Raw genomic sequence first — 288,358 nt, 5'->3', positions numbered from 1 at the left:
ACAACTGAAGGTATTGTCAGATGGATTTTCGTGCATTGTTATTTGTTTGTTCTTAAAAAGAGATACATAGTTTCCCCTCTCCTATGCAAACACACACACACACACACACACACACACACAGAGAGAGAGAGAGAGAGTACATTTCAGATCATAACACAGAGCAAGTGAAACCAGTCTCTACAGCCCATGACTGTAGGCCACGCATCCAGGTATAAAGAGGTCCCCAAGTTATGTTTTTATGTATATATGCATTTATTTAATTTTTATTGATTTATTTAATTTATTTGCTGCCCATTTCATTTCATAACAACTCTGGGCAGCTTACAGCATTAAAAGCATTAAAATCATAACCAGTAAATATTTATAAAACAATAAAAATAGAAATTACAATCAAAAATAGAATTACAGTAAAAGATGGGGAGGAAAGAAGGAAGATGCACGGGGTGAGAGAGGTGGGGTTGCTTGTGTAAGTTGATTTTCCTGTGTGTCAGTTCTCACACCACAAGCATCTACAAAATGTGGCTATCAGTTTTGCAGCCAATGCATAAATTGTGTGTATATAAGTCAGGACTTGCATATCTTGAAAATGTGTAGTAATCATCAGCCTTACCACCGCCTCATCTCATTATGCAGGCATTAAACCACTGGTTGATTGCTATAAGTAAAATCTGTTCTAATGGCAGTCAACTGGTGCCTGGAATTTAAATTTTGTGGAAAGTTTATGAGGCTGAATTTCCATTTGTATGCTGTTCTTCCCATTGAAATTCTTCCCTAAGCAGACAGGGAAAATATGATAATGGTGGCCACTTAGGCAGGTTGCATGGAGAGCTTTCGTAAGCTGCATGAAGGTGCAAATTGCATAAAAATTTGTAAAAGTTTGTGAATGAAGTTAGGTTCCATGAAGATCTATATAGGCCCCTGTTAAATCATAAATGCCGTAATAAATGTCTGAGTCCAAAGACTGGACTCAGGGTGGAACTACTGCCAAGGTGTAGTACACCAATGGGAAGACTGCTTCTTTGGGTAGTTATATACTGTGTAGGACAGTGATAATAGTACAATTTCCTAGGGCTGTTTTTCGTTTCTTCTGGTTAGTTTTCAGTTGACACTAAAAAAAATGGCAAGACCAGAGAAAGTGGCAGAATTTAAAAAATAATATGTCTGAAGTGGTTTTGTCATACAAGTAGTCCTTGACTTCGCAACCACATATATGAACTGAAAAACGTGTCATTAAGTGAGGTACTTAACCACACCCGATTTTACTTTTTTTTGCCATGGTCATTAAGCAAACCACTGTAGTTACTCATTGAGACATCATGTGATCTTGACTTAACGATTTTCCCTGCTGGCTTACCCATTGACTTTGCTTGTTGGAAAATGGCTGAGAAGATCACAAATGTCAACCACATGATGCTGTAACCATAGCAACAAATGCCAAGCAATAGCAATAGCACTTAGACTTATATACTGCTCCATAGGGCTTTAAAGCCCTCTCTAAGCAGTTTACAGAGTCAACATACTGCCCCAACAATCTAGCTCCTCATTTTACCGACCTCAGAAGGATGGAAGGCTGAGTCAAACTTGAACCCTGTCAGGATCAAGTTCCAGGCTGTGGGCAGAGTTAGCCTGCAATACTGCATTTTAATCACTGCACCACCAGGGCACTGAATCACAATCATATAACTGCAGGAGTCCTGCAGTGGTAGTAAGTGTGAGGATTGATCGTAAATTACTTTTTTCAGTGCTATCATAACTTTGAATAATCACTAAATATAAATGGTTGTTAAGCAAGAACTACCTGTAGTATCTTCAGAAAACATAAATGGATGGACAAAAAAAACTATATTCAGGTTTCCTTAAATGGTAACAATGTAAAAAAAAAATCCATGCGCTAGCTTCATCTCCAAGCTTCCTGTTACTCTGAAAGTTCTCAAGACCAATTGTACTCATGTCAGATTTCATCTCATCTTGTTCACTGTGGTAATTGAAAATATTGTAAGCATACTCAGCAAATCTCTGAAAGTGGTTACTATATCGCTCAGGTCTTAACAAAGTTTACGTTGATTGCCCTAAATACTACCTTAAATCAATAGGATTTTAGATAGGAATGGGACTTTTCACATTGATTTCAGTGGAATATGTGTCACTAAGTCAGGAACAATCATACTGTTTACATATTATCATCTCTGTGATTATGATTTATGAAGAAGCACTTAATGATTAACAGCTACTGCAAAGACACTGTTTTGCATTACAATGAAATCACATTCAGACAAAACCAGAATATATATGGCAGCCTGACAAGGAAAGAAAAACCAGCTGTTTGGCTTCTTCTAAGAAATTTGTCTAGCTTTTTTGAAGCAGGATTAGATTAAATCAAAATGGAGGGAGAATGAGCAGTAAGTAAAGACAAGGAACCTTTGAGCTCTCTGGCCTACACCCCAGAACTATGTATCCTATCTGTTTTTGAAGAATGTGCAATAATGAAGAAGTCATATATGCCTTGAGGGTAGATTGTTTTTAAATTCAGGATGACTCTGGTTTTCTTACAGATTCAAGAAGATGCTGGCTTGTGTGGGGATGACTTTGCAACCTCTGCATTAACAGTGGAGCTGAACAAACAAACATTGGACACTATGCTGGATGGTCTAGGGAGGATTCGGGATCAGCTTTCTACGATTGCAAATAAATAATACTCTTAAGTAAAAAAAAAAACCTCCTGCATCATCCATGTGTATGCATAAAAGTATTTTCTTTCTAACTCGAATATGATATTTCATAAGGATTCATTTAGCTGTTCTATTTTGTTTCACCCCCACAAGGGCTAAACACAGTTTTAATAATCTAGATATTCTCAAAGAAGATTGTGTTCTGGGTGCGCTGCCTAAGATAAGCTTATAAGGCCTTCTGTTTGCATCTGTGGCTACAGAAGTTCATAACTGTGGTTAATAGGAAAGTTTTAACAAGAAAAAGGAGCAGCCAGTGAAGCAGATTATTTCCCTGGACTAAAATTATATCACTAGAAACACAAATGCAGCTAATAGATCAGCTTCCAATTCACACATACTTTTGAAAAGGATGTGCTGAAGAGCATGTCACCAGAGACAGTTCATCTTCACTGATGCATCATTTTTGACATAAGACAATTGTGGCGCAGTGTCTTTTGTCATTCCAGAATGTCATTTTTCAATAAGCCGATTCCTGTTTTATGTCAAATAACTCCAAACTTTGTAATAGCCAAAAAAAATGAAAAGCGTCACTTCATACTGACTTTTAACAGGAAATAAGAGTCGTTGCAATTTGGTTATACTAAATAAGATTCCTAATAGCAATTCTAGGTTCTTGAAGCAACAGTGTCATTGTCAACTCTGAAGTGAACCTGGCTGGGGCCATTTTGGAGGGTTCAGGGTTGCCACAATGCGAAGAGAGGATAAGGAGTGGGAATATAGTTAGATGGGGGGCTTGGAGCCAAAACAAAATAGCTTCCTGTAGGAACCAAGGTCATTCCAAAAGGTGGCTGGAAGAAGGAGGGGTGAAGTAACCAGGCAACCAGCCAGCACCTTGATTGGACAATGTGACTGATTGGGGAAAGGGGGAAATTTTCATTTTTAATCAGGTGAAAGCCGCAGGAATTTTCAGACAATTTTTCGGTTTTCAACAGCTTGTGCCAATATATCTCCAATAAAGCTGTTCTTTGAGAAACCCATCTGCCTCGGAGTTCTGCTTTCTGTAGGGTTATACTTAGAACATTGACAGTCATTGCAGCATATATGAAATACTACGATTTCATTAAAATACATACCTTCTAACAACTGAATGTTATATATTTTCATTTATTTTAAGCAAATTATTTTTCTCTCCAAAGCACCATGAGAATAGATCTATTTTGCATTTTTTGTTTTATTAAGCCTTAAAGTTAACGTTATGTTCCCTCAATATTTTCAATTATCCAATTGCATGCTGTGATATTTTTCTTCATGTTACTTTATTCTTTTCTCCATCTTTTTCCTTGTATGCATGAAGCGTATGTACATACGGTTATCTTTTCTCTTCTTCCTAGGATGATTTCACTGAACATCATACGGCGATATCAGTAGAGAATACCTGGCTAGTTTCCATTCTGGTATCTTTCAGATGTGATCTGAATGTGTTGGGAAAAGTTACATGAACTTTTCCCAACTTGGTACCTTAAGAAAAATCTGGAAAAACACCTGGAGGCATTTGGATGGTAGGATTGAAGCTAGCAAGGCAGGAACCAGCACAGTTCAGTCCAGTCAGAGCTATCGGAGCAGAGGAATTCCAATCTCAAGACTGAATAGTCTGTTGATTCAAGAGGATGGGAAGAAAAGGCTTAAGATTTAAATCTAAAATCTGATACAAAAAGGGTTTTAATTTCTGATTTTCAGTAGGTAGATGTTCTGCATATGGCTTTTTTCTTATCAATAATAAAGCAACTTACCTAGAACTATCAAGTTTGTGAGCCTTTTACCACTACTCAATAAGTTTCCAGAAAAGTAGAGACGTATAATCATGCTTCACCTGAGGTTTGAATTGGTAGCAGAATTGATAAATTCGGGATGATCAGGAATTGGAACTACAGCATTAAATTCATTGTCCATTGGACATAGTTCCCACTGATTTCAATGATAAATCAGTAGGAGCTGTGGTGGCGCAGTAGAATGCAGTACTTCAGGCTAACTCACTGCTCACTCCAGGAGTTCGATTCTGAGTGGCTGAAGGTTGACTCAGCCTTCTATCCTTCCGAGGTTGGTAAAATGAGGACCCAGATTGTTGCGGGCAATATGCTGACTAAACCACTTAGAGAGGGCTGTAAAGCACTGAAGCGGTATATAAGTCTAAGTGCTATTGCTATAAATCCTCCCAATTAGAAGCAATTAAGGTTGTCTCCCAGGAGTATATAGTTTGAAACATCAACAGAAACATAAATGTCTATCTGGTGGTGCCGGCAGTCCCAGCAAAAAGTTTATCTCGCGGCCGGCCGGAAGATGAATAGTTGTCTGCTACATCTATTCATCTCTGCCTCCTGCCTTTTATCCCCAGAGCTAGGGTGGGGCTTCGCTAGCAGCAGTGGCTCTTCCTTCCCAAGGATTGGCCCACAGCTTTCCACTGCTCTTCTCTGCCTTCTGCAGAGCTGCGCGTCAGGCACTGGACCTCCTCTTCTTCATCAACCACCTCCAGACCTGGGAGCTGTTGACTCTTCATCTGAGGGCTGACAGATAGCCCAGGCTCCGCCTCTCTCTCTCTCTCTCTCTCTCTGCCAGCTCCATTCTCTCTTCCCCCTCGGAGTTTTCAGATTGCCTTGATGCTGACCCTGACTCCCACACTTCCTCCTCCTCCTCCTCCTCTAATTTGGCTGCTGGAGGAGTCAGCGGCCGACAGGCCACAACACAGAGAGTGTATCCTAACAGTATTTTCTTTCCACTTCTTTGTAGGATGTTAATCCCTGGCAGAAGTTATTGTTCGTACTTTCTTCTACAAAAATCATTCTTAGCCCAATTGGTATTAACCATTGTCCAATATTATCCTTCCCTTGCAGTGAATTAGGTAAGGTAGGAGTTATCTTCCTTTACTCTTGATTGCCATAGCTGGCCAGCTGTTTTGGAGTGGGTGACCTTGACTGAGATAGTCTTCCATGTGTTTCCTCCTTTGTTTTTAACCATCAGAATGCTCGTAACATTGTCTATTGTCTTGCCTTCCACTGAGCCCTAAAAATATCTGTTTCGTGCATTTTGATCACATAATGTGAATCCCCTGATTTCTAGCACTTAAGCTGGCATTGTTGAAATGCTAAAATATTTCTTTCAGACCTGGAAAGGCAATTGCTCCCTGTCCAGTTACCATAGTGATCATCATACCTCTCATCCCAAAACAAAAATGATGTCTCGCCTATCAGTTCATATCAGAAGTTACCAAAAAAAAAAAAAGCAGGAAGGTATATTGTTTGCATTTCCTTCTTTTTCTCCCAGGTTCTTTACTAGTTCCTCATTTTTAATGACTAATCGGTCCTGGCTTTTAAAAGGCATTTATATTTTTGTTAAAATATAGAAAAGCAAACAAAATGTATAAACATAACCAGAGATAATGAACTGACATCCTGAAGTTAAACATGTGAACGAGATGTCTCCTTGCATTACACCATGATATCCTAATATTTTATTATTTAATAATAGTTTCCTCTAGTCTCCTAATACATCACGTATATACGTCTCAATATTTATAACTGTTGTTTAAGTGACAGTATTGAGAAATAATGCGGACAATTATGAGGACAATTATGTGGCAGATCTGAAGCCTGAACCTTTTTTTTTTTTTTTTTTGGTCCCCAGCTCTTGGCTATGATTTATCTTATTGGGTCTAGCAGAAAATCATTTTATATACCATAGTGAACTGTTTTATATAACAGTTATTAAATTGTGGGTCCTTCTAATTCAGTCATCTCTGCAATAGTTTTCAAGATGTTGAGGCTAAATGCAAGTGTTTGCTTGCAGGGCATAGCCTTGACTGGTGTGATATTTGTTCTGCTAGAAATGAGCCAATGGAATAATCTGAGCCTCTTCTTTGATGTTTACTCAGCCGTATACCTCTTAATAGGAAGCCACAGTTGCTAAGTCTTAAGTGTTGAAAAGCAGGTAGATGTTTGCCTGAGATGCTTTTTTTTAATTATTCATACATTTTGCTGCCTTCAGCTGAAATCCTTCCCATTGGCATTCAGGACATTAATCCTGTGCTATTAATTACCCTAATTTTCCTGCATCCTTCTCTCGTTGAGGGCAGTTTTGTATATAAAATGGTTGGCTGATTTATTTTCTGCAAGGCCTTCTGAGGCTGGAATTGCTCGAGCTTTATTGAATAACCGTCTCCCACTCCATGTAACTTGATTAAGGTTTAATAATTCAGCTGCCAATCGGCTTGAAGCTTTCCAGCACCACGTCGCAGATTCTGACCACCAGACTGGCAAATTCCACTTCTCCCCAAGCCATGTGGCTGCTTTATATGCTATCTGTATCTTGAGGCAAATTTAGTGCTGGTTAATGATGCTAATATGTGGTGTTTATATGGCATCTATTCAACTACTATTAAACCAACTATACAAATGGGGAAGCTAACTTGATTTGTCTGAAATGAATCAGGTGGAGAATTGAGAAACCTCTCACAGTGAACCCTTGGAGCAGTGTTTCTCAAACTTGAGAACTTTAAGATGTGAGGACTTCATCTCCCAGAATTCCACTGGCTGGGGAATTCTGGGAGTTTGTCCACACAATTTATTGTTGCCAAGGTTGAGAAACATTGCCTTGGAGGACGTCTGCATTGGCCTGACTCCAGAAATGCTCATTCAGAAGTGAAGAATGTTTTTTTCTTTCAACAACTTCCCCTGCAGGATGTGGGAATATGCCTTCTAATACAGAAGTGGGCCTCCTGAGATTCCTGGATTACAGCTGCCATCATCCCTCACTTTAGGTTTGCTGGGGACAGCAGAGGAATTGGAGTGCAGTCATATCTGGAGCAGCGATGGGTTTCAGCAGGTTTTGACCAGTTCTGGAGAACTGGTAGCGGAAATTTTGAATAGTTCGGAGAACCGGTAGTAAAAATGCTGACTGGCCCCACCCCCATCTATTCTCTGCCTCCCAAGTCCCAGCTGATCAGGAAGAAATGGGGATTTTGCAGTAACCTTCCCCTGGAGTGGGGTGGGAATGGAGATTTTACAATATCCTTCCCCTGCCATGCCCACCAAGCCACGCCCACCAAGCAATGCCACGCCCACTAAGCCACGCCCACAGAACTGATAGTAAAAAATTTTGAAACCCACCACTCATCTGGAGGGCCATACTTTGTCCATCCCTGTTTTAATAGGACACTGGTATTTTAATAGGACACTCAACTGGTATTTTTAAGGCCAAAAAAAGTGAAAGGATACATTCTCTAGTTCTGCAGAATTTATCCTCCTCACACGCCCACATTATCCTTTGATCTATACAAACCTGTATATTATGATATAAATTATAAGAGGCTATTGTCTTGGGAATGCTATCAGGAGAGCAAACATGTTTAATCATTAGTCCTTTGGCATTTATTTATTTTTTTGCTCAAAACTTGAGAACTTTCTTTAAAAAAATATGTTAAGGAAAAACATAGTACCAAAGCATTTTGTGTGGCAGCAAAATTCCACTTATTCCTAAATTCAAGATAATCATAGTTTGAGGCTGCTCTTATGGAAAGGATGTCCTCCCTTCTGACCACTGACCTAGAACAAGTAGTGGTTATGCTGGGGCTGAGCAACTGAATGACACAATGCTCCCTCTTTCGTCAGGAAATATGTGGGCTGATTTCATTGTGCCACAGCATGTTAATATTATGCAGACTCTGTCAGATCAAGTATTTTGATCTTTTAGGTTTAGATCAACAAATCATTAAAGTTTAGGGCTGAATGATTTAACGAACTTGATCTTCAAGGAACTGCCATATAAAAGCTAGGCAAGTATCAGAAGAGGAAAATATTAAAAAATCCCAGTAGAAAAGTATTGGTGCTCTCTCAGCTTGCTTGCAGACGTTTCATTATTTGACTAGGTAACATTATCAGTGCTCGTGAGTGTGGTTTGCTCTCTATTTATATATAGTAGGTTTCCCTGTCAGCGTTGGTGGGATGAGAACATGGTTTTTTCCTCGATAGTTCCTTTATTACAATATTGTTTCTGCTGGACTGGCTGTTTGATGGTTTTTCTCCTTAGGAGTTCCTTGATTAGGGTACTGTTTTCTGTTTGATTGTTTGTCTGGAAAAATGTGAAAATCCAAAAACCCTAGGAGTTTCCTGTAAGCTTGACATTCAGACAAATCAGCCATCAATAGACACATAGAGAAAAACCACATTTACATACCATTCAAAAAAGAATAAAAAAGCTAAGGAAACAAAAAGATCAGAACATAACTTCTCCAGCAGCCTATACTCAGATAAGTAGGGATTTACACCAGACAAATAAGCAGAAATACTCTAATCAAGGAACCATCAAGGAGAAACCACCCACCAACACTGGCAGGGCAAGCTACTGTATGTAAACAAGGAGCAAACCACATTCATTAGTACTGTTGATGTTACCTAATCAGGTAATAAAATGTCTGCAAGCAAACAAGCTCAGAGAGCACCAAGAATTCCACAATCTCAAAAACATCCCTGTAATGATAGAAACATGCAACTATGAAAAAGTAGCTTGGCGTATGTTTTCATGATTCTGATCCATTCAGGGCTAACAGAAATACTTAAGTTTGACATTAAACAGTTCAGAAGGGCCCTGGGTAGATGGAGACAGGCATGCTTTCATGAGAAACACTTCAGGTCTAATTCTTGACATCTCCAGGTTGACAAATTCCTGTCTAAAAGCCAAGAATTGCAGATCTGGAAAACACTGATGTCACAGTCCACACTATCTGTGGAAAAAAAACAGCCATGAGTTGAGCACTGAGAATAAGTGAAGCCCAAATTGGGCAGGATGAAAAGTAGAGACACCCATTTTTTCCCTCTATGTCTTCAGATAACACATTCTCCATCAATTCATTTTTTTCTTCACTTATCCATATGTTCAATCTGTCCATATGCAAACATTTAGTCTGCCTTTCACGCGGCCTCACACATACACTTTCCTTCGAGTATTTCCTGAATATCAGGTTCCATTTACGGAGGTCTGGCTGCAGAACAATGACAAGATGATCTTTCTATAAAATACTCCCAACTGTTGTGATTTGCACTCGAGTCCTTCATCAGAATGCTAGCAAGAGATAGGCAGGTATACTGTTTTTAGAAAAGATGGAAAGAGTTGCCTTGCAGCGAGATGGACAGTAAACAAATGTAATAAATAAAAATAAAATAATTTATCCTGAAAAGTAGTTTTAGCATAGGGCCTGTGTCAGCATACTGCCGTTTCCCATTTTCCAAAATGAAAAGTTTAATCACTATCATTAAAAGGTGATGAGTTTTGCCATTGGTCAAGCAGAGAAGAGGGCTCAGAAAGGAAGAAAAAATACCAAGACTGAAACTAGAAGTGATGTAGAGAATCCATGAGGAAAGGCAATCCTCTTTTCTTTGAAAAAAATCAATAGCCGCCACTGTTATATGGTTATATGGGAGTTGGGAGAAGTGTTTTTCTATGTGAAAGTATTCCCACAAGCTACAGCTATTGATGTTAGGGAGGGAGAGAATATGACAGAAAGCTTAATTTTTTTTCATGTTCTGCTTTGTCAGCCCTTTCAAGAAAAAAGATTCCTCCAGAATCTTCAGCTTCAATCTCAATAATACACGGGCAAACAATCGGTACAAACTCAAGGTAAACCGCTCCAAACTTGATTGCAGAAAATACGACTTCAGCATAGTGGTGAAATTCAATTTTTTTTACTACCGGTTCTGTGGGCATGGCTTGGTGGGCATCATGTGGCTTGGTGGGTGTGGCAGGGGAAGGATACTGCAAAATCTCCATTTCCACCCCACTCCAGGGGAAGGATACTGCAAAATCTCCATTTCCACCCCACTCCAGGGGAAGGATACTGCAAAATCTTCATTTCCACCCCACTCCAGGGGAAGGATACTGCAAAATCTCCATTCCCTCCCCACTATGGGACCAGCCAGAAGTGGTATTTGCCAGTTCTCTGAACTACTCAAAATTTCCGCTACTGGTTCTTCAGAACCTGTCAGAACCTGCTGGATTTCACCCCTGCTTCAGCAACAGAGTGGTCAACGTCTGGAATGCTCTCCCGGAGTCCGTTGTTACATCTTCTAACCCTCACAACTTCAACTTTAAACTGTCTACTGTGGACCTTACCCCATTCCTAAGAGGTCCATAAAGGGGGCGTGCATAAGCGCACCAGCATGCCTACTGTCCCTGTCCTATTATTCCCATTTATTTGTATTCATATCTTTCATTCATATCCATGTTTATATTTATACCTGCTATCTTGTACATGTTTGACAAACTAATAAATACAAATACAAATTTTATTAATAAGGGAATCTTGAAAATCTGATTAGTGTTTTATCTCCTCCCTCCTTATACCCAAGAGAGTTAAACCAGTCAGTTTAAGATGGTTTCCAATGTGTTCTTCTTGCCTTGGACTTAAGCAGTTACATTTTTTGTAACTGCTGTTGCATAGTTTCTCTGGAGTCATCTTCATGGTTCCTTGCCTGCTTGTGCTCTTCCCAGAACCAGCTGGTTAGTAGCTGGGAGAAGGACACAAGTTCAATCTTTCTTGGATCTATCATGTTATATATCTTATCTAGTTTGGTCTAAAATTAGAATAAGTTCATACTTGACATTTTCATAATTGGTAGAAATCACTTTTGTGTTAATTGACACCCCCACACACTATGTTTATTTTGAAGGGAGGCTTTACTTAAGTCCTATCTGACTGTGAATCTGTCTATGATTAAATGTTGAGAAGGAAAGTTCATGTCATAGTCTCATAGCTACAAATCTGATCTCTTTTTAGAATCTTGAATTAAATTACGTCTCACTTGTAAATATTCTCAGAGAAATGGATAAGCCTGATTGTGGAAGCTGAAGAGGGGAGATCAAAGTATTTTTGCAAGTCGCCATCCATGTTTTTACCAGAAGATGGCCTCATTGCATTCTTAATTTTATTGTATTGTCTCAGAAAGTCTAGACTTCCCTCAGAGAAGGCAATAAAGCTGTCACATATCTTTCCTTCATTCAAACCACTTTGGAATTCAGAAACAAGAACAAAACATAATTGACTTTTCCACTTATTTAAAAGACCTTTTCTTCTTTCCATCTGGCTGGAGGAAGAGATAAGTAAGGTGTTCCCATGAATGTAACAAACAGTTTCAAAAGAGCACCTGGTTCTCAATTGATAATTTTGTTTAAAGGGAAAAAGAGACAGGCCAAATTCACATCTTCCTAGTAATGTCCTAACCCACAGGAGTTCATCTTGTCAACCACAACTCAGCAATGGGGTAAGATAGTTAAAAGTGAACCAGGTCTTTAGAAAAAAAAACCTTTAATAAAAAGTGCCAATGTATATATTATTTGTGGAGATGGGAAAGTAATACCCAGATTTAGTTTTCACAAATTGTGATTCTCAAGCTACAGAGATATGTCTCTGATGTCCAGGGAGCATCTCACACAGACAAAGTTATTTCCTTTCTTCTTGCAGAAAAGGGAAGTGGCTATTGTATCAAAAACCAAGGAGTTTTCTTACAGACAAGCAAACAGCCCTGAGGGCAACTGTGTTTGTTAGTGCAAAATAATGATTTTGCATGAACACATATTTGTTACATTCACAAACGTGTTTTTCTAGGTTTACATGCACAAATACAGTGGAGAGAATAGGCTACAAACAGTCCAGAGAGATGCAAAAAATATATCACAATAATAATGTATGATCAATAATCATACATTATCAATAATATCTTATCAATAATAAACACTTGCAAATATTGTATTGTGTTTTCTTTTCCTGATAAGGGGTTTTTGCTCTGACCATTGAATGATGGACATGGAATGCTTAATTAGCCAAAAAGAAGACTGATATTGGTATAGCCAGCTACAAAATCTTGAGAGAGACCTGTCTGTGGGTTTCTTCACCCTCTTTCTCCCCCTCTCCTGAAAGAAAGAAGGAAAACATGCAGAGTTGGAACAGAGAGTGGTACAACATTGCCAAAATATAATTATGCTGGGTGTGAGGTGGGCTTGGGGGAGGAATCCCATCAGCTACCCTTGGAGGGCAAGCTTAGCATTACGTATCCACAAGTGGCCTTTTCTAGCAGGAGCTGGAATTGAAGAGTTAGCAAACTCTATTATTTTGGCTGAATCCTAAAGAGATATCACTGCTCCCCCCTCCCCCCACCCCGCCAAAAGCAGAAAAACATGTCCTCTTCTTCCATTTTTTCTGTGAAAAGATTTGCCTCCCAACAGATTTCTGGCAATGAAAAGTCTCATTTCTCCTTGGTCTCATCATTTTTGGGGCTGCGTGGCAATGAGACTAGCCGCAGATTCATCTTCTGGATCATTTGTTTCTCAGGTAGACAGTGCCCCTTTATGCTGAGGAGACAGTGAAAATTTAGGACCAGCTACCAGCCACAGAATTATAATAGCATCCATTAAGGTGGTTCAGTGAAATCTGTCAGAGGTTCTGCTCGTAATTTAAAAGTAATAACTCAGCCCTGCAAATAAGTTTCAGGAAGCAGGATGTATGCTTTAACAACAATGAGTGGCAAAAGCATTATCTAACAGGAATTAGGTTTGACAGGCCCCCATAGAAATGTATAAAAGCTGCAAGCTGGAGTAAAATGGTTCTTTGACAGAAGAGTGACAAGCTAACTGGAAGCCAAGAATACCCCAATTTTTCTTTTTCTGTGAAATTTAAGCTTTGCTGGATGATATCAAATACATGTATTCGCTAACAACTGATTTTCAGAGACATGCTGCTTCCAAGATGCAGCTGATATGCAATTATCATAACCATTATCATTTCTATGCCATTTTATCCTCAACAATTGATGTAGTTTAAAATAAGGGAAACTGACAGGTTCAAGGTCACTATAATAAAAATGGGGATTTGAATCTAGTCTGTTGCTTTAATCCAATGTTTTTCAGACTTGGCAGCTTTCAGGTGAGTGGACTTCAACTCCCAGAATTCCCTAGCTAGCATACAAAGAGCCAAGGCTATTTACACAATACTGTTGAAATTATGCCTTTAAACTGGATCACCCTTTTGTAAAGCAGAGAAAGAGAGATGACATCATCACATGGTATATTTATGGAAATGTCTAGAGTGGAATGGTAGAGCTCTAACAGGAGATACTCATATCTGAAATTCCTGCTAGAATAGGAGAAAGAATGTGAAATGTTTTGAATTATAGCATATAATGCTATTGTTATGACAACTAGAAATGAAATCAGCTGCTTTGTTCAGGGTAGCAGTAAGAGAAAAATAATGTATAAAATTACCTTCATTCCAAGGAGATTCTTTTGTTTGGCTGAGACCGAGAAAAATAAAACAAGATTTTCCAAAGTTCCTGCTTCTTCAAACCAGATATACAGAACAAACACATCCGGGGCTGGGAATAGTTCATTTCTCTCCCATTTTTGTATTCAGGGTTTTTGAAATGTTTTGTCTACTTTTTCCTTTTCTGTGCCACAGAGAGCTGATGGAGAAGAGAAAAATATGAATTCAGAAAATGTTTCTATGGTGCTGTATACAGTCAGTCAGCCTCTGCTTTTTATTCATGATTTTAAAGTTAGTTACCTTTGATTTTATTTTTCAAAAATTATTTTCTTGACCCTTCCAACCCTCCTATTTTCCTCCCTTTGTATGCTTCTCTGCTACCCCATCATATCCAGTGGGTACCAGCTACCTCTGATTTTTGCTGTTATTTTAATTTACTTATTTGCCTGACATGGACCAGCAAATATAACAATGGCTTTGCCAGCCTCTAGGAAGAAAGTGTGCTTCAAATACAGATGCCATGCCAGAGCAACAATCAGGGGGCTGGTTCTGGAATCTGAAGAGTTAAGGATGTTAACATTGATAAATGAACTTTAAATCAAAATAAATCTCATTTGTTGCAGCTGGAGGAAGGAGTCGAGATGCATGCAGCCATCTGTTTCTTAAGCGAGGAATTTTTTTTCCCCTACCTAAGCACAGATGGCCATATTCCCATGTAAAACAACAGCAGTATGAAAATCTCTAGGCACAGGTTTCCACCCATTGATTTCCTACGATCTTATTTACCAGTCCATTTTGGCCTTGGCATGAATTTAATAAAAGAGCATGCAGGCCAAAGGAGGAAAATGTTGCTTCTAACCAAACAAATAGGAATCTGGAAGAATATTGCAGACTGGATACAGATTTTAGAAATCCAGGGCATTAATTGGAAATAAGGATATTGAAGAAATAAAACTTTCTCTTGGAGGAAATTGTAAATTGCAAACTGCCTTCTACCATTCGATTTACAGTTGTATTGAGTATGCTGACTAGCTTTTATCAGCAATTTTCCTTTAAGTGGACATGCTAGGGAGTTTCTGCATACAAAGCATTGTTCTACTACTGAATGTCAGCCTTCATCCGTAACAGGAGTGGTGGAAAGAATTATAATCAAGAGGCTCCATTGTATTTAATATGTGGACCTGGAGAGAGGAAAAAAATTAAACTTATCCATTTGTGACGTTTCGCTAAACCAGATAATGAATAGTTTCAGGCCACATTAATGCAAAGTACTGTGGAGAATGCTATCTTGTCTTAGTGATATGGGTTGATGCTTATCCTTTAAGTGAAAGCACAACCCTCTGAATTTTCTTCTGATTGAATGGAATTTATTCTCTAGGACTATAATTGCAGTCTAAGGATTCTATTAGCATAGAATCCATGTGTTCATAATGCTCAAATATGATAGAGCACATGGAGCTGCAATCTTTTTCAGTCCAAAGCAGGGGTGAAATCTAATTTTTTTTGCTACCGGTTCTGTGGGCGTGGCTTAATTAGTGGGCGTGGGTTGGTGGTAAGGTGACGGGTGGACGTGGCCAAGTCAATGTCACTTCTTTGCCCTTTTTTAACCTACAAAACACAACACAACACAACTGGCTCACCCATAATGTAAAAGCAGCTGTGCTAGACCCAAAATGGCCCCGCAACAAGCAGGAACCTCACACAGGCACAAAAAGCCAAAAAAACCAACTTTCACACTTTACACACACAAAATTCCACATACAGCTTTGTGGGATTTTGTGTGTTTGTGTAGTTAGAGTGAAACACTATAGAAACACACTAAATCTCAGAAAGCTGCACAAATATTATTTTATTTTATTTTATTTTTATTTTTATATAAAAGCAGCTAAATTTAAAACTTCCTAAACTTTAAATGGCTAGGTCTAAAAAAAGAACAACTAAAAAAACTCCCAATTTTTTTTAAAGCTCCAAAAGGAGAAAAAAACTTACCCAATAGAACAGGGGTCTCCAACCTTGGCAACTTTAAGACTTGTGGACTTCAACTCCCAGAATTCCTCAGCCAGCTTTGCTGGGGGTTGAAGTCCACAAGTCTAGGCAGGAAGGCAGGCAGGCAGAAAGAGCTGCTCACCGATGAGCTTGATTGCAGGCAGGGAGATTGTTGATGCAATGGATTGTGATTGTCATGCGACCAGCAGCTAAGGTAAGCAAGCTGGAGGCTTGGGGGGTGGGGGGTGAAAAAAAGAAACCTTTTTTCTTTTACATGGCTCTGGCGATCCAAGCTGAGTTGCCTGATTAGCAGGCAAGTCAGCTGGGATCGTCAGAGCCATTTAAAAGGAAAAAAAGGCTCTGATGATCGCGCAGCTCAGCTCTGCATGGGGGGCGGGGGCAGGGATTTTTGCTACCGGTTCTCCGAACTGCCCACCGCCATCACTACCTACTTGCCCGAGCTGGTCCGAACCGGGAGCATTTCACCCCTGGTCCAAAGGTGGAATTGGCTTTAGGGCAGCACAGGTCCAAAAAATACATATATTCATTGGCAACCTTCAGTCTCAAAAGACTATGGTATCATGCTCTGGTACGAGGTCCTAAAACAGCATCTGGTGTGACTAAAAAAGCCAATTCGAGAGCGGCAATCCCTTCCACACTGAGGGCAGATATATTCTGTCCCCTGCCCAGCCCCCAGATTTCGCTGGTTCCAGGACTGCCTCTTTGCCTCAGCCTGCCGAACAAGTGTCTCTTTGAATTGGAGAAGGCTATGCTGTGTCTTTAGCTTCCAAGCTGAACGATCAGAGGTCAAGATTTCCCAGTCATTAATGTCCATTCCCCAAGGCCTTTAGATCCCTCTTGCAGATATCCTTATAGCACAGCTGTGGTCTCCCTCTAAGGCGCTTTCCCTGCACTAATTCTCCATACAGGAGACCTTTCGGAATCCGACCATCAGCCATTCTCACGACATGCTCAAGCCATCATAGACGTCGCTGTTTCAATAGTATATACATGCTAGAAATTCCAGCACGTTCCAAGACTGTGCTATTTGGAACTTTGTCATGCCAGGTAATGTCAAGAATATGTCGGACACAGCACATAAGAAAGGTGTTCAACTTTCTTTCCTGCCGTGCATAAAGGGTCCAAGACTCACTGCAGTACAAGAGTGTGCTGCAGGGGTGGGTTCTACTTACCTTTACTACCAGTTTGCATCGTGCCCTCACGCCGGCCACTTTGATTCAACGCCTGTCTGACCGTCCAATCAACCAACCCAGCCTGGGCTCGGGCACTTTCTGCTGTGCTGCAAGACTGTAGGCTCGGCTGGTGCACCGAGGTCCCCAAAAAAATATAGGCAGAGCAAATACATAATCAATGTAAGCTATCACAAATCAGGAAAAATTTGATTTAATTTGATTTTCTCAATAGTGAAATCAGTCACATATGAACAATATGATTGCTTGCCCTGTATGTAATAATTTGCATTCTATCTCTATCTATCTATCTATCTATCTATCTATCTATCTATCTATCTATCTATCTATCTATCTTCTATCTCTATCTACAATTTGGAGCCCATTTTTGGCATCCTTGCAGCACGTACCTAAAGATTTTTGAAAAAGGTGATTTCTGGCATGGGGACTTAAAACTATGTCCCTTGGGTATATAAAAGTGGATCTGAACATTATTTGTCTTTGGTTTCAAAGCTCACACTTTTATTTCTTGATCATAGAAAAGATTAGGAAAATGTTTGAAAGATCACATTTCTACTACCAGTACTGTCATTCTGTTCAGAGACTGGAAATCAGAATTCCCATCTTAAACCTTGAGGTTTGAGGAGACAATGGGAAATGCAGATCAACTTAGCAATCATACAACATGCTTAGCTCTCATATTTGGCTGAGAGGAGGCTCACATTTTGTTTGCGATTAGTTCCTGCTTTATTATTTCATTACTATCAAAGGACATCTTAATTAATTTATTTTTCTATGGAGTCTAAAGATCTAGCCATTCTGAATGGCAAATGTATGAGCAATTTGATAAGCTCATTACTCCTCTCTCTGTTGATTCGGTCCTGGGAGACCCAAAGTTTATCAGTGCCTGAAAAACTATTTGACTTTCAGATAAACAAAAAATGATCAGTCACGGTTCTTGAGTAAAACAGACAAGGCAGTGTGGAAGAAAACCTAAATTTCAAGCTGTGTCTGTTGAAAGGATGGCCATGCTGTTGGATTGAGGGGTTTAAGTGGCTGCAGTCACAGGTGCTCCACTATCCAGCTGCACAACAACCTGGATGGGTTCTCCAATTTCATTCCCTGCTATGGGATCAATCAAAGCAGCCATCAGTCTCCCATTTCGTCTGATTAATGCAACAGTGAGCCTTCTGCACTTCCCAGAGGAACTCGGGCACGTTGTGTTTTGTACTTCTATAAACATTTTTGTAAAGCAGCTCAGAGCTCTACAAAATCATTTGCCTGTAGCTGAGGAAAAAGACAATGGTGCCAGATGTAAAAAGGGTCTGGGAGTGGATAATAGAGGATCTTATTACATGTGCCTATTGCTATTTAACAAGAGAGTTGCCACACTGGTGTATTTCTCACCCTCATGCTTCACATCTAGTCTTACCAGAACTACTTTGGATGTATTTTGTGAATTCTTTGGGTAGAGCAAGCTAATGTGTTCCAGCATTTCCAGTATAGGAGGATTGGTTCCCTATACAGTACATGACATGAAATTCGACAGTTTCACAGACAAATTATTTATACTTTCCTGGTAGCAATCATCTCATAATTCTTAAGCACTGGTAGCACATATGTTGCTACTATTTAAAATAGCATAATATTAAGAATAAATATGTTTTAAAATTTTCAAACCTAGAGACTCTTTCACACCTCTTAATATAGCATATAGCTTAGAGAATTACATAAAACGTCTATATTAGGTAACACGCATACTGTTTCAAGAATAAGGAAGAGGAAAACCTTTGTAGACTGCTATCCTGTGGTCCTTCAGAAAGCTTCTGAGGTCCATGGGCTATTTCAAAGCTCTCTTTGGGGGAGCGAGATCCATTCTCAGAAACTCTCAACTGCTGGAAACTTCACAGCCTTTGCTTTGTCGACAGCAGAACTCAACAGAGAGAAAGCTTTGAGTGGGAGAATCAGAAGTAGCTTGGAAGCACAATTTCTGAAGACTTCTCATTCTCCCTGCATGCTTCAATTTAACAGCAAATCTGCATCAGCCTAAGAGCTTAATTTCTTTTCATGTCAATTAGTGAGGGGGATTTTGAAGGAGAAAAGAAAGACGGCCAGGAAAAAGGAAGGAGGAACTGCCTTAGTAAAATACCACTCCTTTATTCCCCCCTAGTATGAGGCTGGCAGAGTTTTGGACTTGGCGTATCAGGTGTATTCAAGTCTGTCAAAGCATCCCTGGTGGGATTGCATATTGCAAATTGCAAAGATTTTCCTCAATTGCTGCAGAATGTTTCCATATATCCATTTGCAGTGATATAGAAGGAAAGCTGAGAAACCCAATCTAAAGTCCAACAATGCAGTGATGCATTAAAAAGAAATGAAGCCATCAAGAATCTGAATAATTTGCAAACCAATCTGTCCCTTATGCAGTTCCTCTGAAAGTCTGGGTTGAAACTGCTGAATATTTCCAATGTATAGCACCAGGGGTGGTGGTTATTTGCCAGGGAAGCTTATAGTGTCAATTTTAGGAATGGATTTTAGTTCTAGGCAAAATTCCAGCTTTTTTTTTTTTTTGCTTGACCCTTAACCCGTAATGGCTTGAGTCCAACTTGCCTAAAGGACTTCTCATCTCATGTTAAGAGAAAGTCATAGCTTTCTATTCTATGTGTTTAAAGTTTCTCTAGGGTATTTAAGGGCTCATTGTAGTCCCAAGAGAGTTTTACATTTGTAAAATAATCAAAATATTAGTAAAACCAACATAAAAACCCAAGCCCTATAAAAGGTAAAACAAGCTTCCAATGCCAATATCCTAATTCCAAATGTATCCTGAGGCATCCGGGTACATAACTCATTTAAGGCAGAGGGTTGCATTTGGTTTCTGAATGGCCTACCCGAAGCTCTATTCCAATAAGAAGGAAGAATCAGAAAACAGAATGAGCTAAACCAGGAGTGTTAAATGGCGGGCTGCAGGCCAGATGCATCATGCAAGGCCAGTGGTGAAATCCGGCTGGATCTATCCTGCTCACGCGAACCAGTAGGGCCGGCGGCAGGAGGCTCCACCCACCCACTGGGACATCATTATGTCCCGTTTTTGACCCTCTGCACATGCGCAGAAGAGGTGTCTGCGAGCATAGCGAGCACGTGTGCGCATGCTCTCACATTTCCAAACCAGTAGTGAAGGTAAGTGCATTTCACCGCTGGTGTAGGCCATGCCCACCCCAGCTCCGCGAAGGAAAAAAAATTACGAAAAATCATGTGATGGCAACTTGAGTTTGCCTCACAGATGGCTGTGAGTTTGACACTCGTGAGCTAAACCAAAAAACCCCAAATTTATTTGGTTTATGTTAAACTTGAATAAACACAGTTAATATAATGGTGAAACCTCAGTTGAACAAGCTAGAGTGGGGAGAGAAGGATATCTATTCTTTCCAACTGTCTGTTAAACTAAAAAGCATGTCTTACTTATCTGAGGCTGACTTGACACAAATCATGCCATTTCTGTAATTTGTATAGTGATATCATCATGAAATAGCACAGAAAATTGGTCCATTGCATGCAAAGTCTGTTGTACGTAAGTCCAGTCATAAAGATCTTACTGTACTGCTTGCATTACTGGAGGAAAAAGTTACTTTCTGTTATACTAACAATTGCAATTCAGCAGTAACTTTTGGAATGATGGGGAGGGACCTTGAAAGTTAATTAATTTTTAACTTTCTCTTAAATACCTTAAATACCGAAGCAAACCATACAAAACAATAGCAACTGAGAACAAGAGGATTTCCCTTTAAGCTAGCCCCGCCATAGCCCTCTGGCTCAAAATGGACAGGGAAAAAGCGACTAGCTTAAAATCACTCACTGAATGCTCAGTTCTGAGTGTCAATTTGAACCTGGGTCTACCTAGTCTTTTCTGAAGACCCACAAAGCCATACTGGTTCTCAGTGAGCCTGAGGAATGTCTAAAGTTCTATAATAGCATTCATAGATGAGGCCATTTTTCTTGTTTTGTTCAGCTTGGCAGCCCTCAAAAGGAGTGGAGAGAAAAATCAATGTTTGAGAACCTGTGGAGCAAGCAAGTTAGTCATGGTGGAAGCAGTTTCTTCAAAAATAACAAGTTCTTCTTGGAATTGAACTGGGAGATGCACTGGTAATCATCTTGAGTGCAGCTGTGCTTGCAGTCTTGATAGGCAATTTCATCAAAGGAAAGAACTTATCTGATATTGTGTTCTGAAAATTGATTCTAACTGAACCAGGGCATGTGGCTGCATAGTGTTAAATTATTTGTCATGGTATAGCAGAAAACCTGATCCAGTAATAGGAGTGCCTTGATAAACGTTGTTCAAATGAATGGCAGCAGATTCTTCATCTGATAAAAAAAAAAAACAAAGGAAAGCAAGGAAACTGATTAGACTGCTACTCCTAAAGGAAATTTTGCAGAATATTTTATTTTTAAAAAAGGTCAGTTTACTTCCATATATGAACTTACACTGAGACTGCCCTTTTTTGCCTTCGGATCAGTGGTGGGTTCCTCCCAGTTTGGCCCGGTTTCGCCTAGCCGGTAGCGGTGACGATATGTGTCACCGAACCAGTTCTGCCCCCCCGCTCCCCCTCCCCCGCATTATTCTTACCTTTTATTTGGCCCCACCCCCAATCTATTGCTGCCTCCTGAGTCCCAGCTGATGGCTAAAGCAAAAAAAACTGTTTAAACTCTTGCCAAGGGGCTTCAAAGGGCCGCCCTACAGCTGATCAGTGTTAAAAAAAAACAAATGAGTAGACCGGTGCCTGCAAAAATACATGAGTAGATCAGTGCCTGCAAAAATAAATGGGTAGACCAGTGCCTGCAAAAATACATGAGTAGACCAGGGCCTGCAAAAATACATGAGTAGACCAGGGCCTGCAAAAATACATGAGTAGATCAGTGCCTGCAAAAATAAATGGATAGATCAGTGCCTGCAAAAATAAATGGGTAGATCAGTACAGGTCTGCAAGCAGTTAAAAGCCTGGTAGACCAGTACCTCTGCTAAATCCTAAATAATTGTCACATGACCATTAAGCCACGCTCACAAAATAAGCCACGCCCACAGAACTGGTAGTAAAAAATTTTAGAACCCACCCCTGCTTCGGATGCCTTCTAAAGGACCTAACCCTAACCCCAATATTTTTTTTTTTAAAGGATGTTTAGAAGGTGTGTGGAAAGTCAGGCTGCAGTTTCAATAGCATTATTGATAACACTTGGAAAAGTTTGCTTTTCAAAATTCATACTACGTAGGATGTTTCAAAAAATGCAGAACCAACAGCCAGAGTTTGAAGCCTTTTTTTGCTGTGTGCATCATAGATGCAATAAGTGTGTGAAGGAAACTGGGCCCTATTAAAATATGCTTTTGTGATGCTGACTCATTCACACGTGTGGAAAGGGTTCCCAGGCAAATACAACCGAACATGTATTGGCACTCTAGATATTTTCAGAAGGACACAAAATGAATGTTTTTGCATCATTGTCAATGGTGCTCTATAAATATTCTGCTGTAGTTCTAGACACCTTTTTGAATTACCTACATGGGGATGTTTACTGACCCCATCAATTCACAGAACCTCATTTCTCATTCTGAGAATACCTGAATACTGATTTGTAAAAGAAAAAAAATGGTATATCTATGTATCTACATACCCATCTCTCTGCCTGATAGAAAGGAATGTTAAGATTAATTAAATGGATCAAACCTGGAGCTGAATTAACTACCACCGAGTTTTGTGTTCACAACTCATCTACCCTACATTCCAGATTGCCTATTTTGTCCATAGGTTTTTTTTTTGTTGCTGTTGGCAGAAACCTATCACTACCCATAGGAGTAATGCTATGTCTCTGTGCCTTTAAAAATACAATATATAGTTTAAGGAGTTTCTCCAGACCCAAGGGCTTCAGGCTTCAGTGGAATTGTAGCTATAGCTTTAGCATCGTGTGAGGAGAAATTTCTCAGGCTTGAATCATGATCTTGTTGGGAATAAACAGGATGCCTGCAGCCGGATCTCTGTGAAAAAGCAATTTGTCAGGGCTCATCAAAGTAAGGGTGCTGAGCTGAAAGGCCTCATAAATCGGAAGCTGAGATATTGAGCCAATGACCAGACAGAAGGCATCAGACCAGACCTTAAAGTCAAAGTCAAGAAGTCAACTAAAAAATGCCAAGCAATTGGTGTGAGGTTGAACACTTGGAGGTTAGAGGGTGTGGAATAGAAAGATAAATGAAACTTCTCCTTGAATATAAGTTGAGGGTCAGAGAGGAATTTCAAAATGAAAAAGCATTGGACTGTATTTCACCCACACATGATAGTTTACTACCCCGTAGACTGCAATGAATAAAACTTGACATTGTGCAACATACCTTTTCTCTCTATGAAATGGCAAAACAAAATGTGTGTTCAAATGTGTGTGAACATTTAGGTATATTTGCATGCATTAACAAGAAAGAAGCAAGAGCAAGAACACTTAGACTTATATACCACTTCACAGTGCTTCCCAGCCCTCTCTAAGCAGCTTACAGAGTCAGCATATTGCCCCCAACAATCTGGGTCCTCATTTTACCCACCTCGGAAGGATGGAACACTGAGTCAACCTTGAGCCTGGTGAAATTTGATCTGCCAAACTGCTGGCAGCTGGTGATCAGCAGAAGTAGCCTGCAGTACTTCACTCTAACCACTGAGCCACCCTGGCAATCATCATCATCATCATCATCATCATCATCATCATCATCATCATCATCATCATCATCATCATCATTAGCCATTGTGTATCCACTGCAGGATGAAGGCCTCTTTCACACATTTCCAACCAATACGATCCTGAGCTTTCTTTTGACAAATGGGCCCATAATGCTTGCTGATGTCGTCGATCATTCCTGTTTTGGGTCTCTTTTGTGGATGCTTTTAATCAAATGGGATCCATTCTATGACTGCCTTGGTCCACCTGCCATCAGTTCTTCTTGCAATGTGACCCGCCCATTTCCATTTCAATTCTTTTACTCTCTTGATGATATTGTATACTTTCGTTTGTTCTCTAATCCATGTGCGGATCTTTCTATCTTGTCTTGTAATGCTGAGCACGTATCTTTCCATGGCTCTTTGTGTCACTCATAGCTTTTGAATTGATTGTGAGGTTAGTGTCCATGTTTTACTGTATGTTAAAGCAGGTAGCACACACTGATCGAAAACTTTTCTCTTCAGGCATAGGGGGAGATTCAGTAGTGGGTTTTAATATTGTTCACTATCAGTTTGCTTGTGGGCGCCCATGCATGTCACTTCTGCGCATGCACAGAGACGTTCGCTACCACTGCTACCAGTTCGCCCAATCCTGGGCGAATCAGTAGCAACCGACCACTGGAGAGATTGTTCTTGAAAATTACTCTTAGCTTGCCAAATGCCTGCCAATCACATTTATCATGCTGTTCAATTTCCTTTATTGTATCACCTTCCATTGAGATCCATTGGCCAAGGTATATGTAGTGGTCTACTACATTTATTTCTTCTCCAGATATATATATATATATATATTTTATTTGATGAATTTATTAAACACAACCTGGCTTTTTTCAGGTTTATTTTTAAACCAAATGATCCTGCTGCTTTGTGCAGCTCTTGTATGTCTTTGTAGCTTTTCTAGATCTTGTGAGAAGAGAATTGTTGTGGCCCGCCAGCAGCCTGCGGAGCTGGCAACGGAGTCGGACAGCGATGAGGCTGAGGAAGAACATGGGCCAGTCCTGGAGGCTGGGGAAGGCCCGGAGGAGGGCTCCGGGCCTTCCCGGAGGCATTGGAGGCAGAGATGGGGTCAGGGCCATCGGGGAGTGATGTGCGGACTCCGGAGCCTCCAGAGGCTGACAGTAGAGAGGCAGAGGAACAGGAGGAGCCTGTTCCTAGTGCACGTATGAGAAGAGCTGCCAGAAGGCAAGAGCAGCTAAAGCAAAGAGGACGACTCAGGAGTAGGGCTAAGAGATGATTGGCCCCTCCCATAAGGCTTAAAAGACCAGCAACGGGACTTGGTTTTTTATCGGAAAACAACATTGATAAACTTGGTTCTTATTTTGCTCAGCGAGCCTCTGCTTCTGAACTTTTGCCAAGAGAAGCCTTTGGCAGTTTGCCTAATTATACCAAGGTTGGTGGTAAGACTTTATGAAGACTTTGTTTGATTTAGTTTGGACTACGCTGAGAATGAGTTAATTCTCAGCTGTTCTAATAAAGTCTGTTTTCGAACTGTTTGCATCGATTACTACCTACTTGGGCCTGGGTCACAACAAGAACAACATCATTTGCGAATCTTAAGTGATTTAAATAAGTGATTTAAATAATAATTGATTTTTATTCCATCTTTTGCCCAGTCTAGTTTGCAAAATACTTCTTCAAGGCAGGCTGAGAAAAGGATGGGTCATATGGTATCGCCTTGTCATATACCTCATTCTATGTTGATTACCACTTTAAATCATTAAGGCAAATTGTTGCCATTGTTTTTTCATATATTGATTGTAGTATGGTTATGTAAACAGTGTCTATGCCTTGGTTGAGCAATGCATTAATTATTGCTTCCTGGAATATTGAGTCAAATGTCTTTTTCTAGTCAATGAAAGCCATGCACAGAGGCATGGTGTACTCATTGTGCCTTTCAATGACTTGCTGAACAACCTAGATGTGATCCATTGTGCTGTAGCCACTTCTGAACCCTGCCTGCTCCTTTGGCTATACATCATTTAATGTTCTCAATATTTTTGCTATTATCTTGGTGAAAACCTTGTACATGTCTGAAAGAAGGATTATTGGGAGATAGTTCTTTAAATCATCTTGGGCCATTATCAATAATATAAAAAAATAAATAATTGGATGAATTAAGCATACAGTTTTTGTTCATACTATTCTTGTTAATGACAAACTACACAGTCTGGATCCTCAAAAACACCCAAAACAAATTCTGTTTTCCCCAGACAGCTTTAATTTCTCTGAAGGAAATATCGTACATCCCCCCCAATCCCAACCAGCCTTGAAAATCCATCCCTGGCATATGTACCATCTTTTATATTCTGAATGATGTGATCAAAGTATCATGTCAACATTCCAGAAAACCCCCCAACTCCAAGTAAAGACTCTGAAGCAAGCATTTTTCAAAGTTCTATTTACTAGAATAGGTAAACTGGCACATCTGGGAAAACCCAGATCTGAGAGGTCCGGGTTTTCTCTCAGTAAATCAAAACCCCCAAAACCATCCCCTCATTCCTCAGTCGATCACATGCTCTAATCAACCGCAGTCCCATCTCGAGACCTTACTCTGACCACTCCTTCTCCAGATGTAAGATCGGCCTGACCTTGACCAACAGGAAGAATGCTATTATGTCTACAGACAACACCTCTACTAAATTCCCTCTCCTACTTTCCCAACATGAGAAGGTGGCAGCATGGAAGTTTCCGGCCTAATATGGCTTCCAAAGCTGACATTGTAAGTGGCTTACTAGACTTTGATTTCCCAATTTCAAGTCTTTCAAAGAAATTCCACTTTCAATTCATCTAAATCAGTGTGGGCAATGCCTTTTATACTTTCAAGTTTCTGCATTTACTTTAGATTAGTATTAAAATTATCCATCCATCCATCCAACCAACCAACCAACCAACCAACCAACCAATCAACAAATTTACATGGCCACTCATCTATCAATGGAACTCTTACTGTAATTATGTAGTTCTTATTTCTCTGATCTTACGCAACTGGCTGGAGCATATAAATTCTACTGGAAGAAGCTGCTGATATATATATATATATATATTGGTCAATTAAAGCTGGCAAACATGCCAAATATTCCTGCCTCCTATTTTCTCCACACCTACAACCTGCTGGGGAGGATTGGGCCAAAAGTCACCCAGCTGACTTTTATGACTAAAGGAGCTCTAGAATTCACTGTCTAGGTTTCCAAATCAGCGTCTTAATCACTACACCAAACAGCTGGAAGATTACCTGTTACCTGATCCCTAAAGCAATCCTTTACCCATGTGGGGAAGCTTGTTGGAGTTTAGTTGGTGCAACGGATGCTATCCTTTGGTATTTATTTAGTTACATTAATGAGTCTTATTTATAGCAATAAAGGAAATCCCAGAGCTTTATTGAAAAAGGAACTAGCTCTCTTTTGAGCTTATAATGCTGCTGATCTATAATTTGTAGAATCAAAGTCTGTATTAATATTTTGTTTTAAAGCCGCTGACCTTTTAAAATTTATGCTTTCAATAAATAGGGGGTTTTGATCTAAGTGTTGTTGTTTTTCTGAATATGGCTTCACATGCTGCAATCTGGAACAACAAATCGGAGAATAATAGCATTCTCCCATTTTCCCTGCTTCATATTATGGCTCAGAAAATCAGCTCTTCTTATTCCTAGGAAGGAAGTGAGATGCAAGTCTTTTCCCACTTTTGCAATCTGGGTCTCTTTCTCCCAGAGTGGTGAGCTGTGTAGGCTTCCCTTTCCGAGTAATCGTATAAGAAAATAATGCAAAGCAGCTTTTTCCCAATTGCATGCGCTTCCTTAAATCCTTTCACAGATGTGAGCCTGTGTGGAGTGAAGAGTAAGAAAAGCTCATTACTTATGCTTCAAAGCATTTCCTCCACATGTGTGACATGAGCCTTGAATGACAACCTTTGATCGTGCAAATATGCATATATTTATTGTCAACATTTTATACTGTGTAAATAATATAAATGGATATCCATAATATTCTGTTTCCTCCATACATTCCTTTGGTCAAAAAGTCTATAGCAGGTATTTAGTCTCGAGTTTTAGGAATGTACTTTGCCATGGTGACACTCAGAAAATTATACTATCTTCCAAACAGATAGGATGAGAGAGAGAGAGAAAGAGAGAGACATGTACACCAACTCATACTGGATAGGTGTAGTAGATTATGGTCCATAAAATTCAATGGCAACACCTTTATCTTGCAGTAGATTGATTTGGACTAATAATTGTTATTCTATCCCTCTACCTTTCCAGAGAAATTTATCCAGTTCTTCCACTACCTATTTTTCCCCCTTTTTTCTATCAAAAAGTCTGATTGTAATAGTCAAGCCAATTAACTGTCAGGGTGTTTTTATTGTGTTTTTAATTGATGATCAGGTGAATGTGTCATTCATACTCTTATGTTCATTTATATTGGATCATCCATAAGTCGCTATCACTTGTCCAAAATTTTGAGCTTCAATGTTATGTTTCAATGTAACATCCTCCTGGGTTTTTTTTAAATGCAACTGCTTAATTCAAATCGTATTGCAATATCATGGAGTCATACGTATAGTAGACTAACCTGGGAAGATAGTTTGTAACATAAGATTTTTTTTATTAGCTCATATTATTCAAAAGTAATCTAATTTATCTACGAATATTCTTCCTTCATTTTCAATTTGTTTCAAGAGAGATTAATCCTATAACCAGATATAGCATCAGGACATGAAGCAGCAATCTAATTCACCTCTAATCTGGAAACTATGTCCACTGTACACAGAAAGATTTTCCTTATACTAAACAAGAAACTTACATATGATGATATTAATAACATTATTCTTTATTTAAGGTTTTTAATCTTGTTCATCTGAAGTCTCTCAAAAGCAGACCTTCCTTTTAATCAAAATAAAGCAACTATCTGAATGAAATCATTTTGAAGCTATGTAAAGGGCAGCGATTTGATGGCCATTTAACAGATTATTATTTTATCTTTCATGCCATAGAACAACAGATTTTTTTTTCTATACAAAGAACATAAACAACTTGGCTACTTTTGGAATCAGTACATTTTCACTTGATGTTATGGGCAGAAAATAAGATGGAAACTACATTCTTTTCTGCACCATGAAACAGAATATCTTCCGATGGCCTTAGGCTCTACTCAGAGATCTGTATTAGACTGATCAGGTTTGGAGAAAGGGACTTCTTAGAAATGATGCTTGAAACAAGAAACATTATCCCTATAGAAATTTGCCTGGCAGCAATTTTCACAATTACTTCTGCACCTCTTAGTTGTATTGGGTAGTGATGGCTGCTTCACCCATGAGATGTTTGTTGCTTTTTTACTGAGGTGACTGTGAATATCATTGTTTTCTTTTGCTGATTTTCTTCCAAAGCTGTGTACTGTGTTCTGATTCAGAGCCCTGTTAAGCAGATTTAGCACACATAACTCATTTGTATTTATTAGAGGTATACAACTAATTAACTTTAAATGTTCTAAGTATGGAGATTCAGATGTGCAAAAGGAAAAACAGCTGCTTTTGCACTTTGAGTTACACTTGAAACAAGAAAAGCAATAACAGAATAACAGTATTGTAAGGGACCTTCGAGATCTTCTAGTCCAACCCCCTGCTCAAGTAAGAGACCCTATACCATTTCAAGCAAATGGTTGTTCAATCTCTTCTTAAAAACTTCAAGTGTTGGAGCATCCACAACTTCTGGAGGCAAGCCATTCCGCTAATTAATTATTCTACCTGGTTTCCAAATGGCTTGGGGGTGGGGAATAGAATGGATTGAGAAAAAATGCAAGGAAGACCAATAGTAACCAATGAAGTAAAGCCGAAAGCCAAGCAAAGTTTAGCCTAGTAAGTTTTACAAAAGCACCAAGTGGAATTAGTTTATGCTTCAGTCAACTCAAAACAATAGGATTCAGTTCCTACATGAATATCGTGGCTAAGTTAACACTAAATAAGACCATATTTATTTTGTGTGTGTGTGGGGGGGGGGAAGCCATGTCTCTGTGTGTTTAGAATTGATAAATGTGTTATATTTCTGTAAATGGATGCAAGAAACAAAGAGTTTAGAAGGGTTTCAAAGAAAGAAAGACAATGCATTTTTTAAAAAAAATCCAAAATGTAAAAGGGGCGGATTTTTTATGTATATTATACTTTTGTGGGATGTGATGTTTGTTTTGTGTGAACTTAAAAGAGAAATCATTTTGAGTGATCTTGCTCTTTGAAGGAATAACATTGATTTAATATTTAAATTTATATACCGCCCTTCTCCCGAAGGACTCAGGGCGGTGAACAGCCAGAAGTAAAAAACATCAAATACAAAATATAAAAACAATTTAAAAATAAATTAAACAATTTGGCCCAACAGTTAAAATTCCCCATTAAAAATCCAAATTAAAATACACAATTGGAGAGATTAGGCCAACCCGACTTGATGAAATAAAAAGGTTTTGAGGGCCGACGGAAAGTATGTAAGTCTGGAATTGTCTGTATCTCCAGGGGGAGCTCGTTCCAGAGGGCAGGTGCTCCCACAGAGAAAGCTCTCCCCCTGGGGGCCGCCAGTCAGCATTGTTTGGCCGACGACACCCAGAGAAGCCTCTCTCTGTGGGAGTGTACTGGCCGGTGGGAGGCTCTCGGTGGCAGAAGGCGGTCCCGTAAATATCTCGGCCCTAAGCCATGGAGCGCTCTAAAGGTGGTCACCAACACCTTGAATCACACCCGGAGGACCACCGGGAGCCAGTGCAGCTCACGCAGGAGAGGTGTTACATGGGAGCGCCATGACACTCCCATGTAACTGATGAACTTAAAAAAAATCTGCTTTAGAATTCAGAAGTGATTTTGAGGAAATTATTGCATTTCTATAAAAAAAGGTTTTGTTGGATTTGGATATGCAAGATGTATGCTCATCTTCTACCCATCCCAAATTGTTTTTTTTTTCTTCTTCTTCAGAACAAGTATTCATATCTCACACCTGCACTCAGTTGTTCTCTCCCCACACACATCATACATCCCAAGTTCATAGTAGATAATTCTCAGAGCCTCATACGTGGTCATTGGCGACAAGAAGTTAATGTACCCTACCAAATGTGATGCTGATGTTAACTAATCTGGCTAAAATGCCCTAGGTTTTTCAACAATGCACTAGAATTTCTACTCTCACAGAATGCTATAGAACACTGAACCCATCTCAGTGAATAAAGGAATTGCACCATACAGAACAAAAAACTCAGCATTTGCCAATAGCAGCGGTCTGCCGGGTCACTGCAGGGGAAAATTACTTCTATTTCTGTGTATCCTGGGACAATGTGTTGCTTCCCGAGTCAACCATGTCCACACCTTGAGTTCATTGGCCTCTAATCTATTCAGTGCTGGGTTGGTTTAGAAATGAAAACCTGACAACTTCACAGCCTGAGGTGGAATTGCTGTTTTATCACTCAGTCCTCAGTATCAGAGCATCGGCCTTTGAAAATAATCCAGTTCATCTTCCCAGCTTGCTCTCTTCTTTTTGTCTCAACAGGTCCTTTTTCATGCCTTGTTAGCACAATTTCAGCTGGTTCGAAGAATGCTTTGAAGGGCAGGACTGCCACCGGAACCTACATGGCTCTCCTTTGATGTTAATCCCAGCTTTATGTTTCTACATGACATTATTGTGGACAGGCTGGTGATCTCTCATCACCTGGCAGCATCATTACTGAGCAAGTAACTTCATCAATAATGCTGAGATTCCTGCAGTTTTCCTTTCAGTTTATGGCTGCAAAGTTTAAGAGGATAGATGGGGTAAGAGCTTACTCATTTGCTACTTTTCCAGTGCTATGCTGTACGGGAGATTATGGGAGCTGGGGTCTTAATATATTTAGCATTCACTGGAGGAGGCAAATTCACACATCCTGACTTCCAGTTCTTATGTTTGATATTTTAAATTCTATATCATGTAGTATGCCTTATTTTAATCATGAAGCTGAGCTGGAGGGAAAAAAAAACTATTTTTGTGTAAACTTATTTATACAAGATAAATGAACATGAACATTTACAATTCTCTCTCTCTCTCTTTCTCTCCCTCCCTCCCCCCCCCTCCCAATCAAGTTCTCAGAAATTGGCTGGGAGAACAGAATTGGTCTTACTATTGTTGGGTTCAATTCCAAGTGGGGAAAAAGACACTGGAAACATGGAGACTGCTTGGAAAGATGGTTTAATGGTGGACAGGAATCACATGGCTTGAATTCTTGAACAGAATCACATGGCTTGAGTTCCTGAGTAGAAAACAAAGAAGCCCAAGATGCTGGAAGTGCCTTGGTTTTATGCCCTCTGTTGGGCCCCACCTCTGAATTTCTTGTTCCTGTAGAAGAAATGTATCCTGATTGGTTGTCAAACTCCCAGGTGGTCTAGGGTCTTAGCTAACTTTGTAGGTTGTCTCTCAAGTTTGCTTGAGTCTTGCCATGTGGTGAGTTTTTCTTGCTAGATGGGTCCTATTGTATTGCAGATGATGGCCCATTGACAAAGGTGGGGGGAAATGAGTGAGCTTGGCTGAGACCTTATCTTAATGGTCATTGACAAAGGGGGGGGGAGGCAGCAAGTGCTTTGTCTTTAAAACATGTTTCTCCATTTCTTATCCAGGGAAATATAATATTCTGCCTTTTTTAAAATATTTCCTAAAATATTTCATTCTTCTAGGAGAGGGGTGAGTGCTAACTTCCTACACTAGCAATAATAATAATTGGTCAAGTAAATAACTTTTAATCATTTAGATCTTGTTAAAATTCTTGGACTTGGGCCCAACTTTATTTAAGCATTTCAGATCTATTCAAGTCTCAATTATATCAAGCCACAAGATTTTGCTTTTTCTTTCTGGCCTTAGGGCAACACAACAGTATGTCACACCTACCCTTACCCCTATTTTCTTTATCATTGGGTCTAATTATCCATTAGCCATAGTTCCGGTTGTTACCTCTCAAGGCCTCATTGATATATCGTCCATGAAATCTCAATTTTAAAGTAAATCATGCAATAGGCAAATAGAAATTAAATTCAAGCCGGAGAGCAACACATCTATCAATCTGTACCAGGATGTGGTTTAAAAAAAGCTAAAATGATAGTTACAATGGTGCAATCAAAGTTCTGTTTTTATATCCTTTGGGCAAACACTTTTATGACCACACACCCCTGATACCCCAACTGATTTTTCATTTTTCCAATTTTAAATTCAAATACCTTTCATTTACCATTTTAAAAAATGCGTCCCAATTTTTATGTATTAATTTTATTTTTCCTAAGATTACTCATTTTTCTATAAACTATTTCCTATGTGATTATTTTTCATTTCCTGTGAGTACTCACTTTTTAATTTAAACTTTCTTAACACATGCCTTTTAAAAGAGGTATCTATATAAATAAAACTAATTTAAAAACTGCTACTTTGTATTTCCCACATTGATCTAGAAGTGTAAACCTGACCGGACCATAGAGCAATCATATATAGAATTTTCTTGATATAATAACAACCTTGCTAACAAATTTTTAAAATTTGAAAATATCAATAGAAACAAATGTTCCTATCAGAAGTCATAATTCAAGGAAATGGGACATCAAAACTAATCCAGATTTTGATGGATTTTTATAATTTGATTCTTTAAAAGTCTGTATACAAACTGGAATACCCAAAGAAGCTGAATTAAAAATTTAAAATATATCTGGAATAAATATTGGATATAAAAACTAAATATTTACTATTTCGTTTAGTGAGATAAGTAAGATAGACTTTCTTTGACCTACAGAAAAAAGCTGCTTTTATGTTCAAATGGTATTTTCTTTGTTTACAAAATTGCTGTAGTGATGGCCTCCATTTTGGCTACACAAAGGAAACAGCACCATAATAGAATCAAAAATAAAATCACATCACTGTGGTAATCCTGTTCTATTAAACATCCATTTACAGTTATTCCTATCTTTCATGTCTTGTCATTTAGCCAGTTTCCTATCCATGGAAAAATTTCTTCTCTTACCCACAACTAAGTCTTAATTAGCGACTTCATCAGCCGCTTTTTGAAATCCCAAAGACAATTTCATCTGGATAATTGCTATCTTTTGGCCTGCTCACACTGAAGTAATGTTTGCTGCTCCCTGTATCACTCTCTCCAGGCTTGCAGATGGCAAATGGGATAGAAAGGATTAGAGAAATATCTACAGCAGTGTTTCCCAACCTGGGAATTCAACTTCCAGAATGCTGTAGGCAGCATGCTGGGGGAGGAATTCTGGGAGTTGAACTGCACACATCTTAAGGTTGTTAAGGATGAGAAACATTGGTTGCTAGAAAAAATAATGCCTTCTTGATCCTGGGCAATGTCATTGAGGTCAGGATGGCAGGGTAATATATTTCACAGGCCTAACTCAACTCAGAAAGTGGGCTGTGGTGGTAAGGCCAAGAATGGATTGAGCATCTCTATGTAGTAATTGTTTTTTCTGCAGTTCTAATTATCCTCTGAAGTCTGTGTCTGTCTTGTTGGGTTGCAGAACCAAACCAGACAGTTATAGAGATGCAGATGACAGATTCAATAATTCCTCTGTAGAACTGTATCAGCAACTCCTTGGGCAGTTTGAGCTTTCTGAGTTGGCGCAGAAAGAACATTCTTTGCTGTGCTTTTTTGATGACGTTTTTGATGTTAGGTGTCCATTTTAGGTCTTGAGATATGGTAGAATATGATAGCTGCTGGAACAGAACCTCTTTCTGTTTCAATCCTGAATCTGTACAGCTTTTGCCATCTTAGCTTGCAATTCCCCTCTTCCCCACTGTCAAGCGTTAGCGAAGGATTTGCTGTGTACACCATTAAGAGCTGTGGTGGCACAGTGGTTAGAATGCAATACTGCAGGCAACTTCCGCTGACTGCTGGCTGTCTACAATTTGGCAGTTCAAATCTCACCAGGCTCATGGTTGACTCAGCCTTCCTTCCTTCCGAGGTCAGTAAAATGAGGACTCAGATTGTTGGGGGCAATATGCTGACTCTGTAAGTTGTTTAGAGGGGGCTGTAAAGCACTATGAAGTGGTATATAAGTATAAGTGCTATTTCAATTAAGTGTACAATCTATCTCTTCTTTGGTTAAAATAAATTTTCAACTAATCTTTGCCTTTTAACCTTTCCTGCACTGGAAGTTTTGTGATTCTTCTGTGGTTTTGGAAGATTCCTTTTCAGTGCATGTTTTGTTTCTTCTAATTCTTAAGAATGAATGAATTCTAGTTCATTTGTTTCTGTAGTTACCTGCTGTGGGCTGTCTTTGTTGGGAGTTATGTGGTATACACATTTGTGAAATCAATCAATCAATGTCATTTCCTATCCTTTCACCAGTTCTCTGTGGCCTTCTGCATTCAGGCTGCGCATGGAATGACACAAGAGCTTTTGCTGTTGGCACAATCAGGAATGATGCAGGTAGGCAGAGTTGGCAGTAGCAGCAGATATCAGATAATTGTGGTCATCTGAGATTAGAGGAGAGATGTTTGTGAAGACCCCTGAATGGGGGGAGGCTCATTTTTCTGCAACCAATGTGTAGCCCCTTACATTGACTCAGCTTCTTAGGAACTACCTTGTATTGTAAACATGAGAGTCCTTGGAATCTTGAAAGATGCCTATAGATAAAACATTCTGCAGTTCTTCAGATCCTATTTCTCAACTCTACCCCCTCCACCCCACACACATATACCCTTATAACCAGGGGTGAAATCCAGCAGGTTCTGACAGGTTCTGGAGAACTGGTCCCGGAAATTTTGAGCATTTCGGAGAATCAGCAAATACCTCTGGCTGGCCCCAGAGTGGGGTGGGAATGGAGAATTTACAATATCCTTCCCCCAGGAGCGGGGAGGGAATGGGGATTTTACAGTATCCTTCCCCTGGAGTGGGGTGGAAATGGCGATTTTGCAGTATCTTCCCCTGCTACACCCACCAAGCCACAGAACAGGTAGTAAAAAAATTTGGATTTCACCACTGCTTATAACCAAACATTGGTTTTCAAATAACTATCTAAAGGCCATAGCTATGGAATTAGGCTCCAAGGGTGTGAGTGAGATTATTGTTTCAAGTCCTAATTTGGCAATGAAAACTGGTTCTTCCATCTTTCTCTTGTGCAATTCTCTGCCCTCCCCGTTTTTTTAAACAGTCAGTGTATGCAGCCCCTTTAGATCCCTTTGTTTTGACTTCTGGGCAAGGTTAGTATGTCTAATAAGCAATTCCAGTGATTATAGTTTTAAATTGCAGCACATTATAACAAAAGAGAAGAAAAACAAAATTTGGACAGCTGCTCCAAGAAGCCATGTGATCTGTTCTTAATAACCACATGTGTGCTGCTGATTTGGTACCAAATTATCTTCTTTCTTTTTAATTTGCTCATTAACTCAAAAACTGGTGCAACAATAGCATAAGCCTCACTGACTGGACCGTTCTTTATACTTGTTTCCAAGTCTGGATCTATGCAGGTTTTGTTGCTTAGGAAACATAGTAGACAGACCAGAGGATGTCGATTCTGTCAAGAGAAAAGCACAATAACATCTCATGTAACTTCTACTGACAGCGACAGCCTCGAACCTGAAGGGGATTGAGGGCAAAGAACTAATTTTGCAATAGGACAATATCCAGTTTTTCTATTATTATGCTGGGTCAGAAGAGCTCTCTTTGTCAAAGGACTAGCTTTGGTCCTGGGGAAAAGAGCTGAATAAAAACGGGCAGAAAGAAACAGTGATGATTTTTACAAACAGAGAAAGAATGAGAGAAAGGCAAGTAGGGGTGATGGAAAAATGAAAAGGCATGTCATTATTTCTACACTCCACAAGGCAGCTTGCCAACTCAGGCAAGGTTGCTTTGTTGTCATTTTTAAGAGGTTGTTAAATAAAAATCCAACTCAGCTATGTTATTACTATATTCACGTGTGTGTGTGTGTGTGTCTATATTTACATATATCATCTATATCTACTGTATATCATCTCTATCATCTATCTATCTATCTATCTATCTATCTATCTATCTATCTATCTATCATCTATCCATCCATCCATCCATCCATCCAACCACGGGTGGGTTCTAAAATTTTTTACTACCGGTTCTGTGGGCATGGCTTATTTTGTGGGCATGGCTTGATGGTCATGTGACAATTATTTAGGATTTAGCAGAGGTACTGGTCTACCAGGCTTTTAACTGCTTGAAGACCTGTACCGATCTACCCATTTATTTTTGCAGGCACTGATCTACTCATGTATTTTTGCAGGCACTGATCTACTCATGTATTTTTGCAGGCACTGGTCTACTCATTTGTTTTCTTTTAACACTGATCAGCTGTAGGGCGGCCCTTTGAAGCCCCGCGGCAAGAGTTTAAACAATTTTTTTTTCTCTAGCCATCAGGTGGGACTCAGGAGGCACAATAGATTGGGGGTGGGGCCAAATAAAAGGTAAGAATAACGCGGGGGGGGGGCATGGGGGGGCGTGAGGGCAGAACCAGTTCGGTGATGTCATATCGTCACCGCTACCAGCTCAGTAGAACCGGGCCGAACCGGGAGGAACCCACCACTGCATTCAACCAACCAACCAACCAACCAACCAACCAACCAACCATTATATAACTCACTTCTTTAAAGTGGTGTATTTCCTGCTCTGGCCATTTTATGTTTTTTTATGTTGAATTCCCAAGACAACTTCCATGCTGATCAGATACTGATGACCAAAATATTACCATTCTTCTTAAATGGCATTCTTGCTGAGACCAGTCTTGAGCTAAGACCAAATTTTTCCAACATGATGCCCTCCAGATTGATTGGGCTACAGTATGTTCCTCTAAATTCTTAGCCAACAAGAGAGTTGAAATTTTAGACAGCATTGATTTGGAGAAGGCTTATCTGAACAGTTAGCTTTGGTGTGTCCCAATTCTCTCTAAAACAAAACATTGAGTTATACTTACCTAGTTTGTATTAGGCTGATTAGAAATTCTAGCAGACATCTGAAGGGTTCCAGGTAAGAAATACTGTTTAAAATACCTCTTCCTTTCCCCCCACACTATCCTTTATATGAAATAGCATTTGGATACTGAAGTGGTTCGGGAATAACGAGAGGCACAACCAAGCAAGTGACAACAGCTCTTTACTATACAGTGAGACTTCAGCAAAAACTCAGAGGCTGCAGCCCTCCTTATATACAATCCTGGAGGGACTGTCAGCCAATCAGAAACATAGGCAGGTTTGAAACTCCCGCTCAAAAGTATCAATACATAACACCCCTCCCTTCCCAGAAGGCACTAACATTTAAATATTTACATAAGTACACACAAAATCCCGCAGGTGCCCAGGCCGAGTTCTCGTCCTAGTTGACCTGCGCAGTTCAGTGTTTGGTGGGGCGTCGAGCTGGTCGGAGGGACTTTTTGTCTCTCCCGGCTCCGCCAATGGAACCTCCTGGATTTTGTCCGGGGCGTGGTTATCCCCGGTTGGGAGTGGCGACTTGCTGGGGCAGCGCTGGAACCAGGGCTTGTCAGCTAAGTATTCTCGCGAACCCGGGCTTGAGTTAGCTGTTTGGGGAAAGTTGTTATAGTTAGGCTCGGAGATATCTAAATTGATATTTGCTTCGCCGACTACCCTTCTTCTCAGTTGGTCTATGTGGCGCTTCCAGAGTCTGTCTACTCCTACGTCTACCGTATACGATTTCAGGCCTGTTATGCCCACTATGGTTCCTGCAACCCATAGAGATCCTCTGGCATAGTTGCGAGCGAACACCGGGGACCCAACCTGGAACTGTCTTAATCCAGATGTCTCTCCCCTGAAATTCTCGTGCGAGTAGTTGGGGTGAAGCCTATCTAACACGCACCGGAGCTTCCTGCCCATGAGGAGCTCGGCTGGGCTTCTCCCTGTGGCTGTGCATGGTGTGGCATGCTGAACAGCTAAGAATTGGTCTATCCTGGCCTGCCAGTCCCCGTTATCAAGTCTGGATAGGGCCTCTTTGGCCGTTCTTACAAAACGTTCGGCCAATCCGTTAGAAGCCGGGTGGAACGGGGCCGATAGGGCATGGCGAATGCCCAGTCCGGCCAAGTAACCCTCGAACAGGGTTGCCGTGAACTGAGGCCCGTTGTCAGATACTAGAGTATCCGGTAGGCCATGTGTGGCGAATAGTTTGCGAAGGGCCTTAATAACTGCCCATGGAAGGGGCCAGCGAAATCGATATGGATTCTCCCCCATGGCCCTTTTGGTTTCTCCCACTCTCGGATGGGCGCTACCGGGGGATCGAGGCGAGACTCCTGGCAGGGTCTGCACTTCCCCACCCACTCGGAGATAACTTGGTCCATGTTGGGCCACCACACATAGCTGCGGGCTAAACTCTTCATTCTGACAATGCCCGGATGCCCTTCGTGCAGCAATTCTAAAACCCTGGTTCGTAGCTTTGTTGGCACCACCACCCTGTCGCCCCACAACAAACAACCACCTTGCGTAAACAGTTCGTTTCATTTGTTTACAAAACCTTGGTATTCCCCCCCGTCCACCTTGACCGGCCACCCTTTCAGCACCCACCCCATCACAGTGCGAATGATCGGGTCCCTGGCTGAGGCTTTTGCCACTTCGGCAGAGGAAATAGGTCCCAAAGTTACTGAGTCCAGTAGAAGGACGGAGGCCTCTGGTGTTGGATTGGTCAGTAAGTCAGGCAGGGGGCAGCGACTGAGGGCATCCGCGTGACCCAGGGTCCGTCCAGGTCGATGCACAAGTTGATATGAATAGGCCGAAAGAAAAATGGCCCATCTAGTCAAACGTGGGGAAAGGGCAGCGGGGGTGGCCCTGTCGCCTGCCAAAAGTCCAAGCAAAGGCCGGTGATCAGTCACAAGTTCGAATTGCCGGCCATAGAGGTATTCGTGGAACTTTTTAACCCCCGCAATTGCAGCCAGAGCCTCTCTGTCCAACTGACTATAGTTCCACTCTGCGCTTGACAGGGTGCGAGAGTAAAACGCAATGGGCGCCTCTAGGCCGTTCGGCAGTCTATGGCCTAGGACGGCACCAACTCCTACGGGGGAGGCGTCACAAACTAATACAAGCGGTAGCGCAGCATTGTATTGTATTAGGAAACTGTCTTCTGATAGAAGTTTCTTTACTGCCTCAAAAGCGGCAGCTTGTGGTTTTCCCCAGACCCATGGTACATTCTTCCCCAATAGTTTGTGTAGGGGATCTGCGACGGTAGCTTTGTCTTTCAGGAACATTGAATAAAAATTTAGCAGTCCAAGGAAGGCTTGGAGCTCTGCTTTGGTCTTGGGGGCAGGTGCGCTCCTAATAGCTCTCACCTTGCTTTCGGTAGGGTGGATGCCTGTGCCGTCCACCCTGTACCCCAAAAATTCAACGGAGGGGACAGCGATCATACATTTGTTCTTTTTAAGTCTAAGTCCCGCTTCCCTAAATCTAGACAGGACGTTCCTTACTCTGTCCCCTAGCTGAAGTTCGTCCTGGGCGCTGACTAGAATGTCATCGAAATAGGGCACCACTCCGGGGAGCCCTTGCAGAAGGCGCTCCATGGTGCTTTGAAATAGGCCGGGTGCGACGCTCACCCCAAACTGGAGCCTGGTGCATTTGAATGCACCCCTATGAGTCACAATCGTTTGCGCTTCTGCCGTGGCATCATCAACTGGTAATTGTTGATAGGCCTGAGCCAAGTCTAATTTAGCAAAAAATTTTCCGGGCCCCAGGGAGTGTAGTAGATGATGCACGATCGGCACCGGATAGGCGCTCGGCTGCAAAGCCTTGTTGATCGTGCACTTGTAGTCAGCGCAGATCCTAATTGAACCATCAGACTTTACTGGGGTCACTATAGGGGTTTCCCACTTTGCATGGTCAACGGGAACCAACACCCCTTGTTTAATTAATTTGTCCAGTTCCGCATCGATCTTCGGTTTCAATGCGAAAGGCACCCGTCTGGCCTTGAGTCTTATTTGGGCTACGTTGGGGTCTAAATTAAGGGAGATAGGGGTCCCCACATACTTGCCCAACGTGTCCCCGAAAACGTCCTGGAACTCGGTCAGGAGACTGTCTTTTAACGATGACTTGAGCATCTGGTGGACGCCGGTGAAGCCCATGCCGAGGGCTCGGAACCACCCCATGCCGAGAAGACTGGGAAGCTGCTTCGTGACGATGGTCAGTGGCAGGTCTCTTTCGTAGTCTCCGTAGGTGACTCGGAACGTGCCCACGCCTTCGAGGGGGACTCGGTTCCCCTGGTAGTCTAGGATGCGCAGTCTCTGTTTGGAGAGCTGGTCCTTCCGGAACGACGGCAGGAGGGTCTTTAGGGTCGCCCAGGACATTATGGAGAGAGCCGATCCGGTGTCGATCTCCATCGAGCATGGCTTGCCGTTGATTTCGACCACCGTGCTGACTTTGTCCTCGATTTCCGCGCTGGCCTGGTCGATGTGAATGCTGCGGCCGTCTCGAGGTTCAAATTCGCGCCGTTTTTTCACGCCGCTTTCTCTCGTTGGCTGTTTCTGGCGCGTTGATTCTGGTTGGCTGCGGCGCTCACTTGGTTGGTGTTTTCTGGGCAGAATGGCTCTACAGACTCGCGCCAAGTGCCCTTTTTTCTCGCAACGCCTGCAAATCGCCTCCCTGTACTTGCAGGACAGTCTGTCATGGTGCCCTCCACAGCTGGGGCAGCTTCGCCGCGGGCTGCCCATGTCTTTCCTCTGGTGCTCTGTTCGGAAGACGTCCTCATCCGACTCGGACTCCGAGCTGGATCCGGCGTCTTCTCTGTGCACCGGGGCAGACTTGGGGTTATCTTTGCTGGTCAGCGGACGCTGCAGCGTTTCTGCGGCTTTTGTGGAGGCTTCATGAGCCCTGGCCTCGTCAAGGGCTCCAGCAAGCGTCAAATCAGGCTTGGCGAGCAGGCGCCGTTGTAGCCTAATGTCCCGAACACCACAGATAAGTTGCTCAAGCAATGCATCGTCCAAGTCTCTATAGTCGCAATGAGTTGCGGCTTTTCTCAGGCTGGCCATGTAAGCGCTGACCGGTTCTCCCTCTCGCTGAACGTGCTGTCTGAGTTGGTATCGTTGCACGAACTTAGAGGGCACGGGAGCATAGTGAGCCCGGAGCGTGGCCATCAGGGTGTCCCAGGAGACGGTCTGGACCGGAGTTGGCTCACACAGTGACTCTGCCATCTCGAACACGTCGGGTCCGCAGTGGCTTAGGAAGAGGGCTCTCTTCCGATTAGCGGAGAGCCCTTGCATGTCGCTGGCTTCGAGCGAGCATTTGAACCTCGTGAGGTACGAGACCCATTTTTCGCGGGTCAGATCAAAAGGCTTGGGCGGAACGTAGGCAGACATGTTCGGTATGCCTCCTGTAGTTCGCCTCGTCGCCTAGCTGAAGCTCGTGTCTCACTGGTTCGCTTCTTGTGCTCTCTATCCCACCTTCGTCGCCAATGAAGTGGTTCGGGAATAACGAGAGGCACAACCAAGCAAGTGACAACAGCTCTTTAATATACAGTGAGACTTCAGCAAAAACTCAGAGGCTGCAGCCCTCCTTATATACAATCCTGGAGGGACTGTCAGCCAATCAGAAACATAGGCAGGTTTGAAACTCCCGCTCAAAAGTATCAATACATAACAGATACAAGTCAGAAATTGGTATTAGATCCTTTTAAAATGAAAAAAGCAACAATCCTGTATTCCAAAATAACATAGCTATGGAACTATAAGCAGGAAGAAATATATTGTCTGTATGATGCATTACATGGGGAAACTGTCTTGTTTGGTTTGTTTGGACGCATTACTTCTGCTGAATCTGTTCAGCCTTTGAAATCTTGCGGAAGACAAGCAACTGCTTTCTAGCCATTCTTGGGCTCTTGGCCTAAGATAAAGGAAAAAAGCTCACAGGGTAATTTTGGGCTAGTCATTCGTTCTCAGACCAACCTGCTCCAGAGGACCTTTGAAAGGGGGCAAGGAGTGCTATGGACACAGCCTTGAGCTGCTTGAGGAAAGATGGTGAGGAAAATAATCTAACAAGTAAATACATTTCAAAACTATGGAGGCCACAAAAAAAAATGTAATTTAGGTTATGTTGGTTTTGACAGCCAATTTACCAAATTCTTCAGGCAAGTCATCTATTTGCCATCAGAATGAATCAAGGAAAGACTGGCCTATCAATCATTTTCACAATGTATTTCACAGAAAGAGACCAATGTATTGGAGAAGGAATGGACAGCAGGAATAGAAGTCTGCTGACACCCCCCCCCCCCCACCAAAGAAGCACGCAAGAAAAAGACCTGGGAAATTTCCATCTAAATTTTAAAAGCATACAGAGCAGATGTTCTCCACAGCTAACAAACATAAATATCAGAAACATTTTCTTTTTCACCCACCCCTTTTCTTTTTTAAAACAGCAGTCTTATCTCTAAAAGCTAATATTTGGTGATGGAGTTTGGCTGTTCAATAATAAAGGTCAAGCATTTTTCTTTGCTGGAAAAACCATCAACCTTTTTTCCCTGAGAGAAAAGTGTTAAAAAAGGAAGAATTAAAATGATGTTCCATTGGAAATGATAGAACAATTATTTTGAATGTGTTCAAGCAGTGGGCTTATTTTCTAATTTTGGGAAACAATGATTTACCTTCTAGTCTCATTTCCAGGTACTATTCTCTGCCCCTCAGCTTTCTTTGCAGCTAAAACCCCAGCAATATACCGGAAGGTAATCCTCATTTAGTGACTACAACTAGGATCTGAAACTTGGTTATTAAGAAAAGCTTAATGATTGCTTAGTAAGGGTAACTCTTATGCTTAGAATTTTATTTTGACTTTCCTTAATTGAGAGGACTGGTTACAAAATTACTTTTTCATCACCTTGTAACTGGATGGACAGAGAGGGAGAGACAGACAGACAGACAGACAGACAGACAGACAGACAGACAGACAGACAGACAAGGAGCCATGCCATAGAATTGTATATAGTTATAATATGTACAATTGTATAGCTATGTACAATTCCATGGCATGGCTCCTAATCTCTGTAACACGCTTGTTAATATTCATGTTAACAGGAGAGATGATCTGTAGACTAGATTGTTCTTATAGATCATTGTAAAATGGGTTTTATTTTTATTATATCAAGAAAACTTTTTCTGGAGAGTGGCTGGTGTGCATGCAAGTTCCATTGTATGCAACATCTTTCAGCCTCCACCATCCCTACCTGAAGCTGATGAAGTTTCTTATTAGTACATAATGATCCTAGATAAAACCAACCTCATATTGACTGCAATGATCTGTCTCTCCAAGAGAATATGCAAATGTAATATTGTGAAATCTAGATCCTACAAATCCTGAAATTTGCAAATGAGAGTTTGGAACATTAACATTGCTTTATTTCCAGTCCTGTGCAATAGGACAAAACATGACACAAAAGAGATGTGAGAACATAGATCTCACAATATCCAATTGTCAAGAAATTTGTTTGTCCTTTCCTTTCTAACAGAAATAAAAGCCCTTTCTCCATCAGATGAACTATATAAGATTTTGTTTTGTTTTCTGTTTCTAATAGATCATCTCTGCCAAGGAACTTTCAATGGAACAGAAGCACCTTTAAAAAAAATTAAGGACAAACAAAAAATTGGTTCTCCTTAGATATATAGTGTAGTGCTTCTTCCTACAGAACAAAACTTTCACAATTATTTTCCCTGCTCCAAATTGCTCTATCTAGCCATGACCATGAACTAAGTCAATTATAACTAGGGATGAGTTACACAAGCACTATATATTATCTTAAGTGGCAGAGTCAAACATCTCTGAAGTAAAGATGGTTGACTTTGCCACTTATAGTAAAATAAACTGAGAATAGAATTAAGGCTCTGAAATAACAAACCCCAATTCTTTCCTAAATGTTTGCTTAACATGGATTCTCTAGTAGCAGGTCCAGTAAGCTGCTGTGGGGGGCAGAATAAGGAGAGAGAAGCTGTCTTCTATTACTAATTTATTGAGCTATAGAGAAGCCATGATTCTATGCTAAGTAAACAGTAATGATCTTGTGCTCTCTTTGATCACTTCCTTAATCCAAAATCAGCACATTCCCTATTCTGGAACTCAATTCAGAATTTTAAAAACAACAAAACTGTTAGATATTGACCGGATAGTTTTCTCTCTGGTCCGCTGTTTGAGTGGGAAGAATGCTTGAATACGATTGGCTGGTTTCACTGACAGCCCCCTATAAAAGGACAGGCTGTCAAAGAGGCTAGCTGCTGGATTGTAAATAGATGCTAAATAAAGAGCTGTTGCCTGAAGCCTGTCTCTTGAATCCACCTAACAAAAACTTCTTAATTGACTGAATTGCTAACTGCAATTCCATTCTCCTTTTCTGATTTGACTGATGGCCTGAATGAGTCCATATTCAAAACAACATCCAAAATACACATAAATATGCTTTGGAATTAATATATACAATTGGGTAGTGTGATGATGATGAAGCCTTTGTTTCCTGTCTGAAATGATGTGCTTTGAGTCCTTTCTTGCAATTTTCTCAATCTCCTACACTTTCCTCCTGTTTTAATTGCAAAACACGGGCTTGCTTGTAGTCCTATGGAAAAACAAAGCAGCTGGCACTTCCTGCATTTCAAAGAGCTGTTGTCAAAGTAATTGTGCTAAAATCTAGGTGGGTTTCTTTATCTGCATTCTCCACTTGAAAAACTACATTGAAAAGGATTTTCAGGCTGTCTCAAACGTTATTCCTCTTCTTGCTGCTACTATATCAACTGCACTACCTCCAACCTCTTGGTGAGGCCTGGATGTTCAGAAGCCTGTGGCAGGCCTGCTTTGGGCCTTTTCAACAGCCCACGGTGTGTATGATTAATGAGCAGCTTCTGGCAGACGCCGCTTATCTTGAGAAGACACAAAGGCAGTTGGTAAGCAGGCATGAAGTGTACGTTTTTCACTCACAGCCCCTCTGCTGAGCAGAGAAGTGGAAGGCAGGCATTTTTCATGCCTCTACCATGGGACACAACATCACATCTGCAATTTGGAAAAAGGCCTTTTTTTCACTGAGGAAAAGAGAGATGCTTTCAAATGCAGGGGGAAATTCAGCAGTCACGCAAATAGAAGGAACTGGAGAGCAAACTTGCCCTGTGCATTTTCAGATCCAGAGTCTGTAAAGAAAAAAACAAGGCATGGAAGAATCAAAATCATTTTATTGGTTTCTAAATAAAATTGCATGTGGCAGCAGGAGATGAGTGGTTGAAACAGAATAGTTAGGAATTGGGTGAAGCCTAAATTAATTCTGTATGAAAATGAAAGTCACGTTTACTTTCATTTTCATTGAGAGCCACTTTTACACAAAGGCACAGTTAAGACGAGAACGGTTGCTTCTACACACAATATAACCTCACAAATTCTCAAGGGCTACTGGTACAATGAAAAGCTACTACCAAAAAGAGACCATTGTCATACCGACCACAACATTCTTCCTTTGAAATATAAAATCCTTATTCTGTTCAATCAGAAACCAAAAGAATCTGAAATTGTCAAACTCAATTAATATATCGGGATAGGATTCCAAAACAGGCTTTGATCTTGACATGGACTTTCCCCTGAATATTCATGGGTATTACAGCTATCAAATTTTTTAGAAAACCTGTGGCTACTTATTAGAAATATTCATGGACACAGCTTATCTGAGAAGACACAGGTTTTAATGTGGGACAACATGTGTGATTCACCTGGTATCATTGTGCCCTACAATAGCCGTAGAGACTGGAACAGGGCTACAAATATTCAACATTTTTGTTTGTTTATTTGTTTCCTTTGGTAGGTGAACTTTGTGCATTAGGTCTGATGTAAGCTTGAAAGAACCATTTGAGTGTTTTAATTTTAAAAATACATAAAACCATGCAACCGAAAATAAATATTTTTTTCCATTGAATATCAACAATGCTGTCTGAAGATACATGAGGGTGATGGGGAGGTCAAGTATAATGAACATCTTGAGGCAAACTATTCTGCTGTAGTCTGAACTGACCACAATCTGTTTCTATGCAAAACAACCAGAGATTAAAGTGATGTTTTTGCAAATCTCTGAAACAAAACTTCATTAGTTCGTTAATTTTTCAGCACTGGAATTATATTTTCTTCACAGGAAAACTAGAAGCACCCAAAAGAAGAGCAGGGCAAGCAATGTTGATCAAGGAAGTAAAAATATCATTGCACCCTGCATACATATGAATGCACATATAAAAATATAACAGACATGTCAGTATAACACTACACAACCTAGGGCTATCAAAATACATCCTATCCCCAAAGTTTACAAATCATAACAAAACCTCCAATTCTTCTTTGCTGAGACTTTACTTATATTTTAATGTCTATCAGATTATCAGCAAGCTGCTTGTCTTTTGATTGATGAACACTATGGTTAATGTAGCTTCTTGACCAACTGAAATTGTCAAACAAGATTAAGGGATGCACCCATCACATCCTATGTCGTTGTCAGACTCAACTTTTTAAGCAAAACATATTTGGGATGCTAATAAAAAAATAATTGAGCTCATTAATATTTTATTTTTTTATTGAGGCTGTATCCTATTTTTTCTCCTGGTCATCTACAGAATGGGTCATTAATTCCTCAACTGTCATTAATTTTTTGCTTGAAGTCACAAAGGTCTTCAATTTTCACACGCACAAAAGGCTTTAATTAGTGCAGAGAAGTGGAAGATTGAAGTGAAACGTTACCCCTCATCTTCTTCTATTCCCATTTCTTTTTCTTCATGTAAAAATGAAAAAACATTTATTTTAATGGCTAGACAGAAGCAAGCCTGCTGCTAAATGGAAACTTATTCTACTATTCTGCTTAATACATTTCATTTGAATTTTTAAAGGAATAGAAAAATCCAAAAATTATTTCACTCTGTTTTCTTCCCTTCCCCTTCTAGCCATCTTGCTTTTTCAATGTTCTGTTCAAGAGAAAGAAGACATGTTGATGTTCTGCACCACAAAATATATTACTAAGGACCATTAATGAACTAATTTTCAGTAACGTGTATTCAATAGATTATTGAATTTCCCTACAAGTGTTGTATTAATATGTGGTCAATCGTATGTACCTATACATAAGACCTCCAGGGAATCCCAAGCCTGTGGTTCAGATGGCAGAAATATGAAAACACTACTACATTTTTTAAGCTCAGAAAAATGGGATAATATTCTGTTTCAAGTTTTAGCAAAATGAAACATATGAAAAGAGAAAAATAAACAAATAGAAAAAAAAAGAGTTAGAAAAAAACAAGGTTAGGAGTGCAAAAAAGAAAAAGACTAGAAAAGGAATAACTTCCAACTTTAGTACAGCTATAAATAGAAAACATTTTTATTCTAAGATTTTTACTCTAAGATTTTTTATCTAATTAATTTAATCTAATTAATCTAAAATAATCTAAGATTACTTGCACATGCTTTTTCTATAATCATAAAATGTTCTAGTCATCAAATCCCAGAATTAAAGTTTCATTGGTTTAATTTCAAGCAAAACATCCAAAAGTGGTTTCCAGATAGAAAGAAAGTTAGATAAAGTCTTTTCTTTAATCAAAACATCAATTTTGCCATCTCTACCAACTCCATTAAGGTCACTATACATCAGTGATGGCTAACCTTTTCCGGACCAAGTGTCCAAAGCGTGCGTGCTCACCCCCAAAATGCAATGCGCACATGCCCCCCGCATGTCCTCTGCCCCCATGCATGCGCACATGCCCCCACATGTGCCCCCCCATGCATGTGCAGCAGAGATCCAAAGACCAGCTGGCTGGGGGGAAGCGCATGTGCATGCGTGGCTGAGCTGAGTTGGGGGCAACGGCTTGCGAGCCCACAGAGAGGGCTTTGCATGCCACCTCTGTTGTGCGTGCCATAGATTCGCCATCATGGCTATACATTCTCCCATTGTAGGAATCTGTTAGTTCTTCCATCTTTGTGCATACAGAAATCCTGCTGCGGTTGTTATATATAAAAAGAAAGTCCCATTTTTAAAAAAACTTCTTTATCTATCAAACCTAAAAGATAAACCTCTGGTTTTAATTGTTCATTGTACATTTATTCTGTTTATTCTCTGAATTAAGGTACCGTATATACTCGAAAATAAGCCGACCCGAATATAAACCGAGGCACCTAATTTTACCACAAAAAACTGGGAAAACTTATTGACTCGAGAAGTGGATGTGGCGCACCCAGAGCTACTGCTTCTTCGCAACAGCCGAGGACCTCTTCCGCTTGGAGCTCCAAGCTGCGGGGAGGGGGGGGCAGCTGCAACGCTAGCAGCTTCAGTGTGCTCCTTACCTCAGTGGTTTGTTTTTTCTGCTCTGCGCCTTTTGATCTTTCTCGGGTGCGGAGAAAAGCGACCCTGTGTGAAGGGACGGAACCTGCTGCTCTCAAGTATAAGCTGACGGGTACTTTTTCAGCATAAAAAATGTGCTGAAAAACTCGGCTTATACACGAGTATATACGGTACATATCCCAATATTTCTTGGCTTTCTTACATGTCTGCCAAAGATGATAAAAAGTACATTCATACTGATGATATTTTCAACATATACAGGTAGTCCTCGGCTTATGACCATAAGTGAGCCCAACATTTCTGTTGTTAAGTGAGACATTTGTTAAGTGAGTTTGGGCTCATTTTATGACATTTCTTGCCACAGTTGTTAAATGAATCACTGCAGTTGATCAGTTATTAACATGGTTGTTAAGTGGATCAGGCTTCCCCATTGATTTTCATTGATTTTCAAAAGGTTGCAAAAGGGATCACATGACCTTGGAACACTGCAACAGTCATAAGTGTGAACCAGTTGCCAAGCATCTGAATGTTGATCACATGACCATGGGGATGCTACAAAGGTCGTAAGTGTGAAAAATGGTCATAAGTCACTTTTTTCAGTGCCGTTGTAACTTTGACCAATCACTAACTGAACTGTTGTAAGTCAAGAACTACCAGTATTTGACCTTAGGTAATAGTAATCAAGGTTAGAGTTAGAGTTAGTGACACCAATGTTACAAAAGATTAATAGAATCATATTCCATTAAAAAACGAATGGGTGGGAGAGAGAGGGTGTAAACTTTCCTTTGTAACATGGGTGGTTTCATGAAAAATATCAATGGTGGAGATGCAGAGTTATGAAAATTGCAGACACCATTTCAAAAGGACTTCTTGTAGAAAGATATTTCTACAAAATTTGAGCAGGCCAAGGTCTCTTATCTAAGGTGCACATTCATTAGACTTCCAAAAGAAAATATTCTCTAGAAGCAATAAATTAGATTAACTTCATGTATAATCAAAAGAAAGTAATCTTGATGTAATATTTCTAGTTAAACCTGTTCCCTATGTCTGATGTTAAATCCTTCCTTGCATCCATGGACTGTTTCTCCAACTTCTTGTAGATTTTTCTTTATCGAAGGCTCAGAAAGTTATTTCCTAATCCCAGTATCCAACTTGTTACTCTTCCCCTTGTCAGGATTCCAAGTAACACCCCCAACGAAAGAAGACTCCGAGGCTTGAATTTCCTCAAAGTTCCATTTTATTAGAGATGTCATATTGGCACATCTGGGAAAACCCGAATCTGAAAGCTTCCAGGTTTTCCCCACCCAAAGGAAAGTCTAAGACCCTGCCCAGCACCCACAAGACCATCACATGGCCCAATCACAGTATCGTCCCAACTGGGGATGCCTCCCAGTTCCAGCCCTCCAGGTGCAAGGCAAGATGTCCTTGACTCTCTGAGAAAGTCCCACAGTAGTAAATGTGGCAGGTCTGAAGGCCCAATGGAAAAGATGGCTTCCAGGCCTGACACTCCTGCCCAGATTGCTGCCTGTAATTTCCCAAACAAAATTGTTTATACCCGGAGAGAAATCTGGGGGGTTCATTCTTTGGCTGTGGGCTAAAACAAGATCCTGCTTGCAACAGAAGGATGTATATTCCCTGTTTGAGCAAAACCACTTAACACTGTGAATGACAGGGAAAGGCATACAAGAACTTCTTGCAATATTAACATGGGAGAATTTGTGTGAACCTAGGCTAAACATTAATATCTTACCCTTATCCTGTACTTTCTAATATCGTAATTTCATATTTTAATATATTATCAAAAGTCTAAATAAAGGCCACTTGGTGAAAGCATGGAGTTTGTTTATTCGCATCTGATAACTCTTGTCTGAATTTGTGAATGGTGCAAATGGAGGAGGAAGTTGATAATAGGCCTAATCATGACTTATGTGGAATACATTAGTTTGGACAGGTATTTGCAACCTATGCAGCCTCTAAATGTTGCTAAAATGCATTTTTCAGCTGCCTAAAAAGCACGGCTATTATACAAGAATACTGCAGTTGGTAGTTCAGCACACATGATATTTATTTCCAAGCAACTATAGTCTTTCTGCAGGGGAACCACCAAATGTAAAATTACTCACACTAGAACTTATATCAAATTATAAATTTATGCACAGCTCGATTAAATGTTGCAATAGGTCAGAGTGGCATTAGTTGTTTTGCTGTTCACAAATGGTTTTTTCTTTTTTTTACCCTTACAAGAGCTGGATTCACGAGATTTGCTTCTGTACATTCATCATTTATATGAGAAAGTCTTTCCTCTAGGAATTTCTAATTATATAGCCATTTTAAAAGTTCAGACCGAATGTAACAATGGGGGGAAAAATCATAACTGCTAAGCAAGCAAGAGGCTTCTTGTTCTCCAAGTTCTGAGAATGATGACCTCCCAGTCACAAAATAACTATAAAACTAAAAGATTACTCATTTATATTACAAGTTTTTTTAAAAAAAGGCCAGTTTGATGTAGCGTAGGGTATCAAACTCGATTTCATCGAGGGCCACATCAGGGGCATGGCCAGCTTGACATCACTCATGCTTGGGCCTCCTGTGGCGGCCTGAGTGCTCTGTCAGCGAAAACTGAGCTCAGGAGGGCCACATGCGGCCCTCCTGAGCTCTATTTTTGCTGGCAGAGGGTTGCAGGAGGCTGTCTCAGCTGAAAATGGAGATTGGAAGCTCATTTTCACTGCAGAGGCACCATGGGCCGGTCCTTTGCTGTTTCCAGGCTGGCCCCATGGGCTAGATCTAAGCACCCCGTGGGCCACATCTGGCCCGTGGGCATTGAGTTTGTCACCCCTGGTGTAGTGGGTAAAGCATCCAGCTACAAACCTGGAGAGTGTGAGTTCTAGTACTGCTATGGAAAACTGCAAGGATTTTCCAGGCAGCCTCCAAGAATTGGATACAATTCAACAGAAGGAAAAAAAATGTAATACAAGTAGAATACAATTTTCAAGAAGTAAGTTTCCTTTGAAAAGTAGCTTTAGATTACGATTTCCGCACTACTGTAATTTTTGAGTTATGGCTGCAATGGAGCCATTCCATCATGGTCATAAATTGTGTGGGTCATAAAACGGGTCATCATGTGACTTGACCTGTTTTCATGCAACTGCCACAGTTGTAAAGCAACCACCACAATTGTTAAGGGGATGCCATCGTTATTAAGTGAACCAATGTGAACCACAGTTGTTAAGGGAGTGTCATCGTTATTAAGAGCCATGGTAGCGCAGTGATTAGAATGCAGTATTGCAGGCTAATTTTTGCCGACTGCCAGCAGTTCGATCCTAACTGTCTCAAGGTTGACTCAGCCTTCCATCCTTCCAAAGTCAGTACAATGAGGACCCAAATTGTTGGGGGCAATAGGATGACTCTGTAAACAGAGGCACTATGAAGCAGTATAGGGAGGACCGTAAAGCACTATGAAGCAGTATATAAGTCTAAGTACTATTACTATGGCTAAGTGAAGCAATGGGGTGTTTTTGCCAAAAATCAGAATTGCTTTTTTTAAAAAAATATTTTTATTTCTCATAAACAAATTTACATGTACAGTCATTTTCATCATTTTTCATTCATCTTTTCTTTTAACTTTCATTTTTAATTTTTACTTTTTCGGGACTGCTCTTTTACCCTTTACCTTTACTCCAACCTTTCTTCTCCTCCCCTTCTCTTCCTTCCTCTCTTTTCTCCTACTTCCTTCATTCTTTGTCTCCTTCTCTTTCCTACTTCCCCTTCTCTTCCCCCACTCCTCTCTTCTTCCTCCCTTCTAACCTTCTCCTCCACTCCTCTTTCCCCTCCCTTTTCTTCCTCTCCTTTTCCCTTTCTTCTTTCTCCTCTCCTCTCTTCTCCCTTCCTCTCTCTCTACTCCTTCCCCTCTCTCCTGTCGTTTCCCTTTTCAGTTCAATCTAAAGTGGTATTCGAGCAGCCCCAATTTTCTAATTATCTTTATTCTCATTTCAATTTCTTATTCAATTAATATTTATTTTTATTTCATCACTTGTGTACATTTTATAATGTCTCACTTTTTTCCCTTTTACCCCTCCTCCCCTTTCTCCTTTTACTTGACATCATCTGGGTATTTATTTTTCTAATTGTTTTGTTCCATCTATTCTCTATTTTATTTCTATATACTTATTCATATTTCTTTTCTAACCAATCATAAAATTGATCCCATGTCAGAATTGCTGGGGGGTATTTTTGCAAGAACCAGAGTGGTGCGGTAGCCTAGAGGTGGACTCTTGCCTCACAATCTCCTGATTGTGAGTTCAATCCTAGGTCGAGGCAGATATTTCTTTCTTTCTTTCTTTTTTTCAAAATTTTTATTGAAAATTATTAAAAAAATACAGAAAAAATATAATAATATGGATAGAATTGCTGAGAGTAATATAATACATATAGAGTTTTAAAGTATCAATTTTCACCTAGAGAAAGTACAAACTTCCATTAAGCCAACTCATCAAAAGAAAGAAAAGTTTATCCAGAAAAAAGAATTCTCAATTGTCATGCAATGCTCCTGTAAATATTTACCCACGTTCACATTAAGGTTAATATTTTCATTCTTTTTAAGATTTCTTTTTTTGCAGCCAAGCATACCATCTGTCCCAGCTCCTATATAACCCCGATTCTTGTCTATCTCGCAAAAGTCCAGTAAGCTTGTCTGCTTCTGCACAGTCCATGATCTTTGCAATTAATGTAGCCTCCGATGGGATATTTTTGGATTTCCATTCTTGCGCGAACGAAATCCTGACTGCAATGATGATGTGGAGAGCGAGATACCAATTAGATTTGTTTAAGTTCTCTGGTTTCATGCCTAGTAAAAATGTTTCCGGGTTCAAATCTATTCTACATCCTATGATTTCTAAAATCCATTTTTGAATTCTAGCCCAATATTCTTTTGCTCGGGGACAGGTCCACCAACTATGAAAGTAAGTTCCCATAGCGGTGTTGCATTTCCAGCAAACCGGAGAGGTCCCCGGGAACATCTTCGATAATCTAGCCGGGGGCAGGTGCCATCTATACAGCATTTTGTATATATTTTCCTTATAGGAAACCGACATTGTTAATTTTAAGGTTTTCCCCCAAATTTCTTCCCATTTTTCAAGTTCAATCGAGTATCCCAAATTTCTCCTCCAGGCAATCATTGAGTCCTTGATGACCTCCTCTCCGATCCAATCCATTAAGAGGAATTGATACAGTTTGGATAATACCTTCTCATCCTTCCCCAACAAGATCTTATCAAGTTCCTGTAGGGAATTATAGATTCCTCCTTTGTTTTTATCCTGAGCTGTCCTAGATTGGATCTGATTGTATGACCACCAATCTAGCTCATAGCCTAATTCCACCAGCGTATTTTGAGATTTTACTTTGCCTGAAGGATCCAACAGAGCTTGGTAAATTAATGGTTTATTTCTGTTATAAAGAGTCGGGTGTATCATCGCCTCTAAAGGGGAAAGCCAAATCGGAGTCATCAGGTAAAATTTATTTCTTATTTGATCCCATATGGTCATCAAAACCTTTTGAATAAAGTGGTCCATAAAGTATTTATGTTTTTTGGGCCTTTCCTGTTAGTGCCACCCCTGTTGAAATTGTGGCCTTCCAAGCTAAGGATTCTCCTCCTCCTCAAGATATTTCTTTCTCAGGGCACAATGAGAATATATCTGCTGAACAAAGCTCCGTATTGGCGACAGGAAGGGCATCCGGCCATTATCACTCTGCTAGCTCCATTTAGTTGCCCAGAAACCACCCTGCAAGAGATTATGGGGTCATTAAATGATGATGATTTTTGCAACAACCTCTTTAAAACACAATCTTGTGACTGCAGGATGCTGCAAACAGTTGTAAATGCCTTTCCATCAGTACTTTGGAAGTGGGTCATAAGTACCTGGTAGGATCTGCTAAGTGACTGATTGTTTGCTGAGGATCACCTATATTAGTATTCCTAATGTCATTTCTGCTCAAATGTCAGAGTGGAAGTTATACTCAATTCTACCCAGCCACCAATACATGAGATATTATGGGCACATCAGATGCCAGGTGCTCATGGCCATCCCAAATTGCTGTTGGGAACGGTGACCCCTTCCCAGAGAACAGATTTAGTGGATTGTGGGATATTGGGGGTGGGAGAGAGAAATTAAGCAGAAAGGAAAGCTTCCATGAGTGAGCAGAAGTTGACTCACAAGTCATTGCCTATAATCCATGATTATAACAGTAAAATAAAAATCCTCTGACCTTTTTTAATTCAGCAACTTACTCATGGACATGAGTCAGATTTATGTGCTGAAAAATAATCTCTTTCGATGCAGCCATTTCAGATATTTTGAATCACCAAGGACTCAATCACAATACAATTCCTGTGTAAAAAGAGTGGCAGGTGAAGTTAGCAAAAGATGAATCATTCAGATCATAAATGGTTGTATAAGTTGACCTTTGTAAGAAAGAGCACATAAAAACACGAGGAAGCCATGGCCCTTCAGTTCTCCTCTCTGACAAAAAGGCAGCTGTTTGTTAAAGGATGACAGTAAAACACATTTTTCTGTGAATTCAGTTTCTGCATTTTTCCCCTTACACATTCTTTTGTGGACTTACAGGGCTACATATTGCCCTAGCTTAGACAGATCACCACCAGCAAAATCTTTGGCTGGAAATTCCATTCAGAGTTTTTTTTTTTTAAAAAATGGAGCTATTATGGGAATTTTGTAAAGGAAATGACCTACAAATCAAATGGAATGGAATGCTTTAGAAAATGGTATGTTTTCCATTTTGTTCGGCTTTCTAAATAATGTTTTGATTCTGTGTGACCTGTCTTTATGCACCTGATGAATTATTCACTGGTGGAATTTATGGCTTTAGTGAACTCTAAGACAAAACTCTGCATGTCTTGTCTAATCTAAGCCACTCCTCTGCACATCCCCCAATACTAACACGGCTTAGTTGAAATATTAATGCAACCATCTTAGTACCAGAGTATCCTCTGGGAGGCCCCAGATTCAAGCATGCCAATGATTCCCATTTCTGACTTCTCAGTCTATTAAATATTATAATCAAAACAAAAACTAACTACAAAGTATCAAGTTGTAACGTGCCTGCAATATCAGCAACTTTATTTTTAAAAGTTTATTTACCATTTGCTTGTTTATTTATTTATTTACTTCACTATTTTTTAAAATAAAAAACTCAAGGTGACTACCATACCCAATACTCCTTCCTCTTATTTTCCCCCCAGCAGCAATCCTATGAGTTGAATTGGACTGAGAGTGACTGGGCCAACGTCATCCTGCCAAAGTTCATGCCTGAAGCAGGACTAGAGCTCACAGTCTCCTGGATTAAAATCTGCATCCTCAGCAGTGGTGAAATCCAAATTTTTTTACTACTGGTTCTGTGGGCGTGGCTTGGTGGGTGTGGCTAGGTGGGCATGGCAGGGGAAGGATACTGCAAAATCTCCATTCCCACCCCAGTCCAGGGGAAGGATACTGCAAAATCTCCATTCCCACCCCAGTCCAGGGGAAGGATATTGCAAAATCTCCATTCCCACCCTACTCTGGGGCCAGCCAGAGGTGGTATTTGCTGGTTCTCCAAACTGCTCAAAATTTCCACTACCAGTTTTCCAGAACCTGTCAGAACCTGCTGGATTTCACCCCTGATCCTCAGGAATCTAAGTAAAAAATGCGAATAGTGCTGATCCCAATTCTAGCCATCTCCACTGTTCCCAGAACTTGGTTTACCATTTAGTTAGGTTAAAATTGAGATCCATGACTGCTGATCACTAAACATTTTATCAAATTAGGATACATAATAACCTTTATTTATAATTACTAAAATTAATATCCACCTCAGTTAAACAATGCCCCCCCCTTTTTTGCAATGTGGCAGATGTTGTTTAAACAGGCAGCCTTTCCAATAGCAAACCTTCCTTTCATTTTAATAATCAGTGGTATGAGCTTGCAATCCTAACCTCATTTGGAATAAAAAATTTTTTGAATTCAGTACCAATAAAGGAGAATATTTGTAGGATTGAAATGAGACTTGGTAGTCTCTGAGTTTGGTTGTTTTCTTGCTAACATTTCATTAGGTAACATCATCAATGCTAGTCTAGCACAGTGCCAGTTCACTAGCACTGATGATGTTACCTAGTTGGGTAATGAAATGTCTGCAAGAAAGCAACCAAGCTTAGAGAACACCAAGGACCCCTCACTGAGTCCAGTAGATATTTAGGTAGACATACATGGGATCTTGTTGGAAAGAAAAGAGATTTGTCAAAGAAGCTTCTTTTCTACAGAATACCTTCTAAGATGGTGCAGCTGTCCTTTCCTTTGATAGCATTTTCCCTTGGCCACCATTAACCAGTTTCCATTTAATCATATCAAACTAATGAATGAAATTTCTATGGGGCTGCCACTGAAATTTGTTGCAATAGCAATAGGACTTAGACTTATACAGTGCTTTACAGCTCTCTCTAAGCGGTTTTACAGAGTCAGCATATTGCCCCCAACAATTTGGATCCTCCTTTTACCCACCTCGGAAGGATGGAAAGGCTGAGTCAATCTTGAGCCTGGTGAGATTTGAACTGCCAAATTGCAGGCAGCCAGCAGGCAGCGGAAGTAGCCTGCAGTACTGCACTCTAACCACTGCACCACCACGGCTTTTGCAACAGGAGAATCAATGTTCACCAATCATAGGCTTGCATCAGACTTTGTATAGCATATCAAGAACCACATTTCAGAGGTGAACAGAGCTTGGACTCATTTTGGGACGGTAGGGCAAGAGTTGAAAGGAGGAAAAGGAGTGCCTTCAGCTTTAAGGCACCTATGTGCCTCTTAACTCCCCAGAATATGAAACAAAGTCTTAATCTTTTGGCCACTTCTATTCTAGGGGCTATAAAATGACAGCCAATAGGACGCATGTTTGCACACTTATTTTAGGGTAATTTATTGCAACAGGAGACTGTGTAGGCCTTAGGAATAATTTTTTTCTATTGCAATGACTTTGTTTTGCCAATGTTATTGGATCACTTTCAGTTTTTTTTCTTTTTAATATAAGCAAATGCTAATGATTATTTAATTAGCTGTTGCTAGAAACCATTCAAACAATGGTAGGCTACAAAGAGTATAAACTACTTGCAGTGAGATAGGATGACACGGTGGTGCTGACATAATCAATTTAGAATTGCAGGCCATATATTAGACAATTCCTGCATAATTTCTTATATGCTCTTGACTCTGCTTTAGTTTAGGGTGTTCCATATAAATGGGATACAAGCACTAATAATAATACAAATTTAATAGTAATAATTATGGTTAATCATTGGAATAGCTCAATAGATACCAGAATAAAGGCCCATTTCCTCAAAAATATACAATTTAGTACATTTAGCATCAACAGCTCAGCAACAACAGGAGGCAAATAATTAGCTGCAGTGTGTAAAAATCTCAGCAATTTCCTATAAGCATCTGCATGTAGTTAAGTCCAGCACCACTGAGAAAGTTATATTAATATCAATTAAACAGCATTAACAGCATTCTAGTTCATTTGCAGCAACACTAGTTTGGCATGGTCTCTTGTGCAGGAAAATATTCTAGAGATGTTTTCAGAACTGATGAAATAACCCTCACTTCTGTACCTATCAGCTCTGCATCTAATGAAATGGTAGAAATAACACAACCCACATTCTGCCATCTACTTCAGTAGAGTTTCCTGTAACCTTCAATTGGGTGGGAATTGGAAAGAAAAAGGTGACAATTATTAAACCAAGGTAATTCAAATGGAATGCCGAGTTATTCATGATTCCCATGGGGATAGAATTTTGGAAAGTTGTAGCAGCTTCAGCACCACTGCACTTTCTGACTACACTTGCCAGAAACCCATCAATTGTATGATGCAAGGAAGATGGAATGCGGTACCATCACCCTATTATCTACCTCTCTCTGGTCCCTGCATTGTTTGGAAGCAAAGCCTGATGGACAAGCAGTGATTGGATATTTTAAAACAAAAGTTCTAAAAGCTCTTAACAGTGGTGGGTGGTGAGTGAATGGTGAGGAACTCCAAGGCCTGCTGGTGAGGTAGAGTTGGCTGGGGTGCTGGTTATTGATGGATGAGCCCTCTTACTCTTTGGAGGGAGGGGGCCCTTCGGAATTCTTTAGAAATGAAGTGGATGTAGTTTTCTTCATGGTCCACAACTCCCTTTGTTCCCCGTCCTTTCAGCAAAGTGACAAGCAATTCCATGGGTCACCCAAGATGGAGGAAGAGTTGTTATTTCCAAACTCCTTGCCACCTTTCCACAAACAATTGCAATTGGCAAGCCAAAAGAAGTCATTCCTGCTCCCCCTGATATTATTATTGATCATTATTATTATTATTGTTATTATCTCATTATCTTTTTCTGTTTAGGTAAGTAAATAGCTTTGAAAGGATATCCAATGGGTCACAGGATATCTGGTCCATTCTAAAGTTTAGCCAAATACCTGGTCCATTCTAAAGTTTAGCCAAATATTGACCTTAGGTTGACCAATCTTGTAGTCACCCATGTCCTCCTTATCCCTATATTTGAAGATTGGAAGAATATTTTTGCAAACCACTAATACTAAGCCCTCTATGTTTTCTGAAAGATCACAGGAATAACCTCTAAGATGATAGTCCTGCTCCCTCCCTCTTTCTTTCTTTAAAAAAAAAATACTAACAATAGCTACAAGGAAAGTTATAAGCCATTTTGTTGCTTTTAGCTTCCCTTAAGAGCCGAGATTTCTTTTGTGCTTCAGCCTTTGCTTTCTTTTTTCAGATATTAGAGCAACTTGCTGCTATCCCTCTTTGGTAATTACACTCATATATAAATCATACTATGCTCCAGTTTGCTTCTGCTGCAGTATTTTGGAACTCAATATGGTACCGTGGCTTTCCTTAAGGTTCCATTCCTTTGATTGCTTCAGCCAGTTCTTTGCTGCTACTCCATAGGATAACACAGAGTGCTATCAAATAGTATGCAATTTTCTGCAATTTTGCTTCATCTCTTGGTTTTATGTATGTAATACATGTATGTATGTATGTATGTATGTTTGTATGTATGTAATATTTTTTGCATTGGTAAGCTTATACTAAGAACCTGAAGGATAGCTAATGTAGTCCCAGATCTGTGTGAAGTTAATAGTTCACAGTATGCCGGATGCTATGTTAGACAATTATAAAAATAGTAATAAAATCCAGTCCAACCTCAGCATGTCGCGCTCAGTTTATCACTAATTATACTTTTACAGAAGTGGATAGGGTGAAACAGAGAAAATCATGTTGGACTGATCTAATGATTCCCACTAACTGGAATAATTATGTTAACATTGCTTTGTAACTTCCTTGACTTTTTGATACTTGACTATTCTTACATGCAGTGCAGTGGTGGATTGACCCTGGTTTGGACCGGTTCTATAGTACCGGTAGTAAAACCGGAGGGAGGCTCCACCCACTGACCCTGACATCATCAGAACACTTCTGCGCATGCACAGAAGCTTCTGTGCATGCGTGCGGCCCTGTTGCGAACTGGTAGTAAAGGTGAGTAGAGCCCACCCCTGATGCAGTGGCTAAAGAAACCAGATTATACAGACTAGATTGCTTGTTGGTTACATCTAAACTCCCAGCTAATTCCTCTCCTAGCAAGCAAGAATCAAATGCCAGGGTTGCTCTTGACCACCATTCTTTGTTTTGCTAGGAGATCCTAGTTTGTAAGTAAGAGCTCAGGCTTCCTAATTTGTTAGCCGCTCCCATTGATGTAAAGAGTCCAGAAGGAGTAACAAAGTTTTTTATCTGCACTGACCTAGTGTCATTAAAAATAAATAAACAAACAAATAAATCCATGTTACCCCACAAAGGGTATACAAAAGCAATTTTATTTCATTTAAGTAGCTGAGGAAAAAGGGTGCTGGTGAATTGTGAACCTGTATTATTTTTGTAAAACAATTTATAAAAGAATTGGTAAAAATACATACAATATACATATTTGAGGGAACAGAGAGAGAGAGAAAGACGAAAGAGACTTAATTTATTTTGGAAGTGAATGTGCCAAGCTGAAATGTATAAAGACATCCCACTATCACATTGAACAAATGACAGCCATTCCATTGTTCCTGAAGGATCAGTCATACTTAGGCTGAGAGGATATGTGATCACTGCTAGAATGTTTATAATAGCCATAAAATTGGATATGGTAGTTTATCTATCTCAAAGCCAATTGTCTGACCTTCCTTCCTTCCTTCCTTCCTTCCTTCCTTCCTTCCTTCCTTCCTTCCTTCCTTCCTTCCTTCCTTCCTTCCTTCCTTCCCTCCCCCCCTCCCTCCCCTCCCTTCCTTCCTATAATGTATATAGCATCTGTCCTGCAATTTTTCCCTACCATCCTATGAGCTTCATTAATAAGGGTAGTTAAACCAGAATCTTCCCCATCATCATCTACAATAGCACTGCCAATAGTCCTACCTGACTTCACAGTTTGATTTATTGGTTCTGAAACCCTAATTCCATGCCCATTTCTCTCAGTTTCTCTCAGTTGCTATGTATCATAAGCTGTTATTTTGCTCCTCCTCCTCTTCCGTGCCAATATTTTTAAAGGCGAGCCCAAGCTTTAGCTTAAAAATATTCTAATTCAGCCCTCACCCCCCAAAACAATAATATTTAGAGACCATAACAAACAGGAAATCTGTTCATAGCTTCTGCTAATAGAAAGATGGCGTGTTTCAGTATTTTCTGGAGAGAAAGAGAGAGAATAATAGAAGGCTGAGTTAAATGACATTTTAAAAGTGAACTGTTCTATCTCACCAATGGCCTAAACAGCCACAGAAAATATAAAGAGCCTCTGGGGCGCAGTGGTTAGAGTGCAATACTCTAACCACTCTACTTCTGCTGACTGCCGGTTTCCTGCAATTTGGCAGTTCAAATCCCACCAGGCTCAAAGTTGACTCAGCTTTCCATCCTTCCGAGGTGGGTAAAATGAGGACCCAAATTGTTGGGGGCAATATGCTTTTCTCTGTAAAATTGCTTAGAGAGGGCTGTAAAGCACTGTAAAGCGATATATAAGTCTAAGTGCTATTGCTATAAACAGGACAGAACCAGGGGTGAAATCCAGCAGGTTCTAACAGGTTCTGGAGAACCGGTAGCGGAAATTTTGAGTAGTTCGGTAGCTGCCCTGAGTCTCCGGAGAAAGGCGGCATATAAATTGAAATAATAATAATAATAATAATAATAATAATAATAATAATAATAATGCAAATACCACCTCTGGCTGGTCCCAGAGTGGGGTGGGAATGGAGATCTTGCAATATCCTTCCCCTGGAGTGGGGTGGAAATGGAGTAATGCCCACCAAGCCACACCCACCAAGCCACACCACGCCCACCAAGCTACGCCCACAGAACCAGTAGTAAAAAAAATTTGGATTTCATCACTGGACAGAACTGAACATTCAGACTTCTGCCACCAAAATTAAAAAGTACAACTGAAACCCCAAACATTTTGTTAGACACCCCCACCCACCCCAGGCAGGTAGTTAAGGAATGACCTAAAACATGATGACATCACACAACAGACCCAAGCATTCTATTTTCTTTCTTTCTCTTTTCAAAAGTGGCCCAGTCAACCTTGCTTGGGGGATTTTGATAAAACTCTATAATTGGATCTTCGGACTTTTCACTGTGATTAAATAGATTATTCCTTTTTCTATATTAAAAATATCTGTTAAACCACCATTGATTATTATTTGCTCTGTTTGTTTTTGATATATTGCCTTAATAGATTGTATAAAATGTTCTTCAAGTTGCATCTTTTCTATTAATTTTAATAAAAAATGCCAATTCAATCTATCAAAGGCTTTCTCAGCATCCAGAAATACTAGCACTGCGGGGACCTGGTTGTTCCTTCCCAGATACTCTAATAAGTTAACAATTTGCCTTACGTTACTTTTCATTTGTCTACCATTTATAAAACCAGTTTGATCATGATGAATCATTTGCTGCATAACTGTCATTAATCTATTTGCTAAGATTTTAGCAAAAATCTTATAATCTGCATTTAGACGTGAAATCGGCCTATAGATTTTTGGATCTGTATAATCTTGACCTTCTTTTGGGATCAAAGAAATAAAAGCTGTCTTCCAAGTTGGAGGTACCTCTCCTCCCTGTTGTATATTATTAAATAATTCCTTCAGTGGTCCCCTGTATCCATTATTGTTTATTTTGACGCTGGAAATCCTACTGAGTAAAATACGTGGGACGGATACAATAAAGGGAATTAAAATTAGACAGCATGAGTATAAGCTAGGGGCATTTGCGGATGACCTGGTTGTTACCTTAGCCCAACCAGTACAATCGATTACAGCCTTGATGGATATAATTAACTTATATGGACAAGTATCTGGTTTTAAAATAAATACAGCTAAAACAAAGATAATAGCTAAAAATATGACTAGAAGCCAAAAAGAAGAGATAGAAAGGGTAACAGGATTTGAGATAGTTAAGAAGGTTAAATATTTAGGGGTTTATATTATGTCTACAAATATGAAATTATATCAGCACAACTATGAACTGTTATGGCAAAAAATACAGAAAGAGATGGAAAATTGGAAAAAACTACAATTGTCTTTGCTGAAAAGGATAGCCGCAGTAAAAAATGAATGTTTTACCAAGGTTTTTATTTCTTTTTCAAATGATACCTATACTTAAAAAAGATGAAAATTTGAAGGAATAGCAGAAGGGCATAAATAAATTTGTTTGGGCAGGGAAAAAACTGCGAGTAAATCAAAAGATACACGAGAAAGAGGAGGTCTTAAAATGCCCAATTTAAGATTGTACTACGAAGCCGCTGCCCTCTCAGCAATTACTGATTGTATAAATTTAACGGAAGAAAGGATATTAAATATTGAAGGATATGGTCTGGTCTACGGCTGGCATGCTTATTTAGTGTATAATAAGAAAGTAGATAAGACTTTTAAAAGTCATATATTAAGAAATGCTCTATTGCGTGTCTGGAAAAAGTATCAATACAAATTAAATGATAAGTTACCAATATGGACAGTACCCAGACACGCGATAGAGAATATAAATTTGGAGCAAAAGCAAGATAAGACTACATACAAGGAACTCCTTTATAAAGAAGGAGTTAGATTACAATTAAAACCTATGGAGCAATTAAGAGAAGAAGGAATAATTAGAACTTGGTTTCAGTATGGGCAGCTGCAGGCCAGATGGAGAGAAGAACAAAAAATTGGTATTTTGCAACAGGATGAGAATTTGATAAAACAAATAAGAGACAAAAGTCAAATGCATATAAAAAGGTTGTATAATGCGTTAGTGGAAATAGATTCAGAAACAGAGCTAGTCAAGGACTGTATGATAAAATGGGCACAAAATATAGGAGAACCAATGATGATGGAAACATGGGAAAAGATATGGGTTAGAAATGTAAGATTTACACAAACCCAAAACCTAAGAGAGAACTTTTATAAAATGTTTTATAGACGGCATTTAGATCCAAAAAAACTAGCCTGTATGTATCCAAACTTACAACCTAAGTGCTGGCGATGCGAATGTGAAGATGCTATGTATTTTCATATATGGTGGACATGTAAAAAAATTAATGCTTTTTGGATAAAAATATGGTGGATTATTCAAAATATTTTTTAAAAAAAGATTAAATTTACACCACAGGTTTTTTTTTTGTTGGGAATGGTTATGGACTGTACTGTAATAGAAACTAAGTTGGTTTTGAATTTAATAACAGCTGCCAGGTTACTGGTGGCACAGTATTGGAAGAAGGAAGATCCACCTACTATTGAGGAATGGACACTAAAAGTCGTGCATTTGGCAGAGATGGCAAAAATTTCATCATATCTTAAAGATCATTTAAACAAAAGATACATATCAGAATGGAGAAGATGGATCGACTATATTCAAAACAAGTATCAGACTAAGAAGATTCATATAGCTTATGAGTGAAACATTTTCAATCTTTAGCTTATGTTTATAGTGTTTTGAGCTATAAGGAGTTAAAGACCTAGAAAGAATTTGAAGTCAACAATTTGTTAGCATATTTTAGTTTTATGTTTGTGAGTGCTATACCCTGTGCTTGTTCTGGGAAGTCTAGGGACGGGGGGGGGTGGGGGGAAGGGGGAGGGGGTATGGGTGAGAGGGCAAGGGGGGAGGGATGGGGGAGGAGGGAAGGGTGGGGGGGGAGAAAATTTCCTATAAAAATTTTCAATAAAAAAAAATAGATTATTACTTTCCCCCAGTATTGAAACATCACTTTGTGCAATTTTAAAGAACCCTAGCCTTTGAAGAGATACTTAATTGAGGGGGCTGTAAATGTTCCTTATGAAAGCTCTCATTTGATTTACTAACAATCAATAAGCCCATCTTTCCAGAACATCCAACACATCAAAGCCTGTGGACCCGTTGGCCCCCTTGACTGATAGGTAATCTAGCCTGAAAGATTGTATCGATTGTTAGCAGCTCTCCAGACAGAGCTTGCACCGGTCATTGATATGCAATGACCAGCTTCTTGTTACGGATGTGAATTGTTACAGAGGGAGCATTCAGCAGGTCTACTATGCAAGTGAGATTTTTTTTTTTTAATGAAACAGTATTGAAAAACTACATGCCTCAGAGTGAATATGGATCTTGAAGATGATGGCCACAGACACTCATCAAAGAAAGTCTTTGTATTTTATTGAGGAAAATTGCAGAATGAAAGCACATCAATGGCAAATGGGAAGGATGGGGAAAGGGACAATCTTTGGGGAAATAGCCTTTAATGAGGAAATAAGAGTTTAAGCAGTTCTGAAGGAAGAGCCACAGATGCACCCTGTGGGGAGAGGGGTATCTTAACAGCAGCCTGCCCAGCACAGTTTTAGGGAAGAAAGCAGGTTCAGTACAAGATTTTAATAAACATTTTTGTCATGGAAGACAGAAGAAGTGTGAGTTTTGGAAAACGTTGCAGGCGACAGCATTTGGGGTCAAATTCTGAGAAAAAGGAAAGAGGAAGTAAGAAGTCAGTCTATATACTGTATAATAGAGACAGGAGAAAGGAGAGGATCCTGTGCTTGTTTTGTGGTCTCACAGAGCTAAATTCCAATCTGTTTAGGAAAGATAAAGCTCAGAGCTGTTGCTGAACCCTTTTTTAATGTACATCAATATCAATACATGAACAGTGAGGCATCTCGGTATCATTCATTTGAATACAAGTAGTAATGATAGTATTAATATTATTATTTAAATCATACTTATGTAATTGTAATAATATTCTTATACATATTTGTATTCAGCTGCTGCTGAACCCTTTGAGTGTCTTGAACTAAAGATGGAAAGAAGATCTTAAAATGAAGTGGTTGTACTTGGTTGGGTACTTTCTGATTGGCTGGCGGAAAAGTCGGGGTTCAGATATTGTTTTGGTGTAATAACTATTATTGTTTAGAGCACGGCATGTGGCATCATATTGCCATCATGTGACATTTCACAACATTTTTTCCCCTCGCGGAGCTGGGGTGGCCTCTGTGTGACACATCTCGCCTGCCAGTTTGTCACCTTAATTTATACAGCTGAGATCTTTCTCTCAACCCAAGTATCCAAGATTTCCCAGTCTTGCAGTTGTACTTGGGACTCCTTGTAATATATTTTTTTCCTTTCAAGATGATCATTCTTGTAAACCAGTCAACCTTCCAATGAAATCCCTGCATGCTTGCTGCATCTGCCTAAATGGCGATTTTCGCTGATCAACAGCACTGAGCAGAAAGCTATATCTATGAAGGGGAGAATTAGAGAAAGAGAAGGGGTGCCATGCAGAAATACCCTTTTCAATGCTGTTGTGCTAGGAATACTTTCCTCCTGTTTGGTGTAGAATGGGAATTTAAGGGAGGAAAATTGCTCAGGACCAGCTGAAGGACAGGTTTCTGATGTATTTGGGAACTTCATTTCAATGTATTGTAACACAAAAATGGGAATATAAGCATGGAATCATTGGTGAGTTTGGTGTTTTGAAAATTCTCATATATTACTGAGCGGTGGCTCAGTGGCTAAGACACTGAGCTTCTCGATTGAAAGGTCGGCAGTTCAGCGGTTTGAATCCCTAGTGCCGTGTAATGGGGTGAGCTCCCATTACTTGTCCCAGCTTCTGCCAACCTAGCAGTTCGAAAGCACATAAAAAATGCAAGTAGAAAAATAGGGACCACCTTTGGTGGGAAGGTAACAGTTCCTTGCGCCTTTGGCATTGAGTCATGCTGGCCACATGACCACTGAGACGTCTTCAGACAGCGCTGGTTCTTCAACTTTGAAATGGAGATGAGCACCACCCCCTAGAGTTGGGAACGACTAGCACATATGTGCAAGGAGAACCTTTACCTTTACCTTTAACTCAACATACTGCCTTGATGGAGTTGCTCATCTATGTAACACTAGTAGGTTCCTCTAATCAAGTTTATATTGCAGTTGTATTCCATCAAGCAAGCAAAATCTGCTATTTAGAGAGGATGGGGGAAATCAACCTAACTCATTTCTAACCATATAATTAGTCTTCAGGAACAGTTGCCTTGCAGAGGAGGCTTAGAGTTCTCAGGGGGACAACCAAGGCTGAGAGGAAATAATGAGACTAAAATGGTCCTCATGCTAGAATACTTATTTTCCCATACCCAGGTCTTAATAATAGCCTGCATGTATTTATTTTATCTCTAGCTGTGTGATGAGGCTGCAAATCAGCAACAGCCACTTGCATTTGAATAGAGAGACAGCTGGGAGCAGCTTCTGAAGCAGCTGCAGAAGCCTCTTACAAACAGTCAGAGCCATCCACCAAGGGGAGAGGGCATTGTGAATGCAATGTTCAAAGGGGAAAGGCTTTGATTTTTATAACCATTATCAATGCGTCCCAGTTGTAGATGGCTATTATAGGGGTTGAAGATGTGGCTGCTATAATAATTTGAAAGCAGGCCCTTCCAACTCTGTTATTCTATGAATCTATGACCTCTCCAAAGTCCCCATAAGTTGCAGTACAAGTTTTCCGTAGGCCCAAGAGGCCACAAAGCCTCTACCTCAGGGGTGTCAAACTCAGGGCCTGTGGGCCCGATTCAGTCTGTGGAATGCTTAGATTTGACCCGCGGGGCTGGCCTGGAAATTGCAAAGGACCAGCCCGTAATGCCTCTACTAGCCAAAATGGGGCCGGGGGGGGGCATGTGTGGCCTGCCTGCACTCCATTTTGGCTGCCAGGTTGCTGCAGGTGGCCGTCCAGGCCCAAAATGTGGCACAGGGAGGTATTGCGCCCCCTCATACCCCGTTTTGGCTGCCAGGGTAGTGGAGGCCATCCAGGCCCAAAACGGGGCACAGAGAGGCATCACGCACCCCCCTCCCAGGCCCTGTTTTGGCTGCCAGGATGGTGAAGGTCATCCAGGCCCAAAACAGAGCACAGGGAGCATCATGCGCCCCCCCCCCCCGTTTCGGCTGCCAGGTTGCTGCAGGAGGCCATCTAACCAGAAGAAAGAACTAGAAGAAATGCTTTTTTCCCCCTGAGCTACTTTAGTTTTTTAGTCAAGCTGCTTTATCAATGGATTTACAATTTTTATAAAAGCTCAGTGGAAAAGTAGGTAGCCAGAGATAAAAAAGGAACAGTACTGCTACAAAGTACTATGAGAGTAATCTTCTGCAGGACAGTTAAGTATTATAACCACTGTGCTAGTGGCAACAGTAACCATAGCAAAAATTACAGGGCCACAGGATGTGATCAGTGACTCAGATGAGGGAATGTTCCTGTCTCTGTGCAATAGCTGATGAAGGAGCAGGGGTTTAAGTGCCACAGGCAAACCAAGCATTAACATTTGAATCCACATTAGTTGGACTACTATTTTTGTGTAGAGCTAAAAAACACAGGCAGAGATTGCATTAATGATGGGTTGTGGGGTAGCAAGGACAGCATCATTTGAATAGTTGTTTGAAACCAGATGGGTGGCATATACATTTAATAAATAAATAATAAACATAGTATCTTTCTATCCTGTAGAAACGGTGAGTATCTTATACTCATAACATGTCAAGTTTAAAACTCTGAAAACACAAGTTCAAACCTATTATTAGGTTCACTGGAGCAATATTTGGTTAGTCTCTTAGTCTAACCAAACTATAGGAGGATAATATTGTGTGGAACAGAAGAAGCATGTATCCTAGACATTCTGAAGAAAAGGCAGGATACACATGTATGAAGTAAACTAAGTCACTGAAACATTCTTCTCCATTTCTGTTTCTGCAAATGGAAAACTACAAACAGCATATTAGTTCAGCTTTAAAAAATTAATGATTAATGTTAATGATCTAATGTAGTATTCTATATGTAGTCAGTCCAGTAAGAACATAGAGGATCAATTATTTCTCCTGCCAGTGGTGGGATTCAAATAATCTAACAACTGGTTCTCTGCCCTAATGACCGGCTGGGTGGGGGTGGCCATGGTGGGCATGGCCAGGGGGTGTGATAGGCAGCACTCGGCCTCCTGCACCCCCCTGGGAGCAAAAATGTGCCCCGGGGGGGAAATGCCACACCATGTGCCTACGGCCTAGGAGGCTTCCTTACAGTCTCCTGGGAGAAAAAACGGGCCGTGGGGGAGGTGCCCCCCATTTTGGGCCTAGGAGCAGTGGTGAGATTCAGCTGATTTGGGCTGGTTTGGGTGAACCGATAGTTAATGAATGCATCTTTTTTTTTATGTACATTGAGAGCATATGCACCAAAGACAAATTCCTTGTGTGTCCAATCACACTTGGCCAATAAAGGATTGTATTGTATTGTATTGTATTGTATTGTATTGTATTGTATTGTATTGTATTGTATTGTATTGTATTGTATTGTATTGTATTTTTTTTCAAACTTCTAACAGTATATCTTCTGTTATTTCTTAAAGAATATCAAAAGGGGATCTGAGATCCTATTTGAGATCACGAGATTCTTCAAGATTCTTGGATGCCATTGCTTTCATCCTGAATACTTCAGTTTATGAAGGTGATCCCTTACCTTAGGTTCTCTTCCTCCTTGTTTTAATTGTTATGTTTGGGTCCCTTTAAATGTAGTTCTCCTCTGAAGCAAAGTAGGAATTAAGGAATTCTGCCCTTTATCCATAATCCGTTACCATCTTTCAATTGCCTTAAAGCAATAGACCCACCCTATCTTTTATTTCCTCCCTTATAATAATGACATAAACAAAAGAGAGCCTTTTGATGCTTCTAGCTTCTCTATGAGCTGCATTATTTTGTGCCTTACTCCTTCTGACTTCCTTGCTGCAGATGCTAGCTAGTTGCTGGTATGCTTCTTTGCTAATTATACTCCTCTTTCTTTTTCATTATATGCCTAACTATAACTATAACTCTTAGCTTCTTCATAAACTTCTAATGCATTCACAATAGTTCCTAAACTGACCTCCATTTTAATTCTCGTTAGAACAGTGCAGTTTTATAGTAATTGTGGTATCTTAGGTCTGATAAATTCCCAACTCCCTTATGTTCCTTTGTCCTGAGGTTTTCTATTATACGATTCTCTGGGGTTTTGCTAAGCTTGTTGAAATCTATTTCTCTAACTAGGTTGAGTGTAAATCTCTGCTCCATTTTTTTTATTTCTGCAGTTGCTTGAAAACAAGGATGAGGTGATCACTTCCTCCCTAGATGTCCACTGTTTTTAATTCTATAACATATAGGAGTAGTAAGTACTCACAGGATCTAAAACCAGTCTGCAAGCAAATCTCATTATCACTAACCATAATCTGACTATTTCAGCAGGAAGGAAAAAAAAGATTAGAATTGGATGGGTTACTGACAATTGCCCATTCTTAAATCATGATTGTGTAATTGGGCACCTGAATTCATTGAATGTCTGAAACTATTTTAACAACAGCCTGGTGATCTAGTTAGAATTGATCCAATGTATTGAAAGCTAATTTATATAAAAACCAGATGGGAGTCAATTCTTATTATTGGACTTGCATCATCTAAACATGGATCATTTTATCATGATGGTGGAAAGGCTGCAAGGGGTTACACTAGGAAAAAGCAACCTATCTTCCTGTCCTCATTAGAAGGTCATATATTACCATAACTGCTGCTATGTTCTCATGAACAATTTGCATTGGACCTGGGATTGATGCTGTTAGGTTACATTCTTTAATGGCAAATGACAGTTGCACAAGGATTAAGCCTACAAATTGTCATTACTAAATAAAGGATGTTTTGATCTGCCAAGGGACCACTAATCTAAACAATGGTTAGAATAAGATTTAAGGGAAGCTTACATGAGAGTCAGTGCATCCAGGTGTATGTAAATGATTTTTTTTGGAAACAATAAAATATTTTTTATTCCACTGGCTGCTTTTCCCTATTTAAAAAAAATATCTCAAGAGATTCTTTTAAAAATGAGCTGCAATTTTCAACATGAACCTAACAAAATATGTCAACAAAAGAGATGAGAGGGAGGAGGAAAGCATAGAGAACTCTAAATGCATTGTTGCTGGTAACTATTTATTGGTGTAAACAGACCAGTTGGAATCCAGCCAATATCTACCTTGAATGACAATTACAAAGTGTTGTAATTAGCAATGGAGTGTACATAATGGAGAAGGTGCACTCTCAAAAAACGTTGGAGGCATCCGACAGATGCACTGGTGAATAATGATGAGTCACTTCCCTTGAGGACATGTCTATTGTAGCAGCTTAGTTTTATTTACAACATCTCAGGGTTCTGAAATAACTGCTTCCCCAATTGGTGTACCAAGCAGTTCCATAAAGTGTCTTTAAATTGCATGGGATAATTCCTATAATTATCTCAATGAAGAAAACATGGTTAAGCAATATATAGAAATAATTTTCTCCTGTTGTTGGACAGGACAGATTGTTCTGGAAAGAGACAGATGAATAAATAGAAGCTGGAGGGCCATTTCTAAGTAGAATCTGGAGAAAGACTGAGAGGGGGAGAGGGAGAGAAAGAGAAAAAAAAAAACCACGCACACACATCTTTTAGGGCATGAACAATTGTCCAGTCATCCAACTCTACCCTGAATTAAGAGATTACAGGGTCATAAAAAGGAAGTTTTAAGTGACACAGACAGAAGCGAGCCTTGAAGGAGAACTACAGAGTGGATAGGATTATTTAGGCCATTGGCTCATTGCCAGAAACTAAGCATCCCTGACAGAAGCTGTCTAGACTTTGTTTGAATACAAACAATTGAAAGGACCTCACCACCTCTCTCGGAATTGGTTCTACTGCCAATCTGCTCTGTTAAGAAGGGTTTTTCCCCCCCTAACAATTGGAATCTGCCTTCTTCTAACATGTCTTCATCATTCTGTATCTCTCTCCATGAAGGATAGAGAGCACATCTTGATCTTGCAGGTATTTGAAGAATGCTATCGTATCTCCTGTCAGTCTCCTCTTTTCTAGACTTAAATATGCCTAGCTCCTTCAAACTGTAGGATTTAGTTTCTAGTCCTTGTTTAACTTTTTTTGAAGCTGCTCCACTTTCTCTGAATACTTCCTCAAGTCTGAAGCCCAAAATTGGATATAAAGTAGGTCCTAACCAGTATAGAATAAAGTTTTCCTTCTCATTATTTGGAAACTATTTCTGAAAGTGCAGCTTAAGATAGCATTTCCCCCTTTTTCTTTCTGCAGCCTCTTCACAGTGCTGATTCATTTAGCTTGCATTCAATTACTATTTCAAGATTAGAATACAATGACTCAGTTATTCCTTATTTTATACCTGTGGGTTTGGTTTCTGTTTCATAAGTAGAGAAATTTGAATGTATCTTCATTAAGTATCATATTATTTTCAGCCCTTTTCTATTGTCAGACTTCCTGCCAGACTTGGCAATTAATCTTGATTCTCCAGATGCTTAACTCCATATTCAGAGCCTTGTTTATAGCACAAGATTATAGATACTATATGGCTAGATAAATACTTTTGTTTCAGATAAATTATACATAAGCAATTTCTGCCTCTTGAAGAACACAAAATTAGTTTTTCTATGCATACTCCAAGATTTAAATCAAAGAACGCAACAGAAATTTGTCCTTTCTCTATCTGGCCTTGAAACTGGGAGCCAAACTAATCAGAATAGGTTCTGGTTAGTTTGATGACCAGATAATAAGGTTTTTATCTTAATAGATTCAGCCCTTACTGCTATCAAGAGAGTTTCAACTTTATTTCAAAATTTTTGGAGTATTAGCTATCTCATCCAGTTTATTGTACAATATTTGATAATCATTTTTAATGTCTTCATTCAGTGAACTAAAATGGTGAGGAAAGTTTAGAATTTAATCTTGTGACATACCACTCTGTACCTGACTTTTATGATGAATGATTTTCAAGACAATTAGGTATCCATTTAATTGTTAATTGCAACCTGTGGGCTGAATCCTTGACTAGACCTGCCTTCCAAAAGAAGCTGAAAACAGGTCTTCTGGAGAGTGATTGGGAGAATGTCAGGATTTGAGTTTATATGTTATATGTTTATATGTTTTAATTTTTCATTCTGAACACAGATGTTTTAATTGTTCCAGTACTCCTGTAATGTGATAAGAATTTTGTAGGACTGCATCAGGGTGTATAAATATACTAATAAAATTAAATTAAGGAGATAACTGAATTGCCATGAAGCTTGACAAAATGCCATTTTGCCAAATCCTTTGCTGAAATCAGGAGAGATTATTAAAGTGTGTTCATTTACATTAAATTATATTTCTATTTTCCAGTCATCAGATAATTCACAAGATTCTTCAAATGTCATAATAAAAACATTGGCTAAGTAATCTGATAGTTATTTTTGTATCTTATAAGTCATCTGGCCATAGACCCTTGTTTTTATTTTGGTATTTGGGCTGAGAGATCCTTGTGAGGTCCAGCAGCCAGAATTTAGCCATGACAAAGGGTGCATCATGAGGAGGCTAGTCTGCATTGTACCTAGGTACCCTAGATCCCTGCAAGAACTACATCATCTCGAGGGCACTGCTGTCCAGTGGCTAAATATCTGGCTGTGTAACAGGGGTGGGTTGCTACCGGTTCGCACCGGATCAGGCGAACTGATAGCGGCGGTGGTGGGAGGCTCTGCCCACCCGCCCGGATGCTTCTGCACATGCACAGAAGCGCCATGCGCGCACGAGCAAACCGGAGATTTGGAACCTGCCCGTTCTGTGTAGGCTTTGCCATCCTAGTAATTGTTCGTACATAATTTAATTTTATTCATAATTTTATTCAATGATTTGCAATGTACGTTTTAAAAATAATTCACTGTTCTGGTGTTTTATAGTTGGATACACATTTTACATGCTGTTTTTGTGAATTTTATGCATTAGTGCTGTATTCTGTTATGCCACATGAAATAAAATAAAATGAATCTGGCCATAAATATTTAACCTCATTCAAAATATTATAAAACATATCATAAATATGTTTCTATTGATCTCAATATCTAATTCAGTCACTTCATTCTTCACAGTTTCTTAACAAAATAACTATTTTCTTTTTTGGGGGAACGCTAAACCTAAATGGGAACTGAACAGCTTTGCTTTTGTTATCTGTTAGGATTTACAGCTTCACTGAGCAATTGGAATACTGCTTTTTTCCTGTTATTTTGAACTTGCCTTAAGAAGCTCTTTCTGTTCTTTCCATACTTGAGTTTTAATTTTCCTGAAGCCCTCTTCTTAGTTTCAGGGTACATGTATCTGCTGTCCCTCGGTGACTTGGTTCTCTTACCATTTCCATCTTCTATACATCTCTTCCTCCCCTCCCCCCATGTTTTTTCTTACTAAACTTTTTTGGAACTAAAGAAACAAGTTTATAATAGACCTTTAGATAATCATTGTATAAAATTCAAATTAAAGTATCATAGACAGATTGCTGACTAGACTATGCTTGAACACATTCTGAAGAAGTTTTTGGCTGATTAGTTTGATTGTTCAACAACTCTTACTGTTAGGGTTTTCCCCCTGAACATCTTTTCCTATAACTGCACTCTGTTATAAAACAGGGGAGATCTTGAACGTGAAACCTTTAGGCATTTGAAGATTGCTATTGTAAGATGTTGCCAGTAACACAAGTCATGCATTTCTGAGACAGAAGAGTTGATTTTCCAAGAGATGTTGGGATAAAGTCTCCCATGACTGACTAGATTGGAAAATCTGCAATTTGGCTTTAAAAGCACTACTTACATTTTATCCTTTGTTGGGCAAGTTATAGCAGATACTAGCAACATTATTGTCTTTATTCATGTCTCTTTATTTTAACCAAGATGAACTTTATAGCAGTCAAATCCATTCAGTTGGATTTGGGAGCAGGAGTGCATAATTTTAACCTATGGTGCTACTCTTTCTCCCTTTCTATTTTTACTGGGTTTTTAAAATAAATTGTATCCTTCATCTGCTATAATTCCAATCATGGGATTCACCCCACTAGATGTGTTTCTATTATATCATTTGGTTTCATACTTTAAGATCATATTGTTTATTTCCCATATTCTGAGAAAGAAGGCACAGAAAACAAAAACCATGAACTTTATGAGACATTATTCTCTCATTTTTCACTGTTTTAATAAGGCTTCATTATAGAAACAGTCTGATTTCCTTCTAGGTACTTAATGCTTTATCTTCAGAGCATTTGTCTCCACTAATCACAGGAGTCAGTTTAAGCCCCTTAATCAGACTTCCCATCTTTTGGCTAACACATTTTTTTATCAATCCTTCTCAGATGCAGCATATTTTGTGTCATAGGTGGAAGATATATTGGGAAGAAGAGTTTCCCAGGGCAGAAATCCTAAGAATGTCAGTGATGAACTGCGTCCTAGCATTTTGCATGAAAAAACACATAAAGCTGGATTTCCTTTTAAATGACGGGAAAGTCTGGGAGGAAAAGATACTCTCAGATAGCAAACAATGATGTGTTTGTTCTCTTAGATTTAGAAGGTCACCTGACTCTAAAATATCTCTGGGTGGATTATATAATTTAAAAAAAAACAAGAAAAAGAGAAAAAGATATATACAGAAAATCTCCCAGGGGCAAAACAAACATCAACCTCAGACCTGGGAGTAAAGCCAAGTTTTCAGGTTGGGCGTCATACACATTTCTGAGAAGATGGTATTTCAGAGGGCTGGCATTGCAACCTAGAAGTCATACTTCTGTGGTCCTAACTAGATGATATTGTTTAACTGAGGGAACTCAAGAATGCCTTAGTATGTTTCTCCCCATCCAGACCTAAACAGCTTCAGGACATTGACAACATCACTTGAACGGCTTGGATCTGAGATGTACAATCCGGTATCAGCTGCATATTGATGATACTGCGCCCCAAATTAATGGATGACTTAAGTGGTTTCAGTTAGGTATTAAACAGGAGACGTGAAAGGGTTGAGGCCTGAGGCATCCCACAACTGAGGCACAATGGGAATAATATGATCAATATTATTCCCATTGTCAACTCAATATTCAACCAACCTCAAGAGTATTATGTATGTTTACTGTTTTCAGTTGGCAATATACAGCAGGGTTCCCCAACCCCCAGGCCATGGCCCAAAACTGGCTGTGGCCTGTTCAGAACCAGGCCTCAGAAACGTCGGGCTCTCTCAGTGCAGCTCCATTTGTGCGAGTGACAGGCGCTTATGTGCATGGTTGCCTCTTACATAGAACCATCCCCTCTCCTCCGCCCCATCTGCCAGGCCGCCAAGATGGAACGGTTGGGGACAGCTGATATAAGGATACATACACCCAAATACACAGACATACACAGAAAACAGTACTATGGTAGGTGGCATGGAAAGCCACTAAGAGAATATACTACCTCATCTCAGCTCCACCAAAAGTTATCAATAAGGAGGACCAATGCTGTCCCAACTGTCTATACCCTAATCAGAAACCCTGAATGAAATAGCTTTTCATCTTTCTTCAATAGTGCTTTAGATATTTCTTTTGACCTTCATTTCCTGGAATTCCTTACAAAAGCAAGGGCCACAGGACAGGGCCACACAGGAGTAATGTGGTCTAAGACCTCCAAATCACATCAATTCTAGACTCACCTAAGGCCTCAGCTGAATGGAAGGAAGATTCCCCACTCTGGCTTTCCTCAATAGGCCATCGTTAAGGCAACTCTTTTGCATAGTTAACATCCTATCTAATTTTCAAAAGAGGCTATAATAATATCGCCTCTTCTTAGTCTAATCGTGCTGTACCTCCTCTCCCTTCTTATATTTATGTGTATTAGGGAGGAGTTTGTGCTGTTTCTGCACATTTTCTCTGTTCTGGATTTAAGATATTCTGAACTTAAGATATGTTTCACCTTTTGTTGCTTTACATATCTCCATCAAGGTTAATTTCTTAATCTCTACACCAAATGGCAAATTGAAGTCTAACGGTTTGGGACCTGCTAAACCATCCCAAGAACAGAATTCAACAGCTCAAGCAGGGATGATACCTTGGGGAAAACAGGGTGGTATAGCAGCAAGAATCCCATGTTTCCTAAGGTCCACCTTCAACTGAACAGTTTCCCTTTTGGTTATCTATAGAATGCTCCCTCTGAGACCCTGCAATAACTAATAAAGAATAGTGGTTGCCCATCGCCCATCCCCTGGAGTTCCAACTGATACAAAATCTAAAACATGAGTAGAATATTTATGAAGGGGGAACCTATCCAAGCCTACCCACTTTTCAGTTACCATATTTTTTGCTCCATAAAATGCTCTGAACCATAAGACGCACATTAGCTTTAGAGAAGGAAAACAAGAAAAAAAATCTGCCTTTGCCTCCCAGCATGCATTGGTATTCATCTGGCTACCGTCCTTGCAGCAAACAGTCTGGTCAGCTTCAGCACGTTATTGCAGCCTGATTCTACAAGAGCAGCTGATTGGTGGTTGGATCGGCCTCCCAGAATACTGCCAATCAGCTGTCCCAGGCAGCAGGGATTGCTGCTGTCATTCGCTGCCGCTGTCGAATGGCGGTGGTGGCAATCGGCGATCCCTCCCGCCTGGAACAGCTGATCGGTGGTATTCCGGGTGGCTGATCCAACCACCAATCAGCTGCTCTGCAGCGAAGGCTCCAGTGTTCCCTGACAGCGTCGGCGTTGACAGGCGTTGACAGCGAAAACCACTGCCGCACCAACCCCCTCTCCCCCGCAATATTCACTCCATAAGATGCAGACATTTCCACCCACTTTTTTTGGGGGGGAGTGTGTCTTATAGAGCAAAAAATACGGTATATACGGAACTCTCATTTTTTTTTAAAAAAAATTTGATTTATATGCCGCCCTTCTCCGGAGACTCAGGGCGGCTTACAATGCGTTAAGCAATTTGCAATAAGATCATGAATGAGAATGGATTTATTACAAACTGATCTGACATCCACAAGCAACAGCTGAAGCTGCCACAATCTGCTTCCAGGAATGCATACCAAGAGCCATTTATGAGAATCTTTAACTTGTCATCTCCTAGTGTAGCTGGCCCTGACTCCCTTCATAACTACCTCCTGGCTTTCAAAAAGAGACTGAACCATTTGGCTGAAATGGTAAAGGTTCTCCTGCTCAAGCAGGGGGTTGGACTAGAAGACCTCTGAGGTCCCTTCCAATGCTATTCTTCTATGTTCTATGCCCATCACGTTCTCCATGGTATTGCCTGCATTCCCTTCCTCCTGATTCCCTCCTATTCCTCGGTTCCCACATTTCGGTTAATTTTAGATTTTGTCTGCTTCGGTATTTCTTAATCTATTTTACTTCACATATTATACAGGCCTATTAGGATTCACTGACAGTAGGTCAAACCTTTACCTTACATCCAAGACAACTATATTAGAAGCAACATTTATTTTCTTTTCAAATGGGATGATCTGCAATATAATTACACAGTATTCTTTCAGTGCTCTGCTTATGTTCAGGATCATATTCTCTAAGAAGGTCTCTTGATTAATTCAAACTTCTAACAGGAAATGAAAAGATACAGATAGAAAAAGGGATTTATTTTAAGAGCCCAAATCCAAGTATTTCAATAGAAATATACATATACTGTATACAGCTTAAAGGCATAGTACTGTATTGTAGAAAGGACAATGATTTGAATGAACACAATGTAATAAAACAGTACCTCAGGGTCACCCAAAACATTACTTTAAATATATAAGTAATTGCTATGCCTTTTACTAAAAAACCCCCCCACTATGTACCTCAGTCCAAATAAAACTCCCTCAAAAGAAAGAAAGAAAGAAAGACCTGTAATGTTTGTTGCTAATTCAATGTTAGTTTAGATAGGAAGGCTTGGGCTTGAAATGTGCATTGATGAATTAACAAATCAGGCTCCTGAGCTGGATTGGACACAAAGAAGTGGACAATGAGTTAAAATGCCCATTCAATCTTCCCAATAATGGCTACGAATTCCTACACTTACGTTTGGGTAAAAACAAAGAAAGAAAGAAACAGAAATCATCTTGCTGTCATGCTTTTCAAACCATTGGATTCTTATTTCACAATTTTAGAGTTATACAAATAGCGCTCAAACACTAATAATTCTAAAAGCTGATTCACACCATTTCAAAATGCACCAACATTAAAGATAAAGCATATCATATGTAGGGAAGGTGCAGGTTTGTAAATATATAGGAAGAAGTGTCGTATCTACCTCCACCTCATACTTACAACGTAAATAATGGAGTATATATAGCAAAGAAGCATGCTATGTAAGGAATGAATCAGTCCTATGAACAAGGAAATACTACTACTACTGGCACTATTTTTTATAAAAAGTTTCAGTCTCATAGTATGAAAGATATTCCCCAATAAGTCTAATAAGCTCTGCAAACTGATATATGAATTCCAAGGCACTCAGAATCTCTCTCAAAGGTACATACACGCAGAGAGAGGAAATGGAACATTTGTAATCTTCTGTTTTACAATGAGAAACTCAAAGCATGCCCAGACTAAATATATATTCCAGACAACCAGAAAACTGCATTTTGACACATAAACTGTCTAAAGCTCCTCCTGTGTGTGTGTGTGTGAGAGAGAGAGAGGGGGGGGGGGGAGAGAGAGAGAGAGAGATCTGTCAAAATAGGTATCCAAATAATCCACCAAATTGTTATATTACACTTATGCAAGATAAAATGCTAAAATCTGGTTCACACAACCCCTAAGATACACATACCAATTACAAAAGAATACAAGGTAGACTTTTTTGATTCTTCACTATGAGGAAGAAAGCTGAAATCAGGCACAGTGTGATAGACAGATGACTACGAGAGCCTTGTTCAATCCGGCTGTAGGGTTATGTTGTCTCATATTCTGGATATGAGACAACAGAACAGAACGATTTGGGAATCTCAAATCTGGACTGGAAGAAGATAGCTTCCAGTATATAAGGCACACTGACTATGATTCAGGGAGAAAGCAAATGGCCATAAATAAGGGTAGACCTTGGTGGCCTGATCTTCCATGAACCTGTCTTCTCCTCTTTAAAGCCATCAAAATTGCTGCTGTTACTCACTGTTGGCAGCAAATTCATAGATCAAATACCTGCTGTATAAAAGAGTAATTCATTCTGATGATCCTAAATTGGCCTACATTTTGTGTCAATGAATGATCTCAAGTTCTAACATGGAGAAAGGGAGAAAACCTCTCTCCAATCACTTACCTATATTGTGAATGTGATTTTGTAGACTTCTATGCTGTTTCCTTTACCCTCCTTCATTCAAGCTATAGTTTCTTCTTGATGGGAAGCAATTCCAGTCCCCAAATCATTTCAATTGTCCTTTTTGTGCCTTTTATAGCTTTGTATCATTTTAATATGTTGAATGAGAAGAACCACAAACAATATTCCAGGTGTAATCACAACATGGATATACAGTATATAAGGACATTAGGATATCAGCAATTCTATTTCAATTCCCTTTTTAATGATTCCAAAGACGGAATTCCTTTTCATTTAATTTTCTTTTGTAACAGCAGCTGCATACCGAGTTGGTATCTTCACTGAACTACCCACCATGACTCTAAGATCTGTCTCTTAGTCAGTAGTTGTCAAATCAAATCCCATTACTGCTTAGGTGGCTTAAAATCCTTTTTACCCTATCCATCAAAAATTATATTAATTTTTCTTACTGAAGTAATAATAGTTTACTCCATAGAAGAGCTTGTGATTTAAACACAACATAGTTTAAACCGTACAGATGATATTTCCGATGACTCTTCAGAATTTTATTTTTCTATTGAAAGAAGTGGACTTCCAGATGGCATCAACAATACAGTTCAATACTTGCATTAATGCAAGTCTCATTTACTATTATTTTTATATACATTCTTACAATCATAAATAAGAAATTTTAAAAAAGCAATAAAGATCATTTGAAACACAGGCATGACTTGAGACACATGTATATGTATATATGTTTGATTTCAGTACATGAATTCTAGTAAATTCCTGATACGCTTTAACAGCATGTTAAAACAGAGAGGAAATGAAAATGAACTGTTCTCAATTGCTTCAACCTTCATAATTCAGTAGTTAAATCTAGCACGACTGAGGCCACTGGCACCTTTTCTTGCTCATTCTCCCTTGAAATGATTGAGGGAAGTTGTTTTATGGCAATGCAGATAACTCTTGTTCCTTCCACAGAAACACTTGTGATCATCAAGTAGAAAAAGGCCAAATGATTTGGGACTTCTTAATTTCAGTACAAGTTCAAGCAGACATCCATAAAAATGTGCATAAATAATTGTTTACAGTTTTCAGACAGGAACTGAATTGATCAGAGAGTCACTTTGCTCGGCTGTAATTTCACGCAGCGTACTGTGATGCTCCATGCTGGTAAAAAGGTTTCTTGATGGACTGCTGTCCAAAGTCTCTGGACCTCTTGCCTCTGAAGCATCTGTGCTTACCACACTTCCAGTTCGAGAACGATATGGAGGAAGATCTAAATGATTCCGGGATCCTGTTTCTGAGGAATATGGAGGCGGAGGAAGATCAAACCACGGGGGTCTGCTGCAAAGTATAAATTAGATCTCAAGTTACCAGATGTATGAAATAAACAGCAACTGAATTTTGCTTCAGCAAGTTATAAAGACACAAATGGACCACTCAATCCACTTATGTTCCCTACCGTCCCATTTGTGACATCCAGAAGACCATGCTGGATGAATTTAAGAATGAAAATGGGATTATTTTACCCCTCAGATGATTCGAACCTTTGGAAACCCAGGGGACAAACTCCCAGCTTGTCCTGTAAGTGGTCTCGAGATAGGGGATATAGCGATTGAGCCCTTGTCATGGTCAGATCACTCCCTCCTTCGCTTTGACCTTCAAACCGCCACACCCCGCCGCAGGGAGGCGGAAACGATGAGGTGGTTCCGCCCCAGGCGCCTGATGGACCCGGATAGGTTCCAGACGGAGCTTGGGCCATTTCCTGAGGCTCTGGCACACGGCTCGACTGAAGACCTAGTGGCTGTCTGGGATAGGGCGGCCGCTGGAGCTTTGGACCGGGTCGTGCCTTTGCGGCCTCTGACCCGGCGTCGATCTCACCTGGCTCCCTGGTTCACCGAGGAGCTGAGGGAGATGAAACGCCGGAAAAGACGCCTGGAGAGCAGTTGGAGGGCCAGCCATTCTGAATCTGACCGAACACTGGTAAGGTCTCATATTAAGACCTACCTGGTGGCAATAAAAGCGGCAAAGTGTAACTATTTTTCCGCTCTTATTGCGTCATCAGATAATCGCCCGGCCGCCCTGTTTAGGGTGACCCGCTCCCTGCTCCACCAGGAAGCGCGGGAGGACCCCTTGGAGGGTAGAGCCGAGGACTTTGTACAATATCTGTATGACAAAATCGCTCAGATTTGGGAAAATTTGGACTCTGACTGGGTAGATTCGGGAGGCAGGATGGAGGCAAGTCTTGAGAATATTACCTGGGAAGAGTTTGATTCTGTGACTCCGGAAAACGTGGACAAGATACTGGGCAGACTAAGCGCGGCCACGTGTTTATTGGACCCGTGTCCCTCCTGGTTGGTGCTGGCCTCCCGGGAGGTTACACGAGGTTGGCTCCAGGGGATTATAAATGCTTCCTTGAGAGAGGGTGTCTTCCCTGCCGCCTTGAAGGAGGCGGTGGTGAGGCCTCTCCTCAAGAAGCCTTCCCTGGACCCAGCAGTGTTGGCTAATTACCGTCCAGTCTCCAACCTTCGCTTCGTTGCGAAGGTTGTTGAGAGTGTGGTAGCGCGACAGCTTCCTCAGTACTTGGATGAATCGGCTTATCTAGATCCGTTCCAGTCGGGCTTCAGGCCTGGATACAGCACGGAAACGGCATTGGTCGCATTGGTAGATGATCTCTGGAGGGCCCGGGACAGGGGTTGCTCCTCTATCCTGGTCCTATTAGACCTCTCAGCAGCTTTTGATACCATCGACCATGGTATCATGCTGCACTGGTTGGAAGAGTTAGGGGTGGGGGGCACCGTGTTGCGGTGGTTCTCCTCCTTTCTCTCTGATCGGTCGCAGTCTGTGTTGACAGGGGGGCAGAGGTCGACCCCGAGGCCCCTTGTATGTGGGGTGCCGCAGGGGTCGGTTCTCTCACCCCTTCTGTTCAACATTTATGTGAAGCCGCTGGGTGAGATCATCCATGGTTTTGGGGTGAAGTATCATCAGTATGCTGATGATACTCAGCTATACATCTCCACCCCGGACCACCCCAATGATGCCCTTAAAGTGATGTCCCAGTGCCTGGAGGCTGTACGGATCTGGATGGGGAGGAACAGACTCAGGCTCAACCCATCCAAGACCGAGTGGCTGTGGTTTCCGACGTCCCGATATAGTCAATTGGTGCCATCACTGACTATTGGGGATGAGTCATTGCCCCCCACGGAGAGGGTTCGCAACTTAGGCGTCCTCTTGGACTCACGGCTGTCTTTAGAAGAACACTTGACGGCTGTGGCCGGGAAGTCTTTTTATCAGGTTCGCCTGATTCGCCAGTTGCGTCCCTTTCTGGATCGGGACTCGTTAAAAACGGTCACTCATGCCCTCGTCACTTCACGCCTGGACTACTGTAATGCTCTCTACATGGGGCTCCCCTTGAGGAGCACCCGGAGGCTCCAGCTGGTCCAGAATGCGGCCGCGCGGGTAGTTATGGGAGCAGCATGGCGCTCCCATGTGGCTCCCCTCCTGCGCGAGCTGCACTGGCTCCCTGTGGTCTTCCGGGTGCGCTTCAAGGTCTTAGTTACCACCTTTAGAGCGCTCCATGGCTTAGGACCGGGGTACTTACGAGACCGCCTTCTGCCACCAATAGCCTCTCACCGCCCAGTACGCTCCCATAGAGAGGGGCTTCTCAGGGTGCCGTCAGCCAAACAATGTCGACTGGCGGCCCCCAGGGGGAGAGCCTTTTCTGTGAGGGCACCCACCATCTGGAACGAGCTCCCCCCAGAGATACAGAAGATTCCGGATCTGCGCACTTTCCGCCGTGCCCTCAAAACATTCCTGTTTCAGCAGGCCGGCCTGGCCTAACTTTCCCTTTATATTGCTTTTTGATTTTATTTAAACTGGGATGTCTTGAATTATCTAGGACCAGAATGTTTAGTATATTTTAATTGGTTTTTTTATTATTAACGTTTGTATTACATGTATTTTTATCGTTCGCTTTTCACCGCCCTGAGTCCCTTAGGAATAGGGCGGTATATAAATTTAATAAATAAATAAATAAATAAATAAATAAATAAATAAATAAATAAATAAATAAATAAATAAATAACTGTAAATAAATAACTTGCAGCTTCCAACTGATCAGGGGAGGGCATTCTGTTCCTTGATCCTGGGAAAATGTCCCAGTTCAAGTTACCATATTACAATACAGATGCATACAAAATGTTCACTACTTGAATGGCCAAGTCACAATAGAACTGACTTGATGGGTTGACTTTTGACAAGTAACTTTTGTTCATAAGCCAGAAACATCCATTCAGCCTGTATTCAGTATTATTAATAATACTGTACCCAGTATTATTAAACTGCATTTTTTGATGTTACTGGAAGAGAAAAATAATGAGTTGGTTAAATTTTAGGAATTTTGCTCTATGATAAGCAGTCTCCGGTATACTCCAGGGACTGCAAGGCCAATTACAGCTGTCAGCTCAGGGAAATTACACATAGGTGATGGTGGACAAAGCTAAGCCTCAGGAGTCCACCAAGATTCAGGCTTCTCAAGATATATTCTGGCATCTCACAAACATACTACAATTGTCTGTAACTATGTGTTATTGTAGGGTAAGTTGACCTTACTTTGCATTGGAAACAATAAGGAGGGGTGGAGCAATTCTGTTTAAAAGTCTTATGTCTCACAAAATATACTTAGAATGGCTTCTCTCCATGTGAAAACATAAAGTGATTTGTGTTTTTTGCAATAGATGGTGGGACCAAATTGAAGACATATTAGATCAGCATCACACGAGTCACAGCCACCCATCCTCATTATCACCACTGAAATCAATAAGAATCTTAGCAGCAAAACCAAGAAATTAATGGACTGGCTTCATATGTTAAAAAAAAACAAAAAAAAAAACTCTACAATTTAGTTCCCATAACTGACTGCAGACAAATATATTGAATTGGTATGTTGTTGTAAGGGATTTCTCATTGATTTTCAAGTGCTACATTTTAAAAGCTTGGGGAGTTAAAATTAAATTCTGTATAATGTATATATGCATCACTTAGTGATAAATTATTAGTTGCCATGGTTTCACATTACCCCCCCCTCACTCTTTCGGGGTAGGGGGGAAGAGACACTATAAATGGATTTTTAATTTTCCTCAATGGATCCAGTATCCAGATTCCTCAATATATTAGCCCCAATATATTGTTACTAAGAAATACAAATGATTATCTCTTTAGTGGAAATTGTGATCAGTTTGTAAGAATTTTGTGCACATCAAGTGATGCTATTAATACTGAAATACAATTTGTCCATTTACTCAAAGACAAGCTTTTTAAAAATTAAATTTGCTTTAAATTATTTATAGTGATTAAGCAGCTTCCAGGCAATACCAATGAAATGCATTAATGCCCACTATATGTCACATTGGAAGGTAAAGTTTGGAAATAGATCTCTCTGTGTGTTTTTTTCTCCCTCCAGTTTCAGACAACAATGGCAATACTAGCCTGACATTCTGCATGTTTTTTTTAAGAGCTCTGTTACTCACTAGCCTGGAAATCTTGTACATATCCGCCTCAGTTTTTAAAAAAGAAAACAGCAAACACAAATGAAAAGTGATCTTTTCATGGAATGAAAATGGCATTGTATTGGCTAAAAAGCATCTAGAGTAGGATACGAAAGGGGGCGTTAACTGAAAATGGCCTCTACACTGAATAAACTCCAATTCATTCTGATGAGCTAAATTGGTAAGCATGACCAAAATATGAATTCCACATATATTTCCATGACATACTTCAATTCTGAAAGAATCATTTTTGAAATCGGAGGATAGACAGATTTCTCTCCGCAGAACTTTAAAGTGGATTCCTGTATTGAGGAGGAAATTCTGCTTGGTGAAGTTCAAACTGCAGCATTTGTGACTTGCCTTAATGTCAGTAAATAGTCAGGCAGGACATTTGGGTATAAATATTGAAGGAGTTTATGAGGCAACAACCCAGTAAAATCACTGCTAATGAAGCAAGGGTGGTGCGGCTGTTAAAGGAAGCTATCATGAAAGAGAAGCAAAAAAACAGAAGAAAGGGTTTAAAACACAGCTTTAAAGAAACTCCACTGATTACACTACTGCAATGTACCTTTGATCTAGCACAGCTTCTGAATAAGATGGTGGTGAATCTAAATCTGGAGGTCTATGATAGCCCTGGGTAGACATATACTGGACCCCATTGTTAACATTATAGGTGACATTGCACTGATGTGGATGATCAAGGACGACGAGACGAGACAGGAGGACAGGATGCTGCAGTCGATGTACGGGAAGTGTCATGAGGTTGTTGCGTTTTCGCTGATGGTGCAAAATTAGGGCCAGGAGGGCCACCACCAACACAAAAATAGCAGAGCTGCCAATGATTGCATAGGTAACGCTGGGATAGAAGATCAGCTGAGGCTCTGTTGTTACGTAATTCTGACTGCTGTCAGCTTCTGCAAGTGAGAAGAAAAAGAGAGTGATACAATTAATCTCTGTGAATGAGATGCCACACTTTTCGATATATGTCTTCTCTGCTAATTTAACACCACTTCCTAGGCTTTTCATCAAGGTTTTTTTCTTGGTTTAGAAAGTGTGGAAAATTGGCTTCTCAAAAACAAAATAAGCATCGATTAACTTCAATTGCATATTTCCCCCCGCCTGCTTTGGAAGTTTCTCTTTGGAACAGATACTCTTACTGACTATGGAGGAAAAGAAAACTCAATACAAAGATAAGCTCTCTTTCTTTATCAACCTTTGTGATTTAGTTTTCAGTAAACAGTTGAATTTAGAGAGTCACATCGGTTTCCATGGTCTAAAACAGGGGTGTCAAACTCGCGACAATACGTTGTCGTCACATGACATATCACAACTTTCCCTTCACTAAACCGGGGGTGAGCATGGCTAGTGCGTGACGCATCTGGCCTGTAGGCCATGAGTTTGACAGCCGTAGTCTAAAATTTAGGCAAGAATTCAAATCTCAGGCATCTCATTCCATTGTTGATCTACAGAAATCTTAAGCCCATTTACCTATAACCTGCCTATTGTATAATTTCTGAATGCAGTTGCATGAAGTGATTCTTCACAATGAAGTATAGGCAATCAAATACACAACTATTCATATTTCTGCATTACATATTAGTTCTGATTATGCAGCACCAAGCTATTATTACTTTCCCCAAAAGAAATAATATGCTGCATTGTAAAAACAAAGCAAGATCTGAAAACTGCATCAAGTTATTAAAAAATTGGCAGGTTGTTATTTTTAGCAAAGCCAAGAGCCTGTAGAAGAAAATAATTATAAAAGATTAAATTTACATTTTTTTTTCACTATAGCGTATTGAGGCAAGAATTATACCAGGCTACCAATTTCTTTTATTAAACCCCTTTTAATATGCTGATAAGCAACAGTTTGCATAGTATAGATCTATAGAAGTTGACAATACATAATAATGAGAAATCTAGACACCCATGATAACGTAACAATTGAAAGTAGTATTCTGAGATTCAGCAAACATATATCCTAAAATAAAAATCTATCTTCTTCTCAGTTTGGACATTACAGCATTACAATGTTTTACATATTAAAATGCAAGCTGCCTATTCTATGATACTTATAAAAGAGATTCAAGTCAGAGAAGACTATAGATTTCAAACTAATTTATTTATTTATACTTAATATTTCTATCTCTGTGTTAATTACATCCAAAGACCTCTATTTTGATTGCCTGCTAAGGCTTGCCAGCTAAGAAAGAATGAAGGAAGAGCACAATTATAGTCATAGAATGTTCTACCATACTTGAGGACATGCTAAAACACAGGTGTCAAACTAAATCATGTCATGGGCCAGATTGTGACTTTTTTGCCTTTGTGGAGCCAGGATGGGCGTGGTCTGTGCCACGGGTTGCCAGTTTGACAGGCCTGTGCTAAACCATAGGTCTAAAATATTATTCCTGAAAAATATGCTTCCTTCCACAGACCAGGTTGAGGTCACTGAAGGAAACCAACATCTCTTGATCTCAATATTCTCCTTTGATATGAAATGATTTTAAGTAAAGAACACTTTTGTGTGCAATTCATCTCAGCAACTCCTTTTGGTTTACTGTTTATAATCTCAGTAGCACATTACATCTGAAAATCAGGACAGGACAGGAGACTTGTAACCATGTTTACAATAAGAACCAGCTTAATGAACAAAGTTTAATTAACAAATAGGAACAGTATCTACAATGGCTGAATGCATATGACTAGGAATAGAGTCTATAATTACTTTCTTAGACCATCACCAATACTACTAACAAAATTAATTTTTCTTGAAGGCTCATATGATGACCAAGAATGTCAGAATCAACAGCAGTGAAGATTTGATAAGCGGTATACATGATAGACAAGTGTAAGCCAAGTCGAATAATAGACTGAATGCAGTAATTATATATACTACTATATACTACTATATTCAAATTCTTGCTTGGCCATGCAAGAACACTGGATGACCCTGAGACAGTCCTGACAGCCACACTGGGTCACTGTGAAAATAAAGGGTGTGTTTGTGTGTGGGGAAATAGTTATAAATGCAGTTTATACCTTAAAGTGTAGGATAACACGATACACAATGTAGTGGATTATTTTTTTAATGGACATAATCGAAGTGATTTAAGAACATCAGAGCTGCAAAAAATATATATATACTGTGCAAATACCCTCAATCTGTACAAAATTAGATTCTCACAAACAAAATTACAGCCGTGATGGCGCAGTGGTTAGAATGCAGAATAGCAGGCTAATTCTGCCAACTGCCAACAGTTCAATTCTCACCAGCTCAAAGTCGACTCATCCTTCCAGCCTTCTGAGATTGGTAAAATGAGAACCCAGATTATTTGGAGTAATATGCTGACTCTGTAAACTGCTTAGAGAAGGCTATAAAGCATTGTGAAGAAGTATATAAGTCTTATTGCTATTGCTCACAACTTAGAAAGCCAAAGACTTTCTAAGCCAAAACATTCTGTGTTTATTGGCAAATTATGCTTCCTTTCCTAGGAATAAGGTGTGCATGTAGAAAATAAATGCAACTTTCCTTTTTGGCATAACCCTTTTCAAGAAAAGAAAGAGAAGAATTACCTGTCAGTTATTCCTTACTAGCTGCTTGTACTGGATAGTGGCAGTTATAACACTATAACAGATGGATTTAAAGTAGGGCTATCATATATGGGTTACCAAAATCTAGATATCTTTTTCCACCATTTAATTGTCATATAGATTTTTGTAGTTCAGGTAGGTTTCATTTAAGGGCTTACACTATTTTGCTTTGAAATCAAAGGTAATTTTAGAAAAAAGAAAATATAACTTTTAGTTCTATTCAGGCAATTTTTAGCAAATGCTTTTACAGACAAAGCCAAAAAATTAAGTTTCTTAACTTAATATATTAATTTCTTAATATAAGATTCTTAACGTGAGATCTCCTTGATTATCAGTGGTCACTGATGAAAAAAAAAAAAATCTGTAGAAAAGCAACCAAGGGTTTACACATTGAAACATCATCTGGGCCTTTGTTTTATATTTGAGGCAGAGGATTACACAATTAAAATGTTTAGAAGCAGCCTTACTTCTTAACATGTACAATGTTTCCTAGTTACAGACTCTAATTCACAAGAGCGAAGTGAATTGTTGTACAGCTCATTTTGGCAATTGCTTAGCACTGCAGGATGATTGCACACTAACTCATCAAATAAAGGCCCAGAACTTCACCTCTCACCTTCTCTCCTTTTTATTTCTCACAACACTGTATAATTATCTCGAGCACTTCTTCTGTCCCAGTTTCAGTGCCAAAAAAAGGGGGGTGGGTGACTGGGTGAAAAGAATCAGCAACTTGAGACAATAAGCCAAGATCACATTAACATTAAGCTGCTGTTTTAAAATTAATTCTATGAGCTGTACAAGCTTCTGATCCGTTGGCCACATTGCATAAAATAGTTTGATGTGTTCAAATCAGATAACATTTTGTTTCTTGTCAGGAACTGCATACCCTTCAGGACAATCATTGAGGGCTATATAGCAATAATGGATTGTGATAAAGTAATTTACAAATAGTCCTTGACTTATGACCACAACTGAGCCCACAATTTCTGTTCCTAAGTGTTAAGGGTCAAGTGTTAAGTTATTAAGTGAGTTTTGTCCCATTTTAGAACTCTCTTGCCACAGTTATTGGCAAGGTGAATCACTGTAGTTGTTAAATTACTAACATGGCTGTTAGGTGAATCTGGTTTCCCCACTGCCTTTGCTTGTCTGAAGGTCACAAAATTGATTACATGATCCCGGGACTGTCATAAATATGAGTCAGTTGCCAAGAGTCCAAATTTTTCACCACATGACCTTGGGGGAAGCTGAAATGGTTGTAAGTGTGAAAAACAGTCATAACTCATTTTTTTTCAGTGCCTCTGTAACTTTGAACGGTCACTAAGCAAATGGTTGTAAATTGAGGACTATATGTAGAGGGTAAAATCAGACCCAAAACTGTCTGAAATTCCTTTTCTTTCTTTCTTTGAAACACCGTTTCCTATTTTCCAAGCAACAAATGCCAAGAAATCGATGGAAAAATTGGATCAGAGGTCTGACATGATCAATCATAGAAGATCTTTGAAATTAGGTCAAAATTCTGTCGTGTTCCAAAGATTGCAGCTTGCTGGCTCCGACTTAACTGATTGATCAATATCAATTGATCATCACCAGCAGCACATGGGATGCAGTCATCTTAACTCAAAAGAAGTCCATCCTGGCTTTTACCCTACAGCAGTGGTCCCCAACCCCGGGTCCGCGGACCGGTGCCGGGCCGTGGAGTACCTGGCACCGGGCCGCGCAGCGGCCGGGGGACATGAACGCTGCAGCGCAAAGGCTCCTGGGCCGTGCGCAATGGGCCGTGCGCAAAAGCTCCTGGGCCGTGCCCCCACCCCTGCGCACGCTCAGCGGGCCGCGGCGATAAAAAGGTTGGGGACCACTGCCCTACAGCATCCATAGTGGGTCATGATAAATGTCAAAATGACAACATAGAATCATGAGGTCATCATGCAAATGACACAATTATCTAATTGTATTGTAATGGCTGACACAAGTAAGTAAGCCATCTATTTGGGCAATAACATAATGACACACTTGCTTCCATGACAGCCATGATTTGTACATCGGTGGCTAGATGCAGACATTAGTCTACAATCTGCAAAAATACTTCTTTAGTATAGATAATCCAGAAAATGCCATGATTAATTGTAATTATAATTAGTTTTCTCAGGTCCATATAATTCTCTACTGAGATGCAATAATAGATTTACAAATGATATAGTTATTATCTGGAGAATACCAATATGCAAATTCACCAGTGTGCAAGGGCTTTCTTTCTGTCACTCTGGAAAGAGGTAGGCCTAAAAAATGTACACAGGGACTAGCAACATTTGTCTAACATGCAAAACTAATGCTGTGCAAGAAATAACAAGAGTGAAAAAACTTCTGTGCAAGTAATTAAATGGGCGGAGGGTGGGGAAGAGTTAATCTTGCCCATTTACTAGCCTTCACAGTAAATATTTACTCCCTCAATTATTTAATCCATATATCCCACAGCAAGGAAGTCTGTCGGAGATCATGAGAATACTGGAAGAATCGGCAGGCACCAGAAGGTTTAATTATTTTCTGTCTACTGAATATGCCCCCATTCCCCACCCCTTATCCCTCCAGCAAATGCAGCATGTAGATATGTATTTGCCAAAATGCTAATAGGCCTATGATTGCCCTAAAACTCTGTCCTGAAAGAATAACACTTCACGTCCCATGGATATTTTGAGTGCTTTGTATTGTCTAGAAAAAGCAGTTTAAACAATAGAAAGATACTATATTAGTACAGGCGCTATTGGCTTACAGTGGAGAAAAGGCAGAAGGCTAATAAGATTCAGTTACCGTCCACCGGTTTAATAAGTGTGTGAGTCAAGATGCACTTGGAAAAAATATGCTAGTTTAAGTGCAAATTAGATGTACAGTGTAAAGTGTATTTTAATCCACTCTAAAATGTAGCATAATCACAGAAAATTGCCTATCTTTTAAGCACTAATCTGAAAAAAATATGCTAGTACAACATCTAGCACCTCATATAAATTGCTTTAATGATGATCATTCTTGTAAAAAATGTCTTTTCCTTTGAAATGGGAAATATGTGTTTCCTTTTCCTGATACAGTTTCCTTTTCTTAAAAGATAGGGTCTGAAATATTATAGGTTTCTGTGACCAAGGTTAAAAACTCAGACTAGAAAGCAAAACAAAATAAGAATTGGTAACAAAAATGAACTTCCCCCTCCCCCCCTCCCCCCCTGGCAGATTTACTGGGAGAAGTCATGTAGAAGTTTGGACAAAACTGTCATACCGTGCAGTTTATAGTGTACCTCAGTAGTGGGTTTCAAAAATTTTTACTACCGGTTCTGTGGATGTGACTTGGTGGGAGTGGCATGGCTTGGTGAGCATGGCTTGATGGGCATGGCAGGGGAAGGAAACTGTAAAATCTCCATTCCCACCCTACTCCAGGGGAAGGATACTGCAAAATCCCCATTTCCTCCCAATCAGCTGGGACTCAGGAGGCAGACAATAGATGGGGGAGTGGTTCTCTGAACTACTCAAAATTTCCGCTACTGATTCTCCAGAACTGGTCAGAACCTGCTGAAACCCACCTCTGGTGTATCTCTTCGTCCAGTGTAGTATGCAAAAAAATTGCAAAATCTAAAAAGATATATCTGGAGGCATTTTAGGACTTATCATAGTACAATATTATGTAATATAATCCAGATAAGATAGAGATACTATTAAAAAAAAAAAAACCTTTCATGGAGTGTTCCCTCATTGTGATTAAGGAGTGTGAGCATCCCAATAATACTATAAGCTACACTACTAGGAGTGTACACTCCCAGAAGTGTCACCCATGATGGGCAGATTAAAGAAAGGGATCTATCTAGATAAATTGCACTGAAGAATGAAATGTAAGGAAAATCAAAATGACATTTACAACCAGGCTGATATCCACAATACCAATAAACGAGTCCCTAAAGACAGACGGTATCCAATAAAATACTGGGAAAAAGCAGCGGATAACTATGAGTAGCCCTGATGCTTCTGATCTGGACAGATCAAAGCCAAACTATCCAGCTACTGATGCAACAGAAAACACAGAAGTTTGATGTTGCAAAGATATTAGTCTGTGAAATGTCAAAACCATTAACCAAGGCAAATCTGATCTAACCATAGCCAGAAATATCAAAAAAAGAACACTAATATTCCAGAAATCAGTGGACTGAAATCGACTGGAATGGATTGTTTCATTTCAGAGGAACATCAGATTTGCTTTGGACGATTGTGGAGAATCAGATTCTGTGGAGAAGAAAATCATAGGAGAACTGAAATAGCTATCATGAGTTTGTGTAATCAGTGATAATAAACACATTAACTAAAAGTATCAAAGTCAATGCTTGGACAGAACCTCCCCTCCCCCAATTATAGAATGAATTTCATTTGTATCCAAGGCAGGCCAATAGCTGCTCAAAGTCACCTTCAACCACAAGATGGGTGACATATAAATTTAATAAGTAAAATAAATAAATAAAGAGAGAGAGAGAGAGAGAGAGAGAGAGAGAGAGAGAGAGAGAGAGAGAGAGAGAGAGAGAGAGAGAGAGAGAGACTCTCCCAATAGACAGCAAAATGTTGGTTTGATGTCTGATAAAGCCTAGAAACTAGTAAATGGGATTTCACTGAACTATGGCTGTATAAAGATCTTGATTTACGTAGGAAAAATACCTGGCTGAGAGAAAAATACATACATACATACATACATACATGAAAAGTATTAGAGCAATTTAACCATAGATGCAGAGGAAGTGAAAGCTGAAGTTCTAAAGCAATTTGTAACACCTTGTTGAAACAGTACAGATATCATTAAGGGTGTAAAAAACAGGAGACAAAATAGAGCTGTCTGCAGATATGCTGAATGTAGCTGAAAGTAAAAATAAAAAACAAAGGTCAGGACAGAATGAAGATTATTTACCAAACTAAAAAGACAGTTTTCAGTTTTCTTACAAAGAAGAGCAAGAAGCGACACAGATTTATATTTATAACTGAGTATTATCAAAAAGAGCAAGACATTTATTCATGAAAACTTATATTAAATCAAAGAAACTTTATTTTGGGCACCCTAAAAAACAAAGTAAGCAAAATCTACTGGACAAAAGAGTTAATAAGAACTGGTGAGAGCATATAGAAACTGTAAGAACGGATTCCTGAATCAAGTATGAATATGAAGATATGATCACTGAACTAGGGCCAAACATTCTGGAAGTTAAATGGCCCCTAAAATATTGCTAACGATAAAGCTGCAGAAGTTAATAAAATACCAGACTTTTTAAAATCTTGAGAAAGTATGCATTTAAAGTGTTATTTGCTGTCTTTAAGAAAGTATGGAAAAAACAGTAAATGGCCAAAAGAGCAGTTGTTATTCTGATGCCAAAAAGGGCAGTTCTAAAGAGCATTTGAAGTACTGAGCAATTGCACAATCTAGGAAGAAAAAGTTCAAGAGATTACCATCAACTTTAAAATCCTTGCAATGATAATCGCCAGATTTACAAGATGGATTCAAGAGAGGCAAAGGGTCCAAAGTCACATTACTACTTGTAGTAGCTGATGGATTAACACAAGAAAAAACACAAGAGGCACCTTCAAAATCTATACACTTTATTGATTATACTAAAGATTTTTTTGACCACAACAAATTGTGGATAGCCTTTAAAAACCTGGAAGTACTAATCCACCTCATTAATAACCATTAGAATGGAACACAGAACAACTACATAGTTCAAAACAGCAAATTATATCCCAAAGTTGCATACTATCATCTAGTTTATTTAATTTATTTGAAAACTGTATCATGAGAAATGAGAAGGAATGCAAACTGGGATTTAAACTGCTGGAAGTAGCATCAACAACCTTAAATGTACTATATTCAGGGGTGAAATCCAGCAGGTTCTGACAGGTTCTGGAGAACTGGTAGCGGAAATTTTGAGTAGTTCGGAGAACCGGCAACTACCACCTCTGGCTGGCCCCAGAGTGGGGTGGGACTGGAGATTTTGCAATATCCTTCCCCTGCCATGCCCAAGCCACACCCACCAAGCCACACCAGGCCCACAGAACCGATAGTAAAAAAAAATGAATTTTACCACTGACTATGATGTATGACTTCATAAGTCATGACATGATATGACTTTATAAGTTTGTAATATATAAGAAATGTCTTGATTGTAAAAGTGGGAGGATAACAAAAGAGAGGTTGACAGAAGACGTAAGTGACTAGAGACTATCCCTGATTACATCAGCAGGAACTTACATGAATTCAAAGAACTAGTTGCTGAGAGGCAAACCTAATGAAAAGGTACCAGAACTGTATGTGACTGAACAATGGAACAGCAACTGTGAGATAAATCTGCAGATGAGAACAGAGTGTGCGGCTAGGTCTGAATTAAACTTCACTGCTTTGAAAGACCATATTCAGTTTGAATATTCTCCTCATCTCTCTTATCAATGGAAGGGCAGATGACATTGCTTAAGGACTCTCACTTCCCCAGAGTGCCCCCATGTCATATGAAAGAGATGGGGCTTAGAGAACTGCCACTATTGTTTACTGAGTTAGATAATGTCTTTTTCTGGCAATTAGCATAAGGTTAGAGAAAATTTCTTATGTGCATAGTACAATGCATTGCTATCAATCTGTTACTGAAGCCAAAGCAGACACATAATAATTAAGAAAAAACTGCTTTTCTTATTGCTGCTCCCTCCAACTATCAGCTATGATTTCAAAGCTTTTTTCAGCCCTAATTAGCGCTAGTGAGTGAAGAGATCTTCCACGCTTCGCCTGCTTTTCTTATTGCTGCTCCTTCCGACGATCAGCTGTGCTTTAGAAGCTGTTTTTCAGCCCTAACGAGGTGCTAGCGAGTGAAGCGATCTTCCATGCTTCGCATACTTTTATCATTGCTGCTCCCTCCGATGATCAGCTGAGCTTTAGAAGCTGTTTTTTATCCCCAACCAGGAGATAAAAATTAGTTCGCAGTGAATTAATGTGCTGAAGCTGACCAGACTAAGGACGTTAGCCAGATGAATACCTGGTAGGCAGAATTTTTTTCCCTTTTCCTCCCCAAAAACTAAGGTGCATCTTATACTCCAGTGCGTCTTATACTCCGAAAAATACAGTACTTGAAACCTACCAATAGTAGTACTACCTAACAAATTTTCTTTGACTTGTCACTCTGGTCTAGAATGGTTTCGTTTATTTGTTATTTCTTGGCACATACCTGACAATGGTTGCTGTTGGATTGATTAGCAGCAGAGTCATTCAAGCTCCTCTGTGTTGGCACACCCAAATAAATAATGCAAACTGTCGATGCTGCTAATATTACTGTATCAGTATGAATTTTTATGAAAGTCTGTAGCAAAAATGCCATTAACTTTTCACTCTATATGTACTGAAGTATGATTAATTATGCACTGAGAGCAAAACTCCCTTTCTCTAATATATTATCATTTCACTATTTAAATATACAAATAAAATATTAGAAAAATTGCCAACAGTTTAATGTACAGCATCATTAGCTGTCAAAAGAACAGGATTCTGTTACAAATCAGGCTCAAAATGGCTTCTGTTTTAAACAGTAAAGAAAGTATTTTTACAAGCTTAACTCAATGCCAAGTTCATTAGATTTCTTAGACTCCATTTGCAATTCCATAAATTTTAAAACTTTGCAAGCAAATCATAGGTGCATAAAAATACTTGCCTTTGGAAATAATATGTAGAGATAACTTGGAATTCTTTTATAGATGGCTTCGGTGAAGCATCTCTGGCAGTAAATCAAGATATTACAATACCTGGGACTCTATCCAAGTTCTGTATTCCCCATTTGACATACACGCTGCATGAAAATGCAGTCTCACTTCAGTGAGCTTTTAGAGGAATAAATTAAGCAAAAGATTATTTTAATTACAGAATGGGAAAAATGGCTTCACTTGGCAGGAAGTTTATTTTTATTCCTCATTGCTGACACTGAAAACTTGATGGAAGCAAATATATTCAAGATTGTCCCCTTGCAGGGAAATGATTTCTTTTTTTTTTTCCTTTTTGCCATAAAATTTACTTGACATCATGAAGGCAATGTGTTGAGTCAGGTGGATCTTTGATTCAGACAAACAGCCCATTTTGTGTGGGACGTCTTAAAGGAAATAATTCACACACATGCAACAGACCAGCAAAATCTATGGCTCTTGCAAGCTGAATTCAGAGGTCGGGTTCCCACATTTAATAGGTCTTTACTTGTAGAAATAAATAGGTTGGATTTAAGCAACACACTGAGCCATTACCCATGAGCCATGTTTAACCACAGTGACTGATTCATACAACAATCTAAGCTACCATTTCTCAGACCCTAGGTTAAGATCCCTGGGAGATGGTTCACAAGCAACTTGTGGGGTGTCACATCTTTTTTTTAAAAAAAAAACAAAACAGATTTGAGCAGGCAAAAAAATTACATATTCACTTCTTGAACAAACCGGACTCCAATAAAACTATTTTTCTTTGGAAATAATTAAAATAGGTGGGTCTGTGCATTACACAGATCTTTTTATGTATTCAGGAATAATTATTCATGTAAATATCTTTGTTACTAAATATTTCGCATATATTGTGTGTAGTACCCCATGGACCATTTATTATATAGATTACATTCAATGTTTTAAATGATTGCCATTTTCTTTTAAACTTCCTTACTTTTTGGATGCAAGGCCTTCAAACATTCCTAAGTACAATGTAACATTCTCTTCAAAATTCTAATGTGATGTTCACATATTGGGCGTGACTTCTGGTACAGTTAGTGTTTTATGTAGAATATCTATGTTAATTCCACTGGATGCTTTAGAGAAATCAACATGTTTACACTGTAGTCAAATCCAGGTTCTCATATGAAAACAGAGGCTTTGATTTACCAAACTTCAAATTGTGCCATTAGGCATTTGTATTAACTTTTGTATATTTTTTAGGAATGAAAATGAGATTGAATATGTACCATTCTGGGAACAACCAGTGTTATTACTTAGAATCTTTGAAATCCTGGCAAATGGCTCCAATTATAGTCAACATTTAACTGTAACACTGGCATTAAAGACAGATAGACCTATTTGAATGTTACTGGGGAAAAAAAGTTAAAGTTGAATTCCTGCCCTCTTGAGTAATTGATTGTCTGGAATAATCCTCACTTAAACATTATGGATAAAAGTTTTTTTTTGGGGGGGGTGTTAAACTGGGCTGAAAGTACATAATTAGTTAACAAATCATTTATTGCTAATTAGACTATAAGTCTTTTGAAGCAATATAACCTACCTAAAACTGCTGAATGGCAACATATTAAATCAAAGCAATTGTTATGTTCCCAGTTTCGATCTAATGCATTGGCAGCCTCAGAAATTCCTATGTTTCTGCGCATATTTTAGTTCTTGGTTTTTTTCCAAAGATAAAAGCAACAATTTAAATTTATTAATAAATGAAGTATCTTACAAAAAATATACAGTGATGATTTATGAAAAGTCTGGAATGCCATCACAATCAGATTCCAGAAATGAAGGAAGGAAAATTGTGATAATGAATATTTCTGGTAATTTACAGGATGCTTTCCTATCAATTCTGAAAAATTAAAGACTCTATACAGTGTTCTTTATACTCTACCCCTCTGACATACTGATTCTGAACTAATATATCCTTTCTCTCTTGTCTCACTAAGAACAATTACACACTTTGTCTCCTAGAGATTATAGACTAATAGGCTTGCAAGATGCCATATTATGTGGAAAATAAATAATATTTCACGTTTTACAATTGTTCACTCATGTTCAGTTGAGCCTAGGTAATAGCTTGAACCATAAAAAAATAAACTGTAGCCAACTTTTTCAATATTCAGAAGTTTTTTTTCCTCCTCATTTATGCAAAGTAAATGTCACTGATTTAATAGAGAATGTTTCCAGAAGCATAAATCCTATAGCTATTAACTGAAAGCTCACTGATGCTTTAAAAAAGACAGCTCCGGGCAATCAAAATAATGATTTGATTTGCAATGACAATGACAATGAAAACTTATCAAAGGAAAGTTGTATGCTTGTAGGAGGAGGGGGAGGGGGAGGGGGAAGGGAGAGGAGGAGGAGGAGGAGGAGGAGGAGGAGAAGAAGAAGAAGAAGAAGAAGAAGAAGAAGAAGAAGAAGAAGAAGAAGAAGAAGAAGAAGAAGAAGAAGAAGAAGAAGAAGAAGAAGAAGAAGAAGAAGAAGAAGAAGAAGAAACAACACCAACCATACAGGAAGAGGACAAGGAGGAGGAAAAGGAGGAGGAGCAGAAGGAGAAGAAAAAGAACAACAACAACAAGAAGAAGAGACCATATTTTTAAATAAGGTGAATCTTTTTAAATGTTGAATGATTGCAGAATCTGATCTACTATCTGAGATGGAATGAGGTAAAAATGGACACTACTTGTTATTTATTTATTAGATATGAAGGTTGCCTGACTCCAGAATGATTTTGGATGGCTTTCAGTTTAAAAACTGAAAAACGAAAGAGAAAAAATCTGAACAGGTATATCCCATGTAACAAACATAAAAAAACAAACAAATAAAACCAAAACAAACCTCTGCACTGCCAGGACTCTGCAAACATCCCATCCCGAATTCTGGGAAATGAGGTACATTTTAAAATATTTCTGGACCTCACAGGGTTGGAATGACACAGTTTTCTCAGGGGAGGGGATATTATTCCAGAAGATAAATAAAGTTTATTATTAAGCATTACTGAAGATCTTAACCCAGCATGGGGGACCTCCACCTAACACCCAACCATCAAAACACTAAAGGAGAAAAAAATGTGAAACAGACCTAATACAGGTAGTCCTCGATTTTTGACAATTGAGCCCATAAGCTCTGTTGCTAAGGGAGACAATTGTTAGGTGAATTTTGCTGCATTTTGCAATCTTCCTTGCCACAGTTGTTAAGCGAATCACTGCCGTTGTTAAGTTAGTAACACGGTTGTTAAGTGAATCTGGCTTCTCCATTGACTTTGAGTGTCACAAGGTTGCAAAAGGGGATCACATGATCCCAGGACACTGCAACTGTCAAAAAAATAGAATAGTTGCCAAGCATCTGAATTTTGAACATGTAACCATTTTTTCAATGCTGTTTTAACTTCAAATGGTCACTAAATGAACTGTTGTAAGTCGAAGACTACTTGTAAAAAGGAAAACACCTATTTATGTGAAAAATGGGTGTGTGAGGAGAGGTTGTTAGGTAGGAGATCCAGTTAGTTTGAAAAGGAAAATGCCCCAAAGCCAGGCACCTTTTTCCATGGTTTCAAACAATCATGGACAGAAACAGCCTTTCTGTTCTTCCCAATGCAATGATCCATTTCTTTACTTCATCTCCATCCTGAGGTTTTGTTTTGTTTTTTCCTTGTTCTTCATTTGCTGATTCTGCTCAAAGGAGGGAAGGCAATGTTTGTGCTGTCTATTTGAATAGAGGGGATAGTTGGTATATGAAAATAAAATGTCACAAAGTTAAGTGCAAATTCTAATTACTATACAGAGAAACGCTTGCCATTTTGACACATTATAGGAAGATTAGGTTATTTTCTAAATGGAATACCTTATTTTATAGGCAATTCATTTGAAATCATACTTAGTAATTCAGCTAATAGGTTTTTGTCTTGACCTTGCTTTTTTGGGGGGTGGGGGGAGGGTACTTTTTATCAGGTACACAGGCTATATGCTGTCAAGGCAAGTAAACTCAGCAACAGGAATCATTTGGAATTCTTGAAGGATCATTATTGATCGTGTGTGTGTGTGTGTGTGTGTGTAATATGAACTGTTGAAAACTCCGAGCCAATGCTTGGCATCCATATATTGTTAACCTAGAGGTGCCAACTCTTATCTGAACCCAGTCCTGAAGAGTTCTCCATCCCATACATGCACACACACACAGAGAGAGAAAAAGCATATCTCTGTGTATGTGTGTGCGTGTATATATGTGTGTGTGTGTATTGATAAAGATATTAATATATATATAATTATCATTACACACACACACACACACACACACACACACACATGCTTTCTCTTCCTGTGTGTGTATGTGCATGTATGGGGTGGAGAACTCTTTAGGACTGGGTTCAGATAAGCGTTGGCACCTTTAGGTTAACAATATGTGGATGCCAAGCATTGGCTTGGAGGTTTTTTTTTTTATTATTGAAAAGTTTTACAGAAAAAAAAGATTTTTCCCCCCAGTCCCCCCACCCTTTCCCTCCCCTCATCCCACCCTCCCCCCCAGACTTCTCAGAGCAAAATACAAGGTATTTCAGTTAACAATCATAAGCTAAATTAACCTATCTATCCTTAGACTACTAAATCCCCCCCTGAAACCTTAACTCCACTATAGATAATATAATACTTCTAATACTTAACATTCATTCATAAACTATTTTATATTTTCTTGTCTGATACTTATTTTGAATATAATCAATCCATCTTCTCCATTCCGATACGTATCTTTCTTGTTTATAGTCCTTCAAATACGCTGAGATTTTTGCCATTTCTGCTAAATTCGTTACTTTCAGTATCCACTCTTCAATAGTAGGCAAAGAGTCCTTCTTCCAGTATTGCGCTACCAACAGCCTAGCTGCTGATATTAAGTTCAAGATCAATTTAGTCTCTAACACTGTACAATCTGTCGTTATACCCAGTAGAAACAATTGGCTTGGAGTTTTCAAGTGTTCATAATTTTATATTTCAATCTATGCTTCTTTTTTGAAAGAAAATTATATTAAATTTAGGGGTTTATTCTTTTCGGGTATATATATTTTAGTATATTTATGCCAATATAAGAATTATAATAAATTCAGATCTAGTCCAAAAGTATCTCCAAGCTATTTGGATTTGAGAAACTTAATTACTTATATCAGTTCAATTTAACTCACTAGTACTGTATTGATGACGTTATTCACTAAGACTTCAGATAAAATTTCCAAAAGAATTTACATATACACATATACACTCTAACTCTACAAATGCACAATCACAGCAATGCATATTTCTTTCTGTATTATCAAATAAATATGTTTGCCATTCATTATACTTACTGGTATATACAAACAGCCAATGCATATTGTATATACTAGGAATGTTAAGTAAGCTATTTAATTTTGAAAGAGCTCCTACAAAGAAACCAGGTAGTGCAGTATAGGAACAGAGAAGGGCTCAGGAAATGATATATAGCCCTAGGGAGCTCTTTTGTAGAAAATGGAACGTGAAAAGTTATTTTCAAATCTTGGCACAGAATTTATTTTCCTGAAAATTTCACAATAATTTTAACGATATTAGAACAACAAAACAAAAACCAGCCTTCAAAACTAAGCCAGCTAAAAGTTTAATTAAACACAATTGCTTGCTGTGCTTGCCTTTCCAAGCTAACTCATGCATATTCATCACTATAATTACAGCAGTAAAATAAATAAATAAAACACCACAACTAATTATGCCAAACTCTTTATTTTATATACATGCTTGGAATTTTCTTTACATAATTAATATTGAAATTAATTGCAAGTTGGCTGATTTTTGCACTTTGTCCTTACACGTTTATTTAAAGTTTCGGGGTTTCCCCAAGTGATACACAAGGGTTTATCCTAGGAAAACAATGAACACTAAAATATGTTCTAATTATAATGATGCAATACATACTATGTTCTAAACTTCAGCTCTTGGATGAGTGTTTGCCACACTAATATATTATACATAACCCAAGATGTTTAATATTCCTCTTCTAGTGAGACCTCCCTCCCTCCCCCCACCTTTTTTTAAATGACAGAATAGTCCTGATTGCTCAAATTGGGATCCTTGGACTTATTCCTTTCTGATATTAGCTGGGAATTCTGAAGTATCTGGAAGTCATTAGACTGAAAAGACTGACTCATTTGGACCTTGCTATACACTTGTTAAAAAATAATTCTAGATTTTCAAATGAATCATCACAGAAGTTAATCCATTTTTAAGATACAAGCATATTCCATCACTAGCAATGAAATGTAATTTTTAACCTATTTTGTATCTTTCAGTCACAAGACTTGATACCGGTAATGACCTGAGCACGCAAGCTACATCAGCAAATGTGCAGTAACATATATTATTACTGTAGTTAGAAAAAAAAATAACCCCAATATCAGTAGACTCCCTGAGTCATTTAAATTACAATTACATTTATGGCCCATTATTAAAGTAGCAGTTGCACAAACTGACTGTGATGACATGAAAAAATGTGATGCAAAACAAAAACCAATTCTTCATCTTTAATAAAGATGCAGTGCATATAGATTTACATATTCAATGTAAATAGATGCATTAGAGAAATGGCTTGTTAATGACTACGCATAATATAACAGGAGGTACATTTTGTAAAAGATCTCATCTCTGGCTATTGATTGATAGATTCAGTTCAGAAAGCATTTTAGTTGTTCTTCCAACCAACAATTCTATCTGCTGCCTTCACACTCTGTCAGCTTCTACAGACCACTGTTTATGTTGGAGATGAAGTCTGAAATAAAGACTCTCCTCTACTTATCTCCACATTTAGAAGCTTTCATCATCTAAGTGAAGCATGGAGCACACCAGTGGTGGGTTTCAAATTTTTTTACTACTGATTCTGTGGGTGTGGCTTGGGGGTGTGGCATGGCTTGGAGGGCGTGGCAGGGGAAGGTTACTGTAAAATCTCCATTCCTATCCTACTCCGGGAGAAGGATACTGCAAAATTTCCATTCCCTCCCCAATCCAGGGGAAGGTTACTGCAAAACCCCTATTTCCTTCCGATCAGGTGGGACTGGTGGCGCAGCGGACTAAAGTGCTGTTAAGTAGCACTTAGCTGCCAGCTGCCTGCAATTACTGCAAGTTCAAATCTCACCAGGCTCAAGGTTGACTCAGCCTTCCATCCTTCTGAGGTAGGTAAAATGAGGACCCGGATTGTGGGGACAATAAGCTGACTTTGTATAAAAAGAATACCGCTTAGGGGCCCCCGAAAGCCCTACTAAGCAGGTATATACAAAAGTATGAAGGCTATTGTTTAACACATTGTAAGCCGCCCTGAGTCTCCGGAGAAGGGCGACATATAAATTGAATGAATGAATGAATGAATGAATGAATGAATAAACAAACAAACAAACAAACAAACAAACAAACAAACTTGGGAGGCAGAGAATAGATGGGGGCGGGGCCAGTCAGAATGTGACCTTCTGTCAAGCAAAGTCAACGAGAAAGCCAGATTCATTTAACAACCATGTTACTAACTTAACAACTATAGGGATTCATTTAACAACTGTGGCAAGAAGCATCGTAAAATGAGGCAAAACTCACTAAATAAATGTTTCACTTAGCAACATAGATTTTGGAATCAATTGTGGTTGAAAGTCAAGGACTACCTGTATCAGCTTGCTGGCATATAGCTGTTACTCATCCAGTGGTAAACAATATTAGAATGTATAGGTATACACACACGCACATACACACATACAGACATGCCTCCAAAATACACATAGATATAGTAGAATCATCTGGTTGTATAGTAGAATCATCTGGTTGTATAATCATCTCTTGCTCCTTCCTGCTGTTATATTTTAGAAACATCCTGAATTGTTAAACTGTCTAGACTCTAGACAGTAAACAAAGAACAATATATATAATAATACTTCACATTGTCAACAACTTTTAACTAGTTGGTCTTAGGGGAATTCACCATTAAATCAGTTTGAAAATCATGTCTACAGAGCAAGAATAGTAGATGGGCTTTCTCCTTTATATTCAGTAGTTGAGAAAACAGAATCCTTCATTTGTTTTTATCATCAGAGCCTTCCGACTTGATCCAGAAGGAAAAAGCACCAAAAAGCTGATGATCTGAATGTATTCCTTATCCTTTAAAAACTTTGTTGCACATAGTGAGTGGTTATTTTCACAATCACTGTCCACAAACCCTATAACTTCCATTTGAAACTTATCATTAGACACATTATACAATGAGAGAAATGGCAAGACTGATTCTCACAGAAGTTCCCACCATAAATCCAAGAACAGTAGTCTACAGAAATGCAAATTAAAAGTATGAACCAACCCATTATCCAGGGGCTATATTAATTTAATTAGAATGCTCATAAAAATAACAAGAATGTTTTATTCTTCCAAGAAGCAAACATTATAATATTTGTTTGGTAAATGTTAATTTGGAATGACCTATGATTCCATTAAATATTGGGTATTAAAATGTGATCTGTACAGTACTGACAATTAATTCAAAAAGAAAAAAAATTAATTGCCAAACTCAAAAGAATCTACAAGTTTTTTTTAATACAGTAAAATATAATTGAATACAATTTTTCCAAGAACATAAAATAATGAGTTTGGATACTTACAAAAAAATGTCTTCCTCATCAGAGTGGCTGTTAACTAGCAAATGCAAATAATAATTGATCTGGGTGTGCTAAAGGACCATTACTCATCACTGCTTTGTGCTATTGGGAACTATAGTTGAACAATATCTAGAATGGAGCAGATGGTTCAGCTAGTCCCTGCACTAGAAGACTGATCTTCCCAACTGCTCCCACAGACTGTGTTACATTTTATTTTAATAATAGGAAAGTTGAAAAAATAGTTGTCAGAGAAAGATATTCTTGGGTAGTCCCTAATAAGGGAAGACATCATTAGTGGGGTTGAATTGAACAGTTTGCTCTTTTTTCACCCAATTTTTAGTTGTCCTTTTTTTATATGGCGAAGTTATCATCTACATATCTGATCCATATTTTGGGTTGTATTTTTATAATAATATCATTTGGATTATTACTTCTTAAAGCATTTACATAGCCCTATCCATGTCATCATACAGTGACATTGCCATCAATTGGATAAAGTACTATTCCTTAGGAAGTAATGACTGATTTTATTTACAGCCTATTAAACCAACAGAATATGCAGATGTTAAAAGTGAAAACACATCATCTGTGGAAGCCACTAAATTTTATTACAAATCTAAGCCAATAGAGAATTGATGCTAGAATGTTAGTATAGCACTTTCTTTGTTTAATGAACCTCAGGTTTAGTGGATTTTGGACACAATGGACATATTATCCATTTGGATTTCATCCCTATTAAATCAAGGATTTATCTCTTAAATCAAGGTTTTATTAGTAATTGTGCCATTTTTTTTTACCCATGGCAAATTACATACATTGATGTGGATTACATGTTTAGTTTTAATGGGCATTCCCTACCCTTCAAACCGTTTGTTAAATGAGTATTTTATTATATTAGTGTTAGACATTCTCATTGTGAACTAAATTGAAAACTAGTGTTTCCTGTTTTCCTTCTTACTCTCTTATTCTGTCCCATGGTGCCCTCATTACAAATATTTCCAGTGGTGATCAGCTATTGTCATCTAGTAGTGAAAATAACTTTTAGAAACCCATATATTCATCTGTGTTTATCCCATTATCTTGAATAAGGAGGATTTACATCTGGGAGATGTCAGCATTTGAATAAATTTTCCATTAGACAAGCCTTAACATGAAACATAAGCTTCAAAGATTCCACTCAGAAATTAACATCTTGCCTGTAATTTGATAGCTTCCTGTCTTTCTTCACAATGGTTGTTTTTTCTCTCTCCACATGACAGAATTAATATAAGCTCCTTTTATGAATTATATAACTTGAGAGAATGAACAACTGTATTATAAATAATTCTGGAGTAAAGAGTAGGTAAACAATGCAAAACAGTCATGTGCATAAACAATTAAATCACAGGTCACTGACATGAACAAAGTCAGTTAAGGCAGTGGTGAAATTAAAAAATTTCCCCTACCGGTTCTGTGGGCGTGGCTTGTTGGGGGGAGGTCATGTGACTGGGTGGGCGTGGCCAACTTGACATCACTCACATCGATGGGCTCCTCACTGGCCCTTCCCCTCTCAGCCATTCCTTGTCGCAAATGGCAGGAAAATGGGGAGGGGAATATTCCTGCCTACCATCCTTTCCTCAGTCTGTGCTGAGATTGAGGAATGGATGACAGGCAGGAAAATCCCCTTCCCCATTTTCCTGCCTTTCATGAAAATGGCTCCATTCCAGCTTCCCCCCCCCCGTCCCCTTCCCAGGGACTACCTTAAAAGGACAGGCTGCAGCAGCTTCGTTCTGAATAGAGGAAGAAAAGTTAGCATTCACTCTGCTGCATTTAACATTGAATTCTGTGGAATTTTGAGTGGCCGGAAGAGGTGAGCGGTGACGGGCTGGGCGTGGGTTGGGCCAAGGAGGGGTAATTACTACCGGTTTGGCGAACTGATGCCCATAATCCCTAGCAGTTTGCCCAAAATGGTCCAAACCGGTCAGATTTCACCCCTGCTGCAATGTGCTTTACATCACTTAAAGATCACTTCAAAGTTACCATTGGTCCAGAATACAGCAGTGTACACAATATTGGATGTGCCTACATTCACTTACATTATACTTCTGTTGGATATAACACAATAGAAAGAATGGGATGTGGCTAATTGAAGCTTGTTGCAGGGCATCTTGAGGGATTAATTAAAGTGCAAGGTTTCTGTTTTTGTTTGATCATTGCATTGTTTTATAGATATGCTTTATAATCAGTGGTTATACTGTTGTTATGAGTTTCCCAGAGTTCTTTAAGGTGAGTGGCCATACAAATCTTTCAAATAAATAAAATAAATATAGTAAACTGCTAGTTTAGCTCAGTGGGAGGCATTTTCATTAATAAATTTGTTCAAATAAAAAGAATTGGAATTTCCTCTGATCTGTCAAGCAACTCTAGACTGGTTTCAGTGGAGAAAGGTATATGTGAGAATGTAGCATTTTTTTCAAAATCTATAGATCAGAATGAAACTAGTGCTTCATTCAATTCTTCATTATATTATAAGAGTAAATTTTATTCTTGTGCTTCAGTCTGAACTAAAAAAAGTTATTCTAGCGTTATTATATGTAATATTAATATGTGTTAATATTAATTTTAGTTATTCATTCATACACCAAAGGAGTCCTTCGAGTAGGGTTCTATTTTTTGGGAGAAAGGACGTTGTCTCACCTGAACGTCCATTTTCGATGTGCTGCGACTCCAATCCATGGACGGGTAGCTTCTCCTTAGTTGCTGGGCAGAACTGAGTGCTGATCTCCTTCCTGCAAACTGGCCACGCCCACGCTGTCCAATCAGCTCCAGTCTTTCCTCACGAAGGCGCCAGAACTCAAACTTGAATAACTCAAACTGGAATAACAAACACAACTGTCACAAGTCCAAACCTAGCAGAAGCCCAAGGGAGGGTATGGATTGGAGTCGCAGCACATCGAAAATGGACGTTCAGGTGAGACAACGTCCTTTTTCCACTGTGCTGCTCCTCCAATCCATGGACGGGATGTACCCAAGTTCACTGCTCAGGGAGGGGGCTGTCTGCTCTCAGAGTCCTGGGCTGTGGCCACCTGTTGTAAAACCCTGCGACCAAAGGCAGCTTCAGCAGAAGCATACGAATCAATTTTATAATGTCGAATAAACGACGAGGCGGAGGACCATGAAGCCGCCCGACAAATCTCCAGAACCGAAGCCTGTGTAGTCCAAGCTGCCGTGGCGGCTGCACTCCTAGTAGAGTGAGCATAAATATGTGAAGGACGAGGCCGGTCTTGAACGTCGTAGGCAGTTGCTATGCAGGCCTTGATCCAGCGAGCTACGGTAGCTGTCGAAACTTTCCGTCCCATTGAAGAAGGATGAAAGGAAACAAACAATGCCTCGGTTTGTCTGAAGGATTCTGTACGCCTGATATAGCGACGAAGTGCGCGACGCACGTCCAGAGTGTGCCATAGAGTCTCTGACGGGTGATGAGGATTTGGACAAAAATCGGGTATTATCACCTCCTGGGTTCTGTGGAACAGCGAATTAACTTTTGGTAGAAACGCTGGGTCTAACCTCAGGACGACCCTGTCGCTGTGAAAGATACAGAGTTCTTTGCGTATGGATAGAGCGGTGAGTTCCGACACCCGCCGCGCGGATGTAATCGCCAGAAGAAAGGCGACTTTGAAGGTAAGAAATTTCAGAGATATAGATGCTAAAGGTTCAAATGGTGTTGAAGTTAGAGCTTTAAGAACTAGTGGAAGATCCCATGATGGGTACCTATGCACCACTGGTGGTGAGATGTTAGTGGCACCGTGCAAAAACGCCCGGATTCTGGGATTCAAAGAAAGAGTGCGGTGGCGCTCGCAGACGATAACAGTGGAAAGTGCAGCCACCTGGCGTCTCAACGTCACTGGGGCGAGTCCTTTGGAGAGGCCATCATGTAAAAAGTCCAACACATCTGGGATATCTGGAGCGGTCGGGTCCACATGGTGTCCTAGGCACCAAGTTGTAAAGGCACGCCACGAAGCCTCGTAAATTCGTGTCGTGGAGGGACGCCTGGCTGATTGAATCACAGAGATGACCCCAACGGACAGTCTGTCCTTCTGTAACTGGAGCCGCTCAAACGCCAGGCGGTTAATCGGAGCCATTGCGGATCTGGGTGGACGACGACCCCCTGGCTTAGCAAGTCCGTCCGGACCGGTAACGTCCAAGGCGGGACGATGGAGAGTTCCAGTAGATCCGCATACCAGGGTCTCCGAGGCCACAGCGGGGCTATCAGCAACAGCTCTGCACCTTCTCGGATCAGTTTCCGAATTAAGCGAGGGATTAAAGGAATTGGGGGAAAGGCATAGAGAAGTCCGGTGGGCCACTGGCAACGTAGCGCGTCGCTGCCCTCTGATCGTGCGCTTGGATAGCATGAGTAGAAGCGGGGTAGTTGGGCGTTCTGGGCTGTGGCAAACATGTCTACCTGAGGTCGGCCGAACCTGTGTGTCAGCTGCTCGAAGACGGTATGGTTCAGGCTCCACTCCGCAGGGTTGATGTGCTCCCTGCTGAGCCAGTCTGCCATCACGTTGGACTGTCCTGAAATGTGGTCTGCCACCAGAGATGCTGTGTGGAGCTCCGCCCAGGCTAACAGTCTCTCGGACTCCATCATCAAGGCCCTGGAGCGTGTGCCCCCCTCCCGATTTATGTGTGCCTTGGTGGTGATGTTGTCCGTTCGGACCAGCACATGATGTCCCTCTAGGACATAACGGAAGTGGCGTAATGCGAGACGAACAGCCCTCAATTCCAGCCAATTGATGCTGTTCGCCCGCTCCGCCTGAGACCACTGACCTTGCACCACCGCGTCCTGTAGGTGAGCACCCCAACCCCGAAGACTTGCGTCTGATGTCAGGACCAGTCGGTTGGGTTCGAGAAACAGACACCCCTTCTGAAGTGCGGGAGACCTCCACCACCGAAGAGATAGGCGAACCTGAGGAGGCAAGACAATTGGAAACCTGGAGGTGCTGCGGCCCTGTCTCTGGAAGGGAAGTAGTCGCCACTGCAGGGGGCGGGCATGCCTGCGAGCCCACGGCACGATGGATATGCAGGACACCATCTTCCCTAGCAGCTGAGATAAGAGGAGTAGAGGCACTTTCCTCTGGTCCTGTACCTGTCTGACCATCGCTCTGAGGTCCTGAATGCGAGTCGGGGACAAAAAGACCTGGCCCAGTTGCGAATCGATTATCGCTCCTAAATGTTGGAGACGGGTCGTTGGGGACATATGGCTCTTTTGACGGTTGATGGAAAAACCGTGGGCCTGGAATATCTCCAACACCAACTCCATGTCCTTCCTTGCTTGATCCGGGGAAGGCGACATGACGATGATATCGTCCAGGTAACACATTAAGCGGATTGCGTGAGTCCTGACCGCCGCTGCCACTACCTCCACCAGTTTGGTGAAGGTCCTGGGTGCTGATGATAACCCGAAAGGCATCGCGCGGTATTGATAGTGGTGGTTGTTGTAGGCAAACCTCAGGTAACGACGGTGGGCCGGATGTATTGGGACATGTAAGTAGGCCTCGCGCAGGTCCACAGATTGTAGAAAGTCGTTGGGTCTGACAGCCGTCAGAATCGAACGAAGAGACTGCATCTTGAACCTGCGATACCGAACATATCGGTTGAGTCCTTTTAGGTTCAAGATGGCTCTGTGACCCCCCGATGACTTGGGCACCAGAAACAAGGTAGCGTAAAATCCAGTGCATTCCTGTCCCTGGGGCACCGGCTCTATCGCTTTGATTGAGAGAAGGTGGAATATCTCCGAGTCCATGAGTTTCCTTTTTAGGGAACATTGTGGGACAGGACAGGTGCGAAACCTGATGGGTGGAGTGGAGTGGAATTCGATGCGAAGGCCCTGCTGGATCGTGGACCTGATCCAGGCATCCGATGTTGAAAGGTCCCACTGGAGGTGGAAGTGCTGGAGTCGACCCCCAATAGGACCTGACTCGGGGGCGTCACTTGCCCCTGCGAGCCTGTCGGTAACTGGATCCTCGGAAGGGGCGCTTTGGCTGGGACTGGCCCCTGGGCCTGTCTCGGAACTGCTGCCTGTCAGTGGTCCTATCTGAAGACTGGAAATATGGTCGAGACGAGTAGGGTCCTCCTGACCCAGAGTAGGCCCGAAAGGGCTGACGCTGAGAATAAGGGGTGTATCTCCTTTCAGGTCTACGAAAGGAGGACGGGAGGACTTTGCGTTTATCCTTGTCCTCTATCAAGATAGGTTCGAGTGCGGCACCAAAGAGAGAAGGAGCTGAGTAGGGGGCCGACGCCAACTTCCATTTAGCTCTGGCATCCGCCCTCCAGTTACGGAGCCAAAACAAACGGCGATTTGTCACAGATGCTGCCATGGATCTGGAGGCGAATTTGGCCGCTGTGAGCGAGGCGTCGGCCGAATACTCCGTTGCGGCCACTAACTTATTAATGTCCTGATGTAGCCGTGTATCATCAGGAGGTAATCTCTCCTGCAATTGCCTGAGCCAGATTAAAGCAGCGCGGTTAAAAAATGATGTTGCTGTGGCCGCCTTTATTGCCCAAGCCGCTGCTTGGTGCGCTTTTCGAAATCCGAGCTCCATTTTACGGTCTTCAGCCCTGAGACCATCCACAATGTCTGAAGTCAATAAAGAAGAGGTGGACAGACTAGCCACCGGGGAATCCACCAAAGGTAAGGCCAACGTATCTTCTAGTTCTTTTGCGGAAGCATAAAGCCGTTTGTCAATGCCACTGGGTGAAGATAAGGAGCCAGGCTGGCCGAAAGCAGAATTGATAACATTTGAGAATAACGGTGGGTAAGGAATGACGTCTTGATCCGGTTTTGACACGTGAAAAAGAGCATCATGTGGTGTCGATGATGATGATTGAGAAGTACTGTCCGGTTGTTCCGAAATGCCAAACTTTGTGGTAATTTTGGCTTTGTGGAGCAATGATTTAAATACAGAAGGACGGAAGAGACTAGTGAAGACCGGTTTATCCGGTGGAAGTCCCTCGTCCTCCGAAAATTCAACGTCCTCCGGGCAAATCTCTCCCGATTCACATTCATCCGAAGAATCATCATCCTTCTGGTGAGTAGCAACATGTACAGGTCTGGGTTCAGCACGAGCTGGAACCGGTGGATCAAGTGGCTGAGGAGTGGCACCCACTGCTCCCTGCTGTATTCCAGCTGCAAGAATCTTAGCTACCGCATCCGACAAGGCTGCTTGAAAATTAACTGGATTGTCCGATGTTTCAGGTCGAAGACCAGCAGCCGTCGGTGTAAAGGTCGCTTCAGGCAGGCGACGTTGAGTAGAAGAACAGGCTGGTATGGATTGGTGTGACACATCAGGCAGTGACATAGACACGCCCCTGGAGTGGCAAAGATTGGAAGGGGGTTGCAAAGCCTCTCTGCCTGAATTGGATCTCACTTGAGAGGCTCTGGAAGGACCTGGTCCATCATCCATGGTGGAGGGCTGTCCCTGAGTCGAGAACTCCTGTCGTGCCCTTTCAAACTGTTTCTCCAAAATTTGATGTCTGCGTTGCTCAGCCTTTGTAGACCCTTTGCGTTGTCTGGTCTTGGCCTTGCTTGCACGAGCCTGCTGTTGAGGTCGTGGAGGGGAGCAGTCTAACTCAGAATCAGAGGATAGAGGAATATCCGCCATATTGATTGACAGGAGGGCGAAATAAGTCAACTGACCAGGACTCTCAACAGTTGAGTGTGTGTGTCCCGCAGGTTAAGCAGCACTAGGCTCAGAAGTCGCTGAGCTCGGGCTTTAGGGCAGATAGGCCTCAACACAGGGTGGTAGAGGTAGGAAATCCCACCCTGAATAAGTCCCTGGAGAAGTGGGTCAAAGGCTCAGAAGCCGCTGAGCTCAAGCCCGTAATAAATTCGCCTTGAAATTATTTATGTCCACTAAAGCGATCCCTGGGTTTTGTAAGGGCCCGCAATCGCTCACAAAATGGCCACCGCCGCCTCTGTAATGGCGGTCGTCGCTCCGATGTCTGCCCCAGCAGGAAAGGCTGACAGAAGGCAAAGGGCGCCCTAGTGCCTGATTGCTGGTCGCTCCTCTTCGCAGCCAAGCCAACACAGCCGCGATCGTGCCCGCGTAGCAGCGCCTCTCCGACTTGCGATCCGGCGAGAAGCGGCTATAGGGACGCCGGGCGCGCGAAGCGCCTCTCAGCTGTTCGCTCCTCTCCCGGGCAATTTGAATTGAGTCCAATGCAAACGAAGCGGATATAAGGACGCCGGGCGCGCGAAGCGCCTCTCAGCTGTTCGCCCCTCTCCCAGCCAATTTAAACTGAGCTCAATGCAAACGGAGTCGCCAGTGACTCGCGTTGTGGCGACTCCTGACCTACCGCCTCGATGACAATGGCGGCGACCAACGGAGTCCACGCGGATTCGCCCAGCCGGGTCGAATCCGGAGGTCTGTGGCCTAATCAAATAGGCAGGGCCTACGGCCTGGAGCCCCAGGCTCGCGCGCGCCCCAACAGCCTCAGATCAATTGGTGGTTTCAATAAACGAAGGAATGAAGAGGAAGGAGACAAAAATAATAAACCAAAATAATAAAGAAGGAATTAAATTTAGCTTAAACTGTAGAGCACTCAGAAAAACCAGTTCTCACAGCAACTGAGTGAGAAAGACTGGGGCTGATTGGACAGCGTGGGCGTGGCCAGTTTGCAGGAAGGAGATCAGCACTCAGTTCTGCCCAGCAACTAAGGAGAAGCTACCCGTCCATGGATTGGAGGAGCAGCACAGTGGAAAAAGTCTTTTTCTTTAGGTTTTACAGATTATATGTATATTTTCATACAAAATTGTCATGCTCTTCACTGTTGGGATAAGCAAGGCTATTTAGAGTGCAGAAAAGTTGTGAGAAAAAGTACGGCAAATAAATTAAAGGAATGATATAAAAAGATAGAAGGTAATAAAAACTAGTTTAGACCAACACCATTGTTTATCTCCATATCCTTACTATCCTTGCAAATTTTTTCTGTTCCCATTATGTCCACAAACCCCTTTCATACTTCATACTACTGCTTTTTGTTTTTTTAATCTTCTCACTGAACTGTCACCAATAACAGCAGGAGACCTGAAGAAATGGTATTTTTGGTCCATTTTAAATGATCTACGTAACATCACTTGTATCCTGACAAGCTTTAGATAATTAACAGTGAAATTTGCACAGGGTATGTATTTGTGCGTATGTGTCAAAACAGATATTTTTTTATTTTATTTATTATGATCAGTTTATTCTCATCTCCTAAAAATAGGGTGACTATTATTTATTCTTGGCAATGGGAATCAACCTCATTTAATTTTCTCAGTGAGCCAAGTTTAATGACATAGTTAAATTGTTTAAACAGTGATGGTCTTTTAACTACATTTGTTTTTCATTTCCATCTTTCTTTTATAAATGTTGATAACGGTGTATTAGAAGACCTAACCTTAGAATATTATGAAATGGAATATTAGATGCATTTATCTTGTGTCTGGTCTTTTTAAAAGTTTTTGATTTTAGAATCTTTGGGGGGAAAAAATCACTCCAACCATTTCTGTGGGAAGACAATACTATTGGCTTCTTCTTAAATTGGAGACACCCCAGGTATGTTGGGGTGGCAGGTCACATAAATACTTATCATACATTTCACATACGCCTGCAATCATTTACAGAGATGTTAGTAACACCTCTTTGATTAGTTTGCTTTACAGATGGAGAGAAGAAGTGAGAGAATTAGCCAGCCTAGGAGATTCTTGATTTATAGTCACCTGGGGACCATTCATTGATAGACCTTCCAAAAGTTACTTAGGAATGGTTTCAGAATTAGAGGTGCTACATTGCCCCTGGAATCATTCACCCTTGTGACTGACAACAGAAATGCTGCAGCGCATTCTCCTGCCCTTCCCACCATCCTGCCTTGTCAGGTCCCCAGAGGCACTGGCCCTACTTTGCCCTCCCCCCCTCCCAATTTCCACATGCTTCTCCCCGCCTTGGTCACCACTCATTCACTTACCTTTCAAAGATCTCTAGAGCTCTGAAGGTCAAGGTAGGGTAGACCATTCCACTGCTGAGCTACATGACAACAATTATAAAAGTGGCTGTGTTTTTGTGAGTGCAGCCACAAACTCCTCTGACCCACCCAAGGCACTCTGTGCGTGCTCAACTTAATGACCCGTGCATTCATTTAACAACTGCATTGGGGAGAGCAGGAATGGAGAATCATTAAGCGAGACAATTCACTTAACAGCCATCCCAACTTTTGACCATAATGGGCAGGCTCTATTACAATCATAACTCAAGAACTATCTATAACATATAATATTTTTTATTGATGATATGGGGAACACAGTAATAGAGCTCTAGTTCCTTGTGGAGCCTTGTTAAAATTAATGTCTGTATAAGTATGAAAGTGCAATGCAGCACTTTATATTATGTCTGTAAATTAATCACAATTTAGTACTGCTTTCAGTAGTCATTCTGAACAATCTCTATTTCATTCTTAGAAACAATTAGTTTGGACTTTTTCTGAAAGATTTTAAAACTGAAGTAAGTACAGTGTGTGTGTGTGTGTGTGTGTGTGTGTGTGTGTAAATATTCATGGCATGGATTCACAATATCCTTCATCATAATCATCATCCATATACTGCTTAGAAATTCCTCAGTGGAATGTGTTGCTTTAACACTAGAATATGGAAGGCAGCAAATTATAATTATCCTACATGTAAATTTACTGCGAAGAAGTACGGAAATGAGTTAATGATTTATTGTTTGCAGGCTACTATAAAACTCAATAATTGTACAGTCCTGTTGTTTCCACTTGGCCTTTTCAGATAAGAAAATTATGTACTTCAAGGTAACATTTCTGACTCCATTAATTTTGATTTTTCAGCTTGACTAATAACTCGCTTGAAAGAAGGGTATTAAATTGCACAAATACAATTTTAGGGTGAGGCTGCTTATCACTTTTTCATTTCCAAAACTTTGTTCCAGAATTTTTTTAATTGAATAGTCTTGATTATTACAAAAGATATACAGAATATTATATAAGCAAAAGACCCTAAACTTTTTTTTAAAAAAATAATGAATTGTAGAAATTATATGAAAGCACTAAGTCAATAAAGCCTTAAGGTATAAAAGAAGCCCATCTGTTCTTCTTCAAATATGATCTTCTGTCACTGCCAGCTGATGCTGTTCAATTTTATGCACTTGAGTAATTAATTCTGCCAGTTGAAAATGAAGCTATGATTTGCAGAAAACCTCTAAATGGCGAAGAAAAATATCCAATATAAAATCTTAATACTTCCTGTAATTTTCCTATGCAATTATAACTCTACTTTAGCGTGTTATTAAAAGAGTGCTGAAGATTGTACTGGCACAGAGAAAATATATTCGAAGAGTCATTTCCTCATTTTAATGTCTGTTTTCCTTTTTAAAATTTCTGATCCCCTCCTCTTTGCTTATTATTAGCACTTATTTGCTGTTAAGGCTTTCTTTCTTGCGAAAGTATAACACCATGTTAATGAGCTTTTATTTTATGCTGTAGAGCCATCTTCTCTAATCTGGTGCCCTCAAACCATGAAGAATTTCAGTTCTCATTCTGGAAAATACCAGGTTTAAAATAGCTGCTATATGACATCCATCCATCCATCCATCCATCCATCCATCCATCCATCTATCATCTATCTATCTATCTATCTATCTATCTATCTATCTATCTATCTATCTATCTATCTATCTATCTATCTATCTATCTACCTACCTACCTACCTACCTACCTACCTACCTACCTACCTACCTACCTGTTCTATCCATCCATCATCTCTCCCTCTCTCTCTCTCCCTCTCTCTCTCATCCATCCATCCATCCATCACTAGGAAGGTCATGAGCACGGACTCTTCATTTTTAATCTGATAACTAGAAAATGATGCATTTTCTTTCAAACAGTCTTCTTCCATATCAAATTTATATTGCTTTGTTGTCTCATCTGGTTGGAATATTCTGTTTTAAATGAACAATTGGCTGTTTTCTTAGCTTTTTTTGTTTCAAAGACTAGAATTGTAGGTTTCCATTTGTCATTCTGAACTTAAAGGACACTTGTAAATTAGATTTTTTTTTCACGCTCTCTCAATCTGTTTTAAAGAGATTATATAACAGATTTTTTTTCCTAGAATATGATTGTTCAAGATTTTCTTTCAAAAAGCAAGTGTGAAGATGCAACTTATTATCTTTATTTACTTGCAGTATAAAATAGAGCAAGTGATTTTCCATTTTGATTCAATCATTTTCACTATCTGTACAGCTGTCAATTGAATATACACCATCTTGAAAAGGCAAAAGGGAAGTAAGTCTGAATGTATTTCACAGTAAGGAAATGGAAATGCCGAATTATTTCTTATGCACCCTGGATAACTGAGAAAGCCAAAGAATACCAAAAAGAAGTCACTATGTGCTCCACTGATTACAGAAAGCCCTTTGGTTGATTGTGTCAAGCTGCAGAATATGCTTAAGAAAATGAGATTTCATTGTCCTCATGAAATATCTACCTACATGTCAGAAAGCCACAGAACACAGTTTTAAAACGGGAGAGAGAAACGTCAATAACTACTTTGCTATGCTGATGACTTTTCTATGATAGCTGAAAGTACAAAAAAATCTGAAAAATGTTTTAATAAAAGAGTCAAATAATCCAGTGGGAAAAAAATGAGTTGAACATTATATATAAAGTAGATTAAAACTGATGACCTCTGTTACAACAACCAGCCATAGAACTGACAATGATGATACAGGTAGCCCTTGACTTACAACAATTTGCTTAGTGACCGTTCAAGGTTACAACGGCACTGGAAAAAAGTGATTTATGACCGTTTTCACACTTATGACCGTTGCAGTATCTTGGAATCATGTGATCATCTTTTCTCAACCTTCTGACAAACAAAGTCAATGAAAAAACGAGATTCACTTAACAACCGTAATACTAATTTGACAACTGCAGTTATTCATTTAACAAATGTGGCGAGAAAAGTCATAAAATGGGGCAAAACTCACTTAACAAATTTCTCACTTAGCAACATAAATTTTGGATTCTATTGTGGTTGTAAATTGAGGACTACCCATAGTGATGTATTAGATACAGTCTGCTTTTTAGGATCAATCATCAACAGATTAGGAATAAGCAGTCAAGTACCTGGTAAAACAGCCACAAAGGCTTTGGATATGTCTATAACTACAAAGATCAGAATAATGCAAGTCCTGGTATTCCCTGGGATACTTTATTGGAGCAAAAATTGGATTTTGAAAAAGCAGGAGAGAAAAAATGGACAGCGAAAAAAGTAAAGAAATGGATAAAACAAACCAACTTTGCAGTTCTTACCAGAATGAATACTCAATCCAGTACATTAAATCAATATGTAAAGTTGGCTTGCATATCCTGGGTTATTTGTAAGCCATTAACCACAGTTTCTCTATAATAAACCCATTTTCTAACTAGGTTTTCCATCTGCATCAATGAAAAGGATGATAACAATGGGGACTTCCGGTTTGGCGTCGCAGGGAGACAGTCGGGGAATTAGCGGGCTCTAATGAGCCCCGCGAAAACCCCGGCTGCCGAACTGCAGCCAATGGGTCTTCCGACCAAACCTGTCTTGCAGGGATGGGGGAAGAAGAGGGGCGCCTCGGATGACCGAGAGGAACAGGCAAGTTCCTCGGAGGTCAGAGGGAACCCTCTGTGAGACGGTGGCGGTGGGCGGCAGCCATGGCAGCTGCCACGAAGCTGTGACAACTGGGCAAGAAAAGTGCTAGAGGAAAGTGGAGAAAAACGGAGCTCTTTGAAGCCGGGTGAGTGACAACAGCCCATGCTTGTAACAACGTTTGTAACATTACTAATAATTAGAAGACCCCTAGCCTAAAACAGCAGCTATGCAACAAGGGGGCTTTGGAAAAACTTTTTAAAACTACAATTTTAAAGAGACAAAGACCCGAGAAACAACTAATTTTGGAACAGAACTAAGAGAATTAATCTGGAGAGATGGTTAAAAGACTAAACACTTTAAAATTTGAATTGGATTTTAAAAAAGATTTGATTTTTTTTTAATTAAAAGAAGAAGAAATAAGAAGAAATAAATTGGATGGTTATATAATAATAAATAAAATGGAGTCTTGCATGACTAATGGAAATGTGGATTATAGAGAGACACCATCTGGCGTAAAGAGGAACTTTGTAACTTTCTTTTGTTATGGGAAACTCTGAGTTTTATAGATAAAAATTTCCAAATTCTGTGGAGGAGGATTTTTCTTTCCTGTATGCAGGCAGTTGATTATGGTGAAAAGAAAAGAAATTTACAATGGAACTCCTACAGTTGAAATAATAACAATTTAAATGTTGGTGCAGGAATAGAAGAAGGATTAAGTGCAGCCTTAAAAGAAAAAGATTTGATACATCATATCTGGAATAAAAATAAGAAAAGAGATTTAATGTGATTTATGGAGAAAAAAAATTAAAAATTTGGAAAATGGAAGGAAATATACGTTTGCATGCGAGGAAATGAAGATAATGTGATTAAAAATAAAATAAAGTAAAGATGGATTGTAATAATAAAAGGGAGGTTTTTATAGAAATTAAGAATGTTAAAAGAAATTAATTAATACATGTAAAGATATGCTTGATGCAAAAAATATGTTTTAATGTCAAAATATTAAGGAAAAGAACAAGGATAAATATGATTAATTGAAAATGTTAAAAGGAATTTATAAATACAGTTAAAGATATGTATTAAGCAAGAACCATGTCTCAATGTTAAAATGTTATGAATGTCATGAAAAAGGATACAGAAAAATAAGATTATGTGAAAAAGCAATGCAAAGATGGATGGAAACAACAAAGAAAGGTTTCAGTAGAGATTGATAGTTAAATCAACTATGAATATGCTGTGTTCAACAGCCAAAAAGTTATAATATGCTGTGTTGAACAGCCAAACAAAATGATTATGCTGTGTAACAGCCAAACCAAACTGAATATGCCATGTAACAGCCAAAAAAAAAAAAACACCCAAAAATTAATATGCTGTATTTAACAGCCAAACAAAGGGCATGCTGTGTAACAGCCAAAAAAATAAAATAAAAAAGGATATGCTGTGTTCAACAGCCAAAATAAATGGTTATGCTGTGTTTAACAGCTAAGAAATAAAATGATTGGTTTAACAACAAAGATAAAGACAATAATGTTGGGATTTTTTTTTTTAGGAAAATATAAAATGAGGCGGGATAATTAAAGTGAGGGGAGGTATGTTGAGAGTGATAGTTAAGATAAAATGAATAATGATAGGTTTAATAATAGAAATAAAGAGTATAAATTTTGAATTTAATAGTTAGAAAAAAAAATGAGTATGTTGAAATTAAATTTTTTTGGAAATGTGTAAAATAATTGTATGATTTATATTGTTAAAATATATCCATCTAAGCAAATGAAAGAGAAAATGGATTGATAATTGGTTAGGATTTAAGATTTAAGAAACGGGTTTTTGGGGATAATGGCATAGTTATATAGATAGATTTGAGGGAAATACTTGTTTTAAAATATTTAGTTGTGTTATTTGAAAAATAAGATTTGTTAATGATTTGCTTTAATATGTGACTGGAGCAAAAGCTTCGTTTTGAAAAGATGTGTTTTATGTTTTTGTTTTAAAAATAAAAAAAAATATATAAAAAAAAAGAAAAGAAAAGGATGCTAACAATATGACTGTGTCTGAAATTCATTTTTATCTTAGCTTAATAGGCCAAGATTGATAATCCATAATAGGTGAAAAACACTGTAAGCCTCTGTAAACAATTTTAATGAAAATCCTATTTAAACTGAATGATAATGGAGAATACTATGTCTTAATAATTAAAATCTATACTACATACTAATCATATTACAGACAATACTAATAATACCATTACGTCTGCAAAACATAGATTAAAAGTTTGGTTTTAAATTAAAATTTATAGGACATCATGGCAAAATCACAAGCTGGAGCCTTAGCTCCATAATGTGATGAAAACTTATAGGTTAAACATCCAGATTTAAAAGCATTATGGAAATTTATTTTCACTTGGCTATTTATAAATAGGCAGCTCCCACAAAATACCATAAAAGTGCTTTTTTAAACTTAAGTTTCACAGGAAGAATATTCTGATATTGTACAAGAGCCATACTAAAAATACATCAGTAAAATTATATTTGAAGGTTAAAGCTACATTCAAAGTGTGTAACAAGCTTCAAAAATTGTAAAAAATGACTACAATAAACACCATTACAAGTATTCTGCCTTCCCAAACATCTCACATAAAGTGAAAAATCAGAGATGACTTTAAAAATGCTTCATTCTTTGGTATTTTCTGCAAGTGGTACTCATCAATCTATGCTATATCAGAGGGCTGAAAGACACAACTGGAATATAAAGGACATCCCATCTTTTCTATACATAAACCTAGTATGGGAATCACATTAAATAGTTATTCAGTTATTAAGATAACTATTTGAGATACATAGCAGAAATGTTACAACTTTCATAACCAGAGGCATTGACATTTATCTTTATCAAAGGATGATTACATGAACATCAGTTTGACTGGTTTATCTATGGAATTTTCAGCACCTCTGCTGCTTTCCCATTTGGTACATTAATTTCAAAGTAGGATCAAAGGATTTAAACAAAAAAGTATCCGAAAGTTGTAATTTCAACAGTATTGTGCTAACACCACAGACAGCATGCTACATGATAATTCACATCCAAATAATAATAGCAATAGCACTTAGGCTTATATACTGCCCCTACAGAGCTTTACAGCACTCTCTGGGCGGTTTACACCATTGGCATATTGCCCCCAACAATCTGGGTCATTTTATTGACCTTGGAAGGATGGAAAGCTGAGCCAAACTTGAGCGTGTCAGGATTGAACATCTGGCTGTGGGCAAAGTTAACCTGCAATGCTACATTCTAAGCACTGCACCATCAGGGTTCATAATATAATCAAAATATCTATAATCTGCTGATTATTTGCAGATAATCTAAGTATGGATTTCCCTAGTAAATTGTCCATCCCAATAAATTTTGGACTTAAAATAGTCCTGCAATAACAAGCTAGTTTTCACATAAGAAATTACTGCACCTGGTAATAAAATTCTGATAATATATAAAAAAATCCCTTCTCATCCCTATAGATGGTCTTGTGTCTTCATCAATCTCAGGTCTTCTACCAGAGGCCTGGGTGTCTGAAGGTTCTGCTCGGTACCTTAGCTATTCTTACTATTGTAACCTTCTGGACAGAAAGTTCTGATATTCTTCCTGTGATATTTGGAGACCGGCTCACAGTTTAGGATTAACAGCCCTTAGTGCTCCTACCTCTACTGGATCCACTTTGCTCTCTACTTTTCACATCTTCTATAGTTCCTCATTCAGATCCTGGTACTTCTCCAACTTCTCAGACTCCTTGTTCCTGATCCCATTTTATTGAAAGGGTAGAAAACCTACAAAACTGTGCTACAGTTTGAGTTGCTTTTCTTTTTGTGCCAGGGAATAGAATCTGAAAGGAGGTTGGTGACTCAGGAAAATTATCACTATGAGGAGAAAAAAAATGCAATGTATACAAACAGCAGAGCCAGCTCCTACGGCAACCATTCTTATCCAGCACTAGCTGGGAAGGATAGAGATGATAGATAGATAGATAGATAGATGATAGATAGATCTAAAGATAAAAAGGAAAAAGGAAGAAAACACAGTTTGTAGTTGCTCTCAATAAGACAATCAGGCAGGGTTTTTGAAGATATTGTTCAATCCTTTTAAACATTTGAGTTTGTAATTGATCACTGAAAGGATACACTAATATGAAAACCCAGGATTTCCTTAAAACATGGAAAGGCTGCCTAAACAGACCAGTTTACAGTGCTTGTGAAATGTAAACAGGTACCATATTTTTCGGAGTATAAGACGCTCCAGAGTATATGACGCACATTAGTTTTTGAGGAAGAAAACAAGAAAAAAAAATCCATCTCTGCCTACCAGCATCCATTGGTATTCATATGGCTAGCGTCCTTGCAGCAAACAGCAAATAGCTAGGTCAGCTTCAGCATGTTATCACAGCCTGATTCAGCATGAGCAGCTGATTAGCAGTTGGATTGGCCTCCTCGAATACTGTCAATCAGCTGTTCCAGGCTGCGGGGATCGGCACAGTCTATCGCTGCCTCCGTGCGTCGCACTTTTGGTCTCCACACATCATGCTTTTGGACTCTGCGCATTGTTTTTGGCCTCTGCACCTCTGTTTTAGACCTGTTCCAGGCTGCCAGGATCACCATAGCACATCGCCGCGATGGGTGGAGGTGGCGATGTGCTGTGGTGATCCCCGCAGCCTGGAACAGGTCTAAATTGGAGCATGCGGAGGCTGAAAATGTGATGCGCAGAGGCCGAAAATGGCAAAGGGTGGGAGCCGGTAGATGGGTGGGGCTTCGGCAACATTCGGTGTATAAGACGCACTGCAATTTTCACCCACTTTTGGGGGGGAGTGCGTCTTTTACTCTGAAAAGTACAGCAGTCCTTGCTTACCAAGTGGCTCGTTTAACGGGTGTTCAAAGTTATGACATGTAAACATTCCCCCCAGATTTGAAACTAATCCTTGCAGTCTCCTGCTATCACACGACAGCCATTTATGTGCTTCACACCAGTGATGAAATCTGGCCGGATCTATCTGGCTTGTGCAAACCGATAGGACCGGTGGCGGGAGGCCCTGCCCACCTATTGGGATGTTATCACATCCTGTTTTTTATCTCTGCGCATGCGCAGAAGAGGTGTGCACACTCACATTTCCGATCTGGTAGCGAAGATAAGTGCATTTTACCCTGTTCACAACCAACTTCCAACAGTTAATTATGGAGACTGCAGAAGTAAAATCGCAACTGGCAGTAATATGTCTCATTTAACCAGAAAGCATTTGGCTTAGCAATGGAGTTGCCAGTACCAACTGTGATCACTAAAGGAGGACTGCCTATAAACTAAACTAAACTAAAAAAACCAAGAAAGGAAGGAAAAGAAAGATTAATACTGTCATCAGGTGTTAATAGTTGCTCGTCTGAACAGTAATCAGTAATATTTCAGCTTTTCTACATTAGCCAACCAGAAACTTATGAGTGTAAAGCAAGAATGCCAAAATCTCTTGTGAGGGTTGAAGGTGATTCCAATTTCATTCCTTAACACAGGGATTTGTACCAGGTTCTTCCAACGGTGCTCTAGTCAACAACAGTAATCCCTGGGCCACAGACTGAGAATAATTGTCCTAAATCCTTTGGGAAAATTTAAAAATGTGGTTTATACTTGATTAAACTCATCCTTTTTCTACACAGAGTGAAGATCTACTGAAGCTATTTCATAATATCTATGTACTGTTGATAAAAGAACAATATTTACTGCATGTTTTACTTTTTCTTGTTTTTCACATTTATTTACTGATTTCCCAAGTTTTAATAACTTCTACAAATCCATAACAATATCAATAGTGCAGCAACAAATAATGCTTTCTACTGCCACTGTTCATATTTCTTTCAGCAAAAGATTACTTCTAGTCCCAACAGTCCTTTTTCACCTTTCTTCTTCTCAAGCTTTGTATAATTACAGCTTTTCTTTTAAGCCTGAAATTACTGGAATTATATTTTCATTTCTTACAATTTACTATGTCTCAGTGCCATCAAAGGTATCTGAATAAACATTGTCAACAACAAAATCCACAAGTGTATTAGATTAAGAAGCATTACAAGGACAACCGGAAGTCAAATCTTAGTGATGTAATGCCAAGAAAAAAGAACTTTTCTTTCTTTGTACAGAAAAAATGATTTATATTGTTTTAATATCTCAAATAGCATATATTTAAATGCCTCTTAATATGATTAGGTAATTGGGATTTTAATTTTTGCCATTTGTTGCCAGATATACAGCACATAATAGCTGCTTCCAAGCACAAATATGAAGTTTTCTACTTCTTGTTATTATTGTTGTAAACTTGAATACAAAACATTTTACTTTTCTATGAGGAATGAGGGACTTCTATTATTACCCCCCAAAGAGAATAAATAACAACCTGATTTAATCCTGATTTTTATTTGTTGCTAATATAAAACATATGGCTTTCCTATGCTGGCCATAAGAGAAACTAAAACAAAAATCCATATTTGGCAATATATTGAGTAGGTATAGTGATGCTGTAGAAGAATGTTAAATATATTTTAGTGGAGTATACTTCTTTTTAGGGCCTCTTAGGAGCCCTGGTGGTGCAGTGGTTAGAATGCAGTATTGCAGGCTAACTCTGCCTACAGCTCAGAGTTCAATCCAGATGGGGTCCAAGGTTGACTCAGCCTTCCATTGTTTGGAGATCAGTAAAATGAGGGCCCAGATTGTTTGGAGAAATATGCTGAAGTTGTAAACCAACCAGAGAGTGCTTTAAAGCAATATGGGGCAGTATATAAGTCTAAGCACTATTGCTATTGTTATTCTTTTCCCTCAATGAGTTTAGGCTATTTGTTGATGCTCTGTACACACAAAATTCACTATAGACTTTCTAAATTTCATTAAAGACCTGGTAAGCCCCTACAAGTTTTGGATGTTTTATTTTTATACAACCTAGTATGATATAAGATAGAGATCATGTTTATTTAAAGCATGTTGCTTAGATGCATCTCAAGGACAATTACCTAGAAGGAGGGGAGTTTGTGAAGGTTGATGGAATGTCCTTGGCTACTGCTCAACAGATTAGGAGTTATGGATTTTAAGCATAGCACTGATATGAAAGTATATAATCAAAATATCACTGGGGTTGATAAATGAGTATTTAAAAGTAAAAAAAAAAATCAGCAAAACAGCACAACACAAGTGAATTACAATGTAGACCTGGAGCATGGAATGGTGGCTATACATATGCTGGTTTCTCTACACAGAAAAAAAAAATCACAAACAATTCAACTATCTAAACTGTGAAAAATACTTTTAAATTTAAATTTTAAAAAAGTTGTTACCCTTTCTAAAAAAAAGAGATGCTGAAAAACAATCATAGCTTCAAAAGCATGCAATATCACTTCAGCAATTATCCATATCAATTTGGTTAGCAATGCTAAGCAAACAGTGATCTATTGATATATGACATTAAAATCACAGGTTAAAAAGAATTCTCCTAAAAAGAATTCCAAAGCCAAAGTGTTTGCTGATACATGCAGAGATAGAAAGTAACTGAAACAGAACCTCATTTTATGCTCTCAGTTCTTAGGTGGTATTCATCAAATATGGTAATACTAAACTTTATCATCTGTTGAGTGATAATGAAAACTGCAATCAGGGGTTCAGCACACAATTTGCAAACCAGTTGTTAAATCTGTCTGGAGAGGCAGGGAATGGAAGAAGACAAGATTCTCTTTCCCCTCCTGCTAACTGAAACAAGCCTGCACATGTTTCCACATTTATCAGTAATTCTTCATCAATAGGGTACAGGATAGTAAAGCAACAAAATATATTTGATCATTATCTTATTCAATGACTCTCTCTTATCCAAGGGTCTCCCCACACAAATTTAGGATGACAATGAGTTCTGTTCCTCTTTTGGTTATACTGTATATCTGCCTTTTGTTTTCCAAACCAGGCAGATGCTCCTTCACAACTTGATAAGCTGTAGGTTTCAAAACTGGAATATAAGAGGCACATAAACATACATTGCTCCTACCCGGGACATTTAAAAAAAAATCTGAATAGCCCTTTTGGAGCTTCAGTTAGTTCAATCAATCTGCTAAAAATATGTTCCATCTCAAATCTCTCCCTCATCAGATGGTGGTAGTGATATGAAAGAAGATGGAGGGCAAGAGGAAGGCCCTAGGACTGGGAGAGAGTTGTAAAAAAATATGGGTATATATCTTCATTGTAGCTCGGAATTGTAAGAAAGAATTATATGATTTGGGCAAGCGTAGGAATGGTCTAATAAGCTTTGCAACCTCCTTTTTTTAAATAGCCTATCCAGAAATCCAGGTTGCCACCAACAGTAATGAGGAAAGGGGAGAATTCCTGGAGTGATAGCAGTATGAGCAATGAAATATGAATAGAAGACAACTTAAGATGATAGAAATACCACTAACAAGCAAAGCAATTTATTATCAACTAACTCAGCTACTAGCAAAAGTTCAGACGGTTGTCAGGTTGACAATATGTAGATAACGACAAAGGTATTATTCCAGGATGGCATTTGTCTCCATTGCTTTTCTATCAGATTATGGGTGATGATGCAAGGAAAAAGCTCAAAATAGTCAATAAATTGCACTCAGTTCTCAGAAATTAAATGATCATGCATTTTTTGTTCATATTCTTGAACAACAACAAAAAAGGACATTTGGGATCTTGATAGAAGTAAAAAGACTGAAGCAAAAAATTTTAATATAAAAATCTGTTGAGCATCCTAATGCTTTTTGAAAGAGACCCTTTTTTTAGAAATATGAATAAAGGTTTAATGTGCTTAGCACATGAGAAATAATGTGGAATAGAAATGGGCAAATCACAGAAAACATTGCACATCTTGAGAGTTTGGAAGGATTCCAAGATGATGGATTCACCTTGACAGGCTCCATCTGGGTGTCTTCAAGTAGTCCAGATAATCCGAAACAGGAAGATCAAAGAAACATTTTTTCCAGTTTGGCACAGTTTGTGTTGACAAAGCTACTCTAGAATTGTCTGAATCTTTTCAATGTGGATAGCTGTAACTCTATCATCTTTATAAAAAAAAATATGGGAAATCGTCTGTTGACAAGCAATTCCTTCTGAAAATTGTCATAAAAAATTTAAAGAGCTCATTTGAGTTTCAGATAAGTGTCATTTAGTAGGGAAGTATAGTGAGGTTACAAAATCAGATGGGTGGTAAGATTTGTGCTTCTTCTGTCCTTAAAAATATCAGCATAAATAAACTATGGCAGATCAGTAAAGCATCTATTCATCTTTAAAGAGCCGTGGAAAATCTACAGACCTTCCAAATCATAATGACTGGAAGTTAGATGCTAGACATTCTTGGCCCAGTGAATATGTAGATTATGAATCTGAAACTAACCCATTATTCAACACTTAAGGGGAATGCAAAGGAGAAGCCAAATAAAGTTGCAGAGATTTTTGATAGTCACTAGTGGTGGGTATCAGAAAATCTATTATGTACTTATAAACTAGTTCAAAATACAATAGCCTACCATCAGTGGTTCCATCTTTACTGAGGGTTCTACAGTCTGAGGGAGAAAGACATATCCAGTGTCACAGATGACAAATCACCACCATAATAGGATAAATGATGGATTTCCAATATTTTTTGCTGGATACTTGGAAATATTTCCTTGCTGAAAGCAGACATAGAAATAATAGTGATAACTCCCTTATGCAAAATGCAAACATTTGTACTTTCCCTCTGAATTTAATCAGCCAAGATTTCAAACTGATTTTCTTCTCTGAGACTACACCGTCCACAGCAACAAACTTCTCATGCAACTGATTGTGTTTATGCTTTTAAGATTTTTTAGACCTTTAATAATCGGATCTTACTCTCGCACTTTGGAATCACTGCAAATTACAAAGAAACTTTCCTAACTGAAGATTACAGAAAGAGAAGAGTTGAATAAGTCAACTAATTCCTTAATTTATCTCTTTAGTCATTAGAATATTTTTCTATTCATTTAATAGATAAAGGGCATCTAATGAGACATAGTTCTTTCAAGCACTTTACACTTAAGAGGATAGATGAAAAGTGTAACTAAGATAGGAGAAAGAGAATTTGTTTAGACAAGATTAAGCCTACTTGTGGATGAATGGAAAATCAAGAAATGAATGAAGACCGAGTAGAAGAATATGCTTTTAAGAATGTTTTAGATGTGTGTTCTAAGGAAACCGCATGCATGAAGAGAGATAACCAAACTTTGAAAAAATGTTTTTTTTAAAAAAAAGTCTCAACAACACAAAATAAAATTTCCCTCTTGTCTAGACAGCATTGATCAGCATAATCAGGTACATTAGAATTTTGCAGAGCTGTAATATACATGGTTTTCCAATCATTACCTGATGTATATTTGAAATAATAATTAGCAAACATATTACACAAAGAAGACATTGCTAAGATTTTGCTATATATACTAAGAAAAAGATGACAAAACTTCAAATGCATTTGTGAGATTTTCAATCAGCAAAATTCCCCTTTCAATCTTACTGCATATTCATCTTAATATCTATGAAGCTCATTCCTTCATGTTTTTGAAATTTATTCATCGATCTTTCATTGCAACAAGTATGTAAAATAATTTACAATTGGTTGTTTTGCCTACTACCAGTCAGAGAAATCGTTTTAAGTCTTGTTCAAAAGAAAAGGCAATCAGTAAAAGGTAGTGTTAAGATATGTATAAGACACAAAAGGAAAAGGGAAATAAGTGATGAAAAGGAGAGAGGCATCAGTAGGCAGTGAGAACTGCCTAAAATGCATTTTACACTTTTTTATTACAAGGCAAAGATCACTTTTCCACAGACCTAATTACTCTGGGGAGCCTTAAAATCCCAGCAAAAATAATTTTGCTGGCTTTTTCCCAGTGATTTTCTGAGTGAGTTGTGAAGTGAAAAGAAACGCTAAGTGCGGCAAATCCCTATAGAAATTTTCCTGGCACCAGCTATTAAGCTGTGGCAAGATAATTTAGGAACTCTTGAATTGTATACTCTCTAGTCTTACAGTAACCAAATTTGTTCAGAACTGCACTCTTCCTGAAGCTTCCACAGTGTGAGAAAATGAGTTTGCATTTTCTGCAAAAGGTAAGCTATTTTTTTATTTCAAGACTTTTGCTGAATTCATACATGTAATTTATTTATAGCATAATATACAATCCTTGCCAATAGAGGGTTTTTTAGAGGATAATTTATGATTTCATGTTATTTGTGAATTAATTTCAGGGTGGCTCCTATGAAGAAACCAATTAAAGGCTTAATGCAATGTGCAAAACCTTTGTCCCAGGATGTAGTATTTTAAATTTAATCAAGATAGAAGAACTTAAAATCTATGTTTGAGACAGTTCTTGAATACTAGAATATGTACTTTAAGAAATTTAGCACATATATCTGAGAGTAAAGGAAACATAATTTGTATATGGATACCATAGCGATATATTTAGAATAATGAATATTTTGATTATTTTTACCTGCAGGCACATTATCAGGTTTAACTGAACTGGAGTAGATCTACCAGCTATGATGACAGAGACTAATTATTTAACAATTAGTAGTAGTCATTTCACTTTCAGTTATTATTCAAAAGTAGGTACATCAATCAATCAATCTTGTTCTAAGAGAAAAACTTTTTATAGAGCAGAATGAGGAGATTATGTGAAAAATGAAATAAAATGTTATAAAGAAATAATTGTACTTGCTCCTTATAAAGCAACCTAGACTTCAGCAAACGTTAATAAAACAAAGCTTTAGGACCCAACAAAACCCTCTCTTTTTCAGTCTTTTAAAAGTATCTTGCTTCTCTTTCAAACAATATCTTAAATAGTTATCCAATACACTAAAAACAAGACAGATTTATTTTAAGAAACCAAAAAAATATCTAGTGACTGAGGTTAAATCTGACTTTAGCAATGCCAAAATTTAATTAGTGTTTTTTCCAGAGACTCAAAGTTCAGGATTCTACTAAATTCTAAGTACCCTTCATATTTTCTTTACAGTGAAGATGTTGATGAACTGTCACATACATTCTTATAAAAAGAAGAAATTAAATATATTTCAAAGAATACATTCACAGTTTGGGAGCATCCTGGATGAGTTTCTGTTGATGAGGCCTAAGTGATTTGTATGGCTAAAGTAATTAGTTGTGTTAAGCACAAGGAATCAGGAAGCAAGGTGGTTCAAATGAGTACAGGTGTCAACTTCTAAACAGATAGGGTCTGTCACAGCCATTTTTTCTGTTTCTCAGCTTGACACACTATGGAGAGGGGAGCTTTGGAATGTCAGACCAGACATCAACAGCTTACTATCTCGTGGGAACCAAGGTCATCCCAACAGGTACTGGAAGAGATTACTGAGGAAATACCAGAACACCTAAATGGACAATGTGATCTGGGACAAGGAGGAAGGGAGCTGTCTGTTCTTTCATTATACTGAAAGTGCAGGAAATAGCCAGAGCTGGTTTTGCATTTTAAATGTGCTGAAATGATGTACTCAATAAAAAAGTTCTTTTGAGAAAGCCGTAAGTCTCAGAGTTGCTGGAATGGTTGGGTTCATTACTCGGAACCTTGACAACAGGTTTATTGCATGCTTTCTACACTGTCTACAAGAATCTGAACTACAAGCGGCCAAAGCAAATTGGCAATAGGTAAGAGTCAACAGACTCAAAGTAAGATGGACTTAGATCTCTTGTGGGCGTGAAGGGACTCAAGACCGATGATGCACTTAACCCATATTTCGGACTCAGTTTAATCATTTCCTGCAAGTTGGACTGTAATGGGATACAAATATAATACCTGTTTGATTCTTTAAAAGCAGTTGAATCTGCCTTAGGTGCTCACTGGAGACAATTTTATGGTATTTGAATTGTTTTCTCTCTTCCTTTTTTTTCTGAAGTCCACAATATTTATGTTTTTCAAGCATCTTAAATGTTGTTGTTTCATGATAGCATTCCCAATTCTTCCCAGAGTTTTATTAGATTATGTTTATTTGTCATGATGCTTTTATAATTTATAAACTGATTGAAATTGTATATAAATGAATAAATATAAAAAGCAATATATCATTTTAATTATAACTGATAACTATCTGCTGATCAAGGGTACAACTTAATTCAATCTTCAGTTAAGGAAGTTGGAAAAGATAGAGGGCTACCCTACAAAGAACAGGGCTAAATGTTTTAAACCAGTTTGCCTTGCTTTGTTCTAAGGAAAAAGAGCAGTTCCTAATTTTGCTTATTGCAGCCAACTTTGCCTACGAGAGATTTTAAAACCAATGAGTGAGCCTGCTGATCGTCCAACTCATGAGAAAGGGTAACTCTTCCCAAAATTGTCTGAGCAAGTTTTACCTATGGAGGACAAGTGAGAGTAATGTGCCTAACCCCACAAACTGAAATTGAATAGGGAACATCAAGTTTGCTTTGTTCTTTAAAGAGAAGCAGAAACTATCCTAATAGAATTATAAACTGTCTAGCCTTGCAGAAAAGTTCTTTCTTCTTCTTCTCCTTCTCCTTCTCCTTCTCCTTCTCCTCCTCCTCCTCCTCCTCCTCCTCTTCTTCTTCTTTTTCTTCTTCTCCTTCTCCTTCTTCTACAAAGTATTCAGGCTGTACTTGCAGTTCTGTGCCAATACTTATTAAATGCACAAATGAGAGGTGGGGTATTTTGTCAAAAATACTGCCCCCAAGACTTTTCATATATTGAATTCCTACTTTTGTAAGTCTATGCATCTACACTTGAATGTACCCCAAGAGATACAGACTGTGTATAAGATACGTAAGACACAAGACCATTACTAAAACAACCTGGGTCGAGGGGTGGGTTCTAAAATTTTTTACTACCAGTTCTGTGGGCGTGGCTTATTTTGTGGGCATGGCTTGGTGGTGGTGGGTAATGTGACTGGGTGGGTCTGGCCAACTTTTTTTTTTTTTTTTACTTTTAAAAGCATTTTTTCTACAATCTTAAGAGGTTGCAGAAAAAAAATGCTTTTAAAAGCCTCTGACGATCAGGCAACTCAGCTGGGATCGCCAGAGGCTTTTAAAGGCATGTTATTTCCCTACAAAAAATGCTTTTAAAAGTTTTTTTTAAAAAAAGCCTCGATGAGGTGGGCGGGGTAAGCGAGCGACGACCGGGCCAGGGACCGTCTCGGGGCCGTGGCCAGTCAATGTTATTACCGGTTCTCCGAACTACTACAAATTTTTACTACCGGTTCTTGTGAACAGGTGTGAACCAGGAGCAACCCACCACTGCCTGGGCCCAAGGCAAACGTCTCCAAAGGGTACTCAATAATAAGAGAACCCAAGTGCTGATTCATACTGCACATACTGACTTCTTTTGGTATTCTTTGGGGTTTTTTTCCCCCAATTATCCAGGATGCATCAGTAATAAGTTGCTTGGCCTTTTTTAAAGCCAGCTTGAACATCTGGCATCTCTTTCTACATATAGGACTCTAATCTGCGTTGGATAATACTAAGCATTATTTTACTAGCATGTGAATTTGAAGACATTAAAGATCGTTCGCCCATTATGTTAAATCTCCTTTTTGGGATATTTATACTAGAACCTTCAGTCAGTTTTAACCATTCTCATAAAGGGGTAAAACTTGTTAATCTACACAAGCATGTCTTAAAAAATTGAGATATATTAAAATCAGGGACTGGGCCACTTGAACATTTAAGCGAATGTTGCAACTAGTTTTATAAAGTGTCTGCTATGTGGAAAAAATTGCCTGTTCACAGAATGGGTTAGATACAGTTAATCATAAATAATCCATTTACTAGATGGAAATTGGTGAAGTTCTTCTGTATCCGCTCTAATCCGCTATCCGACACTGGCTGTTTTTTTAACCACTTTAGCTACAAATGTTCTTTTATGTCCTGGTGGATTATACTCTGAAACAAAGCAGTAGCTGCATGCCAAGTTTGTTTTCTGAAAATGTGTATACATTATATATCTTGTGAAGGGCTCAGAGGCACTTCTGAAAATAAAAAATATACTAGAAGTAGTATAAGTCAATTCAATTTTCCTTTGTTTATAAATAAAATAATCAGGTAACATTTTATTTTTTCAGCTGAATCTTCCAAATTCAGCAGAGAATTTGGAAGATTACAAATAGGTTACCTGCAGATAATTGGGGCTGATTAGCAAAGAAATGAACATTAATCACTGTGCTTTCATCTTCTGTATGTAGAAGAAAAAGGAAAAGATCTCGCAATAAAATCAGAGGGTCTCACTTTTATACCTTCATGTTAATAGTTTCATTGCCACCGCTAATACGATAAATAACTGGGAGTAAAAGGGAAATGTAATAGCTTTATAGCTTTGGTTACAAGACTCTCTTTTGAAGAAAACAAGCTCCCTTCCAGAGAGAAATCAGTATTGTTAACTAATAGATTGTTCTGCTAATGGACTCAATTCCTATGGGTGGTTCATATTACAATTCAAAGACCATGCTAATCCCAGTTAGGATTCTCATCATAATAATAAAAAAATCTAAAATATATTTAAAATAAATAAATAAAAGATGAGAGGTTGTACTTTCAATAGAATGTATACTGGATTCAAACTATTTAATTACATCAAATTGTTTCAAACGAGTTGGAATACTCCTACAATATGCAAGAGGTTATATTAACTTTAACTGCACTAATGAAGGTATCATCAATACACTTAGCATGGATATTGATATTCCCTGGCAGGAACAGAGAAACTACCATTAAAGAAGAGCAGGGAAACTAGTACAGCAGCAGCTATAAAGCCCACTTATCCTAATGAATTATCTGAATAACAAAGGAGGACATAATTTTCTCAGCACAAATTGGAGTACAGAGTAAAGCTATTCTGATTTTTCTAGACAATGATTCATTTTTTTTCTCCCACAATATTTACATTAGAGTAAAAGCATAACCGTTCTAACTAGGTCCAGGACTCCTACTCCTGAAGAGGGAAGATTTAACTATTTTTTCTCCAGACATTTCTCTTCCCAAGTTCAAATCTACATATTTTTCTAAGGACCTTTAATTGATTTTGTGTAGAAGGAGGTATACATGTTGTGGATTGACGCCTATGAAGTTATAAAAAATGTCCAGGTTTATTAAGAACCTAAGCCATGGATTAGCTTGGTAATCATTTCAGTCCCTTTTTGGAGCAAATCAAGAATGTGCTGCTTACAGTGCCCCCAATATCAATCCAAGTAAAGGACAACTGTTGGATTAGAAGACCTCTAAGGTCACTTCCAACTCTGTTATTCTATCTTATCTTGAGTAAGCCCTTCATGTCATTTAAGGAAATCTATGCACTGATTTAAAAAAAAAAAAACCTTTCTTCTTTATCAATAATGGTATCAGGTACTCACTAATTTATAAATCCTAATTCCATTATGATTAGAATTCTAATCTGATTAGAAGCCAGTTTGGTATAATGATTAAGGCATTAGGCTAGAAAGCAGGAGTCTGTGAGTTCCAGTACCTTGGGTAAGTTACTTTCCTTCAGTCCTAGGAAGGAGGCAATGGCAAACCACTTCTGAAAATTCTAGAACTAGGGAACAGATGGTAAAGGCCAGTGGTGGGTTGCCCCTGGTTCGGACCAGTTCGCAAGAACCGGTAGTAAAACTGGCGGGAGGCTCTGCCCACTGACCCGGAAGTCATCATAGTTGATCTGTGCATGGGCAGAAGTGCAGGCACGATGCAAACTGGTAGTAAAAGTAAGTAGAACCCACCCCTGGTAAAGGCCCCCTACTACCAGGTGGTTCACTGAGAAGGTGGGATGGCCTCTGTAGTAGCTCTCCTTCTCTGGAATTGCTTAATTTCTGAACTATGGATGGCCCCACTCTCACAGCCTTCCAGAAACAGATGAAAATGCCCTTCTTCTGTAGAGCCTTTGGGGATTAATTGTAAACAAAGTCACAGTTTGTTAGTTTCTTATTCTTAGTAACTATTATAATTCCGATTTTGTACCATGTTTTAATATGTAAATTCTGTATGTTGCCTAGAATCCAGTTGGTTTCTGGGATCAGATAAATATTCCCATACCAGTTTCTATAATTTGCTTCAAAAATTTAAAAAAAATTTTTTTCTTCTCAATGTTTCTTATCATGCTTCCGCAAAGTTAATAAAATGAAGCTGTATGAAGATCTTATGTTTAAATTTTATTTCCTAGTAAGTGCTATAGGCTGCTGTCTTGTAGTTATGGGTTTGCAGTCCTAGTTCCCCAACCAGATCTACCAGGCCTGTAACTCTCTTTTCTTCCCAACAAGATGGGCAGCCTAGTATTCTACTTCGCAGAATTTTCCTTGCAAAGTCATTGCTCTCCACTTCCCCAAACATAATAGAATTTAATTGGATTTTAATTGTGTTTCCAAGATAATTTATTTTCTTCTTTCTTTTAACAAAGTAAATTGAAAAAAATGTTATGAAACAAGATTTGTCCTAATAAATAAGTTGCTAGACTCAGTGAAACAACCATAGGAAGCCAACAGCTATTCATCACTATCAGCACATGATGACCAGAACTGCATTAGCACAAATTAGTGTAATACATTAACATGGATTAAAATCCTCTTGGGTTTTATTTGGTGTTGAATCTGGTGCAATGAAAAGTCTGAACTTACAACCCTACGTGGATGACTTTACCTCTCAGCATGCTATTTTAAAAGGTTCTCTTATATAAAGAACAAATAGCTCATTCAATTTTGTTCTCTATGGAATAACAATCTGGTAGCTACAGTAGCTAGTTCTGTGGTATGGGTCTTTGCCAATTGCATCTTGATTCAGGCCACAAAACTTACTTTCTTCAAAGGAAATCTGTCTTAATTCTTTCCGAATAAGTATATGTGTAAATATAGCTTTCTTTTAAAAAGATTGAAAGCACCTGAGGATGAATTAGGCATAATAAAAATATATATACTATGTACTTCAGTGAAAGGAATAATATATGTAGGAGCAAATTATTTTTATTTTCTATTAATAATATCACTTAAGGCATTCAATTCTACTTTATATAATTTTGTTTAAAATGCATTAAATTGCATATAGCAATTCTAAGGATCCAAAAAAGAAATCAAAGACAGGGTCACAATAGATATAATGCAGATTTGACAACAGTAATAAATAGTTCAGGACATGTGGGGGCACCATTATGTAATGATACATAATAATACATAATGACATATATTTATCAAGAGCCCTAAAATAATTTTCATAAATTTGAAAAATCTCACAATGATATACTTGGGAAATATATATATCACACAATATATACAGTCAATTATATATATAGTTGAAGGGATTTTGGAAAAGTGGTCAACATCTAAAGCATTTTATATATTTTGTTGGTCATGTGAAATAAAATTATATGACATGGTAGAATGCCCAATTTTCCTATCTTATATAAGAAATGCTATTTGGGCACAAAGATGAGCAGCTTCCTAAGAATGAACAGAACAGAATCCAACAGAAGTGATAACCCCATTTGGGTATTCAGGTCATCTCTGGAAACAAATCGGCACTTTCTTTTAACTTCTTGACCAAGCAGATAATTATAAAACCTAAGAAAAGAATCCGTCTCTTGGGAGACTAAGCTGAGATATAACAAAGGACACCATAAATGAACAACATGTTCATTTCTTAATTCAAAAGTTTGCTTATTTATTAATTATATTGATTTAATATAATCAATGGTCACCCATCTTGTGATTGAAAATAGTTGCATCTGAATCTTGTAACAAAGCTTTAAAATTGAGCAGGAGTAGACAATTTCTGAAAGCTGATACACAATAGCATGTATCTCTATAAATGCTCAAACTGTAAAATAGTTGTATAATGGTCTATTGAATGTTTTTTAATTACTAAGTCATCAAATGTGCTATTTAAGTGCCTCCCAGAATTTTATCTGTTTCACATTTTGAGGCAATGTCCCTAAAAACAATTAATTCACTTAAAATACAAATGTTTTATTGTGGTATAGTGAAGAAGAACAGGCAAGATAATAAGTTATAGGAGAAATTACTTCCAGCTGACAAAATTTTTTAGAAACTGCTTCTGGGCACCAGATGCTATAACTATGCTATTTATTGCTAGTAAAATATGCACAATCACATACTTGCTTTAATTAAGCATTTGGTGTCATTTAATTTGTGTCTGTCTTAAGCATTTTCTTGTTTTTTTTATTTTGTCTGTTTTTAACTATTAAGTTAAAGATGTAAATTGATTTGAATTAAGATAAACACAACAACTACAAGTCAAGTTTTAGTGTACATCCTATGTAAATAATAAGCCAAGACCAGACATAATTAAGAGAAATAGCAGAATTGGGTTAAGAGGAATCAGTCCAAGCAACCTTCTGAATGTAAAAAGACTTAAATTGGCCTATTGTAAAGTACTTAATGTACATAGGCTTAGTGGAAGGCAAAATGTGCTACAACCTATGTCCAGTTTAGAAAAATGAAACTAAGCATGTGGGCTCTTATTTTCCTAATTTTCAATTATACATTGGAAATATTTATTAAACTCAGTTTTACACTGAAATGAAAATTATATTGTAAATTTATGCTTATAGATAAAACTGAAGAACTATAATCTGGCACTTCTAAAATGTTAGCAAGTGCTTGGCTCTAAATGCAATTAGAACTCTATTGTATTTCCAGCACTGAAGGCACTCAAGATGTACTTGGATAATAGTGGACGAGTATCTAAAATTTGATTCTTCTTGCATTGAGAAACTGATTATTTGCAATAATCTTGTGTTTTTAAATTGGCTGTACACCGCCCTGAGTCCTTCGGGAGAAAGGCGGTATAGAAATAAAATTATTATTATTTATTATTATTATTAATCTTTATTTTGAAATAGGGAAGGGGGAAGTACTCCTACTCAATAGCAATAACAATAGCAATAGCAATAGCACTTAGACTTATATACCACTTCTCAGTACTTTACAGCCCTCTTTAAGCGGTTTACAGAGCCAGCATATTGCCCCCAACAATCTGGGTCCTCATTTTACCGACCTCGGAATGTTGGAAGGCTGAGTCAAGCTTGAGCCTGATGAGATCTGAACTGCCAAACTGCTGTCAGCCAGTGATCAGCAGAAATAGCCTGCAGTACTGCACTCTAACCATTGCGCTACCGTGGCTCAGCGCAATGCTTTTGAAAATGAATAAAAAGAATATACTTTACCAAAAGCAGCTTGTTGTACATTGAGATATAAGTTTTTAACTGGATCAGAGGATGGCTGCTTTGGAAACTTTTATGATTTTAAAACATAATAAACACTGTTGTTTTAAAGATTAAACCAACAATTCTGTTTTATTGATGATTATATGAAATTTATACACACAAACACACACAAAATTTAAAAGGGATGATCTTCAAAGTTTAGCATCCATTCATATAGTCTACTTTATTCAGATAAATATTTATATCAGATAGATTCTGATTCTGGTTTTTTATATTCTGCCTAACAAAATTCATTTGAGCAACTTTGCTAAGTTAATAGACTAGTATTATTTGAACTAAAAAAGGAGCACTAATATTTTAATATTTCCCCAAATGACAGTCTCAACCAGGTCTTGCTAATTTTCACATCAAATTCACACTGTTTTGGTTTATTATTTGTCAAACCAGTACAAGTGGTTGCTTTTCTGTTCTTATTAAATTAGTGTGCAATGCCAAGGACAAAGGATTCCTGTTATTGCCATCTGCTAATAGAGTATCACAGTCTTATTCTGAATTCAAATTCAGAAAGTACTACAACTTTAAAAGTCACTGTGTCATATTGAATGTGCATAGGTCTGTCCTGGATTTAAGCTTTGGGATCAGATCCAAACTGAATCCTAATTTAAAATATAGCATATCAAAGACCTAAAATTCTGTTTTTTAATATGTAAAAAGGTAAAGGTGTCTCTGCAATGCCAGCACTGTCTGAAAATGATTCTACGGTCATGTGGCCAGCACAACATCACATCGCAGCACAGAGTGTACGGCACAACACGGAACCTTCCCACTGAAGTGATGCCTATTTATCTACTTGCATTTTTACATGCTGTTGAACTGCTAGCTTGGCATGAACTGAGGCAAGTGACAGGAGCTCACTCTGTCATGTGATGGTAGGACTCAAACTGCTGGACCATAGACCTTCTCTGGCATCTATTAAGCCACTGAGCCACTATGCCTCTCTTTTAATGTGAAGGAACAATAAAATATTTGAATTATCCTGCTTTAAGTGACTTTTGCATATAATTTAGATCTGTGCACTTCAATATTTCAGATAAGTGGCAATATGAAAGAAAATCTCTACGCAACCTATGGTAGCCTTCAAATTACAACCTTAATGGAATCCAGAATTTCCATTGTAAATCATGACTGACCCAATTTTATGACTTTTTTTGCAGCAATCATAAAGCAAAAATGGTGGTTGTTAAGTGAACACAGTGGTCATTAAGCAAATTCATTTTCTCCTATGCGTGTTTTGTTGCCAGAAATCAACAAAATACATTGTAAATTGCAGTCATGTGACTGGGGAACACTGCAACTAGCCATAAAGCTAAAGCCAAGCCACCATCAGAACAATGGAATAGGGTCATAATTTATTTTTTGGAGAGTCCACTATAACTACAACTAGTCATTAAGTGAGGACTACCTTTACATTTGTCCAAGTAGAAAAGATATTCCAAAGAAAATACTCTGATTGGTATTCCTCAGTGAGGATGAAAATAGACTATAAGCCAGTCTTATCCTTTGAATTGTTTCTGCTGATTTTTTCTATTTTTTGCTTCCAATTTCTTAGTAATTATTAATCCATTAGAGGGCCTTTATCCATTATGTTATTATATTTTGATAAAGAATAAGATGGGCAGTAGCAAGGGAAGGAGGGAAGGAATTGGTATTTGATGGCCAAGGTTTAGGATAAAAAAAGGCTTTAAACAATCAATATGATTTTTTATTTCATCTCTGTTATGATCAAGCATTAAGTACAAGAGCATGGTCACAAACAACAAACCCATAAGTCATAGGAGGAAAAAATATTTAAGATGCAAAGCACAATGATGATGTCAGAGATATAAAAGTTCTAGTACATTTGTAAACCGGATTGGAAATGAAAGCAGAACAATTTACCTAAGCAAATAACATGCACATCATTTGGTGGCTCTTTACAAAGCCTTATCTGATTTTTTTTTTTTCTATTAACAGGAGCCCAGACAACTACTGGTTCAAATGCCATCGTACTGTATATCTTTTAATGGATCATTTATATCTTTCTACCTTACGGAATTGAAACTTTGTTATAAACAGAAGATTGACAATGGAGATTAGAGTAGCAGTCTTAGTAGAATGGGGTTAATAGCCCAACCAAATTTGAGAAAAAAAAATTGAGTAGAAGAATAAAAAGCTAATCAAGAGGAAAATGCATAGAAACAGAACATGTAAACCAATAATTAATGAGGCTTGAAGATCAACAATGCTACCCTTATACCAATAACAGCTTTATTGAGATATTATCATGCTTCAGCAGACTGCAAGCATCAGTCAGTAAAGGAACATACAAGCCAACAATAAAATTAAATTAAATTTACAGTAGCCAAAAGAATGAAGAGCTTTTAAGAAACATATACATATAGAATCCCACCATAAAAAGTTAAAATAGCATCTTGTAATAGTGTTTATTTGAAAGCAGATTTTAAAATAATCTATATTTGGCAAATACCCAAGAAATCAGGATGTACCTATAGAATTCATGATAAGATTAAGGAAACAGTTTGAAAGCATAGTGTGGGATTCTTGGGAAGACAAAGAGAATCCCAAGAGAGATGTGGAATGAAAAATATTTTAAAGCTAAAACCGGATTTGTAAAAAAGGAAGTGAAAAATAGAAATGTATAATAGTTTAACTTATCTCCCAAATATGACACCAACTATAAGGACTCTTTCTAAACAAAATCATCTGTAGGATATAACAGAGGGGCTTTTTGGAATGTTATTATCTAAATATTGTATGTCCAAAAGTAATAAAAATATGCATTATTAATAAAAGGCAATATAACATCTACTTCTGGTAGAGTTCCGAGCTGTGATATATTCTTCTGAAAAGAATATTTTGTTTTAGGCAGAATGATAGAAGAGATTAGAAAGGACATTGTTAATATATTAGAGAAAAGTAAAAATGAGAAAAGTGACATTGAAATTGTATCAATTCAAGTAACTGTCATTAGTATATTCTTGCAGCAAAGTAGCAATAACTGAAAGACTCCATGGAGACAGAAACTAGTCTTTCCATAGCATCTCACTGATTTTTAAGCCATTTATTGCTAATAATTCCTAGAAAATCTAATCGTAATTTAGTCAAAATACAATGGTACAAACCACAAATAGAAACCTAAATACCTACACTAATTGAATGTTTCATTTTTACAACAAATTCTTGTATTCGCTCCATTATCTATGCTGGGAGGAATGGGGGGGGGGGGGGATTTTCAAAATACTCATAAAATTATCTTTGCAAGGCTATAATAGTTTTTCTACATTTAGTACTGATTACTATATTGAAAACTACTTAAAAATGTAAGCAAAGCAATTGCACTGTCAGACATCTGTCTTCTATAGTTTCTCTCCATTCTGTCATCCGGCAGTCAACATGCTCCAGGTCCCATCCATTAAACAGTGTTATCTGATGGGACCTAAGAAATATGCCTTTTTTGTTGCAGCAACCGGTTTCTGGAACAACATCATCCCAGAAATTGATGATTGATTTGTCCCCACCATGACCTTATTTAAGAGCTCCTTAAAACATGGCTCATTGCCCAGGCTTGGTGTTGGCAATTGGACCCCTTATGATTAAAATGGTTCTTGTTAGATATTGTTGGAAGATTTTATCTCAGTGCCTGTTGTTCTTTTGTCTGTATATTTAATTGTTTTAATAGTATATACCAGTGATGGCTAACCTTTTTGCCATCGTGTGCCAAGAGGAGGGGGCATGGGGGGGTTGTGCACGCATGTGCCCACACCCATAATACTACGCGTCCTGCCCCGCACATGCGCACGCGCCCACCACCCCCGCTCACCCTGCTCCTGGCATGCGATGGCCCAGTAGGCCCGTTTTTCTCTCTGACCTGGCTCCAGAGCAGTCCCCAGAGGACCATTTTTGCCTCCCCAGACTCCTAGAGAGACTCTGGAGGCTGGGGACAGCAAAAAATGGGCCACCCCCACCACCCCCTGAGGCCCTCCGGAGGCAGGAAACAGCCTGTTTCCCTACTTCTGGTGGGCCCAGAAGGCCCGAAAATCAGCTGGCTGAGCTGAGCTCGCATGCCCACTGATATGGCTATGCGTGGCACCTGTGGCACGCGTGCCATAGGTTCGCCATCACGGGTGTATACCATCTAGCATCACATATCGGGCAGCCTAAATAAATAAAGGGCTTGGGATAGAAGTTGTTATTATTTAATTTATCCTTTATTCCTTTATCCTTATATCCTTTATTCTTAATAAAGGATATAAGTGGCACAGTGGTTAGAATGCAGTGTTGCAAGCTAATGCACTGCTCACTGCTAGCAGTTCAATCCTGACTGACTCAAGCTTGACTCAGCCTTTCTTTCTTCTGAGGTTGGTAAAATGAGGACCCAGATTGTTGGGGGCAATATGGTGACTTGGTAAACTGCTTAGAGAGGGCTGTAAAGCACTATCAAGCAGTATATAAGTCTAAGTGCTATTGCTATTAAGATTTCAATAGCTTGTCAGCATGATATATTTATTTAGTTATTTAGTGAGTTCTGGAATAAGTTTCCTTCTTACTGTATCAACCTTTGTGTATCAACCTATAATCATATGATTTATATACATGGATGTTATATCACTGTCACTGTATATTCCAACTGGAAAAAAGCTAGACTAGCTAGAACTTAGAGACTTTTTAAAATCCTGTGATACATAAAAGCAAAATTCTAGGCCATCAAGTTCAAGATCTTAAACTAGACCTTTATTAAATTAAAAACTCTCTTGTTACAAGATTGTTCTAAAATACCCAGAAATTTCTATCTGCAATAAAAGATAGGCAGCAGTTATTTTTCAGAATGATAGAGAAGAATCCATATAAATCTGGGCATTTCTGTATGCGTGTGTGAAAAATTAATAAGACTGCATCTTGTCCTCTCCTTCCAAATCCATCACTTTCCTTTTTCTCATTTCTTTCTCAATATGATTGGCCTATTGCTGATACAACTATACAGTTGTATTCCAGGCATTTTCCAATCACATAACATTTCTGAGCTAACAATTTCTATAACCATGAATGCTCACCAACTCTGGCATACTTGAAATTGTTGTTTGAAACTGGAACATTTTGTAAACTCCCTATGTGTAACACTTAGGAAACTGTTAAAATGCTACAAAAAACATATCCAGCACTAACACTATATTACTTCTACAAAACAAGGTATTCTATTATTCCTTTAAGTATTACTAGGATAAGAAGAATGTCCTTTTATTTATTTATAAAATTTATAGGCCGTTCATCTTAACCTCAATCTTGTAGTCCTTAACAGCTACAGTTGTTACCGTTTTCAAAAAGTATATTTTACTTTTAAAAAGGGATGTATAAAACCCACTGACCCCAAAATGTAACAATCATAACCAAAAATTATATAAACTTGTCTTTTCTCTGCAAAGCAATCACCCCATACTTATAACATGGGTTTCCAACCTTTTGACTTGCCTAGGGTACAAGAGGAATTTTCTTGGGCCACATATAAATATATATAGTATAGTTAATGTATATAAATCATATAATGTTAAAAGTTTATGATCTTGTGGGGCTGCATGTGGCTGTGAGCTGGATACACCCACTTTAGAAATTAAATTAAAAATAATGCAAAGATATACAAGACTCCCCTGTTCAGAAACTTCTTGATGCTACTTGTATAATAAAAAAGACTTTACAGTTTCAGTAAAGGCCAAACCCCTCCCCCCTCCCCCACCTATGGCACAATGTTAATTAAGAACAGGCAACCCAGTGTGAAAACCATGTTTTCAATTTCATACTTACCATGAGAGTTTCCACAGCTTTCTTCATCGCTGTTGTCCTGGCAGTTATTTTGATTGTCGCACATAAAGCTTTTATCAATGCACAGGCCGTTCCTACAGTGAAATCGGTCAGTAGAACACAGCAAAGGATTTGCTGCTGTGGAAACAAAAGCATATTTTATTCAAACTTGCAATATCGCTTTGATAGACATTATTCCCAAGAGCACTTCTGTGCCATCTGTGCTTTAAATTTTTAGCTGAGAGTCTTTTCTTTCCTCTGAACACTGTAGTGAGCCCAGTATCACAGTTTAGAAGCAGATGAATTGTGAGAGGGACAGTTTAATTTGGCTCATGTATTAGTGAATCAAAGATAGAAAATGTAGATGGAAAAGGATTTATAAAGGATTTGGCCAATGAAATATTTCTCTGAAAAGACAGAAAGGTAATTTGACAGAAAGCAACCTCCTACTTAACCCTAACTTTAACCACAGTTTCTAGTGCTATTTTATCAGTAGAACTCAAAGCCAGAAAGATTTAAATTTAAGAGCATTAGTATAAATTCCTTGTTTTGACCTCTGGAAAGTGACACAGAAGTTAAGAAAATACTGAACAAAGGATACTGTGTAAGTGCATACATGTATACAAATGTATAAGAGTATAAAAGGAGGAAGATGCTGAAGGTGCAGGTGCTATTTGACGTTAATAGCACACCTCCTTTTTACTTGCACATGATTCAGACAGAAATTATTTTACAAACCTTGATGTAGAAATGTGTCAGTGAGTTGAATGTGTAAATGATGTGTGATGCTAAATCTGTAACCTCTAGAAATGAATGTCTTAAGTTGTATTAGATTGTGATTTAGTAAAAGGAAAGGTACTTTTTGTCTCTAAAAATGATTTAAAAATAAATGCTATGGTTATAAGACTTCAGAAAGACGAATGCCTCCAAGAAAGAATTGTATGGTGATGTATTTCAAAAATTCAAGGCATGTTTGATAACTATTAAACCAAAGTCTTAGCTAAAACAGGCATATATAAAAGGAATTTTAAATATAGAACAATCTCCTACTGAAAAATGAGAAATTATGCACCCATTCCAACTATATGCGGAGAACCATATATTATATTCTTCTATACTAGTTTAAATCTGCTTTAAAACAGTCCAAAGGCTGAAAGTCTTCCCTGCCACCTTGAAAGAGGCGGTGGTAAGGCCTCTCCTCAAGAAGCCTTCCCTGAACCCGGCAGTGTTGGCAAATTATTGTCCAGTCTCCAACCTTCGCTTCGTTGCGAAGGTTGTTGAGAGTGTGGTAGCGCGACAGCTCCCCCAGAACCTGGATGAATCGTCGTATCTGGATCCGTTCCAGTCGGGCTTCAGGCCTGGGTACAGCACGGAAACGGCATTGGTCGCGTTGATTGATGATCTCTGGAGGGCTCGGGACAGGGGTTGTTCCTCTGTCCTAGTCCTATTAGACCTCTCAGCGGCTTTTGATACCATCGACCATGGTATCATGCTGCACCAGCTAGAGGAGTTAGGGGTGGGGGGCACCGTCCTACGGTGTTTCTCCTCCTTTCTCTCTGACCGGTCGCAGTCTGTGTTGACAGGGGGGCAGAGGTCGACCCCGAGGCCCCTTGTATGTGGGGTGCCACAAGGGTCGGTCCTCTCGCCCCTTCTGTTCAACATTTATGTGAAGCCGCTGGGTGAGATCATCCGTGGTTTCGGGGTGAAGTACCATCAGTACGCTGACGACACTCAGCTGTACATCTCCACCCAGGACCACCCCAATGATGCCCTTGAAGTGATGTCCCGGTGCCTGGAGGCCGTGCGGATCTGGATGGGGAGAAACAGACTCAGGCTCAACCCATCCAAGACCGAGTGGCTGTGGTTTCCAACATCCCAATATAGTCAGCTGGTGCCATCACTGACTATTGGGGGTGAGTCATTGGCCCCCACGGAGAGGGTTCGCAACTTGGGTGTCCTCCTGGACTCACGGCTGTCTTTGGAAGAGCACATGACGGCCGTGGCCAGGGGAACTTTTTATCCGGTCCGCCTGATTTGCCAGTTGCGTCCCTTTCTGGATCGGGACTCGTTAAATAGGGTCACTCACGCTCTCGTTACTTCCCGCCTGGACTACTGCAATGCTCTCTACATGGGGCTCCCCTTGAGGAGCACCCGGAGGCTCCAGCTGGTCCAGAATGCAGCCGCGCGGGTGGTTATGGGAGTGACGTGGCGCTCCGATGTGACCCCCCTCCTGCGCGAGCTGCACTGGCTCCCGGTGGTCTTCCGGGTGCGCTTCAACGTTTTGGTTACCACCTTTAGAACGCTCCATGGCATCGGACCGGGGTATTTACGAGACCGCCTTCTGCTACCAATAGCCTCTCACCGACCAGTACGCTCCCATAGAGAGGGGCTTCTCAGGGTGCCGTCGGCCAAACAGTGTCGATTGGTGGCCCCCAGGGGGAGAGCCTTCTCTTTGGCGGCACCTACCATCTGGAACGAGCTCCCCCCAGAGATACGGAGGATCCTGGACCTGCGCACGTTTCGTCGTGCTCTCAAAACTTTTTTATTTCAGCAGGCTGGCCTGGCCTAACTCTCCTCTTTTAAATTTTTAATTCGTGATTTTATAAATTGGTGTTTTAATCTGTGTTTCGGCCAAAATATTTAATAATTTTAAGGGATTTTTTAATATTTGTATTATCTGTATTTTATCTTGGCTGTTCACCGCCCTGAGTCCTTCGGGAGTAGGGCGGTATAGAAATTTGATTAATAAATAAATAAATAAATTTCTACTAGTGTTTTCTTTTGTATATAGGCACATATGCATTCATACGACTTTCTCCTAGGATGAGAGCATTTCAGCTATTCAAAGGGCTACAAAGATGTGTGTATGTGCACACCTTCAAGTCAGTCTTGACTCCTGGTGACAGCTTTGATAAGTCCCTCATTTTCTTGGCAAGATTTTGGAAATATTTTACCATTATCTCCTTCCTAGGTTGAGAAGGTATGATTGGCCCAAAGTCAGCCAGTCTCAAGTCTCTGTTTCTAGGCTGATATCTTAACAACTATACCAAACTGGCCTTCCAGAAAGATATGTACAGCAATGGTTAACAGCCACTGTTCTCTTCTACTCACTTGATCCTAATAAAGAGCCACTCTCCAAGCTTACAGTACAGTTATCTGTATAGTAGTTATCAAGTACAGTTATCTGTAATGGGGATCCTAATTGTAGATGTGATTGCTTCCATATTGAATATAAGCAATATTTTAAATGTTGGTCTGCAGTGACTCTTTTTGTGACTAACCTAGGGCCTGCCTCTTTTAACAGCCTTCAAATTTTCTGCAGTTTTAGGATTGTTAAGAAATGCAGCCCAATTCTAAAGCAAGACATCTTGGTCTTATAGAAGCATTCAGAGATTGACTTTGCCTCATAGAAAAGTATATCACATCTTTTACTATAGAAAGAAATGAGATGGAAAGTTGTTTTCTGTTGTTATCCTCTCTATCATTACTTGTCTTATATGTCAAATGCATCAAATTATTTCAAGTTTCAGGAGAACTGAATTTTCCATCATACAATTATTGTACTTAGAAAACTGACAGTTCATGCAGACACCATCAGATAAAAACTGTTTTACTACTCAATTTGTTTTTTGGGAGGCAAAACATCCACTTATAGTAATTTTTATTGTTACCTATATTCTAGTATTGCAAGTACAATAAAACTTCAATGTAGTAGGAAGAGGCCTGAAGGTTTATCAAACCCCAGGTTTCTGTCCCCATCCCCATTTTTTTCCTTTCTCTTCTGGGAGCTTCTGTCATGATCAGGTCCAACTGAGAGGACTTTGAGTAGTCCATTCTGGATTGGCCTGGAGGAGCTCAGAGAATTCAAGCGCCTGAGGTTGATTCACCTGGAAGTTATCAGAAGCAGCGGTGCCTATTGTCAGAGAACACCTAGTTTTAAAGCATGCCACATGTAATGAGAACACACCAATGGTATTTGGCATATCTCCTTGAATGTCAAGGGCATTTCCAGTTTTGCTTAGTTTCACCAACATGGGATGTATTTAAAATCCACTGATAGTCCGGTTTCCCTCATTGGAGGGAATTGCTCACCCACACTGAAATCTTGATATTTGTGTTCCTGAAACTCTGTCACTTTGAATCTGGGCCAACTGATGACTGTATTTTGTGGACCATGGCCTAACTATGACCCCACCCTTGATTCTGACTTTGGCTGTGGAAACTGCTTGCAGGTAAGCTTCCAAGTGATTGCCACTGCTGGGCAGATGGATTACAAATAAAATAAAATAATGAAATGAAATGAAATAAAATAAAATGGTAGAATGAGATATGTAAGGAACTATTATTGAGGATAGCAAAGTGTTTCAAATTCCAGAGGATTTAAACTCAGATTGCCAATTATGCTGTCAGGACATTTGCTTTGCATTCAAAAGGATCTGTTTCAATCTTACTGGAAATGTTTTAAGCTTGAAATAGCTTGCCCTGCTTCTTTTTCTGTTCATTTTACAGAAACATGCACAATATTGTTATTATTCTATAGTTACCAGGTTACACAGATCAAATTTACATCAGATCATACATCATCCTATTTTTCTGTGTCTCTCTTACAAACCTAACTTATATAGTTGTCAAGCTTTACTCAGCAGCATACAAAGTTCACCAGATACTGATTGTCAGTTAAGCAGGTGTGACTCATGCCCAACTATTATATTGCTGTCTCTAGTTAGTGTTGTACCTTATATTGCTCAACTTAATTTTAATTTTATTTTTCCTTAGATAGTATATTATCTCACTACGTTTTATTCATCTCCTGAATTTTAACTAATAATTAATTTTAGTTAACCTATGGTTTTTCTTAGTTATCAATTTTATGACAGCTTTATAACTTTTACCTTACCACTTTAATTCAATAGTCACTGTCCTCATAGATTGTAAGCAAATGAACTTCAATGTTGTAATTACTGGTTCCACAGTATCTTTTTAATTAATTGTATTTGTTAACCAATCCAATCATGTGGCATTTGCCAGTGCTTGACAGCGTAAAAATAAACCAGATATACAAGTAATTATAATAAAGTTGCACCAAAAAATATAGATGTATGGAAGAACTTTCATGAACCAAAGTAACTGAAGCTAAAAGTCATCGGAAAAAGGTTTTATGAATACAAATGAAGGGAAGATGTTTTCTGACCCTTCAAAAGTATATTCTATAATATGGGGGCTGCCATAGTAATATTGCTGATACAAGACAGAATAATGAACATATTATATTGTACTGTATAGTTCAAAATGGCGACACTTTGACCTCAGAATACTACCATAATGGTCAGAACATCCTTACCATATATAATTTAGAACAACCGTCTTGAAGTTGAAATGACTTATGAAATGTTTCACATATCCACTAAAGATTACTGCAGGTCTTGGTTCCTCTTGTTAACTTACAAAAAAAAGTACTGTCATCTATCAAATGTTCTTTTAAAGAAACTACTCTGCACTCTCCTCTAGCAAGAGATTGTATCCCCAAAATATTAAATGTGACTAAATCACAATCAAACCTTCTGCCTTTCCCCCCTTGCAGCTGAAATGCACAATTATTTAGGTCACAGCATTATGAGATCTATTCAACCACCTGCAAAAAATAACTTTTATAACTAGCTGCAGGAAAGAACATAGCGATGTAAGTTTTTCTTTTGTAACTTCCACCTTATCAGAAAATGAGAGAAGGCTATAGCTAAAAAATTCATGATAGCATGCTAACCTCAGTTTAAGAATTCATTGGAACTGGGGAGCTAACAGCTTGAAGCCTTGCTTTCTGTATCAGTTCCCCATTAAATAACAGGTGTTTCATGTTTCCATCAGTTTTTCTAATTCTGGCTACCATGTTTATTACATAAAGAGCTTTCATAAAAGAGACTTCATACTTTTATTGGAATTTAGATACAAATGTTGTGTTAAATGGCTTTCATTTTGCTGGATTCCTCCTGGAGTACTATAGTAGATGACAAGCTGGACTTGGATAGGGGATAAGGGACAGAGAGATAAGATTCAAATCTTTTCCACAAGCTCACAGGGTTCCCAGCCCAATTTATCTAACATGATTATTTCTGTGAGATAAAAATAGGAGAACTCCCCTCCCCAAAACCATACTGAGATCACAGAATATAGGTGAAATTAATCAAGTCTTCCAATAGAGAGTTTTCAATATTTATCAAGTTTTGTGCAACATTTCTTTTAGATATAGCCTTCAGGCAATGGTACAGATGATGTAACTTGCTCTTTTAAGTAGTAGATACTTACTACAATTTTCTTCATCACTGCCATCAGGACAATCCTCAAAACCATTGCATCGGAAACGGCCAATGATACAATGAATTCCACTGGAACATGGGAAGAAGGTGGACCCACATTTAGATTTTGCTTTTGCTGGGGAAGAAGAAATGAAATCTTTATGATTATAAAACAAATCTGTAAAAATAGTCACAAACCCTGACAAAGCTCAATAGAAATGTTTTACAACCTGGCCAAGAGCTTGATGTAATCTTTATTTCTGCTTGGTTGATCGATGATGTACAGTTCTGAAAACAGTTGTCACTGTAGAGTCTTTGGTGCTCTCTGAACTTGGTTGTTTGCTTGCAGACATTTCATTATCCAATTAAGTAACATCATCATTGCTAGTTGAGTGTGGGACTTGCTCCCCATTAATATTCAGTAGCTTGCTGTGATGGTGTTGGTAGGGGTGTGGTTTTTCCCTTAGTAGTTCCTTGATTAGGGTATTGATTTCTGCACGTTTTTTGTCTGGTGGTTTATTCCTGCTTGTTAGACATGTGTCCTGGTCTTTTTGTTTTCTTGTTAGCATTTCTGTTGTCTCTTGAATGGGGTGTACATATGGTTTATCTTTATGTACTTATTGATGGCTGCTTTATTAGCCAATTATCAGCTGATCGATCAGATGATTTGTATCAACAGAATGCCAAGTTTATAGGAAGTCCCTAGAGTTTTTGGATTTAGTTTGATTTAGAATGCTCACAGTGTCTAGTTACTCCACATTCAGTAGCATTGATGATGTTATCTAATTGGGTAATGAAATACCTGCAAGCAAACAACTGTAAGAATGTTTGTATCTTATTATTTAAGATCTTACAAAATTTTCAATTCATATAAACTAAGCATTCATGCATTACTAGCATTAATATATGAACTAGTTATTAGCAGACCATAAGTATTCTGATCTCCATACTTGGTACTGCTTTCTAGTAAGTATGAGGAGAAGCCAACCTTTTTGTGAATTACACAGCTAAGAGAAAATACTCTGGCAACTGCATAGGAATCTTTGCCAGCTCTATACCTCCAAGAAAAAACTGGATCTTTGTAACTACAATTCCAGCAGAATGTGTAGTTCAAGTCAGCAAAAGAAAAATACCCTCTAGCCATTCAAATTTCCAATGCCTGCCTTTCTATCATATGGGACATTTAGTGTGTGTGTGTGTGTGTGTGTGTGTGTGTGTGTGTGTGAGAGAGAGAGAGAGAGAGAGAGAGAGAGAGAGAGGGAGGGAGGGAGGGAGGGAGGGAGAGAGAGAAGGAGAGAGACAGTGTTTAATAAATCCCATTTCTATCTCGCCATAAACACACTTAAATTTTGTTCATTTTGCTTTTGCATGCAAAGCAACAATATTTACAATTCTTCATTGCAACATTTATTTTCTATGATATTTTTAGACTTCTGATTAACAGTAGTAATTCAAAGATAAAATTTGCACAGACCAATTCACAAATCTCCTGTTCCTTGAACAAGGCACATTAATGAATCACTATAAACATTTTATCTTTCCTGGAAGATGAATTTTCTAAAAAACAATATGCTAACATTTTATTGCTTGTTATCATTCCATAGTGTTTCAAACTCATATATTTCTCTAAGCTTCTGAACCAAGATTTATTTTGCAGAGCTTTTAGTTTCTTTGACTGGATCTTTTTAGCATAAACTCACTATTAGATATTAATCCACTTAGATAAGTTGGATGTAATTGAATAATTGAGATTATCATTGCAAGTAAAGAAAGGTTAGAAATTGTGTATGCACATACTTAAACTCTCCAAAGCCATAATCAGAGAGCCAGTTTGCAGTTATGGCATTGAATACTGCAAAAGATCTAGAGCATATTACATTGGTAAATGGTTTTCTCATGCCAATGATGCCCAAGATAATGAATATTTGTGAGTGATTCCATTTCATACACCAACACCTCCATTCAACCTATCCCTGTGGGATTCTATAAAGTTAATGACAGTAATTTTATGAGCCCTCAGGACTTAACATCCAGTATCAAACCATCATTACAATGCTGAACTCACTCATGGTATTGTATTTTAGACATGATTCAGTCCTCAGATAAGAGGTTTTAGGATAGGATTGTGCTGAAGATTTTAAATTCCTTATCTGTCCAAACACTCATCTATTCAAATTTTTATTTATTGGGCATGGCCTTTGCCCAGCACTCTATCCAATGATAATGACACTTTGTACATTTTTATATACAAGGGGATATGACAACATTATGTACACAGGTGAAGCTGAGATATTTCTTTAGGTTTTTTGGGGGAAGGGAAGTATATTTTTTACTAAACCAAGTTTAGGGTGCACATTGGTTTTTTTCCCCCCTGGTTTGGCATTCGCCATAATTTTAGCAGTTTTGCCACTGAAATATTATGGCAGAGCCAGGGAGAACTTAGTAATTATAAAAAGAAAGTTCCGCTCTGTAAAATAGTACAGAATTGTATATGAACAGGTAGTTCATTATATAAAGGATGTTATGAAGTAGAAGCCAGAGCAACTCTTAGATTAAAAAGTAAAGGTAAAGGTTCCCCTCGCAAATATGTGCTAGTTGTTCCCGACTCTAGGGGGTGGTGCTCATCTCCGTTTCAAAGCTGAAGAGCCAGCGCTGTCTGAAGACGTCTCCGTGGTCATGTGGCCAGCATGATTAAACGCCAAAGGTGCACGGAACACTGTTACCTTCCCACCAAAGTGGGTCCCTACTTTTCTACTTGCATTTTTTACGTGCTTTTGAACTGCTAGTTTGGCAGAAGCTGGGACAAGTAACTGGAGCTCACCCTCTTACGCGGCACTAGGGATTTGAACTGCTGAACTGCCAACCTTTCGATCATGACTTAACAAAATGAAGAAACAAAAATCGAAAACCAAAACAAGTAGTACGATTCTTTTATAGAGAACACTTATTATAAATGCATTAGCTGAGGCTTAGAACATCAAAAAAATAGCAAGTAAGTGCCACTAAATACTAAGTAATGTAGCAAAATTTAGGGAGGAGGGTCCACGGACAGCTTTAAAGAGACAGAAAATAAGCTATCAACATGGAACTAGTAGTGAAAAATGCTTAAAAGAAAACACATTTAAAAGCCTCTTCCAAATGATAAGAAAATAGAATTATGAATAAGAACATGTCTGTTACATTGAGCTTTGCTGCAGTCTTACTGTCTGTGCATTTGTGTGTGTGTGTGTGTGTGTGTGTGTGTGTGTGTGTGTTTCTAGTCACTGACTTTTAGTGTCAGCAGGGTTTTAAACAAATCATTGTTCCAAGAGCCGACAAACCATCCAAGGCTCTATTCATACATTATCCCTTTTCTTAATAGGTTCATTTCTCAAATGTGGAATTCAAACATAAATCTCTCCTAGGAGCTATCCATCCTACTTTTCAGAAACAACCAAAGTACATATGCAAAGCAATATTGGGAAGAGAAAGTTTATTATTATTAGATTATTATAAATCTCAGGAGCAATAAATATATTTGCTGCTTGCTTCAGAAAAGGAAGCAGGATTTCATACTTCGTGGGATAAATTATTTATACATGAGTAAGCTTGTAAGAGGAAAGTAAGGGATAAAGGTGTTGAGACAGGAACCTAAAGTTTTTACACTAGGAGAAATCTTTATGTTAAAAATGGCTGAGTTGAAAATGGCTTAAAATCTGGAGCACAGGACCTGTACATAGCCCTTTAGCCCTTATTTATTTCTGTAGATGGATATTCTATATTCTTATCTGTAATAGGGAAACTAATTTAAAATTTCCTTGTGAGTATTCTGTTGAGCCAGCCAATTCCTGAATAAGGCATCAGTATTTTCAATGTCAAAATGTTCAGCCAATATCTGTAGGAGACTGACAAGGAAATTGTTAGACTGTTCCTAATTTTCAATGGATAGTCTAATAAAGTAGCAAATAATAAATTAATACAGTGGTTGACTAAAGCAATGTATCAGTATTCTCCGTATCAGTTATAGTGTTCTCATTCAACTCAATTCAACTTATTAACATGACATCATCTGATGGTTTAGAATTATTTTTTTAGAATTCTTGGTAGACCATCAAATCCAATAATGTTCTAAGGCAGCACTCCACTATCTGAACCCTCCAGCCTTAAACTTCAAAATCTGTACATCAAATATCTGGAGGTTGGAGAAAAGTTGCTTTGATAGATATTTTGGATTGGAATCATCATCAGTCACAGCCAACCCAGGAAGTCCATGTGGGTTTATAATTGTAAAAATCTTGAAGGCATAAGGCTGTCTGTATTTGCCTAAGGATTCAGATACATGGCAGCTATACTTATCGTATTTTTCAGAGTATAAAACGCACCTACCTTTTTTGGTGAAGAAAAGAAGAAAAAGAAATCTGCCTCTGAGCAATTTTGTCTCATTGCAGCAAACAGTCTGCTTTACTTTCATTTTCGTTTTCAGCATAGCTTGATTAGCACGAGGAAAAAAAAAATCTGCTCCACCAATTTATCTCTTTGCAGCAAGCAGCAGAGCCTGCGCAAAACAGCTGAGAGCAAATCAGCTGAGAGTCAGGAGGCTGATCCAATCAACTTGTGCTAATTAGGCTGTGCTGAAGCTGAAAGGAGCTGTTTTTTCTTGCTGTTTGCTTGCAAGGAGGTAACTGCTGCGAGGCAGAGGCCAAAGAGTGGGGGCCAGTGGGTGGGCGGGGCTACATTTGGTGTATAAGACACACCTAAATTTTCACCTACTTTTAGGGGGGGAAAGGTACGTCTTATACTCTGAAAAATACAGTATATGACTAGTACAGTTATGACTATGCACTGGCAGATTTATAACATAAGGGCAGAGACCATTAGGAGAAATGAGCAATAAAGTGATACTGTACTATCATTTACTGTCTTAGCATATCATACACTAAGGGAATAAAGAGAAAGACTAGTTCAAATACTATTATTATTTAATGCATTTTAATTCTACTTTCTAATCAAAAGCATATTGATTATAAGCAAACTATAAATAATTTAATAGTATATTTAAAACAACACACATACAACACAACACACAAGGAAAAAAGGGAGGACAAGAAAAACCAAATAAAAAATGCATTCAATATAAAAATAGAGAAAGCCTGTAAAGAAAGGATAAATTAATGGGAGAGCCAGAAAAAGACTTTCTATTTGTTAATTCAGATTTCTTGCTCTGCAACCATAGCTTCTCCATTGGTTTGGGCTGCTTCTTAAGATAATTCATAAGTAGAAAGCTTCAATTGTCTCTTCTTTTTTACTATCAGCTGTTTCTGGGTGATTATGATTTTTAAGTGAAATATCAGAATAATACTATATACACTCCACATATTTCAACAATAATTAAAATACACTAATGTGGCAGCTGAAACTTCTAAAGAAATGCAAATGCTATTTTAACTCCAGATCCATTAGATCTAGGAGAGCTGGAGATTGGAATTGCTTGAAACTCTCTTGCAGTACATAGGATATTATACCACTTCTGAATTTCAATCATTAAAAGCTACAATTGATACAATTATTCTAAGGCAGGCCACAGCCCACTACTGGGCCACAGCCTATTGGCCACTGGACAGCATGAGTAGCTGGCCGGTGCGTGCGTGTATGCACGTAAGCACAGGCCCACTCATGCAAGTGTTGCTGCAAGCATCACAGGTGCAAATGGCCCCACTCGCGCGAGCGTTGTGGGTGCTCACGGCCCACTCATTCGGGCACTTACGGCCCCACTTGCATGAGGAATGGGAAAGGTGTGTGCCCGCATCTGCCCTCCCACAAAACCATCCTCTTTCCCCCTTCTCCAGGCCACCAACCCGAAAATGTTGGAGAACTCTGTTCTAAGGTTCCTTATATAGGAGCATGCTGGAGTTAAAAGAAATGAAAAGGGATTAATCAGGTGCAGGGCAACTATAAAAAATACTTTACTTATTAGATTTATAGAGGTGCACATAATTCCTTACTGCACCTTATATATATGAATATAGGTCTATGTCAAGGAATATTTACTGGGAATTATGGTACTAATCAATACAAAAGCCTGTTGAAGTCAAATTTCTGATATACGGGTTTTTTTTATAATTTATTTATTATTCAATTTATTATTCAAACTTCTATACCGCCCTTCTCTTTTCGGACTCAGGGCGGTGAACAGCCAAAATAAAAACATTTATACATAACATTGCAATTAAAAATAGATTTAAAATAATTAATAAATTTGGCCCATTAATAAATTTGGCCCATAGTTATCCCAATCAGCAGGATCACCTGATTAGAAAGAAAGTATGATTTATTTTTTATACATGGAATCATTTTTGCATGCAAGCTCATCTCATCTTTGGAGCTTTTGGAATTTTAAAATATAGTTGTAGCCTTTCAAATGGAGGTGCACTTTTGCTAAAGTGAGTAACTTAAATACTAAAGTTTTTTTTAAAACAACTAACCAATCATAAACTCATATTCCCTCACTTAAGAGTTTTTTATTTAGAATAATGAGCAGAATAAACATGGTTAGTTGCATTTCAAAATCTACCAGTGATATAGTAATCACGGTTAATAAATCTTCTAAACTTCTTGTCCTGGTATGCAGAAATTAGTGATTTAGAAAAATATTTTAAATCGCAGTTGGTTTCTTTGGATACAGAAATGGCTTTTGATAGGCTGCAGATTAAATTACTAGATCCCTTGGTAATGTTTTATTAACTTTATATTCATTAATTGGATTAGATATGGCATTTAAAATTTTTGCATTTACATTAAAAATTGGATTTTCAAGAATCTCCATCTTTGAACTTATTTAATTAAACAGAGGAAAGACCTATCAATACTATTTTGTGTGGGCAAACTTTAATATTCAATTTTCTTTAAAAAAAAAGATATTTCACCATGTTTGTTTTCTTTTTTGTTGTTTGATGTTTGTTACATTTTATTTTATTTTGTATGAATTCACACAAATTAAGGGAGAAAATATGAAGGAAAAAAGGAATGTGAAAAAATATGAAGGAAAAAAGCAATGTGCTACTGCTTAGCACATTGTAAGCCGCCCTGAGTCTCTGGAAAAGGGTGGCATATAAATCAAATTAAAAAAAAAAAAAAAAAGGCAAACTTCGTTTCACCACAGATGAATGTTAGGAAAACAGCATTTGAAATCTTGCTTTCCTTCACCCAGTAGACAATAAAACAATTTTTAAAATCATGAACAAATTCTTAAATATAATGCTGAAACAACCTTTTCTATCTGTGATTTATTTTATGTGCATTTATGCAAGTTATCTCCTGTTCGGCAACATTTCCTCATAATAAGTTGTTTTTCTTCTAATATATAGACATTACATTGCTGACTTGGTGTACAATGGAATCTATTATTAAATTTCAGTTCAAATAAAAGAAATCTTTATTTTTAAGATTATACTCTTACACAGAATTTTCCAGCAACAGGCTATTAAAATGTAAGGATTCTTTCAAGTGCATCTCCTAATACAAGTATTATTATAAGTTTATTCGAATAAAAAAAATGTGTTCATCTAAAAATCAAGACTCCTAAGCTAAAAAGATCCATCATTCTTGCTAAATAGTACAGATGTTCCGGGTATTTTATTCTCCAAAATATCTTAGCAAATCTAGCAGTTTCCCAAGACATGTGTTAAAACCAAACACTGAGTGAGAAATCATCAGTGGAAGACAATTACTTTGTACTATTAACTGTTTCCTCAGCCAGATGCCCTCCATATCATTGGATATCAACTCCCATAATCTCAAAGGTAATATTGCTGAAATAATGGAAGCTGAATTCAAAAAATATAAAGAGCACCAAACTTGAAAAGCCTGCATTAAATATATTGGAATTACATCAAAATATGGCCTGAGGATATACCTCCTTAAGTACTAAACAAAACAAGGGTAGGCTCCATTATAAGCATCACTCTTAGCTGGAAAGATAACTGATGCCTTGACGGGTCACATTTTAATTAAATTTTATATATTTAGCAACAGCCATTTGTGGAATACTTTTGTTATCCAAGTTGCATCAGGGTAGCAGAATATTTCTTATTGTTTTCTCTACATGGCTGTCCAAAAATAATTCCAGCAACCTTACTGGAACATTTGCTGTTGATAAATAATTCCTGTGAAATCAGCATAAGGGTCTTGATATATCTTGGTCCTTCAGATACTTATGACCTAGGTACTGTAAAGCATCTTACAATAAGCTTGTCTTTTAGACTATATGGAGCCAGGCATACAGTTTTGTTGGCAACAGGATGAGAATGATTTGTTAATGCCTTCTTTTATGATGGTGGTTTTTTTTAAAATACTCCCAGTCTAGCATATAATCCTAGTACTTTGGTAGTTTTTTCCCCAACCCAAGTACTGCTATTTACCAAAATTCTGTAAGATCTACTAATTTAAATATATTTCATAATGTTAAACATCAGCACAATTCCTATGAAAAAGACATCCATTATTGTTTGTACATTTATTCAGAGGTCATCAAATAAATAAGAAAACAAGTAAGCCTCTGCAAACATTGGATGTGCATTAATTGGCAGCAAAACAATAATGGTTGTCTAGATTTTTGCAATTTAGGCATATAGTGTTAAATCCGGTGGGTAATCAGGCAGGAGGCTAGGCTGTATGCATAACACCAACTTTATTCAACCACAACAGATCAACAGAACCCGTAACGTAGCGAACAACAACTCGCCTGACAACTCCTTAAATAGTTAGCTGTCAGATCGCACGGACCAATCCCTGGCAGCCATTCTCCCGCTCCTGCAGTGCTCGCGTCCTAGCCAATCCTCGACGCCTGGCAACAGAGCCGGTTGCGCAGGCGTCGTGTCCACGAGTATCTAACACCCCTTCCCACCCGGATCACGCACGCATAGTCCTCCAAGTAAGCCGGACGACGACGGCACCGGCCAGACCGCCTCGGCTCTGGTGTGGCAGTCGAGGTGGGTGGAGTCAGTGCTGACTGGGAGGAAGTTAGAGCTGGCGTGGATGGCGTAGGAGGAGGAGCCAAGTCCTCAGACTCTATAGGAGGCGGACTTCGTGCTTCACCGGGAAAAGTAGGATTCGAACTCGCCGCCGGACCTGCACCAACAGGTAAGTTTCCCGCTGAGAATGCTGCGGTTGGAGAACAGGGGACTGCAGTTCCACTTGTGTGGTCACTGCAAGGTGGAGTCGGGGAATCCTGGCCCGGTGGTTGGGTAGGTGCGTTGGCTATCCTTCTTCGAAGCTGGTTTACATGTCGCCGCCAGACTCTCCCATCAGAGAGTAGGACCCTATAAGAATAGGGACCGGTTATTTGTGTGATTTGGCCCAGCAGCCATCGGCAGTCTTTATCAAAGTTCAAAGCGTAGACCAAGTCCCCCACACTGAACACTCTAGACAGCAATTATGTTCCCCTAAATAGTTCCCCAGTGTAATCAGGGTGCAGGTGGTCCAGGGTCATATGGAGCCGCCGGCCCATGAGCAGCTCGGCCGGACTATGCTTGGTGGTTGAACTGGGTGTAGTGTGTTGTGCCAAGAGGTATTGTCGAATTTTGTGGTGACAATTTGTGGTGCCCAAACGTCGCAGCGCCTCCTTGGCCGATCTTACAGCCTTCTCTGCCAATCCATTAGTGGCTGGATTAGCCGGGGCGGTCTGAGAGTGCCGGATGCCCAGCCAGGCCAGAAACAGTTGGAACGGTGCTGACGTGAACTGTGGCCCATTATCGGTGACAATGATATCCGGCAACCCATGCGTGGCGAAAAGGCCCTCCAGAACCCCAATAATAGACGCAGACGTGGTGGCATGCATAGGAGCGAGCTCAACCCATTTGGAATGCGCGTCTACAGCGATGAGGAAGGTGTGGCCCTGAAAAGGGCCCGCAAGGTCCAGGTGCACCCTGGCCCATGGGGCTCTGGATGGTTCCCACTCCAGAACTGGGGCCGCTGGCGGAACTGGTCTAGTGAGTTGGCACTGTGGACAGCGACCTACCCAGGCCTCAATGTCTTGGTCAATGCCAGGCCACCAGACATAGCTACGAGCAAGGGCCTTCATGCAGACAATGCCCGGGTGGGCATTGTGCAGGCATGACAAAATTTGGGACCTGAGCTTGGGGGGCACAACCACCCAGTTACCCCACAGAAGACAGCCTTTGTTTACCGACAGCTCATGCTGTCTACGACTGTAAGGGAGGAAGTTGGTGGTGGCCTGGGACTGCGGCCAGCCCCTGCGCACCCATTCCAGGACAGCGGAGAGAATAGCATCCACCGCTGAGTGAGCTTGGATGTCAGCAGCAGTCACTAAAGAGGTCAAGTCATCCACGAGGAGGACAGAGGCCATAGGGGCAGGATCGTGGACTGCCAAGGGGAGAGGGCAGCGGCTGAGGGCATCAGCGTGCCCAATAGCCTTACCCGGCTTATAGACCAATTGATATGAATAAGCCGCCAAAAACTCAGCCCAACGAGACATGCGCGGGGACAGAATCAAAGGGGTTTGGCGATCTCCAGCCAAAAGCCCTAACAAGGGCTTGTGATCAGTGACCAAAATAAAAGGGCAGCCATACAAGTAGTTGTGAAAGCGTTTCACGCCAGCTACAGCTGCCAGAGCCTCCCTATTGATCTGGCTGTAATTTCTCTCAGCCGGCGAAAGAGTCCTCGAGTAGTACGCAATAGGAGCCTCCGCGCCAGAGGGCAAGACATGGCTCAAAACAGCCCCCACCCCGTAGGTGGAGGCGTCGCATGTCAATGAGAGGGGCAAGCTATTGTCGTACTGCATGAGGATGGCATCGGAGGTGAGGAGATCTTTAACGGCCTGAAAGGAATTTGCCGCCCTACGGTCCCAGAGCCATGGAGCCTTGGTGTCCAGGAGCCGGTGGAGGGGCTCCGCCACCAAGGCCTTATGGGGTAAAAAAACGGAATAGAAATTCAGCAGGCCGAGGAACGCCTGCAGCTCGGCCTTATTAGCAGGGATAGGGGCCCGCTTAATGGCATCTACTTTGGAAGGGGCAGGGCGAATACCGGAGGAGTTGATGAGGAACCCCAAAAACTTGACCTGGGGAACTCCAATTTTGCACTTGTCCCTCTTCAGTCTTAACCCGGCCCGCTGGAATCTGGCAAGAACAGCCCTGAGTTTGATGATGAGTTCACTGTGATCAGCAGCCGCGATCAGTACATCATCAAAATAGGGCACAACGCCCTCAAGCCCATGGAGCAAACTCTCCATGAGGCTTTGAAAAATACCGGGGGCTACACTAACACCAAATTGCAGGCGGGCACACTTGAAAGCCCCCCTATGGGTCACAATTGTCTGGGCGAGGGCGGTGGCATCGTCCACCGGAAGCTGTTGGTAAGCTTGAGCCAGGTCAAGCTTCGCAAAGATTTTACCCTGGCCCAGAGAATGTAACAGATGTTGGACAACAGGCACGGGGTAGTGGTTAGCTTGTAGGGCCTTATTGATTGTCCCCTTGTAATCGGCGCAAATTCTAATAGAGCCGTCCTGCTTGAGGGGAATCACTATAGGGGTTTCCCAATTAGAATACTCCACCAGTTGAAGAACCCCTTGAGCTATTAATTTATCTAGTTCGCGATCAACTCTGGGCCGCAGCGCAAGGGGCACCCTCTAAGGCAGACATCTCAGCAGCCCTGGCCTCGTCCATAGCAATCGGAAGGGTCAGGTCAGAGCGGGCCAGTAATTGTTGCTGGAGCTTCAGGTTTCGCACCCCGCACACGAGCTGGTCCAGGAGCATTTCATCCAGCTCCCTGAACTCGCAATGTAGTGCCGCCGAACGCAGGGAAGCCATGTAATCATTGATAGACTCCCCCTCCCTCTGAGCCCTCTGGTGAAATGCGTGTCGCCTCGCTATTTTTGAGGGGGCGGGAGAGTAATGGTGCTTCAATTTCTCGAGCAAAGTCTCCCATGGCACAGCAAACACCGCTTGAGGGGCCACGAGGGCCCTAGCAGTCCCGAAAATCTCGCGGCCACATGAACTAAGAAAGTAGCCCCTCTTCCTGGCGCTAGATAAGTCAGCGAGGTCGTTGGCTTGTAAAAAACACTCAAACCTCTCCATGTACTCATCCCAGGTTTCCAAAGCTGACTCAAACAGCGTGAAAGGAGGGAGGGCGGTTGCCATCGTGCAGGCTGGGTTGGCGTGAGGGCGCGGACTTAGCGTTGTCAGTTCGGGTGGTGCCTGCAATCACCGTCACCTCATAAGAATCCCACCTTCATCGCCACTTGTTAAATCCAGTGGGTAATCAGGCAGGAGGCTAGGCTTTATGCATAACACCAACTTTATTCAACCACAACAGATCAACAGAATGCCTAACGTAGCGAACAACAACTCGCCTGACAGCTCCATAAATAGTTAGCTGTCAGATCGCACGGACCAATCCCTGGCAGCCATTCTCCCGCTCCTGCAGCTGCTCGCGTCCTAGCCAATCCTCGACGCCTGGCAACAGAGCCGGTTGCGCAGGTGTCGTGTCCACGAGTATCTAACATATAGCATCTTATTCCAGTTTAACTTTTCTCTTCTACAACTAGAATATTATGAATCTGTGTCTAGCAAGAAGACACAAAAGCAACATTCTAAAATGAGCCACATAAATGAACTGGCAATAGGAGAATTAAAATTCAAAACAGAAATCATAACAGTTTTCACAAACAAAAGCAGCCTAAAAAGGCCTGTGAGTCTGAGCAGAGATCTTCTCTGTGGGTCCCATAATTTCCGCCTATACCGTATATACATATTAGTTTATCCATAAATAAGCCGACCCTCATATTTTTAACCAAAATACCATGAATAACGTGCCATCTGCAAATAATCTAACCCTCAAAAGTTTTAATTTTCACAATTGGCTTATCTGAAGATGGCACATTTTCCATGCTATTTTGGTTTCAAATATGAAGGTCTACATAGAGTATATGCAGATAGTCTTATAGGTGAATATCCACTGAATATATGAGTACATTTAAAAAGATGAGAGAAAAATCTAACATATATGCTTGTAGATAAGCCTGCCCCATTTAGGGAATGTCTTTTGGCATTAAAAAACTTCTTGGGTTATCTGTGAGTATATATGGTAAATTAAAATCAGATGCACAAAAAAGCACTTTTGGAAGGATTAAATTTTAATATGTTTCTATGACATCTAGTAAAGGGACCTGTAATTGGTAATATGTGACTCTAAGAAATATTTCATCAGGGTTGTGTGGAGCTGAATACAGATTATTTTTCTGCAATAGTGAAGAAGCTAGTCTCGAATCTTCTCTTTCGAATAGAGTAAAAATGATGGAAAGATTTAAACAGCCTTTTGACTCTGTCATTTCCCCCCCACACATTCAGTGCTTTCTGAGGCTTCTAGGGGTTAAAAAATGAGCAAAGGAAAAAATATAAACGATTGCATGTCATGTCTGGTTTAGCCCTAAGCTTCACATCTGTTTCTATCTCCTTAACTCTGCTAAAAACAGACGTCTGTTAACTTCAAACATTCCACCCTAATAGCACAAGTAGTTTAAACAAGAGCTGGGAAATTTTTTTGTGCCAACTGAAAACTCATCTACTCTTTGCCATAATGTTAGCATATCACATTACAGAATTTGGCCTCTTGGTAAAGAAATCATATCGTAAGGGTGTTATGGTCAAATGATCCAAACAGCAGCTCTGTCTCTGCAGAGACACATTAAGGGCTGCCAGGAATTTGAAAATTTTCACCTATTAATTTGATTTTCAAGGATAATATGGATAAACTAGATATGGTAATTTTGGCTTGGAATCCAGAGAATTTGTTCCCAAATCAGAAACTTTTAAACCTTTTTATTCTTTGATATTCTGTTCATTGAGAACAGAATTACAATTGAATTGATAAAAATTTCATGGGAGCCGAAATTCAAGACAATTTCAGAACTGTCTCATGACTCAAACAGGGTATATAGGTATATCCACTATCCTATCACAACACTCCTGTTCACACTACTACTAACAATCCTAGCTGCTTGCCTATCTTCTAATTCTTTATACCTATACCTATATTATCTATCTATCTATCTATCTATCTATCTATCTATCTATCTATCTATCTATCTATTGTATGTATATGTGTGTATGTGTATACACAAACACACACTACCAGTCATATATTTGTGCTATCAGGTTTATGTGGCTTTTAAAATGAGATTCCAATTGAAGTGAATTTATGTTGCTTTTTTCTCACAGATGCCCAAGCTGACTGGAATTCCAAAAGTTACAGTTCACAACACATCTGGATGAGAATCGGGTTAAGGATGTTTGATTTTACAATAACTTTCTCTAAACAATGGTGTAGCCCATTGTTTATAGCTGTGGTTTTTCTTGTCTCACAAGATTTTTTTGTTCTTTTTCTTTGCAGCTTCTGTGACCACACTAATTTCTTGACAAAACAAACTTTTTGGAAAAGATATTTTTAATAAATAGAGGAAGAGAAAATAGTATCTCTCCTAGTTCTACTAATGAAAGCAATTCTAATTATGTACACACACATACACTCTCTTAGTATGTTGGTATGTTTGCTAGTGAGCACTACAGGCATAATAATTTTATCTGGGAAGCAAAAAACAAAATTAAAAAATGAGCTAAATTTATAGGTTGATAGAGTAAAGCCTGAAATTACTTCAGTCTGATAATGATTTCCCTGTTGAGAGTGTCAAAACATCACATTAGTGTTATTAAACAGGGAATAGGAAAGAAAAAAATACTATCTATAAGTGTTAGCATTTTTAATTTTCATGCTTATGTGTGTTTTAAAGTTTGCCTAGAGATCAATATTCGGTGCAAAAAGAGTTTTTTGAAAAAAATACCAGTTCTTTTATGACTTATCATGAATTCATCTATATGTAGCAGAAAACACAATCTGCTTCCAAAGAGTGCAGCATCTAAGGTTTAAATTGCAGAGTCCAGTGCTTGTCAAGTAATAGTTGGAAACAGTTTTCATAGCTTCTGTTCTTGCTGAGGAGTCAATCAAATCTACCTTATTGTCACTTATAAATGTACTAATCCATGTCAAAGGGATATCTTCATTTTAAATTATTTATAAAATTTTCTAGATTCTAGAAGTTTATATCATAGACTAATGTAAGTGTAATTAAGCAATTAGTTCGCAAATAATAACTTTCTTGCTAGCAAATCATATAGAATCCTGAGAAAAGCAAAATAAAGAGGACAAGTGTTTTTTTTTAATTCCTGAAATTTTATGACCCTACAACATCAAAATGAGAAAGTTTTGTGAAAAAAATAATTTTGTTCATTAAGGATGGTGAATGCTAACTGTTTTTGCTATTAGTATTTATATTATTTACAATAATCCATAAAATCTGGAGAAAGCTCATGGGCCATAGCTAAGATTCACCTTGTATCTTAAAAAGTATCTATGGAATACATAGTTTATAATTAACTTCAAAATCAATTTTATATATCATTCTGAAAAGATCAATGTTTTGTACTTTATGAACCTGGTTAAGATATCTGACTGGGACATGCTCTTTAGGAATCTTCAATATATTTCCATCAGTTATTTGTTATTTAGCACCACTATTTTTATAAAGATTTTTTATGAAGTGTTAAGTCTAAATATATAAACCCAACATTCACACCACAGGATGGCACATGAAATAACAGTCCTTGTGGTGTCTCTATCACATATACTTTTGTGATTTCTAATCCTGTCAATTACACATAAATAGCATAATTCAAGATATTCAGTCTAAGGCAATTAATAGAACCAATGCTGAAAAATTCTGTAACAAGTTGTCTAATCATTTACTAACAATTTTTATTGATAACTTTGAATTTATCACCCATATTCTTTCAGAAACAAAATTACAAACACAAACAGGAAACAAATGTCATCAAAAATGCAAAAGTAATGTTTGTTAAAAACAGCTATTCTTGTCTTCAAAATAAATATTGTCTCTAAGATACATTTAATTTCCATGTGAAAAAAATCCACACTATTTTTTAGATATTTGTTTTTTAAAGAACTATTCTACAGAGATAAGCAAAACTAGTTGTTTTCATAACATTTGAAAAATATGATTTTATTTCAAAAGCCCCAGTAACATACTACTTTTCTTGATTCCAGTTTATTATTAGGTTTCACTGCGCAATCAGCCAGATGTTTAGACTGGATTTGACATTTTTATCCACCTATCAAGTACTTCTCAAGGATAGGTAGGTGTTGCTTGATCATGTTAAAGGTATCATTGCAAAATGAAAGCTACAAAAAGTTTGAAAAATTGGACACAATTCATTTAACCAAGATATTTATTAATCAAACCAAATGATTACTTTTGTGTGGCCTCACTTAGCAACAAATTTCAGAGGGAGGTATGGATTGTCTCTGTTGATTTGATGCACAGTTCATCCAGAGTCATGGTCACTGCTTGGAATAAAGGGGTGGCTGAGACCTTGGCACAATGAGACTTGGGCAGGGAAAGCAGGGGTTTATGAATGACTGGGATGAGCTTCTGCCATTTTGGGTTCTTAGCTGCTTTTATCAATGCCTGCTTGACACCTGATGAGGTGAACCTATAGAGATGGAAGCGGGTACGAGGGTGAGAGAGACTTATCCCAACAACTTGCAACCTTCCCTGCTAGCTTCCCCCATTAAATTTCTAGGAAGCAGACAGGAAAGTCACAAAGGGCAATCATGTGATCAGAGGCACTACAACCAGTTGTGTGAACCAATTGCTAAGTATACAGAACACGATCACATGGCCATGAGGGTCGCAATACAAGCAGAATACCGAGGATCAGTTATAACCACCACTGTTATAACTTTGAACAGTCACTAAATGAATGGTGGTAACAAGGACTGCCTGTATTAACCAGCCTTCAAGACTGACCCATGGATCACCCCGGGCTCTCCAAGACATTTTTTGAGGTTTGCAACAATACCTTGTAGGTCCCAAGGCCAATGTTTGGGAAAGCGAAGTTGCTGATTGCTACACAGACCTGCAGTCTGGGCTGTAGAAAATATTGCAGGAAGAGAAACTGACCAACAATTGCAATTACGCAGTACATCTTGGTCTTAACACAGATCTCCTGACAACATTAAGAATTGGTCTTTATAGTTAGCATCTCAGTTTTTCTTACATAAGCAGCATTGTCTTTCAGGACTACATGTCCGCCTCCTCTTACAGTCCATAATAGGTGCTGGGACAGAAGAGAATTAAGACCATTCCCTCATCCATGTGAAAGTGCCCACCAGGAACTAATATCCCAAACAGAGAGGAAACATATTCTCCATATTTCGCTACTCACAAGAAACTGTTCTGATACTTGAAATTTGTCCTCTTTAATCTCCCATTAAACCATTCCTAGTAGGGCTTGGTTTCAAGATTCTTTGCTATCTTAGTAGCAAAGTTAGTTTGAAGGAAAAAAAAAGTTTAAGAACAACCCATGATACATTTTCATTGTCTGTCTGTGTGTAGGCATGTGTGTTTTGTCCCTGGTAGATCCTTTGTTTTATTTTTCCCTTTTTGCTGTTTCTTGTTCTACTCTGTTTTTAATGCTGTATGTTACCCAGAGTTGTTATTGAGTTAGGTTACAAATTTGATAAATATTTTTGAACTCACTAGAGACTTTTGTATCAATATATAAAACAAATTCAGTGCTGCAGCTCTCAGGCTAATGAATGAATCCTCATGTGGCTCACATGACAAAACCCTTGGGCTAGATAAAGAGCAGTTTCTATAAAGGTAAAATAAATTCTTTCAAACTTTATTGCTATCACATCTTGGCCTCCAGAAACATCTTAAAATTTTGTACCATATACAAAATAAACTGCACATAAAGGTCATAATGAAATTTACTGCAGGACAACAAAGCTCTATTTAGCACCTTTTCTCATAAAACGAGAGAGGGGGATGGAGGGTTGTAGAGAAAGATGGGTAAGTAAAGAGGAGAAACCTGTTAATGCTTTGACTCCATATAAAATCTTCTCTACCTTTCCTCACTTTCCAGGAGGAACTCTGGAAAAACTGGCTTTGACACAAGCTGGAATATTAACATTCATAAAAATGCATGTTAAATGGATACTTAGACATGAGGTTAAATACAACAATCCATCTATTTCATAGTATTCCAAATGGATATTGTTCAAGGTGTTTAAACATAATTTAGGACTAATTATTACTGTTTAACAACACAAGCCGCTATGGGAAAACAAAAGGTTAGAAGAGCATCCAAGATATTTATTAAATCAAACCAAACGATTACTTTTGTGTGGCCAATTTTTATATGCTTAAAACATACTTGAGAGTGTAGAAGTAGAATTTTAATACTATGACCACATTTTCATCTAGCTTTATATATTTTTTGCATTTACTATTTTTTTTGCATTTACTATTGATCTTATCCTGACAATGTTGTGCATCTAATTAGCATCATAAAAAACATAATCTTGTGCATGTACTTTAAGTTGCACAATATAATAAATTTTATTCCACCAAATTTCTGAGAAAACAAAACCTGTTCTAGATGGTTGCAATACCAATGGAAGATGTGAATGCTATTGCCCGGTAGGTGGTCTTTAAATCAAAAAGGTGAAGGCATTGTGCCACAAATCAAGAGAAAACCATGAAAGTTGTTAGCAAAAAAGAGTACCTTCAACAAAGAGGTGCTACACCACATTACTTTATTATCACAGCAAGATGACTAAAGACAACATGCACTTTACTTTAAAGCAATTTTTTTTCTCCCTATACTGAAGATCTGGAAAATGTGTGTAAGATTTCAAAAATAAAGCAGTTTTAAAGTTCTAAATATAAAGCAACAGAAATACAGAACTTTGCTGAGTTACAAAAATGAACAAAGATGAGTTATAATGGTATTCTTTGATGAATGGCAAAGACTGTAGCTTTGTGGTAGAATATACAGTCAATAGAGGGTCCCATATTCAACCCAAATATCGTGCTTTGGCTTATTGCCCTTTGCATTGCTTCCCCAAACAGCAGACTATTCTCGTCTGAGAATTATGTAGCATTGTGCTAAATTATTATTACAATTTCCATCTTGACTGCCTACACTGTTCTCTTCATGTATCAGAATCAAGAGTTTCATTCCAATAATTCTCTAGAAAATCAAGATGGGTTTCTGTTATTAGTTCAATTTATTAAGTAACTGAATGGGAATGGTAGGCAGTAAATTATGAACTTATTTCTTCTAACCATTTGAATCTGTACCCTCCTTTTCATATTTCTATTCCACTCAGCTATAATTGTAATCAGATACCATTTTATCATACCTTTTTTCAAAATGAAGCGATGAGGGGGAAGTATCAGCCAGATCACCAGCATGAGGTTTGAGTTTGCTGCATGCTTGCTATCGGCTGCCATACTAACGGGGAGGGGAGGTATGATATTTGGGTTGGGAAAGTGAGCTGGTGAGGTGAAGTCCCATGTGAACCGGAAGAGAGGTTTTGCTCCCAAGAATTATTGCGTTGCTGAGTGGAGTTGTTTACATTCTGTCAAGGCCAACCATCCTAGGACTCCAGATGGGTGAAATACTTGAGGATGAGCTTCACACAACATCATACTGGACATTGACTGGACACTCAGCACCATCAGGGGAGGGATTTCGGAAAACTTTCAATCTGTAACTTTCACACGTTTTGAATCAGACCTTGCCTTGCTTTCGCTGCTATCATTTCAAACTCAGTAAAAGTACCTCTTCTCTACCTCAATGGAGTTGGGCGCTTTCTTTATTGGGTTTTGAACAGAGGCAGGCCTGACGTTGAGCAAGAGCAAGCAATGTTTTGGTAACTGGGGTGTGATAAATAAGAATAGGGTTAACAAATTGCTCTAAGAAAGGCAGGACATACTCTTGTCAAAAATCTCATGTTTCCCTACCTCTCTACATTGAGTCTTAATACATGAATAGCTACTCACAAACTTAATTTGTTTTTTATCCCTCAGTTTTCAATATGGTCAAAATACATACACTGGGGAATATGGCTAGAAACAGCTACACATATCTACCGTTGTGCAATTAATATGTACTTTTTCATTTCTCATATAAATTTGGGAATCGGAAAAAATTGTGAGAAAATCATGATGTTGATACAATAGTCAAATATTTGATTTATTATGATAACATCTGTGATAGTCAAACTCTTATATAGTTAGTGCTTTTCTATTATCCTGATTTTGCTGTTATCACAGATACAATTAGACTTCCTGTTGTGAAGGTGAGCAGACTAATGGTTAAGTTTACTGCAGTGAGAAGAACAGTGTATGTATTCTTAGACTTTATGTTGACTCTGAACATGGCTACATGGACTATTGGATTTACATAGCATTTAAGTAAAAGGTAGAATCGTATGTTCCTCAGTGACATCTGCTTGTTCCAGATTTTGGGGGGATTTATATATTCACAATAACTGTCATCAACCAAAAAAGAACCAGTTTTCTATTTTCTGCAGTGTATGCTCTAATCTAGTGTAAATACTATAGACAGTATATTCATGGATAAGCTGAAAATTTTAGGTGGCAAAATACACCCCCAAAATAGGTTTTGGCTGATCAGCAAGTATATATTAGTAGTTGGCATCTGGTTTGCAAAGCTTTCTTCCTTACTTTCAAAATAATGAACCCACAGGTGACTGATGACAGGTGGCATCAGGAGTAACCCTGTGCACAAGTCAAAGCTCCTAGAATCTCAACTGAGCACATGAACTCCTACTTAAAAGCAACCAATCCATTCTGTCATGCATCAAATATTATTTTTCATTTCATTTGAATATTCATAGGATTCTATTACTGGATATAAGATCTGCTTGAAGGCTCATTCAACAAAGGACAAGCTTGATTGAAAATGGAATAGTCCTGCTATTAGGGTCTACCCTTATGGCAGTAAGATGGCGAAGCATCAGTACTTTGTCATTACTCGGTCCACAGGTAGCTATTCTGCAGCCCTGTTTTAGTGATACAAGCCCTGTTGGGTAGAACAGGACTTGGAGAACCTCTTGCAGGGACTATGAAGAAGAATTTTCTCACAAATTGCTCAGATTTACTTGAAGTTGAATGCTGGCCTTATTGCATATCCAGAAAAAATCCTGGGAAGGAGTCATGGGAATGGTGTGAACCTATTAGACCTGAGGAATCTGGGAGCCCTTCTGGGCTTCAGAACTCCTGCTTGAAAAGAGGGGTTTTGAAAGGAGGGCCTTTGCACAGCTTCATGTTGCATACCAGTTGTGCCCATTCCTAGATTGGGAAGCTCTGCTTACAGTCACTCATACCCTAGTCAACTCCCGACTGGAAGACTGTAATGCACTCTCCATGGACTTGTTCTTGGAAAGTGTCTGAAAGCTTCATCCAGAATGCAATGGGGTAGGCAATTATATGTGCTTCTACAAGACAGCACAATAAATTTTTGCTCCCTGAATTGCATTGATTGCCAGTTTGCTTCTGGATCCAATCCAAGGTGCTGGCTGAAACATTTATAACCTTTCATGGCATGGGGACAGATTTATTCCATCAACAGACACATTGACCTACAATCAGCCTATGAACCCCTCAGAATCCAAATCAATTGCACAGCCAATCAGAGACAGCATTGATCTTAAACCAACCCATGCAATTCCCCGCCAACTAGTTCATCTCCCAATGATCCTGACCTGATGTAACCTTCCTATCACAAAACCCATCACAAGGCTGTCACTGATGATTCACACCTGCCTCTTCACAAGACCCATCACAAGAGCTTCACTTGTCACACCCACACCTGAAGCCCTAATAAACAGAAGAACACTGACATTGACATCCCTTAAACTCCACTGAAGATGTTACTTAGCCTGGTAATGAACATTTGGAAACCAACCCACAAGCTTGGAGAATGAACCTCATCTACACCCGAGCTACTCACCCACATCCTACACCCGAGCTGCAGATATTTGTCCCTATTGCAAACTGATTTATATTTTTTAATAATGGTTGTGTTTATATTCAGTGTTTATTGTTTTGGTTAATTTTTGAACACTACCCAGAATCACTTTTTTGTGAGATGGATAATCATATAACTGTAATAAATAAATAAATATTTTTTCAGGTTCCAATTTTAGATTTGTAATAAAAAAAATGTACAAATATTTCCATGCTTATATTTTGCCATGAAGAATGAACATAAAACAATTAGCTAATTTTCGCTGGCTGTCCTAATGTGTAAATATAATGGTCATAAACACAAAGATAAGTGAAACTGGACACTGGGTGTCACTGTTGATGTACAGACAAATTTCTGAAAGCACATGGAACTAACAGAAAAAACTCTTCCCACCTAACACCCCCCACACACAAAGAGAGAGAGAGAGAGAGAGAGAGAGAGTGTGTGTGTGTGTGTGTGTGTGTGTGTGTGTGTGACTGTGGAAGGGTTGATAATCAGATGTGTCTGGATATTTGGTAAAACTTTAAATTTGGCTGTTAACATGTCAGGCAGTAAGCAAGGTTTATATGCCATACTTTGAAAATACACCATCTGCTGCTTGTTAGCTGACAAAAACATCAACCTATCAATTCTCTAAGTAGTTGTTGCTCATTAGCCGACAAAAGCTACTTTCAATGCTCACATAGTATTCGATTATTTTAGACAAATGACGATTACAGCTGATCAGTGCAGGGAATAAAGAAAACCCCAAGAGCTCAAAGGGAAATTAAATATGGCAGCACGGTCAGAATCCAGTTCCCGGTGAAGTTGATGACAAGACTCACCTACTAAACACTGTGTGATTTACAGCAGGGAGTCTGGAGAAAGAAACCACCTAGTGTTTCACAGCTATTTATTAGCAAACATGAAAAACTAAATGATGTATCAGTATTTCTGAAGATATTCAACATTTTAAATCTCTTTTTCCTTTCATACTTTCTGATTTTTGTTTGCATGGTACACATAGACTCATAGAGTTTCTAGCAGTTCTGAAGACTGGATCTCTTCCTTCCCCTCATTTACTACCAACTAATAAATTCAGCATGAATGGACAAATGCCTAATTGGCATATCCAGAATGGATCTTAAAGCAAAAACAGTTCCACCAATCTATTTGTCATTTCTTTGAAAGATTGTAAATGTTAAAATTATTTCCACTCTTATCCTAAAAGAAGAGGAAGTGTTCCAGGCCAGGCATTTTCATCTTTCTAAAAATAGTTTTCATAACATATAAAGCAATAATTAGGATTACATGCTTTCATGACTTCTCTGCTACAAGCAGCCACCTCAACATGTACACAGAAAAGATAGGAAAATCTCTATTTTAATGAGTACCAGGAGATAGTAAGACAGCTTAAATAGTAATATGGGAAATACATGGAACTATGCATCCAATCACTGACAACCAATACGAACAGCCATACAGAGATACTATCTGTTATATCATCTTTTTATTTGAATAGGAATATCCTGTCTCTCCCTGGTGTGGAAACCTCACACTGGTCAAAGGGAGTCCTTTATACTGATAGAAGAGAATATCTGTAGCTCAGAATTGAACAGTGAGGTCCTTGGTGCTCTTTGAACGTGGTGGTTTCCTTGCAGATGCTTTATTACCAAACTAGATATCATCATCATCATCATCATCATCATCATCATCATCATCATCAAGAGCCTTCCAAGGTTGGTAAAATGAGGACCCAGATTGTTGGGGGCAATATGCTGACTTTGTAAACCACTTAGAGAGGACTATAAAGTACTGTGAAGCTGTATATAAGTGTTATTCCTATCATCATCATCATCATCATCATCATCATCATCATCATCATCAATGATGATACCTAGTTTGATAATGAAACATCTTGGTGCTCAAAGAGCACCAAGAACCCCATGGAAACCCTTATAGACTGACATTTCCTGAATAAAATAATATAATTATGAATATTTACTGTAAATAATTGAAGGACATGTAAATTATTTTATGGTTACCATTTGGATATTTCTCAAAACATCATGTACAGAATACCATACATTAGAAAAGAATAACTACTAACAAGACTTAAGCTTGATTTAATTAGGAATTCCTTTTCCACAGATAGATTAGAGTACAAACAAAAGTTTAAATTTACTCAGAAGGATTTCATTTCTCATGAGTGAATTGAAAATAATTCTGCAGAGTTCTGCATTGTTTAAAGTCATGCTAAAATATCTAGTTCAAGAACAGGGCCCAGAAATTGTTTGTTTGTTTGTTTGTTTATTTATTTAACTTGTATGCCACCTGAATCATAAAAGTGACTCACAGCAGGTGCAGATTTAAATATTTATACAGTCATATAAGCTACTTATAAAATTAGATTTTCTTAAGAAAGTAAGAAACAAAAAGGAGCTTGTACACTGTATGCTTGATATTTTATACAATTAAGGAAATGTTATGTGAGAATGACCTTGAGGAACAAGAGAAAGAGATGCTGCCTAGGAAACAATTAGATAGGAGGGGGAGAAGCCCCTAGTGCCTTAACAGTCAGAGGAAGAAACTTAAGAACCAGCCCAAATTGATCAGGCAAGTGGCAACAGCAGATTTATACCTTCAGATTTACAAGATTATGCTAATGTAGGTTTCAAAGCAAAGTTGTGTTCTCTGTCTGGTTTGCCTGGGAGACCTGACAATTAAGTATTGCTGCGTGCCAACATTCTTTTGTAATACAGATGCATAGAAAAATATCCAAAGGAAGAGAATATATGTAGTTCAGGTTGAACTCTGGAGTCCTTGGTTCTCTCTGAGCTTGCTTGGTTGTTTGCTTACAGATCTTTCACTACCCAACTAGGTAACATCATCAGTCACACTTCAAACAAACCTCTTTTTATGACCACTCCACTGTATTCATCAAGAGAAAATTGGGTACCTAAAGGTTTTGAGTTAGCATATGTGTTCTAGATATATCCTGGCCTAGTTAAATTAGAGATAAAGAACATTTTTTTGCCCAGGATTCATGTTTTTTTCTAAAGTTTCTTAATGAATAAGTCCCTGTTCCATTTTTTCTTCCAGAATAAGGTGCAGAGCTCTAGAGTCTAAACTGTAAGTAAGATGGTGAAACTCACTGAATGCAAATGATTATACTGAATATAATGAATCTGTTTTTACAGTGCAATGTTAAGAGTAATTGGTGTCAATATAGAGAACATTTCTGTGATATTTCTGAAATAGTAGTTATGGACCGCCCTGCTCACTCTGTGTGTGTGTGTGTGTGTGTGTGTGTGTGTGTGTGTGTGTGTGAGAGAGAGAGAGAGAGAGAGAGAGAGAGAGAGAGAGAGAGAGAGAGAGAGACTTAGAATAAGAATAAGAATAAGAATATGAATATGAATAACCATATATAAAACTGGGCTTTCTTATTTGTGGTACACAGATGTGTACTGATTTTTTTTCAATTGGAGACTATGGAGTATTCACATTTTACAAGTTTTATGGGCATATGGAATCTTTTATTTAGTATATTCATTCTTTTGTGCTATGTTAACAATGGACTTATTTTTTCCTTCACTTATAAATTTTTACAGTTCTTATCATTCATTCCATTTTCCAAGGTAAATTAAGTCACCCTTATACATGGAGACAGATTTCATATAAAAAGAAAAAATACAGTCTGCAGGCCGTCACAGTAACTTGAACCAAAAACTATAAAGGCAGACTTCTTTGTTTCTTTTACCTCCCCTGTCAATGTAGGATAGCACAGGAAATGAATCACCTGCTCAAAGGTTTTTTTCCCTTTACTCTTGTTCAAATTTATTCATGAATTTTGCTATTGCTACTATGCAAAGATAAGGAAAGATGAAAAAAGAACAGGATGATTATCTCTGCATGGGTGAAATAAAAATGACCTAGCTAAAATATTTCAATAATCTAATCCATCTTGGAAAGAAAAGAAAGAACATATGAACATCAGTTAAGAATCCCAAGATTTAAGCTGATTCAACTGAACAAATCAGTTTTATGAACTGGGGTTTTACAACTGTTTAAGATTTTATCAGCAGCTACAGTGTTTTCTCTCCCACCAGAATTTTACTGGATTCTATTTTATTCTCAGTGACAAAATAATGTCCTGAATGTAGTTTGTGACCACTGCCAAGCCACTGCTGAGTCATTCATAAACAAAACATAAATTCTGTTTGAAACACTTCATTAATTCTCTATTTGCATGAGGACGATATCATGCAATAGAGGAAATAACAAAGTTATATGAAAACAGAAGTAAAAAGCCTCTCGTGTGGTATGTGTATATATAAAATTTGCCTTTCTAAGTATGTGTGTGTGTATACATACATACATACAAACACACATACACATAGAGTGGCAAATTTTTATCATATGATCATGGGGATGCTGCAACAATTATAAGTGTGAAAAATGGTCATAAGTGACTTTTTTCAGTGCCATTGAAACGTCAAATGGTCACTAAATTGAGGATTAAAAGATAGGTGTATATAAACAGGAGGCTGGGTACGAAGGAACAGACTTAGGCTGAACTCTAGCTTTTGGAATAACAGCTTTCTAATTCCAGAGTTGGTTCATCTATAGTTATGGAAGGGATCGACCCCACTTATGTAGAACTAGTTAACAGTCTGGGGATTCTCCTGGACTTGCTTGAGCAACCGGTAAGACCATGCCTAGGTAGCCTATGCACAATTACATCTTATCAGAGGTGGGCTTCATATAATTTAACAACCGGTTCGCCCAGAATAGAATATGTGAGTGTGTGTGGCCTTCTGCGCATGCGCTTTGCTCATGTGCACGGCTTGCACACATGCGTGCGGCTTTAGAAAGGCGGTTAAATAGGACGGCATAGTGCCGGGGGAGGGGGGCAGACCAACCCACAGGTCACAACTACCGGTTTGCCCGAACTGGCCCGAACTCGCTGAATCCCATCCCTGAATCTTATGCCTCAATTGAAACTTTTCTGGAGCATCTAAATTTGTCCATGTAACACTATTAGCCCTGAAGCTGCACTGGTGCCAGTCAGCTTCTGATTTAATACAAAATGTTGCAAATCACCTTTAAAGTCCATCCTGGTCAACTCTAAGACCAGCTCCAAATTGAATCTGCCCATACTACAACATTTGGATTCTCCTTATCTTGTTACTTCTCAGTGCTATAGGATAACTTGTCTGTCTCTCTTCCTATCAATCATCCCTGAGATGCACTGAATTATATATAATAAGTTTAAGCTTCACTATTCAAAGTTTAATATACTCACGGCATTCCTTCTCATCACTTTCATCAAAGCAGTCCGGCAGCCCATCACATTGCCAGGCTCCTGGGATACAGCGTCCATTACTGCACATGAAGTTTCCAGGAATATTACATTCATTTGTGAAATTATTCCAAGGCAAGAGTTGGCTTTCTGTAAATCAGGAAAGATAAAATAAAAAGAAGAGGTCAAGTTAAGCGGAAATTATTTTTGCATTTGAACCAATGTTGCTGGGAGACAAAAACATACATATATATGAAAGGAAGGTGGAAAGAGCAGAAAATTAGCATCAATATTAGCATATTGATCTGTCCTTTCTTAAATCAATATTTTGAAGTTCCCATTTTTTTCTATGCTTTACAGGAAGCTCTTACGTTCTATCATTCAAAAATTGTATATCTCTGAATAATAACATGAGTTGGGAAAACTGAACACTTATTTAGTTGCAACTAAGTGTTTGAAATTGAATAACATGCAAATTATTTTATTTGTTCAGTTTGTAATTCAACGCATTTGGCACACATTATAGCCATAGCTATAGACCTTTAATTCACTTTTCCTTAGATTTCAACACTTAACAAATGAAATTGAAACTCAGTTTAATGAAGCAATTCAATCAAAATAATATGTAGTTTCCAAATTAATTCAAGGTGAAATTCTGAGAGATTTCTTATATCAAGGTACAAATCTAGGTACTTTCTGAACCAGAATGGTTTTTTAAAAATCCCTTCTCTTTAACCTCTGACACTTCCTAAAGTTTATTTTCATCTTGGTTGCTGTAGAAAGAAGTTCATTCCCAGGGCAAAGAAAATAATTCCCATGGGCACCTTGCCCATTGGATTGCATTTTTAAAAGACTTTTATTAAATCAATATAATTCGCAGATTGCCAAATACAGTAAGCTTATTTAACTGAACATAAATAAATAGAGCTGGCAGGTTGCAAAAAGCTACAGACATCTACTTTACAAATGCATCTGAGTCCTATTTTATCCTCATAGGATTCTTAGAAAATAAATGACTAATGCCTGAAACCCAATTGTGGTATAATTTGTTTTCTAAATTTCAAATATATGATTAACCCAAAACATTACCTATCAATTGTCTATCAGAGAGACTACTGAACATTGACTACCTCAAGTGTTAACTTTGTCTCAAGTTACATCAATACGATGAATTAAATTTCAGTGAATTTACTGAAGCTTGTAAACATTGTGCAGAAGTCACTATGATACTGGCAGAGTACAGATCTCTTATCGGTCCACTGATTGACTCTGTGCCAGACATAATCACTCAGCCTGACCTACTTCCAAGACTCTTCTCAGAGCGTACTGGGATAACCTTAAGTACATTGCACAGAATCCCTTTAAAAGGAAGTTGATATACTAATATCATAAACATATGACTTAATCAAACAGCTCAGGTTTTCCGGGAATCAAAAATATAACAAAGGCATATTATACATCCTATTTGCATTCACATATCTTATGCACAACTGATATATTTGATAAAATATATCACAGAATATATGACACACACATTCATTATACATACAGTACAATGCTATGTACCATATTTTTCGGAGTATAAAACGCAGCTTAGTTTTTGGGGAAAAAAATCTGCCTACCAGGCAGTCATCTGGCTAGCGTCTTTAGTTTGGTCAGCTTCAGCACATTAGTTTGCTCGTTTTTTATCCACTGCTTGGGGATAAAAAATAGAAACTGTGCAGATATAAAGACATCGTGGATGGAGGAGGAAATATCAAATCAAATGATGTATTGAGAGATCACGGTATAATTCTAGATTGGTGGACCTATCTGCAAATAAAATCAAGCAACCAGAGAGACAAGGATGAATACGGTTTAGAATTAGGATATAATGGAATAGACAAAATTTTGATGGGAACAGGAAAAAAGCTTTGGCCAAGCTATATAACTACCTATTAGATGAAGAGAGAGCCGAGGATGCAGCCAGAAATCAACTGACAGCATGGGAGAGAAATATTGGGCACAGTTTAAACTTTAATGAATGGGAAGAGGCGTGGAACAAAAATTATAAATTGACAAGAGCTGTCACATATAAGGAAAATCATTACAAAATGCTCCATAGGTGGCATTTAGCACCTGCTAGATTTGCAAAGATGTTCCCCAATATGCATCCAAACTATTGGAAATGTGGTCATGGTCAGGGCACCTTCTTTCATATGTGGTGGACATTCCCCGAGGCAAAAAGATACTGGAGTAGGATTTGGAGATGGTTGCAAGAAATAATTGGAGAAGATATTGAATTGACACCAGAAATATTTCTCCTGGGAATAGTAAAGAAAGGGTATGGAAAGGAAAAGGTCCACCTCCTGATACACATAACTACAGCTGCTAGACTGGCATACGCACAATACTGGAAAGAGAAAGACCCACCACCGGAAGAACTTATCATTAGAAAAATATTGGAGTGCGCAGAGATAAGTAAATTAACCCATGAAATAAATAATGATGAGAATTCATACTACTATACCGTGTGGGGAAGGTGGTACGAATGGATGAATGATAAAATTAAGGAAGGAGAAAAAGGTGCAGAAACCAATTAGAAATATATAGTATAAGTGACACCAGATTTTTTTTTCATGTAATTATGTATAAACACTGCATATCCGATGTCAAACAGAATTGTCATTATATTTTTATGTATATATAATAAAATCAATAAAATATTTTTTTAAAAAATAGCTTCTAAGGCACAGCTGAGAGGAAGCAGCAATGAGAAAAGCAGGCAAAGCACCGGGGAGATCGCTTCACTTGGCTAACGCCTAGTTAGGGCTGAAAAAAAGCTTCTAAAGAACAGCTGAGAGTCGGGGCAAAGCATGGAGATCGCTTCACTCGCTAGCGCCTCGTTAAAGCACAATGGAGAGTCAGACAGGCAAAGCTGAAGATCGCTGGCTAGTGCCTCGTTAGGCCTCGTTAGGGCTGAAAAAAAGCTTCAAAAAAGCTACATTCAGAGCATATGACGCACCCAAATTTTCAGCCTCTTTTAGGGGGGAAAAGGTATGTCTTATACTCCAAAAAATACGGTATATATAAAATGTTCACACTTCGTTAATAATTTAGATCACTGTCAGTCTTCACTCAGGCCCAGCAGTAAATCCTTATCCTCCCTAAACTAACAAGCCATAGGCATCCTTGAGAAAGGTGGAGAGGTGATACAACACATACTGCAATGACATGACACAAACTCCACCTCTTATGTGCTTCTGTGGAGAGTCACTGTGCAGTTCTTGCTGATGAAGACTGGTTTGTAGTTTGCCTCAAGGACAGAGTGTTGTCTATTTGTCAACTGCGTGAAAAGCATTAAATAGACAGCTAAAAGGCTGCCTTGGGTTCTTGGGTTAATTGAGACACCTGTGTGCAAGCATATCTGCCTTCTGTAGTAAAGATGTTTATATCGGGTGGCTTTATCAGGCAAAGTAATTTTGGTTGCTTGTGCTTTGTGTGTCCTTGTGCGCTGGAGGTGCTATACAGTATCAAGGATCAGGGTGATTGAAGTCACAGGATGAAAGCAGGGCAACAGAGTCAGAGAGAAAGACTGAAACAGTTGAAGACCTGCAAAGAACTCTGTACATGATAGTATATTACATTACTTAAGCTAGGACCACTTTATATAAGCACAGGTTATTTATTTTATTTGTACTGTAAACCAGGGATCTCCAACCTTGGCAACATTAAGACTTGTGGACTTCAACTCTCAGAATTCCTCAGCCAGCTGAAGTTGAAGCTGAAGCCTGCTGGGAGTTGAAGTCCACAAGTCTTAAAGTTGCCAAGGTTGGAGACCCCTGCTGTAAACTATAAAAGTTACTTTATTTTGCAAAAGAAGACTGCCCGGGGGTCTGGAAAAGTTCTTTCCCTTTCCCATCCTCTGACAATCATAATACATGTACCAAGGGTGGGCTTTGAATCATGATATCAGAATGCAAAGTTTCAGCATTTTGGCGCCGTCATGGTGAGCCTGTGAAAGTTTACTGCCTTCATCCTGAAAGAAGGAAGGTCTATTAGAAACAGAAAATCTGCCTACTATCAAACACAAGATTCAAATCCTACATATTTGTCAACTCCCTAATTTAAATGCCATCACTTTTTTTCCCCTTGCTCTTTCAGTTGGCTATAGAAACCAGGAGGCTATAGGTCCTAGTGTCACCTTAGACCTGAAAGCCAATTGGATGTCTTTGGACCAGTCATTTTCTCTCACCCCCAACTCACTTTACTGGATAATTGTTATGGGAAGAAAATAGGAAGAGGAAGGAGTATCACATATGTTTGCTGCCTTGAGATGTATATAAAATAATAAAGGAGGGATACAAATCTAATAAATAAGTAAGTTTTGGCCATTCTTTTCTCAATCTAGAAAATAGCAGGCAATTGCTCAATATTAAAAGTATCTGAAACAGTATTTAGTCCACCTGCCAGCTTCAGCCCTTATAAACACAATCTAAAGACATCTGTTGCAAACAAAAGAATAGCTATTAAAGATTCCCAGAGATTGAAGATTCGCTAATCCCTTTGACTAATTCTAATCCTTCTGCCTGCCACCATTTACACTGATTTTTTATTATACCCACATCTAAGAAGAGATAATTACAAAAACTAGTCAACAAAAATCAATATAATTCAATTGTTTGGAGAACAGTGGGATGCTTCAACTTTTATCCTAGCATGCATTAAAATCTGTAATCCAAAACTAATAAAAACACCACATTAATTTCTACAATTCTTTGCTTTAATAACCACAGCAAAGGTCACCAAAATGATTGTTTCAAGATTAAATCATTCAGATGAAGAATGAGATAAAATTAACTGCATGTTACCGTCCCTCAGAACAGGAAGAACAATCCTGTATCATCCAAAAGACTAATTAATTTATCAATGAATACATTTTTTGAATTATAGAAACTTTATGCAAATGTATCAATTGTTAAGATGCCAAAAACATCTTGTTTATGCTGCAAAAGATTAACATGGCTACCCTTCTGCATAAAGAAATATAATTGGTAAAAATAAAATCTCCTTTGAATAGAGCTTGACATGTTCATGTAATTTTCTTGTCAATACAGAAAATTGACTTTCATTACTAGAGTTTGCAGGTCCTTGGAATTTTTAGCTAACAGACTAGTACTTATTCGTATTTATTCAATTTTAAAACCATTTTCTTTTGATCCACTTAGTGCTTTAACTATTACTTTAACTATAAGCTTTTGTTTGTTTATGGTATTTTCTACATAACTATGTAACAACCCACTTCACCCTGCAGTTCTATCAATTTAAGTACACTTGATAGTATCAGCTTTGAAGAGAAGTATATTTGCTTAAATTAAAATATTCCATTCGCAGGGAAGGACTATGTTCATACTACAGAGTTCATTTTTAGTAGAAGATACATAGCTGAAGAGCTAAATCATCGAGTACAACTGTCTGCAACAGTTCACACCATTAGTCCTTCTGATTAAAAATGATTTCATTCTTTTTAGCAACAAGCTAGAATCATTCCAGAGATCAATGTATTTTTCCAGAAAAGTAATAATTGTTCCCTAAAACGTCTTCTCAGAAACTGTGGGTCATATCTAAGTGATTCCCTGATATTGAAAAATGTTTTAGCCATTAGCCATTAGCCACTGCTTACAAAGAAAATTTATACAAAATGTTTTACAGGTGGCATCTCCCGCTCACAAGATTAGCAAAGATAAACAGGAACTTATCACCACAATGTTGGAAATGTACCGTATTTTTTGGCATATAATACACTCCGGACTATAAGACGCACCTACTTTTTTGGTGAGGAAAACAAGAAAAAGAAATCTGCCTCTGCCTCCCAGCAACTTTGCCTCGTTGTAGCAAACAGCAAATAGCCTGTTTTACTTTCATTTTCGTTTTCAGCATAGCTTGATTAGCACAAGAAAAAAAGCCTGCTCCCAGCAATTTATCTCCTTGCAGCAAGCAGCAGACGCCCGCGCAAAACAGCTGAGAGCAAAACATCTGAGAGTCAGGAGGCCGATCCAATTAACCTGTGCTAATTAGGCTGTGATGAAGCTGAAACGAGCTGTTTATTCTTGCTGTTTGCTGCAAGGAGGTAAACTGCTGGGAGGCAGAAGCCAAAGGGTGGGGGCCAGTGGGTGGGCGGGGCTACATTCAGTGTATAAGGTGCACCTAAATTTTCACCCCCTTTTAGGGGGGGAAAGGTGTGTCTTATGCTCCGAAAGATACGGTAATTTAGTGTCAGGATCTTTCTATCACATGTGGTGGTTATGTAAGAAAGCCAGGGAGTTTTGGCGCCAGATTGAGATATGGTTGGAGGAGATATTAGACCAAAACATAGATCTGAAGCCTGAATTATTCCTATTAGGAATCGCAAAAGAGAAACATAACAAAGAATTGATATATTTAATGCTGCATATTATAACAGCAGCAAGGATGCTTTATGCACCATATTGGAAAAAGGAAGAAACTCCCCCGGAAGAAATAATAAAGGAAATCTTGATGTGTGCAGAAATGGATAAGCTGACACTAGAACTCAAAAATAAGGACGAGACAGAATACTATAAAATTAGGAACAAAGTGTACCAATGGTTGGAAAGGAGAAAAGGAGTTAGAACAAAAAAGAATTAGGGTTTGTAAAATGGATACTGGATAATATTTAGACAAATATTAGGACAAGGGATATGTATGTAAGAACAAAATAGTAATGTATGTTAAATAGTAATTATATTTGTTGTTATGTAAAAAATATACATGGATATGACAAGACCAGGATGGTCACACTATGTCCAATGTTTTTAATGTTTGTTTAATAAAAAACTTTTTAAAAAAGAAAAATGTTTTCTCCACCCTGAGTTTTCTTTCAAGATAAGTAACAATTGTAACACTTATAGTCTGTGAACTTATGAGGTTACCTCATGAAATGTCTGCAAGAAGACAAGATCAGAGAGCACCAAGGACCCCATAGTTCAATCTTGAGTTACAAATATTCTCTTTATGTAAATTAATTTCATTCTGTATAGTTGTTCTATAACACTAAGTCTATTTATTTATTTTATTTTTATTTTATTATTCATATTTCTATGCTGCCCACTCTCCAAGGTCTCTGGGCGGCTTACACTAAAGACAGTATACTAAATAGCATATTGCCCCAACAATCTGGGTCCTCATTTTACCCACCTCGGAAGGATGGAAGGCTGAGTCAACCTTGAGCCGGTAAGACTTGATCCGCTGATCTGCTGAACTAGCAGTCAGCTGAAGTAGCTGCAGTACTGCACCCTAACCACTAAGTCATACAATATTTTGGCTGTTTGGGCTTAACAATGACATAAAAACTGTAACTTATAATATCCCCCCCCCAAAAAAAAACGACATTATTGGTTACATTATGTGTGAGTCCAATGTTACTGATACTTTGCTTCCAATTTACTTTTGCAACATGACTCAAGTTGTAATTATTCATAGAAATACTGGCAGTTTTCAACTTACAATAGTTCATTTAGTTCAAAGTTACACCAGCACTGAAAAAAGTGACTTATGACTGTTTTTCACACTTACAACCGTTTTAACATCCCCATGGTCAGGTGATCAAAATTCAGACACGTAGCAACTGACTTATATTTATGACAGTTGCAGTTTCCTGGGGTCACGTAACCACCTTTGTAACAAGCAAAGTCAATGGGGAAGCCAGATTCACTTAACAACCATGTTAGTAACTTAACACCTGCAGTGATTCACTTAACAACTGTGGCAAGAAAAGTCATAAAATGGAACAAACTCACTTAACAAATGTCTCACTTAGCAACAGAAATTTTGGCCTCAATTATGATTGTAAGTCAAGGATTACCTGTAAAGAAGGCATAAGCTAGAGACTCTGTTTTATTTCAATATAATCTTTCTAGTTTTTAATTTATTAACATTAAGAAAACATAGTTACACTAACAAAACAATAGCCATTTTACATAAACTACTGCATTTTCAGAGTATGCCACTGTATAACAACAATAAATGAAAAAACAACTCTGAGAATTGGTTGATAAAGTCAGTATAAAAAGTAAGCAGACATATATGCAAAAACTAACACTGACGAACATCAGATTTAACAACTGTTGATTAAAAAAAACCTCCAAAAAAAGTCTGGATTATGGATGTGGCACTACCTGCAAACAGCAAAATAGAAGAAAAATAACTGAAGAAAATCATAAAATACAAAGACTTGCAAATAAAAGTAGAATGACTGTGGCAAAAGAAAGCAAAAATAGCACTAAGAGGTGCTTTGGGTGCAATTCTAAAACATCTTAAGCCCTACTGAACACCATTGACATTGACGAAATCATCATCAATTGTAAAAGGCAGCTTTACTTGGAACAGTTTCCATCCTGCAACAATACCCTTAACATCTGTTTATTCCAAGTCATTGGGAAGGACTTCAGTGATGGGTTGCCCCCGATTCAGACTGGTTCACAAGAACCGGTAGTAAAACTGGTGGGAGGCTCCGCCCACCGACCCGGATGTCATCATAGGTGATCTGCACATGTGCAGAAGCTTCCCGATGTGATCCAGTAGTAAAAGTAAGTAGAACCCACCCCTGAAGGACTTGATAGGTGGATAAAAATGCCAAATCCAGTCTAAACATCTAATTGACTACACAATCAACCATAATTGTATAACAATACGTAACAGTATCAAAAAGCTTTGGACAACAGTTAGAAAATCTGATAAAATTTCCATGTGTCAATTACAAAAAGCCACACTGATTGGATCTGCATACATGTTACCCCAATACATTATGACAGCCTAGATTCTTGGGAAGAACTCAATTCAATGAAGGCCAACACCAACTAAAGAACTGTGATTTCACCTTGTTATATAAGTAATAATAATTTACTATATTTGTATGCTGCCCAACTCTTAGTGACTCTGATTTATTGCTGTTCTCTCTCATCCTAGGATTAAAAACAGGTTTTTCAGTAACATACCAGCTAGGTATTTAGAAAACTCAATAAAATTTAACTTCCTAACTTCCTCTGGATTGTGCCATATACCTTCCAGTTGTTTTATTCATTGGTAAATGACTGTTTCATTATTCCTAGGAAACGTATAAAATATTACAAAGCTTGTTCCAGGAACCGGTAAAAATGCTGAATAGCAAATCAAGATTATGAATGGAAGCAAGCATGTCCTCCCCTGTGCTATCACAGTCTGTATTTATAAAATCAGCAAGACAGATACAGGAATTGCTTACCACAAAATGTACTGTGATTAATCCCACCCAAACATGGCATGATTAGGCTTTACAACTGGATAGTCTTGGTAAAATCCCTAGCCTTAAATTTTATGCTGCCTTCACAACAGCTGTTAGTTCTGCTTGGAAGATATAAAAATAAATATGCAGAAAAAGCTCATGGGGCTTCTTTAATAGCTAAGAGAAAATAGAGAACATGTGTCATCTGAAAAACAAAGTTTGGGTGGAACATGTGCATGGTACCAAACAAATAAAAGCCAACATGTTTGGAGAAGCAGAGAAAGTTGATTTCTTTACTAAATCAAAAACTGGCTCCATGTGGTTTCTTGAAAATAATAGCTCTGTTCCAATAGTACATAAAACTGACATTAAGAGCAAGAAACTGTATAAAGGTTCTAAGTATTCACGAAAGAGGAACTTCCTGATAATAGTGCAGTTCCAGTATTTGTACTATATGAGCCCCTGTAAAAGAATGGGGATGGGAAAGGAGAGTTAATGGGCAGCTTGCAGAAAGCATGATAGTATTGAGAAACAGCATGTGAGAAAGGAACTCAAAATAACCCAATCTTGGTTCTATTCATTTAATTTATCTAAACATTTATATAGCCATCCATCTTATGTCAAATTCCCAAACAATAATTAAAACAATACTGATAATAAAACAATGTAACACATGTACCGTGTTTCCCCGAAAATAAGACCCTGTCTTATTTTATTTTTTTAACCCTGAAATAAGTGCTTGGCCTTATTTTCAAGGTCTTATTATTTTGGGGCATGTGGAGCAAGATGGGGCTTCTCTTGCCATTTTACCTGATTTCCAGCTCTGTCTCCCTAACCCTAACCAGAGGAAATGGTGGAGATCGGCTGTGCATGCATTTAAATATTTTCAAGGAGGGCTTATTTTCGGGGAGGGCTTATAGAAGCACATACGCTCAAAAGCCCAATTGGGCTTATTATCCGGGGAGGTCTTATTTTCGGGGAAACAGGGTATCTATTAAAACCATAAACATTAAAAATCTGACATAAAATTAAATGTCTGATATACAGCCTCACATAACATCTTTTTACCCCCTTGACCCTATACCATTGCTGGGGGGCGGGGGTGGGGAGAAAGCCAAGTCTGAACTGTGTCAGTGTTCCAGAAAAACCCCAACTCCAATTAAAAACTCCGAAGCAAGGATTTTCTCAAACTTCCATTTATTAGAGTAGGTATATTGGCACATCTGGGAAAACCCGAATCTGAAAGTTCCAGGTTTTCCCTCAGTAAATCAAAACCCCAAAACCATCCCCTCACTCATCAGTCCATCACATGCTCCAATCATCATCTGTCTCATCTCGAGACAGCACTCCAACCACTCCTTCTCCAGATGCAGGATCGTCCTGACCGGACGCAGATGCAGGAAGAATGAGAAGGTGGCAGTGTGAAGCTTCTGGCCTAATATGGCTTCCAAAGCTGACAAACTGCTTTTCTGGAATGCTAGGAGGGTAGAGACCAACTAGACTTCAAGGGGAAAGGTATTCCATAGGGCAGGAGCTCTCACAGAAAAGGCATGCCTCCTAGATCCCATAAAATGGCATTATTTAAGGGAGGGAGTAGGAGCATGCCCAGTCTATCAGATCTGGTAAAATAGGTAGATGTCCTTAGGGAGATATAATCCTACAGAAAATCTGACCTTTTGCCATATAATAAAGGTAGTAAAGTTTTAAAGGTAATATACAGCACCTTGAATTACACCCAGAAGGAAATCAGGACTCAGTGTTTGTTTAGTATATGATGAGGCAGTGAGAAATTTGGACAAGCTTTGGATGAGCTTTTAATTGTCTATTATTCTATCTACACAGTAAATTATGTTCATGCCATGCCTGTTTCTTGACGAGGCTTACTTTGAAGGAATAACAGCCTCCTACTGATCACACAACATTATAACTGGGTTTACAGTTCCAAGAAGAGTTATTTTATCCCTATTCTGGGATATTTAGAAATACTTATAAAGAAAGACACTTCAAAAAAGACTTGTTATTCTCAGAAAGGGCAATCTGTGTTCTCACTGGAAGGGATTCTTGGTTTCTTCTTAATTTCTGGAGAACTGTCAGCATTTCACTATGAGAAAGTCTGAAGATTATAGAGGTTGGTCACCATGGCAAGCACAGAAACATGGAGAAATCCTCATAATTTATTCTCTTCTATGTTAATTAAGAACAGAAGGGAAGAATCTTGGGAGACAGAATAAGGCATTCTCTTACTGGCCAACAAATGAGTACTGTCTGATTGATGGTTCTTTGTACTGGGTTCTGGCTGGAAAAAACAAATTCTGATTGGTTGGCAATTGCCTATGCACTCTATATAAACAGGTCCATGTTTATTTAAGGTGACCAGATTTTAACATTGGTAAAGAGGGACACCATTGTGGGCGTGGCTTATTTTGTGGGCGTGGCTTGGAGGTCATGTGACTGGGTGGGCGTGGCTAGCTGGTCATGTGACCGGGTGGCCATGGCTATGTGTATAGGGACTACTCAGAGGGCTGAAAAAAGTCATTTCTGACAGGTCCTCGCACTTTTGACTAGTCCTCACACTTATGACCACCCTCACATTTATGCCCGTGCAGCATTCTTAACAACCATGTCAGTCATTTCACAACTGCTTCTCTTCACCATGGTGACAAGATAGGGCAAAAATGTAAAATGTGAGGACAGTCGTAAATTTGAGGACTGGTCAAAAGTGCGAGGACCAGTCAGAAATAACTTTTTCAGCCCTCTGAGTAATCCATATGCATAAAAGGATACAGCAATAGAAAGGGATGAAGGAAGGGAAGGGAAATTAGAGTAGGAGTGAGTGTAAGAGAGGGAGGAAGAGAGGACAAGGAGAAAGGAAGAGGAAGTAGGGAGGAAAAGAAGAGGGTGGGGGAAGAGAAAGTAAGAAGGAAAGAAAAGAGAAAGATGGTAGGTTTGAGGAGAAAGATTGCTGTACAATAAAAAAGATGAAAGGGAAGAAAGCCAACCCCAAACAAATATAAAGATATTAAGATAAAGAATGAATTGTTAAACTTTAAAGAATAAAAGAGAACAAATATGAATAAATACCAATAATTAGAAACACACATAGAAACATACAATGTATTTTCTCTGAACAGAATATTTCGCTGGTTCACAAATTTAAACAGTGTTTAGTCATTTCAATTAAATTTACAATTTCTATATTTCCTTTTTTGCCATATTTATTCCTCATCTATTTTTTAAAAAAAACAATATTAGCCTTTATCCTCATCTCTAATGAAATTCAATTTTTCCCTTCTATTCTATATTATACCCCTTCCCATTGTCATCTATTTTTATATCCATCCTCACATTGGTTAATTATGTAATTATGTAATACAGTTGTTTAATACAAATTCAACATTTTAATATAAATCAATTAGTTATATAACTATCTTTTTTGTATATTAATCAATATGAACATGAATATTCCAATTATTTCCATGCAATCCAATTTCTTACAAATCAATTAATTATATTTACCAATAATAATAAACCAAATACTTTCCCCCATATATTCCTCCAACCACAACTTAACCATTTCTGCTTTCAACACAATATACAATTATTAATAGTATCTCAATTATTACAATTCCCTAGTTAAATAGACCTTTTTTTCTTTTGTGTTTTAAAATCTTGAACTCTCCTCTTTTGCCTTAAATTTCCCATTGTTTGCACCTACCTTTTTTGGTGAGGAAAAAGAAAAGAAATCTGCTGCCTAATTTTCCAACATTGCACCAAACAAGCCAACAGCCTGTTTCACTTTCAGTTTCGTTTTGAGCTTGGTTTGCACAAGGAGAAAAAAAAATCTCCTTGAGCAATTTAGCAAGCAGCAAGAGCCCTGCGCAAAACAGCTGAGAGCAAATCAGCTGAGAGTGGGGAAGCCGAACTAATCAACGTGCTAATTAACCTACCCGGAAGCTGTAAGGGGCTGTTTTTTCTATTTTTGCAGGCATTGGTCTACTCATTTGTTTTCTTTTAACACAAAACAGCTGTAGGGCGGCCCTTTGAAGCCCCGCGGCAAGAGTTTAAACAGTTTTTTTTCCTCTAGCCATCACCTGGGAAGTTATTTTTGACTGGTCCTCGCACTTTTGACCAGTCCTCAAACTTACACTTGTCCTCACATTTTACATTTTTGCCCTATCTTGTCACCATGGTGAAGAGAAGCAGTTGTGAAATGAGTGACATGGTTGTTAAGAATGCTGCACGGGCAAAAATGTGAGGATGGTCATAAGTGTGAGGACCAGTCAAAAGTGCGAGGACCTGTCAGAAATGACTTTTTTCAGCCCTCTGAGTAGTCCTTTTGTGCATATGGACTACTCAGAGGGCTGAAAAAGTTATTTTTGACTGGTCCTCGCACTTTTGACCAGTCCTTGAACTTATGACTGTCCTCACATTTTACATTTTTGCCCTATCTTGTCACCATGGTGAAGAGAAGCAGTTGTGAAATGAGTGACATGGTTGTTAAGAATGCTGCACGGGCATAAATGTGAGGATGGTCATAAGTGTGAGGACCAGTCAAAAGTGCGAGGACCTGTCAGAAATGACTTTTTTCAGCCCTCTGAGTAGTCCCTATACACATAGCCATGGCCACCCGGTCACATGTCCAGCTAGCCACGCCCACCCAGTCACATGGCCTCCAAGCCACGCCCACAAAATAAGCCACGCCCACAATGGTGTCCCTCTTTACCAATGTTAAAATCTGGTCACCTTATGTTTATTGCATCCTGATATCCAAATAAATTATCCTGCGCACATTTTAACTTGTGCTCAGAAGGATTGGGAGGTGGAAAACTTGGTCATTTGGAATTATTATTTTCAGAGAAAATATCTGAAGAAGGGAGAAGCGATATAGGAATTTATATCCTATTTATAAGTAGCAATTTATCCTACTTATTATACATAGCTGTGATCTGGACCAGAAAATTCAGTTTAGGAGACAAAGCTGTGCTATATATATTTTCTGAACGTTGATGTACTGTACATATCAAGACATGCACACACTAATGAACAATACATACAATTTTTATTAAAAACTATGCTGGTTGTCAGGAAAATAACACTCAACTTTTTTGCTCCATGCAGGAGAATACTGATATTCACCTGCTATAGTCACAGACAAAAAAACCGTACGAACTGAACTGGGATAACTCCTCCAATTATGACCTCCAGACGAGGGAAACTGAATCCTGATTGAATCCCAAAGGGAAACTTACATTATAAATAATTCAAAACTCATAAGCAGCACATTTTATTAAACCTGTACTGATAATGACATATCCAAATTATAGCCCCCTCCCATTTGTCACACAGGAACGTGTCTTGGAAATGCTTGTGATCAAGTGCATAATTGTAGTGGTTATGATTAGCATTGATCATACACAAGAAAACCATTCCTTTTATATATTGAACAGAATCTATGAAACAAAGAGGATACTGGGGAAGTTCAACCATTCTTTATTAGTAACTACTATAAAATATATCATATATGGAAAAATAAAATAATACTAAAAGAAAAACATGGAAAATATCTGTCACATGGATTAGACAAAAATGACGTTTATCTTATATCTTAGCAAGTCTTGGACATTTATGATAATGAGCAAGATGATCTATAAAAACTTTTAGTATCAAATAAGAGAGGTCATCAAAAACTAAAAATGTAATTTCTGAACCTTGATTGAAAGCACGTTCAAGTTAAAAATATCCTAATGTTAGAAAATAAAATGAATAAAATAAAAACACAAATAAAAATTACAGATGGTATTGGCAAAGTAACTTTCCTACATTCTTAAGAATCTTGGTAGATTTTAAATATATATATATATATCTTCAGTGCATTTTATTCTATTTACTGGCTCCATTGATTTCTGTAATGGTTACATGGTTGTATTTCAATGGCATTGTAGTCTATAAATAAAATCATACTGGATGAGAAGTTCCACTAGTGCAGCTAGGCAGCTGCCAGCATTTTAGAAGGAAAAGGAGAACCAAAACCATGCAAAGGAAGAGAAAGGATTACTGAAGAATGAAAAGAGATATTGAATACATGATTTTTTTAAATTGCTTTTATCCGGATAAAATATAGCCTAGGCTGCATATTTTTGTAAGATCTGTGTAAAAGTAAATGGCAAATGGAACCTGGAAGGAAATTGGACAGAATTATGGTAGCACCAAGCAGAAACAGGATATGCCTGGGATGTGAAGCTTTACTCAGAAACATATGGCCACTAATCACAACCCCTACGTAATTCAACTGCTGGGTGTTTGGCTACCAACCACAAAGGGCACAGGAGAACAAAAGTTTTACAGATTCCCTAGATTGAAATATTTGAAACGGAGTAAAGAGGTATTACAACCTAAGAGGAGAGTAATGCAGGAAAATGCAACAGAAACTAAGAGAAATGGCAGAAGATTAAACTAGAAATAGGAAAATTGTTAGAGAAAAATTATTTCTCTATAGCTGTGCCTATTGATGGCTTTTGGAATGTACAGATGCGTGGGCCAATCAGAGAGCAGCTAATATGTTTGAATCTCCAGGGCCCTCCCCTAACTGTCACAGTTAACAGTAAAAAAGGAGATTCTTAACAGAAACCCTGGCTCTTCAGTTTGCTCTTCACCTTACTGTTCAGTTTGATCTTCTGTCTAGTATTGTATTGTATTCTAAGAACTTCCGTTTATATAACTCTGAGCAGTCTGGAAGTCCTTTAGAAGAGCAGTTCTGTGGTATAAAGTGGTATTTCTTCTGGGGAAGAATATTCATAGATAGCATACATTAGAGAATAGATATGTATATAGATAGATAGCTGACAGTATAATTTATAATAGTAACTTAGTGATGTTTATTAATTGTATATATATTATTATGTTTTTATTGTGTAAATAAAAACATTTGCTGTAGGCTGCTTCAGAGGCTCATTTGTTTAAGTAGAGTTTCATAGAGATAGAGGTTCACGGTTTATTGATATATTTTATTTATTTTTTTGAAAAGTTTTTTTTTAAAAAAAAAAACATGAAACATAAAATACATCTTTTTAGAGCAAGGATTTGATCCGGTATAAAGTAAATACAATTACTCACATTACTCAATTGAGTAATTACTCAATTACTCAACCAATTTTGTTCCAAAATTATCCATTTACCTCTTTAAAAAAGAAAGAAAAAGAAAAAGAAATCTTGTTCTAAACATTTAAATTTTGAACATTCTACTATGTCACCCTAAATTCTAAACAATTATTTCCAAATAGACATCATTCCAAATCTTTGTCATTTTAGCAATCAATATTTCATATATATTCCTCATTTCTAAGACCAATTACATCGAGTCTATATTGTACCTCTTTTAAATGGCAACTAGTATCCATAACCTTGACAAAGAATATTTTCCTCCTCTCTTAATTGTTTCTAAATCAATCAACATTTCCATCTAAAAATTGTCATTCCAAAATACTTTATTTTAAAGTCTAATATTTAACTGATTCATAATAGCTATTTCCCAACGGTGTTTTCCGCCACTTCTATCTCTATTTATTTAACTGGTTCACAGTTTGGCTTAACTATTCTCCAGTATTGTCTCCTCCACTTCCTCCTGAGTTTATTTTTTGGCTGGTTCACAACTTAATCAGTTGCTTTCCAGCGATGCTTTCCTCCACTCCTAACCTTACTTATAATTTTAACTGCATACCAAATTATCTCCTTCCATTCTCCTAAATCTATTATGAAACTGGTTCGCAACTCAAATAGTTGCTTCCCAGCAATGCTACCCTCCGCTCCACTGTTTATTGATTTATTAACCTCCACAACAAAAATAATGATTACAATGATTACAAACATAAGAAAAACACAAAAGCTCACAGACGTTATTAAATTGACCAGCAACAGGGTCAGTCCAAGGCTGGCCAGGTAGGTAGAGTACCTTACTCATGAGAAATACTGCCATAAGGAGAGGAGAGTTTACATATCATGGCTAAAATATTAATTTTGTTAGGACAGCCTCAGTGCTTATGGTTGGAGTAACTTTTATCTTGAAACCAAGAGACATTTTATAGGAGAACAGTTAGTACCTTTTAGGAGAGTATCAACTGAGCTGCATAGGAATATATAATTACACCTTTTGTTTTTAAACAAAATGGAATTAAACCAGGCAAACATTCACAGCTTTTTTTAATAGTACAAAAACATACCTTATGGAAAGTCCTCATTTAGAGACTGCAATTGATTTCAACAAAATTGTCCCTAAGCAAATACAGAAAGCAAGATGCTGCAAAGGTTGCTGGTAATCGCTGTCTCATTCAGATAGTTTTTTCATGCAATGTCTTGTGCCTGACCCTGTGTTTTCTTCCCCACCCACCCACTCAAAGGACAGAGTTTGCTTTAACAAGGTATCTCTTTCTAAGCTGCTTTTCTCTATAGTACAGCATTTCCCTAAAATATGCTGACTTAAGTTAACAAGCTCAATTCTGTGATTTAATTACTCCATTAGAAGTCTCCCGCTGGCTTCAACTGCTGCCTGAAACTGACAAGACCTAAATCAGTTTCATCCTCAAGACTTTTGTTGTCCTAAATGCACCTTGCTCAGAAAATGATTTATTATTATTTATTGCTCTCATTTTTGTGCATAGTCGCTATTTAAACCAGAGTACTGTCATATTCTAAATTTGGAAACATTTCAGAGATAAGGAATAGCCAACTGTAAATCCCCAAATTCTACCTTATTATCACAAATTGCCATCACAAAAGAACCCTTTAACAGCTTAGTGGAAATTCGGAAGTATTTTTAAAAAATTTATTATGCAAATTGCATTACTAATTTATTGATAAATACAGGGGTGTTTTATTTGCATGTTGGTGCTCTTGATTCTTTTTGCATATTAAGTATTAAATAATCACCTTAAAAAGCATAGCTAGTTTGGTCCAGTATGTAGAATTTTACCATATGTCAGTTACCATGAGAATTTCTTATCTTTCTGTTCTATTTTAGTGACTCTTCATAGGAAATGAAATAATTGTTGATTGGAACATATAACCAAATGCAAGTAATTAGGGGCATTGGAAAATGACATGACTGAAAAGAACTTCCAAACTATTTTTTTTAAAGAAGGAAGCTGATTTTTGACATACAGAAGAAATCAGAAAACTGTTTCCTTTCCTTAAAATATATTCTGGGCCATTAAAACTAAACAAGTCCAATAAAAAACCTACACTTTTACAAATAATTCTAGAATATTAAAATTAGTTTTCATCATGTATAAAAAGACAATTGAATATTTATGAAAGGAGAGCATAGACAGCTCTTTGAAGATAGAAGATGCTACTGAAATTAAATCTGAACACAGACAGATTGGGGAAATCAAACTTATTCAGTAGACATGAGGATGACAATACTTATTTTGCACATTGTTGCAACACTCATGATCCTTTTCCTAGGGACTGTTGACCACACTATACTCTGTTCCAAAGAGATATGATAGACCCCCTTTGTAGTAAATTAACTACACATTTAAAAAACATTCAGCAATGTTGTTCACATGTTACATATTAATTTTACATAGGAGGCATCTCCATTAGTGAACTGTCTAGAACGTTTTCTGCTGGCTTTAATTATTTAGTCTCATAATATGGTGAGTCTGTTCAACTTTCAGGGTTTTATTAAAGCATTTAATACAGTGTTTATATGTTTTAAGAATACAGACTTCCTAAGGAAACTTGCAATATGAAATATATATTCCCATACCAATATAACATTCCTAAAACAATAAATCAGATTTACATATATTTTGAGCAAGTTTAAACAAGTTAAATCCAATGCTTACCCAAAATGACATATATAATTTAAAATATACTTTCAGGTGAAAGCTAAAGAAAATAGAAATTTAATGTTTTAAAAGTTAACTCTTAGTCTTTGAATTGGCCTGGAAATGCAGCAGTAATGTATACAGCTCTAAAGAAGTTAAGTAATAAATGTCAGGGTTTATTGGAATATTTCAGGTTCAAAAGGGAAAAAGTTGCTTCAAAACAGATGGGACACTCATGTAACGTACTATATCTCAACGGTTCCTTAAAGCAGCTTCATTTTTTCTCAAGATCATACACATCCCTGTTAGGCAGCTGAAATTTAGTCCTGAGAAAAGAGCCATTGGTTTAAGGAATCACCAAGACTCTTACATTTTGATGTTTTCTTGTTTTCTTGCAGATGTTTCAATAATAAATTGACATAATTCCTGTGAGTTGCCAAAACTCATCCATGTTACAAAACACTTTTTCACTTTCTAATCAGAAGCACTGCATAGCCCCAATACAGTGGTGAAATCCATTTTTTTTACTCTCGGTTCTGTGGGCGTGACTTGGTGGGCGTGGTTTGGTGGGCATAGCAGGAGAAGGATACTGCAAAATCTCCATTCCCACCCCACTCTGAGGCCAGCCAGAGATGTTATTTGCCGGTTCTCCGAACTACTCAAAATTTTCACTACCAGTTCTCCGAACTGCTCAAAATTTCCGCTACCAGTTCTCCAGTCAGTCACTATTGCCACATCCAACTTAGATTCCAAGAAATCTGATGTTGGAAAGCCTATTTCAGATATATGTAACAGATGGAATCTTCAGGAATTGGTGTGTAATCAAGCAATGAGCAGATGAGGAGGCAGTCAAGTGACAAGGATCTTAGTCCAAGGCAGCCATCCCATCTCAAGATGCACTATGCACTTCAGAGGGCAGATGAATGACATTTGTTGTACCCCCTTGCCTCTCAAGAAGATCTTCATCTCTAATGAGTTCCTGCCTGTCAACTGTCTTCGATAAGGCCAACTACTCACCAGCTCATCTCCTCTGGGAACAACTGATTCTACCTGGACTTTACATGGTCAAAACATTACAATTCTTATCTTCTGAAACTTTATTCTCTGAATCTGTATCATGATGCCCTACTTGTGAACGTTTAAATCCTTAGAACATGATTTGAATATGTTTTTTGATGCTGACTTGGCCTTTCAATAGGACTCTTTGCAGACAAGCTTGCTCGTGCTGGGAAAGAGATAGTTTGCTCCCACTTATATACCTGAATGTGAGAAATCTATACACACATATTGTGCAAATGTAGCTTGCTCAGTGGTTTGAGAAATAAAATAAACATGTTGTAATCCTCTGATTTGTGTTTGCAAATGAAATGGCAGAGCTGGTTAAACTATGTGCTTGCAATATTTTGCAAGCCTCAAACTTCAAGGCATAAGAGCACGGAAAGCAAATGTAGAAAGATTGCAAAGATAGCACAATGAATAAGAACACTTGTTCCATAACTAACAAATGGTTCAAATAAAAACATAGACATGTGACATTTTTAAGAGTTGTTCTCATGATAAATGAAGGATACATTGCAAAGTTCCTAACTAGAGAATGAGCTATTAAGATTCTACAATTACAAACTGAATTCCAAAAGGCACTCAACTATTCCCACAGGTGCTCAAAAAGGATTTTGCAGTATAAGATCATTAATATTCTATTCATAACTGTATTTTCTTGTTTTAAAAGCATCTACAATGAACTAGGTAAATGTGTTTCATCAGTAGTAACTAGTTGAAAATGCAAGATGAGCTGTTTAAAACAATACATCTTATTTATTACATCGTATTTCAACAAAATCTAAACCATACATTACGGTTTAGATTACATTACGTTACAAACTTATTACGTATCTTCAAGCCCCAGAGTAGTCATCAATTTCAGTGGATATATAATTGTACAGTAGATTGCACAAATCAGCTTGTTACTCAAATAATACTGATTTCTGATACGATTGTAAATTTTGCCTACTACTAAATGCCTCAACTAAAAGGTTTTTGAGATGCCACATAATCACTATCTTTCAATTGCAAATTTTTATAAGAATAAATTAGCACATTTTAAAAATTATATTAACATATCATGCTTTTCTCTAGGTCAGTGTTTTTTAAAACTATGATCCTAGGAACCTAGGAGAGGGTCACCAAGACTCTCACAGGGATCTGCAAAATCAAAATTATTTGCTAGTTCATGTTGAAAAATAATAAAATATTACAATCCCATCAAACAATCTTGAAAAGCAGTAACAGCAGCAAATGTCCATTTTAATTTTAAATACAGCAAACACAGATAAATACAACCCATACAAACAAAAGCACTTTTGAGGTCCTCCATAATTTATAAACGTGATCTTCAGACAGAAAAAGTTTAAGAAACACTAATCTAGATCAATTCATTTTACAACTACAAGTCTATGACTTAGAGATCTGAAAATATTTTCACCTTCTCCTTTAGCTTGTTCCCCTGGGGAAAACAGAGAAAACAAATCTACACCACATCTATGGAAGTTCTCAATCATCCAGGTCAAGTTTGTCCCAATGGTGCTTTTCCAAAAGGCAACTGGACTTCTTGGTTTTTTCCTTGAAAATGTTTCATGTCTCATCCAGTAAGAACTGAAGAAGCTTCTTGGATGAGAAAAAAAACATTTTCAAGAAAAAAAATCAAGAAAGTACAGTTGCCTTTTGAAACTGGGACAAAATCTACACCACATTTCTAGCCCATGTAGAATTATCAGGCAACTTATGAGAGTTGACCCAACACAGAATAAGTAGGTAGTAACTGAAGAATTCCACAAGTTCCAGACTGGAACTAAAGAGTACTTCTCCAAGTTTCCACTGGGAAAAACCAGTATTAAATATCATGGTTTGCCAGTAAAATCTCTCTCCCCCCCACTCTCTCTCTCTGCCTCCCTCCCTCTCCCTCAATAGATTAATAGGTTAGTTTAATATATTTAAACTATATATTTAAACTACAGTCGGCCCTGAACAGGGAGGGGCTGACTGACGTTTCCATCCATGAGAGAAAGGGCATATCAGGTAGCACCAACGCCCATTCTCCTCCTTGATGGAAACCTCAGTCAGCGATGGGACATACCAAAGCTTGATGTCCAGACGGGAGGGGAGAAGAGCGGCTGAACCCACCTCAGGAGACCAGAACTTGCTGCAACACGCGCCGGCCAAAAGAAGCATCTGATGATGCATAGACATCCAGACGGTAGTGACGAATAAAAGGCGTCAGAGTAGACCAGGTAGCAGCCTTGCAGACCTCATCCAGCGGTGCTCGGGTCGCCCAGGCGGTCGAAGTGGCCGCACTCCGAGTAGAATGTGCGGTCACATTGCGAGGAACCCTCAGAGACTGCGTGTCATAGGCAGAGGAAATAGTGGCTCTGATCCAATGCCCCAGAGTCAGAGCAGATACCTTGGACCCCATGGTGCCTGGCTGAAATGAAACGAATAAGGCCTCTGTGCAACGAAAGGAGGCCGTATGCGCAATGTAAACCTTCAAGGCTCTGCACACGTCATGAGTATGCCAAGTTTTTTCGAGGCGATGGACTGGCTTCAGGCAGGAGGGCAAAATGAGCTCTTGAGAGCGATGAAAAACGGAGTTAACTTTGGGAAGAAAGGTTGGATCCATTCGGAGGGAACGTCACTAAGGAAGAGATAACGCAGAGAGACCTCCCAGAGTGGCTCGAAGGGAGCCTTGGTAAGGGCCACCAAAACCTTGTTGAGGTCTGAAGTAGGGAAGTGGTGGATGATCAGCGGTCGCAGATTGGTGGCTCCTCGTAAAAACTTGCGCACCAAGGGATCCTTGGCAACGGTGGTGAGAGAATCACAGGCTAGGACAGAAGAAATAGCCGCCATCTGACGGCGCAGGGTGGATGGAGCGAGACCAGCGTTGAAACCCTCTTGTAGGAAGCTGATGATATGGGCCAGCGAAGGCGATGTGGGAACCACCCCCCGATTGATGCACCACAGGGAAAAAACGTGCCACGTAGCCTCATAGATGCGGGTAGTAGACGCCCGCCGGGTGGACTGAATGGTAAGAATGGCTCTAGGAGGAATGTTAGCCCTGGTCAACAGCTCCCGCTCAGTCTCCAGACGGTTAATTGCAACCACTGGGGCTTGGGATGGGTCAGGTCTCCCTGGAGTAGGCAGATCTGGTTGTCGGGAATCCTCCAAGGAGGTGCTACCGACAGGGTGATCAGGTCCTAGAACCAAGGCCTCCTGGCCAATGCGGGGTGAGTAGGATCAGTTCCGCTCTTTCCTGTAGCAATTTGCATAGAACTTTTGCAATGAGGGGCAGGGGAGGGAAAGCATAGAGGAGTAGGCCTTTGGGCCAGGGAACTAGGAGAGCATCCACTGCTTCCGTACCGGGAGACAGATACCTAGAAAAGAAACGTGGTACCTGATGATTGACGTGAGAGGCAAACCAATCAACTGCCGGGGAGCCGAAGTGGAGGACGAGAGCATGGAAGAGCTGCGGGTGAAGAGTAGATTCAATGTGATCAACGCAATGACAACTGAGGGAATCTGCCGTAACATTCGACTTTCCGGAGATGCCCGCAAAGATGCCAGGTTATCCTCCACCCAGAGCCCTAAGAGGAGAGCCTCGTAGAAAAGCGACCGAGAGTGAGTACCACCCTATCTGTTAGCGTAAGCCTTAGTGGAAGTATTGTCAGTTCGCACAAGGACATGTTGGCCTTCCAGCAAACAGCAAAAATGCCGCAATGCAAAATAAATCGTTCTTAACTCCAAGTGGTTAATATTGAGCTGCTCCAACCAGCGACCCTGGACCATGTGGCTGGCTATGTGAGCACCCCAACCAGATAGACTAGCGTCCGTGGTGAGCACTAACCTGGACAGCTGCCTAAATACACTGCCCTTGGAAATGGAGGGGGAAGCCCACCATGCCAGAGAATCCAGGACCTCAGAGGGAAGGGAAACTAGAGAGGTAATGGAGAGGGACCGCTGAAACGGGAGTAGAAACCACTGTAACTGGCGACTATGGAGACAGGACCAGGGAACGATGCCAAAGGTGGACACCATTTTACCTAACAACCGGGAGAGGATAAGGGGATGGAACGATCCTTAATACACCTAGAAGCCAGGACAGATAAGCTGGACTGGCGCACAGGAGAGAGGGGGACCTGGGATAAATTGGTATCTATGACAGAGCCCAGGTGCAGAATACGGGTGGAAGGGGACAAGGAACTCTTGGACCAATTTATGAGGAACCCATGAGCTTGAAGCAGCTGAATGGATGTGTGGACATCGAGCTGGGCTTGGCTATGAGATGTGGAAAGGATGAGAATATCATCCAAATAAAAAAGAATACGGATGGGCAAGGACCAAATGTGGGCAATGAGAGCTGCCATAAGTTTAGTAAAAACTCCAGGGGCCGAGGAAAGGCCAAAGGGAAGGGCCCTATATTGGTAATGATGGCCCCTATAATAAAAACGTAAAAATTTACGGTGAGCAGGAAAAATGGGCACGTGCAAATAGGCCTCTATTAAGTCAACAGATGACAGAAAATCTCCTTCACGGATGCATTCCAAAATAGTTTGGAGGAAATGCATCTTGAACCGGCAGTAGGTTATGTACCGGTTCAAGGACTTCAAATCTAAAATTGCCCTCCATCCGCCTGAGGATTTAGGAACCAGGAATAAACGGGAATAAAAACCTAACCTATGTTGGGAAAGGGGAACGGCCTCAATGGCCTTGATGTCTAATAAGTGAGAAATGGCCGAAGCCATGTGCTGGCGGTATGCCAGGTCGCGAGACAGGGAACAGGGAACAAAAATCCTCGGGGGGAATAGAACGGAATTCTAAGGTTAGGCCCTTCCTAATTGTATTGCGCACCCAGAGATCAGAAGTAGTGGAATCCCAGCAGTCGGAGAAGAACAAGAGACGTCCCCCAACATGGGAGTCCAGTGGCAAACTAACAAGACCTACGGAAGGGGCAACCCCTCCCCCTCTGAAAGCTCTTCTGGGAAAGAAACGTGAAGAGTGCCTGACCTGGAAATCCTGAGGTTGAGAGGCTCTGGAGGGAAACAGTTGAGACAATCGGGCCTGGGGCAGGCCGCTGTCTGAGGAACGAAATGGCTGAGAGCGAAATAGGGTTGATGCCGAAAATCAGACCTTCGGGACACAAAAGGGAAGATCTTCCGATGATCCCTAGTCTCAACTAAAATGGGATCGAGGGAGGCAACAAAAAGCTTATCCCCAGCATAGGGGGAAGCTGCTAGACGTCATTTGTTTCTGGCATCAGCCTGCCAGTGACGTAGCCATAAAAGTCTCCTAGAAGTTACTGAAGAACCAATAGCCTTGGCGGCAAATCTAGTTGCATTTAGCGTGGCGTCCGCAGAAAACTCCACAGCTGCTAAGATTTTATTAATATCTTGGTGAGAACGAGAATCCGATACCGGAATCCTTTCCTGCAGCTGTTTCAGCCACAATATGGATGCCCTATTGAAAAATGAAGCTGCAGACGCAGATCTTACCGACCAGGCCGAAGCCTGATGGCCCTTGATCAGGGTACGTTCAGCCCTTTTGTCTTCAGGTTTCAACAATTCATCAGGGGGACCTGTCAGGTGCATAGTCGAGGAAAGAGCGACCACAGGTGCGTCCACCGAAGGGACCTGTAATAGATCAGAAAACTATGAAGCTAAGGTGTAAAAATGCTTGCCCTGCATGTTGGGCAGGGGACTGGAACCAAAAGAATTCCACTGTCTTTTTACGACATCCGAAAACAGCTTAGGAGCAGGCAAGGTGTCAACTCGAACAGCCTGTTCAGAAAAAATAGAAGAAGAGGGATCCTCCCCAGAGGAGACAGACCCTTGTCCGGTATTAGATGGCAACATTTTAGTAGAAGAGAGGGCTTTAAACAACAAAGAACGAAACAATTGGGCCTTAAATAAGCCAATAAATGCGGGCTGGTATGGCTCAAGCCCCTCATTATCAGACAATTCCTGATCCAAGGCCAAGTCCTCAGCAGACAAAGAAACCTGACTTGCAGAGGTGGGAGAAACAGACCGCTTCTGTTGTACCGCAGAGTCCTGTCCATGATGAGAATGACTAACTTGGCTAACATAATCAGAAATTTCAGATTTAGACCTTTGGTGAAGACCCTCGGCAATGCCTTGTCGAATGGTTCAGAAATCAGGGCAGCCAGAGCTGGAGGAATTAGGGAAGGCAATGGCTCAGGCTGAACAGTGGGCTGCTGAGAAGCTTGGGCTGCAGGAACCTGGGTGTCACTGTGGGCAGGTGCAAGTGGGGAAGCAGCAGCAGCAGCAGAGGGAGGGCCTTTGGGTGGTAAAGTGGCAAACAAAATGGCTGCCTCAGAAGAAGAGGGCGAGGAACCACGTTGCAAACGATCAGGCGAAAGAGAAGTTCTGGTGGCTGCCTGAGGCACCTTCTGGTGGTCAAAAGCTGGTCTTACTGGCTCTTATGGAGAAGGAGAGGCAATGGGAGTCTGATTCTTGGCCTGGTGTAAGGCTTCCTGATGAGCCTTATGGATAGCCCGTTCTAATGCCTTATGGTGACGTTGTTTGTCCCTAAGAGTCTGTGCTGACTGTGAAGGAGCAGCAGAAGTAGCCCCCTTGGCCTGTTTGGATAGCCTCTGGGCCCCAGAACCGCCTTCTCCAGGATCGCTATCATGGCGCCCCCTGCTCCCTTGCACGGCTGCCAAGCGGCTTGTTTTAGACAATCTAGCATCCGCCATTTTGAAGGGCAAGAAATCAATCAGTTTAGGTCCCCAAACGGTTCTCACTGCGACAATGGCGGCAGGCAAAGACAGCAGTAAGTCAGGCGCACTAGCCAATGGCAAAAAAACAGTGCGATTACTTTGGCGCGGCAAGAGAAAAGTCGTCCTTGGCGCCAAAAGCTGCTCAGCAAAGGCTGGAATCGCAGCTGTAGCACCCGCAAATCTGTCCGATGGTCTGGAAGCGGGGCAGTTGCAGGACAGAGCTGCGGAGCGAACTCATGTGCTCAGCCTGTGAGACTGCCGGCCAGCAGCCTCTCGCCGCCACGTGGTCTTCAGCAGCTCTGGACAAGCGTCCTTCATGCTGGTACTCTCTTTCTATCTTTTTTTTTTTAAGAGAGTGAAAACAGCCAAAAAATAGAAGGCAAGCAGAGAAAATCTGAAGACACGACTGTCCAAGCAGACCGAGTCGACAAACTGGAGACAGGAAGGGCGGGGCTTAAGCAAAATGCAGACTCGGTCCTGATTGGCTAGCTGACGGAGTCTACCCATCGCTGACTGACATTTCCATCAAGGAGGAGAACTAAAAGGTATTTTCTTCTTTACTTTTTTGGTGCCAGAAAGACACATACTTGGTACAAGTAGCATGCTAAAATAATAGCATTCCAATAAATCATTGTCAGGTCTCTGGAAAATAGCATAACTTGTAGTTAGTTTTTGCAAATACTGATTCCCTCATTTCTTTAATGTGCTGCATTCAACATTCCCCCCCCCCCCAAATAAAAAGCAACTCAGTTATTTCCTGCTTGGATTAGATTTCAATTGTTTTTGCAGCAAATCAATAACATTTGCATTTTGTCAATGGAAACAAAACATGCCCAGATATGCAGCAGAAATTATATTGAATAATATTATACCACTTTCGTTTCACAGGAATTTAATTTCACTTTATCTCCTTCATTTACTCATCACAACAAAAAGCCTAGTTGAAAGTAAATATTTATCTCCATTAAAAAAGAGCTTATACTCAACTAATGCAGATGGAAAATAAATGTGTACTGTCATCAAAGGCATTTTCCGATGGCAGAGTAAGAAAAGAATAAGAACAATTTTATTGTGTAGCACAAGTGACAAATGCAACCCACAAAATGGACACAAAAAAGCTATATATATATATATATATATATATATAGTATACTAATATATATTACTATTGCCTTGCTATTTACAAGAATAAAATACACTGGCTTGCAATATACAAAGTGAGGCACAAATTATGTCACTTTAACTGAAAGCTTCATTTTACAATCCAATGAACAAGAAAAAAATCACAAAATGAAGTACAGAGGGAAAAAAGGTGTCATGTATATAACAGTCACTAATAATGTAGCTAAATAATGTCTCTCAAAAAGTATAATAAATTGCAGTTGATTAACCATGGCACTCCATGAAGCATATATAGTATGCAATTATTCTAGACTGTGTAAGCTACTTGTACACACTTATAAATCCTAACTGTAATTTTTCAGTTAATAATTTTACAATTTTTGGGCAGGGGGTGTAAGCCAAATCAAATCCAGGATATTTCTCCATTCAATGTATGAGTGTGTAAAACCACAGAAGCTATTAAATCCTTTTTCTTCTGTACATATAAAAAGATATATAAAATAAAGCCATAAAATAAATGAACAAATTAAACCACTCATTTCAAGAATTTTTAAAGTAAAAGGTAGACAGGCAGACCGACAGATATAAAAACAGCATTATGGTTTATATAATACTCTTTCTACATATTTGAAAAGGTCTTCATGGATCTCAACCATACAGCAAACTCTTAAAATGAGGCATTAGTAGCAAAACTGGTGACTGACAGATTAAAGACTTAATTTTAATTGATTAGTTATCTGATGTTGCTATTCAAACAAATAAAGTTCAACCAGATTTTGACAATTTTTTTTAAAAAATCTAGCTGTTTAATGAGTGGTATCAATAGAAATGAGAAAAGGTTATTGTGTTTGACATTTATCTTGGTTTACAAGAAGTCAGGCTACCCTGTTTAGGCTGAAAAATGTATAAAATCACCTGATATCAGGGGTGAAATCCAGCAGGTTCTAACAGGTTCTGGAGAACCGGTAGCGGAAATTTTGAGCAGTTTGGAGAACCGGTAGCAAAAATTTTGAGTAGTTCGGAGAACCGGCAAATAACACCACTGGCTGGCCCCAGAGTGGGGTGGGAATGGAGATTTTGCAGTATCCTTCTCCTGCCATGCCCACCAAACCACGTCCAGCAAGCCACACCACGCCCACAAAGCCATGCCCACAGAACCTGTAGCAAAAAAAATTTGGATTTCACCACTGCCTGATACCAACATATAGAAAACTGTCTTCATTACTGTCTTGTGATTACATGCACTTTTGTGTTCTAGATATGGTAGTCCTATAATAAAATGATAAAATCAAGCTAAATGAATCAAACTAAATGAAAATGAATTATTAATAGAAGAAGATGCTTTCTTCAGCTTCCTTTAATCATGTGGACTACAACTCCCAGAATTTCCCAAATTTCCTTAAAATTCTGAGGCACAGTACACAAAACTGATGGACACTCAATTTGACTGGAATAAGTCTTTTGCATATTCTCATCACCACTAAGAAGGAAGTGTGCTTATTACATCCCAAATAACTGAGGAGATAAAAGTATTTAAAGGAGAGAACAGGAATTACATTTAATAATTTTGCCTCTAAAAGCCAAAAAAATATTCTAAGTCTATACTATCAAAGTATAGTATACACTTTTTAAAGAATAATATATATTCAGGCAATGAGTGCCTCAGGTTTATGGTCTCTTTTCTGATACCTCCTTAAGTCTTATGGCCATACTAGTCAGTTTTAATCATACTTTAAAGGAGCAACTTTAAATAGTATTTTATAAAGCTGTTTTATTTCAGTAAACGATAGTGAGGAGACAAGGCATTTAGGATTCAAACACAATGTTAAAATATGGCTAATTGAAATAGGAAGCTAAAGCTTTTAAAGTTCTCACCAGACTCAAGAAAATTGGGAAGAATACATAAGTTTAAAGCTTGGGCGTATAAGAATATAGTTGTGTTTAAACATCGTTTTTCTACATGCAGCTTGTTTTATTTTATTTTCTTGTGTTTCAAATTAACTTTCCAAAAGGTAAGGACCTTCTTTTTGTAAATGCTAATATTTTGTGACTCACTGTCAAATGAACTTGGCAAGATGGTTGCACTAATGATTACAGCAAGTGAAAATATATAGCTTTGTTTTGGATTCATAAGGAAGACAGTCACTGTACTATGGTACATTATTTGAGCCAGAAGCTGTCTTAATTGTTTGAAGCTTTCCCCCCCAATCTAAGATTTATTAAATTCTGCTTACAATCAAATGACTGACATACGGTAGAAGAACATGATGTACCTATCTCACCATGCGTATTCACCCCAATCTGTTCTGAAGTGCATGATCTTTGTGTTGGGCAACAGAAAACACATTTTAGGCAAGTAAATATTCCTTTGTTCCAAGTATGCAGTTCGGAATCAGTAATTGTTTATATTAGCAGATGTCTCCTCTTACGCAACATGCATCTGAGCTATTAAGATGTCAAATATAAGAGAATACCAAGCAGTTAAAAAGCTTCTTCCACACGAGACATTGCATTAATAATTCAGCTATTAATGGACATGTAACTAGAGTATTTTTCTTAATGGACAACAGCAGAGTCCACACCCTATGTATGCAGCATACCCTTCTTCTGATTTCACTTTTCATTTAAAGCAAAAGCATTTAGCAGGAAAGCAAGTATAGTAGTAGTAAAGATTTGAAAACCACAAGGCTTGAACTGTTGAGAGTGCCTTAAAATGGGAAATCGGAATATGATGAATGTGTAGAGTTTAAAGAATAAACATAATTTGTAAAATTGAAGTGGAAAATGATAAATGGTTATAGATTTGCCCACCATCTCTCTAGCTTCATTTAAACAATCTCCTTCTGGCCCAATGCACACACTCAATAATACAATAATTTATGCATAGTAAAGTTGGAATTTTGTATTTTTTACTTTGAATAATCTATATAGGTATTTTTGATTTGAGAAGTTAACATATAGCATGTTATCTCATCACATTCATATTTTATCCTGACATTTTTCCTAATGAACTTCTCATTAGAATCTAGGTGCAGCAATCAGATAATGAAGATAAAATATTAAACCAGATTTTTATGCAGACCTGATATGGATAATAAAAAAAAATTGAAGGCCTTTTAATTATGAACAATTTTACTGTTCTTAAGACTACTAATCTGAAAAAGAATATGGATGGAAGTTACATACATTGGTGTTTAAAAGTTTGTGAACTCTTTTACATTTTCAATATTTCTACATAAACATCTTTTTTCAGTAACTGGTGTACCTAGCATTGGGCAGCAATAATTGCAACTAAAGATTTCTGATCATTATCATTCCTGCATGTCAGCTTGGAGGAATTTTAGCCCATTCCTCCTTACAGAATACCTTCAACTCAAGGATGTGGGAGTCTTCCTTGTATAAACTGCCCATTTCAGGTCCTTCCACAGCATTTCTATAGGATTACAATCAGAATATGATGGTAATTCCAAAGCATTAACTTTCTTCTGCTTTAATCATTTTTTAGTTTACAATTTGTGTGTTTTGGATTGTTGTTTTGCTGCATGATCGATTTTCTCTTGAGCTTCAATTCACAGACAGATACCCTGACATTTTCCTATAGGACTTGTTGATACAATTCAGAATATATAGTTCCATCCTGGAGTATTACACGCCTTGCTCTTGGTGTGATCTTGGTTGGCTGACCATTCATGAGAGGGTAACAATTGTGCTGAGTTTCCTCTATTTGTACACAATTTGCCGGACAGTGGCAGTATATAATAGCTTTCCTACAGTTGTCTTATACTACTGCTCACTTCTTACCAACTTGTTTTGTTTTCCTCTTATGTTCAGTACCCAATTTCCATGGTTATACAAGTGCTCCTTGCTTAACCACCATTTCTTCAGCAACTATTCAAATCTATAGTGGCACTTCAAGGACATAAGATCCAAATTTAGGCACTTGGCAGTCTACCCACGTTTACAATCACAGGGTCACTTTCTCCTATTCCCCTCCCCCCCTTCTACCCTTTTGGCCATCTTGCACTCCACCGCATGTGACCCTCCCAACTTGGGCTTCCCTGGTGTTACTGCCCTGTGCTCCATTCTTCTACTGCCCTGGCCTCCTGCAGCCTCTTAGCTGTCTATTTTCTCTCACTGCTAATAACGCATACCTGACCTCCTGCTGGCCATTCCACACCTTCTTCTCTTATTCAAATTATGTTCAAGAAGCTTTTGGAAAAGCTGCATGCAGCTTGGATTATAATTTGAGGAAAATACAAGATGTATTAGTACTGCAGATGCAAAACAATCCAGATCCAATATGAAACACATAAACACATCACAAACTGAAGTACTACTGTATGGTGCAGACACACTTACCAAGCCATTGCCCAGATACTGGTTTTCTCAGCCTGAGAAATGCACTGGGGCTCAGTGGAATCATGCACAACATTACAACTGATTTTTTTCATTTTCATTTTTCATTTTATTGGATTTATATACCGCCCTACTCCCGAAGGACTCAGGGTGGTGAACAGCCAAAAATAAAACACACAAATTACAAAATTTAAAAGACAATATAAAAACCCATTAAATAGTTTGGCCCAAAACAAATTAAAACACCCCTAATGGTTTAAAACAAATTTAAAATTTACAATTTAAAAGGGAAGTTAGGCCAGGCCAGCCTGCTGAAATAAAAAGGTCTTGAGGGCACGGCGGAAGGTGCGTAAATCCGGGATCCTACGTATCTCCGGGGGGAGCTCATTCCAGATGGCAGGTGCCCCCACAGAGAAGGCTCTCCCCTTGGGGCCACCAGTCGACACTATTTGGCTGACGGCACCCTGAGGAGCCCCTCTCTGTGTGAGTGTACTGGCTGGTGAGAGGCTACCGGTGGCAAAAGGTGGTCCCGCAAGTACCCAGGTCCTAAGCCATGGAGTGCTCTAAAGGTGGTAACCAAAACCTTGAAGCGCACCCAGACGACCACCGGGAGCCAGTGCAGCTCGCACAGGAGAGATGTTACATGGGAATGCCACTGTTGTGACTCCGACCCCCAAGCCTGTCTTATCGGAGGGAGAAGACTCCGAAAGTGAAGGAAAGGAGTTGGCAAGACCTCCCTCTCCAGGACCCTCCTCTCTGGCAATGCCTCAGGTGTCTTCCGAAGGAGAAGAGATAGGCCCAGAGCCAGGCATCTCCGAGCAGCCACAGTTGGACAGCGATGGAGATAAGTCTTGGCTGGATCCCCGCCAGCGTCGGAAAGACAAGCACATGCAGCAGAGAAGGAGGCGTTCCAGAGATTAAGCTGAGTCACTGGACCACACCCCACAGGGGATAAAAGGGGGTGTGGTGGCCATTCAGGCTTGGTGACGGACAAAACTGAACAGCTAGCAAGTCATACTGTGTCTCTGGAACTTTGTTATCTTCCCTTGGAGGGAAGAGCCGAGGATTTTGTTCAATATCTGCATGACAAAATCACTCAGATTCGGGAAGGTCTGGACTCCGACTGGGTAGGTCCAGCGAGGGTGACGGAGGCAGGTCTTGAGAATGTTATCTGGGACGAGTTTGATCCTGTGACCCCAGATGATGTGGACAGGATTCTGGGTAGACTGAACGCGACCACATGTTTGTTGGACCCGTGTCCCTCCTGGTTAGTACTGGCTTCCCGGGAGGTGACGCGAGGCTGGCTCCAGGGGATTATAAATGCTTCATTGGGTGAGGGTACCTTCTCTGCCGCCTTGAAGGAGGCGGTGGTGAGGCCTCTCCTCAAGAAGCCTTCCCTGGACCCGGCAGTATTGGCTAATTATCGTCCAGTCTCCAACCTTCGTCCAGCGAAGGTTGTTGAGAGTGTGGTTGCGCGACAGCTTCCCCAGTACCTGGATGAAACGTCGTATCTAGATCCGTTCCAGTCGGGTTTCAGGCCTGGGTACAGCACGGAAACGGCATTGGTCGCGTTGGTTGATGATCTCTGGAGGGCTCGGGACAGGGGTTGCTCCTCTGTCCTGGTCCTGTTAGATCTCTCAGCGGCTTTTGATACCATCGACCATGGTATCATGCTGCACTGGTTGGAAGAGTTGGGGGTGGGAGGCACCGTATTACGGTGGTTCTCCTCCTTTCTCTCCGACCAGTCGCAGTCTGTGTTGACAGGGGAGCAGAGGTCGACCCCGAGACCCCTCATATGTGGGGTGCCGCAGGGATCGGTCCTCTCGCCCCTTTTGTTCAACATTTATGTAAAGCCGCTGGGCGAAATCATCCGTGGTTTCGGGGTGAAGTACCATCAGTACGCTGACGACACTCAGCTGTACATCTCCACCCCGGACCACCCCAACGATGCCCTTGAAGTGATGTCCCGGTGCCTGGAGGCCGTACGGATCTGGATGGGGAGGAACAGGCTCAGGCTCAACCCATCCAAGACTGAGTGGCTGTGGTTTCCGACGTCCCAATATAGTCAGCTGGTGCCATCGCTGACTATTGGGGGTGAATCATTGGCCCCCACGGAAAGGGCTCGCAACTTGGGCGTCCTCCTGGATTCACGGCTGTCTTTAGAAGATCACTTGACGGCCGTGATCGGGAGGATTTTTCATCAGGTTCACCTGATCCACCAGTTGCGTCCCTTTCTAGATCGGGACTCTCTACACACAGTCACTCATGCCCTCGTCACCTCTCGTCTGGACTATTGTAACGCTCTCTACATGGGGCTCCCCTTGAGGTGCACTCGGAGGCTCCAGCTGGCGCAGAGTGCGGCCGCGCGGGTGGTTATGGGAGCAACATGGAGCTCCCATGTAACACCTCTCCTGCACGAGCTGCACTGGCTCCCGGTGGTCTTCCGAGTGCGCTTCAAGGTTTTGGTTACTACCTTTAAAGCGCTCCATGGCTTAGGACTTGGTTATCTGCGGGACCGCCTGCTACCACCAATAGCCTCCCACCGGCCAGTACGCTCCCATAGAGAGGGGCTCCTCCGGGTGCCGTCGGCCAAACAATGTCGGCTGGCGGCCCCCAGGGGGAGAGCCTTCTCTGTGGGGGCACCAACGATCTGGAACGAGCTCTCCCCGGAGATACGGAGGATCCCGGATCTTCGCACCTTCCGTCGCGCGCTTAAAACATTTTTATTTCATCAAGCTGGCCTGGCCTAAATCATCTCCTCTTTTAAATTTAAATTTTAAACATAAATTTTTAATCTGTTTAGTTATGGGGGTATTTTAAAATTCAGCCTAAATTATTTAATTTGTTTTAATTTATTTTAGATTTTGTATTTCCTGTGATTTATCTTCTGGCTGTTCACTGCCCTGAGTCCTTCGGGAGAAGGGCGGTATAGAAATTTAATAAAATAAAAATAAAATAAATAAAATAAATCTGCCTTCCTTGGATTTATTATGGACTGGACTTGACAATTCTTTGGCTTTGTGAATTTATTTTGGTTTATCTGATGGAGGAGGAACACCTCCCTCTGTGAGTAAAGTTTTTGGCAAGCACCTACTGGGTTGCTGCCAATTCTGTTATCGAAGGAAATTATTGTCTGCAAGTTTATTTTAACTCCTGGCTGACTGTTTGTGTCCGTGTGTGAGACGGGGACAGAACAGCCACGTCGCTCCCATAACCACCCGCGCGGCCACTCTCTGCACCAGTTGGAGCCTCCGGGTGCTCCTCAAGGAGAGCCCCATGTAGAGAGCATTACAGTAGTCCAGGCGGGAAGTGACGAGGGCATGAGTGACCGTGCATAAGGAGTCCCGATCCAGAAAGGGACGCAACTGGCGAATCAGGCGAACCTGATAAAAAGTCCTTCCAGCCACAGCCGTCAAATACTCTTCTAAAGACAGCCGTGAATCCAGGAGGACACCCAAGTTGCGAGCCCTCTCCGTGGGGGCCGATGACTCGCCCCCAATAGACAGTGATGGCACCAACTGACTATATTGGGACGCCGGAAACCACAGCCACTCAGTCTTGGATGGGTTGAGTCTGAGTCTGTTTCTCCCCATCCAGATCTGCACGGCCTCCAGGCACCAGGACATCACTTCAAGGGCATCATTGGGGTGGTCCGGGGTGGAGATGTACAGCTGAGTATCATCAGCGTACTGTTGGTACTTCACCCCGAAACTACGGATGATCTCACCCAGTGGCTTCACAGAAATGTTGAACAGAAGGGGCGAGAGGACCGACCCTTGTGGCACCCCACATATAAGGCACCTCGGGGTCAACCTCTGCCCCCCTGCCAACACAGACTGCGACCGGTCGGAGAGAAAGGAGGAGAACCACCGCAGCACGTGCCGCCCAACCCCAACTCTTCCAACCTAGTCGATGGTCTTCCATGGTCGATGGTATCAAAAGCCGCTGAGAAGTCTAATAGGACCAGGACAGAGGAACAACCCCTGTCCCGAGCCCTCCAGAGATCATCAACCAATGGGACCAATGCCGTTTCCGTGTGTACCCAGGCCTGAAGCCCGACTTGAACGGATCCAGATAAACCGTTTCATCCCAGTACTGGGGAAACTGTCGCACCACCACACTCTCAACAACCTTCGCCACAAAGCGAAGGTTGGAGACTGTACGATAATTTGCTAACTCTGCCGGGTCCAGGGAAGGCTTCTTGAGGAGAGGCCTCAGCACCTCCTCTTTCAAGGCAGTGGGAAAATCACCCTCACTCAATGAAGCATTTATAATCCCCTGGAGCCAGCTTCGTGTCATCTCCCGAGAGGCCAGCACCAACCAGGAGGGACACGGGTCCAATAAACATGATTAAAGTGCACAATTCAGTGCATAGAGCTGATGAGAAAGAGTAAAGAGGGATACATCATCCCCCTTTACCAAATTGTTTCCTTCATAATGCAAAATAAAGGAAGAAACTTTTGGTGTTCTACTTCCATCTTTTTTCTGCTGCCATTATTTACATAGTAGAGTTAAAACCTTGACTAATCAAAGGCCAGTCCCTTTTCAGATTGTCCATTCAAATTAGCCACAGTATTTTTCCAATGGCCCTGGAAAGTTTTGTGCCTTTTGATATATTGATAGATACATATATGTAAATAATGTAAAATTCTTGCATGTTTGTTTACGTCTTTTCCTTTCTCTGTTCTTGACTGCCTTTTGTCTCAATTTGCCAGTAAAATGTTTCTGATGTTTGCTGATGTTTAACAAATAAACAACAAGCTATCTTTTTGCTAGCTGCATTGAGTGGAATGTGTGCTTGCTTTGAAATGGATACAGAGAATATGGAGTCTTACTTGGTGTAAAGTAAACTGGAAATTATTCATAGTAATTTTCAAACAGAAACAAGCAGCAAAATGCTTGGTGGGGATTATCTTCTGGTATGGTTTATGTCACATACTATGATTACATTCTTATAAACCTATAGAATTTAACTTTATTTAATAATAAACATGGCTGATTTTGATCATGTGTATGTTCCAAGTCAAACTAAAGCAGAAGACAAAACCAAATCACTTTCTAGGGTATAGAGATAAGCATATAAACCATTTTCGAGAAGAACACCAGAATCACTTTGAAATCCTGAACTTCATTGAGAGGGAATCAGAGGAACTGTGGAATGAAATTGAAGAAGCTAAGAAAAAAATACTGCTACAGATGAAGAAACAGAGGAAAGAAAACTGTATACCAGAACAAACGTGGAAGGAATGAGACAAAGCTGTATACTCTTCCCTTATTTATTCAACTTATACTGAGGAACAGACGATGGGAAAATGAGAGTGGTTTTCAAAGTAAAGGAAGAAATATCAACTATGTTGAGACACTATTCTGATCAGGGTGGATTTGATTTAAATCATGATTTAAATCACTAGCAAAAAGGCTTGATTTAAATCAGGGTGGATTTGATTTAAATCGAGTTGATTTAAATCACGATTCAAATCACGATTTAAATCACTAGTAAAAAGGTTTGATTTAAATCAACTCGATTTAAATCATAATTTTTAAAGAGCAACTGTCATCTCTATCCCACAGGGGCTCCTCCTCTGACCCACTGTTGACTCACCAACAGTCCCAATATTGTAGAATATACAGCCTCATGCTACATAACTAAGCTCCATTTCATGCTGAATAAACTAAATTATTAATGTATCTTAAATAGAAAACTATCTTTAGATAGATTTTTACTCCAAAAGCATTTTATTAAAATAAATTTAATAAAAATCAAAAAAATCAGATTTAAATAAAAAATCCAATTTAAATATAAAAACTGATTTTTTTTTATTTTTTAAAAAATCATCTATTTTTATCCACTTTGATTCTGATAGCTGAAAATGCAAATTATCTGCAAGTTCTATTAATTAAAGTCAAGAGCACAGTAAAGAACAGGACTAAGATTAAATATAAAGAGGCATAACAACCAACCTTAGAATTGACAATGAACATAACAAAATGGTAGGAAAATTTTGCCTTATAGAATTAATTATCAATACTAAAGGAAGCAGCAGTCAAAAACTGTGGCCATCTGCTCATGGGCCCAGGCTTCCGCACATATGCTTTGTTTCCGCACACGCCTTCTGTGCATACGCCTGGCCTCGAAAATGTGGCTAAATAGGACGGCATTACATCCGGGCGGGTGGGCGGGTGGTACCGGTTCACCTGAACCGGTACGAACCGGCTGAATACCACCTCTGGTCTACGCCTACAAATGCAAGCAATGGTTTTCCTGAAAACTCTATAGAAGAAAAATAAAGGGAGTCTGAAGAAGCAGGATAGAAAGAGTGTTGATATTTTTGAACTTTGGAGTTGGAGAATATTTCCAAGAATAGAATGGATAGCCAAGAAAACAAATAAAAGGATCATAGAAGGCGTTGATCAAGAGTCCTTACTCAAAGCAAAAATGACTGAGCTCAAATTATATTGTGGACAGATGATACTAAAACCTATCTTTCTGGAAGAGTTTATAATGCTGGGAAAAATAGAACACAAGAGAACAACCAGCAACAAGATGGATAGACTGAATTGCAGTCGTACACCGTTGGAAGATATAAAGAACCAGATAGGAGGCAGATTGCCCTGGAGAAAATCTATCTACTATATCTGATCACTAAGAGTTAATATCAACTTGATGGCACATCAAGTGCTAGTTCTATATGAAATTTTATTTCAAAACCTCAGGAGTTTTGATTGGCTTTTATTTGTTTCTACCATATCCTATTATGCTTTTAGCCTCAGCTTCTGAGTAAGAAGTTCCCAGAGGTTATAACCAAAATGACTGATTATTTTCAATGCAGCATCTTCTGTCAATGACTGGGTAGATTCTCTATAGCTCATTATGATCAGACAACTACACCAATAATAATAAATCATATACAAGACAACAAATATTTGTAATTGTAGAGCAAACAACAGCCACATGCATGCTGCACAGTCTGGGAACTCTTAATAGTTGGTCATATTATTTTTCTTCTTTATCCTGTTACGATTTTTATTTTAAAAAAGAATACTGAAAGTGGATCATGAAATACAATAATAATCTGTATTCCAGAACACCTTAAGAGATCTCATTTGAAGAAGAGACTTAACAAAATCAAATATATTAATTTCCACAGCTTTTTTCTCTGACTGTAAGATACTGTTGCATACCATTTCTAAATATTCCACAATACACATTGCCAGAGATGTAGAGATCTGGAGTATGTCAGAATAGAAATCGCCACCATAATCTAGTTTGCCAATTATTTTTGCAACAGCTATACCAAACATTTTGTTCCAGTCTAATGTAACATTACAAATAAACATTTCCCTGCCCTCAAGCATTCAAAAAAACCTATGAGTTACAAACATAAACCAGACACATATATGTATCCATACCTTAATCCAAGGAAATGCCCACACCTAAAACATGCCCATGCCTAGATGTGGCATGACTGCACTTTGTTTAGTCCACCAAGCAATCAAATTTTACAAGCTATTTAAGTTATAACAACTAGTCAAAATAAAACCAGAGTCAAAAATATCTAGTCTCTCAGTGAGTAGTTCTGCTTCTTTCAAATTCTGACTTTCTTACAAACTCATGGATTGGCGGAGCCATATAAGAGATTACTGAAAAATCATGTTAATACTGCTGATGAAGTGGCCTTAACTTCCATATTACAGAATGATAGCTACACATTTTTAATTGGGTCACCATTACAAAACATATCAAAAGCTGGAGCAGACAGAAAACTTCCTTGTCTTCTTCTACCACCAAGGATGGATTCCAGTGGTGAAATTCCATTTTTTTTACTACCAGTTCTGTGGGCGTGGCTTGATGGGCATGGTATGGCTTGGTGGGCGTAGTGTGGCTTGGTGGGCATGGCAGGGGAAGGATACTGCAAAATCTCCATTCCCTCCCCACTCCTGGGGGAAGGATATTGCAAAATCTCCATTCCCACCCCACTCTGGGGCCAGTCAGAGGTGGTATTTCCTGGTTCTCCAAACTACTCAAAATTTCTGCTACCGGTTCTCCAAAACCTGTCAGAACCTACTGGATTTCACCCAATGCATTCCCTAAGTATCTAAATCGTTTCTCTTTCTACACAAAATATGGGCATTTTTAGAAGTTGTTTTTGTCTTGAGAAATAATGACACAGAACTTTATTTCAATATGTCTCAAAGATGTCAGCTTTTATCTCTTTTTCCTGTATAAATTACTGCCATACCCTTAAGTTTCAATATCTTTTTTGTGTTTAGGAGGAAATATCCAACATTATATATTCACACAACCAAAGACTTTAAACCAACAGATCTTGCAATCTCTGTGGCTGCCAAATAATACAAATGTACCATTAACATTTCTTTAGGACGTATCACTTTTATTTTACATGAGGTCGTAATGATTTTGTGAATCCTGAATCATATTTAAAATAATTATATTTTTAATATTCTAGATACTGAGTTCTTGTCTACTACTTTATTCTTGATTGTGGCAGTCATGAATAGAAATGAAAATCTGCCACCATCACTGATAATTTGACCCTCCAACATACAGAATATTAAAGAACTGTAAGAATTATGGACAGTAACTAATTCAATCATTACATAGGCCAAAGTATACATCCTGTTAAAAGTAGAAACAATTTAATTACCCTTGACTTGCCAAAAAGGGCAAATTTTATCAAGCGTGCAAAGAGAATAAGAAATCTATTTCCATAATAAGTGTTTCATAAACCAAGCTGTATGTATCATGACAGGTGTGACTGCAAATTTAAACAGCCTTTAGCATTCATTGTGGAAGGTAGACAGTATTACCACATTCCAGCTATACTTATTAATAATTTGTTGACATATATCACTCCATCCAGTACATTTTTTATTTATTTATACTTTTTATTTATACATTTGCAGATGGGTTTGCTGACTACGTACCTGGCTCCCTGCCACGTGGCAGCGACCCTGCCCGAGCTACTCGACGTCATTGCCGGGGTGGCGGTTGACACCCCCAGACTTATTGTCATGGGGGATTTCAACCTTCCGTCTGCGGGTGAGGCGTCAGAGGTGGCTCGGGAGTTCATGGCTTCCATGACGGCCATGGACCTGACCCAGTTAGTTCAAGGCTCCACTCACATAGGGGGACACACTCTGGACCTGATTTTCGTCTCTGGTCAGTGGTTGAATGATCTTGGTAGAGGGGACCTAGACATCAAACCCTTGTCATTGACAAATCATTCGCTCCTTCACTTAGATTTTCCTACCGCTTTCCCCCGCCGCAGGGAGACGGAACCGATCAAATGGTTCCGTCCCAGGCGCCTGATGAACCCCGAAAGGTTCCTGATGGAGCTTGGGCCGTTTCCTGAGACCCTGGCACACGACTCGACTGAAGAGCTGGTGGCCGACTGGGAGAGTGCGGCCGCTGGAGCTTTGGACCGCGTCGTGCCTTTGCGGCCTCTGACCCGATGCCAATCTCTTTTTTTTTTTATTGCAAAAGTTTTACAATTACATTTTCACCCCTTTTTTCATCCCCCCACCTCCCTCCCCAAACTTCCCATCCTCCCTAACCCTCCCTAACCCTCCCCCCCCAGACTTCCCTATTACATACTCATAACTAATAACACTAATATATAAACCTGAACCCATCCCTCCCCCTATATAATTTTTCCTCTTTGTCTCTTTACATTAAAATATTTCTAATACATTATTTTCAAATAAAAGCTATTTGATACTTTCTAGTTTGGTATTTGTTCTGAACATATTCTATCCACCTTTTCCATTCCCATTCATAAGTCTCTTGTGAACCATCTTTTAAATACGCTGAAATCTTCGCCATCTCTGCAAAACTAGCCATCTTCAAAGTCCATTCCTCGATAGTAGGCAAAGCTTCATTCTTCCAATATTTACCTATCAGCAATCTTGCTGCTGTTATCATATACAATATTAGTTTTATTTCACCCCGTGTAAAACCCTTAACTATACCCAATAAAAACAATTGTGGAGAAAATTGAATTTTTTTCTTCAAAACATTCTGCATGACCCACCAAATTTTTATCCAAAAAGCCTTAACTTTCCTACAGGTCCACCAAACATGATAATACGTAGCATCCAAACATTCGCATCTCCAACATTTTGGCTGAACATTAGGGTACATACATCTCAATTGGCTCCTTGGTTCTCTGAGGAGCTGAGAGAGATGAAGCGTCGGAAAAGACGCCTAGAGGGCATTTGGAGGACTAGTCAATCCGATTCTCACCGGACACAGGTGAGGTCTTATATCAAGACCTACCTAGTGGCGATAAAAGCGGCGAAATCTAACCATTTTTCCGCTCTTATCGCATCTGCAGAGAACCACCCAGCCGCCCTTCTTCGGGGGGGAGTGCGGGAAAATCCCTTGCAGGGCTGCGCTGAGGATTTTGTGCAATTCCTGCATGATAAAGTCGCTCGGATTCGGGATGGCTTGGACTCCGATTGGATGAGTCCAGGGGAGGAGACAGGGGCAGGTCTTGAGAATATTATCTGGGAGGAGTTTGATCCTGTGGCTCCCGAGGATGTGGACAGGGTTCTGGGTAGGATTAGTGCCGCCACATGTTTATTGGACCCGTGTCCCTCCTGGTTGGTACTGGCCTCCCGGGAGGTTACGCGAGGCTGGCTCCAGGGGATTATAACTGCTTCTCTGAGCGAGGGTGCCTTTCCTGCCGCCTTGAAAGACGCGGTGGTGAGACCCCTCCTCAAGAAGCCTTCCCTGGACCCAGCTGAATTAGCTAACTACCGTCCGGTCTCCAACCTTCGTTTTGTGGCGAAGGTTGTTGAGAGTGTGGTGGCACGACAAATGCCCGGGCACCTGGATGAAGCTATCTATCTAGACCCGTGACAGTCGGGCTTCAGGCGGGGGCACAGCACAGAAACGGCATTGGTCGCATTGGTGGATGATCTCTGGAGGGCTCGGGACAGGGGTTGCTCCTATGTCCTAGTCCTATTAGATCTCTCAGCGGCTTTTGATACCATCGACCATGGTATCATGCTGCAGCGGTTCAGAGGGTTAGGAATAGGGGGCACCATTCTGCGGTGGTTCTCCTCCTTCCTCTCCGACCGCTCGCAGTTCGTGTTGGCAGGGGGGCAGAGGTCGACCTCGAGGCGTCTCGCATGGGGAGTGCCACAAGGGTCGGTCCTCTCGCCCCTTCTGTTCAACATTTATGTGAAGCTGCTGGGTCAGATCATCCATGGTTTTGCGGTGAAGTGTCATCTGTACGCTGATGACACTCAGCTGTACATCTCCACCCCAGACCACCCCAACGATGCCCTTGATGTGATGTCTCGCTGCCTGGAGGCCGTGCGGGTCTGGATGGGGAGGAACAGGCTCAGACTCAACCCGTCCAAGACCGAGTGGCTGTGGCTTCCGGCGTCCTGATATAGTCAGCAGGTGCCATCGCTGACTATTGGGGGTGAATCTTTGCCCCCTACAGAGAGGGCTCGCAATCTGGGTGTCCTCCTGGATGCACGGCTGTCTTTAGAAGAGCATATGATGGCCGTGGCCAGGGGGCCTTTTATCAGGTTCGCCTGATCCACCAGTTGCAGCCCTTTCTGGACCGGGACGCCTTGCGCACGGTCACTCAAGGAGCCTTGATAGTACAGTGGTTTAATGCACCCTGTTATTAACACAGCTGCCTGCAATTTCTGCTGGTTCGAATCTCTCCAAGGCTCAAGGTTGACTCAGCCTTCCATCCTTTCTAAGGTAAGTGAAATGAGGACCCAGTTTGTGGGGGCAATAAGCTGACTTTGTATAAAATATACAAAAGAATGAAGGCTATTGCTTAACGCATTGTAAGCCGCCCTGAGTCTCCGGAGAAGGGTGGCATATAAATCAAATTAAAAAAAAACAAAAAAACCTCATGCCCTTGTCACCTCCCAGCTGGACTATTGTAATGCTCTCTACATGGGGCTCCCCTTGAAGAGCACTCGGAGGCTCCAACTGGTCCAGAATGCGGCCGCGCGGGTGGTTATGGCCGCAACTCGTTGTGCCCGTGTGACACCCCTCCTGCGTGAGCTGCACTGGCTCCCAGTGGTCTTCCGGGTGCGATTCAAGGTGCTGGTTACCACCTTTAAAGCGCTCCATGGCATAGGACCCGGGTACCTTCGAGACCGACTTCTGCCACCAGTAGCCTCCCACCGGCCAGTCTGCTCCCACAGAGAGGGTCTCCTCAGGGTGCCATCGGCCAAGTTATGTCGGCTGGCGACACCCAGGGGGGGGGCCTTCTCTGTGGGAGCCCCAGCCCTGTGGAATGAACTGCCCCCGGAAATACGTAAGATCTCCGACCTCCGGGTGTTTCGTTGCGCATTGAAGACCCTGTTGTTCCGCCAGGCCGGGCTATCAACATAATGATTTTAAATTGGGGTATTTTAAATTTTTGGGGTTTTAAACCGGCCAAATCTATTTAATTATTTTAATTTTTAATCATTGTTGTGTCTTGTGTTTTTAAATTGGCTGTACACTGCCCTGAGTCCTTCGGGAGAAGGGCGGTATAGAAATAAAATTATTATTATTATTTTGTTTATTGGTCATTGCCTGTAATTGGAATAAGGAGAAAACAGGAAATGTGATTCTAGGTTGGTTTTGGTCATTCCTGACTCCTGGAAACTTCTTGGACACATCCCCACATGGCAAATTTTGGAAATGTTTTGTGCTTGCCCTTCTTTCTAGGGCTGAGAGAGAGAAAAAGAGACTGACCCAAAGTCACACAACTGTGTTTGTGCACAAAACAGGATCAGAACTGACAATTTCATGGTTGCTAGCATGCTTGGTGGGGAATTCTGGAAATTGTTCTACAAATCTTAAAAGTTGCTGAGATTGAGAAATACTGCTTTTAACCATACTATACTATATACTTCCATGTCAGAAGTACTGAAGCTCTTTAACCATGATAACAACCTAACTCCCAGGTAAAATTAGGTTAATTATTACTGTAAACACATTGCTCACCGAAAGTAAACTTTACATTTTGCAGCCAAGAAAACAGTTAATAAATTATACAAGCAAACAAGCTCTGTGCAGAACCTGAGTTAGCATTTCAAAATCCTGTCAAAGCAATAAAAGCTAGTGCTTAAAATTCTCACATAGAGTCTGATTCAGCTAATAATTATCCAATGCAGCAAATATTTCTCTGATAAAGTTGTTTCAAAATTGTAATGTTAGTACTCAAAGGATAGTGCCCCAAGATAAATCATGGCTCCTTAGCCAAGTAAGAGGTCAGAGGGCCCACTCAAGAAATTTACTAAAAAACTTAAAAATATCTTTATGAGCAAAGAAATTAGGAATATTCTAGAAACAAATTCTAATTATAGTATGTATTCTGGTAAAATTTGTACAGAATTTTTTAATAAAATAATAAGCTTGGCATCTTGGATAACATATAAAAATATTTATTAGATCACCTACCGAAGCAAGCCTAAAAATCTCAGCTGTTTACAGTAATGAAACAGATTCAAACAGAAAATAAAGCATCAATAGAAAAAAATAAAATTAGCTCATTGTAAATTCATCAAACCCAAACACCATAGTATTATCATCCAGTTTATGGTCCATGCATATACTGCCCTATGGAGCAGTATAAATGCAGCAAACACATTTAACATGTTTATTAGATATGTCAAACTAATCACATGCTTAAGCAAAATATGCAAATAAATAAAACTAATTAACATCTTTCTCCCTTGTCAAGGGGAAATAGTTTGAAAAGTAAATCTCTTGTTCTTTATTTTTTTAAAATAAAATTTCTAATAACTATAACCCAGAGTTCAACTGTTTAGACTTACTATCCATCATTACCCTCTCTGATGAATACTGAAGCATATAATGCTTAATCAAAGGAATCTCACAAATATATACGTACGTATATAAAAGTTCAATTTACTGTTAAACTGAAGAATGATAACAAGTTCCTGCATATGGCCAAGTACACATAGATTTAAGACTTTACTGATATTTACTTTATTAAGAAACTAAACATTAAACATTTTCACATAAATTTGCAAAACACACACACATATACACCTATTCTGCAAATTTATGTGAAAATGTGTGTGTGTTGTGTATGCCTCCAAAGAAAACAATGTGAAGAAACCACCATTTCCTGCTGTGAAAATACAAAGATCAAGCAAATACAACTTTCACCTGCTATTTTATTTTTAAAGCACAGACTCCCAATACCTTCCTCAGGTTGCTTGTTGATTTGCAGTTTATAAATAAAACAATGAGTAGACTCTCTCAGTGCAAATGACAGTATGATTTTGTCAGATTCATAGAGTGTGATGGCCCAAGACTTTTTAAATGAAATATTCGCACAGATGGTTCTAATTATCACTTTTATTGAATTGTTTGAGCTTGGGGGCATTTTTCCCACTCAGCCACACTGCATGTTGGATGACTTGTTTATCAAATAAATTAAACAAACAGCATACTCTTATTATTTGTTCACCCAGAGTTCCTTCATCGATGGGTACTACATCAAGTTTTGATAACATTCAATGCCAACTTTTTAAAAAAAAAAAAATCAGAAAATCCCAACGAACACATATTTCTTAAGATGATTATATCTTGCAGAGTTGTGGGAAAAACAGTTTATCTCTGGAAGAGAAAGAAATTATCACTGTTCTATTTCAGTTTCCTCACTATTCATCCATATTCCCTGTGCTTTATTTCACCTGAAACATAAGATTTGAAGGATATATCCAGTGGTACTGTTGCCTGACACTAACCTAAAGCCTGTTAATCCAATCCTGAATTCAGAAACTAACACACAGTTGTTGTAACCAGTTTTGGGCTGCTGGAGGTTCGGGAGAACCTCTAGCTAACAGTTCAGAGAACCCCCAAATCCCACTCCTGGCTGGTCCCTCCCACCCCACCCCGCCCCGCCCGTCCCAGGAGTCCTCATGCGACCCATTTTGGATGCAGGTAAGTGCAGGGCACAAGCGGAGGCTCGGGGAAGGTGAAAAACGGGCCTACCGGAAATTTGGGAAGGCCAGAAACGGGGCCTCCAGAACCTGAGGAGGCCATTTTCGCCCTCCCAGAGGCTTGAGAAAAGCCTCCAGAGCTCAGGGAGGGCAAACCCTCCCCCCTGCCGTGGTGCAGAAGGCTGACTAAACCATGCCCACAATGGTCATGCCCACCCAGCAACCGGGCAGATAACCCCTTGCCAAAATTTTTGAAGCCCACCCCTGGTTGTAACCATTAAAGTATTTAATTTATATTCCATATTTCTATTTACAGTAGTAGAAAGATAGTAGAAGTCATATAATCATACATTCTATAAATCTGAATTCCTTGGGACCCAGGTAATGTTCCCTTATTTTCAATTTCTAAAGGGTTCAGGGTTGCAAGAAATGTATTTTTCTAAAAGCCACATGAGAGAAGACAATCTGTTTTGATTTACAAATTCAGCAAAATCATAATGGTTAAAATTTGTTAGGGGCTTTTACTCCTTTAGTATTTTCTTTAGTGGAAAGAAATTTATACTATTTAATATTCTGACAACCAAAAACAACATTATCAGAAAAATCAATCTGCTAGAAATTTTCTCCTGACAGACTATACATGAATGACTTTTCAAAGAATACTCCCACTGCTAAAAGTATTTACCACATAATTGTCTGGACATACTGATCAGATTAAAGTTAATGGCCGAAATAAACTAATGACTGTATTCCCTTCTGAGAATCATTATTTCAGAGTGAGGAAACAAGGTTCAGCAGCAATATAGAACATTTTCCAACAGTAAGAAAGATGACCAGCCCAAATTCTATTAATGACAGATGATGCTATTCTGAAAATTTTCCCATGGTCTATTTAAGTTGAAGGTCAGTAGGCAATCTGAGGTACAGTTATGGTAAGAGTATTCTAAATCTTCAATACAGTGGAATGGATTTCAATGTAACCATAATTTATGGCTCTTTTTTTTCCACCAAGGAAGTTTGTAAGTCTAAACTTTTTATACATCTCAAGCTGGACTGAAACAGCTATTAGATTCAGTTTTAATACATGGATAGCTTGCTGGTTACTCCTCCAGATTAGCCATCATTACAGCCATTTCCAAACCTCTTCATGACCCTCAGTGTCTCAGCCTCTCAGCCTCCCCCAACAGCTGCTCAGCCAGCAGCCCCCAGCTGCACTGGATGCTGTCCAGTCCATTCAGAAAGCTTGCTGCCAGGCCGGGAGATGACGAAGAGGCACGCAAGGAGGGATCTTCACATTGCTTGGTGGCCAGGAAGTAAGCTGAGGAGCCAGGGTGCCATGGGAGCTGCCGCTCTGTCAGAACCTCCGCACCCACCAGAATGGGAGTCCGACACGCAGCTGCACATTGGGGCGGACATGTGGCCCCCCTACCAGGAAGTCAGGACCTGGAACACAAACAGCAGAGTGAGCTCAAGCCTGGGCTATCCTCCCCCCTGGTTTCTCTGGATTTTGTCGATGGAATGCTACAGTTAGTCTGGGGACATGCATGTCTTCACTGGGTACCCAGGAGGCCTCTGAGAGTGGAGAGTCCATACTACCATATATTGGAGTCTCCCTCTGTGCCATCTCATATCTAGGATATCTTCCATCTCAAATTCCGATTTCCCCACCACCCCACAACAGGCCATGGCGGTGGTACATCAGGTCCCCTTAATGCAGAGATGCAGACTGGCTTGATAGGCTGCTGTGGAACACTGGGTCTTTCCCAGCAGCCGAGGCAGGCGAAGCTGTACTGTCAGTGGATTTATCAGCTGAACGATGGGCAAGGGCCCTATGTATTTAGATCCGAGTGTCTTACCAGGGAGGTTTAGCCTCAGGTACTTGGTGGACAGGTACACCATTTGACCCATTTTGAACATAGGCTGTGGCCTCCGTTTTTTGTCCGCCTGCTGTTTGTACCTTGCCACCACATGATTTAATGCCTCTTTAACCACTTGCCACATGGCCTTCGTTCGGTCTGTCCATTCCTTCACTCTGCCACCCACTGGGGCAGTTTTAGGGCATTCTGGTATTGGGACAAATTCTCATCCCGTTGCAACCTGGAACAGGGGTATAACCTGTACTGCTATGGATAGCGTTATTGCACGCTACCTCAGCAAATGGGAGTAAATCCGCCCAATCGGTCGGTCAATGTTTGACATAACATCGTAGATACCATGCCACTATGGTGTTAGTCCTCTCTGCAGCCCCATTGGTGAAACACCGAGCTAAGCCTCTGGGATGCCCCGATTCTGGTCAAGAAATCCTGCCAGAATCTGGCAGTAAATTGCACTCCCCTATCCGAAATCACCCTCTGAGAGACACCGTGGAGACGATAGATATGGACTATGAATAACTTGGCCAACTTTTGTGCAGAGGGAAGAGCAGGACAGGCTGCGATATGAGCCTGTTTTGAAAATAAATCTATTATGGTCCAGATAACCGTATTCTCTCGACTGGCTGGCTGTTCTACAACAAAGTCGATAGCTAACTGCTCCCACGGTTGTGCTAGACTTGCCACTGTCTGCAACAGACCTGTGGCTTGCCTGGTCGGGGCTTCATGGTAGCACACACCATGTTTGGTTCCCTTGGAACCACGGATTGTTGTTGAGGGCTTCCTAGATAGCCCAGGGTATATCCTCGTCAGGATAGCACTGTGAGGTCACTGCGGTGGTGATGTCTGAGGTTTGTTGGGCCGACCTGGCAGGAATTATTGCTTGGAATATCTCTTCTTGCCCACTGTCGTACTGTGGCTTTCTGGACAAGGCGTCCGCTATAAAGTTTTTCCTTCCTGGGATGTATTTCAATTGGAAGTTAAACCTCCAGAAATATAGTGGCCACTAGACCTGTTTTGGGGATAGCCTACGTGGGGCCTGGAGCCTCCAGGTACTTGTGGTCCATCCAAACCTCAAAGGAGATACTTCCTCCCTCCAACAAGAACTGCCACGTCAACACGGCCCACCAAACTGCAAATGCCTCCTTCTCCCATATGGGCCAGTTGCGTTCAATGTCGTTTAATTTCCATGACGTGTATACACAGAGTTGGAGGGCCCCCTCCTCGTTAACCTGTATGAGCACCGCATCCACTGCCACCTCGCTGGAGTCTGCCTGCACTACAAAGGGTTTTGACGGGTCCGGGTGCTTTAGCACTGGCTCCTTCACAAACACGAGATTTCAACTGTTCGAAGGCCCATTGACAATCAGTCATCCATAGAACTGGACACCCTGGACGGGGCTTTTTAGTTAGGTGTTTTGTTCTTAATAGATTGGTTAGCAGAAGCGCCACTTGGGTAAAAGATGGTATGAACTGGCAGTAGAAATTAGCGAACCCAAAAAAATTTGTAGCTGTTTTCGTGTTTTGGGGGCTTGCCAGTCCAATACTTAGTGGAAATGGACCCTTAGTGGGGTCCATTTCCATGCCTTTTGATGATATTCGGAACCTGAGGTAGTCTAAAGTTGTTTTATGTAACTCACACCTGGAGAGTTTGACGTACAAGTGTGTGTTCAAACGTTTTCGGAGCACCTGCCACACCATTAAATGCCTAAATATTGAACATACATATGTTTTATGAAGTATTTCTTTATCTTTTTGGGATGATGTAAACATTCAACATTGCACTATTTACACAGTGAATGGATTAATAGATCACAGTAAACATGGTTTGTATGGTTATGGCTTAATGAGATGTATGGATTGAACAATAGTTTGTATAATAGTATGAAATAATTTATGATGTGTAACTCCAGTAACTGACCATGACCATTTTTAACTTGTAGAGATATTAGAAAAATAATGTTTTTGAATTCCAGAATTTATTTATAGTAAACCAGATGTCACAATCATTTTTAGTCTTTATGATGCCACAAGGTTGTTTTTTGCAATGAATTACAATGTGTTACCAAAATTAACATTGCAAATTTGTTTATTACTGTCATATCTGATGATTTAAAAGTCTAGGCTTCAATGTAAGTTGAAAAATGTTCTTTCCTAAATGTCAGCTATTCATGCATCCAGAATTAATCAATATTAACTTGAAACTTAGTCAATATATGTCTACTATACTGCCCTATTTGCATGAAAAAAAATAGAGAAGATTTGCTTCTTTTCCATTTTAAAATTAAACAAAAAATATTCTTTTAAAAGCCCTAAGAGACTGTACTTTACTCCCAAACAAGTATATTTGGCTGATCAGCAGGATGAAAAAAATAATAAAAAACATGGATTAATTTTTAATTTAAATTTTATTTTAAAGTTTTCAGTTGAGAATTTTTTATTTGAAAAATAGTTTAAAATATTTCTTTTTAAAACATATATAGCTAAAATATGCAATAATAATTACATCTTATTATACTCCATTTGCTAATATGGAGATAAAAGATAAATTAATAGGTTTGGCAAATAAATGGCAAATCCCTCCATCCTGTTCATATCAGAGGCGTCGTTTAAGGTCCTTCCATCTTAAGGCGTTGAAAAGATAAGCCAGTGACATCACTGTTGCCTGGGGAATGTCATTAGGGCTCCTTTCATGTCCCTGTCAAGATGCTGGAGCAGTCATGGGGGCTCATCCCACCACTCAGCAGCATTTATTTATTTGTTTGTTTGTTTGTTTGTTTGTTTGTTTGTTTGTTTGTTCGATTTATATGCCGCCCTTCTCCGGAGACTCAGGGCGGCTTACAATGCATTAAGCAATAGCCTTCATATTTTTGTATATACCTGCTTAGTAGGGCTTTTTGGCCCCCCCTAAGCAGTGTTCTATTTTATACAAAGTCAGCTTATTGCCCCCATAAACTGGGTCCTCATTTTACCTACCTTGAAAGGATGGAAGGCTGAGTCAACCTTGAGCCTGGTGAGAATTGAACTCACAGTAATTACAGGCAGCTGGCAACTAAGCTGGCACTTGGGGCTCAAATGCGGGCTTGCTAACCTCCAAACAGCATCCTAGCCACATGAGCCACCACGCTCCAATAAATGGCAAATTAAATGACAGGAAATGAATTCCACAAGCCTGGTTTTCAATGCAGGGGCTGGAGGGAAAATGGAAAATCAAACAAGCAATGAGGACAAGGCATTTTTGCTGTTCTGAAGGTCTGAGAAATACATTTCTGGCTCTGAAATGCATGTTTTATTAACTAAAATCCAATTACAACAGCAAGGATCACATTTGGAAATAATGAAGTTCCTATTCTTGTAGCTACAGAATTAAGTAAATAAAATGATAATGGTACAACAAAAAAGTGCAAAGTCAGGTTGCCTGAGTAAAATATTGCTTGTTCCTGCTTTGAAGATGCTGAAGGGAGCATGTCTAAATATGTAGGATCACCAGGTTAGAAAATATCTTTTATCTTTTTTCTTTCCTTCAGCTGACTTCTTAGTCACAATTTTTGGATAAGTTACTACCTAAAATATCAAGTCTTACCAAAAATACATATTATCAAGGTGGATTTGATTTAAATCATGATTTAAATCACTTGTAAAAAGGCTTGATTTAAATCAACTCAATTTAAATCATAATTTTTAAAGAGCAACTGTCATTTCTGTCCCGCACTGGCTCCTCCTCTGACCCACTGTTGACTCACCAACAGTCCCAATATTGAAGAATATACAGCCTCATGCTACATAACTAAGCTCCATTTCATGATAAACTAAATTATTAATGTATCTTAAATAGAAAACTATCTTTAGATAGATTTTTACTTCAAAAACATTTTATTAAAATAAATTTAATAAAAATGAAAAAAATCCAATTTAAATAAATCCGATTTAAATTTAACAAATCTGATTTAAATTAAAAAATCCTTGTTTTTTAATTAAAAAAAATGATGAATTTTTATTCACCCTGCATATTATTATTATGCTGCGTAATTTAACACAGGTAAACAATTAGGCAGATAATTCTTGTATGGGTAGTCCTCAGTTTACAATGCCAATCAGGACTGAAATTGTCTTTGCTAAGAAACATGGTCATAAAGTGTGATGTCACATGATTGCCACCGAACGATGACAACTTTGGCAGTCCCAGTTGCTATTGTTAAGTGATAACTGTGTGGGTCTTTAAGTGAGGGCTTCCCACGATTGCAACATCTAATTTACCTGCCAGCTTCCCCACTGACTTTGTGGCAAGGAATGTTGGAAATCGCAATCGCATGAATGCTGCTTGCTACAACTTCACAATCATAAGCCAGGCATCCAGATCACAATCGCTTGATTACAGGGATGCTGCAATGGCCAGAACTATGAGAAACCCATTGTAAGTATTATTCATTCACTGCAACTTTGAATGTTCCTTGAACAACTGGTTGCCACTTGTGGATTACCTGTACTGTTCCACTTTTATTAGTGTATATAGTCATTAGAGTGAAACACTCAATTAAGGACCCCTTTAACAAACATGGGATGTAACAAACTAAATCTGTTTACATTTCACCCTAAAGATTAATAGATAAGTCTATGGCATCCAGAATGTGTTTACTGTTTACTGTTACTTCTTCTGTACATATATTAATCTCGGCAAATTGTTATTGTTCATACTCTCACACATACTCTTGCTTTTGAAGCTCCCAAACTGTCTCAGGCTTTTGGCAATCTCAGCAGTCGACCACTGTTTCAAAGACCGGGGGAGTGGGGGGGAGAGATATCTCAGAGATTGTGCTTGCAACTCCTCTATTATAGTTAAATAATATAGTGGGTGAAAAAAGAGATCAAATAAATGTAAGAGTAATTCAGAAGTCGGACTTGATTGCAGCAGTAGACTCAGGGTTCTGGACACATTTTTGTGAAGAGTACAGGGGTAAGAAAGAAAATGTATCCAATATTCATAAGGCAAAAAAAAAAAAAAAGATGAAGAAGTGTGTCTTGCAATATGATGTAGATGCTATCAGGAAGTCTACTGAAACTGGAGCATAGGAACATGAAAACTTTACAAGAAAACTGAAAACTGCAAGAATCAATACTGGAAGACACAGTGGTGGAGGGGCATATGCAGAAACATTTTTGTGGTGTTACTACACACTAAGATCAGCAGAAGCTAATACAATGTTCAATCACACTAGCAAGAGCAAATAGCATTTAGGCTTATATACTCCCCCATAGCGCTTAACAGCACTCTCTAGGTCTAGGCAGTTTACAATGTAGAAGCATTATTTGTATATTTCCCCCAATAATCTGGGTCCTCATTTTACCAATCTTGGGAGGATGGAAGGCTAAGACAACCTTAAGCCCAGTCAGGATCAAACTCCAGGCTGTGGGCAGAGTTTGCAATAAAGTGCAATAGTGCACTTTAAAACTGCACCACCAGGGCTCTGATTTAAGTCTCAAAGCCAACAATGAATAGGTCTAAAAAAGTTTTAGAATGCCCATGGCACTTTGAACAAGCAAACATTTGGTGAATCTTTAACTACGCCAACTGCAAAACCATTTGAGAAAACGTTAAATAAACTCATCAAAAATTAAACCCTGACACTACTCCAACTATACAATGCCAACAAGACTGGTTTGATCTGACACCATCCCTGAGAATACTCAAGAGCATTTAACTATGAAGAATCAATTGCAGGGAAAAAGTATTACAAGGCAGAATGTCATTGTTAATGCAAATACCAATGAGTTGCAGAATTAAGATCAGTCATGGTAGACCCATTATACCATCTAAGAATTGTGAAATATATCATGCATCAATTTCCAATCATTTATTGCAGGGCTGTCAAACTCCCAGCCCACGGGCTGGATGCGGCACATGCTGGCCACACCCACATCCGGTTTAGTGAAGGGGGGAAAGTCCCAATACATCATGTGATGCCATGACAACGTGAGTTTGACACCCCTGATTTATTGTAACTTGTAGAAGGCAATGTTTATGTCATCATTTGTTTAAGTTTAGTTCTTCTGTCACTTTACCAAATATTATACTTTTCAAATTTAGGCACTGAGAATATAGCCTAAGAACACAAGGGCTCCAGGTCATTCATGAGAAATGAAAAATTGAAGAGCATGTTTTTATACCCAAAATATAGCATTATTCATCTAGCCAACTAAAATATTTTATATGAAGACATTCTTTTAGGAGATAATAACTGTGTTGGAGGATTTGTGCAATAGACTCAGAAGAGAGCGACATGCCCTATATGACCTCAATGTCAACTACAAGTTGAAGTCAGCAGTCTTCAACTTCACTGTAGTTTTGAAAGTAGTTAAAATTAAAACATTGGCAAATGGCTGGAAAAAATGCTCTGTGACATGGAAATGGATCTGCAATTTGAAAAATTTGAAATCAGCAATTTCCACAGACCATAAAAAAACTGTGAAGACAAGCATCTGAAGATGATGTATTCCAATACTAGAGGAGGACAAAGGTGACCAAGGATATCAAGTGATGACAGGATGACAGTTAGCTTTACAGGCCACTGCAGTAAAGGAGAACAAGAGCAACAAGGATGAAGAACAACTCCAATCCCCAAAATAAAGTTGTCAGTGTTGAGGTCAATCTGAATGATGTAGTATCATAATTTGAGTCCTCCTGTGGTCTTGAAGTCCAGTTTTATTCCTCTAATTTACTTGCTCAACAGGAGATAATCATACAAAAGCAGTGTGCTTCCTAGAGTTGGCATTTAGATGAAGCCAACTGCTAAAGATAAGTGAAGCTGTTTTAAGCAAAACAATTTGTGCAATTTTACATATGCTGAATGTAAAGTGAAGAATAGACACATATATTTCTCATATATTGTATAAGTTACTTAAAGTAATTTTCTCATATATGACTCTTGGCTTTTGTTCGATATTCAGACTTAATGGATTTTCAGATTTAATAGACACCCAAGCACTGTAGTATTACACAAGTAATACATACATATGCTAACTTCATTTACTTTTGCTTAGGTGTGTGAATCCATATGAAAGATTCATATGTCTACCCACTCTGCACTTTTCCCAACATCTTTCATATCTACCATTTCAAAATTATCAATGAATTTCCATTTTTGTCATCGAAGTCAGAAATATTAGTTTATCGCTGATAGCTACAAAAGGAAAAAGAAACTCGATCATGCAGGGAAAAAAAGGCTTTATTTCATCAGTTACTCAGGCAAAAGTATCTTCTGGGCATATACAGAGATGCTCAGAAGATCTCAGAAAGCCATACCAAACTTCTGACAGGCTGCAGCTGCTTCTTGGCTTTGAGGAACAATTCAGAGAGGTACATTGCTTGAGGAAAGCACTTCATGAAATGATTTGCACAGACTTAATAAATACTTTCATAAAAATTCATCATACCATTTTATTTTAAGGCTAGCTACATTATGTAAAGTACACAAAGGGAGTAAGAAATAGAAGGCAAAGAAATTAAAGACATGAAATAAATATACATAATTAAATTTAGTTGACACCAACACTGTTTGCTATTCCTGCATACCAACTGTATAATCCCCGTACATTGTCCTTACTTCCACCTCATATGTAAATTGCTTCATAAGCTGCCTTGAGATCTTCAAAATATTCTTTCTTTCTGAAGTTCTCATCACCTCTACCCACTAACAACTTTATTGGTGTTCCTTTTCTCCTTTATTCACTCTTTATTCTTCATATGTTTTTTCATTTAATTGTCAACCATTCTTTCTGTACCACCAACTTAATTAAATATACTAGTCATTCATTTTTTTGTATTAGTTCATATTTACTCACCATCCATCTCTTGAAACCATCTCTTCTTTTTCCAACACACACATTTATAATGCCACTTCTACTGCATTCAATTTACTTTGATGTTTCCCCTAATATACATAATCTCACCACAATATGACCAAGTGGCAAAAGCATATCTATGATAGCAATTTTTGCTACTTTTGATAAGCATTCATTTCTCAGAACAGACTATATATTCTCTTCATTGTATCATATACACCTCATCAAGTATTTGCTGCAAATTATACAGGCTCCCAAACAGGAACCAAACAAGTATTTGCATTTTCACATCCCCAACCTCCAACTCTAACAAGCAGTAGTAAAACTTGCATAGTAAAACTTCTGTATCTTCTTTCTATGGAATTTGGATATAAGAGAGGAAGTTTTACTTCAGACTTCACTCCAAACAATCAACAAAGTCTGGTGTTTCCAAAGCAGTATGGACAATTGACATCATTTATATTATTTGCATTTTGTTAAACATTCAATTCACGCACATGCATCCTCTACTTCCAACATATAGCTCTTTTATCTCATTTGGCAACCTCTTCTAACTTCATATTCATGCAAAACATTTCCAAGTTCATGTCAAATCATATATTTATCTAAATAAAAAATGAGCAAGAAACTAACTTTGTCACACTCATATATTTCTTAGTGATAATAACAGTGTCTTTCTGATTATCAAGCACAGATGGTGTCTTCATGTAATCATTAAACAAGTCACACAGAGTATCCATAAGCAAATCACATATATACTTTAATATTTCTTCAGTAACATAATCTACATCTGCAGCTTCAATATTTTTCAACACTCACAGCTTTTATGACTTCCTTTTACTCATTTTTGTCTTGGACATTAACATTTTTATCTTCTGTTTCAATTCCACTCTTCATATCACTATCATTCCTACACACATTTCTGATTTACTTTTATCTCAAATCATTCTGTTGCTTTTATTTTTAATGCCATTTAGATTCTCTGTTTAGCCCTTTTACAATGTTCATGTTTTATTTCCATCAGCATCGTTCAGCTTTTATCTCCCTCTTTCAAACTTAATGCTCTTTTCTCTTTCTGTCTTATTCTTTGCAATGATCGTTTTCTCACTATACACATTATATATTTCACTCTTATTTTTTGCAGTAATAATTGTCATGTGTATTTTTCTCATTTCTAGCCAGTCACCATTCACATTCATTCTTGGATCTCCCAATCATTTATTTTCTACATTCTTGTCTCATTAACAATTCATTCATGTCACCCAATAGAATCATTTTTTCTAGATTGCATTCATGCAGAATATTGTATATTTTCCTCAAAACTCTTCTCTTATTCTTCCTTTAATTTATATGCCACTCATCTCGCCATTTATCACAATTCACTAGGATAACATGCAACTACTACCAATCAATGGAGTCACATCCCAAATGACACTATTCCATATTTCCAGGAATACTTACATCCCAAATGACACTATTCCATATTTCCAGTAATACTTAAGCACAGACCTTCACTTCCACGGGTATATTCTTCATTCCATAGGAGCAGGTCACCTTCATTTAAATCTATACATTGTTCCTTTCTCTTACAGTCAGATACATTTTTAATTAATTTCATACATTAGTTCAGACTCTATGTCATTTATTCTTCTTACATTCCAAGTTGCAATCTTCCATAACCCATGGTCTCATATAAATGGGTGACCTCTGTCTTCCATCAGGGTTTTAATCAGTAGAGGCTATCATCTACCATTTTTGGTAAGATTCAGAAGGAACAAATGCTTAACTGCACTTTTGCCTTATGCAACATTCTTCGTCAGCAATAGCACAGCACCAATAAATATGGGCATATTTAGGATAGAATGCCCTAAGCGAAAACAAAAGCCAGCATGCAAACTAGCACGGCTAACCTACAGACTACTTGACAACGTACTTTGTCCTTATTCCACCAAGTAGCAATAGCAATAGCACTTAGACTTATATACCACTTCATAGTGCTTTACAGCCCTCTCTAAGAGGTTTAGAGTCAACATATTGCCCCCCAAAATCTGGGTCCTCGTTTTATTGACCTCGGAAGGATGGAAAGCTGAGTCAACCTTGAGCTGCTAAGAAACGAACTCCTGGAGTGAGCAGTGAGTTAGCCCACAGTACTGCATTCTAACCACTGCACCACCACAGCTCTAGGTGGTGGTCGTAGGAGGTACATGCAATGTACTGACAAATGACTCATTCCTCCCCCCTACACAAAAAAACAACAACAGTAAGATACACTGCAATGATTGTTTATTGAAGACAATATCCAATATCTTGGAAACAAGAGATGAAGCAATTAAAAAAAGCAATAAGCTACATTACAATGCCAAAAAAAAAAAAAAACCCAGCATGGAGGAAATTGTGTAATTTTGCTTTCTTGATTATTATAATTCACAATATACTGGATTTTACGCATTTGCAATACATTTTGAGGGATATACATTCTACAAATAAGATAACAAACTATAACTTGACAGAACTCATCAAAATAGGAGAAAACTTGTAGATTTTTTGAGAGATTGCTCATATCATAATTTCCTGACTCAGGCATGGAAGTAAGCATACTTTTATTAAGGAGGCTGTTACAAATTACATTATAAATAATTGGAATATGCTAGCACAGCATTTATTTACAATCTTCCAAAACACAGTTTGAGAGTTCACTTACATGCTGCCAAAAATGTGTATAAACAATATAAATAATTGGATTTCAAACAGATTTCCATGGTTACTTTCCTCAATTTCTACAACATAAACACAATCATGGAATCTTGTAACTGATATTTCCAAAAACATTTAGATTATACTGTTTTTCAGTGAAGCTCCTACTGTTGGCAAGTATCTGGAAAATTTTACCTATGCCAACTTTTCTAAATCTTAGTTACTATACGTATATCATATCTTTCTTCTAAAAAGTTCAAGGGAGCACACATTGGCCCATCTTTCATCTGATCCTTTGAACATTAAGTAGGTTTGGCTGGTTAAATCATTGGCCTGGTCTCTCAACAAGTCCTACCATCAAGTGAGGATTTATTCATGGATCTTTCCAGTACCAATCTAATCATCATAGGCTCTCAAGATTATCAGAATAATTATACAAAAGGAAGTGGATGTTTACACAGATATTTTGTCAGGATACTAATAACAGGTTATTGATTTTGACAGGTAAGATTCTGCCAAGAAATTATTACCATTTGATTATTTAGACAGCTCTAAAACATTTTTATTTTTTTCACATTCTTACCAACCATAAAAGTCAATTAGTTCTTTGACATTATTTATTTATTTATAGGTGGTCCTCAACTTACAACCATAATTGGGACTGGAAATACAGTTGTAAGTAGTTAATTTGAGGCTTCCACATAAGCAGAAGTAATTTTTTGGCTTTTTTTGCACTGATCATTAACTGAATGCCACGGTTAAGTGAACATTGCGATTATTAAGCAAACACCTGTCACTAAGTAAAACCAATCAAATGAATGGGTGGGGATTTTTTGCCAGAAAATGGCCCAAAACAATCATGGTCAAGTGACTGTGGAACACCATAACTGGCTGCAAATTGGACCTGCCCAACGTGTGATCATGTGACTGCAGAGAGGCATATAGCACAACCATTTACAACAGCCAGAGATGTTATATAACTTTTAGTAATAATAATGCAACTCTCTAATTTTGACAATGCTGGTAGGGATCCTGGGATTTGTATTTATGGTATCAAGTTACAGAACGCTTAATAGGAGTTTTCCAATGAGGCCAATTAGCTAATTAATTAACACATTTCAAATCCACTGGATGTCATGCCCCTGGCATGAATAGTCATCGAGGAAGTTGACAATTCAAGTTATTTCATGAAACTGAGTAATAAGACATTTAAAACTAGCATGAAGTATTTCTCTATGCAGCCTGTAATCAATACATTCCCATGAGATGAGATGTTGCTTGCTAATTTAGATTACCTCAAAAAGAAACTACTGTAAAGAAATTATTAGATAGTATGTCTATTAGCGGCTACTATTTTAATGACTGTGTGCTTCCTCCAGACATGGGAGATGGACATGGAGTCTATATATACCAGGTGTGTGGGAGCAACACTGGGAGAGGAGAGTTGCTTTGATCAGTTGTTATGGGTTTTCTCGACTTATCTGATGGACCACCTATGAGATGAAATGCTGGCTAGATGGCCCTCAGCTTGATCCAGCAAGACTATTCTCAAGAAAGGAAGCAAGAATGAGATAGCACAGAGACTGATTCTGAGAAAATATATAAAATATTGCCACCATTTAGGTTTAAAAAGTCTCTCACAGCATATTAAAAATGAAAATAAATTCTCCAGTGCTAATTAAGTAAATGCCGACTCTAACATAAAAGGCTGTATTTTCATTTGCTTCGGCTTATCATAGCAATAGCAATTAGTCTGATATACCACTCCATAGTGCTTTACAGCACTCTCTGGGCAGTTCACAATATCAGCATTTTTTGCACATTGTTCCCAACAATCTGGGTCCTCATTCTACCTCAGAAAGATAGTATGCTGAGTCAACCTTGAGCCTCTTCAGGATTGAATTTCAGGCTCTGGACAGACTTAGTCTGCAATACTGCATTCTAATTACTGTACCACCAGGGCTCCTGCTTAATCAAAACAATAAATTGTAATTTATATGATTTAAAATATTAGCTTAAATATTGTGAAATAAAGTAAAATTAATTTGATATTATTTTATTTGTAGTTGCCAACTACTCTTTGCCGTCATTGCTAATATGCCAGTCTTAAGACTGAAATCTATGAATAAGTCAGTATCAAGAAGGAAACCAACCCAACAGAGAAGCTAGTAAACAATACAGAAGGCTCTATTAATAATATAACGTGCATATAATACAGACAAAATTCTGTTTATAGGTTCAAGTAGAAAGAAGTTCAAAAGTAAAAAATAATTAGAACCATTAATGAAAGAAATAAGTTTGGCTTAATTTGAGATCTTGTGATTTGAGATCTTAAGGCATGTTTCTTTGTAAAGTCATTAGTACCGTCCAGTATGTTTCTTAAGAAAAGTTAGTAGCATTTAAAAAGAAAACTATAGATTTAGATGAAGATCAAGAAACTCCCATGAATCAAGAATTCATGGACTATTTTTTTTTTATTGAAAAAGTTTTAAAAACAAACATATTTTTCCCACAACCCCCCACAACCCCCCACAACCCCCCCTCCCCCTCCCCGACTTCCCAGAGCAGAACACAAGGTATTTCTATTGATCTTTAACAATAATCTAAATTGCATAACCAATCATTAAACTAACATCCCTATAAAAAAAAAATTCTTAACCCCCCATATATAAAATCCTATTTCTTAAACATAATACTTCTAATGTCACTTATATAACGCTTATACAAATAAAAGAAATCATTCATAAGCTATTTGATATTTTTTGGTCTGATACTTATTTTGTATATAATCAATCCATCTTCTCCAGTCCTGTATGTACCTTTCTTGTGTGTGATCCTTCAGATATGCTGAAATTTTAGCCATTTCAGCTAAATTAGTTACTTTCAATATCCAGTCATCAATAGTAGGCAAAAAGTCCTTCTTCCAGTATTGTGCTACCAACAATCTTGCTGCTGTTATCAAGTTCAAAATCAATTTAGTCTCTGCAACTGTACAGTCCGTAGTTATACCCAGTAAGAACAACTGTGGAGTAAATTTCAGTCTCTTTTTAAGAATATTCTGCATCACCCACCAAATCTTTATCCAAAATGCTTTGATTTTTCTACAAGTCCACCATATATGATAATAAGTTGCATCATCACAGTCACATCTCCAACATTTAGCTTGCACATTAGAATACATACATGATAATTTTTTAGGATCTAAATGCCATCTATAAAACATTTTATAAAAATTTTCTCTTAAATTTTGTGCTTGTGTAAATTTCACATTTCTAATCCAAATCTTTTCCCAAGTTTCCATCATTACTGGCTCTTGAAAATTTTGTGCCCATTTAATCATACAGTCTTTAACCAATTCCGTCTCAGAATCTATTTCCAATAAAGCATTATACAACCTTTTAATATGCATTTGTTTTTGATCTCTAATTTGTTTTACCAAATTCTCCTCATTTTGCACAAAGCCAATTTTTTGATCTTCCTTCCATCTAGCTTGAAGTTGACCATACTGAAACCATGTATAAATTATACCTTCTTCTCTCAGTATATCTAAAGATTTCAAATACATTACCCCCCTTTCCATAATAAGAAGCTCTTTATAGGTAATCACCTCCTGTTTTTGTTCTATACTTATATTTTCTATTGCATGTCTAGGATTTGCCCATAAAGGTATCTTATAATTTAACTTATATTGATATTTTTTCCAAACCCTTAACAAAGCATTTCTTAATATATGAACCTTAAATACTTTATCCACTTTTTTGTCATATAACAAATAGGCATGCCATCCATATAACAAATCATAACCTTCTAAATTCAAAATTCTCCCCTAATTCATGGACTATTTTTAATGACCTACATATAGTCCTTGACTTACGACTGGTTGCTCAGCAATTGTTCAAAGTTCCAGTGGACACCACCCCCCAAAAGATACTAACAACCTGGTTTCAAAGTTCTGATGGCTACCACCATCTACTTTGGTCATATGATCACATTCTGGGTGCTAAGTAGCCAGCTCACATTTAGACATCTGAAGCATCTTTCAGTCATGTGACTACGATTTACTATGGCTTTACTGGAAATCAGCATTTACTTTTGGTTTTTGGCAAAAACACCCCATAACAAACAATGGGTTCACTTTTTTTTTCATCACTGCTTCCTAATTTTTATATTCAAGTGTAAAAAAAATAAAGTAAAAAAAGAGTTTATTGCTTGTCTGGTTTTGAATTTTCTTATGTAATTTCATTCAGCGTGTAGCAGTTACCAATTAATAATAAATGTTGGGATGAAACAGAATACAAACCATGATGATTAGTAACCAATTTAGAAAATCTACAAAATTATTTATCTCTATAATAGACCCTTAATGTAGTGCATTAAATCAGCTTTAATGTTAATGTATTAGGTCACTGCTTTGCTGATAGACCTTTAATCTAGAATTACTAAAAGGGATCTATGAAGAATTGTACTGCCATTTGTTCCAGAGAGGTTTTAAAACAAAATTACTTTACTTTTTAATATTGCTCCCTGCTCACCTAGCAGAAAGGAATTTTGAAAACTTACCTATTTATGCTTTTACTTCACTTTCTTTTAATTTCAGAAATCTATCATGGAAACTGTTCAGTAGCAAATGATAAGCAGTTAGCTTAATAGATGATAAAACAAATGAAACATATTTTCAATAAGGTTGAACAGTTGTGCTCAATACCATCAAAAAATTATTCTTCCTGATGGAAAAACAAACTTAATGATGCTTAAAGAAACATCATCATGGCAAAAGGCATACTTTAATGCAATCTCACATTCTACTGCTTTCTTCGTTGCTTTTGATCATAACTATATTAAGTCATTACAGCTTGTTTCTGGCAGAAATGAGCAGTGCTTCAGATTCAAAGGAAAAAATACACTTCAGAAGTCATGGGGACACACATATAGCACCTACACATCTTTTCTAGGAGGCAGAATGCAAAAGAAGCTTTGTGTTCCTTGGAAAACGCAAAGTTGTTTACAGTTGTGCCTCCATGCACTCTATGCACACAGTTGTGCCTCCAGGCACTTCACAGCATCAAACAACTCTAGTTCCAAACCTAAACAAGGGATAGAAGAACTTTGGTTCACTTAAACTGAACCAATAAAAGTTCCTGGCTTATGAACTGGCCACAATCTTCATTGATTTCCCCAGCCGCATTGGGCTTGACTATCTTCCAATTAGGAACTGATGACAGTTTGAAGCAGTTGATACACTGCAATCATTTCCCATACAAAGATTTTGGAGAGCTCCAGGAAACTGCAAGAAATAAGTGGGGAAAAACATAGCCTTTGCAACTCTATTATCAAAACCTAAGCAAAGTAAAGAACACCTCTTTCTCAGACAATGGCAACCAGACATTTAAGCAAAAATTGAGTAGGCAATTGAAAGTGGCTGACAGCAGTAGTAACATGAGATTCATTAAAGACAGTTTGATGTATAACTTGACCTATAATTGTTATTGTCGAAATCAGTGAACACAGTATTGATATCATATTGTTATCAAAAAAATAAACTTTACGAACAATAAGTTATTAATTACTCTGAAAATATATCTTTGTTTGAAGTGAAATTAAGAAACATAATCAATAACATGTAAGGTTTACAACAGTGAAAGTTGATACAACAATGGAAGTTGTAAGCACAAAATAAAGACATTTGCATAGATGTAAATTCTTTAAGGCAGTCCACACAAGGAAATCAAAATCATGAATACTAAAGCTACCTTTATTATAAGGATCTTACAATTCTAAAATCCCTCCCCTCCCCTCCTGCCTAGAGGACTAGGGAGGGTTAATCCTCAGATTACATTTCTGGCTTGGACAGATTTCATTTATCCGACCCTGATTGCAGCTCTATCTCCTGTTTCTCAAGGTTATCCTCACAGCCCAAGACAAGAAAAGATAACAGACAACGTGGTGATATTCACATGCAATAGGGAAATGCTCAGTATTCTATGAAAGGCAATATTTTAAACTTCTTAGAGGAGTGAACAAGTTGTGGCTTTTCTGCTAAGCCAGTTTTAAAGCTTAAATATTTTTTGAATTAAAATGTTTGTCATCTTTTTATTTCTACTCAAGCAATAACAGGATATAACCATGAATTTAAAAGTTACTTAAAACAATTCAGTGTTATCTAAAAGAATACAACAAAGCATAACATTATTACACCTGAAAATGCTAAAAGAAACCTAGGTAAGTATCATGAAACTAAAATACTTTGTGCCTATAGAATGTAAACATGTAACAAAGATTTTAAAATCTTGTATGACCTCTCACTAAGTATGAGAATTGTTATCATTTGAATATACATATGTTTATGGTTTTAATATCAGAATGCATGTTTGTTGAATATAAGATATTAACATTTGATATTAATGTTTGTGGGTGAACCAACAACAGAGAATTCTAAGAAGAAACTGGACAACCATTTGTCCAGAATGATACAGATCTCTTGCTCTAGCAAGTGGTTGGCTAAAAACTATGAATTAAATAGCATCAGTACATTTTTCTTTGTTTATTGGCTATATTAATTAAAGCATGCTTCAGCAGTCATCATTGCTGCTATAAATTAGGGTGGCTCATAATTCTACGTTTAATAATAAGCAACTCTTAGCTCTGAGTCAAACCCTTCAGTCTGGTATAATTCAAATGCTCTCCCACATTACTAGATCATTTCCAGTATCGTTTTTGATTCTCTGTAATGTGGGTTCTCTGGGTGAATGTAAGTGGGGCTGGGAGGGGGAGTTTTATTGCTTAAAAACAGTGGGATAAAATTTTACTAGTTTACATTACTGAATCAGCTGTTCAGATTTTTCGGCGTAGAAACAAATACTAGAGATACAAGAAATGTAATATTGGCAAATATCCTGTTTTCTCCTCAAGAATGTCACTAACCTTGAGCTGGTAGTAAAGTACATCAGCATAAAATTTGCTGTCTCTACTGACAAATCCTCTCTGGTAGCAAATATGGGTAGCTCAGAGGTGCTATCCTATATCAATGGATTTTGTCAAACTCAGAGAACTTAAACACAGTCTGTATCTTGCCATAGGAACAAAGCTAGCAAATGATACTGTACCTATTAAGGGCTGGATAAGGAGAGGATTTGGTGGATTCACTGGTTTCTCTCCCCTTTCATTATGTGTCACCAGCCACTAATTATTCTTCTTAAGGGACTTAAGGTTGAAGCCGATGAAGAATATTCACCATCATTCAAACCCTGTTCTGTTTGTGCACAAGCATTTTGCACAGTATTGTTGAAAATAAACTCCCAAATCAAAAATCCTTTGGCACATTAGGCCTTCTTTGGGTTCAACAGTACTCCAGAGGAGTACTAAATCCATGTTCAACACTAGCCTAAAACAACCTGCATAAAGTGTTACAAAGACTGGTACCATTTATTTATTTATTTATTTATTTATTTATTATTAATTATTTATTTATTTATTTATTTATTTATTTATTTATTTATTTATTTATTTATTTATTTATTTATTTATTTATTTATTTATTTATTTATTTATTATTTATTTATTTATTTATTTATTAAAATTTATATGCCGCCCTTCTCCCGGAGGACTCGGGGCGGCTCACAACCATCACGTAGAGTAAAAACAATAACAATAACAATAAATAAAGTTAAAAAAAACAATTAAAATCCCACAATTATTTAAAAACTACCAACAGATCAGACAATTTGTTTAAAAAGCCATGTCTTCAGGTCTTTGTGAACGGAAGTCAGGGGCTGTCTGGAGCCCAGTGGGTAACTCATTCCAGAGGGTCGGTGCGGCCACAGAGAACACCCTCATCCTGGGCGCCATCAGCCGACATTGTCTGGTAGACGGCACCCGGAGGAGGGCAGTCCTATGTGAGCGCACTGGGCGGTGGGAGGCCGGTAGGAGGTGCTCCTGCAAGTACCCCGGGCCCATGGCATGCAGCTACCATTACTATCACCACTGGTGGTCAAATACTGTTCAAGTTAATCCAGGTCCCCCAGATGGGGATCAACTGAGAGATCTGGTGGGAACTTGGTTTGGGAGAAAAAACGCAGATGGTGGAGGGCATGGGGCATGGTCACATCAGATTAAAGTAGCAATAAGTGTCAGAGTGATCCCTGACTGCACCACTAACTGAATAGCCAATGAAGTACAACAGATTGGCAAAAGGTGCCAAGGTGCAGGGGAAAATAAAACTTTCATAATGTGCAACTAGTGTGCAAAGGACTAGGGATCAGAAGAACTCATCACCACAGATTTATTTCAGCTATGGTTTGACCCAAGTAAAGACAACTCAAAATGCAGAACCATCTAAACTTTTTCAGAAATCAAACTGATTAACTGTGGGCTGTCTTTTCAAAGCCAAAGAAATTAGAGTAACTATCAACCAGGCAAAGAGAGGCATCCACAGCCTCACAAACACTAATGAAAAGCTAATAGTCCTTAAACTCAGAGCTGCCTAGGGCAGCCTGAGTTTTTTTCACTAAAATAATACAGGGCTGCCAATTTAAGGCCAGTAGGGTTTAATTTAAGTGTTGGGCAGGGGAGCGGGGAGGGGTAGGACAAGAGTATAGGTGAGAGAGGATGCATGTAAATTTAATAAATAAATAAATAAAATAAAATAAAATAAAAAAATAAAATCGAATAAACCACTTCTGGTGGTTTCGAATGCTTAAAACCGAGAAGGGGGGGGGAGTTTTCTGCCAGCTTTTTATTTACGTTATTATGATGTTTTTACTATGCAAGAAGTTCACACTTTCTTTTTGGGGTGGGACTTGGGGGCTTGTCAAAACAAATTGGCCTATCAGAAAAGCCAGAAATTGTCCGCTCCTCTAAAGAAAGATCTAATAATAACATTTCAACAGAATCTCCCGACCAAAGGGACAGGGAGGGAGGGACGGACAGGGCTGCCGACTCCATTCTGTCCAACCTGCTCTGAAGGACGGCTAAGTAACTTTTCCCCGCGCGCACACACACCCACCCACACCAAACCAGCAAAGCGACTGTAGCGCCATGTAAACACTCCTGCGACGCAAACCGCCCCAACTAAGCGGCGTTGCCCGGGTTTACCTAGGCGACCCCAACGCGCGCCTTCCCCGCTCCCTCCGCCGCAAGGAGAAACAAATGCGCTCCTGTTTTTTTACAAAGGTGGCCAACTTTGCGCTTTTTTTTTTTTTTTTTACTTCCCGCCCTCCGCCTAAGAGCGATACAGAGCGAGAAGGGGGCGGGAAGGCTCGTCAAAGGCTCCATCCCGCTGCTCTTAAGGCTTCCCTTCCCCCCGCATCTCCCCCTGGCTCGCGCTCAAAGCCCACGCCTCTTCCCTGCTGGAGCAGGCAGCTGTCCTCGCTAGCCTCCGCTCCCTTCGTCCAGCTCCCACTCACCCGCCGAGCCCAGGAACAGCCACAGCAGCCACATTGCCGCCAGCGCAACAGCCGCTCTGCAAACTTTGGGGGGCTCTCCCGAGAGCCTCCGCCTCTCGGCCCGAGCCCGGCCCAGGCCCAGGCTGCTTTGGTGGTGGAGGAGGAGGAGAAGGAGGAGGGTCAGGGGGAGGCTCCCTTCCAGCCAGCCGGACCCTCACGCCCAGCCTGCCTTCTCGTTCGCTCCCGAGTGTGCACCCTGCCGAGCGCTTCTTGCCAAACCAAATGGCCACTGCGCCGCCCTCGCGACGTCCCGGAGCCCAGGCTGCTGCCGCCTTGCCCGAGGGTGGGAGTCGTGAGGCTCACGCCTCCCCCTCGGAGCCCTTTCGCTCCGAGTGGAAAGTAGGTCCAGTGGAAGCGCAGCCGGTAAACTCCACCAGCCTCTTAAATGCTTCAATCCTCATTAAAACATCCCAGACAGATTGACGAACAGTTGGCTCCGCCGTCAAAGTCAAACTAATCTTACTTTTCCAACGTTCAAAGCGCTCTGCCTTCCTGTGACTTCATGGAGTATATTGGCATCTGCCTTAAAATCGTTTTAGCCAGCTATTTTAATTATTTTCTCCTTGCTGAGAGATTTCTAGCTGTTGTGGTATAGTTTTTTGTTTGTTTGTTTGTTTTCTGAGCCATTTAGTGTCCTTTGGATTGTTGAGAGATGCTGTTAAATAAAATAAAATAATAAAAATCCTGGATTTTCGAGCAAACCTGAGGAGTCACCAGTAAAGTTGCAGGAGTTGGCATTTGTTGTACCTTATGATTCTTGATGAACGTATCTTTTATTTTAGGTACACAGAGAGCATATGCACCAAGACAAATTCCTTGTGTGTCCAATCACATTTGGCCAATAAAAATTCTATTCTATTCTATTCTTGATCCCACTCGGTGATGGCCCTTGGAAGAAACCTAAGAAGGAGAAAGGTGAAGCTAGGAAGGAGTAAGTCTATTCTAACTCAGTGCCAGGAGTCCTCAGACTGAGAAAGAGATCTGACCTAAACTTTGAAGGACAGTTAAGGCCAGGGCTGGATTTTACTTACCTTTACTACCGGTTCGCAACGGGGCCGCACGCTCACCCTCTTCTGCACAAGCACAGACGCATCTGCACATGCGCAGAAGCATTTTGATGATGTCAGGGTAAGCGGGCGGAGCCTCCAGATGGTTTTACTACCGGTTCTATAGAACCGATGCGAACCGGGGGCAACCCACCACTGGTTAAGGCAACTTTTTTCAGGCACACACATCAAACCAGCAAATCAACTGCAATGCTATGTAAACACTACCATCTATTTTGCATTGGTCAGGCTGCACTTAGAATATTTTGTCCAGTGGTTTATTTGATCAAGATTAAAATAAGACTTTTTTTAAAAAAAAAATGTTCTGGCAATACTTTATGGACTTTTTGCTGACACTAGGATTAAAAACTTGATGTTTTACAAATTTGCATATAGTTAAGGAATGGGATATATGATGAAGAGATACCTGTTTATAACCATATAGCGGGTGAAGATTTTATGTGAAAATTTATGTATAGTGCTAAAGGTTCAAAGTCACTCCATATATTTTTTTCTTTATTCTTTTTCCTGCACTTTTTATTCTTTCTTCACATCCTGTTCTCTTTCTCTAAGTTTAGTTTGTTTTAATTTGTATTAAGAATTGTAATTACAACCCAATATTTTAGTCCAGGCCTGGACAGTGCGTTTTAGGAAGGGCCATGATATCCAGAGAACAACTATGATGATAACAGACCTGGAAAGAGAAAATCTTCTTTTTAGTTGTTGGTGTTGCCTTGAACTCAAAGGAGAGCAACCTGGAAGTGTTTTTTTAGGAGTTCTTCCTTGTGCCAAGGGTATCCAGACCAGGGGTGGGTTCTACTTACCTTTACTATCAGTTCGCATCGTGCCTGCGCTCTTCTGCACATGCGCAGATCACCTATGGTGACATCCGGGTCACCATGGGTGGGCGGAGCCTACCGCCAGTTTTACTACAGTTCTTGCAAACCGGTCCAAACGGGGCAACCCACCACTAATCCAAACAAAGCTTGTTCCAGGTTAGGTATACAAACCTGGCTTGCATACATATGAACCACATTCTCACTTGGTGACATAGTGGGAGCCCTTTCAGATTTTTGTTTTTAGTCTTCAAGTTAGTTTTTGACTCCCGTGAACCACCTGAAAAAGTCCCTGTAATTTTGGAAGTAGTTTGCTATTCCTATGGTTCAGAGAGAGTGACCGACCCAACATCACATTGCTGCTTTATGCCTAAGGTGGAACTAGAATTCATCATCTCTTAATATCTACCCTGGTGCCTTAAGCAGCACACTAAATTGGCTCTTTTAGAATACAGTCTGAGAATTTAATTTAGTGGTGTAGTGTCGTATAAATGAATGTATCATGTTAGGCCCTGACACAGCAAAGTTTGGAAAGCTCAGTTGTTCATATTTATTAAAACAAAGTAGGACTTACTTTGAGTAAATACACAGAGAATTAATTCATTTCAGGCAGGAGAGTATGAATACAATATTGCCCTTTTCCACTATTCATCTGATCTAATCTGCCAAAAAGCGTATTTGCTATCTGTTGATCTCTCATTTATTTTCCTGGTATCTCTTGCTGACAGCCAAGATTATTTTTTTCAGTGCAATTAATCTGAAATTTCTTGGTGGATTTTCAGTCTTTCTAAGCAGTCAAAATTCTCTAGCTCCATTGGTGAGCAGAATATATGAAGTTTCAGAAAAGATGGGTAGATATATGACACATATTGATCTATTTGAAACAAGGTACAACTTCCACTGGTCATACTGCATGTTCAGTTATAAGCGTATTTCTTTTAAAATATCAGAAATCAAAAGAATTCATTTAAAGTCTAGTGATTTGAGCAATGAATATGCTTGCAAAGAAGCAGTACTTGTGCGCATGTTTCTTTTATAAATGGGATAGGTGTTTACATATATATATAATATGTATGTATGTATGTATGTATGTATGTATGTGAAGCCTTATAAGGCAGAAATAGCTATCTGAGTCTCCCAAAGGGCAGCAGAGTTTGCTGTCTGTCAGCAAGAAACAAAAAGCCCAGAAACTTGTTATATATATATATATATATATATATATATATATATATATATATATATATATATATATATATATATACATATATACACACACACACACACACTTGATAATTTGGGAAATTTGCAAGTTATGCCAGTGTCAATTTATTCCTATTTTTTGTAGCACATGTGTACTATATATATAATATAGGGAGACTGCAGGTAGTCCTCAACTGTTGTAAGTTGAGGACTATCTGCAGTCTCCCTATATTATATATATAGTACTTATATATATAGACTTCAAAATTACAACAGCATTGACAAAAGTGACTTATGACCATTTTTCACACTTGGAATCATTGCAGCATCCCCATGGTCAAGTTATGACAGTTGGGGTGTTCTGACGTCATGAAACATTTTGTGACCTTTTGATAAGCAGAGTCAATGCGGAAGCCAGGTTCACTTAACAATCGTGTTACTGACTTAACAACTGCAGTGATTCACTTAACATCTGTGTCAAGAAAGGTTGTGAAACAACTGTCTTGCTTAGCAACAGAAATTTTGGGCTCAATTGTGATCATAAGGCCAGGACTACCCGTATTGATTTTCAGAGGTATTATTATTAAAATATGAAGTGTTACTGCCCATCATAGAAGTGTTGTTTTTCTAGCATTAGTGAACAGAATTTACTTTTTCTGTCCCAAACAAAAGCCCTACATCACAAACAATAATGGCACTTCTATACAGTTTTATTTCCTGATGGAATCATAGAATACATTCAGTACTTGCATGAAACTAAAAAATAACTTTATTCCAACCAAGAATGCAATTGTTTCTGTAATAGCCTAAAGCTGCCAACTGATTTTTAAAACACTTATCTACTAATCTGAAAAAAAAAAAATCTGGGTGCAAGTTGAACTCTTGTTATTCATTTTTAATATAGTCAACCATGAAACTTGTGTTCTAGAGTTTTATTGGTGAGATTTAGAATAATTCGAAAGGATGAATGTTTTTTATATTTTCATGTGTTTTTTTCTAAATAGCTTGAATGAAACTTTAACCGTCAATCATTAAATTTCAAGTGTATGCAATCAATGTCTACAGCAGCAAATTGCTGTTCACTGCAGGATTTAGCACCAAAAATATATTCTGATAATTAAGAGGGTTGCTTGAAATAAGTTTAGTTGAAAAATTTCTGTGAACAAAAAGATGGGTGTCCAATGTGATAAATTGATATTTGCAAGTTTTGTTTGTTTTTAAAAGCCTTTCTTAATTCTACAAAGTTTAACAAATAATGTAATTTAGATATACTATTTCTATGTACGATGTGATTAAAAGAAAAATGCAGTGAAAGGGACCATTTTTATACACATCTGAGCCTATTTTTCCCATGAAATTTCCCACTGGTAGCATTTGTGCTTCTCCAAGATCCTTTTGCCACAGGCTTTCATGCTGTTGGTCAGCAGAATGAATTAGTAGGATTAATACTGCAGTACAAAAAGGACTGATATGGAGACAGCTTGGCTGTGGTATTGCTTGGAAACAGATGCTTCCCGGTTGATAGGAATTTCCACGTCATTCTACACTACACCTCCTCACTTTGCCACCCAGGCTAAAATGAGAGAGAGAGAAAAAAAGCTTTTAGACTCCCATGCATGGTGACTCAGTGGGGTAAGCATGCTGCCAGTTGGGGGCTAATGGTTGCACTTGTTAGTCAGCTAGAGGAAGCTGGGCCCCAGCAACTGATTGCTGATCATCCTGAATCATTTTGCTGGTTTTGAGAGAAGGGTGGTTGCTGGCATGGAAGATGCTCAAATGCTTCATCTTGCAGTGTAGCAAGCCTACACATGCTTGTATATTCATTCTATTGTTCTAAAATTGCACTTGTTTATAGAATTAATATAAGGTGACCAGACGTCCCGCTTTTGGCGGGACAGTCCCGCTTTTGAGCAATTTGTCCCGCGTCCCGCGGCGTTTCAAAAAAGTCCCGATTTTTCTTGAGCCCCAGCTGATGGCTAGAAGAAAAAAAAACTGTTTAAACTCTTGCCCGGGGCTTCAAAGGGCCGCCCTACAGGCAATCAGTGTAAAGCAGTTTTTTTTTCCCCTAGCTAAGCTTCAGAAACGAAACCGAAACCGAAACCAGAGTCTTTGGTGCAGCGTGACAAAATGAGGCAGAGAGAGATTTATTTTTATTTTTATTTTTCCTCCCCAAAAAAGGTAGGTGAAAAACTGCAAACAAAATGGGAAATTTAGGAGGAGAGTTCAAGATTTTAAAACACAAAGGAAAAAAAGCTGTATTTAACTAGGGAATTGTAATAATTGAGATACTATTAATTGTATATTGTGTTGAAAGCAGAAATGGTTAAGTTGTGGTTCGGAGGAATATATGGGAGAAATTATTTGGTTTATTATTATTGGTAAATATAATTAATTGATTTGTAAGAAATTGGATTGCATGGAAATAATTGGAATATTCATGTTCATATTGATTAATATACAAAAAAGATAGTTTTATAACTAATTGATTTATATTAAAATGTTGAATTTGTATTAAACAACTGTATTACATAATTACATAATTAAACAATGTGAGGATGGATATAAAAATAGATGATAATGGGAAGGGGTATAATATAGAATAGAAGGGAAAAATTGAATTTGATTAAGATTAGAGATGAGGATGAAGGGTAATATTGGTTTTTTAAAAAAATAGATGAGGAATAAATATGGCAAAAAGGAAATATAGAAATTGTAAATTTAATTGAAATGACTAAACGCTGTTTAAATTTGTGAACCAGCCAAATATTCTGTTCAAAGAAAATACATTGTATGTTTGTATGTGTGTTTCTAATTATTGCTATTTATTCATATTTGTTCTCTTTTATTCTTTAAAGTTTAACAATTCATTCTTTATCTTAATATCTTTATATTTGCTTGGGGTTGGCTTTCTTCCCTTTCATCTTTTTTATTGTACAGCAATCTTTCTCCTCAAACCTACCACCTCTCTCTTTTCTTTCCTTCTAACTTTCTCTTCCCCCCACCCTCTTTTTCTCCTCCCTACTTCCTCTTTCTTTCTCCTTCTCCTCCTCTCTTCCTCCCTCTCTTACCCTCACTCCTACTCTAATTTCCATTCCTTCATCCCTCTCTATTGCTGTAATCCTTTAATGCATATGGACTACTCAGAGGGCTGAAAAAGTTATTTTTGACTGGTCCTCGCACTTTTGACCAGTCCTCGAACTTACGACTGTCCTCACATTTTACATTTTTGCCCTATCTTATCACCATGGTGAAGAGAAGCAGTTGTGAAATGAGTGACATGGTTGTTAAGAATGCTGCACGGGCATAAATGTGAGGATGGTCATAAGTGTGAGGACCAGTCAAAAGTGCGAGGACCTGTCAGAAATGACTTTTTTCAGCCCTCTGGTTAGTCCTTTTGTGCATATGGACTACTCAGAGGGCTGAAAAAGTTATTTTTGACTGGTCCTCGCACTTTTGACCAGTCCTCGAACTTACGACTGTCCTCACATTTTACATTTTTGCCCTATCTTATCACCATGGTGAAGAGAAGCAGTTGTGAAATGAGTGACATGGTTGTTAAGAATGCTGCACGGGCATAAATGTGAGGATGGTCATAAGTGTGAGGACCAGTCAAAAGTGCGAGGACCTGTCAGAAATGACTTTTTTCAGCCCTCTGGTTAGTCCTTTTGTGCATATGGACTACTCAGAGGGCTGAAAAAGTTATTTTTGACTGGTCCTCGCACTTTTGACCAGTCCTCGAACTTACGACTGTCCTCACATTTTACATTTTTGCCCTATCTTATCACCATGGTGAAGAGAAGCAGTTGTGAAATGAGTGACATGGTTGTTAAGAATGCTGCACGGGCATAAATGTGAGGATGGTCATAAGTGTGAGGACCAGTCAAAAGTGCGAGGACCTGTCAGAAATGACTTTTTTCAGCCCTCTGGTTAGTCCTTTTGTGCATATGGACTACTCAGAGGGCTGAAAAAGTTATTTTTGACTGGTCCTCGCACTTTTGACCAGTCCTCGAACTTACGACTGTCTTCACATTTTACGTTTTTTTCCCTATCTTATCACCATGGTGAAGAGAAGCAGTTGTGAAATGAGTGACATGGTTGTTAAGAATGCTGCACGGGCATAAATGTGAGGATGGTCATAAGTGTGAGGACCAGTCAAAAGTGCGAGGACCTGTCAGAAATGACTTTTTTCAGCCCTCTGGTTAGTCCTTTTGTGCATATGGACTACTCAGAGGGCTGAAAAAGTTATTTTTGACTGGTCCTCGCACTTTTGACCAGTCCTCGAATTTACGACTGTCTTCACATTTTACGTTTTTTTCCCTATCTTATCACCATGGTGAAGAGAAGCAGTTGTGAAATGAGTGACATGGTTGTTAAGAATGCTGCATGGGCATAAATGTGAGGATGGTCATAAGTGTGAGGACCAGTCAAAAGTGCGAGGACCTGTCAGAAATGACTTTTTTCAGCCCTCTGGTTAGTCCTTTTGTGCATATGGACTACTCAGAGGGCTGAAAAAGTTATTTTTGACTGGTCCTCGCACTTTTGACCAGTCCTCGAACTTACGACTGTCCTCACATTTTACATTTTTGCCCTATCTTGTCATCATGGTGAAGAGAAGCAGTTGTGAAATGAGTGACATGGTTGTTAAGAATGCTGCACGGGCATAAATGTGAGGATGGTCATAAGTATGAGGACCAGTCAAAAGTGTGAGGACCTGTCAGAAATGACTTTCCAGCCCTCTGAGTAGTCCCTATACACATAGCCATGGCCACCCGGTCACATGACCAGCTAGCCACGCCCACCCAGTCACATGGCCTCCAAGCCACGCCCACACAATAAGCCACGCCCACAATGGTGTCCCTCTTACCAATGTTAAAATCTGTTCACCTTACCCTATACACATAGCCATGGCCACCCGGTCACATGACCAGCTAGCCACGCCCACCCAGTCACATGACCAGCTAGCCACGCCCACAAAATAAGCCACGCCCACAATGTCCCTCTTTACCAATGTTAAAATCTGGTCACCTTAAATTAATATTTTGTGTGTTTATTCAATATATACATTGCCCATCTGACTATCAGTTTTATTTTTCTGCCACTGGAATAGCACATGCAATTAAGTCACAATATCTAGTTTCAATATCTATGATATGACTCTAGTCTCAGAACTTCACATATTTTCTGTATTTGAACACTGGGCTGATTGTGCGCTTTTAAATTAAGACTTCTTTATCAATACTGTAAAAGATCTCTTCCATTCTTTTCTGTTCTCTGGAACAGATGGATGGAGCTGTGCATCTAATTTTACTGCTTTATATCTGTGCAATTCCAGGGAAATAATTGTAAGTTGCTTTGAACTTTGCAAGCAGGTGGATGGCCAAGCAGGTGTTTCCACTTACTGCTGCAGCTTATAATGAACAAAAATGAAAGTGCACATTTTCTTATAGGACAGTGATGGCTAATCTTTTTGCCATCGCGTGCCAAAAGCGGGGGCAGCGCGGGGGTGCCCACACCCATAATTCTATGGACCCACGCATGTGCGTCCGCCCCCCCGCTCCCCCCGCTTTTGGCACACCATGGCCTGTTGGGCCCAGTTTTTGCCCTCCCCAGGCTCCAGAGGCTTTCTAGGAGCCTGGGGAGAGTGAAAACGGCCTTACCCCCCACACACACACCCCAGAGGCCCTCCGGAGGCCGGAAACGGCTCTTTTGCCGACTTCCAGTCCCACCGGAAGTTGGCAAACAGGCCATTTCCGGCCTCCGGAGGGCCTCCGGTGGGGGGGAAGGCCGTTTTCACCCTCCTCAGACTCCTAGAAAGCCTCTGGAGCCTAGGGAGAGTGAAAAATGGGCCTTCCTCATCACCCCCAAGGCCCTCCGAAGGCAGGAAACAGCGGTGGGCCCAGAAGGCCTGAAAATCAGCTGGAGGGCGCCAGATCTGAGCTTACGTGCCCACCAATATGGCTACCCGTGCCACCTGTGGCATGCAAGCCATAGGTTCACCATCACGGTTATAGGATCATGGCTGCAGGTGCAAAGAAAACTGCTGTATGTCTCCCTACCCCCACCGCCCACAAGCATAATGTTTTTTAAGCATTGACCCTTGAGGAAGGACAAGCTGATTTCCATTTCTCCTTTTCCCCCCTGAGTTGTATAAAGCAATCCTTTAAAACTGGCCAGTTCAAATACTTTTCATTTCTACCATCTTTGAGAATGAAATTGTCAACTTCTTTGTTCACCACCAGCATACGGTATATTACTGTAGATTGGATTAACAATGTCACTATAATATATATTCATGTAATAGTTGGTTTTTGAATTCCAAGTAAAAAAAAAAACTCTTAAGTGTTAGTTACTTTATTTTTTTATTCGGAATCCAAATTTTAGATGAATATGTTTTACAGTGGTATTGTAATCTAATACGTTGCGTGTAACTTTATGTTTTGTAGGTTTAGTATTATATAATAATGAAAACCATTTTTGATTAAACCAAGAACCTTTAAAAGCAAATTTGAATATATCAATATTACAGAAAACACTTCAAAAATCATGGATTTTCTTATTTTTACTTTGTGACTGGGCCACGATCAGTCAGCTGGCTTTGTGTATGTGGACTAGAACTCACAGTCTCCTGTTTCTAGCCTGATGCCTCTACCACTACACCAAAGTAGCTCTTTTCTAAATGTACTTTTTAAATTTACCTTACCAATATTTACTTTTTCCCCTATATCTCTCCTGAACATGTTTGTTCCAGTGCCCTCCTCTCTCCTTTTTAGCTATGATTGTTAAACCCTGGTTTATTTAATGGTTAAATAATTATCAACTAATCCACAATTGACTGGATTCAGCCACAGTATACTGAACCAAAATACAAAAAAAAATAAAAAAAAAATCATATTTTGACTTGCTTTATATCTACAGTTAATCTACAGTTAATCTTATTGGAAGTTCTCCAAGTTCATGTTATAGCTTCAGTAGACATTAATTGGAAATAATTCTGCTGATTTCTTTTAATTTCTTTTTGCTGTTTTCTGTTCTTAAATGACTATTTTACTTAAATAACCAGGTCACAAATAAATAAATGTGTGGAAAATACATAGGTGAAAAATGAGTTTGGAAATTTATTTGGATATCTTACCCAGGATCAGGATTGCTGAGTACAGAAAGTGTAAAGACAAAATCTGTAAAATAACAATATATTCCAGCATTTTATAAACAGCTGGCTGTTTATAAGTAAATCTTTGAATTTGGCTTTGTGCTTAGCTGTGGGGTTTTGATAGATTCAAAATAGTAACAATAATTCTTTTATTTTAATTATATTACCCAAAATGACAAATGAAGCTTCTGAAAAGCATCTACAAAATGGACTTTATTAGAATTTATCATGCTAATAACTGTCATTTATGAGTGTATATCTGTTTGCCTCCTAAAATTCATATTCATTATGGCCTCCTAAGGTTTTGATTTTCCAACTTTGCTTCCAGCAATGGTTGTTCCAAAGCTTTAAACAAAATTTAGTCCTACATAATATCAGAGTTCAGCTATGTAGAGAAAGGTGTTCATTAATCATTTAAAATTTTGCGAGAATATGATTATGCATTTTGGAAATTTAGGTGGCCTTTATATTGTGCGGATTAAAGGAAAGAGCATCCCAATATAAAATATGGACTGGGCTGTCTACAATGCTGACTCTTGGAGAACCCAATTAGCTTATGACATAGAGAATTCCCCCTGAAGTGTTACAGAGTTCTTCATTTTAATTTTATTTTATTTTACAAAAAAGGCTGCTAGGACATATATTCAGTCAGGAATTAAAAGAAAAAGTTTGATGATGAAATTCTATTCTATCTGGAATTAAGGTTTTTCAAAGCAAGCTGGTTGTCTTCTTGTCCCATGAATCACAACCATAAAAATATCATTGGAAGTCATACTGTCAAAAATTCTGCAGGTCCATTTTTGTTACAATGAGTTCATAATATTTCATTCTGGGTAGAAACAGAAAGGATCCCATTAAAGGCCTCAAGCTTAATTACACGCAATTGATTTCTGGTTCAGGCTGATGGTCTGCAGAGCTTTTTGACACTGAATGGCAATTTTTGCTCCAGATGGAAGAGAAGGTTAGATAAGAAAATTTGAAGTTGTGGACATTATCTTTGTACTTTTACTTTTCTTTGGTTTTTTTTTTTAAAGGTCAAAGATAACAGCAAAAAGAAAACTCTCTTCAAAAGTTTATTTAAATTATATGATTGGTTATTTTGTGGAACATTGCACTAGACAGCTCACAACAACAATAAAGCCACACAACCAAGCACCTGATCCATAGTCCCCAATCTACCATATAAATCAATGTTTAGGGTTCCATTATAACTTATTTCAGCACCTGTGAAATCTCTAATTTTGCAGTTTCTGAGTATTAAAAAGCTTTTACTTTGACCAGATTTGATGCCTGGCCTTTCTCTTTAATAGAGAGGAAAAAACACAGAGCTGTCCTATGCCAAATTCCCCTTGTTTCTGTAAAATGAGATAGTTGAAATGTTTACATTGCCTTTTCTTTTATAAATTATAGTTGTATTACTTTTTCAACTATACAAATATAGTTGAAATATTTGTTCTTTCTGTTACTTCTGTTTTAATAAATTCTTTTGACAGGTTAAATAAATGTTATGTTTCCTTCTTCCTTTCTGACTGCAATATTGATATCACATTTAAAGTTGCCAGATTTTGTGCCATGGCTTGTAAAATTCGGGGACAGATGGTTAAATCTATGTAATTAATTGCGGGAGAAATGCTGGATTTTTAAAAGAGTTATTTGAACATTATAATCATATCGTACTATTTTATAACTGTTTTGATTATATTTTATTATGCTGGCGATGGGCCATAATAAATGACTGATAACAGTTTGACCATGCTTCTAAAGCCATCTAATTTATCAATATTCCTTTAAAGGTCAGCACTCAGAAGACAGTATTCTAGAAGTGCTTGAATAGTAACAGAATAAACTGGAATTGTTTGTGTGCTTTGGACATTGATGCTGTTCATGCATACTAAAATTTCATGTGCATTTTGCATCTACTTACCACTAATGATTCATTTTTAGATTATGATTTACCATAATTACAATAGACTTTTACATGCCCAGCCAGATATCCTCTGATACCTATTTCTCTGCTTATTTATTTTGGCTAATACAGAATTTTGCATTTGTTGAATTTTATTTTGTTAATTTCACCCCAATTTTCCATCCCATGAAGTCATTTTGTATTTTTATTCCATTCCCATCTTTATTTTCTTTTTTTTTTGGTCTCCCACAAATATGATAAATTGTTGGGACAATGCTGATGGATACTGAATGCAGTAAAGGATTCTACAAAATTCCTCTTAAAACTTCTTTGAATTTAATGAGAAGCTATTAATTTACATAAGTTCAAGTACAGTTTTCCAAACTACTTTGAATCCACCAGTCCACATTTCATCAATTTGCTAATCAAATATTAAGAGTTATTGTCAAACTTTTCACTACATGTAAGATTAGATATATATCCATAGCACCTTTATGGTCTATTAAATTATGCTTTGAGTTTTTTTTTAAGTAAAATACTAATCAGTATTATTATTGACAAATCCATGTCAGTTTCAATCAATCATTGCAATGTTATCAACATACTTATAATTTCCTTATTATTTCTCTGATTAGATTTCCTATGAGGTAAAGGTAAAGATTCCCCCGCACATGCAGGCTAGTCGTTTCCGGCTCTAGGGCCGGTGCTCATCTCCGTTTCAAAGTCGAGAAGCCAGCGCTGTCCAAAGACATCTCCGTGGTCACATGGGCGGCATGACTAAATGCCAAAGGCACACGGAGCACTGTTACCTTCCCACCAAAGTGGTCCCTATTTTTCTACTTGCATTTTTTACGTGCTTTCAAATTGCTAGGTTGGCAGAAGCTGGGACAAGTAACGGGAGCTTACTCCGTTACGCAGCACTAGGGATTCAAACCGCTGAACTGCCAACCTTCTGATCGACAAGCTTAGTTTTAGCCACTGAGCCACCACATATCTTAGAGTCACCACGTCCCTTAGAGGGATACCGTTAATCAGAGTTCATATGAATAAGATCAAATTGATTGATCTGTATTTTTTCAGATCATCCCTTTTCCAATTTTTTGAAAACTGGGACAAGATTTTGATTCTCTTCCCACCTTCAGAAATAGCAATGAGGGGATAGAGGAAGAAAGAGAAAAAAATCCAACAACAGAGAGATACAATTCAACTTTGTCAACACCATGATAGCAGATTATTTCACCAGGGATATGCTAATGATATGTCCAGTTGCATTCTGAGATTTTAATTCAGGATTATTCTCATTCCTGGAGGAATATCTTACATACTAGGGAGTGAAACTGGATTTAAGAAAAAAAAAGAGCTGATGTTATAAGGAAGTTATACTTACTGCATATATTTATTTTATTTGTCTACTTTCTAGTACAATTATTCATAAGAGGAGTCAGTACAAAATGCTAATGAATTGGTGTAGCATTCTTTGCTGTTGCCATTCATATTATCAGTTCTGTTCCATAAGAAGGGAAGTGTCTGCTCAACAGGTCATTACACATTACAGATAGTCCTTGATTTACAATCATTCAAAGTTACAGTGGCACTGAAAAAAAGTAACTTGTGCCTGGCTTTCACACTTATGACTGTTGCAGCGTCCCAACAAGCAAAGTCAATGAGGGAAGCTAGATTTGCTTACCAATCTCATGATTCACTTAACAAGTTCAATGATCCGCTTAACAATTATGGTAAAAAAAAGCTCGTAAAATTGGGGCACTGCTCACTTAACAATGGTCTTACTTAGCAATGGAAATTTTGGACTCAATTGTGATCAAAAGTCAAGGACTACCTGTATAGCTATTACAATTGATTGTATTCTTTATTGGAAGAATGTCTAGGAAGATCTGAAGGAAGGAAGAGTTTCTACAAAAGTGATTTCATGTATTTCTGTGCATAGTTCTGTCAAATCAGGTATGTGGGCTATAATTCTATTGCTTTATATTCAGTGGGCATATACTGTAGAAGCCTATAGCAATTACTCCTTCATCAGCCGAGCAATTATTGTATCCCAGCAATCAACAGCATTCATAAGCACGAGTGCGGTGGGGGGGTGTTCAGAGTTGTTCAAGATTACAACTTTATGACAATTATAGCTGTCATTTTGCCTTTCTTGAATTCTTTGTTCCATGGATAGCCCCACCAACTATTTTTATTGGTAGGGAATTAAATTAATTCTACATGTATTTATATATATTTTTTACTGCAATGGCATCCTAATCCTTACCCCCACCACCCTTACTTTTCCAAAAAAAATCTCAGTATCTGCAATGTAATCTTTTTTTTTTTTTTTTTTGCTTTAATTTATATGCCACCCTTCTCCGGAGACTCAGGGCAGCTTACAATGTGTTAAGCAATAGCCTTCATACTTTTGTATATTTATACAAAGTCAGTTTATTGCCCCCACAATCTGGGTCGTCATTTCACCTACTTTTGAAAGGATGGAAGGCTGAGTCAAGCTTGAGCCTGGTGAGATTTGAACTTGCAGTAATTGCAAGCAGCAGATGTTAATAACAGTGCTTAGTCCACTGTACTACAGGCTCTTATTCTTGTCATCTTTTTGGCAAGTGGTAGATTAATCTACATTGTGATTATCAATCTACAAATCTTATAAAGAAATTCCAATGTCTGTGTTCCATAGAACATTGATTATTTATAGAATGCAACATAACAATGTGAACTTTTCAACAATTTCCCAGCTCCTATAATTAATAGAACTGATATTATTTATTTATTTATTTATTCAAAGATTTATAACTCTGCTCATCCTGGCATGATGACTCTGGGCATCTAACAATGCAGAAAACAAAATGTAGTATGAAAGTCATGCACTATATCAGAGGCTCTGAGCAAATTTATCCCATAATGCATCATAAAACACACAATACATTCCTAATAAATATCTGTCTTTTACTTACATGGTTTAACATTTTCAAGCATGATCAGAGTGGCCAAAGAGGAACCAGAATGGCAATCTGCAGTTTATACAGCAAGAATGGCCAAGAATCTAATGGCCAAGAATACGTATTTGGAAAAAAATCAATCAATCAATCAATCAATCAATCAATCAATCATACTTTTATTCTCCCACCTCCTTATTCCCTTTCAACTGCATTTTTACAACATTAAATTACATGTCATGAGAATATTCCTTCTTTCTACTATAGATGCTCATATTCAGACTGTGTTTTTCCTTAAAAGTTAATACTGGCAACCCAAAGCAAGTTCCTCCTGGTGTTTTGGCTCTCCCATCAGTCTTAAAATGGAAAGTGTACTTCAAAATTTCTGAAGGAAAGGCTGCCTTATCACATTTTAGAATGTTTTTCCTTGCCTCTTATCTGAATTATCATCAGGCTGAAAATAATGATTTCTGCAGTTGTTTTATATAAGCACTTCCTGAGAGTATTTAGGACTTGTGGTTAAGAATTAATATGTAGTCGAGCTGGAATAAGGCATCCATATAACCAGGTTTGTGCAGAGCAAAGTGTGAGAGGATCTGCAATATCACTCTTGTTTATTGTCATGCTCTGGGAAAGGCCACAATACTTTGGAAGGTGGAAGGAAAGAGAAGAAGAGGGACTGGCAACAAGAGGGACTCAGTTACAGGAGCAATGGGTACAATCTTTGGAAGATCTGAATGATGATATTAGGGATCTATCTATCTGTCCTGAAAGATGATATTAGACCTGAAAAACAATATTAGGGAATTATATGTCTATATGGTCACTATAAATCAGCATTGACTTGAAGGCTCATAATAAAAGAAATACTGGATGGGTAGAAATGTATCACAGCACACCTCTGTCCCGAGGACATAGCTGCTCTTAACATTTAAGCTTCTCCCATTTTGTACTTAAGCCAGCTTGACTCTAAACTGCCTTTCAAAAACTCCTATATGGACTGAGATGTTTTGGCAATAGCTTAGAAGATATTTGATCCAGACAACAGGCTACCACATCCTCTCATTGGATGGTTCTTCTGCTGTGTCTTCCCATCTTTCTCTTCCAGGATAATGACTACCAATCATTTTTTTACTTGTGAGTGGATCTCTAGATACATATATACTTGGGGGGGGGGAGTACATAAAATGTGATAGAGAACAAAATCCTATGTTCTGCTAGATCAGAATTAACTAGGTAATTAAAACCTTGATACAATGGCAAGTAACATAAAATGGTAAGAGTATCTCATGTAAATATTCAATTTTGCTGACTCCTGATGACCAGTATCTCATTTTCTCCTTTGAGATTGAACAATTACAGTAGCTATGCATCAGGGGTGGGTTCTACTTACCTTTACTACTGGTTTGCAATGGGGCCACTTGCTTTGCTCGCGCATGCTTCTGCACATGCGCAGAAACTTCCTGATGATGTCAGGGTTGGTGGGCAGAGCCTCCCGCCAGTTTTACTACCAGTTTTATAGAACTGTCCGAACCCGGGGCAACCCACTACTGCTATGCATCCACTGGATTTCCTTTGCTCCATATCATTTTGTCTAGTCTGAAGAAAAAGGGGATCCGTAATGCAAAAGCTCCATTGCAGAGCAAATACATGCATAAACTTGACCATCATTTATCTCCAAGGTGGACTTGGCAGCTCTAATAAAAAAAGAATAAATTATTTACATAGCACAGTAATTATTTATAAATTTCACTGCCCGAGTCTGTGAAAGTGGGTATTACACAAATGATTAAATAAATAAATAAATAAATCATTCAATCCTTCCATGGGTGTGTTTTTTATGAATGAACCTAATAAGTCATATTATTTAGAGGAGGACCTAATCAGAAAGTAGAATGTTTGACATGCATTGCTTCTCAAGGTACTTTCAATTGTTCTGAAATGAATCACATCATTTTTTTAACTTCTTCTCCACACATTATTGCAAATAATTTCTACAAAGTACATTATAACACTGGTAATACCTAGACTTACCTCCTGAATAAGCTCCAATTAATATAATGGGCTGTGAGTAAACTAGAAAAACTTTTCCTAGAATAAAATGTAATGAAGGCTAGTGATCACACAGGAACATCCAGCAGCAGAGTGAAAGAAATCAATATCATGAATGGGCAGATCAATAAATTACCCTTCAGTTAAAATAGAATATTACTTCAAAAATATCCATTAGTAGTGCTCTTGCCTTACAGATTACATATGAGAGATCGATACATCTATATGATAAGAAGCCCTTATGATAAGTAGTTTAGAATCACTGGAGGTTTGGAGTTATTTACAGTCATACTTTATTGCATTTGGATTTTTAAGCAGATGCAAATTTACTGAAGCACATGTTTCTGGCTGAGGAAGAGCTATTAAAATCTCACAACAAATCCCTATTTTTAACACAGCTTAATATTAGAATACTCTTCCTAGCACAAGAGTATAAAAAATTAATGAATCGGTGATGATTGTCTTGGGATATTCTGTGTGCTTATGTCTGCATTTGTGAAAGAACAGGAAACTATAATTGCACAGCAGTTCTAACAGTGTCAATTGGCTGCTTTGCTATTTCCAGGGAGGAAGAACTTTCCATGGATTTTAGCTTTAGCTGAATATTTCATTTGTCAATTTTTCTATAACAATACCCTTGGCATGTTGGAAATGATACCAGCCTATTTACAGATGTGCTTGCCTGTTCATTTATTACCCTTCATTGCTGCATGTAATTGAAAAAGAGAATGTGATCTATTCTCAAAATTACAAGGCCAAGGTATACCAGCCAAATACAATGCCAAATACCAGCCAAGAAGCACACATCTTGGAATATGGTACTTGAACAATTTCAGAGTTGCTTAGTGAGATAGATGACTATAAAAATCAAATAAATAAATAAAAATAAGATAAAAGTTGGTGGTGAAAAACAGAAAGTGCTGGAAGGGTGCTTGGTGGCTTCGTGAGCCTTTAAAGGACCTTGAAGGACAATGAAAAGCAAAGTGTACCCAGAGAGAGGACCAGAGGTTGGTTTCAGCGGGTTCTGACCAGTTCTGGAGAACCAGTAGTGGAAATTTTGAGTAGTTCGGAGAACCAGTAGTAAAAATTCTGACTGGCCCCGCCCCCATCTATTCTCTGCCTCCCAAGTCCCAGCTGATTGGGAGGAAATGGGGATTTTGCAGTAACTTTTCCCTGGAGTGGGATGGGAATGGAGATTTTACAGTATCCTTCCCCTGCCATGCCCACCAAGCCATGCCACACCCACCAAGCCACGCCCACAGAACCAGTAGTAAAAAAAATTGAAACCCACCACTGGACAGGACTGGTCACAAAAACAGAGAAAAACAGACCAGACATGTTGCTAAAAGTCACCCATATGACATACAAAAACTTCAAAGATCAATAGGCTCCAGAAGGTAAGCTTCTATTTAAGTTGTGACAAGAATCAGAAGCTTACAGGTGATGTATACTGATGAACAATAATTTTCCTCCTTTCCTCCTCTTGAGTTAATGTAAATATGTACATTACATATTATTTAGATGTTTTAGGCTATGTCTTCCAAGGGAAAAATTATAGTATATCTGATTTCTTAAATGAAAAGCTGCTTCTTCCCCAGACCAATAATGATCTGCGTACAAAAAAAAAGATACCAAGAATAAACAAGAATTTAAACAACAATCTCTGACTCCTGAGCTCTTGAGAATCTCATCTGTTTGCTAAAGAGATTCTAGCTCTTGTGTCACAGAGAAGTCAAATTGAAAGACTCTATTTATAAACACGTTCCCCATTTGTCTGTCTCTGTGGGCATCAAATCAGTTTTCAAGGTCCTTCCTTTTTATTTAGGATGAACAAAATAAATATTTTGAAGCATATTGCTCATTAAAAGTCCTGTGTGAATTACTTTGCTATATAAAGTACTAGCGCCCTCTTTAACCCATGTGTACCTCTTGTGCATGTTCATGCACTGTCTCCAATCTATGCAGCACCTTCCCTGTATCCCCAATGCACCTTGTTATTCCCTCCTCCACCCAGCAGCAGCCACTTACCTGTCTGCAAGTCTAAGACTGTTGATATCCTGCTAGCTTCCCCATTGTTCTGCCCCAGCTACGGACCCCAAAAAACGCAGCACACACAAACTCTATACAAAGCTTATTTTACTCAAACAACTTAGTCTTTATCAACCAAGGGCTGTTAATAAACTGTCTTAACAGCCTACCAGAATTCTAAGATAAGGTAATCACAGTCTTACTAGAGTTGGCAGAAAGCCCAGAAACAATTTTGCCGAGAATCCAGACGCAAAGGAAATTGAACTAAAGTTGTTCCTTACAGCTTGCTGCAAGTGGCGTTCCTCCTTAAATAGGCTAAAGGAGTGGCCAATTAGCCCCAAGCCTTACTCTCGATGAGACCTTCTCCTGAGGAACCACTCCTGCTTTTTGCCAGCTCTGCGCACCCGTGCATTGAGAAGAGGCTCCTCCTCTTCATCCTCTTCACTTAAAGGAGCTTCTGGAGGTTCTGAAGGCCCTGGCTGAATCCCTGCCTCTGGCACCACATCTTCTCCAGCCTCTTCACTGTCCTCGTTGTTGGAATTAGCTACAATCTGCACAGGCCGCTGACAGGCCACAACACCCATTGATTTTTCTTTGGGAAAGCTGGTGGAGAACATTGGAAATTACAATCACGTGACATTGCTGACCACAGCAGCAGTGTGGCCCTGCTGGGATCCAGGATCCTGGATTTTGGACGCATTCTGTAAGTTAGTCCATTTGAGTTTTCTTGGTTCAAAAATTATTGCCCTACGATGCATTATTTCACCCAATTGAAGGTCACAATCAAACAGACATGAAAGTTTAGTATGGATTTTCCTGTTCCCTTTAAAAAATAATCTATATTGATGACAGCAGAGCAATTTGTTTTCAATAACCAGTCTTCTACTTGGTACTTGGTGGAGGTCAAAGGACACTTGTGTAGCAAAATCTCAAAGCTGACACTAACGTATTCAGGATTGTTATATGTGTTTCTGAGTTATGTATGCATCATCCCAAATCCTGTCTTCATGATCATCACCACCACCACATTCATCATTATCACTATCACTGTATCCTGAAAACAACCATGCATCTATTCATAGTTTCTTTACTCTTAAAACCTTTAACAATTTCTTTAGCATAAAAAAAGAATGGAAAAAAAAATGTGGCTCCAACCCATTCTACTAATTTCTCCGAAATTAAACAAAGGATCTAAATTGCTTTGCAATTTCATCCCGTTCTTCCTTTAAAAAAAAACACATTGCAATAGTTGGAAAATTTCCCATTACTAGTCTTCCATTACTATTCACACGGTTCCTGACTCCTTTATAATTTGAGCACATGTCCAAAGAGCTTCTAAAGTGGTTTGAGTCTGAATGTCTATGAGGATTGTCAGTCATCCAGGTCATGGTTGTCCCAAAGGTGCTTTTTCAAGAGGCAACTGGGCTTTTTTGCTTCTCATCTAAGAAGCTTCTTCAGCTCTGACTTGGTGGTGGGGAATGAATTTGAGTCTGAATTGAATCTTTTCTCAATCACTGACTTGGGCTCTAATGGAATCTTTGCTTGGCATATATTCCTTATATATTTGTGTGTTCACATTGCCTTTTATTCATGCTTTTGTACATTGCCTCAGCATCCATTTAGTTAAACAGCTGCTCTGAAGTATTATAAACAGACTATTATTTAGCTAGTTATTTTTCCATTCTGCATAATGAAGCACATATAACTCAAAAGCCTGCTTCCTCCTGCAACAAAAAAGCAGACAAGACCATGTTAACAGTGTTCAGACTTTTAGACCACAGGACTTCAGCATAAACAGTTTAGATTGTCTTTATAGAGAAGGAACAGTGTGCTGTATAGATCTTCCTATTATTTCTCCTGTGAGTTGTATATTAATTTAAGAAATGGGTATGCTCAATAACCAAAATGATTTTTCCCAAGCGGCACAGACATTTTACTCTACGCTTCCACTACAAAGTTTTCAAGTATTGAAGTGCTTCTTAATAGACAGCCACTAATGGTTTTCACCAAGATCCAAGTATTTGAATTTTTACCAGGCCAGCAGAAAAGAGCCAGGATGTCATCAGACACAAGCATCACAGTTGAGCTTGCATTAATAAATATTAATGAAATCTGGGGAGACAGGCTTCGCAATTTCTCTAGCGAGCTCAGCCAACCAGCTTTCCTACCTTCCTGCTATTGACATGGTGACTTAGTGCACCCATATTAATCAGTACACAAATCAGACCTTTCTTGTCATCCTGTACCAATGGAAGGGGAGATTACAATCAAGAAAAATTCACTTTATTACTTGTCATCATTTGAGATGAGGTACACACTCAAAGACACATAAAACACAAAGGTCGTAGGAAAATAAACTTTACTTTTGCAGCCTAGGCTCTTTATTCCCTTAAAGGAATTGTTAACACATTGAGAGATTCCAAAGTTGAAGTGAAAGATGTTTTGCCATACACGGTCCAAAATAGTGCTTCATCCATTTTGCAGGTACTGAAAAACCTTTGTTGTGTGTCTAAGTCACTGTAAATGAGATACAACATCTCATATCAGCTAGACTCAAGGCTGGACATATCAGGGGCATGGTGGCCCTGAGCTGAAAAAAGAGAATGTCACCAGCGGAAGGAATCTGATTTCAAAGCTAGTATAATGACATGTCCGATATCCAGCCGGAAGGAAAGGCTTCGATGAGATCTCACAGGCCCACCATATTCCTTTCAGGCTGCTTCCATTCTTTGGTGCTTTTCTGAAACCAGTCTCTTGTTCTTTTGGTTTTCAGTCACTCTTCTGACACTGTGCATTTCATGTATGTCATGTAAAATTACCATCAACAGAGAATAGCACTTGCCACTTGTCACTGTCTTCAGCAATTTCACTTATGACAAAATGGTGACTGATGATCTGGCAGGTAGTGTCTCCCTGCAATGAGGACATGTACCTAATCAACTACCGGCACAAAAATTTCCTACCAGACAGAAGCTATTGGAAGCAGTGAAGCAGAACAAGAGCTCTTTAGAATCAGAGCTAAAGTGTACCTGAAAGCTTTGATTACCTTGTCGGAATATGTTAAGTAAATCAAATACTTTTCTACATATCCTATTTCTTGCTGTAAAGGATATTTAAATATAAGATTCTATTACCGCTGCTACTATCTTTGTCCTTTCAAGCTCAAGGACCTCATTTTACATGCAAAGTTTACAATTGGGTCTATACAAGGATGCTGAGGCTTGTTTCCCAAGTTACACACATTTCCTCAAGAATGTTGGTGTTAAGCAGTGATGGGATTCAAATAATTTACCAACCGGTTCTCTGCCCTAATGACCAGCTGGGTAGGCGTGGCTTGGTGGTCATGTGACCATGTGGGCATGGCCAATTCAATGTCACTTACATCGATGGGCGCTTCGCCTTACCTGTTACAATGTAATAAGGGTTAACCAGAGAGGCAGTTTCTATAAGCAGGACAATAAAGATTAGGCTAGAAACAACATCAGAATGTTTCCTTCCTGCCTTCCCTACAGGATTAGCCCTGTAAAGTGGAAAAAAAACAAAATAAGATTTCTTCCAACAACTGGTTCTCCGAACTGCTTAGAAAGTTAATAACCGGTTCTCCTGAATTGGTGCAAACTGGCTGAATCTCACCACTGGTGTTAAGATAGACGTGACACCCAAAAAACATCAATTTTTATTTTTTTCAGACTGGTATATGAAGTACAACCAAGGACAGCTGCATCTATTCATTCATTTCACTGAATGGCCCTGATGTAACAGTCTTACCTGTGCAAAGGTGGATGTTTTGTGCTTTTGTTTGTGCTATGCTTTGGATTTACTCTTTCAAAGGTGCTTCATGGAGCCAGGTCAGAAGAATACCATGGCTAACAAAATAAAAAAACTTGACCACTGAAAGGTCAAGCAAAGATGGTAACATTATCTGGATCTTGGCTCTGCCAATGGTCATCTACAAATGAAAGCAAGGTTCTTAGTACCACACTCAGCCAGAAAATCTGATCGAAACCGGTCTAGAAAATACACTTCCTCCAAGGTTCTCATCAACTGCAGTCTGACTACTTTTTCAACTACTTTTGCCAGAAAGGAAAATTGGAGACCGGACAATGGTTGTCATAAACCATTGAATCCAACCATTGAGTCCACCCATTATAGGCAAAGAAAAAATTATCTGTAGTTGTTAAATATCCTTAAAATAACAATTACAAATTAATTGACTATTTCAGAGGTTTCCCCATTTAAAGTAAAGTTTTTCTACAAAGTTAAATATACATGTGACTCTACATCAAAACCCACTCTATGTTCCAGTAAAAAATATCTAGTTGAATATCTATTTGGCAGGAAAGAAAATAACCATTTTTGACTATATGTTGATTCTAGTAATTGTCAGAATCGTAATGAAGATATGTAATTAACTTCCAATAAAGTCCATAGATGTTGATATTCAGTAAAATTCTTATCCCACACAAATATTGAAGATAAAATAAACCCTCAAGGATATTTTTGAAAGTTTGGTAAATTAAACCATTCTTCTTCAAGAAATTATCTCAGTTTAGCAAGAAATCTTTGATGACCTGTGTTGCCAATAAATATCCTTAGAAATCTATCAGTCTGATTAAAATTGTAAAATGTTAATCTATCCATATATGACATCCAAAATATTAATTTCCACATATTTGAAATATTTTAGTATATTTAATTTAAATTTTAATAAATTTTGTGCATATGGCAAAATTGAACATCTTACATTGATTTATTAATAACAGATCTCAAGGGAAGTAAATTGGATTTTTCTCAATTAATTTTATAACTTATTTTCAAAATTGTGAAGCACTTGTATAAAGTTAAGACATTTTACAGAAGAGTTATCCAGAATTGTCAGGACAATATCAGCATATAAAAAATTATTCATACCCTGAACTCATTATATCAGTCAGATAATGAGCTATCTTAATAATCATTGCTGATGATTCAAGAATTAAGTTAAATATCAGTGGTTAAAGTGGACAACCCTAATGTATACCATGCTGTAATTCATCTGTTCCATAAATTAAATGATGTTGTTATCTTGCTACTGGTTGCAAGTAACAAATTGCAATCCATTTAATAAAAGAACATAGGAAACCATACATACAGATAATTTGCTTTAGAAAATTATTCTGTACCATGTCAAAGGCTTTTTAGCATCTGAAGATACTAATGTAGCAACAATTAATATATCTTGAATTATATTCAACCTAACTATTAATAAACATAAGTTATCCTCTGCTTGTCTATTTTTAATAAATCCAGACTGAGATGGGTGAATAATACACAGTACAACTCTCTGCAGTTGCCAAGCCAGTTAATATCCTGGTATCTAAATTAACTAATGATATGGATCTGTTTTTGCTTTCCTTTATTTATTGGTTTTGAAAATCCTCCATTTTTTTTTTAAATGTCACATGCCAAGGTCATTTATTTATTTAGAGATTTTTAAGTCTGGCATATTCATATGTTTGGAACACTTTTCCATCATTTGTCCAAGTGGTTTCTTCTCTTATTTAAGAATTTATGGCAAACTCCTTATTATAATCTATTTTACTTTTTTTAAAAAACTTGCATATTGGGACATCCCTCTTGGATTCTGCATGGCATTTAATGGATGAATATTTAAATATTAAATGATACAAGTCTCTAGAACCCATTCAAATAAATTCCATGTAGGATTTTAGTTGCTGACAGTTAAAACTGGCTAGTATATAAAATGATATCAACATTACATGGTAGTAGCTAAACATCTTTAATCTGTTCTATATGTGATTACATTATTATTTAAGAATAAACAATATTCTCTGACAAATTAAAATAATGAGGATTAAGAAATGAAAGTAAAAAATGGATACAACTGGCTATCCTGGATATTAACAGCTAATAAAATTTATCGATTTACAGCAGAGAAGCTTTGTAGATCTGCCAACTTGTTTCTTTGGGCAACAGAATGACCGATGTTAAGGACAACATAATTTTCTGCCAATATGTGTCCTTCCTGGCAGATCTAATTTTCAGTCTGGGGAGTTCATCTGGAGAACCTTAAAATAGATATACATTTTTGGAACAGTTAATCAACAGTCTACATAATTTAAACAGGTTTTGTGAGAATTAAATTACGACAATTTTGCCAAACAGATAAAAACAGATAAAGTTTATAAGAGATTCAAGAGAGAAACAAGAAAATTTGAAACCAGAGCAAAATCAAACAAAAACTTGTATTTGTCATTTACTTTAACCCTTTTATTCCATCCTGCTCAGGTCAGAGGCACCATTTAAGGTACTTGTGAGTTGAAAGGATTAGCTGGTAACATCACCGTTGCCCAGGGGATGCCCAACCCCTTCACACAACCATGACATTCAGAGATAAAATAAAATTATGCCAGGAAACAATTATAACTATCCACTCCTAAATAGGGGAAAATATAATCATAGAGTTGAAAGAAGACATTAGGTCATTAAGGCAGGAAGGTGATCAAATAAGAAGTCCCAGCGGTGTCTGGCCCTTATATGTTCTGTAACACCACTATAGATTTTTGCAAACATATGAACAATGAGATGAGAGCTCATCATCTCACTCAGTAACAGGTTACACCAGTGGTTCTCAACCTTTTCTTCACCATGGGCCCACTTTAAATACCTTTTGTGGCCACAGACCATGGCTATGGACCACCAAGACGTAACTCAAGATTTAAATCATAACATTTCTTCAAGCCTTCAAGGACCCCATGTAATGACATTGTGGCCCTCCAGGGGTCTACAGACCACAGGTTGAGAACTACTGAATTATACTGTTGAATTGCTGTTACAGTTTTGATGGAGTCTTCTAAAATTCAGTTAAATCCTCTCTTACTGTAAATTCAGTTAAATCCTCTCTTACTGTAACTTAAAAACTATTATTCTGAGTCTTGTATACTGTGAGATGAGAAAAGGCCTTGATCTATTCATACGGCAAGCATTCAGGAATTGAAGAGTCCTACTCAGATTAGCGTTCCCATTTCTTTCAATGACTCTTCAGAGGACTTTGATTATCTTCATTGTCTTTCTCTGTATTAAGTGTTTTTCTGAATTCTTATTATCCTATGACATTCAGAACTGAGCATCTTAATTCAGGTGGACTTTGATCAATATATAATACTTAGTCTGTGATGCCTGATCAATGCAGAATAAAGTGAAATTATTACTTCCAATGATTATAAATTATATTTATATTGATGCAACATCAAATTGCTTTTGTCTGTTTGACATCTGCATGGTATTTACTTAATGATATTTAGTTTATAATGAAATATTATTCCAAGATTTTACCATAAACCCAGTATTTCTCATTATATACCTGTGTTGTTTTCTAAGTGTTTAACTTTCTCTATTGAACTTCTTTTGGTTATTTTAGCCATTTGCTCTAACTTATCAAAATTGTTTTCAATTTTAATTCTATCTTGTAGGACAGGGGTGTCAAACTCGCAGCATCATGGCATCATGATGTGATGTATTGGGATTTTTTTCCCCTTTGCTAAACTGGGCAGGGGCGGGCCAGCACGTGACACATCCGGCCCACAGGCTGCGAGTCTGACACCCCTGTTGTAGGGTATTAGGTTTCCCATCCAATTTTGTGTCATGTACAGTTTTGATAACTCTCCTCTTTTCGTCCTCTTGCAAGTCATTAATAAAAATGTTGAATATAGAATCCAGGACCAAACTTTGTGGTTTCCTACTTCACTTGACAAGCCTCTTTGAGTAGAATTTCAGTGACAGCTATGTCATGCCACTATGCCCATATTTAACTAGCTCCCTAACCAGAATGTCATGGGATATTCTGTGGGAAAATTGTAGAAATTATTGGATTGTTTTCAAGATGCTTATAGATTGATCTCTTTATGACTTGCTCTAGAATCTCCTAGGCATCATTATCAGACTAAGTGCTTTGTAGTTTCGCCAGATAGATATGAGTTTTGTTCTTTGTTAGTTCATTTCCAGGTTTTCTCAAATACAGTATCTAAATGACCAGATGATCAGCAAGTTTCTTCTGTATACTTAGATGAAATTCAGTTGGCTCTGGAAGTTTAAGAGGCATTCCTTGACCATACTCCTGCAAATCTCAAGTCTGATTCTATTCAATGTTTGTTTTCTAGAAATCAAGGTGTCCACCCTTATATAGTCATTTTCCCCATGCTTTTGTTCTTTCCGCTTCTGTAACTAAGTCTGCAATAGCTATTATCAAACTAAGGATAAATGTTAATCCCGGGCTTTTTGTCCCTCTTTGATGGAGAAGATTGTCAACATAGTAGGACCATGCTTGGAAGAATTTGTTTCCTAACAGATGCTGGGGTAGGTCCCGCATTATCATTAATTTATGGTGTTTAAAATAACCTGCAATTTGATTTTCTGAAGATCATTCCCATCTCTTTTTTGATTGGATAAGGAATAATAAATGTCAATAACAGTATTGCTTTCATTGTTTTTTTTTTTAACTACTTTGAATTCTCTACTGTATAGCCTTGCCAATTTTATTCACTTGGATTGCTCAGCGGGAGTGGATACTTTTAACATACAATATAACTTCCCCGCCTTCCTTTTCCATTGCTTCTGTTTCATTTGAACAAATTATATCCTTCTGTTCTACCCTCCCAATTGGGAATTATCCCACCAGATATCTGTATAACTATTAAATTGTATACACTTTATTGTACTATGAGTTCAAGCTCATTTTATTTATTTACCACATTCTGAGCACTGGTGTATAGACACAAGAATATGAATTTTATGAGCCATATTATTTCTGACTGAGTGATTTAATAGGTCCCATCATAGCAATACACTCAATAACTTGTAAAATGTTCATCTCTATCCTGCGCAGACTCACTTTATATCTCTTGACCAAGTTTGCCATCTTTTGGCCAAGCACAGTTTTTAGGAGGTATAGCTCCTCTTGCACCTGCAAACTATCAACCTGGTATGGATGGCCATTGTCCCAGAAATCAAATTTTACTAATCAGAACATTTTGCATAGTCAATTATTCACGAGTTTTTTCTTCTTTCTCTTTCTTGCCTCTTTAATGGACCAAAAAAGATGGATGAGACCGTTTCAGCTTCAGGTTTTCCAAGTGCAAAGATTTCAAATTATTTCTGAGTTCTAGCTGTAGGAATATCTCTACATCTTTTGCTTCTTATTGTCACTCTCATCCAATGGGCTTTAATAAACCTCCTTAAGTAAACTGACTTCTTTTGTCAGCTTCTGCTTATCATTATTTTAATACATTTTTATTTTGTCTTATAAATGAAAATGAATTGGTGCTATTATTTTTTTTATTCAAGTAACACAGAAACGTATATATATATATTTTTTACAAATATAGGTCAGGTCAAGAACATGAACATGCCACAAGCATTAAAATTTATGATTGCAGAGTGCTGTTAATTAACTTCATTTGAGTTTAAGGCATCACCTGGAGAAAATCTTTCATTTATTTTTTCCCCTAGTTTAGATTTTCAGGCTAGCCAAATACTTATCATAAACTATTGGGGGAAGGGGCTTTTTAGCTACCTTTCCCTCTGAGTGCCCTCAATAAACAAGATAATTGTATTTATGATTGATTGATTGATTTAATATCCTGCCTTTAGTCATTCAATTCAGAAATAACTGGTATGAATTACTTGTATACAGTGGTGGGTTGCTACCGGTTCGCCCCAGATCAGGTGAACCGGTAGTGACGGCAGGAGGCTCTGCCCACCCGCCCAGATGCTTCTGTGCATGTGCAGAAGTGTTGTGTGCGTGTGCGAGCGTGTGCCCACGAGCGAACCGATAGCAACGGGTTTTGCAACCCGCCCCTGATGCCACCCATTATGCTGATTTCAAGTTGCATGTATTGGTCTGGACATTTCCCAAAAACTCCTAACACGTCTCAGGAAAGGAAGCTGAAAAGCCATCAAACCATTTACCTCAGAAGATTAGACTTAGGAGCTGGCAGATAGGGTGAGGAAAATACTTCCCTAAATGGAAAAAAGGTACATGCTCTACAGAGCTACAATGTTTGTTCTTTTAAAATGAATTTTTTTAAAAAAAAATCTAGCTTCTGTAGCAATTTCAATTGCATTATAGCCAAGATAGAAATAATTGGGGCTCATAGGAAGGTGAAACTGATCCTTGAACAAAGCGAACACTGCAGATAGGAGCACTCAGAGTAAAAACACTCACTTGGAATGCCAGCCACAGCATTTATTAATTGCTTGTTTGCTTGACTAGATTTGTAGCTTTGTGGTATGGAAAATTCCCAACTAACCGAGATGGATGGAATAGGAACAAGACTAATTTTATGTTGTCTCTCCAGAGGTATATTTAGAGATGCCAGGTGCTGACCAATCTCAAAGAGATCTATGGCCCCAAGAGCTTTCAAATGTCATCCAATTTTTACAAACATAAAACAAAGTCCTCTGGAATTTATATCCTTTTGTTTTGTTTCAGGCCTAGTGCTGCTGATCCATTTGAATACCACTCTTTTTGGCTTGCTTCCCCCCTATCTTAAAGCAGATCATAATGATATGTTCAGGTTAAGAGTTCACAGACAACTCACAAAAGAGCCACAGGCAATAGGTCAGATCAATCTAATCTAGGAACAAAATAACAGGGTGCGTTACGTCCAAACTACAGAGGAGAAGCGATGCTCTAATAAGGCTGTCATAGTTCATTAACACATTTCATTTCAACAATTTATATGAACTGAAAACCTTTTTTGGGGGGGAATGGAAGCTATATCAGCAAAACTTTCTCAAACAGCTGAGATTTGCATTTGGCAACCACCTCCACACAGATCTGATTCCGGGACCTGAGTTGAAGAATCTCCCTAAGGGAAATAGCAGAAGGTTATAAGAAAAGGCACCTGGAAAATAACAAAGAAGGGGGAGAAAACATGTCCTTGACTTCAGCGTGCATCCCGAAGAAACAAAGATCAGGAGTCATGCGAACATTGACAAAACCATCAGAAATTAGTCAGATGCTAAAGTATTTTTATTGTTAAAAAGAAAACCACTGCTTAGCTTACCATATAAGCAGGCTGAACTCCTCCAGTCAATTCCCTATTTGTTTCTTGGGCTAATTCTCAGGCAACTCTGAGAATGATGTTCGTTATATGCATATCTGGATTACCAGGACAGCTTTGCTGTTGTATTTCACACTAGTCAAAACAATAAGGAATTTTATTTCAACAGTAGTGCTACTCATCTCTTTTTCCTAAGCCTTTAAGCTGATCCTGATGGATGCCTTTATTATTTCTTCCTCTGCCTTCCTAGATTAATTTTACACTTGCACTAGTCAAGCATTGCGCAGCAACAAAACAAACATGGGTTATATTATCTGTATAAGCATTAGTGTTCAGGTTTACTTGGGATGTGATGGGGCATATGCTATGAATGCTATTTAATGGGCCTTTCAAGGGGAACAGAATTAGAAGAAGTAAAAAATGCTACATCCTAAACTCTGGATATTTTCCTTTAAGAAATGCAAATCATTATACAAAAATCTTCCTGAATTAAGGAATAGTAAGCAGGCTTTCATAGTCGCCTGTCCTTTGCATCATGGTCCTAATGCTGCCAATATATGATTGAGAAGAACCTACACAATTTCTCAGAATATCTCCATTTATTCTGAATTCATTCACTTTTCATCCCAGTTTGTTGGCTTGTTTAGCACTTAGACTTATATACCACTTCACCAAGTTTTACAGCTCTCTCTAAGTGGTTTGCAGAGTCAGCATATTTCCCTCAACAGTCTGGGTCCTCATTTTATTGACCGCGGAAGGATGGAAGGCTGAGTGAACCTTGAGCCGGTGAGAATTGAACTGCTGGCAATTGGCAGAGTTAGCCTGCAATACTTCATTCTAACCATTGTGCCACCATGGTCTTCTGTTTATGTAAAAAGCAATAAATGTTTTTTATGTGTGAACTACCAAAGTCATTATTGGAAGTTGGATGGCATATAAATGAATAACAAATGATCAAATAAAAAACAAATGATTAACATTGCTGGTTTCCACAGAATCCACTCTTTTCTTCACTCTTTTGAAGTTTCTACTTCATAACAAAAAAATAAATCCATTATTCCTTCATTTGGATTTAGAATCAAGATAGCAGCTACAGATGCAAAATGCACCCCCTCCATCTATGACCAAATGACCACGCAGCCAAATCTGTAACTTGCAATGGAATTGTATTAACCATATCAGCTCCATTTCTTATAGCCTAAATTCATTCAGAATGTCATCACCCCCTCAACAATTGCTTCCAAGTAAAATAGCTCCTGTGACCTCCCACTCCTGGTTTTCAGAGCTCCAGGAATCCTGTAATAACATGTCACTCAGGAAACAGACTATTTCTGCTAAATGTGTCAGCTGGAATTCTGCAGCTGTTTTCTTCAGCTTCTGCCAGCTTAGGCTGAGTCTCTTTTTACTAAACTGGAATGAATTCCCTCAATCCCCACTGCTGGATAAATTGAAACAGATAATAGCAGTCCATGACCATCAGTGTTAATTCTTCACACACCCAACCTTACTTTTTCCCAAACTGTCAGTTGCCTGAAAAATAAGAAGAGTAAACTTCTTATTTCTCTGGAAGCTTTCTCTTTTCTCTGAGTTGCTTAGAAAAATCTCAGATTTCATCAGAAAGATCTTATCCAGTCTATCCAGGTGTAGAGTATTCAACTTCCAATGACAGAGAGACCAGGCTATAAAACCACTACACTATTTTCCCTAAGTATCTGGAAAAGCAATTGTCTGCCTCCAAGTATCTCCACACTTTAGCATAGTCATTTTCACAATGTTTATATCTTTAGGGAACATTTTCCAGATTGACATGTCTGTTTAAGAACATTTGCAGTCAACAGGGGAAATTTGTGAATGGAAAATTGCTGTGTATGGCGTATCGACCATAACTATAAAGCTTCCTAAATGTTTTGTATGTCCTAGAAAACATTTAATTCTCTCCTGTGACTGGAGCTTTAAAAAAAAAAAAAGATAGTAGGCAAATGTTATTTAAGGAACAGAAGTTCCCTTTTCTAAATTACTTACATCCCACTTTTCTTCCAATGAATGATACTCTACAAAAAGCAAACAAAAAATTCCCTATATTTTCCACACTTTTAGTCAAAACCATTTACACAATTTATGGAGCATTCCATAAATAATCCTTTTGCATGCTGAGGTAAAGATGTCTGCGACAAAGTTCACGAGAGCTCCACTGACAGAGAATTCCAAAGATCAAGAGGAGTAAGACAGAAGTTCCTCCCTGATATCCCAAGAAGATGCTGCCTCTATTGAAAAAAGAGCTGAATTAAGGAAATCTGCTGATCTTAAGGCCTAGAGAGCTTTATGTAACAGTATATGGTTTTTCAGAGAGCCTAGGCCTTTTTTTATGTCAATCACATAAAATCTTCCTATTGTTTCTCAACACAGCTCTACTGAACTGAGAAACTTGTGTACATCGGAGCTCTCCTTATTGCACAAAACCTTCCATGGCCTTTTTATTTTAAGTTTTTATCTTAGCACTTTTTCAAAACATGAATGCAGATAGTCCTCAAGTTACAACCACCACTGAAACCAGAATATTTTTTTTTTAATTTGATTTATATGCCGCCCTTCTCCGGAGACTCAGGGCGGCTTACAATGCGTTAAGCAATAGCCTTCATTCTTTTGTATATTTTATACAAAGTCAGCTTATTACCCCCACAAACTGGGTCCTCATTTCACCTACCTTAGAAAGGATGGAAGGCTGAGTCAACCTTGAGCCTTGGCGAGATTCGAACCAGCAGAAATTGCAGGCAGCTGTGTTAATAACAGGGTGCACTAAACCACTGTACTATCAAGGCTCTTTTTTGATATCAAAGAAATTTTGATTTCTTAGCAAGGCAGTTGTCATGCTCAATTTTATGATCCTTTTGCCATGGTTGTTAAGTAAATCACTGTAGTTAAATGAATCATGTGATTATTAAGTGAACTGGCTTCCCCCATTGACTTTGTTTGTCGGAGGCCAACTGGGAAGGTCTCAAATGGTGATCACATGACCCCTAGATGCTGCAACCATCATAAATACATGTGTATGGAGATTCTCGGTCATCCAGGTCATGGTTGTCCCAAAGGTGCTTTTTCAAGAGGCAACTGGACTTTCTGGTTTTTCTTTGAAGACGTTTCACTTCTCATCCAAGAAATTTCTTCAACTCATAAATACATGCTGGTTGCAAACGCCCAAATTTTGATTACATGACATGGGAATGCTGTGACAGTTGTAAGTAAGAGAAACAGTTGCAAGTCACTTTTTTGAGTTGCTATTATAACTTTGAATAGTCACTAAATGAATGGTTGTCAGTGGAACACTCCTGTATAACTCAAACACCACTTAATCAACTTTAGCTGATTTAACAAAAGCCAAGCAAAGTTAACCTGCTTAGTAATTCAGTGGGAGACCAATAAGCAATAGCAGGTTGCTTATTAGCAGGTTGCTAATCTAGGAAATAAAATAAAATAAATAATAAATCCCAGGAAAAGAAAGAAAACTAAATTCTTCACCATTGCAAACAAACAAACAAAAAACTATGTACATTTGTTTATCAAGTCACCAGGAGTTATGTTAGATTTGAGGGAGACTTTGCCTTTTAACCTAGTTTTTCATGTATAAAGTCGTGATATTTTAGAACATGACAAGCTGAACTGAAAGAATTCAGGATCTGAGCAGCAAAGCAGATGATCAGTGCCCCACATGTGTCTCTATAATATCTCTGATACTGCCTGATCAACAAATATGTTGGTGTAAACAAAGAGTCTTATTTGTGTAGACAATCTGCATGTCTTGTACATGACAGGATTATCCATTAGACTTAATGCTGAATAGAATAATAATGCAGGCTAAGCTACTGGCTTTCTTCAGATGCATTTCTGAAGATGATACCACAAACTATTTATATGTTTCCCTGAAAATTATTCCATCCTGACCTTGGTGTTGTAGAGGCAAATTCGATAAAACATGTTGGAGGAGTAATACAAACAAGAGTGTTTTTCTTGACAATATTTCTGGATTCTCTTTTCCATTGCTTGTTTTGTACACAATTCACAGATGGTACATCATTTTTCTGACAAGTTTTGTCCCTGAGGAGGTTCTGCCTTATTTTTTTATGCAAAATGGAATTAGCAACATTTTTGAAAAGGTGACAGTTTATATGATTGAAATTAGGATGTTCTTCTATTTGGCAGATTTTTGTATTAATTTAGACCAGGGGTATAAACTCGATTTCATTGAGGCCATATCAGGGTTGTGTTTGACTTCAGGGGCCAGGGAGGGCGTGGTCAGGCACCAGCTTGACGTCACTCATGTTGAAGGTGTCTGTGGTGACCTGAGCACTCTGCCAGCGAAAACAGGCTCCCAAGCTTCCTTTTCAGCCATGATAGCCTCCTGCCGCCCTCTGCAAGTGAAAACGGAGCTCAGGGGCCACGCGGGGGCACCTGGCCCCCGCAAGCTCCGTTTTCACTGGCAGAGGGTGGGAGGAAGCTGTCACAGCTGAAAATGGAGTCTGAGAGGACCGCATGCGACCCACCTGAGCTCCGTTTTCCCTGACAGAGGCACCACGGACCAGTCCTTTGCTGTTTCTAGGGTTGCCCTGCAGGCCAGATCTAAGCACCCCACAGGCTGGTTCTAGCCCCTGGGCCTTGAGTTTGACACCCCTGATTTAGACTATCCTTAAGATCCAAAGGCTGGTTGGCCCTTTGCTACTATCTCTTGTATTAGAAAGTTAGTATTATAGTCTTTGCTATGATTTGATTTGCTATCAAATCCATTCAAATTGCCTTTGCTTATTGTCTTGTTCCTCCTAACAGAGACCCAAGATGATGGAATAAATCATTTTCCCTCTTTTCTCCCTTTTTACTGTAATATCTAGTCTACAAAAATGCTGTAGGTAGAATATTCACGACTGACATCTGAAAGCAAGTTTAATTTGTTTCTGCTGTTGTAAATTCATTGCTAATTAAGATATTGCATTTGTGCTATATTTAAATTATAATTTTCTAGAGTCACAGCTGCTTGATCCCCTTGCAGAAAAATGACTATGAAATCATAAAGAGGCCAATATGTTTATTAGAGGGCACAATACATTTTGTTGTTTAAAACATCGTCCCACAGTATCTAGTACTAGGAGATTTATGTCCAATCTTAGCAATATTAATGAGATGTTGTCATCTTTATGTTAAACCAGAATAAGGTTCATATACTGTAAGATGATCTATTTGAAAACATTATGGATTGCCTTTAGGGCCAGATGCCAGGTTATCCAGCTCAAGAGCAATGGTCTGGTTGATAGTAATATGGTAGTTTAGCGCACAAGGTCTTGAATCAGACAAAACAGGCCCAAATCCATTCTCAACTATAAAGCCCACAGTATGATATTGGTTCAGTTACTGTTCTTAGGCCAGCCTATTTCATAAATAGTGGGAAAAACTGGAAGAGCAAAACCAGGTTGTAAATCTAAAAATAAATAGATGCCCACATATTCACCATGGTGATTTGTCAGCTTTTCATCTCTTTTTCATCTTGTTTTTCAGAGGCACTCTGAATTTGCACACTGCAGCATAACATAAAGAAACAAAATTCCATCTTCCTCCTGAATTTTCGGAGATGGGGTGGAGAGAAACAGACCAATTGCAAAATTGTATGGCTTTCTGGAGGTACCACCATTGGTTCTAGATTTCAGTAAAGTACAAAGTTCAGCATAAGCTCTTGTTTTGGTACAAGATTTCTGTGCAAGAATATGTATAAGCTTTGTAGGAGGATGTGAATCAGTCCTGATCTGTTGGTATTTCTGAAGTGATTTGAAAAGTCATTTTTAAAAATGAATTTCATATGGATTTTTTTAAAAATGATTTAATTCTTTTTTAATATACTTGGCAAAGTCAAATATTTGATTTAATTCAGAGGTAGGTGATTCAGTTCAGTGCCTTATATTGCCTTGATAATTAGGTCCTAATCTATGAAATAACTTTCACATCAAATCTCTAATCACAGAAACACACAATATTGAAGCTTGCTACCAATATGAAGAATATAATTTAAAATTTTATCCATTAATGTTTTTCTACCTCCCTGTTTCCTTGGCTCTGAAGCTTTGGTTAAGGCAGATGCACATCATCTAACAATCCACCTTCCATCAATTTCAGGCCAAAGATAGCAAAGGTAACCTAGCAGCATCTTTTAAGTATTTCAAATCCCCCAGTACAGTACTAAAACAGCTGAGTGAAGGTGGAGGGGAGGGGGTTTCCCTAACAAATAAGTTATGTAATATGTTAAGATCTGTGTAAAAGTTCTATTCTAGAACTGTGAGAGTTTCATTGCATAATGCTGAGATTTAAATTGCCTATTTAAGTTGTGGTCAGACTAGTCAGACCATTACTCCCTGGAACTATCACTTCCATGGTGAAAGTTGTCATCTGTCTTATTTATCCTTGAGCAAATGCATGTTTCCAGTCCATCATGCTTCTTTATGGAAGGCACACATGAAGGACAAACAACAAGCTACTATTTACAATGTTTTTTTTTTTTTGCAAGAAATGCAAAATACAAAGATACAACGTCTCAGAGCAAGGTTGACATTCAGCAAAGAAGGTTCTTGCCAGTAGTGGGATTCAAATCCCAGTGTTACCGGTTTGCTATCGGGAGTGCGCAGGTGCGCTCGCTTGTTTTGCAAGTGTGAGGCACTTCTGCACATGCACAGAAGATTCTGCACATGCACAGAGCGTTTTTGATGATGTCTGGGTGGGTGAGCAGAGCCTCCCACTGCCATCGCTACAGGTTTGCCCAAACTGGGGCGAACTGGTAGCAACCCACCACTGGTTCTTGATAATAGAGTTTTTACTTACTTCAAGTTCTCTAAATCTACTGTGTTTCTTTCAGTCCTTTGTCTTCTTAGGTAACTCATTTATGTTCACATAGAAGTACACATTGAGGAGGAATTTATTGAAGTGAAACTTATCAGGGGACAACTCAATCTCTAGTTCTTTGTACATAAGCTACTGACAATGATTGGTATTGTCAGTTTCAGGGACCTGCTGGCTTTCCAAAAATGGACTTCACACTGACACTGCAAGATCATTATAGGATGTCAAGGTTATAAGAAATGGAGGGACACTATGCAATCACTTCTACAAATATATGATAAGGATGCCTTCATGCTATTTCATCTGAAGGAATACTTAATGGGAATTGAAATCAGCAAACCTGGAAAGCTGTTAAAAACTTGTCATCACAATCATAGTTCTTCAAGTTCTTGTTCCTATGTTGTCTATTTGGAAAGCAGGTGAAGTGTAGAAGAAAAATATTTAGGGGAGAAGTTGTCACCATCTTCAAAGCTGGCAAGAAATGATATAAATTACAGCCAAAAGAGAAACCTGCCCTGCAAAGAAGTATGCAATTTAGTTCAGCAAGCCAAGTTCATGAATCCAAAAACTGCAATAGAAAAACGTCAACAAGGATGGTCACTATTCAGTCAGGTTCCAAAAGCATAAACAGTGTTATAAATCCAGACGAGTAAGCATCATCATCATCACATCAGCTCAATATTTTTTTATTAATTTAATATGGCCATCCATCTCAAATTAATGACTCTGGGCGGCTAACAATGTTGAACATTATAAAAACAACCAGAAAGATTAAAAAATACCCAAAAACAAAACACGTAAAACAGATTCATCTATAACAATTAATATAGCTAATGCATGGGCTCAACCTCACCTCCTGATCACCTTCAGACCCAGAGGCAGAACTTTTAAGACCTTGTATGGAAGCCTGACAGGGTCAAGCCAATCTGACCTCCAGGAATATGACATTCCAATGACTAGGAACCATGAGAGAAAAGTCTCTCCATCTGGGCCCCACCAGATGACACAATCAGAATTCAGATCCCCCAGTTACAGGACAAACCCATAATTGTCATGCTTCTTTCTTGACTGCCTTCTGCTCAGAGGTGCAGAAGACTCCACTTCAGCTGAGATTGCCTTGTTTCTCATGAGTCCTTCTTAGAAGAAATGTATTTATTTATTATATATTTATACCACCACAATCACATAACTCTCAGCTATGTGTTTATTTGCAACTCCTTTACTTTCAACAAGCTAAGCCAGGCTTTGTAGAAGTGGTGGGTTGCTACCGGTTCACCCTGGATTGGGCAAACCAGTAGCAGTGGCAGCAGGCTCCACCCACCCACCCAGACGTCTCTGCACATGTGCAGAAACATTGTGCGTGTGAGAGAGAGCAGCCACAAGCAAACCAGTAGCGACGGGATTTGAATCCCACTACTGCTTTGTAGTGTTGTAATATTGCACTATTTTATCCTATTTTAATGCTGATTATTTAAGTATTCTTCCAGACTTGGAAACCATGGGGCTCTTCAGCAGGAGGTGCTTCAGTTGTGTTTCAAAAAAAGCAAAAAGAAGTGGTTCTGTCCTGTACCAGGTCTGAAAATATAGGCAGAATGCCTTCCTCTGCTTCCCTCATGTACTTTTCCTTTCACTTCTTCTGGTAAGGATTTGTCTGAGCAGTTCATGAAAAGGGGAAAATTGAAATGAATTTAACACACAACTTGACACTTGATATTTACAAACTTAGGCTGATTGCTGGATCCACCATCCCAATCTGCCAAATTGCTGTTTCAGGAAGCAAGAGAGGACATATGCATTCAAAAAGCACTCAAAATCTAATCACAGAATATTCGTCTCCCTTAGTGTCAGTTCTCCATCTCTTATCTTACAACAGGCATTAAGGCTATTCATCACATCAGCAAATTTGCAAAAGTAATTAGAAAAAGTTAAAAACAAATGTTTAAACATTTGTTGCCTGGAATGACAGACTGGTTTCCAGTATTATCCACTCAGGCTCAGAACTGCAGTGAAAACTTTCTATGGTATGCATGTAAAGTGCTAGAGAATTCAGGCGAGCAAAAAAATTACAGGAACTTGATTTGAAACATATTTATATTAGTGTATTTCCCATTAAAAGTTCTGCCACAGCAGTTTCAATTAAAAAACATATTTACTGTTTAAGCAATAAATTAAAGCAATTAATAAAGCCCAGACAAGGACATTTTGCAAAAAACACCATACAAAATAAAAATCATTAGGATAAACATTAAAACAATAACAGAAAGTAAAACCAGCCAGCTGAAGCTCCCAAATGCTTTTCAAGGACATTCCCATGTAGAGTACATTACAATAGTTGAATTGGAATGACGAAGGCATGAGTGACCAACAGCGTTACCTCCTAATCTAGGAACAGGAACAACTGACACACAAAATATATTTGTGCAAAGATCTTCTCATGGCTCTAGTCCAAGTCCCTCCAGATTGCATAACAAGCTCCATCTGGTTGACTAGACTATGGAAAATCATCAGATACAGATTACCCTAAGACTCATAGCCACTCACTCTTGTAAAAGTTAAGACAAAGCCAGTTC

The 288,358-nt window shown here is 38.8% G+C and overlaps 2 protein-coding genes across 3 annotated transcripts in view; one reads left to right on the top strand and one right to left on the bottom strand.

The window, feature by feature from the left end:
- COMMD9 (COMM domain containing 9) overlaps nucleotides 1-4,465 on the top strand; it is a 17,105-nt gene extending 12,640 nt beyond the window's left edge. Inside the window, exons 5-7 of the mRNA XM_070931211.1 lie at nucleotides 1-10; nucleotides 2,553-2,734; nucleotides 4,061-4,465. The exon at nucleotides 1-10 is cut by the window's left edge and continues 94 nt beyond it. Of these exons, the coding sequence (XP_070787312.1) occupies nucleotides 1-10; nucleotides 2,553-2,693 (151 nt within the window). The 3' untranslated portion in view covers nucleotides 2,694-2,734; nucleotides 4,061-4,465. The remainder of the gene's footprint in view (nucleotides 11-2,552; nucleotides 2,735-4,060) is intronic.
- A 77,065-nt stretch (nucleotides 4,466-81,530) lies between these two features.
- Nucleotides 81,531-248,740, bottom strand: LDLRAD3 (low density lipoprotein receptor class A domain containing 3). Of its 2 annotated transcripts, none has more exons than XM_070931209.1 (6): nucleotides 248,654-248,740; nucleotides 179,547-179,693; nucleotides 152,362-152,487; nucleotides 146,065-146,199; nucleotides 86,924-87,269; nucleotides 81,531-82,153 (listed from the first exon to the last, which is right to left on the bottom strand). In XM_070931209.1, exons 1-6 carry the CDS (start codon nucleotides 248,685-248,687, stop codon nucleotides 81,901-81,903), a joined length of 1,041 nt encoding a protein of 346 aa, XP_070787310.1. In that variant the 5' UTR covers nucleotides 248,688-248,740; the 3' UTR covers nucleotides 81,531-81,900. The 2 variants fall into 2 exon arrangements, with proteins under 2 accessions (XP_070787310.1, XP_070787311.1); XM_070931210.1 differs by having other exon boundaries at nucleotides 81,531-82,150.
- Between the last annotated feature and the right edge of the window lie 39,618 nt (nucleotides 248,741-288,358).

The sequence above is a fragment of the Pituophis catenifer genome, unplaced genomic scaffold, assembly GCF_029215685.1.
Source record: "Pituophis catenifer annectens isolate HBS135680 unplaced genomic scaffold, rPitCat1.0.hap2 SCAF_1, whole genome shotgun sequence".
NCBI classification, from domain to species: Eukaryota; Metazoa; Chordata; class Lepidosauria; order Squamata; family Colubridae; genus Pituophis; species Pituophis catenifer.
The sequence above is the reverse complement of the archived record's forward strand: the minus strand, read 5'-3'. Positions and strand labels throughout refer to the sequence as shown.

What these genes read in the sequence shown, in the direction of transcription:
- LDLRAD3 (XM_070931209.1), bottom strand. Translation starts at nt 248,687, where the DNA reads ATGTGGCTGCTGTGGCTGTTCCTGGGCTCGGCGG. An exon ending in GCTGTTCCTGGGCTCGGCGG is followed by an intron (nt 179,694 to 248,653) that starts GTGAGTGGGAGC and finishes CCTGATTTACAG; the next exon opens with AAAGCCAACTCTTGCCTTGG. An exon ending in GAAGCTGTGCTAGATCAAAG is followed by an intron (nt 82,154 to 86,923) that starts GTACATTGCAGT and finishes TATACTTTGCAG; the next exon opens with CAGACCCCCGTGGTTTGATC.